Source organism: Gobio gobio (genome assembly GCF_949357685.1).
Source record: "Gobio gobio genome assembly, chromosome: 18".
NCBI classification, from domain to species: domain Eukaryota; kingdom Metazoa; phylum Chordata; class Actinopteri; order Cypriniformes; family Gobionidae; genus Gobio; species Gobio gobio.
In genome coordinates, this window is record NC_137111.1 from 36340102 (window position 1) to 36628459 (window position 288358).

Genomic DNA, 288358 nt, shown 5'->3' on the forward strand with positions numbered 1-288358 from the left:
CACAACAAATGTCTATTTGTTCCTACCTGTACACCTGTCGAAATTACATGCGAACTGATTTGATAGAAAGTGTTTTTTTTGTTTGTTTTTTTTACATTATACTTTGAGCCAGAAAGGCTAAATGATCTATCTTCAGAAATTAAGCAATTGAGAGTTATTATGTTGGACTGAACCAAGACATGAGAGAGATGAGAATCTTGGTCACTACTTGGATTACATCTGACATCAGATTATGATTAACTCTGCATGTATAAAATAAGTCATACATAGTTCCTTGCTGAATAACATGTATAGGCCTACATATAATGTTTCGTTTCCACAAAAATATTAAGCAGCATGACGGTTTTCACTATTGATGATAGTAGTTTCTTGAGCATCAAAGCAGCATTAGAACAATTTCTGAAGGATGTGACTGGAGTAATGATGCTGAAAATTCAGCTTTGCATCACTTACATTTTAAAATATTTAAATAGAAATCGGTTATTTTAAGTTGCAATAATATTTCACAATATTACTATGTAAGTGTTTTTTTTGGTTTGTTTGTTTGTTTGTTTGTTTGCAGCCTTAGTGATCGTAAGAGATTTCTTTCAAAAGCATACTTTTTTTTTTTTTTTTTTTTTTACAAACTTTTGAACGGTTGTGTACACATGTAAATATATTAGGCTATAGGCCTATATATGAATATAATATATCATGTGAAGTTTGAGAATAAGAAATTTTGAAGAATGTTGGTAACCAAACAGTTTTGGATTTACTTCGGGTGTACAAAAGAAACACTCAAAATATCTTATATGTTCCACAGAACAAAGAAAGTCATACAGGTTTGGAACGACATGAGGGTGAGTAAATGACGACAGAATTTTAATTTAGGGTATTTTGGGGATTAGGAACCTACTATTTATTCAACACAATTGATTGATGTGTAGTCCATATGATGTCCATGCGCTCTCCAGTGGGCAGAAGTGTGAGCTGTGCTCGCTCTAGGACCCGGTGTCCCCTCTTGCGTCTTTTGGCTACTTGATGCTCTCCGGGCTTACGCCTATATGGATTTCATAAAAGCAGATCCAGCCGTTTGATTAGCGGCTCAGGATATACAGAAGGATTGTGTGTCTTGGCGACCAGGGGACGCCTCTTGATCATGTTTCCGTAAATATTAATAGAAGAAGGCATATTCCACGTATCTGCACTCTCACGTGCCAGTCTATATGCCTTTGCGCGCGCCCTGGGAGTTTCCGTCAATCTTACGGATGAGACACCGCTGGGAGCACGAGCTTCAGGGGTACAACTTTTATTTATTTCTCTCAAAGGAGCTGCACTGGTAAAACGAAGGTAATTTGTCTTTAGTTTTCATACACATCTTTTGTTTGGTTTTGTAAATGGTCGAACAGTTTTCTGAAGCGGTGGAAATGCTGACAATTCAAACTTACAGCCAAAGAGACCTTATTTTCTTTCAGTTTAGACCGTTTTAATTTCTCTCTGTTGTAATGTAGAAGCACTGCAAGTCTGGCTGTTATATTTGCAACAGTGTTACGATGTAAAACTTTTGAAACCCAGAGGCTCTCTCTTCGCTGTCTGGCTCTGGCTCATTGACATTGGTGCGCGCTCGGAAGATGCGCGTGCCCACTTTACTTTCAAACGCAAAACGCTTACAAGCTGAAATAAACGTCCCTGGAAGTGTTGTCTTGATTGTTTGCTATTTAAATCGTTTTAACTGATGTTTTAGACTGAAATGACTTCTTTGGCAGGGAATAATCAACAATGAATCGGCGATTGGGTCACTCGAATGGATTTCTAATCTACCTGTTTCTGCTGGTTTTATGGCGTGCATGGTAAGCAAAACAAAAGACGGTCAGAAAAGCTTTATTGTTACGATTTCCACACTTTACAATATTACCAAAGCACAGTTAAGTTTTGAAATAGACAAAAATAATTAGTGCGAGATGAAATTTCTGTCATTATTTACTCACCCTTGTGTTGCTCCATTGTGGAACATAAAATAATATATTTGAGAAATGTCTCAGTGTTTTTTTGGTCCATTCAAAATGGAAGTCAATGGTCACCAAAACAGTTTGGTTACCAATATGTCTTTCTTCTGCTGAACCAAATAGTTGTGGTGACCATTGACTTCTTTCTCAAAATATCTTTTATGTTCCAAAGAAGAAAGTAAGTCAGACAGAAAGTTTCACCCAAAAAGTCATACACATGTACATACTGGCGGAATTATGCATAATTTAACCATAATTTAAAGGAATGTTCCTGGTTCAAACTAAGTTCATCACATTGGACAGCATGGCATGGTGATTACCACAGATAGTAATTTTGGTAATATTTTTTTTTAGCAAAAATCATCAAGGCAACTTCGAATAAAAGTAAACGAGACTCCATTCATTCTCCAAACTGCTTATCCTCTACAGGGTCATGGCATGAGTAAACAAAACAGTCGGTAACAAACAATAAAATATTTTTTGCATGGTAGCACTACTTACTTGCATTGTCAGTGTCTTACACTAACCCTGAGGTATATGTTATTTTAATAATTTAAATATTACCTTAATTAAATTTTCTGCGGAAATTGACATTATTAAAAAATACTAGTGAGTCCTTCACCTAATTATAGCTATAACTAGCTAATTATATAAATTTGTATGTCAATATGCAAACACCTACAGGGAATATAGGGGTATGTTATAAGATGAAGTCTCAGGTGTTTTGGCTCAGCTGCTATATTTGTGCTTTTGACAGATGGTCTCATCCACTCATAACTTTATTAGACTAGAGCAAAGCGTTCTCTGTGTGCAACTCGGTGTGTAGTATGTTTATGTAACATACTTTTGTGATTTAAATGTATCTTGTGTAGTTCTGAGGCAGAGGTAGCTGGCTCAGATGCCTTTAAAAACAACATAACCCTCTTCACACGGATTTTGGACCGGCTACTCGATGGCTACGACAACAGGCTGAGACCTGGTTTAGGAGGTAAGAAAGTGTGATGATTGAGGAATTAGAGCTGTCATTTTACTCTGTTCAATAATGTGTTTTTTACAATTATATGCACTTGATGTACTTATAAGCAAATGACAGTGATTGTTTTTTCTATTTAGGAATTGCATAAATACTCTTGTGTTACTCATATAGACCAATGGATTTAGCACAATAGGGAGGGTAATCAGTAGCTGGATTCAGAAAATTAAACAATTAAGTGATTCAATGTTTATGACCTGATTTTACCACTGTTAAACTAATTATAATGAGGTGTTGATGACCTGAGAACACTGACTGAAGGAGAGGAAAACAAAACCAGCAATCTCAGCTTCACTCGACAGTCAACAAACCCTGTTTGTGTAGTCTGTCAGTGTTAATATATATGTATGTGACCCTTGCCATTGTTTGTACGCTCTGAGCTTGGCAACATGAAAGACACCATGGATCAAGCAACGCCCACCATGAGACAAATAGATTTCTTGTGAGTGTTTCCTTTTGAAATTTACAGAGACTAGCACACACATACGCATAGAGTCAGTGGACATGCAGTCGAGCTAAGAGCCAGGATGAAGTGTTGCCATGGTTCCACTAATGATAAGTTAAAGTAATAGTTAGCTCAGAAATGAAACATTTCACATTTTATTTTATTTTATTTATTCACCTCAGTATCATTTGAACACTGAATTAGTTTCCTTCATCTGTGAGACACAAACAAGATCTTAGGCAGAATATCTGATTTTCTGTTTTTCCACCATTAAAGTGAATGCTGATTTATCAAGCTTCAAAAAAACACCATGACTCATCTGCTGAAACGTTTTATATGAAGAGCAGGCTGAAACTGAAGCTTGCTTTCACATTAAGCTATTATATGGTTTCAGTGAACTTTGAATATAACGCATGAGCCATATAGATGGTTGTGAAAATGTTGGCATATTTAGTTCCTGGTTGAGAACGTCATTTGGACTTTCTTTTTGCTGTGTGACATAGATCGAGTGACAGAGGTGAAGACTGATATTTATGTGACCAGTTTTGGGCCAGTATCAGATACAGACATGGTAAGACATTCCTCTTTTCACATCAGATGAGTTGTGTATAATGTGAATCCAATGATATTTATCAAAAATACTTGGTATTGTCCTGTTGGCTATCTCATTCACTTTTCTCTGTTCTTACCCCACTATCGCTCTCCTACATTCCTTGTTTTCCATCTGTTGTCTATTCATAGCATTTGGTACCTGCTGTTGGCTAAAAGCTTTTCTCAGTACTCCTCTTTTCCCCACTTCACACTGTCTGCTCTCAAATATTTAAAATAGAGAGGAAAAAAAAGGTCAGATGGAAGAAAAAGGATTTTCATTCATTCATTGTTTATTTATCATCTTTTACTGTCCGGTTGAGTGTTTTCTAAACCCCAGTGAATACTCTCACTGTCCTGTAGTAGGGAAATCTCTGTTCGTAAAGATATTATTATGTCAGGACGACCATCACACTAGGTATTTCTGTCATGTTTTTTTTTTCCTGGGTGCTCTTGGGAAATCATAATTTACCCAAGTACATTGCTTGAATCGCATGTCTCCCCGTTTTAGAGAGATTCTAGAGAGATTGGCATGATTTTGTAAATAATATGAAACATAACATTGCACTATGTAATTCTCCTATGTAATGGCACAGGTTTCCACAGTACTAATATATGAAAGTTGTGCATGATATATATATATATATATATATATAATAGCCATCAATACATTGTATGGGTCAAAATTATCGATTTTTCTTTTATGCAAAAAATCATTAGGATATTAAGTAAAGATCATGTTCCATGAAGATATTTCATAAATTTCCTACCGTAAATATATAAAAAAAATTATTATTATTAGTAATATGCGTTGCTAAGGACTTAATTTTGACAACTTTAAAGGCGATGTTCTCAATATTTAGACTTTTTTTACACCCTCAGATTCCAGATTTTTCAAATAGTTGTATCTTGGCCAAGTATTATCTTATTCTAACAAACCATCAATGGAAAGCTTATTCAGCTTTCAGATGATGTATAACTCTCAATTTTTAAAAAATTACCCCTATGACTAGTTTTGTGGTCCAGGGTCTCACTCTCACACACACACACGCACGCACGCACGCACGCACGCACGCACACACACACACACACACACGATACCATTCAAAAGTTTGGAGTCGGTATGATTTTTTAATGTTCTTTAAAAAATAAACCTCTTATGCTCACCAAGGCTGCATTTGTTCAATAAAAAATACAATAAAAACAGCAATACCATATTTTAAAAATAAGCATTTAAGACAACTGTTTTTCTATTGTAAAATATCATTACTCCAGTCTTCAGTGTCACATGATCCTTTAGAAATTATACTAATATGCTGATTTGCTGCTCAATAAACATTTTGTATTATAATGTTGAAAGCAGTTGTGCTGCTTTTGCCTTTGTGTCATTAAATATATGCTCAAAAACAGCATTTATTTGAAAAATAAATATTTTGTAATTTTATCAATGTGTACTGTCACTTTTGGTCAATGTCATGTATTCTTGCTGAATGAAAGTATTCATTTCTATCCACAACATCAAGAAATCTTAATGACCTCAAACTTTTGAGTCAATGATGGTGACTTTTATAGAATTAATAATATTACTGTAACTGATAGTGATATGGTCCCACTCAAATATATACATATATATATATATATATATATATATATATATATATATATATATATATATATATATATATATATATATATATATATATATTACATCCATGTGTTATATAGTGTATGTGTGAAATAAATATTGTGTTCTGAAAGACAACTTCCTAAATGTCTTTACAAATGATCAGACTTTGTTTTAGTGTTCCACAATTCCATACATTATAATGCCTTCAAATATACTATGGAGGAACACAAAAGCAGGTTATTTTTTTTGTCTTACTGTGCTACTCCCTTCAGGCTGCGTGGTTATGATATGACAGAATGGAAAGTGACAAGTATTGTCTGTTTGCTTGAGGAGTTCTGTGGGACTCCAGCATAATGGAGGGTAATGTTGCAAGACGTTAGTGAGAATATCAAATGACCAAGCTTTCCTCAAACTTTGCCTGAGATAAAGGTTTTAGATTTTATAACAGTACTGGAATTAACTTAGTATAGACCCATAATAGGTTTGTTACTACAGTATGATTGTGACTTTGGGAAAGCGGATAGAAGATAGATGGAGGAATGAAACTAAACGAAGCATTACAGATAGGTTCTGTGAGTGTTGCGGGGCTCTGGCGGTCCAGTGACAGCATATACTGTCACACAATGTTATGAGTAGGAGTGCATAAGTATTTTCTTTTACGTACATAACATTGTGTTTTTCTGTCTCTGTGCTGCCATGGAAACAGGATGCCCGCCTTCACCCCAGGGGTCGGTGCATGGCAGCACTGTGCCTGAGGGAATAGTATATAATGCACTGATGTGAAGCTCTTCTGACACTTTTTAGTACTATAGAGAGGAAGAGGAAACACACACATTATACACAGACAATGATCACAGTGAGAGAACTGAAAAGTCACTGGCTCTTGCTGAGGAAGCCCATTCAGTCTTACTTTTATACTTTTTTTTTGATGTTTTTGAAAAGAGTTACAATGACATCCAAAGTCTGAGAACACGTTGAATTTGTAAAATCGAATTTAAAATCTAGATGCCATTAAAGCAAAAGTAGGAGAAACAAAATACTAAGACATGCTAAAATACACACGTAAGCTTTGGGGTTGATACAATTTTTTTATGTTTTTGAAAGAAGTCTCTTATGCTCTCTATGGCTATAAAACAGTAATAATGTGAAATATTAATTTAAACTGTTTTCTGTTTAACCATGTTTTAAATTAATGAATTCCTATGATAGCAGAGCTGAATTTTCAGCATCATTACTCCAGTCTTCAGTGTCACATGATGCACAAGACATATTTATTATTATTATCAGTGTTGAAAACGGTTCAGCTTAATATTTTTGTGGAAATGTGACTTTTTTAGATTCTTTGATAAATGGAAAGTTCAAAAGAACAGCAGTTATTTTGAAATAGAAATAATTATACATTTCTTTACTGTCACTATTCATTAATTACATTTGTCCTTGATGAATAAAGGTATTGATTAAAAAAAATCGATTCAGCTTTGTTATCCTGATAAAAGTATATTTTATAATAAAACATTATCAAATAGTATTGAATTGAGAAAAACTGAAATATTTTTTTTTTTGTATATTGTTGTTTCCCTTTTACTTTTTTTAAATTTCTGTGTCCTGTCACTGTCATTCTGTTTGTGCTGTGGAAGCTTCTGTCACCAAAACAAATTCCAAGAAATAAAGCTCTATCTGGTCCCGATTATGATTCAGACTTTGAATCAAAACACATTTTCTGTGTCAGGTATTGCTTGATGCACATCAGCAGTGAGTGAAGAATGTCTTGCACTATTGCACTCTGATCTCAAAAAGCTCCTGGTATGTCACTCTCTGTCTTCAGGAATATACAGTGGATGTGTTTTTCCGTCAGCGATGGACAGACGAGCGTCTTAAGTTTCACGGGCCGATGAACATCCTGCGTCTCAACAACCTGATGGCCAGTAAAATCTGGACCCCAGACACTTTCTTTCACAACGGCAAGAAATCTGTGGCTCACAACATGACCATGCCTAACAAACTGCTGCGCATCATGGAGAACGGCACTCTACTGTACACCATGAGGTACCCATAGATTACCACATGTGCTATAGTGATCAATGATGATGTGCTGTTTAATTCATCAAATCATTCAATATTTGCTAAAGAAAGCCCCCAAATTGTGGTATATGAATAAATAATTGAATAGTTATTACATTGAATGCATGTCATTGTTAAAAAAACATCTCTGACCAAAAATCAGCTACCGTTCAAATGTTTGGGGTCAGTAAGTTTTAAAAATGTTTTTGAAAGTAGTCTCTCTGAATTAATTTGATCAAAAATACAGTAAATCAGTAATAGTGTGAACTAATATTATAATTTTAAATGTTTCCTTTTGTAATATGTTTTAAAGTGTAATTATTAATTCCTGTGATTCAAAGTTTTCATCTGCTTAATATTTTGGAGGAAACCATGACACATTTTTTGAGTATTCTTAAATGAATAGAAAGTTCAAAACAACATTTATTTGAAATAGAAATCTTTTTGTATCATTATAAATGTCTTTAATGACACTTTTGATTAATTTAATGTGTCCTTGCTGAATAAAAGAAATCATTTTTTGCAAATAATAATAATAATAATCTTACTGACCTCAAACTTTTGTATTTCAAGCACAAATTGCTCTGATGGTGGGAAAATTCCTTTTTATACAATTTATGTATTACAGTTTTTCTGTCGATTTGACACCCTTCTCCAAACTCAAATCACTGCTCTCAAAATTAACACAGTGATCTGAACACTTTGTAATTGTCCTAAACAGATTGTAAGTTTTCATTAATTTCATACAAATTACAAATGATATGCATAATGTTATCAAAACTGTACACAATTCTCAAATGTGTTCACAACAGTTCACACTGCCAACCAAAATTTGAATGTATCAGGAAAAAAACAATTGCAGCTATTTTTATTGGTTTTACACAAATCACAATCATTTGTGCACCATTTTTTCCAAACACAACAAACAAAACTTAGTAACAGTTTATAGTAATACACACAGGAAATGCACATTTCCTAATTGTTAAGACAGCTATCTAAATTACAACAACTATAAAAGATGAAAAAAAAAACAAAAAAAAACAAGAATGAGAAAAGGAATAGGTGTAAAAGTGAGAGGTTTTGGAGAGGAAAGAGGAAAGGTAATATTGAGAGGGAGAGGAACAGTGGAAGAGGTAGAAAGAGATGAGGGGAAAGGAATAGATGGTATAGGAAGAGGAGATGGAGCAAGATGAGCTGAGGATGTAGGAAGAGGAGTAGAGGGAGAAGAGATGGTAGAGTGGAAGGCAATTGCATTAGTGGAAAGAGCAAGAGAAGAAAATATAAGAAGACATGTACAGAGGGGAAGGGGAGAGCAAAATGTAACAGAAGGGAGGAGAGGTAGAAGGATAGGGTAAAGACGGGTTTAAAATAAAATCAGTCACCCAAATTCACCATATCATAAATGATGGTCTTTACTTGAGGGAAGCTGGGCAGAGAGTTCAACCCGATATAAACATTGTGCCAGTCAATGTCCCTGGAAAACAAGTGCTGCAATCCACTGGTGTTGTGGCACACAACGCTGTCTTGGGGCCGCGAAATTGTGTAGTTGTTTGGGACAATGTCCAATTTCACCATTCAGCACTGGCGCAAGCGTGGTTTGAGCATCACACACATTTCAGGATAGATGAAGAGTATATGATCATAACCCTTAAAACCAAGTAAGTCTTCTTCAAGCGATGGACGAGGCCTGTGGTTGAGGCACAAGGATCAATCTAGCTTTCACACCTTTTTTCCCATGATGTAATATAATATAATATGCTATGATGTTAATGAAATTCTTTAACCAGATGTAATTGAGAAGTAAGATCTTTAAAGTTCATTGATTCAATGATTTCAGTAGATTATTTATTTATCCATTCATTCATTCATTTATTGGGTGAAAACTCATCGTTATTCAACTAAACTCGTCGTTAAAGAACTTAGAAGAACACAATTAAAGAACATGAAAAACATATTTTCATTCATGTATTTGTGTATCTACAGCTGCATTTGTTATTAAATCAATAGAGAACACTCTTGTAGTTTTGATGTTAGTACTTATTTTTGATAAATGCATTAATATAATAAACTGCAGTGCTTCATTATGCAGTGAATACTGGACTGAGGAGTGTGTTTATTTTGCTGTGTTAATTGTTTTGAGAGTAACTACATTCATTTGGAGAAATGTGTCAAATCGATTGAGAAAAACTTTAAATGTACACCCCTCCAAGTAATAAAACTTTGAGGGGTGACTGTTGTGTAATGTGTGTGTATATTTGTGCAGGTTGACAGTGCAAGCTGAATGCCCAATGCATCTTGAGGACTTTCCAATGGATTTCCATTCTTGTCCTCTGAAATTTGGCAGCTGTGAGTGACAATGTTAAACATTCATTTTATTCCCATGCTGCTTAATATGTGTCTCTGCTTTGGGTTTTATTTTAATATATATTTGGTCTGTTTTTAGATGCTTACACTCTGTCGGAGGTGACGTATGTTTGGACACGCAATGCCACTTTATCAGTGGAAGTAGCTCCGGATGGATCTAGACTTAACCAGTATGACCTAATGGGACAGACTGCTGGCAAAGAAACCATCAAGTCCAGTACTGGTAAGATGTTTGCAAGCAGTCACAAAGCCATCTGGATCCATCAGGTCTCTTCCCCTGTCTTATGTTTCTCTTCTACTGTATAGGTGAATATACAGTGATGACTGCCCATTTCCATCTGAAGAGGAAGATTGGATACTTTGTGATCCAGACGTACCTGCCTTGCATAATGACCGTCATCCTATCCCAAGTCTCTTTTTGGCTCAACCGAGAGTCCGTCCCAGCACGTACAGTTTTTGGTGGGTGAGCATGTGTTGTGTGCATTATATCGCGATCAGAACATAATGTGGGAAGGTTTTTAATTCAGTTCAGCATATTTATTTGTTGGCTGTCTCTTTTCAATGAAAGATGAATTTAGCATGCTGATTTTTTTGTTCTGATTAAACTATTGATGCAGTCATGGGTAGAGCTGATGTTGGGTGTGTAATTCTTTTATTTTCTCACTAGCAGTTTCAATTTCTATCTGAACTCTGGGGATGAAGCAGAGGCAAATAGCTATAAAATTGTGTTTTTGTACGTGAAAGATTTGTCTATGCAGTTATGTTGGTATTTTTGTTCATTCAGTGGGAGGAAGCTATACCATCCGAAAGACACATTTAAATTAAACACAGACTCACAAGGGGGGGAAATTCACTAAGAATGAAACGCTGATAGTGTAATTTATTCAAACGCTTAGTTTTTTTAGTGCCTCAAAAGGAATTATCAAAAACGCAATTTAAACTCTACATCTTGGAGTGCAATATGATACAATTTACTGGGACTGTACAGCATCACTTCACCACTTTGATCCAGGCAAAAATTGGCTCTTAAATGCTGGTTATATGATATTCTCCATCATTTGATCATCATTTCATTAATCCATGCTGCCATGATCGCTAAAAAAACATCCCTCTTAAGTTAGTGCAGCGTTTGTTTCGTTAAGTTTTGTGAATAAGGTGCAATCTATTTTAAGAAATAAAAAAAATTATAAATGGCAAAACTGAATTATGTATGATGCAGTGTAATGTCAGCGCAGACAGCACATAGTTCATCTGGATTGCAGGGGCTTGCCAGTGCTGTATGTGTGAGCTGTACACCACATGTGTAAATGAACAGTGCTGTTCTTCACTCTGAAATCAACGCATTTATTCATTTGAAAACCCGGCAAAATAAAAGCACGATGGTTTAACATGTGAAAATTGTAGTTTTACAATGAGCCACCATGCCACCTATATCACAATATATATAACAGAAAACCAAAATGTAATTTTTTTTACAATATCACACTAGAAAGAAATTAGTTATTTACAGTGAGCTGATGCTAGATACATTTTCAGCTTATTATCCTTAATTTCTGTTATGATTATGAATATATTTGGATTGATTTATTTGACCTAGAGGCTGCAAAAAATAATAACAATTGCTCACTAAAAAACAGAAGACCATCTATATAAAATGAGGACAGGAGATCCACTCAGGGCATATGACTGAATGCTGAAATGAACAGTTTTTTTCATTAGCCCAGGGCATTTGTGATTACACGTGTACATCTGTGCTGTCTCTTCCACAAATGAGCGAATGGCATAAATGCTGGTAATTATCTGCAGCGAGGCGTGCGGTGCTAATGCGGTATCTTTATATACAGCACTCCCTGAGCTTTTTTTGTGTTGTTATTCTGTTCCAGGTGTGACTACAGTGCTAACGATGACCACTCTGAGTATCAGCGCTCGAAACTCTTTACCAAAGGTGGCCTACGCCACAGCCATGGACTGGTTTATTGCTGTGTGCTACGCGTTTGTTTTCTCTGCTCTCATCGAGTTTGCGACTGTAAACTACTTCACCAAGCGCGGCTGGGCCTGGGATGGCAAGAGCATTGTCAGTGATAAGGTAACCATGACGACACAGACCGCACTTTGATTTTGGAGTGAAGCACATCTGGTGGCTTTGATTATTGTCATTGGGAAGTGAAGTGTTATTTAGATGAGGGAAAGCAATACTGTTCATTCAGTACAGCTAATGTCTCACCATTTTTCCTGATTGAACATTGTCTGGCATTGTCTCTTTTTTGTACATTAAAGGTCCCATGGCATGAAATTTTCATTTTATGAGGTTTTTCAACATTAATATGAGTTCCCCTAGCCTGAATATTGTCCCCAAGTGGATAGAAATGTTGATCGGTGTAAAACCGAGTTCTGGCTGTCTCTCTCTGCCTTTGAGAAAATGACAGGCCAGACTAGCCAATCCTGAAGTCGCCTGGTTTGACGTCCAAGCAGGCACGGTTTCCTCCCTTTCCTCCGCCCAGAGAATCTGGCACGCCCATGCAAACGCTCGAGAGATCATTGCATCATTGCTTGTGAACGAGTGAACGCTGGCAGTTTCTCAGTGTTTGGATGTACAAATGAAAACAGAAGTCTTTTTTCAGTTCCTTCTGATCTGTGATCAGTGATTTCTGATGTGTAGCTAATTATTTATTATTCGTGCACACAATGCGGCTTCTCTCTCTCCAGACAGAACGGTGTTTTCGTGTTTTATATCTTGTGAGTCAGTGTTTTTGTACGTCCTCGTCGCGTCTATCGGTTCTAAAATGTGCATACAGTCGGGAGTTTCTGCTCAACATCAGCAGAGATAAACCTCACACACGCCGAAGCTCGGCCTTCAACATCCCCGACCCACAGTACTGCATCTGGCCCACAGCGGAGGCACCAAACGCGGCGTGAGATTAAGCAGAAGGGGGGTAAGCTTGAGCATATCCGGGCTAGCCAGCCTAGCCCCACAATAAACTGGATTACATCCGATTACTGCTGTTGTGTCTTTGTTTGCGCTGTGTACTCAACGCGCGTCACTGACGCTTTTATTTTATTTTAAAAATAATGCTATTATCAACACTTACTTTTAACTCGTTCATCTCGACAGCTGTAATGGTACTTTGCATGTGTTACAAAGTTGGTAGAATAATGATGAAGAGGACTCGGTGTGACTGGGACTCGTGTTTATTCAGAACTCTCAGATACAAACACAATAAACTCACGCTGACTGACAGCGCTCTCATAACTCAGTAGTTACTATAAATAACTTTGTTAGCAATCGCTGAGCTCAGTCTCTGATACATTAGTGATGTCCGGTTCGCGAACGATCTTTCTTTTGAACCAGTTCTTTTTAGTGAACCGAATCAGTTCACCAAATCGGACTGAATCGTTCTAAACGGTTCGCGTCTCCAGTCAGCGCTGATCCATAATTTACTAAAGTTACTAACTTTCTGACATGAGTGACAGTCCCTCCGACTAGAAATAGACTAATAACCTAAAGTATATGCTGTAACTAAAACAGTTCAGACATGCTGAGAACTGATGTGAAGTGAACTCAGGTCCATCCGTCTCCCTGGCAGACTCGTGCCTGCTCGTGCCTCGATAAACCACGCCCCCTCCGCTCATATAAAATGCAAAGATGTCAGCCAATCACAACAGTGGGCGTTTTTACTGAAGTCTCACAGCAGACACGCCTCTTGAAGCAGGGCATTCAGCCACAGGGCAAACAGCAGTATAGAAAAAATGCCTTTTATTTCTAAATTATGACATTTTATGATGTAAAAGTCATACTAACAATATAAGTACAGCTCAGGAAACATTATAAAATAATAGAAAAATGCCATGCCATGGGACCTTTAATGACAAATTAACATGACATTTAGCTTGATATCATTGATTTAATATGTAGCAATGTGTTAACTAATTTCTTCTGATTTCAGAAAAAGGAGGCCTCCGTTATGAAAAAGAATAACGCATATGCAGTCGCTGTGGCAAACTATGCGCCCCACATGGCGAAGGACTCGGCTCTGCCCACTGTCTCTAAAAGCGCTACAGCGGAGCCCAGTAAACCTCAACCGGTGGCTAAAGAAGTAAAGAAGACCTTCAACAGCGTCAGCAAGATTGACCGTATGTCCCGCATCATCTTTCCGGTGCTTTTTGGCAGCTTTAACTTGGTTTATTGGGCCACATATCTCAACAGAGAACCTGTTATTAAGAACATGGTGCCCTCCCAGTGAGCCATCAGTTATTTATATATATATATATATATATATACACCGATCAGGCATAACAATATGACGGCGAAGTGAATAAAACTGATTCATCATGGCACCTGTTAGTGGGTGGGATATATTAGGCAGCAAATTAACATTTTGTCCTCAAAGTTGATGTGTTAGAAGCAGGAAAAATGGGCAAGCGTGAGGATTTGAGCGAGTTTGACAAGGGCCAAATTGTGATGGCCAGACGACTGGGTCAGAGCATCTCCAAAACTGCAGCTCTTGTGGGGAGTTAGTTCCCAGTCTGCCGTGGTCAGTATCAATCAAAAGTGGTCCAAGGAAGGAACAGTGGTGAACCGGTGACAGGGTCATGGGCGGCCACGGCTCATTGATACATGTAGGGAGTGAATGCTGGCCCGTGTTGTCTGATCAATTACGAGAATACACAGTGCATTGCAGTTTGTTGCGTATGGGGCTGTATAGCTGCAAACCAGTTAGGGTGCCCATGCTGACCTCTGTTAACTGCCGAAAGAGCCAACAGTGGGCACATGAGCATCAGAACTGGACCACGGCGCAATGGAAGAAGGTGGCCTGGTCTGATGAATCACGTTTTCTTTTACATCACGTGGATGGCCGGGTGTGTGTGCGTTGCTTACCTGGGGAACACATGGCACCAGGATGCACTATGGGAAAAAGGCAAGCCGGCGGAGGCAGTGTGATGCTTTGGGCATTGTTCTGCTGGGAATCCTTGGGTCCTGCCATCCATGTGGATGTTACTTTGACACATACCACCTACCTAAGCATTGTTGCAGACCATGTACACCCTTTAATGGAAACGGTATTCCCTGGTGGCTGTGGCCTCTTTCAGCAGGATAATGCGCCCCTGCCACAAAGCAAAAATGATTCAGGAATGGTTTGAGGAGGACAACGTGTTTGAGGTGTTGACTTGGCCTCCAAATGCCCCAGATCTCAATCCAATCAAGCATCTGTGGGATGTTCTGAACAAACAAGTCCGATCCATGGAGGCCCCACCTCACAACTTACAGGAATTAAAGGATCTGCTGCTAAACATCTTCGTGCCAGATACCACAGCACACCTTCAGGGGTCTAGTGGAGTCCATGCCTCAACAGGTCAGGGCTGTTTCGGCTGCAAAAGGGGACCAACACAATATTAGGTCATAATGTTATGCCTGATCGGTATATATATATATATATATATATATATATATATATATATATATATATATATATATATATATATATATATATATATATATATATATATATATATATATATAATACTAAATAGGGTGAATTCAGGTAAATTAGGGCACTTTTTTGCCATTGAGAAAAAATGTCCAAATTATCCTCAATTCTATCTATCTATCTGTCTATCTATCTGTCTATCTATCTGTCTATCTATCTATCTGTCTGTCTGTCTGTCTGTCTGTCTGTCTGTCTGTGTCCGTCCGTCCGTCTTGAAAAATAGCGGTATTCAAAAACCAAAATTTTGAACAAATTCTTTAGTGTACTTGTGATGTTTCAGATGTTTGCTTGTAACAGCCTCCTTACACTGCCAGGACAATTTCAAGAGAGCATCTTAGCATGCTTTAATGGGACAAATTAACTTTTTTTCACATCTTTATTTTTGTATGTTGTTGTATGATTTCTGAAAATGTAACTGATCAAAAAAACAGACATCATTTTATAGATAGCTAGATAGATGGTTGTTTGTCCTTGCCTTTTTATGCAGTGTTTTCTGGCATTTTCATACAGACCTCATTTGTGTTTTTTAATGTTTTTATTTAACTAAATTTGTGTGTTATGTATTTATGATATATCAACCTCCATTTAAACAAAGTGTTAATGTCTGTGTCAGTATTTTGGCTAAATTATGAAGCAAGGTATGGTGCATCAAAGACATAGTGTTTAAACTGAAAGCCCGTACAAAATGTGATTGCTGTGTTGTTTTGTTAGAGCTGCACTACAGTATCTGTGAAACAGATCACTGCACTTTTAAATTGACTGATGTAGCATTTCAAGTCAATTAAATATGGCACTTTATTTATTTAGTGTTTGCATCAAATTTTATTGCATATTAGCTTTTCACACACAACACACACCTGTGCATTCTCAGCCGTGAGCAATTTATCATCAATGAAAGCGCACACCCACACTTGGTTCAAAGCTAAATAATTCAATGATTTTGTCTGAAGCACCTCAACGCACTGTATTGTTGTGGACACTTCGATCTGTGAGCTCAAGTGGAATTAGCACTGCATTTGAGTCATTTCTGTTTCTTTGGTCCACATTGAGTGGAAACTGCTGCTGGGATTTTCCCAAATAGTTTGAGAGTAGTCTGATTATTTTTTTTGATTTTGCTTGTCATTAGGTTGAAATGAGAGTAATATGTAGGTCTTACAGTATATGTTACTCACATTGTGGCCACTGATACTCACATTAGCTTCATGCTGCAGCAGCACGATGTTGTTTTATATGGTATTGCCAGTCTTTTGTAGCTTCAGGATTAATGCAGATAAAGGTTGTAATGGGCTTCTCAGTATGATATATACGCCTAATGATGCCATGAGAATGGAAATCAAAATGTACTGTTCGCTCAATACATCATGTGTCAAACAGTTTCAGAGTTTTCATTACTAACATCAACAATCCTGACAAGTATAAACGCTTGAATGAACTACTGTGGGCTTACTTTTAACAGCTTTTCAATTTGCCATACTGTTCTCAGTTTTCATGGGCAAAAACACAGCTCCCCTGTTGACTGAAATAAAGTGTTGTCAAAGCCAACGTGGCTCAGTTAACTCTCCTTTTGTGTGGGTGATCTTTTTGCACTGTGCGACTCAAAAGTGTCCTTTTTTCTGCAAAAAAAAAAAAAAACTCTCTCAACTATGCACATACACACACAGTATCATACACACACACACACACACACACACACACACACACACACACACACACACACACACACACACACACACACACACGCGCGCGCACACACACACACACACACACACACACACACACACACACACACACACACACACCGTTTATTAAATTGAATTAAAGGTTTTTTGTGTTTTTGCCATTTTTTATAGATTTTTTGTCTAATAAATAGATTTTTGGTTATTTCAAGTACCAAAAATAGTGATTATGCTTTAGTTTTAGTTACCTGCCTGCGGTCTCATTCAGTGGAATGGCATTTTGAGCTGACGTGGCACGAGTCGATACACATTGATAAGTTCGCAGTGTTCCAGCTGCTTCTTTTATTTCCCTATTTTTAAAAGCCTGCATTTCTTGTAAAATCCACTAGCCCCCTGCATTTCATTCCCTTTTTCATCCGTCTCTCTATTCTGTCTAGCTTTTTGTATAGCTGACTCCGCTTTGACTAACCAGCAGAATTTGAGATTAGCAGCATTGAATAGAGAACCGGCAGCCTGTGTGCATTTATCTGAGATCTTCCTTTAATAGCATAACGGCAGCATTCTCCGGCTCATCTCTTTTGGTTATGGAAGCTGTATCTGCCTGTATGAGATATAGCTATCAATGCCCACACAAGGCTAAACAGAGAAAGACAGTACTCCATTAACCTTCCCTCACTCCTTTGCACCTTCTAGAAAAGCATATCTTTGGGTACAAACAAGCATCTGTCAGAACAGATGTGTCCACTTGTGCGTACAATCATTGCAAACACAGACTTGACCAGGGGGGAGACTCAAAAAGTAAGTTGGATTTCATTTATTGGCCCCTTTTAAGGTGGAACTGATGCTGATACTCTGTCAGGTGACATTAACAAAGCGTTCTGCCTTAAGCGACGTCTGTGAGGTTGTTGTGAGGGTTTATCAGATGTGAAAGATCACAGAGGCATAGGATCCACAGAAGTGTGTGTTTGCTTGTGGCTGAAGCCATTTAAAGCCTTCACAAACACTGCTTAGCGTTTACAATGGATCCCTCAGCTAACAACGAAAAAAACAACAAAAAACGATGAGAACAAAACTAAATCATTTATTCTATACACATAAAGGGAACTAATATGGTATTTACTTCAGCTCTGGAACCTGTCGAGAATGTTTGAACATGATATGTATGCAGAGCTGCAGCTCCGAATCATAATCGTTTGTTAATCGTTTGTTTAATGAGAATGTATTTCATTGTTTCCTAATTCAATTCCTCCTTTCAAACAGACTGACAATGTCACATGAACTTTCCTTTCAAGATTTGATTTGTTGTCGCCTGTGATAAATTAACAATCAGAGAGAACAAACAACTTGAACTTGGTGGCGTTCATGTTCGACAATGGCAATACAATAGGAATATATTGCTGCTATTATTTTCTTTAGCACATGCACATGCTCTCTTTACAGTCCTTTACTATAATATTTAGTGTTTGTAATCATTTGCCTAAATTATTAAAAATAGTTTTCTGTATTTAATACAAAGCTGAAATAAAAGTTGAAATACTAAAATTGAAACTGAAATAAAAATAAATGAAAGCTTAATAGAAATATTTTTTAAAACATGACACAATTACCAAAACTTAAAATGAAAACTGAAAATAAAAGCTAATCAAAAATATCAATAAATACTATAATATCATGTAAATAAAATAACACTGATATTTAGCATTAGAAGAAAAAAAAAGAGTCCTAAGACACTACGGAAGTGACAATAATGCATATGAAGTTATATAGGAGCAGGGGAAATGATAGATTTCATCTGTGCCCATGTTTACGCATACATGTTCATGTGTGAGATGAAAAAAAATTGATAAAAGATTGCTAGATTGCAAGTAAAAAAAAGGTGAAAGCGGAGGGGGAATGAGATTGGGATTCCTCCACAGGGAAACCAGCCAAGCATGAATAAGGATTTGGTTGAGTTGCCTGGCAACTGAGGGGACATGCACTGGGCTTTGATGCTTAAAGTGTGTGACAGAACTTGACTGTTTGTTCTCTGTGTTTACATCAAATGTGTGTACTATATATATATATATATATGTGTGTGTGTGTGTGTGTGTGTGTATACACTCACCTAAAGGATTATTAGGAACACCTGTTCAATTTCTCATTAATGCAATTATCTAATCAACCAATCACATGGCAGTTGCTTCAATGCATTTAGGGGTGTGGTCCTGGTCAAGACAATCTCCTGAACTCCAAACTGAATGTCAGAATGGGAAAGGTGATTTAAGCAATTTTGAGTGTGGCATGGTTGTTGGTGCCAGACGGGCCGGTCTGAGTATTTCACAATCTACTCAGTTACTGGGATTTTCACGCACAACCATTTCTAGGGTTTACAAAGAATGGTGTGAAAAGGGAAAAACATCCGGTATGCAGCAGTCCTGTGGGCGAAAATGCCTTGTTGATGCTAGAGGTCAGAGGAGAATGGGCCGACTGATTCAAGCTGATAGAAGAGCAACTTTGACTGAAATAACCACTCGTTACAACCGAGGTATGCAGCAAAGCATTTGTTAAGCCACAACACGCACAACCTTGATGGGCTACAACAGCAGAAGGCCCCACCGGGTACCACTCATCTCCACTACAAATAGGAAAAAGAGGCTACAATTTGCACGAGCTCACCAAAATTGGACAGTTGAAGCCTGGAAAAATGTTGCCTGGTCTGATGAGTCTCGATTTCTGTTGAGACATTCAGATGGTAGAGTGAGAATTTGGCGTAAACAGAATGAGAACATGGATCCATCATGCCTTGTTACCACTGTGCAGGCTGGTGGTGGTGGTGTAATGGTGTGGGGGATGTTTTCTTGGCACACTTTAGGCCCCTTAGTGCCAATTAGGCATCGTTTAAATGCCACGGCCTAACTGAGAATTGTTTCTGACCATGTCCATCCCTTTATGACCACATCCTGTGATGGCTACTTCCGGCAGGATAATGCACCATAGCCGCGTTTCCACCGAAATTACCCGGAACTATTTGTACCAGGAACTTTTTTCCCAGGAACTTTTTCTCCCCCAGACCTGCTACAATCTGCGTTTCCACCGCGGTCTAAAGTACCGGGGAGATGAGGCAAATTAGTCCGGTGACGTGGGAATGCGCGCGACTGCTTCTCCCAGTTACCGACGGACAGTAATCACTTTTGCGCGATACTGTCTGCAACAATAACAAGTGTAGGTGATGCAAGCAGCGCTGCTTTTGCTGATTATGTACACACATTACCAACACTGTTTATTTAAACGTGCACTTTCACCTGGTTTGACCATTTTAATGCAAAATGGGATGATGGGCAATCCAAAATCTGAATGTGTTGCAATAGCTCAATTCCAAAACAAAATATTTTCTATAAAAGGATAATGAGGTTTCAGTCATTCATGACAGATGTGTGAAAAGTTAATTGAATGAAAACAATAGACTGAATTAAGCGGTTGAAAGATTAGGTACTAGACTGCAAGTATTTTATTTTTTATCACAATAACATCTCTTAACATTCACAAAAAAAAAATTCACATGACTAGTATTACAATATGCTTCATTAAATGCATAATTTTAGAGACTTCTTCCTCAAATTTGAAATGAAGCAGGACCACACTTATGGCTTCACTTAAGTTGTGGTTATAAGTTATTATACGACATTCACATAGTTATACATTTAAAAATATAATATTTGGGTTTTCTAGATATGTTTATGTGCATATTCAGAAAGACTTGCGAGCAGCAGCCCTTTTATTTGCTTCCTACACTATATGAATACAATTAGAATGTGGTTATATAGTTAGAATGTGGAAATTAAAGACACAGTGACATTTTACACATTTTACTTTATTTTAGACAGATTAGTTCTTACAAAATTAAAATAAAAGTGTGCAAAGACAAATAAATTACTAGAACAATAAAATGAAAATATAAAATGTGAAAACAACAATATATAAAAAAGTGTATTTTTCAGTAACCAGTCCAAGAGCTGTGCCAACACGTACAATATATAAAGTACAAGTGTGGTAGAGCAAATGCTTCATTCAAGCGGCTGGTCATTGTGGCTACTTCTTGAACAACTGGACAAACTGTCCAAGAACAGACAGAAACCCGGTCTGAAAGTCCCTCTGCTGCCGTCTGCTTTCTTCCGCTTCTGACTGGTGAAATGCCAACTCTTGCCTCCTCATCTCTCCTCGGCCTGGCTCTCCAGTAACAGCTGAATATATTGTCTCGCTGTTCTTGTCCATGCTGCAGGACGGCCCGGTTACCATCCTCCATGTCCCTCAGTGCATCAAAAAAGTCACAGTCCCTTTTCCTTTTCTCTAAGTAGAAAAATTGCACAGAAACACATGGAAATTAATACACAAGGCAACCATGAAACAATAGAAACCACCAATTAATTATTTAAAGTGTTTTCACTACAAATAATGAACAATTGTTTGCCCAGCTTGAACAATGCCCAGTGTGCAATTTTTATCATGGGCAATTTAAGTTTACAATTAAAAACAACAAAACCATTAAGGATTACACATCAGTTTTTAAATATATACACATTTTTGTCAGCTTTATAACGTACTGGTGACCGCGGGGGAAAACACGCTGGTCTCCGTTGCCTGCGATTCATCAGGGCCACTCGTTACGTCTGGAAAAGCACGTTGAAAAAAGTTACTGCAACGTGTTTAAACACTGCAACGAGTTTAATAGATGATACCAAGATGATATATTTACCTTCAACCCACTCGGATTCCAGGATGGTTTCCAACAACGCACTAGCCGAGTCTTTCGTTACCGCTGCCCTAGAAAAGGACGGTCTGTGTCCCAGCAACGCGTCCAGGCGGTCATACCACTTGTTGATACGCCGGTCGGAACCGCTCTGGTTGTTATGATCCTTTAATTTCTTGTAATCTTGTCTTAATTTCTTCAACTTCTCTCTGCACTGTTTTCCAGTGTGACTGGAACCGAGTCGATATCTTCAGGTATACCTTTTCATTACGGGTCGCCGTTTCCAGTTCCCGCTGGATGTCCTCCTCCGCATATATGCTCAATAAAGCCTGAACCTCGTCGTCGGTCCATCGGTCGAATTTTTTGTTGAACTCCATTGTTGCAAAAAAAATATTTACTGAACGCAAAACCCACGGAACCCACCTCGCAAAAGACTTGTAAATATGGCGGTGGGAAAAAAAATAGCTGCGAGAGCTCAACCAATCAGCATGTTCAGCGCCCAAGTCCCACCCCCGAAAGTTCGCGAACTTTTGAAAAGTCCCACCTCGCAAGCAGGGCCGTTTGGAGGGGGAAATATTTACCCGGAACTTCATTTAGACCCTGGTTCCTGCGGTCGAAACACACCGAGTTCCCCCCCAAAGTTCCTGGTTCCGGGGTAAAGTTCCTGCGGTGGAAACGCGGCTCATGTCACAAAACTCGAATCATTTCAAATTGGTTTCTTGAACATGACAATGAGTTCACTGTACTAAAATGGCCCCCACAGTCACCAGATCTCAACCCAATAGAGCATCTTTGGGATGTGGTGGAACGGGAGCTTCGTGCCCTGAATGTGCATCCCACAAATCTCCATCAACTGCAAGATGCTATCCTATCAATATGGGCCAACATTTCTAAAGAATGCTTTCAGCACCTTGTTGAATCAATGCCATGTAGAATTAAGGCAGTTCTGAAGGTGAAAGGGGGTCAAACACAGTATTAGTATGGTGTTCCTAATAATCCTTTAGGTGAGTGTATATACAGTACATATATACACACACAATACACACAATGACCTAAAAAACACAAACAACAGGTAACATTACACAATTTCTTTACAAAATAAGAATGACAGCGTCTACTGTTTAAAATTCACAGCAGTATATGTTATACATTACAGTACAAAATTATTCCTAAGTTTTCTCCCTTTTGTATAGATGGTAACGAAAAAGAAATGCTGACACCTGCTCGTCTACATCCAATTGTTTTGTTAGTTTTAAAAAATTTAGATTTTGAATTTGTTTCAATATGGTGTTAGCAAATTGCTAATAAAGTTTTGATAGGTTTTTAAATTAAGTTTAACAGTTTTGACAAGAGTATTCATGTGCAAATTATCCTATATGTACATCATTTTGGAGTTGTTTGTGTCAGAGCGAGAAATGAATTCATGTTATTTGAAAGATGTCATCGCTGACTGCATTTTGTGTCAAAGCAATGATTAATAATATACAGTTTAGCTTACATAAACTGCTGTTGTGCTCAGTGTGTGAAGAGTTTTGAAAAAGTGACTTTAGAATTGAGAAACAGGTCCTATAGCAATTGTAAAAAAAGGGTCATTTTTACAACAGATTGCACGCATTTATTTATTTATTTCAAACGCGTATGGCTGTTGCCAGAAGCCAGCTATTATAGTTTATAAAGTTTTAAATATGGACATTTTTTTTACACAAAAACCCATTGCTTCACTTCAGATGTATTTACCAAGCGGCAAAATCCCACAGTTTCTCTTGAAGCTAATACGGAAGTGACTTAAACTGCAATTCATCGACTGGCCACTAGAGACAGCCTCCAGAAGGGAGCAGAATCTCATTGAGCCCCATGTTAAAATGCCCAACTTTACAGCGGAAAAAAGCATGTTTACAGCCTGGTACAAATTGTGGTTTTGGTCTATACGGCTAATTTTGCCCTTCATGACAATTGTAAGGGGGGTGAATTTTTTTATAACTCATTCATTTACATTATATAAAAACCTTAAAGTTCTGCATAATTAAGGGCGTGGCCACTTTGAGTGACAGGTGGATAGCCATTTATCTGCTGTCTGTTAGTCATCGCGTCACCTCAGCTCCACCCACGTCCCGCCTCTTTGCCCATTTACTATTATCCGGGAGTGACGCTCAATGACACGCTGCCAAGATGGCAACTATGGAAGGCCAACAGGGCCAAAACGTGTGAAACTGACGCGTTAACATTAAAATTACGGGTAAACACGTACCCGTAAGTGACGCGTTAACACGTAATTACATGTTTAAGCGTCAGTTTCACACGTTTTGGCCCTGTTGGCCTTCCATAGGTAACGGCCAGTTCAATCCTACTTTACGCATCAAAACTGCTCTTCAGAATCCTATGGGTGACGTCACGGACACTACTTCCATATTGGTATTAACCAACTAGAGTCATATGGATTACTTTTATGATGGATGAATGCGCTTTTTGGAACTTCAAAAACTCGGGCACTATTCAATGCCATTACAAAGCTGGGAAGAGCCAGGACTCCGACTGTGTTCTGGTGAAAGAAGACAGTCATATACACCTAGGATGGCTTGAGGGTGAGTAAATTTTGGGATTTTTAGGTGAACTATTCCTTCAATAGCAGCCATATCACCCTGTAGCCCAAGACTGGTTTCCCACTGAAGCTAAGCAGGGCTGAGCCTGGTTAGTACCTGGATGGGAGACCAACTGGGAAAACTAGGTTGCTGCTGGGAGAGGTGTTAGTGAGGCCAGCAGGGGGTGCTCACCCTGTGGTCTGTGTGGGTCCTAACACCCCAGTATAGTGATCGGGACACTATACTGTAACAAGCACCGTCCTTCGGATGAGACGTTAAACCGAGGTCCTGACTCTCTGTGGTCATAAAAAATCCCAGGATGTCCTTCGATAAAGAGTAGGGGTGTAACCCCGGCATCCTGGCCAAATTTGCCCATTGGCCCCTGTCCATCATGGCCTCCTAATCATCCCCATATATATATACGATTGGTATCATCCCTCAGTCTCCTCTCCACCAATCAGCTGGTGTGTGGTGGGCGTACTGGCGCAATATGGCTGCCGTCGCATCATCCAGGTGGATGCTGCACATTGGTGGTGGTTGAGGAGATTCCCCCCTTCTATGTAAAGCGCTTTGAGTGCCTAGAAAAGCGCTATATAAAAAAAATGTAACAAACAAAAAAAAAAAAAAATGTAACAATAGTGGTTGTCAGTATTATGTTAAAGGTACAAAACAGATTTTAGTAGCATCATGGCCTTATACTTCAGCAGAAAAGGGCTGTTGGATTCACCGGTTTAAAATGTATATTATATATCAAAACTTTATAACACTACAAATAATAAGAGATTAATCAAGTGGATTGGGCAGTAAAGTTTATTTAAAACTGTAATATACACATGATGATAAATTATTATTTTAACTGTAATATTAAGCTAGATCTTGATTAGGCTATTGTGTTTGTAGAAGATCTCTTCATGTTTAAATGTGCTTGTGTTTGTGTTTGTATGTGTGTGTGTGTGGTCCAGCAGAGAAATTCTCAGGCACGTCTCAGATCCACATAATTTTCTCTCGGAATGTTAATGGTTGACATAATAATAGAGATTTCTTGCATTCAAAGTGTCAGAGCACATTTGAATATAAAGTACTTCCCCATGAAGAGGGTCTAAAACAGAGAAATGTATATAATCAAATATGAACTGAAATAGGCCTAGAAAATAATTTATTTGAACATATTATAGTTGTACCATAAAACTGTTGAAACAAAATCACGTGATTTTCAGAAAATCTGAAGATCTGACATTTCAAACATTTTAAATGGCATTTGTTATTTTGTTCAGAATGTGTTATGATGGAAAAGAGGAGATGGAATTATTGTGTGGATGAAGTTCAGGCAGCCTGTGTCTATTTCTGCTCTTCTTCATGGAGCTCTCCATGGTGCTGACAATAATGAATGAACAGCCAGTTAGCCTATATATCAGGAGATGAATACCCTCCAGAAAGAGCTACCTAAATGGGGAAATGTACATTTCTATTGTTTTTATATATAGCTTGGTATAACCTCACCCTAACCCAAACCCTTAAAGAAACCTTTATTTGCCTTTTTACAAATAATAATGTCCCCAAAAGGAGGTTTTGTCAGATTTAGCTTACTTCTAGGTAAAAATTTGTTCTCAAAAACACGTCTGGTATACTATCTTTGTGGGTACATGAACACTATGTTACGTCCATACACTCTAAAAAAAAAAGGCTCGTAATCATAGGGGAACCTTTTTTAGTGCTATATAGCACCAATTTTGGTGCTTCAGTGGTTCTTCAGCGGTTCTTCAGAGGTGCTATATAGCACCTTAGTCAAAGAACCGGTGAAGAACCTCTGAAGAACCGCTGAAGAACCTCTGAAGAACCTCTGAAGAACCACTGAAGCACCAAAATTGGTGCTATATAGCACTAAAAAAGGTTCCCCTATGATTACGAGCCAAGAACCATTTTTGGTGCAATATAGAACCTTTTTTTTTTAGAGTTTAATGGTTTTTAAACTGTACAAACTGTATATTATATCCCCTTACACAAACCCTACCCCTAAACTTACCCATCAGAAAAAAATCAGCATTTTTACATTTTCAAAAAAATCATTCTGTATGATTTATAAGCTTGTTTACTCATGGGGACCTCCATTTAGGTCCCCACGATGATACAAGTAAGTACCCATGAGTCCCCCATGTGTATTCAGGTTGAAGTCCCCACCGGGATAGAAACACACATACACACACACACACACACACACACACACACACATGTCTGGTGCGCTATCCTTCTGGGGACTCACCATAGGCGTAATGGTTTTTATACTGTACAAACCGTATTTTCTATCCCCTTACACTACCCCTGCCCCTAAACCTAACCCTCACAGGAGACATTCTGCATTTTTACATTTTCATAAAAACTCATTCTGAATGATTTATAAGCTTTTGTGCCCGTGGGGACCTCAATTTAGGTCCCCACGGTGACACGAGTCCCCATGAGTCTGTCTACAGTCAGGTTGAAGTCCCCACCAGGCTAGAAAAAACATGTACACACACACACACACACACACACATATAGGCTGGCTGGCTGGCTGGCTGTTAATTAATTATTGTCAGTACCATGGAGAGCTCCATGAAGAAGAGCGCGCGCACACACAGGGGTGTTTTTGTGAAATGTGGGGACATTCCATAGGCGTAATGGTTTTTATACTGTACAAACCGTATTTTCTATCCCCTTACACTGCCCCTGCCCCTAAACCTAACCCTCACAGGAGACTGTGCAGTTTACTTTCTGTGAAAAAAAACTTGTTCTGTGTGATTTATAAGCATTTTGAAAAGTGAGGACATGGGGAACGTCCTCATATTTCACCCTCTTTTTGTAATACCTATGTCATACCCATGTCATTATACACATTTGTGTCCTGATATTTCACGAAAACATGCCCACACACACACACACACACACACACACACACACACACACACACACACACACACACACACACACACACACACACACACACACACACACACACACACAGAGACACACAGACGCACACACTTATTCATTCATTCAGTCAGTCAGTCAGGTGGGCTCAAAATTTGACAGGTAAGTTCATTTATGTCTGAATGAGGCCTGTCCAGTAATGAATTCCTTTGTCTGATAAGGATGAAAAATGACAATAAAACAAATGTAAGATAATGGATATGATTTCCCCTATAATACAAAATATGAAACTAACAAATCAAATTCTGACCATCATCTACTCCAATTAGTCTAACGTTAAGCCTTGATCCCCAAAAGGTTGAGGAATAGGCCTATTACATTATCTTGTTTACATAGGTTATAGACTAAGTAGCCTACATGTTATATATAGGCCTACGTTATATATAGGCTACGATTAATTTACCACAAAACTTAGATGAAAAAAAATTCAACTATAAGAACTACAGTAGGCCTATGCTCGCGAGAGATAGGCCTAAGTCGCGTACGTCTGAGGCATAGACGGTAAAAAAAAAATATGGACATGGTGTCCGACCCATAGGTTCCTGAAGAGCGTTTCTGGGGGAGGTTGCAGCTTGGTCTGAGGTGAGTATAGTAACCATAGCAACAGAACGTCGCTCGAGCGCGTTCCATTAGGATCAGAATGAGATGCACATTGACAGAGCATACTACTATTACGTAGGGTTATTGCCATTATTGAATCACTTGACTTTGTCATAGGCTACATATTAAATGAGGTAAACAAACTTTAGTGGTTTGTTTGCCGTCTTTAAGATGAATTAACTTTGTTAGAAGATTTTACAAAAACTTGACAGGAAAGATCCGACTGAAATTCCTTTAAAAAGCTCACTGAACACACACAGAGAATAAAAAAAAAATAGGCTATATTAGTCTACCATGTAAGTTTTACACCCTTTATAGGTTAAGTATGGTCACAGTATAGGCATATTTTGGTGAAGCGCCTCTGAAATTGTCGCATTTGCCACTTTATTAATCCCCAACAACAGCAAATCTAAGTAAAGGTCTCATAAATCACCGCTTGATGGGAATTCTCTGAGGTAGAGCAGTCAGCTCTTTTCCTACAGGCAGTTTCTAATAATTCCCGGAACACTGAGAGCGTCTCACTCAGCAGAACGGTGGATGAACGCAGAGCAGCGGTGCCGCAATCAGCGAAATCCCGCATTCACCATTCACATCCACACCGCGTCTGCTGCCTGACAGAGAGACTAGGCTCAAACTATAGCCTATGCATTTGTCTAGACAACAACTGACAGCATACGCTGACGCTTTCAACTGTACGACTCGCTTGAATCTCTCAAAGCTTTGATCGTCTTGCTCTAATTCGTTTTGGAGATAATTTGGTTATAAACCGGGCGTTCGCACGATGGTTCTGCTGCATCGCCGCCGGAGAAAAGAAACACTGGTTTGGCTGTTGCCCGGTCTACTTGGAGTCTGGTAAGTTTTCGCTTCAGAGTGGGCAAAAGAAACAAGGGGTGGAATCGATATGACTACTAAAATAGCCCTTGACCGACAACATGAGACAGTCCACGTCGCGAACAACCGGCGTGACTCTGCTGCAGAACGATTTAGTTTTACGTGTTTCTTGTAGCACATCAACATTCATCCATCTAAACATTTCTACATATGGCTGTCAGTCACGACACGTGCAGTTGTTTGTACACTGAATAAATTTGATAATTATTAATACATATTGTAAGTGACAGTTCTGGTCAGGGCATTCGTGTTGATATCGTGTTGTCTTTTCTTTAGCCAGGACGTGCAATGTCAGTCTACAAACAACCTTGAGGATACATACTTTAGCCAGCATTCAGCTGCAATTCAGCAAACAACACCCCAAACTACATTGCTCACACACTATTAGCTAGATTTTGCATCATCATGTAGTCAGATTGGAAGGTTATGTCATAATTTCTTCATTGTAAATGTAAATGTTGTGCATAAGTTAACACCAACTACTTCCTTCTGCTGATATTTGGCAGATCATTCAAGGTATTAAAGGAAATGTCAATGCTAGCCTACATGCTTAATAGAATAAACATACTTGGTTTGTTAGATTACATTCCTCTCATTTACACATCTGAATAAGGGACTGGAAATAACCATCCTACGTTTCTCATCTGTTGCTGAAAATGCTTTTTTCTGTTTTATTCAGGCCTTTGTCTTATAATGATGTATTTGTCAGGGTTATTAGTGCATGTACTAAGGTCACCCAGAGGCTATTGTGTCCAGACAATATGAAAATCTGCATTTGAGGAAAATATTCTGTCTGTGTTTTTCATTGACAGCCGGCTTTTTAACTGCTCAGCGCTCTGCCTACAGGGATCAATAATGCATTCTCTCCACCCACATGGGTCTCATCCACAGGGATTCTTCATATTGATTTTTCTGTATTTCATTAGTTGTATATGTATGTGAATGTACCATTTAGATTTTTTTCTTTTTTGTATTGACAAATATTTAAAATTAATTACTGGTTTGTTTGGGTACTTTTTGAGGATACATATATTCTGCCCAGCCAAAAAAAAAAGTCGCTGTTTGGATTTAAATAGGCAAATGCTTAAGAGTCAATAATTGGATCATTATTGCAGTGATTATTATATTTCTAGCACACTGTAAAAAAAAAAATCAGGTCTCCAATTGAAAATTTTCAAGTGACCGATCACATCAAATTTTTTTAGTTGGCCAAAATGAATTTCTGTGAATTAAATTGCATCAATTCACAGAAATTCAATTTGACCAACTGGAAAATTTAGATGTGATCGGTCACTTGAAAATGTTCAGTTGGAGACCTGATTTTTTTTTACTGTGCATGTTATATGTTTGGCAAAAATCCTAATTGGTGGAGTGTGTAGCTTTTCATTTTTTTTTAAACAACCATAGGAAGACACATCATGGTCATATTCCAGGATGACAATGTCAAGATTCATCAGGTTCAAATTGTGAAAGAATGTTTGGGAGGAAACTTGAAGAATCATTTTCATATCAATTGGCACCTCTGAGTCCAGACTTTAAATCATAAAGTCTTTGGGATGTGCTGGAGTAGACTTTACAGAGTGCTTGACTCTTGCATTGTCAATACGAGATCTTGACCAAAAATTGATGCAACTCTTGATGGAAATATCATCACGACATTTATTATTTCCAATTTTTGGTTGTTTAAGAAATGAAAACCTACACACTCCATCAATTAGGATTAGAAGAACTGTTGCCAAACATATAACATGCCGCAATAATGATCCAATCATAGACTCTTAAGCATTTGCCTATTTAAGTCCAAACAGCGACTTTTTTTGTCCGGGCAGTGTATTTAGACCACTCAAATGTGAACGCATTTTAATCAGTTCCATTATTTCATGTCACATCTAATGACAGTACACTACACACAACTGAACGAACAAATCTGATGTAGCAGGCTATATCTACTGTTTAAACCATTTTATTTTACAGAATAACAGGCATGAAGACATTTGAATCTTGAGACAGACTTTATATTTTAAAGGGCACCTATTATGCAAAATCCACTTTTACATGATGTGTTAACAGTGTGTGTAAACAACCACCCTATAACGATAAAAATCCAAAAAAAATTGTATCCCCAAAAATCATAAGCAGTGTTTCAGAACAAGCTGTTCTCAGATTCTCTGCAGTGTGACATCACACTGCAAAGGCCCGCCCGCAAGGTTTGACTGACACTGCCATTTTAACATAGACCTGCCCTGTGAGACCTGTATGCAATCTGCCATGCACAGGAGAGATGTATATGCTACACCCTCTTCTAAAGACGGGGCGGGGATATGCAGCTCATTTACATTTAAAGCGGTACACACCAAAACAGCGCTTTTAATCGACATGCCTCAAAATGACATTTTCAACACGTTATAATAAATTATCTGTGGGGTATTTTGTGCTGAAACTTCACAGACACATTTTGGGGACACCCAAGAACAATATGACATCTTGTAAAAAGTGGCATAATAGGTGCCCTTTAAGTGCTGTTAACCACTTTAACTACTAACATTTAAATGAATCATTTGCTACAATGCACTTATTGTGTACATATAGGCAGATATGCAGCAATTACAGCTGTAATACATTTTTCTAAATACATCTATACACAGTTGACCCCTCCCTTACCCCTTAACCCACCATTAAACCTAACATAACATGGAACCCGTCCCTCACCTTACTCATATACCACCTCAAAAGTTCACTATACCTTATTTATTTATTCAACACCTAATATATAGTAGGACCGAATCTTGTTTTGAATGTTTTTTTTTCTCCAGATACCCAGGAGGCAACTGTACAGTTCGTTTTTATCGCTAGTAGCTTTGATGCACATCACCTGCATTTCTCCAAAGCAAAAGTCTGAAGAGGAGACCCAGTCTAGACTACTCAGGTCCAAGGGAATGGCGCACATCTCAGAAATATGTCTGCTCCTACAGATAATGCACCAGAGAATAAATTTAGACGCTCTTACACCATATACTGCAGAGAGCGAGGGAGAGAGGGAGTTGCGGGTGATAATTTAAACCCCTCACCTTCAGCTGTTCCCTCCCTCCACTGCCAGAACACATCTTCATTAATCACAGCATTCTTTTATTAGAACCTCCTCTTTGTATCGCCAGCACTGTGCTCATTTAAACAACTCTTCTCTCGCGCTGTCATACATTTACAGTCACTGATGGCTTCTTTTATCTGTTCTTCCTGTAAAACGCTCGCTCTTTTGATTTTAAGCTCCCATAAACTGACTTCTCTTTTAACTATTCTCTGTTTTAAATCGAATATTGCTCTGTTGTTTACCTCTCTGCTGTCTGTATACTTATACTCGGTTTGTTTCTGCTTTTATGACAGCATGGCATTTGGCTCAAGCAAAGCAGAGGAGGAAGATTATGAGGATGTCCCCATAAACAAAACATGGGTTTTATCACCAAGGGTCTACGAGAGCGACGTCACCCTTATCCTAAACAAATTACTGCAAGGTTATGACAACAAACTGAGACCAGATATCGGAGGCAAGTCATTTTTTGGAAAAGGTTGCGTGGCTATCCAGGCCCACACAGAATCTATGCCCACAAATCGGCAAAATTCCTGAAGATTCTGTCTAGGCCTGTTTATGACCGTCAAACACACTGTTACAGCTTAAATGGGTAACTGCAAAACGTTAATAATTATAAGATAAGGGTGTCATTATTATGAAGCCTAATGAAGAGGAACAAACTGACAGTTAAACCCTCCGAGCAGTTCAGAGTTTCTTTGAAATTGCAGACGTGGACTGCAAACTAATGCATTTTTTTGCAGTATTATACGAAGAGATGTTTGGCTGTAGGATTTTGCTGATGTTTTTCTTTACACCAGAGCTGTACAGGTCTCTTTGTTCTCAGTACATCAGTGTTCTGGAAGCGACGCAGCTGACTAGAGTTCAGTTCTTTAAGAGGATTTATCTCAGTGGTGTTTGGGTACAATAGACCCAAATCACTATTGATCTTCCTTCTTTATCTGTTTCATGTGTTTGAGGTAGAGGGAGAGAGTGTAAGTATGAGAAGAACTCAGTTAATCAGCGCAGAGCAAGTGCTGAATGATTGCAGGTGAACTAGCAGCGTTTGTGTTATTTGTCATGTCTCTGTGACTGGATTTCCTGCGACAGAAATATTTTTTTGAAGATTCAGGCAGCTTTGAGCAATTTGTGTGGCTGTTATGGGAAATGTGAATTGCGTTTGCAGCCCATTTCACTTCTGTAAATGGGATCGTATTTCTGAGTGAAAAGGATATTCAGCGAGAAAATTCGATTTTATCCACTGATTGGGAATTGTTACATGCTAGGACAGAGCCAGACTGAATGCGAGATTGCTAAAAAAAATAGCTATTTGGCTATTGGTTAACATAATTCAATAGTCCACTCTAAGTGATGCAGAAAGAGAAAGATAAAAAAGAGGAAGAGCAAGTTATTAAATGATTAAAGACTATGAAGATACACATTTCCTTTGGAATAACATGCCAAACTTTTTCGCTGAATATCCTTTTCACTCAGGAATACGATACCATTTACAGAAGTGAAATGGGCTGCAAACGCAATTCACATTTCCTATAACAGCCACACAAATGACTCAAAGCTGCCTGAATAAAGGAGATTCACAATAAAGATGTGCATCAAGTAACTACGGCCAGTTTTGATTTTTATGAATGCATGCTGAATACATGCTGCATATTATAAACTTTTTTGATAGAAATTACTTGAATGGATTATTGTACTGTTTTGATATTGTAACTGATTTTTATGTATTTTTTATTCTTATTTGATAGTTATGATTATTAATGTAATTTGAATATATTTGTATTTGAAATTATATTCTAGTGAGACCGACTGTGATTGAGACGGCAGTGTACGTGAACAGCATAGGCCCGGTAGATCCTATCAATATGGTGAGTAGAAATGTATAATACATTATGTTCAGAGCTGTAAACAATACGGACCCTGCACTGTAAAAAAAAATGTATGATCAATAAGTTATGACAACATATGTTTTTACATTGCTTTAAGTGCAAAAAAAGTTTTTAAAGTTATTGTAACAATTCCACTAGAGGCAAGCTTTATGAACCCAAGTTTTATTTGAATAAGGTGCGTGAAGACTTGACTTGACTTGACTTGGAACTCACCAACAGCAGTTTACAGGAAACAATACTCAACAAGGGAACAAGGCAACCATGAGGTCTTAAATACACAAAGACTAATGACTAAACAAGACACACCTGTGAACAATCAACAATCTTGTTCGACTTGATGCAGAGATGCGCAGACCGATCGGCGGCTGACTTGAAGCAGTGCATGCCGGTTCGAAATTTCCGGTTCGAGCAGTCGGCTAATACAGCCGGTGCAGTTTCTCTTGAGCGGCTGCACCAGACTGCACGGACTCTGATGACGACACAGCTGTTCCACGATTGGCCAGATTCACCGCATGACAGCGATCACGTGTGTTTTGTGTTTATTCTAAAACCTTCAGTTCCACTAATGCTCGCAAATCAGTTTTTTTATAACAGTAAAACCTCTTTTCATGTAGTCGCGATGTTATATTGCAATGTTTATCAAAATAAAACTGATAAAAAACGTAGACCTCACTTCATTGATAGTGTAGGCTTATGTTGAACTTTATTCTTGTACAAACACACGCTGTATTAAGCAGTGCATAAAGTATTACATGACAATAACTTCTCTGAAACATCTGTGTATTGACAAATATTGCATTTATTCAGCTGTGATAAAGCGCGAGCGTCACTGCGGGAAGCAGAAAGTGTCCGACTTCACGTCTCCGTTTGCAGCTCCTCCCCACTTGTACATGGCTACTCTTGCCCATCGGTTGCATCCAGCCACAGCCGATGTCGAACATACCTTTAATAACACAAGAGACTAGGGAATCACATGATAATGGAGCACATGGCAGGATTAAATGACAAACAGGAACACATGACAAAACCAGGAAACATGACAGTGAGTGAACATGACAAAATAAGAGACATGAACATGAACAAAATCAAAATATTAGACATTACAGTTATACAAAATTCGACTATTTTTTTAGTCAGTGTAATGTAATTTAAGTTGAAATGACTTAAAGGGATAGTTCACCCAAAAACGGTAAATTTTTAAAGTTTTTCTGCTTACCCCCAAGGCATCCAAGATGTAGGTGTCTTTGTTTCTTCAGTAGAACACAAATGAAGATTTTTAACTCCAACCGTTTCCGTCTGTCAGTCGTATAATGCATGTGAATGGGGTCCAATTCTATTAGAGTAAAAATAACATGCACAGACAACTTCAAATTAAACCCTGCGGCTCGTGACGACACATTGATGTCTTAAGACACGAAACGATCGGTTTCTGCGAGAAACCGAGCAGTATTTATGCTATTATTTCACCTATTACCAGACGAATGTCATCAGCTCTCCAGATCGCCATAACTTCCTGCGAATAAGGTCAAAATACCTGCGTGGTCATAGATATATATATATATATATAGATGCCTCATTAGTGCCTGCGCAGATCGGTCGAATGAGGAATCTACATATATATTTCTATGATCTTGCGGGTATTTTGACCTTACTCGCAGGAAGTTATGGCGGTCTGGAGAGCTGATGACATTCGTCTGATATGAGGTGAAATAATAGCATAAATACCGTTATCGTTTCGTGTCTTAAGACATCAATGTGTCGTTACGAGCCGCAGGGCTTAATTTGAAGTTGTCTGTGCATGTTTTTTTTACTCTAATAGAATTAGACCCCATTCACATGCATTATATGACTGACAGACGGCAACGGTTGGAGTTAAAAATCCTCATTTGTGTGCTTCTGAAGAAACAAAGACACCTATATCTTGGATGCCCTGGGGGTAAGCAGAAAAACATAAAATTTTCATTTTTGGGTGAACTATCCCTTTAAACATTCAAGTTGATTGTACTTAAAAATTTAAGGCAGCAACATTTTGGTTAGATCCATTTCATGACCATCATACTCAGTCACAAGAAATACCCACATCATTTCAAATACACAAAAGCATCTGTAAGGCATTGATAGTAGTAAGGCTTTTGCTTTTTTAGGAGTACACCATCGACATCTTCTTTGCTCAGACGTGGTACGACAGCAGACTCAAATTCAACAGCTCAATGAAACTCCTCATGCTGAACAGCAACATGGTGGGAAAAATCTGGATCCCTGACACGTTTTTCCGCAACTCACGTAAATCTGACGCCCACTGGATCACGACACCCAATCGCCTTCTGCGGCTCTGGAGCAATGGAAGAGTGATGTATACTCTAAGGTAACATTGTGAGCCGAGTGAATGCTGTTTGTGCGACAACAGTATGTGTCCTTGTATTCCTGTCCTGTAACATTTGCTTTTGTACGGAATTACACCGTTGTCTGTTGCAGCACGTTTAAGCCATTACATCTGATTCACATATTTATGTCAGGGGGGTTTGATCTCTGATGTCGTAGTACAAATGTTCAAAGCCTGCACAATTGCACTCAAAAATTGCTATTGTCTATTATTCTTTTTTATTAGGTTGACTATTAATGCGGAATGCTACCTTAAGCTGCATAACTTTCCCATGGATGAACATTCGTGCCCCCTGGAGTTTTCAAGCTGTAGGTGTTAAATTCTTATGTCAATCTGTCACTCAGCCTCAGTCCTGTCCTGAGTGCTGCCGGGCGGGCAGCCAATCCCCACACATTGCCAACCATGCATTGCCAATATCGGCCAAACAAACCTTAACATTACAGCTGGCCTGTAGCAACTACCATCTTCCAACCTTGGAATGAGTGAGGTCAGAACCCATCCTTCTCCAGCCCGCTCTCCAACCCCTCTCTCCTCTTCTCAGTCTACGTCACCCCTCCATCCGTTATTAGAACCATGCTTCAGCTTCTCATTTGTCATCATCCACCGTGGGCATGGGAAGGGCATGCCGCTCTTCACTAACCGAGTGCTACTCAATGCCATTCTGCCATCATTGTAACTTTGTCATTTACATATGAAATGAAAGGTCACATGCAATCTGGTGGATGTGTTTTTTTCCCTTTGCAGATGGATATCCAAAGAATGAGATCCAGTATAGATGGCAGCGTCGTTCGGTTGAAGTTGCAGACCAGCGGTACTGGAGGCTTTACCAATTTGCCTTTGTGGGCCTACGGAACTCTACTGATGTGGCAAATACTCAGTCTGGTATGAACATTCAGAATAAATATTAAGATTACTAATAATAGAAGATCTGAAGTAAATATTAATAATAATAACATCAATAAATAAGCAGATATTAAGGAAATTTTTTACAATACGGTCTCATTTGTTACTATTGTTAATGCATGAACTAAAATTGAGCAAAAGTTTTGTTACAGTATTTATTACTGTTCATTGTTTGTTCATGTTAGTTCACAGTGCATTAACTAATGTTAACAAATACTACTTTTGATTTTTATGTATTAGTAAATGTTGACATTAAAGGAACACTTTTTTTAAAAAATATGCTCATTTTCCAACTCCCCTAGAGTTTTACCGTTTTCGAATCCATTAAGCCGATCTCTGGGTCTGGCGACAGCACTTTTAGCTTACCTTAGCATAGATCATTGATAACTATTCTCTCATTCCTGCGTAATAATCAAGGAACTTTGCTGCCGTACCATGGGTTCAGCAGGTGCAATGATATTACGCAGCACCTGAAAACAGACCCCATGCAGCACGCTCCCTGTGCAAGCAGGTTGTCACGTTGGTTATGTTGACGGATGTTAGCCTATTTTCAGGCGCTGCGTAATATCATTGCGCCTGCTGAACCCATGGTACGGCAGCAAAGTTCTACCAGAAAGACTCGGGAGGCCATGTGAAGTAACAATGTTAATTTATTAACAGACCAGCAAGTATTATATTTAGAGGTTCTTTGGCATAGTCCGTAACTCTCATCTCGAGGGTACCGGACTCTACATTTCCTGCCTGAAGATGAAGGCAGGGGCACAGCCGACCCCCTGGGAGGTAAAGGCAGGGACCATCCTGGTGGTGGTGGGGAGGAAGGGGGTAAATGTTGGCATCAGCATCTGCAAACTCAGACATGTGTAAGTACCGATTTTTTATACTCTGATTATTAGGACATGACTGGTTAGGTCTGAATGTAATAAGTGACGCAACATTGAATCTTGCTGGCATAACTTACACTAGAGCTTCATTTCCTTGATTATTACGCAGGAATGAGAGTATAGTTCCTAGCCATATCGGCCTAGCCTGGCGTGGCCATACTCAATTCTAGTCACCCAGTAAACCCAGTAATGCGAATTTTAGCAGGCAACCTTGCCAAAATAACATATTTTGCCAACCAAACGCCATTTTTTTCCGGAGAACCCCCCGGAAAGTTATTGTTTTGGGCTATAGATTTGAGTAGCAATTGTGCGCGACATTGCAAAAACACTTGGCAACCCTGTCTGCACGCACGCTGGATTAAGTAACGTTACAAGAAAAAGATGAGTGTAAACGATCTTTGCCAGTAATAAAATAATTTAAGGATACACAGAGTACTTACCAACACGATCATCGTTTCTGAGAGAAATAGTGAAGGTGAATGCATATACGAACAAGTTCTCAGTTTAGGATAAGAGCAAATTGAACCCAAGAGCCTTCGATGACGTGGATGATTACGTTACTGTTGATCATCTGTCCAACATCGTCTAAAGCCCGCCCTGACAATTTCATTGGTCCGAACAGTTTCTGTTCGGGCATAATTACTCCTCTATGGACCGAGTCCAGACCGAATTGCCCGAGCAAAAAATTTTGTGGGCGGGGCTAAATTCGGCTGGCATCCAGGCTAATATCGGCCAAGAAAATCGCAACTTTTCATTTTCCGTTGATCTTAGTACACAATGTAACTACACAAGAGTCAAGTTTTAAATAGGAAAAATATCGAAATTCATTGCTCATTTTTTGAGCGAGATGCTAACGGTCTAATCAGATTCAATGATCTATGCTGAGATATGCTAAAAGTGCTACCACCAGACCCGGAGATCGGCTGAATGGATTTGAAAATTGTAAAACTCAACTGTTTAACTCTAGGGGAGTTGGAAAATGAGCCTATTTTCAAAAAAAGTGGAGCGTTCCTTTAACTAATATTAATAAATGCTGTAGATAGTTCATGTAGTTAACTAATTTTAATAAATGTAACCTTATTGTAAAGTATAACTATAATAATTATTATTATTATTATCATTAATAATAGTAGATTTGCAGTCATTCATTATAATCATAATTATAATAACATTACACAAGCAGTTATTTTTAGTAGTAGATTTGGAAAATTAATAATAGGAAGATTTTTATATTATGTGAATGCATAAATATTATGATTAATAATACATGAGCAATTGTTATTAATTATAGATAATATTACAATAGTACATTTTTATTCATTGTAATTATTATTAATAAATAATAATTACATCCATGTTGCATAATTATTGTAAGCTAAAAAGTATCTAAAATGTCTTATATTAATAGGAGAATACGTGGTTATGACTATTTTCTTTGACCTGAGTCGGAGAATGGGCTACTTCACCATCCAGACCTACATCCCCTGCAGTATGATTGTGGTTTTGTCCTGGGTCTCTTTCTGGATTAACAAGGATGCTGTACCTGCCAGAACATCTTTAGGTAATTTAAAAACATCAATAATATTTTGTAATATAAGGTGAAGGCATTACACAAGTTGAAATGTTTTAATGGGGTGGTCCATTTCTGTGCATCATGATTGGCATAGGTATCACAACTGTGCTTACCATGACAACCCTAAGCACCATATCGAGGAAGTCCTTGCCGAAGGTGTCGTATGTGACAGCCATGGATTTATTTGTGTCTGTCTGCTTCATCTTCACCTTTGCTGCTCTAATGGAATATGGGACACTGCATTATTTCACAAGCAATCGGCAGAGCAAGAAGACTAAATCAAGCCAAGCACAGGTGAGGTGAATGAACTTTATTTGTTATTAAAGGGCCAGTTCCTCATTTTCTCACCCATATGTCATTCAAAGCATGTGTCACGTCCTGTGGAATACAATTAGAAATTCTGAATAATGTGCTGGTGGCTCTTTTCCATAAAATTACATCCAATGGGAATCTGAGCTTTTAAGCTTCTAAAAGGATCACCATAAAAATGGTCCATAAAACTTGTGTGGATTATTGCAAGCTTGTGAAGACACTAGCTACCCTTTGTGTGATGAACTGAAATGATCGAGTCAGTGAATTTTAACCGAATCAGCAATTCATGAGGGAGTCACAGACCGTTTGTGTGAAATGGATGAACCAAGTCATTGCAAAGACCCGCTTCACAAGAATGGTTCACTGCTACTTCTCTCATGAACTGAAATTTCAAAATTTCCTCACACAAACCTATCATTTCAATTCACCCCTTTTGGTAATTTTTACTTTCATTATATTGAAAAGATTGGCAAGCATGATTAAAAGACAAAATGTTAAACTGTGTGGCTTTGAACACAGAACAAGTAATTAAGCACCTACAGTAACTGATCAATTATATGAGCAACTATACTACCAAGAAGCTTACTAACCTCTTCACAGCTCAGGATTGAAGAGGTCACATTGTGCTTTTGTGTGCAGTTAATTGAGTGTGCTGTATTGCAGCGATGGCATTTGCTTTTGTTTTTGCAATGAAGCGGTATAGTGACATTGCTGTTCCTTTGTGTAGAAACCCAGCATGGTTAACATGAGACCAGGGACATCTCTGCTCCAGATGAACAATATTGCTCCCTACCATGAGGATGATGATTATGCATATGAATGTCTGGACGGGAAAGACTGCGCCAGTTTCTTCTGCTGCTTTGATGATTGTCGCTCCGGAGCTTGGCGTGAGAACAGAATGCATGTCCATGTCTCCAAAATCGACTCCTACTCCCGAATATTCTTCCCAACCGCCTTCGGCCTCTTCAATCTTGTCTACTGGATTGGATATCTGTATCTTTAAAGATGCTGGGCAAGTGGGACAGGGACTCAGCTCTAGTAATATTTGCAAATCATCTGTAAATTCTCCATCTGCTAAATCCGGCAGCATAAATCTTTGAGAGAAGGGAACGTGTGAGGCTCGAGTTGGATGTATTAATACTTAATGTGTCTTTAATTGTACATGAGATGCGATTTATTGCAGGATTTGAATCTTAGAAGGACGATTACAGCGATCCTGCATCGATGGCAACTGAATATTACCAGCAATCTCAGTTTTTAAGAAGGAAATGCGAGCAGTTCGATCAGTCATGCAGGCCATATCAAACAGATCTCATCTACCTTGCCTAGCTTAAAACGATCTCTTGAATATCCACCAAAATATCTGCGGATTTTTTGGAACTGCAATATCGGCACCAGTAATGCAACTAAGTTAACTTCAGGTTATTATCTCTCTGGCTGAAGCATATTATTATTACTTGCAATGAAAAGAAGATCATATTTGTCGCTTCTGATCATTTATAGCTATAGCTACATGTCAGAAAACTAATATTTATATGTTAATCGCTCTGTTTTTATTTTCTAGCGACATTTCTGTGTGACTTGCATTCACTTGAGTTCTAAACAAACCAAAGCATAGATATCTGAAGGTTATGTGAATAGAATTTTGTTCTGCTCAAGAATTACCCAGAAGCCATTTACCTGGAATTAGCCTTTAATTATACTGTGAAATGTTCTTGACTTGAACTAATAAGCTGTCTCTGCTATAGATGACACAAAGAAATGCCAATGTGCCCAACATAAAAGGGTGCGTGTGTATTTTTATATATGGAACAAAAGGAACAGAGCAGCCTTTACAATGCACAAATGTTCAGTGTCCTTTAGTACAAATTAGAGTTCATCACTCTCTTGCGCATTCAAGACATCTCCTTGCGAATGGCTAGATTTCTGTGAGCGTAATTGCATGACTCATCCGAGCTCCTATACGGCTAATCAACCCACATTTGGAAACCGGTCTGATGGACTTTCTTCAGCCGAAGAGCTCCAGACAAACCTGTCACACAGAGTATCCAAACGAAAGCATTTGAAACCGTGCAGTCTTCATAACACAAACCACGGATGCCTTCCCTATTGGTAACAGTCTAAATCAAGTGGCCATTTACTATGGATTTGTCTTGCGTTAGGTTTAATCTGATCTCAGAGTCCTGTTCGATTTGAGAAACAGATGAACAGAGCGCGCGAGCGAAAGTGCTTGACCCGACTCTCAAAAGTCTTTTTCTCAATCGCCCGTTGTGCTTTAGGCTTTTGTTTGTTTTACTTATTGATGCTTCCATGTGGTTTGTCTTTTGCTGGATGTTATCTTGATCCTAGACTGCTCTGTTGTTTCCCTTTTTGGACATCTGTTATGTACTTGTGCCCTGTAGCTTAATATATTCAATACGTTTTCTTGCAACACTCATGCAACAAGAGCAACAGCCAGATGATAGTACAAACAGAAAATCTGTTTATATTTTTGTATATAAATAGATTATGACAATAATATCTGTTAAACACCTTTAATAATACAGTTCAGTGACCATCATGCATCTCGTGTGCATGTGCGTTTGTACGTGACCCCGTCTCGCTCTGCTCTCCACTCAATCTAGGTGTTGTTGTCGTGTCTTCTGTAAGTGCTAACCTTCATGCTATTTACGTGTTCATATGTTTTTGTAGCTCTGAACACTGTGAGTAATAAAACAGTGCCTGCAAGAAATTAATAAAATTCTACGCTCTCTCAATCTCTGTTGATGATTTCACATCTTATCAAAATCCCAAAGCGTCGGGATAAAAGGGATGAATGTATTTTCCCTCAGGCAGACACTCTTGTAATATTACTTTGTTAATACTGCAATTAGCTTTATAATTATTGCCACAAGTGAATGCAGATTAACATTTTCATAAGCATAAATTTCATTTCAGTCATTTATGGATCTTAATTGTTATTTCACACATGAATGAGGAATATAAGACAAGTTACTCCATCTTAGGGACCACATGACAAAACACTTAATATATGATCTATCTACAGCATTAAAAAAGTGATTTAAAGGGCTAATTCCTTACCCTCATGTCATTCCAAACCTGACTTTTTTCATCTATAAAACAAAAAAGGAGAAATTATTTATTTTCGGGACTGTCTGTTCTCTTTCCCACCCTAACTTCACTCCCTCAGGCCTCTGCACCTTTCTTTAAGTGCACTCCCTTCTTGACAGTTTAAACACAACTCTGTATACTTTCCTTCCATTCCCAGGTAGCCATTAAAGGCTCTGTGATTATAATGCTTTAGAATGAAAACTGCTGTTTAACTGTATGAGAATAGAACAAAAGCCTGCCATCACGAGGATAGACAGCCCTGAAGAATAAAGAGAGAACTGAAAGATAATTTTCCTGAGGGTTTGGAACTACAGACCACTTTCAGTCAGGTCTCTTCTCTATATTCTCAGCTGGGATAAGCACTATCCTTATCACTGCACTGCGAGAAGGCTTTGGTTGAATAGAGTTGCTCTCCTCTGCTTGCTGAGTGATTGTTTTGTAGCCTCTCTTATCCAATGCAGCGTTAGAACTGAAAGATGTGCTGCCTACTGTACCGTACCGTGAGTAAAAGAAAATGAATAGGTGTACAGGACACAAAGCTGTGAGAAATATGCTTGAATAAAGGGAAAGAAAAATGTTTTAGGCTATAGCTGTGAGATATTTACATAGGAAATGTCACAAATCAATATCTCCTCGCAGCAACAGTAGTTAAAGCAACATGAATAAACCATCTTGAACAAGGTGTTGTTCAGTTCATAGCCTTCTGCAGATGGTCGGGTTATGATTTTTTTATGTCTCAAACTGTCCTGTTCCTGCATAAAAGGATGTTCTTGTTTCTTCCATACATAACATCAATGCATTGCAAATCCAAGCAACAATTCACCAATATTTCATGAAGAAAACACAGATGGACAGTATTTTTAGCATGAATACAGAGACAAGAGGTAGAAATGAACACTTAAACTGTGGCGCTTCTGGTCTAGAAAGAAAGTGTTTATATAGAAAGAAAGGAACGCCAACCTGTGTGAACAACCTTGCTTAAACTTCAGAAAACCCATTACTCAACCAACAATTTAGCCATTGATTATTTTAAGCTACAATGAGCCCTCACTGTCTAATTAATTAGGCTACGTCCCTTTTTGTGTGATTGCGTAACTCAGGATCCGCACGTAGCCTGATAGTCCACACCCAAATAAACAAATACCAGCATTAACTTCTTGAGCAATTTGAGCTACGGTCTGTTTGATCGGACCACACGGGCCAGCCTTCGCTCCCCACGTGCATCTGCAGGCACTGTAGGTGGGCTTTCCCTTTCCACTTTACTCCACTTATCCTTTTGAAGATGGTACACAGAAATACTTGATGAGAGATAAATGTACAGTTTAAATAGTTGTGACAGTAGATCAGATAAGAGGAGTGATGCTTACTAATGAAGGAGAGGATGAGAGGGATGTTATTTAGGGAATAACTAATCATGCCATATACCAAGTCTGTACAGCAAGACCTATGCTGTTTTTTTAATCCAACATATGGACCTGACAACATTTTCTGTTGAAAGCACGTATGTTGCAAGTGCATATTAATGTTTACACCAATCAGGCATAACATTATGACCTAATATTGTGTTGGTCCCACTTTTGCTGCTAAAACAGCCCTGACCTGACGAGGCATGGACTCCACTAGACCCCTGAAGGTGTGCTGTGTCTAAGTCCTGTAAGTTGCGAGGTGGGGCCTCCATGGATCGGACTTGTTTGTTCAGCACATCCCACAGATGCTTGATTGGCTTGAGACCTGGGGAATTTGGAGGCCACCTCAAACTCGTTGTTCTGCTCCTCAAACCATTCCGGAACCATTTTTGCTTTGTGACAGGGCGGCTTATCCTGCTGAAAGAGGCCACAGCCACCAGGGAATACCGTTTCCATGAAAGGGTATACAAGGTCTGCAACAATGCTTATGTGGTACATGTCAAAGTAACATCCACATGGATGGCAGGACCCAAGGTTTCCCAGCAGAACATTGCCCAAAGCATCACACTGCCTCTGCCGGCTTGCCTTCTTCCCATAGTGCATCCTGGTGCCGTGTGTTCCCAAGGTAAGTGACGCACACGCAGCCGGCCATCCACGTGATGTAAAAGAAAACATGATTCATCAGACCAGGCCACCGTCTTCCATTGCTCCGTGGTCTAGTTCTGATGCTCACATGCTCCCGGGTCAGCATGGGCACCCTGACTGGTCTGCGGCTATGCAGCCCCATACACAACAAATTGCGATGCACTGTGTATTCTGACACCTTTCTATTAGAACCAGCATTAACTTCTTGAGCAATTTGAGCTACAGTAGCTTATTTGTTTGATCGGACCACACGAGCCAGCCTTCGCTCCCCACGTGCATCAATGAGCCTTGGCCGCCCATGACCCTGTCACCGGTTCCCCACTGTTCCTTCTTTAGACCACTTTTGATAGATACTGACCACTGCAGACCGGGAACACCCCACAAGAGCTGCAGTTTTGGAGATGCTCTGACCCAGTCATCTGGCCATCACAATTTGGCCCTTGTCAAACTCGCTCAAATCCTCACGCTTGCTCATTTTTCCTGCTTCTAACACTTCAACTTTGAGAACAAAATGTTCACTTGCTACCTAATATATCCCACCCACTAACAGGTGCCGTGAGGAAGAGATAACCAGTGTTATTCACTTCACCTGTTAGTGATCATAACTTTATGCCTGATCGGTGTGTGTGTGTGTGTGTGTGTGTGTGTGTGTATATACTGTATATATATTTTGTGAACTTGATCATATGGTGACTCCTTTTGGTATTGGTATATAAAATGCTCCTCGCTTTAATCAATTTTAACTTGAATCAATATTTGACCTGACTAATCGTGAACCATCGTAGTGTGACCTGACCTTAAGGGCAACACACAGACTGTTCCACCCCCCATCAATCCTCCCTTTCATTTTCTCTCTTGGCTAAGTGCTTAATGAACCTTGATCCACTGAGATATCTCAATGCAGGGTTTGGTGACGGCTGAAAAAAACATTTGTTAATATCTCAGATTTAACAGAATATCCCAGTCGTCTAGCCATCACAATTTGGCCCTGATATGAAGCTCAGTCTAAAGAGGGCAAGCAGCACTCACTTTTGTAAGAACAGGTCAAGAGCTTTACAGCTGTAGTAAAGTTGATATGTGATCTATGTTATATTTTACTAGCACAGGACATAAAACACACAAGAATGGCTTTTATCATGGTAATGGAATAAGGAGGAGAGTAATGCTAGCACATAATCACAGTTAAGCATTACCATAATCTTTGTTGAATCCCCCAAATCTTTATTATACAGGTGGGAGTCTGTAGTAAGTTTGCAGATGTGTTGGTGTCAATAAGAAACTGCTTTAAAAATTGTAATTATTCCAAACTTTAGACCGTAGCCTATATATACAGATATTAGATGTGTTTAAACCTAGTTACTTTTCTTACAACCTTGATTGTATGTTAGATTGATTATTTAACATTTACATTTACATTTAGTCATTTAGCAGACGCTTTTATCCAAAGCGACTTACAAATGAGAGCAAAAGAAGCAACTAGAACAGTCAAGGGCAACAGTATACAAGTGCTGTAACAAGTCTCAGTTAATCTAGCTCAGAACACACAGGACAGTTTTTTTTTTTTTTTTTTTTTTTTTTTTTTTAATAAATTAGACAGACAGAAAATGAATAGAATGATAAGTGCTATTCTTGATTGGTCAGGTGCTGCTGGAAGAGATGTGTCTTTAGGCGTTTTTTGAAAATGGCTACAGACTCGGCTGCTCGAATTGAGATAAGCAGGTCATTCCACCAGGTGGGAACAGCACAGGAAAAGCTCCGTGAGAGCGATTTCATGCCTCTCTGGTATGGCACCACAAGGCGTCGTTCACTAGCAGAACATAAGTTCCTGGAGGGTTTGTAAGTCTGAACGAGCGAGTTTAGGTATATTGGTGCAGAGCCAGTGGTTGCTTTGAAGGCGAGCACCAGTGCCTTGAATTTGATGCGAGCAGCTATTGGCAGCCAGTGCAGACTGATGAAGAGAGGCGTGACGTGCGCTCTCTTCGGCTCATTAAAGACCAACCTCGCCGCTGCATTCTGGATCAGTTGCAAGGGTTTGATAGTGCATGCCGGAAGGCCCGCTAGAAGAGCATTACAGTAGTCCAGTCTGCAGAGAACAAGAGCTTGGACCAGTAGTTGTGTGGCATGCTCTGATAGGAAGGGTCTAATCTTCCTAATGTTGTATAATGCAAATCTACAGGATCGGGTTGTTGCAGTAATGTGGTCAGTGAATTTTAGCTGATCATCAATCACAACTCCAAGGTTCCTGGCTGTCCTGGACGAAGTTATGGTTGATGAACCTAGCTGAATGGAGAGATGGTGGTGAAGTGCTGGGTTGGCAGAGACAACAAGAAGTTCTGTCTTTGCAAGGTTAAGTTGAAAGTGATGTTCCTTCATCCAGGCTGAGATGTCTGTTAGGCAGGCAGCGATACGAACACCAACCGATGGATCATCTGGTTGAAATGAGAAGTAGAGTTGAGTGTCGTCGGCATAGCAGTGATAGGAAAAGCCATGTTTCTGAATGACCGATCCCAGTGATGACATGTAGATGGAGAAGAGAAGTGGTCCAAGCACTGAGCCCTGGGGAACTCCAGTGGCTAGATGATGTGACTTAGACACTTCACCTCTCCATGACACCCTGAAGGACCTACCTGAGAGGTAAGACTTGAACCACTGGAGAGCAGTTCCTGAGATGCCCATCTTCATGAGAGTTGACAGGAGGATCTGGTGGTTAACTGTGTCAAAAGCAGCAGACAAATCCAGTAAGATAAGTACTGTGGATTTGGAAGCTGCTCTTGCCTGTCTGAGTGCCTCCGTAACCGAGAGCAGGGCAGTCTCAGTTGAGTGACCGCTTTTGAAGCCGGATTGGTTGATGTCCAGGAGGTTGTTCTGTTCAAGAAACGTAGACAGCTGGTTAAACACCACTCGCTCAAGTGTCTTTGCAATGAAAGGAAGAAGGGATACCGGTCTGTAGTTTTCTAAAAGTGCTGCGTTTAGAGAGGGTTTCTTAAGCAGTGGGGTTACCCGAGCCTGCTTAAATGCTGTGGGGAAGGTCCCGGTGTGAAGAGAGGTGTTGACAATGTGAGTGAGTGCAGGAGTAACAGAAGAAGAAATGGCCTGAAGGAGGTGGGTGGGGATAGGATCAAGCGGACATGTAGTGGGATGATTGGATAGGATGAGTTTGGAGCAAGCGGCAACCTCCCGCAGTTTCTCTTGAAGCCAATACGGAAGTGCCTCAAACTGCAATTCATCGACTGGCCGCTAGGGACATGATCCAGAAGGGAGCAGAATCTCATTGAGCCCCATGTTAAAATGGTCAACTTTAGAGCAGAATAAAACATGTTTACAGCCTGGTACAAATTGTGCTTTTGGTCTATACGGCTCATTTTGCCCTTCATGACAACTGTGAGGGGGGTGAATTTTTTTATAGCTCATTCGTTTACATTATATAAAGCCTTAAAGTTCTGCATAATTAAGGGCGTGGCCACTTCGAGTGACTGGTGGATAGCCATTTATCTGCAGTCTGTTAGTCATCGCGTCACTTAAGCTCCGCCCACGTCCCGCCTTTTTGCCCATTTTCTGTTATCCGGGAGTGACGCGCGATGACGCGCTGCCAAGATGGCAACGGCCACCATTGCGCTTCAGAACGGCTCATCAGAATCCTATGGGTGACGTCACGGACACTACGTCCATATTTTTTTACAGTCTATGGTTTGGAGACATCTGCTTCAGAGAGCAGAGAGAAGGAGGGGAGCGTGTGTGTGATGGTTGTTGAGATGTGTGTGTCAGTTTGTGGTGTGGGGAATTGACTGCTGATGGAGGAGGTTTTGTTTGTGAAAAATGATGCAAAGTCATCAGCTGTAAGAGTTGATGAAGGAGGGGGAGGAGGAGGACAAAGGAGCGAAGAGAATGTTTTGTAAAGTGCACGAGAGTCAGAGCAGTTGTTGATTTTGTTGTGGTAGTATGTAGTTTTAGCAGTGGAGACATTAGTAGAGAATGAAGCAAGAAGAGACTGATACAGGGTTAGGTCAGTAGCGTTTTTAGTTTTGCGCCACTTCCTCTCTGCCGACCGGAGTCCAGAGCGATGTTCGCGGAGAACATCAGACAGCCAGGGGGCAGAGGGGGTGGTGCGGGCTGGCCTGGATGTAAGGGGACAGAGGTTGTCTAAGCAAGATGTTAGAGTGGAGCAAAGAGTGTCAGTAGCACTGTTAGTGTCTAGTGCTGAGAACTGAGCAGGTGGAGGGAGTGAGGATGAAACCATAGTGGATAGACGGGAGGGAGAAAGCGAGCGTAGATTACGCCGAAAGGTGATCTGTGGGGGAGTGTGTGTTGTGTCAGGAGTTAGTATGAGGTTAAGAGTGATGAGAAAGTGATCTGAGGTGTGCAATGGAGTAACTAAAGTGTTGTCTGTGGAGCAGTAGCGCGTGTAGATAAGGTCCAGATGGTTACCTGATTTGTGAGTAGCTGTAAGGTCTCACATAAGGTCAAATGAGGTCAGAAGAGTGGTGAAGTCTGCAGCCTGGGGTTTATCAAGGTGGATGTTGAAGTCACCAAGCAGTACCAGAGGAGTGCCATCCTCAGGGAAGTGAGATAGGAAAATATCCAATTCCTCTAAGAAGTTACCCAGTTGACCTGGAGGGCGATAAATAACTACAACATGGATTTTAGCAGGATGAGTGATAGTGATTGAGTGTGATTCAAAAGAGCGGTTGCCAGATAGAGATGTAATGGGCTCAAATTTCCAATCATTTGAGATGAGCAAACCAGTACCTCCACCCCTCCCAATCGGGCGAGGGGTGTGTGAAAAAGTGAAATTATTTGAGAGAGCTGCAGGAGTGGCAGTGTCTTCTGATTCGATCCAGGTAACATTTACAGTAATAATTCTAACAGCTTCATATTCTTTCTAAAATATAGTATATTAACAGTATGGAAGTGTATAGGCTCATGTGCCTGATTGTATAAACCATGCACACATTTCAGCAGCACAATCTACATACTTCATGCACACTCATAGTAGTTCCTATGTCAAAACAGCAACTCTCATCAGAGCACCTCACTTTCAGAGAAGCCTGTAGAGCCATTACAGCAATCTTCATTAACCTTTGACCCTCCAGACAACTTCTCAACAAGTTAGACTCAAACCTTGTCACTATTAATCTCATTTTAAAAACGGAATAATGTCCTCAATTATTACTTAATTTACATACTGTGCATTCACCCGCAGCGCAAACAGAAATGTGTGTGTGTGTGTGTGTGTGTTTAAACCACTTGGCTGAAGTTAAGGGAGAGTCTTTCTTGTCTTTAGTCTATTATGATAATGCCAGCCTGTCACTGCAGTGCTCCCCACAGGCAGCCCACTGGTAAGAAAGGCAATTCTGATTTATTACATTTGTGCCTGAGTCAAACCTGTGTGTGTGTGTGTGGAATAGTAAAGGTGTCAGAGGATAAATGCAATGTGCATAAAAGAGTGCAGCATGTGTGGCAATATAGAGATAAAGGGGTGGCATACGAATGCAGATATGGATATGGAATCAGGTTAGAACTGAATAATGTGAGTGATTAAGATTCATTGACATTCTCTGACATCAGTCTGCACATATACTTTTACGTCAAAGCCCTTGAGGTTTTTGGGTCAGAAAGTCTCTGGCAGGCCCATAAATCTTGATAAAGTTCATCCACAGCACCTCCACTCTCAGGACTCCACACAGATCTTTAATTATTTAGACTCTCAGTTCTGATCACCCAGAGCTAATTCATGGCAGAAGTAGTGTGTGTGTGTGTGTGTGTGTGTGTGTGTGTGTGTGTGTGTGTGTGTGTGTGTGTGTGTGTGTGTGTGTGTGTGTGTGTGTGTGTGTGTGTGTGTGTGTGTGTGGACTGGTAATCCCTACGTTATGGGGACAAAATATGTAATATCAAAAATGTAAAACACAAAGATGGCAATATCCGAAATCCTCATCCTTGTGGGGACATTTTTAGGTCCCCATGAGGAAAACATCTTATAAATTAGACTAAGTGATGTTTTTTGAAAATGTAAAAATGCAGAATGTCTCCTGTGATGGGTTTAGGGGCAGGGGCAGTGTAGGAGGATAGAATATACGGTATGTACGTTATAAAAACAATTACGCCTATGGAAAGTCCCCATAAAACATGAAAACCCAACATGTGTGTGTGTGTGTGTGTGTGTGTGTGTGTGTGTGTGTGTGTGTGCGTGCATATGTCTGTTTATGTGAGGGTCACAATGGCTGCATATGAATATTGCATGAGAACAGGCCTTTAAATATGAATCCAATCTAGACAGATGGACTCTAGACTTCTAGCCATTCATCTGAGGTCCATTTATCACCACACTGCTTTTAGAATGGCAAGAAAGAAAAGAAAAATGGAGAGCGAAAAGACAGAATGGAGGTGGTATAACGATGTTGTTATAGATATAATAAGAAAGAGTGAGACTGCATTCCTCTAATTTACAAACGTATTCTGTCAAAAAAACAAAACAAGAAAAGTAAAAGAACTCAATGGTTTTACTACCATGGCTAACATAACATGAAACAACAAAAAAGTAGTTTGCAGTGTCAGTGTGTGGTATATTTGCACGAAGGCAGCACAACCATCTTATAGAAGCACCTCTGCCATTGGCTGCCCTCCCACCTGTAATTACACAGTAAGTGGGTAGAAAGACTCTCATTTGGATCTGTGTGTGTATGTGCATCCGTGTAGCTAAGACGCAATTTTCTCAGTGGAGATTAGAGCACAGGAGAGGGATGTGGTGGATTCCAAGGTCTGTTTACATGTTGACTAAAGGATATGCTATGCCTAAGAGAATTTGCTTAGTGAAGAAATGTGGGATAATGTTTTCAGGATTACAAATGTGCCATTTAGCTTGTAAAAAGCTTAAGTGTAAAAAGAGATATCTATACTTATTAAAAATCATTTTGATACATTCATAATGATTTGATACACGCACATCAACAGCACAATTGCAAGTGTTATATTGCAACTGAAAACTAAAATAAATGAACAAATACTGAGTAACACAGATTTTAGACACAATTATACTAGTACTTTATGTATTTTTGGTCCACCCACAGAAATATACAAAGTCAAAGTAGAATTATGAAAGGGATAGTTCATGCAAAAATGAAAATTAGCCCATAATTTACTCACCCTCAAGTCATCCTAGGTGTATATGACATTCTTCTTTCAGACGAATAAAATCTGAGTTATATTACAAAAATCCAGGCTAATCCAAGCATTAGAATTTGATGCATAGTTGCTCTGTTTTTGAAGTCCATAAAAAGAGCATCTGTCCGTCAAATAACGTTCTCCACGCGGCTCCGGGGTGTTAATAAAGGCCTTCTGAAGCGAATCGACGCGTTTGTGTAAGAAAAATATTCATATTTAAAACTTTATTAAGTAGAGTTCCAGCCGATGGACTTCCTCGGAAAAGTGTTGAATGTTGACAGTGAAACTCAAGATGCATACGGCACGTCATGACGAGCCCTCCTGGTTGCGTTAGTCTTTCGATCGGCAGGGGAACGTTCAAGAATTTTTCCATAAATTGAACAGGGAAGGCGTCGGCCGAAAGTTTACTTGATAAAGTTTTAAATATGGATATTTTTCTTACACAAACGCATCAGTTCGCATCAGAAGGCCTTTATTAACACCCCGGAGCCACGTTATTTGATGGGCAGATGCACTTTTTATATACTTTAAAAACAGCAACTATGAATCCAATTCGAATGCTTGGATTAGCCTGGACTTTTGTAATATATCTCAGATTTTATTCGTCTTAAAGAAGAATGTCATATACACCTAGGATGACTTGAGGGTGAGTAAATTATGGGCTAATTTTCATTTTTGGGTGAACTATCCCTTTAATAGTGTTTCAGAGCAACAAGTTCCTTAAAGAATCAGGGTTTTTGAACAAATAGGTTGGGTGAAAAAAATAGGTTGAGTGAATGACTCAAGTATTATCTTTTTTTTTAGACAGTTGTGTAAAAGTTGTCCCTGTCTCAAATGGCACCCTACACACACGGCCTCCCTACGAATCCATACTTTTGTGACGTAACGGCCCTTTGAGTCTAAAAGTGCACACAAAGGGCACATATCGCAAATGGACTTCACGATCACATGCACGCAGCGACCATTGTAAGTCCACAAGACCATAAAAGTGTGCCATTTGGGACAGAGCCTTACTGGTTTTGTCCCTGAATGAATTTGTGTGTTTGAACGAATCAGTCCCTGGTCTCCACCTACTGACGTAACTATGTAACCAGCAGAAAAAAACTTTTCGTTTGAGTAGGTTGAGTGAATGATTCAATGACTCACTCATTAAAAACTAATTTCGACACCTACTGGTATAACAATTTAACCTACAGGAATGGTCAATGAAAAATTCCCAGTAAACTATAACCAGTAAACACAGACAAGCAGAGTGATACAAACAGTGAAAAATCCCTGTATGGACAAATATCAGAATATAATATTATTTTTAACCAGAACAAATCCATAATGTTATCAAAGTTACGAGGAAACACTGTGATTCTTACAAAATCAGAATAATAACCCACAAAAATATTAGCATTATGAACCATGTGCAGCTCAAATGTAATGATATGTTTTCTTAAGAAGTATTTTTCTGTGTTTTGTAATTTTTGATAAATATTCATTTTTGTGTTGATCCACGAGGCAAACTAATCTCTTATTATCATTCCTCATAAGCTTCTGGCAGATGTGAAGAAGAGAATGAGAGCTTCCATTACAATTCACGGGGGTAGCACACAGCAGATAATGTCCTGATGTTGCTATGGTGATGTCAGGCTCTGAGATCAAAGGTTTAAGGTGTCATTTGGGCAGTCCAAATGGTTGATTCAACACTGTTAGAGACCGGCAAAATCTGAGATATTAACAAATGTTTTTTTCAGCCGTCACCAAACCCTGCAATGAGATATCTCAATGGATCAAGGTTCATTAAGCACTTAGCCAAGAGAGAAAATGACAGGGAGGATTGATGGGGGGTGGAACAGTCTGTGTGTTGTTCTTGAGGTCAGGTCACCCTACGATGGTGCATGATTAGTCAGGTCAAATATTGATTAAAGTTAATATTGATTAAATAGAGGAGCATTTTACATACCAGTACCAATAGGAGTCACAAGGAGTCACCATATGATCAAGTTCACAATATATATATATATATATACACACACACACACACACACACACACACACACACACACACACACACACACACACACACACACACACACACACACACACACACACACACACACACACACACACACACTCACCGATCAGGCATAACATTATGAGGTGAAGTGAATAACACTGATTATCTCTTCCTCACGGCACCTGTTAGTGGGTGGGATATATTAGGCAGCAAGTGAACATTTTGTTCTCAAAGTTGAAGTGTTAGAAGCAGGAGAAATGGGCAGCGTAAGGATTTGAGCAGGTTTGACAAGGGCCAAATTGTGATGGCTTGATGACTGGGTCAGAGCATCTCCAAAACTGCAGCTCTTGTGGGGTGTTCCCGGTCTGCAGTGGTCAGTATTTATCAAAAGTGGTCTAAAGAAGGAACAGTGGTGAACCGGCGACAGGGTCATGGGCGGCCAAGGCTCATTGATGCACGTGGGGAGAGAAGGCTGGCCCGTGTGGTCCGATCAAACAGACGAGCTGCTGTAGCTCAAATTGCTCAAGAAGTTAATGCTGGTTCTAATAGAAAGGTATCAGAATACACAGTGCATCACAGTTTGTTGTGAATGGGGCTGCATAGCCGCAGACCAGTCACGGTGCCCATGCTGACCCCTTTCCACCGCCAAAAGCGCCAACAGTGGGCATGTGAGCATCAGAACCGGACCATGGAGCAATGGAAGACGGTGGCCTGGTCTGATGAATCACGTTTTCTTTTACATTCTTTTACTTACATTCTTTTTTTTCAGCCCTATTGGAATTATGCTGCAAAATATTGGTTTAATTAAACATTAAGAGGTAAAGAAGAAAGTTAAACACATCAGATAAGTAGTCAGCAAATGCAATATGTATTAGAAAACAACACATTAAAGTAATTAACTGCTGGAGAATGAAGATGATATTACATATTCATTATCATTTTTAATGTTCTTCAGTATTTAATGCATGTTTGAATTAATCTGGAAAGCTTTTATGACAGCCACCATTTAAATGTTTATATTTCAACCAAACCATCATTGAGTGTAATTTAAGTGTTTGTATAGAAATCAGTTAATTTTTACCTTCAATATTGTAGTAGGCTAATGTAGCCTTGGCAACAACTGACTCCCAGAGTTTCCAGCATTAGTTAAGAGATTTGTTTTCCTTGAGAAAATGTGCCATGTATTGTACCTGATATATATCCAAAATAATATATTTCATATAATTTTATATATATATATATATATATATATATATATATATATATATATATATATATATATATATATATATATATATATATATATATATATATATATATATATATATATATATACAATATTGAATTTAATCAAAAATCTAATCGCGAAATTGTGAAGTTTGTGTCAATACCCAACCCTTCTAACCAGTCACATCAAATTAAAATATTGCATCAATACTGACGTTTTCTGGTACTTTTCACAGAATTTTTTACTAATTATATGTGCAATAAAATGTCTGACAGGAAGTGAAGTGAATGTGTAAACTAGATAATTAGTAAATAATAAGTAAATAAGTAAAGTCAAGGTCAAGGTTATCTATATAGCACATTTAAAAACACCTAGTGTAAGTAAAATAAATATAATAATCCAACACACCTGAGTCCTGGATTCTTGATATTATTGCACGACCAACAGAAATCGTACATATGAACCATAATTCATCTAGAGAAACCTCTGAACTCCATTAAATTTCAATACAACTTGGCAGGAGTCATTGTTATATGAAAGGTAAAATAACATGCAAAGTTTTAATCATTAATTTTTTTACGTTACATTGTGAACCACCCTAACATATAGTCAACATAGCAACTCCTAATAGTCAAAACTTATTATTATGCATACGTTTTATAACACTCAGATCAATTTAATATGTTAATATTTAAAGCAGCTTTAATCAATTATATCTTGCTGTCCTTATGTGGGGAACAAAGGTAAAGATATTTCATTTTTACACTACCCATATAGCTATGATAAACAAATATAAGGCCCTTTTTCCGACAACAAGGCCACTTAAATGCATGCCATCATCCAAGCACTCACCGGGTTATAGTCTCTGAAATCTGTTTCATTCACTCAAGTTGCTCTGCACTCTGTCTTTATGAAGGTCATTTTGTCGTCTATATCCAGACACTTGACCTATCCTGATCCCAAACAAAGGAACAATTTCACAAAGAACATTCTGACTAAAATGTATCTGTTTATTATGTTTCTCAAAGTAAATTCTCATGTTATCTGAACGGGTAAATCATCCACAAGACCACTAGTCGCAGTGCTTTATTAACATTTTTATTTTTTTTTACAAAACATATCATCAGCATAATTATTTGATGGTTGGTCCATGTCACAAATTTGTACTTAATTGAACACTATAAATATATATATATATATATATAAAAACTATATAAAAATATATATAAAAATATATGAAATGTATTAAATTAAATATATTTAATAATATTCTAGATTTTTCAACGTGGTGTCAGACTTTACTATCAAAGCTGTTGGAATTTGCTTTGACAGTCAGCAGATCTATTTTTTTTAAATAGAATTAATATAACTATATTGTGTTAATTTGTAAAGGGTGGCTAAATATTATTTTTATCTAATAAGGGTGACCAAACGTCCTGTTTTCCCAGGACATGTCTTGTTTTCAAGTCCTGTCCTGGCCCTAATATAACAATTTTCTAGAGGGGGCATACTTTAAATGTATTGAAATTAATTAGGAATCTTTGAGTAAAATTCGAGTATCATTTGAGTATCTCATTGCCGGGCCGAGTGTCCTGGTTTTCGGTAATCAAAATATGGTCTCCCTATAATAAGTATCCTGGGGTGAACCTGAACAGTAAACTGTTTTCGACAGCCAGTAGCTACACTGTACAAAAAAGAGCAGAGCAGGCTCTTCTGTCTGTTCAAAAACAACATTACAGTGTGATGTAATGTGGAGCAGATGAGCAGTGATGTGCTGGATGGCTGCAGGGCGTGAATCTGCAAGACTGACAGGTGAGTTGATCTGTGTTAGTGCTTGGGTCATTGATTTGGGGAACAAATAATTCATTTGGGAACAACTTCAGAGTGTGGCTGTCCAATTCAGTGACTCATATGCTTAGTAGAAACGACCATCAGATCTTCTCACTTGTGAATAAATTCAGTTTCAGTTTCTCCTCCCTCAAAGATGCAAAATGACATGGGCATTTTTGTAATTACGACATATGTGTGCTCTAACTGGTGTGTGTTTTGTGTATTTTTATAGGTGCATCATGCATATGCATATACTGTATATATTTGTGGCTGCTTGTGTATCTTACCTGGAGACTGAAAGTCCTCTCTTTAATGTCTGATTGGAGCTGACATTTTGGGAGCCATGGTGATCAGTGCGCCTCACTTGATGAGTCATACACTATCTTCACATACTCCCCAATCTATTCACACTCCACACACTCTCATTGTAGGCTAGTAAACATTATGAAACCCCATGAAGGTTATTCTGACAATGAATAAGAAATGAAAGTATACATCAATGAGGTCCTTCATCACATTTATACAATGTTCCTTTAATAAATTCTGTCATCTTTTATCACCCTTTTGCTGTTCCAAACCCACATGAGTTTATTTATTCTGCAGAACAGAAAAAGGAGAAAACATTCAGAGATTTCATTTTTGAGTGAACTATTACTTTCAGTTGTGTAATCCAAGGAGCACCACATTTAGTTTTTTCCCTTTGAGGTCTGTAAAGATAAGATTTAAAATACTTTTCTTTAAGAGTGAAGACTTTAAAAAAACTTTGAAAAAGACTTTGATATAAAGTCACAATTAAATTTAATGAAGTTACAACTGTGCAATACAAAGTCACAAATTAATAGAAATAAAGTTGTAATTGTGATAGTTACAATTAAGAGAAATAAAATCACACCGTGATTAAACTCTGCACCAACTTAACAGCTGGCCAGAGAGAGAGAATAACAGCCAATGGATTTCAGCAGAACTGAAACAAACAATGAGAACACGGGCAAAACAAATCCACTAAAGACTGTTCACAAAACAATTAAACAGTTGAGCACAAATAACAGTTGCACATCATGACACAAGCAACGAACTAGCAGAGAACATGAGGAAAGGATTACTGGAGTGCATCTAGTGACAATTCAATGGCACTGACATACACTATATTGCCAAAAGTTTTGGACCCCTGCTTTAATATGCACATTAACTTTAATGACATCCCATTCTTAATCCGTAGGGTTTAATATGGAGTTGGCCCAACCTTTGCAGCTATAACAGCTTCAGCTCTTCTGGGAAAGCTTTCCACAAGGTTTAGGAGTGTGTTTATGGGAATTTTTGACCATTCTTCTAGAAGCGCATTTGTGAGGTCAGGCACTGTCCAACACGAGAAGGCCTGGCTCGCAGTCTCTGCTCTAATTCATCCCAAAGATGTTCTATCGGGTTGAGGTCAGGACTCTCTGCAGGCCAGTCAAGTTCCTCCACACCAAACTCGCTCATCCATGTCTTTATGGACCTTGCTTTGTGCACTGATGCGCAGTTATGTTAGAACAGGAAACCCCAAATTGTTCCCACAAAGTTGGGAGCATGAAATTGTCCAAAATGTCTTGGTATGCTAAAGCATTAAGAGTTCATTTCACTGGAACTAAGGGTTGGCCAAGTCCAATCCCTGAAAAACAACCCCACGCCATAATCCCCCCTCCACCAAACTTTACACTTGGCACAATGCAGTCAGGCAAATACCGTTCTCGTTCAGATCATCGTGACCAATTCTTTCACAGATGTTTGTAGAAGCAGTCTTCATGCCTAGGTGCTTGATTTTATGCACCTGTGGCCATGGAAGTGATTGGAACAACTGAATTCAATGATTTGGAGGGGTGTCCCAATAATTTTGGCAATATAGTGTATTTTAAGATATCAGTGCAAGTTGCTTTCAGTTAAAACAGCTCAAACATGTATTTTAGTCTGGGACTATATAGGCTTAAGCCTTGTCTGTGAAACTGGGCAATGAAGTTTCATAAAGCTTTTTATTTTTTCACTCTGATGTGGAAACAGGCTTCCAACTATGTTCTTACTGGCTGAATACTGATGTTCTGAAATAAAATGGGTAATCTTTCACTGCGCACAATTAAACAATTAAACAATGAAAATGATGGATTTCAACACTAAATAAGCTCCCAAACTCACCCATAGCGAGTGCCTGGGTCCTCCAGAAACACCCGAAACACACGTGGAGACATTACTCTAGTGTACATGATCTCATCCCTCTCAAGTGTTATCTTACTAACAGAAAGGAAGATAGTTTGGACAGCCTGAAGAGAGCGAAATGCTGCGACACACATTAATAAGACAAGCACAGCGTGAAATCATGCACGTACACTTTAAACATTTGTTCCCCTGCTTTGTCCCAAGAGAGCTCTGTAGTGGGTAAGAGGCACAGATGGCCACTGTCAAGACTGCTGATAAAGTCAAAATCTTTGTACTTATGATGCACACTCAGATCTCCTACTCTGCATGCTTTAATACTGATAATACCACAGAAATGTAATAATCTTTGAAGAAATATACAGTTGTGGCACATTGCAAAACATAGCTAAATCTAGACCTTATTAGAGAAATAATAAAGCCTAAAAAAAAGGACATCCTGGGATAAATTGTGAAGGCATGTCCATATTGTGCACCCCCAGGCCAAAGAAGTAAATACATATACACATACAGATATAATTATGTCATGGAATGTGCACACACATACTGTAGCCTACATGCATATATCAACACATCAAACATAAGCAAACTACAGCATGTTAATACTTTTTTTTGTGAAGTCACTCACGTGAAAGACTGGATTCGCTTCACATCAGGTTTAGATCACGAAAACAGACAGCTGCAGGGAGAGGGCTATGTGATTCATACTAGACTCATGAATCACTCATGAATCATTTTTGCTTTTTAAACATATTTCAGTTTGCCTTTAGAATCTTAGTTTTATTGTTAACTAAATAAAAATAGAATGTCAAATTTGAATACATCTACATTTGTTAAATAAAAAGGGCACATTTTTCCTTTTAAAATGAATAAATTGATCATTGATTCCTTTGTTTTGTGTCAAACTGGCTCTCTTACTTCCAATAGTAGTCGGCCGACTTTGTGAGAGAAATGGATGTATATGAACCCTGCAGATGGATGAATAGAGCCAGGGATTTTTCTATAGATAGAAATAGTGTCCATTTGTAGTGAGCCATTTTGAAGCCATCAGCCTGAATAAATAATGGCTCGATGACAGAAGAGTGTGGGACTGATAAAGATTTCAGCTGAAAATCCACAGTTCATTTGAGGGTGAGAGAGTGAAGAGAACTTGCATGCATCCACATGCATCTTCATCACGACTGTTTAATCAACAGCTTCCTCAGGATGTAATTTTGTACACATCTCTCTAAAGCTGATTTGAAAGCGGATATGAAGGACTCATCTTGCACTGATCTACTCTGAGCAAACAAACAACTTTAATCGTTACTTCTGTTTATTGCCATCTCAAATAGAATTTGAATTCCACAGCGGCAAAACCCTGCAGTCCAATAATCTAGTGCATATGACTCATAACAGGAGAAAACTGCAGAACGTCAGAGCTGAAAGACACTTTAGTTGGAAGGGAGCTGTGTGACAGTGACTCTTGCAGTACTGAAAGAAGCAGACAAAAAGTTGATATACCAAATAATCATTTAGGGTGAATTTTTCCACCTGTGTGGGTGTAGTTTCTGCTCACAAAATATGTTTTTTTCCCCTTGCCTATTGCTCAGTCAAAAAAGGTTGAGTCAATATTAAGTACAGTTCTGTTCCTCGAACTTGATTGACTGAGCAGCGTTCTGAGAGTGTGTTCCAGATAGACTGGATTTTACAGTGAATCTTTCTTCAGGTTGAATTAATAAACTGTAGGTGGTGTCAAAGTGGTGATTTGTTCAAAAAATGAAATAATTCAGGAACAAATCAATTGACTGTCTTAATGAGCAAATCATTGAACCATTCTCTCAACGGATTTGTTCAAAAATGCTGATTCATTCAGGAACAAAACACCACTACTGTGTGTTCCTCAGAGACTCAGAGCGGTTAATTCCAATGTGACTTTGTTTTGAACTATCTTATTTGACAAGGCGAAAAACAGACAAAGTGCTGGAAATATTGTGTCTAAACGAACTACTGTATAAATATTAAGATTTAGTGTTTTGTATACATTTTAACGCATGCCCCCCGGTTTCACAGACAAGGCTTCATAGACTAAAATGCCTTTTTGAGATGTTTTAACAGAAAGAAACTTGCACTGACATATCAACCGGAAGTTGCAACAGATTTTATTTCAGTGCTGTGACGTATTTCAAAGTGAAACAGAATATTGAATAGAGGGCAGGGTTTTACTTCAGCGCTCCTCCTCTCCATTTCTCACTCATAGCAGACTAACGGGAGGGGAGTGGTTAAGGACATTAAAAACCCAAGCCGTCACACTGTCGTCATCGGAAAGGGATAGCCATTCCAGACCGGAAGTTTCTTTTCAGATTTTGATTAAAGATTACCAAGGCAAACAATTTTTTTCTGTGTATTAAATTGCACATATTAATTGTACACTCTAAGACCTGTAATGTGGGCTAACAAAGTAAATAAGATCGATTTTGATTTCATGAGGACTTTAAAATTCAAATTAATCCATGATTTACTCACCCTCAAGCCATCCTATGTGTATATGACTTTCTTCTTTCTGATGAACACAATCGGAGTTATATTAATACATATTCTGATGTTTCCAAGCTTTAAAATGGCAGTTATAGGCCTCACAAGTTTGAAGCTCAAAAAAATGAATCCATCCATCATAAACATAGATGATACAAAAGGACAGACCGCCTTCCGTATTCCGTATATAACTTACGAAGAAAGTGTAACACCTCTCGCAGTTCGAAACACGAGAGATATTCTTTTTTTAGTTAGCTCGCTTCGGTTATGTAGTGATGCGCTATGAAATTATTGCGGGGCAAATGAATTGTAGTATTCATTTAATTATAATGAATTATAATAATTATTTTCAGAAGTTTTCATGAACTCCATCCCATCTGCCCTCCAGTTCCACTTCTATATTTTTACATGGGCTTAAATCTTTGTAAAAGGAAACAAAACTAAGCACAATGAAATGACTGAAAGTAGACACACAGGCAGGAACATTGGGATACAGCATGCCGGTGAACTGCAGAGAGTGTGTGGTGGATGCTGGGAGTGCAGTGAGTCATGGGTCAGTAAATGTACTGCACTTGTGGCATTTGGAATTGTTTCGTGTTCCTCTTTTGTGTTCCTCTTTGTCCCTCTCACCACCCCTTTTTTCCATCACTCCGATCGAAATAAAGGTAGTAAAGACCTTTTCCATCTACCCTTTAAGTACACAGTACCATACACTGTGGACAGCACAAATGGTCTACAGAGATTCATCTTAACATCACTGAGACCTTTTTGCCTACACAGACTCAGGAAGGACACATGTCTCATCTGTCAATCCAATAACAATGATCAAAGCTAATGTCTCTCCCCTTCAGGCTTAAACTATTAAATAAACTACATGAGACATTTCTAAAACTGGACAAGCCCCAGAAGCCATACTGGTGTGCTTTAAACACAAAGCTTGCTTTCAAGATGTACTCAATCATTTCCCCCTCATTCAAACGTTTTTAAGAGTACTTTTTTATGTTTAAAATGCTGTTCACTCAAGATGAAGAATCCAGTCAAAACAAACACTTTACATATGTCTAATGTTGCATCCACTTCACTAGGAGTCAATATGAGTCAAAGTCCATTCAGAAAAGTGGTCCATATGGCATGTGTTCAATATGGCTTGAAGCTAGTGAAGGGAGAAATGAAGCTTTTAAAAAGCTCAAAAATGTATAATGACACAAATGTTTTCATGAAAGTGCAGAATATTAAATGAAATCTACAAATAATTTAATAGCATTGAATAAAAGTTCTGTCAAATTGAAGTTAAAGTCGGCATAAAAGGAAAATTGCTATAGTCTTTTCTTCCCTATTGTGACGTATTTCCGAGTAAAACTGCTTCTCGGGGGATTGGATTGTTGGGTCATTGTGATTGCTATTGGCTGTGATCTCATGTGAGTGATCATTTCTGTACTACAAACACACACACACACACACACACACACACACACACACACACACACACACACACACACACACACACACACACACACACACACACACACACACACACACACACACACACACACACACACACACACACACACACACACACACACACACACACACACACACACACACACACACACACACACACACACACACACACACACACACACACACACACACACACACACACACACACAGGTTTGTTTTGCTATAAGTGAGGACATTCCATAGGCGTAATGGTTTTTATACTATACAAACTGTACATTCTATCCCCCTACACTACCCCTACCCCTAAACCTACCCATCACAGGAAACATTCTGCAATTTTACATTTTTAATAAATCCTTGTTTAGTATGTATTTAAAGCTATTTTAAATATGAGGACATATTAAATGTCCTCATATTTCAGGTTTACTTCGTAATACCAATGGTAATACCACACACACACACACACACACACACACACACACACACACACGTTGGGTTTTCATGTTTTATGGGGACTTTCCATAGGCGCAATGGTTTTTATACCGTACATACCGTATATTCTATCCCACTACACTGCCCCTGCCATCTTAGAGACATTCTGCATCTTACATTTTCAAAAAACATCACTTAGTCTGATTTATAAGATGTTTTCCTCATGGGGACCTAAAAATGTCCCCACAAGGACAAGGATTTTGGATATTGCCATCTTTGTGGGGACATTTTGTCCCCATAACGTAGGGATTACCAGTCCACACACACACACACACACACACACACACACACACACACACACACACACACACACACACACACACACACACACACACACACACACACACACACACACACACACACACACACACACACATAGACAAAATGTTTTTTATACCTAACCCTACCCCTAAACCTACCCCATCACAGAAAAAAATCTACAATTTTACATGTTCAAAGAACACTTAGTATAAATTGTAAGCTGTTTTCATTCAATTATTTAAAAATTAACCTACATTATAAAACTGACAGAGACACTCATTCATGGATTCATCACATCAACGCCTTCTATGTTTTGAAATGCAGGGATTTTGAATGTTTCAAAACCAAGGTTCGAACGTGACATGGCACATGACATGGCAAGTTTGATACTGAAACACTGGTTCAATATAAAAGATTCGTAAATGTTTTGAAGCTTCACGAAAGAGTGTTTTGAAAGTGGAAATCACGAAGCTTTGTGTGAATAACAGGCTGAAATGTAAGCTATTTGATAACCTTAAAATCCACCCTAGCTTTACTTGGTGTCTTTGTGTGGGAGTTCATGAGTAGCGATGTCTGTTCTGTTTATTAGCCTAATAATCCCTTTAAGTTTTGAATCTTAATAAATCAGTTCACAAAACGTTTCAGAATGATTTGTTCACAAATCTGACGGATCCATTCTCAAGTTCAACTCATTGAATGATCCGATTACAAACATCATTGGAGGGGAAAATGAGCCATTAAAAACACTGTACATTTCAGTCAGTTTCTTACAAAAAAATATATCTTATGACTTGGAATATAATGAAAGTCTTATTGAGCACTTTTCAGATTCTTTCAGCTTTTGCATCAGTGAAGCTTGAAAGCGTCCGTTTGTTGTATTCATGATCTTTATTTTTTCTCCTATTGTGTTCTAAGAAGGAGGGAGACTCATAGGTACATGTTTGGAATGTCACAAGGTGAAGTGAAGTGACATGAAAAGAAGTGACATGAAGGCCAACTGTGGCAACCTATCCTTGGATTTTCTTCCACTGCTTTTAACCCATCCAAAATAGTGCACATCCATTAGGAGCAGTTTTGAATAAAACTACCCTGCAAAAAATGCTTTTCTTACTTAGTATTCTTGTCTAGTAAATACAGCAGTACAGTATTTTCTTAAATTGTATGTATTTACTAAAGTAGTATAATACCATAAGCATAAGGGACAAAAATGATCTGCCAGTGGTGTAAGAAAAATAATCTTGTTTCTGTTTGAACTAAGATTTTTCTTAACCCATTGGCAGATAATTTTGCTTTTTTTAAGCAACAATTAGCTTTTTTCCCCCCAGAAAACAAGACATAATATCTTGTAATTTTACTCATAGTAAATGCATCTTGATGTAAGAATTTTTAGATATTTGGACTGGAAACAAGACAAAAATACTAGTAAGAAAAGCATATAAATGTATAAATGGCATTATGGAGGAATGTGCTTTATCAGACGCAAGAGTAAAAAATGCAATAGGTGTTTTTCTTTTCTTTCTTTTTTTTTTTTGCTGCTCGGGTGTGCAGTTCCATTGCCCTCTGTGTAATGTGCCCTCTAATATGTTTTATTTTTTTTGGATATAACCCAGCAAGGCAATATGGCAGGCGTCCCATCCTACTAACAGTCTCAACTCTGTGTATAAGGTCTATATATTGCAAATCTCGTCCATTTGTTCTGACCAAGACAGTTTAGTAATTATGCTGGTGTATTTAGAGCGGTGAGAACATGGCAGTGTGTTGCATGAGTGATTTCATATTACGAGGTGAGTAATTCATCTCGACTAAGAGTCTCATTTACTTACAATCCACTATTAGGAATGATGAAGCATGCGATCCGATCCTTTATTTGAAGATGGAGATGTTTGACTGGGGGTAAAAAAAACAGTGTCTATTAAAAGCAGGCACAACTATCAGTCTAAAGCTTTGGGGGAAAGCTTCCACGCACTCATTTGCCATACCAAATTAGTTTGATTTCCATTTGTTCCAGCCAGGGCACAATTTAATCATATCCCATCTATTATCCAAAACATGTTTTGATGCTGGATCACAGCAGCAGTATTAGCAGTATCATACAGCTTCATGTTTTATGAATGTGCATGTGTGTATCTTTATGCATGTAATAACCGTTTATCTGAAATAGGGTCTGACAACCCCTAAACAGACCACTGGCACTGTCCCCATAGCAACAGCCAGTCCTGCCATCCCCCTGAACTGTTGCCAAAACACATAATCTGATGTCTCCCATAAGACACACAAACACAACACATGTCCTTTAAACTCAACAGGGGAGGTCTTGAATGATGGACAGCACATCCAAACCTCGACCCAGGCCCTACTTAGGCGATCACAGGGGCTCTGTGTAGTCATCTTTTCAAGCAACACAGGCGTCAGAGGTGGAACATTCAAAGAACAGCCAGAGGCCTACTGTTCAGACCCCACCTACTGGGCCTTTATATACGGAGTGAATGCCTGAAGAGCCCAGTGCTCCATATGAGGACAAACCACACAATAACAAGTCTAGATGACAGTTGTGTGTTTTAAAGGCATATTATATCTGATTTCCTATTCTTTTCTTACTGTACTAAAAACCTAGCCTATATGACTTGCTTTATTCTGTAGAACACAAAGGAATATATATATTAGGGCTGTCAAAAGATTAATCGCGATTAATCACATCCAAAATAAAAGTTTGTGTTTACATAATATATTTGTGTGTACTCTGTATAATTATTATGTATATATAAATACAAACACATTCATGTATATATTTAAGAAATATTTGCATGTATATACTGTATATACATTTATATAATTTATATTATATATAAATATTTTATATATAAATATAATACATTTTTCTTAAATATATACATGCTTGTGTGTGTTTTTATATATAAATATTAATTATACACAGTACACACACATATATTATGTAAACACAAACTTTTATTTTGGATGAGATTAATCGCGATTAATCTTTTGACAGCCCTAATATATATATATTTTTAAAAGTCATTATTTTTGTTCATACAATGAAAGAAAAAGATGTCCAAAGTTCAAAGTATAACTTGAAATGTTTCATGTTAAGAAGACATACAAGTTTGGAATGACATGAGGCAGAATTTTCATTTTTGAGTGAGCTATTCCTTATAGTCTGTAATCTTCTAAATTTCCCATCTGTGGCATGTTTTGCTGAAGCATTAAACACAGCTGAGTACACAACTATTAATATCTTTCTAAGCTCAGCATTCTCCCTATGTGTATGTATGTACACATGGCCAAAACTGTGCATAGCAGCTTTTAACACCCTCCTAACAGATTTGGCTATTTTAGCTAATAGTAGACAAACATTGTTTTGAGGCTTTTTTAAGGCCTTCTTAGAGGTTTTTGGTCATGCACCTGCTCTGCAGTATTTCCCCCAAAATGTGCACCATTTCATTTTATTTCAGCTACTACGGCCATTTCTGGCCGGTGCATAAAATCACACACACTGCCATACAATCTTCTTTTACATTTTTTCCATAATGTGTAAGTAGCACACTAAAGAAAGCCTGCACGAAGCCCAGACCTAAACTCTATTGAACACCTTTGGGACAAATTTGAATGTTGACTGGAAGCCAGACACGACTTGAAATTACTGATGCTTGTGTCTGAATGGGTGCAAATACACACAACCATGTAACAACATCTACCATAGTGGAAATTGTGGTAGATGTAGGCCCAACAGTAGGCTATGTGGTTTTGGGAAGTTGTGTTCTGGTGTACTATTGGAACACCACCATACCCTCAAATAGGTCATTGTTTGAGGTAGGGTGACCAAACGTCCTGTTTTGGTCCAGTCCTGTCCTGGCCCTAATATAACAATTTTCTATCCATACAGAGGGGGCGTACTTTAAATATATTGAAATTAATAAGGAATCTTTGAGTAAACTTCGAGTTTCATTTGAGTATCTCATTGCTGGGCCGAGTGTCCTAGTTTTCGGTAATCAAAATATGGTCACCCTATTTGAGGGGACAGGCATTTGTAGTGGTGTCCGAAACCATAGTGGACGCTAACGAGTGCATCTCACATACACTCAAAGTCTGTTTGAATTCACTCACTCATTTTCATTCACTCCTTCAAGTGAACTTAGTGGACTAACGTAGAGAATAGTGATTAAGGCTTTAGGGGGCGATTTCAGATTCAGCCACTGATTTTAATATTCACTCTTCCTCGTGTCAGTCTGAATATATAGTATTATTTGTGTTTCCAAGATATTATTTAGTTGGTAGCGCCCCCTAGTGCCACCCACGCTGCATTACAATACTGCAAGCAATGTCTCCTAGGGTTCAAGCCTTCAGCATTACTGCCACCATGGGTCATATTTTGCTCTCTCCTTTTTTTGTATTGATTGACAAAATATTGTATAGTGCATAAAACATTCATTCATCAATTTTTTTTTCCAAATAGGAAGACTTGAATGATTTGTTATATGTGTGAAATGCCAGACCTGTTAAGTTTATCATCCTGAAAATGTACCTAAACTGCCATTTTATCCACAAGCAGTGAAATTTTGATTAAAAACATGCCAATGAAAGTGCAATCAAAATAGATGAATACTGACAGTGTACTTGCACTCAACTTGAACCTTTAGCTTTTAATAGAGTGAATCCTCCAGTGAGCCCATGACTGGTGTCCCTGAATCTGAAACACAACAGCCAACTGAAAGTCAATGAGGAAAAGCAGCAGGTAAATGATGAGGATGGTATTTTTTACTCACTCACTCACTCAAAGGGCGCCGGTAAATTTGTGGTCTGTGGTTTTCTCAGTATGAGAGCCACTTCTCAGTAAGGCATGATGGAAGCACGCTGTGAGGAATAGGAGGTGAATGTGACTAGTATTGATTCTTTGCTCTTGTTTGGGTTGAAGTGATGTCTACATGTTTGTGCATGTGTTCGAAATGGTGTGGCTGCTAATTCATGTTTGTCTTTTTTTTGGTGTGTGACTAAGTACATCACAATGAGTTTAGATTGATTTGTAGTCACCCTTTTCACGGCATTCATTGTTTGCTAAATCTCCTGCTCTAATTAGCAGTTTTTTTGTGAGGAATCAAAAGTGTTGGATTGTCCAGTGACAGTGGTGCAAAAAGAGTTGGTTGATATAGCAGGATATAGCAGGTTTGGAAATCTAGATATTCCTGAAAATTATAAAGGTCTATAATGTTAATTTGGTGCCCTTTCCTTGAGGGTCTTAATATCACAATGAAACAGTCACAGATATTTTCTTCTGTATTGTGACATACACTTTATTGCCAAAAGTACTGGGACACCCCTCCAAATCATTACATTCAGGTGTTCCAATCACTTCCATGGCCACAGGTGTATAAAAATCAAGCACCTAGGCATGCAGATGCTCCTACAAACATCTGTGAAAGAATGGGTCGCTCTCAGGAGCTCAGTGATTTCAAGTGCTACTGTGATAGGTTGCCACCTGTGCAATAAGTCCATTTGTGAAATTTCCTCACTACTAAATATTCCACGGTCAACTAGAAGCAATTGGGAACAACAGCAACTCAGCGGTAGGCCACGTAGAACGGAGCGGAGTCAGCGCATGCTGAGGCACACAGTGCGCAGAAGTCGGCAACTTTCTGCAGAGTCAATAGCTTCAGACCTCCAAACTTCATGTGGCCTTTAGATTAGCTCAAGAACGGTGCATAGAGAGCTTCATGGAATGGGTTTCCATAGCCGAGCAGCTGCATCCATGCATTACATCACCAAGTGCAATGCAAAGCATCAGATGCAGAGGTGTAAAGCAAGCCAGCACTGGACTCTAGAGCAGTGGAGACGTGTTCTCTGGAGTGACGAATCACGTTTCTCTGTTTGGCAATCTGATGGATGAGTCTGGGTTTGGTGGTTGCCAGGAAAACGGTACTTGCCTGACTGCATTGTGCAAAGTGTAAAGTTTGGTTCAGGGGGGATTATGGTGTGGGGTTGTTTTTCAGGGGTTGGGCTTGGCCCCTTAGTTGCAGTGAAAGGAACTCCTAATGCTTCAACATACCAAGACATTTTGGACAATGTCATGCTCCCAACTTTGTGGGAACGGTTTGGGAATGTTCCAACATGACTGTGCACAAGGGCACAAAGCAAGGTCCATAAAGACATGGATCAGCAAGTTTGGTGTGGAGGAACTTGACTGGCCTGCACAGAGTCCTGACCTCAACCCGATAGAACACCTTTTGGGCCATGCCTTCTCATCCAACATCAGTGCCTGACCTCACAAATGCGCTTCTAGAAGAATGGTCAAAAATTCCCATAAACACACTCCTAAACCTTATGGAAAGCTTTCCCAGAAGAGTTGAAGCTGTTATAGCAGCAAAGGGTGAGCAAACTACATATTAAACCCTACGGATTAAAAAATGGGATGTCATTAAAGTTCATGTGAATGTAAAGGCAGGCGTCCCAAAACTTTTAGCAATATAGTGTACATTCAAGTGAATTGGATTATCGAAAAATAAATAAATGTAGGGAAGGTAGAAATGTACTTATCGCTTGTTGATTGGATGGAGGCAGAGCCTGCTCAATTCAAGCCTGCAGTTGATTGTAAGGGTTGGTGTTTAAGCGGACTAAATGACTGAGCAGTGAAGTCCGGCATAAGTTACCAAAGAGAAGTCTGTCATTTCACTGGAAGATAGAGTGATGACATTTTGATAAAAAAATTATGAGCTAAAAAAAAGAAAATGAATCATATGCATGGATTAATCGTTCACAGTAAGATCAATAAAATGCATTTAGAAAACAGATGTAGGGTAAACAACAGGGTAAATTTCCACTGCATATTCTAAGGCAGAAGTTATTAACCGGTTTTGTTTCAAATCAAATGGCAACCCCACAAAATACCAAATTTTTTTTTAATCAATTTAAGTAAATGTCTTTAAAATCACTGAAATAAGTGTAAGGAATTGCAAAGAATATGCAACACTATTAATATGACTGAATGGAAAACTAGTAACAAAGTTTCAAAGCCACATTATGTCAGCATTTCTCTGAATCATCTTTTAAGTCTGCATTGCTTTGAAATCTTTGGCATTTGTAAATATTTTGTTGTAGCTGTATCAACTGAGCTCCTTATCTGCACTGTTCACTCCAGTGCCCTCTTAGTCTTACACAGATCCTTCTGCTGTTCCAAGACATAATTCCCCACCAGGCTTGGACTTTGTGCACTTGAGGATTTAAAGATCCCAAAAACCTACTTTCCTACTTCTTCATATCATCTCAGGTCAGCTCAAAACAGTCTTTTTTGAGAGCCCTTTACAAAGCCTATACAGTAGTTCACAGTATGGCTGAGCATCCAGGCATACCGCTTAATGTCCAGAGGGGAGAAGCCTGCCGTCGTGTCTCAAACTCTTTGCTCCATTGAACAATAAATCTTCCCACAGGCCCTGTCATGCAGTTTAGTTGCTGACAGGAAAAGTAGACGAATTGATAGCAATAGCTATTTATTTTAATTTAGCGGACTGAAAGTTTACCTGCTAAAGGAATACCTTGTTGTATCATAAAATATACTGTAGCTATTTTACAAATTGACGATTTAAGTTTTGGTTCTTGATTTGAAAGCAGATCATATGAAAATGTGACTGTACAAATCAACACAATTTAGATGCAGTAAAATACAATTCGGCATGAGAGTGTGTTAAATATTTTCATGCTACTTGCTCAAGTTTTTCTGTTTCTAGATGTGAAATAGCAAACAAAGCTTAATGGTCACAATGTTGCACTGCATTGCAAACACTTCAATTGAAATCAACATGATGTCACCACGATCAGACGATTTTTGGCGATCCTATATTTTTATAGGAAATATAGGAAAATATATATTTTATAGGGAAATGAAACCTTTTGGTTTTAAACTAGTGTTTGAAAACAACATGGCTACCATCAGAGGTGGACAGTAACTAAGTACATTTACTTGAGTACTGTACTTAAGTACACTTTTTGAGTATCTGTACTTTACTGGAGTATTATTTTTTAGGGATACTTTTACTTTAACTTCACTACATTTGAAAGACAAATATCGTACTTTTTACTCCACTACATTTCTATCAAGATCCTCAAAGTAGAAAGTCGTTTCTGTAGCAGCTTTTAAAGTCGGTGGATGATTTTTTTCTTCTTTAAAAGTTTTTTTTTTGCAGACAGCCTATCGGTAATCACTCTTGTATAGGGTCATGTGAAGTTTCCCAACATTTTTTGAACACTGATCAGTTTACAGCAAAATGGAAGAAGGCGGTTCCTCTGCGCAGTGTGCCGTACTTAAAAAGTATGTTTCAGTTTTCTCAAAAGATTAAAGATTAGTTTAGTTGGCATACACTTTGATGCATGTCTCATAAAAGGTTCACAAATGTAAATGTCTGGGAGAAAGAGAAGAGTAAACAGAGAGAGAATATTGTATGCGTATCAGAGTATAGGGTCCATGCATTCAGCCTTAAAGTGACAGCAGCTTTGTAAAGAGCTTTGTAACGTTTATAAAAGAAATTTAAAATTTAAATACTTTACACACTCTACACAAATGTAAAGAAATTAGTTTAAGGTGGTCTTATGCTAGCATGTCGGATGGAGCATCACTGACTGGCTTAAACCACCATGGCATAGCGTGCATTTATACAACAATGCAACAATAATAAAATAATGCATTGACATAAAAAAGGAAATTTACTTTTGATACTTAAGTACTTTTAAAAACAAATACTTCTGTACTTTTACTTAAGTAAAAATCAGTTTTTAGAACTTTCACTTGTAACGGAGTAATATTTGACCAGTGGTACTTTTACTTTTACTCAAGTAATAGAGTTGTGTACTTTGTCCACCTCTGGCTACCATTGCAGAGAAAACTTTGTTTGTAAATGGCCAACTGTTTATCTTCCTTTATTATTAATAACTTAAAACTTTAAGTTCCTGTGCTCAGTTTATAACAGTTAACGACTATTATAGAAAATACTGTCTAAATTATAAGTTAGTTTGACTTTTCTGTTTGAACAGAATATCGCTTTAAACGCACGGCCGGCTGTTCTTTCCTCACATCAGCGGTAACGCACCCTGTCCTTCCCGAGACATTAATTATTCCCACAGTCTCCAGATATTAATGCGTTTTTCGCGGTGCCCGCTGTTTTAATGCCTTTTCCGAGTTTCTAACAAATAATTCACTCTGTCTCGGGCGCGTGATGCATGACAAATTGAAAGATGGCGCGAAAGAGCCCTTGAGCCGGCGCGCGCGTTCAAGTGTAGGCTACACACACACACACACACCTCCAGCAAAATCTTTTCGCATTCGGCTCTGCCTGCCTTGAATAATTTTAGACGGTGGAAATAGGCGCATAATCTCAACGCGACTGTACGTTCAGTCCAAGGAAGACACGCAGAAGACTGCCATGAGCTGTCGTGTCCAGTGACCCGCCGGCTATGGGATCTGACCGGCATACTGATACGCTCCGACAGCAGCGTCAGCACCGGGCAGCGCGACAGACTCAAGAACACCTCGCGCGCCACTTTGATTTTCGTTTAGAGTTGCTCATTTCTTTGCGTTTGTAGTATTTTGATGTTGATCTTGTCGTCGCGCATGCGTTGCCGTGTAGTTGAAATCGCTGGAGCGCTTCTTCAGACTAAGTTTGGGCTGCTGCTACTCGGTCGATGATGAGAGGGATGCTGACCGCTCGGGATCACTGGCGCGCGGGGATCTTGTGTCTCCTCATGCTCGTGGCTTTGACGCTTGGTCGTAGCCCGCCAGCGAACAGGTAAGACATAACCTGCTTGTGTATATCTGTATGATCAGTCTGACTGCATTCCCTGCAGAGCCATGTTAAACCAGCCTTGGATGGTTTGTTGGTCTTAGCTGGTCTCCCAGCCTGTTGGCTGGTTTTAACGCGGTTTTGTGCACTTCTCAGATAGTCAGGATGAAAGCAAGCTGAGCAGAAGCTTGGCCAACCTGAGGGACTATCTAGACCAGCTTGGCCAGCCTGATGGACTAGTTAGAGCAGCTTGGCCAGACTGGTAGACCAGCTAAGACCAGGTTGCCCAAGATAGGAGACAGTTAAAACAAGCTTGGCTATGCTACCAGACTAGATTTTTGGCTTAAGCTGGTTTCTTTCCGCACAGTTGAGGCACAGTTTCTTAAATATCACACTACTCTTCCCCAGTGTAAATGAACCAAGCAACATGTCATACGTCAAAGTCACCGTGGATAAACTACTCAAAGGCTACGACATCCGTCTCAGGCCTGACTTCGGAGGTAAAGACGTTATATTGATTTAAAACACTTTTTCATTCTCACTGATGGATGGGACCATTTTGATGGATCGTTGACTGTCATGAGACAATGTTAGAGAGATTGTGGTGTCTGTTTGCTTTGCAGGTCCTCCGGTTGATGTTGGTATGAGTATTGACATCTCTAGTATCGACATGGTGTCAGAAGTGAACATGGTGAGTCCACAGGCTGCTCTGATTGTTTAATAGATGGTGGGCTATTAAGCAAGCAGAAATCTCTGTCAACACAACCTATTAAGGCTACAGTGAATAGAATAGTGGTAGAATAGACTTCAATTTGCTGTTGCAATCCTCAGGAAAGAGCTACAGGCTCTTTCTCTCTCTTTCACAAGCACAGCTGACTGTAAGATTAGAGAGACATTGTGTTCATTTTGCATTATGATTGTTTTGGCATTGGAGCTGAACTGACATAATCTTTTACTCAGCAAAGAAGGCCAAAATAAGCAATTTTGGGAGGAACATGCACACAAGACCCCATATACGCACACCCACAGGTTGTTGAAGGTTGAAGTAATGGATGTTAAAACACAACAGTGATTTTAATGTCACACTGAAATAGAATAAATTATGATTTTGATGAAGATGATTGTGATGGCCAATGGATTGCAAAATTCTCAACCTTTTTGGCTTGAAGGCCTCCTATTGTCCAACACAATATTTGAAGGATGTTCAAAGGTATTTTCGCTAATAATTATGGTTTCAAAGTTTTTTAATTAATAGGAATTAATAAGTTAGTTGGCAGCGCAAAATTTGAAGGCTAAAAAGTGCATCCATCCATTATAAAAGTAATCCATACGGCTCCAGGGCTTCTGAAGCGAATCGATGGGTTTGTGTAAGAAAAATATGCATAATTAAAACTTTATAAAGTAACATATCAAGCTACCGCCAAACTGCCTTTCGTATTCAACTTACAAAGAAAGTGTGACCTGTCAAAGTCTAAAACACTTATGCTATGTCCGATGCAAACTTTTTCTGTTAGTTGAATACAGAAGTGGTCTGGTGGAAGCTAGATATTTTACTTCACAACGTGCTAAATACGGATATTTTATTAACCCCCCCAGAGCCGTGTGGATTACTTTTATTACGGATGGATGGACTTTTTTGGGCTTCAAATTTTGGGCTGCCATTTACTAGCATTATAAAGCATGGATTAGCCAGGACATTTTTTAATATAACTCTGATTGTATTCGTCTGAAAGAAAAATGTCATATACACTTAGGATGGCTTGAGGGTGAGTAAATCATGGGGTAATTTTCATTTTTGCGTGAACTATCCCTTTAAATGCCATCAGCCGAACAGAAACTCATCTACTCGCTAGTCCGCTGTCACAGCCTTGTTGTGTTTATAATCACGCTCTTGCAAACTATTATAACTCAAACTTTCAAGCTTTCTTTTTTTTTTAAAACAAAGACTGAAAGTTCATAAAAGTCGTGTTCATTTGTGAAGGTCATCATGATGAACAAAACATGTAAGAATCATAAGCTTTTGTTTGTCATAGACTATATTTTCTGCAACAATCCAAAAAGCCAATGGAAAAATCCTATTGGTTGTTGTCGAGGGAACCAGGGTGATGTTAACTTCTGGGTTTGCCTACAAAAATACCCCCAGCGGCAACCTCCCGCAGTTTCTCTTGAAGCCAATACGGAAGGGATTTAAACTGCCATTCATCGACATGCCACTAGGGACAGGCTCCAGAAGGGAGCAGAATCTCATTGAGCCCCATGTTAAAATGCCCAACTTTACAGCAGTTAAAAACATGTTTACAGCCTGGTACAAATTGTGGTTTTGGTCTATAAATCTAATTTTGCCCTTCATGACAACTGTGAGGGGGGTGAATTTTTTTATAACTCATTAGTTTACATTATATAAAGCCTTAAAGTTCTGCATAATTAAGGGCGTGGCCACTTCGAGTGACAGGTGGATAGCCATTTATCTGCTGTCTGTTAGTCATCGCGTCACCTCAGCTCCACCCATGTCCCTTCTCTTTTCCCATTTTCTGTTATCCAGGAGTGACGCGCTGCCAAGACTCAATCAGATTCAATCATAGGCTCGTTCTTACGTACATGCACACTCTTCAAAAGCGGTCCTTTAAATCTCTTGACAAACTAAAAGACGTAAATTACATTTGTATATATTAGAAATAAAAGATATATATTGTATTGAATGTCAGCTAGCTTATTTTGCATACTTATGCAAACAAGTAACTATGCTGCTAACCACAGTTCGAGAGCTGTCGTTCCAACTACACAATTTTGCGATGCTGTTTGCGAATGTTTGTTGGAACTTTGCTTTCGGGAAACACCGACTCGTTGAACTATGCTGATAATGACAGAACTTGCAACCATAGTTGGCTAACAATGCTTTCAATGTTGTGCCTGGGAGGCTCTATGTTTGAGATAAACCCACGAATGGCATACTAACAGCAGTCAATAAACAGTAATCTGGATTAAGAGAATGCATTTTAACATTAAATAAAATCTTACATACTTCACCTTTAAGAACCACTGCTATAAAGGACATTAGTGAGTTCCTTTTTCCCACTGATGATGGCCCTGGACTAGAGATTGGTACCAATCATTTTCTTTTTAAAATGATAAAATAGTTGTAAGAATAACAGTAAAATATGTTCTGAAATAAACTTCAGGTGTAGCCTTGGGCATTTCCACTCTGAAGACTGATGCACTCTGTAGGATTTCTAGGATACTCAGGTCTAAGTTTGAGTTTGTCACTTTTGTTATGACAAGTTGTCACATTGCTCATGCTGGAAAAAGCCTTTTTTCGTAAATTATGGATAGTGGGCCTGAACAAAAGCCATTTCTTTGGTGATTTGTCATACATTAATTATTTTTGCAAGTGGGTGGCATTTCTGGGAGGACACATGGTGGAGGGAGTTAGTGAGGCGCAGCAGAGAGATAGTCGCACTTGCAGCGTCTCCCTCAGAACTCACTGTTTCTTGAAATTCTATGTTTGTAAAATGTAAAAAAATAAGTTCAACAAGTACAGTATATAATCATGTATGCAGGAATACCATCTCCAGGACCAATTTATGTCATTTTCCTCCCTTGTGGCAATGTCAGGGTAGAAGAAGCCATCCAAAAGTTATGTTGTAAACTCAACACATTAGGTTACACCTACAGAGCTAAAGGTTGGATCAGGTAGAAATAGCGGGTTACCACTTTTACAGTGTACCTTATCACTTATAAGTGATAATGTAAAAAAATTGGTCAATATTGACTATATTGGCAGATATAATTGTGCATCCTCCTTTCCTTCACGATCACCTTGCATGTAATGCATACTTAATCTGCAGAAACAATTATATATTTTTTTCATTCTGAATATTATAATGTATTGCCTGAATTTACTTATAGTATTTAAAATCTCTTAATTTATTTCTAATTTGTATTTTGTTGACTATAAACATAATTTTAATAACGGATAATTGGTTATGCACCATTCAATGAAAGTAATTATCAGCTTATTGCTATCGGCCAGAATTTTAATATCAGTGTATAATGAAAATACATTTGTCCCCCCGCAAACTCTCTCACCCTATTTTCTGAAATGAAAACATATACACTCTGACATGATTTTCATAACACTTCAGGATTGAAGCGTGCAGATATCGACAGATGTGTTTTCTGTTTCTTTGCTTTTTATAGCAAAGGAGGAGGAGGAGTGAGAAAACCTGAATTTAAATAGCCAATTTAGAAACGGCATTAAACTAAAAGATAATCTACCTCAGCTCCCCTAATATTGCAGAAGGTCAGCTGTTCTCAATGCTGTCACAGCTTCATAGCCAGCTCTTATACGCTTCTGCATTGATTGTTAATGTACACTGCTCAGTTGCCCTCGCTCACCACGTCGTGACTGCAGTGTGAGGATACATGTTAAGTTTGCAGGAAAAGATGCTTGATGTGAGAAGTGGACTCTTGGCCGCAGCATAATGCTGGTGTTTTTACCAGCTTCGGCTTGTCTGTAAGGGCAGATGGGGCAGTGCCCCGCCAAAATATTTATCCAAACATAGACCTCTATATTATGCACAGAATTAATAATAAATTGCAAATGCGTTCAGCATTCTGCAACAAAAAAAAATTCTGATTAGTCTAGAAAATTCTAGAAAATTCAGATTTTCTAGACTATTTTAAGTCATAAAGTGAGCAGGATATATTAGGATTTAGCGAATGAATTTGGCAGGCATGTATCATGATACTAAGGGCCCTATCATACACCCGGCACAATGCGACGCCAGGCACAATGCAATGCCTAAGTGTTTTTTGCAAGTCATCCTGACTCCGTTATAATTTTCACGTCAAGCGCCATGTTGTTTAAATAGCAAATGCACTCGCATCCATCTGTTCGCCCAAGGGCGTGCTGGTCTGAAAACGAGGTGTGTTCAGACGCATTGTTGGTGCGTTGCTATTTTGAGGCAACTGAAATTAACCGACCCCAAGTCATTGACCAACAGAAACCTGGTCTAAAGTCAATAATGCAGTATTTCTTGTGTTATTTAAAGGATTATTACACAGACAGGGACGCGGCAGCAGCACACAAACATTTTTAAATATTAAAAATAAAAGGATTCCTCTCTGGAGAAGCGTTCAGTCTTTCCGCTCGCAAATTCTGCAATGTACACTGTGTGCAGAATTATTAGGCATGTTGATTTTCTGATCATATTTTTTGACCAATTCCAAAACACAGTAATCCTAATAACTACTATTAATTTAGTATTTAATAATGTATAAGTGATATATAATTGTTCATGAAGGCTGGAAATGAAAAACACCTTATATTCTGGTGTGCAGAATTATTAGGCATGTTTTCTTTTACAGATAAATTGAGCCAAAAAAGAGATTTAACTTTAAAAATTATTAAATGCCCATGAGAAGGCTGCAATACTAATGCAATACTAGACATTGCAGTTAAGGCGTGACCATTGGACAGAGAATGCTCGTTGGGTCAGCAGGATCTGACAAAAACATGTGGCGGAGAAATGACACCTGTTAACTGCAAAATAATTAAGAATTAAGGTGAAGAATTAAGTATGAAACCATCAGGAACCCTTTAGTCTCCAGCGCCACCATTTTCCAAAGCTGCAACCTACCTGGAGTCTCCAGAAGTGCAAGGTGTCAGGATCTCAGAGACTTCAGTTAGGTAAAGAATCCTAAAAAATGACCCCCACTAGATAAGAGTCACAAGCTGAAGTGTTGTAAAATACATGAAGACTGTTTTTTTATGGGCTTTATGGACAGATAGGTTGAGAGTGACTCTTGAAGGACCAGCACCACATCCTCTTGCACCACTGTTTGAAGGATTCATCTTCCAGAATCTGGCAGTACATTTTGGGAGTTCAAACCGTCTCCATTGACTTTGCATTTCGTGAAGCAGCCTTTTTGTCATTTTGGACTTATAACAAAAAACTGAACAATGTATAAAAGCTGATATGTGACAAGGTGTACAGCAAACAAGCTAAACAAAACCCAGAAGCAAAAACCCAGACGTTTTTATAAGCTGTTGACCCAAAAAACGAGCGTTTAAGTACAAAAAAGTGGATTCAGGTCATTGAGACAGAGCGCGCGGGTCATATTACACTGAGAACTACGACGACTAGAGGGGAACGTGATCAGCGACAGTAAATATAATATATAAAACGGACATTTGGATATTTGACTTAACAGTGACAAAATGTTTACTGCACACAGACATATTGAGGCATACTGAGTGTCAGGAACCCAAAATGTACCCATTCTTCCTGCTGAAGCTTCACTTCGTATTGCCTGTATCCATTTTTATCATCTTAAACGCTCGTTTTTTTTGGGTCGACAGCTTATAAAAAACGTATATCTGTGTTTTTTAGCTTGTTTGCTGTACACCTTGTCACATATCAGCTTTCAGACATTGTTCTGTTTTTTGTTATAAGTCCGAAATGACAATGAGCCAGCCTCCCGCAATGCAAAGTCAATGGAGAGCGTTGGATTGTTCCCCCCCCCCCGGTGTGGGCGTGGCCTAAATACGCTCTGTCTCTATGCTCGAGCCAGAGCTGTTCGGACCAATCAAATTGTCAGGGCGGGCTTTATACAATGATGGACAGATGATTGACAGTAACTTAATCATGCATGTCACCAAAAGCGCTTGGGTTGAATTCGTTCTAATCCTAAACGGAGAACTTGTTCGTATATGCATTCACCATACTATGGTAAGACATGATTGTTGGTAAGACATGATTTACAACACCGGCAAAGATCGTTTACACTCATCTTCTTCTTCTACTTCTTCCAGCGTGCGTGCAGTTGAGTTCTGTTGACAACTATGCGTTGCATAGGCAATGGGGTCAATTAACTGTTTGGTTAACCATTATTCTTTAAAATATCTTATTTTGTGTTCAGCAGAAGAAAGGAATTCATACAGGTTTGGAACAACTTGAGGGTGAGTAAATGGTGACAGAACTAACCCTTTAAGGCTATTCTAAGATAGCATTCTATGCATTTGTCGTGTGTGTACTAAAATATGTCAGTCATTTTTAGAGCACCACCCTCAGGCTAAATAACACTAGGACGTTAGAATTCTGCCAAAAGTGTGTCAGATGTGTTCACCCGGTTAGAGTATAACGCTTACAAAATGTTAATCATAAACTAGCGCCAAGACCCAGAATCAGCCCTACCTAAATTTACGGCCAGGAGCCGCCACTGGTTTTTAATAACAACTGTTTTGGACTTTAGCAACAGAGACTCTGTTTACTTTCTCAGTATTGTTGTAAACGATTAATTGTTAGCCCTATTGTTAGTTTGATTGCTTCTATTGTTCTCCTCATTTGCAAGTCTCTTTGGATAAAAGGGTCTGCTAAATGATTAAATGTAAATCTAAAAAAAATGGGTGTTCCATAATATTAATCAGGTTATTTTAAAGAAAAAATTGGTGTTCGTAACTGCAAATATAGCTTCGTCTTCCTCTAAAATGACTCTTCTGCTGACCTGATTCAGTAGACTTGCATTTGGTCTAGGTCAATTTCATTCTGGTTTGGGTTGTGCCTATGCATCATTTATCAATATGCATTTCTTTTTCTCACAATACTGCATTTATACTTCAGGTCCTGTGTTGATTAATATCATTTTCTGAGGTTCAGTTAATAAAAAAACAGTTAGTCTAAATAAAAAAAGTCTAAATTCACATTGACTTAATGCTGCACAAACTGAGCCAAGCCAAGGCAGATTTTTTTCTAGTGATTTTTCTTCCCAGCTTTCCTTGTCCTTGGTCTCATAGTTTCATTTCTTTTTCAATTTGCCACTTTTAATCCTGTTGTGTCCCTCTCAAGTGAGTGTCTCTCTCGGCCTCGATTCTTCTGTTGCTCTGTGATGTCTTCAGTGTGATGGGCACAGAGAAATGAGTTCATTTTAGACCGCACTGTGCGATAGGGTGTGACTGTGAGAGGTATGACCTCCATTTGTGTGTGATGTTGCGTTTGCTTAAGCATTTGTGTATGTGTTTTTGTTGGTGAGTGTCAGGGTGCTCTGTGAAGAAGTTGAGGTGCTGGAGTGATGATTTTAAGCGGTTGTCAAGGGCAACCGCTGCTTCTAATAATAGAAGCTGAAGGAGGCATTTGTCCTAAGTGAACCTGAGGCACACCCATCCTGTCTCTCTTTCACATTTCTCTCGCTTTCTGACTCAGTCCTCGCTTTCTCTGCTTTTCTGCCGCACTCACATAAATTCACTCAAATGTTGTCATCTTCGTGGGACTGCACACTTCATGTCTGAAGAGTAGTTATGGATTTTATTTATATAAAAAAGGTGATATTATTTGAAATAAAATAATTAATGGTACTATGAAAATACTGTGTAAGTTACAAATACATGATATTATGTTATAATTATTAGTTATTATGTATATATATATATTTTTTTAGATTTTATTTTTGAATAATAATAATAATTAATTATACATTCATAAGTCATAAATTTTTTGATAGTGCCAGCCGCCAGGGCTTTCGTAAAACTACAGATTATACTTCTGCATTTTTGTATCCCTGCCCATGGACAGTCGGATCGATAGAGGGTTATTAATAGAACAGTTATTGTCCTACTAAGTGTAGGTTTATCAATGCAAACTGTATCATATTTTTTCAACACTTTAAATGGCATTATGCTAAAAATGGAACACTGTGGCAACAGCTTTCTTACCTTGTACCAAAGACTTTATATATAGAAAGATGAGGTACTCATATTACTATGAATGGGAGAAACTGCAACACGCAAAAAGACAGAATAAGTCCCGCCTTCGAAATACAATCACCAATTGTTAAAATCATTGCATCACTGCAGCTGCCGTTAGAAGCTCCGCTTGCAATAGAAACCGTGTTCTGAGACACGCTTATGCACGTGTGCATTGGCTGATCCAGCCTGAAAAATGCAAAGATTTCATCTGTGATTTCAAGTATGAAATTTATTCGTTAGCTTGGTGAACAGCTTTGGAAAATTGGATGTATTCCCATTCTGAGAGATAAGAGCTGTACTTGACTCAAATAGCTGCCCGAGAGGCATTTCAAAGATGGCTGCAGAGTGAAATGAATTGGCTTAAAGGGACTTTGCCTGTACGCAATGCCTTTTACTAACTGACAGACCGGCAGTTTCTTTCAGTTTTTTTCCTCTCTGTTTGGCCTAAAACACTGATCATGGTCATCCAGTTTGAAATGTTGACTGCAAACCGTCATTGCTTTCTCTCCATATATACGATTCTTATATATCCAACTTGGGTTATTTTTAACCCAGCATTTTTTAGAGTGTGTAAAAAGAAAGTAACTCACTCCCACTAAATGTTTACTATTTGAATTCTTGCCCTGAGAACAACACGGGTCGACATCAGGTAACAATAATTTCAAAAATGTTTGCACCTTTTTATACTGTACAGGCAACCAAGTTTTATTGAAAGCTCATTTTGCCAGTGGTGAAGTACCCCTTTAATCCTAGCATAAGAACTTACAATAAGTGTAAAAAATGGACAAAACTGCATGCATCATCTGTCTTTCCTGAAGGATCCCAAAGTTATAAAAGAGCACCTGACCTGTTATTTTTAACAAGATCACAGTAAACTCTATAGCATTTACAGTTTTCAGCTTACGGTCACAGTACATCACAATCACAGTACATCATGTCAGAAAGCCCACAAAGGCATGTTATGAAGTGATTGCATTGGGATTTTTTTAAATATTGCTACTGGGCTGCACGATGTGTGTGTGTGTGTGTGTGTGTGTGTGTGCGCTTTGTGAGGTGAATCTTAACCGAGTCTTTGCAGTACAGGAGAAGCTGTAGTGCTGGGACAGGACCTACCTGCATCCCTCTGTAGGGCAGCTGAAACATATGTGCTTTTATAACGTCACGCATATGGAGAATACTAATTGATCAAAATGATCTTACATTTTTTTCTCACTGCTTTTTCTTTGTTTAGTGAAAAATTTTGCATATTCTATTGGTTAATACTGACAGGATCAAATGTTACTGCATTGCAGCAAACAACTTGAGCTTGCTAAGAATAGAAACATGGCTGTTACTATCCTAAAACACAAGAACATCATCCTGATCTATTGCACTATATTGCAATAGTTTGAGAAATTAAATTGCTTAACATTAAAAAAAAAAGATTTATTCAATTGACTGTATTCTCAAAATTGTATTTTTTGCTACAGCAAGATGGATAAACTCTTTAAATGGTTGTCTTATGGGTTAACACTGTTTGTATCTTAAAACTGTTGGACTTTTCTTTCAATTGCATTTGGCATTCAGCACCGATTTCATGGTTTCATGGTTTTCAACAGACCTAAAACTTGGCTGTCCCGTTTTGGTCACAGCAATAATGACAACATGGACAGGCACAAAGGTAAAAAGTGAATTTCACAATTGTTTCTAAGTCTCCACTGTATGATTATTAGATGTGATATGTTATAGGTCTGATTATTAGATATGATAAGTGCTGTCGGAGATTTACTGTGAAGCATTAACTCCGGTGAATGAAGCTAGTTAAGTTCTTGTGCTTTTTTTGCAGTATCTAAGTGTTGGTTTTTAAAACTGCATAAAGTTGATTCTGGACTTTATTAGCTTTACAAGGTTTTCTGCTCATCAGACTTAAAACAGACATAGACAGATGCTTTGATTGTTTTATAGGGCTTTGGAAGTGTCTCTGAGAAGCTGGGCGAATCCACTCTGCCTGTTTAACATTCACTCTCACTTATCATGTTGATTTTATGGGATCTCAACTTAATTTGTTCCTCCTCTTATACTGCTAAGAAATGTGGCGACTGGGTGATGGAGTTTAAGCAGACGCCTCTGTGCAAATGTGACTGCGTTTTACAGTCTAACCTTTGACTTTACAGTTAGTCCCAACTCATTTGGGTTCTTAAGAAACTCTTTCCTTTTCACAGCAACCTAAATGAAGTGCACAGTCATGTAAGTGGCAATTACTGAGAGCAGGCCAGTGTTTGAAATATGAATGTACCGTTGGAACAGGATCTTATTTGGTTCCATTTTTAAATTTAGTGATTTCACTGACTTGATTTACTCCACCTCAAAGCAACTTTATTTTCCTTATATTGTGGAGAATGAAGCACACAGTTGTAATAATTGTGTTGTTTTGAATGCAAAGGAGAGCTTGTCATCTTAGATGATGCGTTGTGTTTTTACACATCTGGAGGCAGTCGCTATCTGACCTTCAGCTGAGAAAAACTGGGCGATGGAGGTCTTTGCTGATGGGAAGGCAAGCTCAGCCTCGAGGTGGTTGACATATTCTTTGATATGACTGAGTGGAATGCAGATGTACGTCCTGAGATTACCCAGCAAGCAATTTTGCATTTAAAAGACGTCTAATAGCCATCCAAACATCAAAATTTGGGCTGTCAGTGAAAATTGAATAGACGTCTAACCATAGCCCAATAATAGACTAGTCATCAATTTCAAAGAAATGAAACCAAACACCTAGTAATCAATGTTGACTCATGATGGAATATCATACATCTCAGAAGTTATTTTGGCAAAAACGACCTGTAACCAAATGCATATTATACATTTGCACATTTTTGAGACGAAAGTTACACTTAAAATGTAGTAAAATTAATTTAATATTGTTAGATTGTGCCAACATCCTGCTGACACCGCCAAAATAGTAAATCGGATAGTAAATGGAATCCCCACATCAGAAATACAGAAATATCTGATCCGACTCTTGACGGCAAATTCCTTCCAGAAAATATTCCATTTTGTCCAGCAGAGCTTGTCTAATACCCAAAACTTGTTAACAGCAAGTCTTATCTGGTACCCAGTGTTTTGTCTACCCAAAACTATTAGACTTAACAGTCTTCCATCAGCCTGAGAGTTTGACTGAGAAAGCCAGAGAGGATCAGAAGCAGAAGATGAAGTGATGATGATAAAAAGAGCAGAGTTTATTGAATTATCTTACTTTCGTATACGTCAATGCTCAGACTTCCCCTGAATGTTTCAATGCTCAGACTTTTTCTGACAAGTACAAATCCAGCAAGTGTTATTATACCAAAGCAAAAACAATGGAAGATTACTGCTTCAATATCGTCTTGACGTTAAAAACCTTGAAATGTCTTATCTCTTACTCATGAAAACAAATATCTCTTGAAACCACAATAATAAGATGAAACAACAACAGCAAGCATTGCAAGAGCAAGGAATAAAATAAAAAAATTATTATAAAATAAAATAAAAACATAAAATGACAAAAAGGAATAATAAAAAAGATGAATAAATTATTAAGCGAGAAATTATATAAATCAAATAATAATGAATAAATTGAATAAAAAAAAAAACCAAGAAAATAAAACAACAGCTGTATGGTTGCACTCTTGAAGTAACATAAGTTGCTATCCTTAGATCCTTCAAAATCAAGTGAATTTAGTGGACTGAAAACAAAACAAACAGCAATAGAGCTTTTCACAGAACAAACTTCACATGTATGAGTTGTTTTGCAGTGGATTAACTGGTCTCAGGGTGATTTGTAGTGGATGTGAAGTCAGTTCTCCTCAAGATCACACGGGTGTCATGGCAGAGTAACATGAATGACTGAGAAATAAGTCGTATTTATGATTGGAAAACACCAAATTCTAGATGATACATGAGTTGCAGAGTGTTGTGATGTTGGATGGGGCATAACATAACATATAGTCAATAACATTGTATAATATATCTATAATATATTTATATTATATCTGTTTATAGCTATTTATAATATATCTTTATATAGAGAGCAGTGAGCACTGAGCAGAAAGCAAGACTGTAGCAAATTAATAGTGAAATCATTCATAGCGAATTATTATATTGAATGATTTTGCAAGGTATTTTAGTTTTACATGCTGTATTTTAGTCATTTTAAAGGTACGGAATGGCTAATAATGAGCAGTTAATCAGACGACACAAGCATGAATTTTATACCATAAGTGATACAAATTCAAAATTATCATCCTTTTTTAGTTCAAATGTAGTTGGGGGTTATTGTTCATAATATACATTTTTTGCTATGTTTGCTATTTCTCTATGTTTCTGACTTGAATATGTGACTTTTTGTAGTGATGAATGCCCAATTTGGAGGGACGAGTTTTCCAGGGGCACTTGAAGGCAGTGTGATCCACTAATATTTGACAACCAGAAAAAGTCCAAATATTTTTGGTCTTCATTTTGAACTGTAAATTTATCATTTCTTTTTTGTCTGTGTTTTTCAGGATTATACCATCACCATGTATTTCCAGCAGTCCTGGCGCGATAAGCGTCTGTCCTACACAGGGATCCCTCTAAATCTTACTTTGGATAACCGAGTGGCTGATCAACTCTGGGTGCCTGATACGTACTTCATTAATGACAAGAAATCTTTTGTTCATGGGGTCACTGTGAAGAACCGCATGATTCGTCTGCATCCTGACGGGACTGTGCTCTACGGCCTCAGGTCAGAGATTTTGTGTGTGTGTGTGTGTGTGTGTGTGTGTGTCCATCTTGTATTTTTTTTGTCTCACTTCTCTCTCTCATGCATTAGATTAATGTTTGAATCTTTTGTGTGTGACTGTGTGCTTCTGTGCATTTATCTCTGTCTGCATGTGCATGCTGGATTTTTGGCTGACCCTATTCCCCTGGCTGTCCTGATGTTGCTTTTTTAGAATTTAAAGCCCAGTGAGAGATCCATATCCTGTCTCAGTCAGGGAATATAGGTTATGTTTACTAAAGAAAGATGAGGCTGTCTCTGTCCTGGTTGAACTAGGCTATTTGTTAGCATTCATTAATTAGCAAGAGCACAGTCCATATCTGGACCCCGGATTGGTTTCATCCAGAAATTATCACTATTTGTGACCTGTGCTGGCAAAATGTGTTTCAATGAGTAAATTTTCATGGTTATTTAAAAAAAAAAACTACAAAATGATGTATGATTTGTTGAAATCAGACAAAAAAAAATGACTGAGCTACACCTGTTTGAAGTCGATAGAGTCAGCAGAGTCAGTTCCAAAACAAAATCACCTAGCAACCATACCTTAAAATCCCTGGTAATAACACCAAATTTGGCACACACCAAGACAAAACCAAATATCCAAAGGAAAAATATGTATTCAACTTTTTTCCATGATACCACAATTGTTTGATTAACATTAATGAAACACACTTTCTATATATTAAGACCTACTGTACCGCATGGATCTAATATAATGTTACACTGACATCAGATGTTTTTTTGTTTGTTTACACATCAGATGTTTTTGATTTGCATGAATACTCACCAAGAAATACTGTTGTGTACTCCAGTCTTCAGTGTCACACATGATCCTTCAGAAATCATTCTAATATACTGACTTGGTTCTTAAGAGACATTTCTTGCATATTATCAATGTTGAAAGTAGTTTACTTTATGTGTGAAAACCGTGAATTCTTTTTTTTTTCAGGATTCTTTGAATAGAGAGTGCATTACATTATAAATTACATTTATTCACCATGGGTGCATTAAATTGATTAAAGTTTTAATTTCCTTCCAAAAAATGTATATTTTTGAGACCAAACTTGAAACCTTTTAAAAACCTACAATCTGTTAGATTTATGCTAAAAATAGTGTTTCCTATATAACCACTGAGAACAGTAAGTTGTTACACTGCTGAATGCAAACAGCCGAAAAGTTTGTACCGTTTTCTTTTTTATCTCCTCTAGACCATTTTTAGAGTGCAGTTCTTTTTGGCATTTTTAACTACTGATACATAGGTCTTAGTAACTGATTAGCTGGGAGAGCATGTGCGGTGAGCGCTTTGATTTCTAAAAATAAGACTAAAAAGCATTTGAAGAAAAAAATAAATAAGCCTTAATATCTGTGGCAAGCAGGACGAGGCAGAGAGCCGTGGGAACAGTGCGAAGCAGCTCTTTAACACCCGCATCACGCCTCGCACCATTCACACGGCTCTCGGTCTCGTGCTGCTTGCCACGATATCTTATAAAGTTTAGCTTCTATGAAAATAATGATTCATTAAAGTCAAGATTCATGTCTTTCTGCAGAAAATAAAGCTGCAGTCCGTCACTTCTTTCCCTATAGAGCAGAGTTTGGTGTGCAGCTTTGTCTGAACGATATTTCCTCTCTCTCCATCTTGCTCAATACTATATAATTTATATCTAATGTACTATGCCTGAGAGGAATGGACATATGCGCTATACAGCGGTGTGCACGAATGTGTGTCTATAAATATATGTGATAACTGATTAGATAACCATCTCTCAGCCAGAAAAACAATATAGAGTATAATAAAGTGAAAATACAGTGTTTTTGTGGGGGTGGATGTAGCTGTATGTGTATTTCATACAGTGTGTTTGTGTTGCGTGTTTCAGGAAAAAAGTGCTTTATATCCATCCAGGACTGCAGAACGAAGAAGCAATTCCATTATAAGTTGTCAAAAAGTGCAGTAGTCACGCACTGAAAGGCCAACGGTCCATGTGTGTGTTTCAATGTTAATTAAAGCTCAACGTAATTAAGATCCAGCCAGAGGCATTTCAGAGACGGGCTGCAGACATGACTGAGACAGCGTTAAGGCAATTACACAGGAGAGGAATAAAGAGCGATGAAACGCGACAGTGATATAAGGAATGCAGTGTTGTTTTATCAGCAGCTTGTGAGAGAACATTTAAATGACACGTGAATGAACAATAAGCAAATATTACTGTGCATCACCATCCAATTACGTACATCTATTTCATTTAATGGCGATTGATTGGGAGATGATTACATTCATTGTATTATATAAAGAAGTACACGCGTGCTTGCCTAATCATTATTAGTTCAGTATGAATTAAAGTTCTGCAAAGCTTTCCTGAGCAGCCATAGCTTTGAATATAAATCTCATCATTACAGGTAGAAGCAGGTGGCTGTAACACCATCTGCTCTTAAATGTTTCACTTACCTCTTCTGACATCTGGACAAAGTTCAATTTTTCTAAAATAATATAAGTATGTTTGACAAGTGAAATTCACTGTAGACCTACTAAACAACTGCTCAATTGTAATAGCATTGTGTTGTGTTGTTTTTCGCCTCATACCTGTAGGATAACTACCACAGCTGCATGTATGATGGATTTGCGCAGGTACCCACTGGATGAGCAGAACTGCACACTGGAGATTGAAAGTTGTAAGTGCTGTTCACGGTTTAACCATTAACAATCATGACTAGCACAGATGGCTTGATTGCATATTCACAATTAATCACGTATATGAGTATTCGCTGAGAAAACCCTAAATTAAGTCATTATAGTATCATTAAAGATGGATATTGTAGAGAGAGTGAATGCAAAAAAGTCCTAATTAAATAAAGATGCATGAATTTCTTTATTGCATGCACTTGCAAGTAACAGTTGAGTGACAATGCATCAAAAAAAACTTGGTGCATAATGTTAATGCATGCATGCGTCATTCATTTATCAGGGGAAATACCTGGAGAGAATCTGGCTGTGCTGACTAATCTCTCTGTTTCATCTGTCTCAGTCTCTGCGATTGTCTTACTCTCTGTCACTTTCTTTTTGCTCTCTTTCATCTTCTCCCCTCATCTCTTTTGCACTTGGACTCTCTCGGTGTGACAGACAGTGTTTGTAATTGGGTGTCTGCTCTGTTGGGCAGACAGCTGTAGTCCTGTGAGGCTGCTGTCATGTCAGAACTCTGAGATGCATATCACAGCATGAAGGAGAAACCTCAACATCACAGCAGACATAAACCGTGTCGCTTTCACACGGCAGATATAAATCGTGCCGCCTTCACCACATTCTCATTGTCCATGGGACAAGCTCAGACTCACTGTAATGTAGACAAAAAATACTTTCCACAAATAAGTTAATAGTTTATACAGTAGTTCACCTGTCTGTTTCAAACCTATATGACTTTTGTTCTTCTGAATATAAATAGATATTGTGAAGATTGTTGGTAACCAAGCGATTTTGCTGATCATTAACCTCCATTGTATGGTAAAAAACAACAAGTTTTGGAACGTCATGAGGGTATATTTTATTTTTGGGTGAATTATCCCTTTAAGTACATGTCATAGAATAAAGTCTCTTTCTCTCAATATTGTTTTTATTAGCTTTATAAGAACAACAAAGGTAAACAAACAACTTAACCCCCCCCCCCCCCCCCCCCCCAAAAAAAAGGCCAGGCAACATTACAAATGACATAAGTGCCTAGATAAAGTACAAAGAAAGAAGGTAAATTACGTAAAGAGGGGGATCGAAATTAGCACAATAATCATAGTAACAATCTTTAAGTTCTGCTATCTTGTAAATGTTGGAGGAAGGGACCCCAGACCTGGGAAAATTAATATGAGACTTTGCTTGATTAAACCCTATTTTTTCAAGGTTTAAGACAGAGACCATCTCAGCAAGCCATCTCTGAAAACATGGGGAGCAGTGGCTTTCCAATTCCTTAATATAATTCTCTTGGCCACAACCATGCCCGGCATTAATGCCAGCTGCAAAAAAATAAGGCAAAGAGGAAACTGTGTCTGAACAGCCAAAGATGGCCAATTCCATTTCAGGAGGGAGAGTTCAGGAGGGAGAGACTGATTGTATGCCACCGAGTACCAAGAAAAAATATCTTGCCAGTAGACTCTGGAGTTTCAGGCAGAACTCCAGAGTCTTGTCAGTAGACTCTGGAGTTTCGGGCAGAACCAAAAATAATGCGATAAACTTCCCTCTGCGCCCTGACATTGGCCATAAATTGGTGACACAGCTGGTGGATCTTGTGGAGTTTGGATTTAGAATAGTGGAGTCTGTGTTCAATTTGAAACTGAATTAATTGGAGTCTTGCGTTGATGGAACAGCTATGTATTCTCTTCAAGATTTCAGACCAGAGGTTGATAGATTCCCAGACTACCCTAAGATAATCAGAAGATGTATTCAACTACGAAGAGAACAAAGAGACAAATTGAGAAACCATATGCCTAGAATCTGGTACTTGTTGCACTAGATTACAAAAACAGTGCTCGTCTTGCTGAATCCTATAGCAAGTAACGAAAAAAATTAGAATGAGAAGGTGATCAAAAGAAGAAAGTGACCGTCTGTTAAATGTAGAAAGACCCTTGCTATTCCACATCTGGAAGATTCTATCACTCAAAGGGGGTTTAAAATTATGATTCTCACAAATGGGAGAATAAAGGGAAGGTTGCGTGATGCCAAGAAATGTCTTCATTTGTTTCAATATCCTTTAAGAACTATGCACTTAAAATTTTTTAGGAATTCTCTTTAAAGGAACACTCAAATTGGCTAATAGTAAAGCAGGGAGAGAACTCTTGTTTACAGAATGAGATTCCATGTGAATCCAGCTAGGAAAATTCACTGCACTCTCATAACAATAGGGGGCACCTTGGGGTATAATTTATATTATTATAAATAATAATAATAATAATAATAATAAAGGAATTGAATAATTAAAGGATTAAAATAGGTTCTAGGTCTAATTGTAGTAGGCTAAGGAAGTAATCAGTTCAAACTATTTGCACATTATATATTTTAAAATGTGCACAAATTCACTCTTACTCGTGTGTCTAATATGTAGACAATGCAAACTTTTTGCCTCGTTGTCACGTTCATTTATTAATTACATGGTCGTATTTTTTCAATTCAAAGCGGCGAAATTGCACAAGTTTTTGCATCACTAGATAGTCTATCACTGTCGGTGAACATTTCTATCATAAAACAGTTGTCTAAGACTTGCATCTTTTCACGAACTCTCGTTGCATTGTGACAGTATGACAGTAAGACCCGCCGCCTTTGATTTGATTGGCCATCTCGATCATTTTGACATTGGGAAGCGCTGTTAGACCACTGAGGTAAGAGCAGCCGAAAAATGTATCAACCTAAAAATTTTACTTTTAAATGTTTTTGTCATCCTAAAAACAATCGGCTTTACTCATTCTACGCTAAAAGGATAAGATAAGACAAATAAAATGAGAAAATATGAATTATATTAGGCTGTTTTTTTTTAATTCATAGCTCAGACAAAATCATTGGCTCTGCTTATGCACCAGAGTGTACCCTTTTTGTAGAAAGCAACACCAATGAATCAAACCTGACATACAATTTCAGACTCGAACATTAAAGAGAAGAGGACCAGGAAGAGTAGACCTTCAGGAGGATTATCGCTGCGATTCAGTCACTCGGGAGTCTAGGCTGATGTTTCTTTTGATTGGACTTAATGAAGAACAGGGAGAATTGACTATCGTAATACTTTATCCTCCAATTAAGCTTTAATGTTCTGCAGTACTGTGCTCTCCTGGAGATAAGCGCCGAGAGTCTGCAGGGACAATCTTAACAGTTAGACCTGGACCAGACCTCTCACAGAAGTGTTCTCACTGCAATCACATGCTGATTTACACCACTGACAACACAGTCTGTGGGAATGTGAGAGAGGCAGCTTTCACTATTAGCCAGCATGCTGTTTTGTGTATACATGTGTATTTCTATGTTTCTGTCTATCTTTTGTTTCTTAGATGGCTACACCACAGATGACATTGAGTTCTACTGGCAGGGAGGAAGTTCGGTGACGGGGGTGGACAACATTGAGCTGCCGCAATTCTCTATTATTGATTATAAAACACTGTCTAAGAAAGCTGTGTTTGCCACAGGTACAGTGTGCTCCCTGCATGTTCATGAGATGAATAGACTTTCTTTTGAGATGAGTCAGCCCTCCATACTGTATGTCAAAATTCTTTCAGTTTGTGAAAGATTCATTAAAATATAGTTGTTTTTTATTTGCAAGCACAACAATTTGAACGAATGTGAACGAAATATCCAGTTCACTGCTACTTAGGCCCTGTCCCAAATGGCACCCTAAAAACTCGTGGCCTTCCTATGAGTCCACACTTATGTGATGTAATGCCGCTTTGATTGTCGTGAAGAAGGCACATATCAACCCCAAAGGGGGCGCTCACAAGCACCTTTCCGAAACCTAAATTGACAAAATTGGGACACCCAATGGTCTCATGGATTTAACAGACACACGTGCATAGCAAGTCCACAAGACCGTAAATGCATATGAAGTTTGCCGTTTGGGACAGGGCCATAATGTCTGGTTCAGTTTACAGCTTATTTTCGTCAAGACCCACCCACTTAGGAATCTATCTGACTGACATGTTAAACAACCAACCACAGTTTGTTTTAGTAAATCTGAAACAGGTTATACCCAATTAATAGAGGGTATGCACGTAACATCACTGTCGTCCGTAGTGACTGCGGTTATGCCCACTGAGTGGCAAAAAGACTGAGAGGCAGCATTGGGTTTCAGCGTAAATGCCGCGAAAAACACAAAAAACACATTTAAAACGAGAAAGAGCTTTGAGATTGACTGTATAAATAGATTTGACAAGAAATCTGAGGTATGTTTTTAGAGACTACCGAAAGCTACAGAAAATAGAAGCAGATGGAATGCTGCAATTCACAGAAACAACTGGACTCCAGGCAGCGAAATGTGGATTTGTAGACATTTTGTGTCAATATGTTGAATTTTGGGGTAAAATCATACCCTATTTATAGTATTGTTATATATTGTATTGACAACTCATCAGGTAAATATTTACCATCTTATATTCTGCATGATTGGATGTTTTTAAATAAGCACCAGCAAAAAGTATACAAGTTTTAGGGCTGGACAATATACATAAGTGATCATCCGGATTTAGACCATGGATCACTGGATCTTTGGTAATTGTAAGGAACACTATAATAAGTCCAAACTTTACTTTAAACAGATAATTGTCCGTTTTACTCGCGTTTTCGCAGTTTACCCTATTAAATCCATTCACACAGCTCTTTTGCCACTCAGTCTGTCTGAGGGGCCGTGTTCCAGCGGGAAAGTGACGTCAATGCATACCCTCTATAGACCAGTGCAGAAAAAGTTCATTCAAAATATAGTGTGATAGTCTCCGCAGTTTAACAAATTAATGCATATACACTAGGATTCAAAAGTCTGGGGTCAGTAAAAAAAAATGTCTTGAAATAAATTAATACTTTTATTGACACTGAAGACCGGAGTGATGACTGCTGTACATTCAGCTTTGCCATCACAGGAATAAATTACATTTTAAAATATATTAAAATAGAAAAGTTATTTTAAATTAAAAGAATGTCACAATATTACAGTTTTTACTGTATTTTGTATTATTACTGTATTATTTTAGGTCAAATAAACTCAGCTTTATTGAGCACCAGACTTCTTTCAAAAACATTTTAAAAATCTTACCAACCCCAAACTTTTGATTGAATTATTACTGTGTGTTTAAATTACTGAACTGTGTGTGTACAGAAAAGGATTAAGCACTTCAAGGTGAAATGACAACCAAATTTAGCTGCAGTGTGTAAGCGTTTGTGGACCTCACGGACACAGAGTACTTTTATTTCTCACTTTCAGGGTCATATCCTCGTCTGTCTCTCAGTTTTAAACTGAAGAGAAACATTGGATATTTCATCCTGCAGACCTACATGCCTTCAACACTGATCACCATCCTGTCCTGGGTCTCTTTCTGGATCAACTATGATGCTTCAGCTGCAAGAGTTGCACTAGGTTTGTGTGTTTGTGTGTGAGGACACCTAGTACTTCATACCAACTACAGACATACATTCATTGCACTTTTTGTACACCTCAGTCTCCCCACTTCTTAAATGTACAATTAATGTCAACCAGTTTCTAAATGAGCTTTTTTAAAACATTTTAACACTGACTCTCTTTAGGAATCACCACCGTTCTGACTATGACTACAATCAACACTCATCTAAGGGAGACTTTACCCAAGATCCCTTATGTGAAGGCCATAGACATCTATCTGATGGGCTGCTTTGTCTTTGTGTTCCTGGCCTTGCTCGAGTATGCTTTCGTCAACTACATATTCTTCGGCCGTGGTCCACATTTACAGAAGAAAGTGGCAGAAAGAGCTGCAAAAAGCAACAATGAGAAGATTAACAAAGTTCAGGTGGGTTTTTGACCAGCTCTAGGTTTACACCAAGTATTATTATTTTTTATTGATAAAGCGGGGTCTTGGAATTCATACTGTCTTCTATTATTATATGTAGATTACCTTCATTTAACTTTCACAAGTAAATTTTTAAAAACACTAATTTAATAACACTGTTAAATGTAATCCTTAGCGAATCTGATAACTATTTTTCATTCAGTTTTTCCATACATTATAACTAGTGCTGTCAAATCGATTAATCACGATTAATCGCATCCAAAAATAAAAGTTTGTGTTTACATAATAAATGTGTGTACTGTAGAATTTTTATGTACATATAATTATACACAGTACATATATTTATTATGTATAAATATATACATACACACACATGCATGTACATATTTAAGAAAAAAAAATTATATATAAAATATTTCTTTATATATAATATAAATTATATTAAAAAAATATATATATATATATTATATATATATATACAGTATATACATGCAAATAAAATATATTAATATATACATGAATGAGTGTATTTATATATACATAAAAATTATACACAGTACACACACACACACACACACACACACACACACACACACACATTATATATATATTATGTAAACAAACTTTTATTTTGGATGTGATTAATCGATTTGACAGTACTAATTATAACTAAATTTACAATTTTTTTAGTTTTTTATTTCTTTATTTTTTGACAAAATAGTGCAGAATAATATTGGCCAAAATATGAAAATCTTAATTGGCTTATCAGCTTTGGCCAGAATTCCAAATCACTTTTAATTACTCAAATTCTGTTTTGTTTATTCCCTCTTTTATATTAATAAAGGTTGATGTCCATGGAAACATTCCCCTGACAAACCTTGATCTACGCTTTAGTGGGGCAGAGATGTTAGGTGCTCTTGGGGACCCGAGGAACACCATGTTCTCTTATGATAGTGCCAGCATCCAATACCGTAAGCCTCTTACAAGTCGGGACCTCTATGGCCGGCCCACTGCCTCTGTCGAGATGCCAATGGCACAAAAAAAAAGTCGTCTTAGGAGGCAAGCCGCTCAGCTGAAGGTGAAGATTCCAGACCTGACAGACGTGAACGCCATTGACAAGTGGTCACGTGTCATCTTTCCAATCACCTACACCTTCTTTAACTTAGTCTACTGGCTGTATTATGTCCACTAGGGAGCAGCACTGACTCAACCCAGCCATTCACACATCAGGTCAGGCTCTCTTACCCTCCTTATGGTTTTGACTGTCAGTCAGACAGGAGCAAGAGGTGCATTCTTTAAGTAGCCCTTCTCTGTAAATTATTAACCTTTAAAAATATATAATCTAAATCTGTATTATAATTTTTAAATAAGAAAAAGAGTCAAAATGACTTCCCAACTTTTGCTGCTTAATGTAGATTATCTTAAATATTAGTTTAAAATTGTCAATGGATTTTTGCACTTTGCTTCTGTAGGAACAGTTTCACTGACTGCAGAAAGTGTAACTTTGCAATGAGGAGAAAATAGGCTTGTCTTAGCTGACAACTGCACTGCACATTTACTGTATGTCAGACCGGCTTGAATCTGTAAAACAGCATTTGGAAGTTGCATTAGTGTTTTCATTATTCATCATGTATATATGAAGGTCTTAAAAGGATGTTCATGGTTTATTACAAGCTCTTTTGACATTTGTGGCTTAAATTTCATTACCACAGAAATGAATTTCTACCGGTCCCTCAATTTGTAGTGGAATAAATAATTTTCAAAGCTCTTAAATTTCAAATAACTTGTATTTGTTACTTTTACCTGTAGATATTATTTAAGCTGACTCCTTTGTTTTACAAAAAATATTTAGTTTGTGTTGTGTTTGAGGTCAATATGACCCCAGCTAAAAATTAAGACTCGGATTAGTAAAAGTTGAGGTGTCAACCTAATTCTGTTTAATATGTGGTATTAGTTTGTGAGTACAGTAAGATACTTGCAGTATATGTATACAAGCCAGGCAATTGAAATAACCACATAACAAAAATTATTGATATTGGCATGAAATGCTACGAAACCTGGTAACTCCAATTGGCATAATGTAACAGTTGAGCACTGCTTACATGGTACAAACGGTACCTTCGGGAATTAATGTGCAGTATAATTTACTGAATACTAGAAGTAGTTCCTTCAAAAAATTACATTTTATAGTTGGTCTGTGGAGCTTAAAGGGATAGTTCACCCCAAAATGAAGATTACCCCATGATTTACTCACTCAATTTAAATATGGATATTTTTCTTACACATACCCATCGATTTGCCATCGAAAGGCCTTTATTAGGAGCCGTATGGATTACGTTTATAATGGATGGATGCACTTTTCTGGGCTTCAAATTTTGGGCTACCATTATAATGCTTGGATTAGCCAGGACATTTTTTAATATAACTCCGATTGTATTCGTCTGAAAGAAGGTCATATACACCTAGGATGGCTTGAAGGTGAGTAAATTTTCAGGTAATTTTAATTTTTGGGTGAACTATCCCTTTAACTTAAATTAAAACCTGGAACATTTCTTTAAAACAAAACCTTCATAATATATATATATATTTTTATGTTTGTTGATGAAAGCCTTGCCCCAGTTTAGACACATCACATACTGTAAATAAACCTGTTCTTCTTAGTAGACCTCAGTAACTTCGCTGCCAAGAAATGGGCTCATCATTTGGGTTACAGTATTTATAGGGCTTGGACTACACCTCAAAAAATATTGTCTGCAGCTCTGGTGTGTCTATATGTGGCCTAACACACTTTTTGTTCTCTATAATCAAATGTAGTCAATCTTTCAGGAACAGATGTCCTTACATCAGTATGACAACACATGATGACAAGCAGGATGTTTAGGAGTTCAAAGTCTGGACAGTATGTAAATTTGTACATTAAAACATATCAGGTATTGGAAGATCAATGATGTCATCATGTTTTTCTATACTTTTTCTTATTAACCAATGCATGTTTCATTCAAAGCAGTAGTTGAATTTTATATTACGAGTTTAACTTCTGTGTATTAACATTTAAATTAATGTCACACAGTGCACTTATTGTGTACATACATGTTTTTTTTTTTACATAGCACTTATTTTAAAATATCTGCATGTAATTACAGCTGTAATTAGTTCCTCTAATTACATCAATAATTACACAGTTGACCCTTCCCTTACACTTTAAGTGTACCATTAGGCCACTGCCCCATAAACCTACCCATACCACCAAACCTTAACCGTATCCCACCTCTATAGCAGCAAAAGTGCGTTGTTGGGTTACTTTATTTTGGTCCATGTTACACGTTACACCCCTCAACATGAACACAATAAGTGCATTGTACCTAGTTAAAGACACCTAATAAAAAGAGTGACAGTTTTATACTGTAAAGCCCAATAAAATCCAGACTTGATTCATTAGCAAGAGTTTAAAAGAGGTTAAAAATTATATATAGCTTAATTATGTTAGTTCCTATTGTTCAATATTTGACTCAGCACTCCTAACACTATTGCAATCGAAATATAGCTATGAATTTAGACATGGGCATTGTTTTAGGGATGTAGTTCCAAGTATTTATATAGTAAGTGACCACTGTATTTACCTAACAAATTTGTATTTAGCTTTAAATATATTCACTGTGAGTTATATATTATCCAAGCTCACCAAAATGGCAGATAGGACTTAATAACAAATTAGATTTTTTCCTCTACATGGCTGAACTTGTGCCTTTAAAAAATAATAATAATCATTTTACAGGGTTTAACATATAATAGAGTAGAAATATTCTGAATGGATTTCCACTTTTCTATAGAACAAAGATTACTCAAGGGTACCACACGTAATCAAAATGAAAGGTACCTTCCAAGGGCTTTTCCAATGCCCTGCATTAATATTCTATATAATATTATAAATATATAATTACATAAAATGCATTTGGCATGTAAATAAATTGCTTGCACTGCAACACTTTTTTTTGTTGTAGTGTCAATCTGACTGGGACATGAACAGTTCAGTTATTGTCCAGGAGTGAATTATCTCCATTAAATATTCTCAATTAAAGCTAATCAAAGAGATTTCAAGAGTGGCAGTGTAAAAACAAGGCATATTCACACACGCTCCGGAATCTGCATGAATACACAAACACGTAAAACACATAGAAGTGAGATCGTATTTAACTTAGGGTTCTGATAGGCCACATATCACTTATACAACAGCAAATGCCAAAAAAGGAAAAAAGTATTTTTTAAACAGTATCTTATTATCCGTGTCTGATTTCTCTAATTGCACTCATGCTATTGGCCGGTGCAATCTTGTGCAGATTCAGAGTGTGTTGAAGGAGATCATGCATTGAGACTGATAAGATGATTGTATTTGAGTGTATGTATGTATTTAAGCCTAGGACTGCAACTTGTTAAGGATACTTTATTTTAAATCGTAGACATTTTGAATGAATTCAAATAAAATATCTCACAAAGCATAATGTGAAGAGCTGATTATTGCATTGTTGTTGCACTAACACATGGCATAGGTTTTCTTTTGTGAGCTGGGAAGTCTAAGAATCACGATGGACACGGACTTAACTGTGGAATAGATTAAAAAGGTGTTAATTGTAATCTGCCTTTTATAATTTTTTTTCTGTCTTTTCTCATGTTGACTCGCACTGGCAAAAGAGAAACAACTCGCAACTCGTGTTTTTAGTTGCTTTATTTAGAAAGGCATCCTTTTGGAGTGTGAAACCACAATTCATTTGCATTTCATGGAGAATTAAACATGATCTCTGGCAGGCATTTAGCTTCTCATTGTGTAAAATCCTTAGCCTCAAAATGATCCTACCACCATTAATCAAGCAACTTCAAGTCAACTCCAATCCATAATGATGGAGCTTAAACCGTAATATTCAGTCAGTTGAGCTCTCAGAGGTAGAGCGACTAAGAGATTTCCGGTTCGGTCCATAAGGTTCCTGTTTGCCCCGCATACAGGCATTGTCTCATAATACAGACATCAGAAATCCTCTCTTTGAAAGCATATTGGCACGGAACCATCTTTGTAAGAAAACACACTGGTTGGCATCTTCATTTCAACTGCAGGACCACCTAAGACACAAGGTCAGCAGAGGTAAGTGTTGGTGCCAATGCTGTATATTAAAGTGCCCCTTTTACGCTTTTATGGATATTACCTTTCATGTAGTTTTGAATGTAAATGTTTCAAAGATCAAAGTTCATGATAAATGGAGTTATTGTCTCCCAAAAAACAGAACCGATTCTGAACTGCCTGAAATGATTTGTGGGTAATTCCAGTCTTCATGTTTGCATAATGCCCGTCTATTGGCTGCCCCTGAACAACGTCTACTTGGACCCGCCCTCAAACATAGTAGTTGTAGCTGAGGCCTGCAAGAGCTTGTTTTGTGTGTTGTCGACATGTCGAGAAGATGCTGTTTTCTGCGCTGCAAAAGTAAATCCACTTTGTATACACTCAGGCTTGAATTACAGTTTTTCTCAGTCGCTTTGGTACATTTCTCGAATCATCCTCGACATTTGCAAAACAGTAAGTGCATTTCTCAAAACAATTCGTACAAATAGCAAAACAGCATGGATTACCAGCAAAAGCCAGTCTCTTGCTCAAAATCCTTAGTTCATCTCTCAAAAGTAAATATCTGTGTCAATGAACATGTCAGTGCCATCAGAATGACAAGTCATTGTGTATGAATAAGACAGTCAAATTGCTTAGTCATGTTGTCAATATAACTACTCTGGAGGGATGTTCTGATGTAAATATGGTTAAAATTTTGATGACAATTATTGTAAATTGTAGGTTACACCTTAGTGTATGTGGGAGTTTGAATGCAAGAGACTGGACAAGATTCACATTTATGCTTTTACTGTTTGTACTGTAATTTGTTGACAGACCATGTCATTGCGATACAGAAAGGAAAAAACAGCACTGCATAGCACAAAGAGAAAAAAAAACAGAAAAACAAAAGTAGAAATGTGAACGTCTAATGGAAATTTATAGAAATATGCTTGACATTTTATGACAACTTGTTCAACCATTTTGCATGTAAAGACTTATGCTATGAACTAATTCCTAAATGTTGTGGGGGGTGAGACTATTCAACAGAGACCCATTATAATACATTTTGATCAACATGACATAAGCAACTGATAATGTAGGAAACAGCAGAGAATTGTACATAATCATTTGCATGGATGTACACAAGCATTTGCAGCTTGTTCAAAGAAATGAGAAACTGCTTTTTTGATGTGCACAAGTGACACAATTATGTGAAGATTGAACAGGTAGCTTTGAGAATTTCAATTCTGATCTGAGAAATGTACCAAAGCGACTGAGAAAAACTGTAATATGGTAAAACCGACATCATGGTTAATGTTCGTATCACTGTGTTTACAAGTGCTGAGGAAGCCTCCTGACATAAAGATATAGAAATGGACGTTTAGTATTACAACATGTGCTGTAAGCGGTAGACCAATCACAACAGACTGACCAATCAAAGCAGAGTTGGCTTTCATAAAAGCAGGGTTTAGATAGACCGAATACTTTAGTGAACCGTTTCAAACACTGCGAAAAGAGGTGATGCTGCAATGTATATTATCAGAATTATTATTATTATTTTTACCTTGGATATATGTAAACCTATCTTAGGGGACATCCAAAACAAAATTAGGAACTTTAAAATAGCATAATAGGGGCACTTAAGTCCATTACCTCAACCTTAATCATTACCTTATTAGCAGCCTCAAGTGCACTGATGAGAGTTTGCAGCTCCTCTTTGTTCATTTCTATATTCACCGATCTCTGAATTCCATTCTCTTTCAGGTCCAGACTGAGATTTAGCAGAGGGCTGTTTAAAGCTGACAGCTTATCACTGGATAATGCCAGCTAAGAAGGAGAGGGGGGAAGAAGTAAGAAAGCAATATTAGCAAATGGAAAAATCAATAGATTTCCTTATCACCATGATTAATGCATATGTATGTGCTTGGTGCACCTTTAACTGCCAGTTAAAGTCCTGTAGCTGTGTGCCAGAGATGGCATTGGTTCTGTCCACCAAAGCATGTCTGATCTCATCAAACCTGGACCGCACACACCGGAGAACAGCCTCAGTCCTTGCTGTGTCCAAATCACTCAGCAGTTTCTGGATCTTGAGACGTGCACAAAATAATCAATCTCACAAATGAATCAGATGTTTAGTCAAGCAATAAATCTATTTCAACATTTACACGCTTCTGTACACAATTAAACGTGTTTATGGGTCTGCTTCTGATTCTCCTCTACTCACCTCTTGATCCGAGCAGCCCCTTCCTACGGCAAAGCGGATGAGAGAGGAGAGAGTGTTCATTAACTCCACCCATTCTGTCAGACTCCACCGTTCACCATAATCTGTTCGCCTTGGACCACTCCGCCCACACACCCCATCCATAACCCTGTGTATGAGCTTGCAACGGAAACAAGGAATTGAAGTATTCAGGGTTCAAAGTCAAGTTAATAAACGGAGATTGTACTGTATTTGGAGTTTCATCTAGAATGATGAAGGTACTGCAGGGGGGCTGTGGACTGATATTTAAATCTAGAAATTTATTTGACAATACACAAATATATATATTTGTATACAGTATTTATTTGTAGATGTGGTTAAAATTTATGAACAAAAGCAAAAAAAATCATACAACATGGCTGATACTAGCATAAAATGATAATTAAATATGCATTTATGCTTGTAAATGTTATCAATTGAAGATACAAAAAAAGTCGTTTTTATTTTAGGGGGTCCCTGGTGTTGACAGAATTTGGGTGAGAGGCCTGTGGGTCAAATTTTAATTTTTTTTTTTACAAACCTTTATTAAACATAACAGGCATTATCATTGTTACACACAAACACAATACATCCAAGCAGCATACACTGAAAGAATAAATAAATAGCCCACTGATAATAAATACCTAAATATATAAAAAAGCATATTCAAATTTAATTTTTAATTCTGAATTTAAGAGGGGTTAACCAATATACTTTTCAAGTAATTTATTGAATTTTAAGGAACTTAAGGTTTGAAATACAATTTTAATTTTCAAATAATTTTGAAATGCCACAAAACGTTAGGGCTTAGGGCTGGCCATCCCTGATCTATACGTTGATAGATACACATCAGATTAGATTTAAATGTATTAAAACTACCCTTGCAAGAAATATAACGTTACCATTTATAGTATCATAATAGTATAATCTTAATAAATTGACTTAGGTCTCATTGAAACACTGCAAGAATATTTCACAATCGTCGTTGTATGTATTGATGGCAGTGTATTGATGGCAGTACAGATGAATAGCCTAGTTATCGCATGTTTAAACAATAGATAGCATGATAATTTTTTTATAAACGTATGTGATGCCAACTGTGTTTTTTCCAAAGAAACAAAACAATTCACAAGCCACAAACTACACCCAGCACTGACCGATGGCTGATCTCTAACTGATGCCAGAACCGAGTCAGTAACTCTTTGTGCATTTATATAATGTCATAAATAGCATTATAAATACATTATATACTTACTTTAGGACATTCTTCAGACGGTAATTTGTCGAGCAATTTTATCATATTTTTATCAGTCGTCTTCCTCAGCGTCAACGGTGTCAGCTGATCGAATGTCACGTGACTTCATCTTCTATCTGTCTTCAGGATGTTGCGCTTGCGCCGCAAGTTGTTGCTTGTACTGTGCTTGTAATAATAATAATTAATATATTATTAATTAAACATCTTACAAGCTACTTAAATGTACATGTTAAAGTCCAACTATTTCGCCGTTGTCACATGTATACATTATTGTCAACTTGAACCAACCCGGAACTATTCGTTCACAAAACTTCAAATTAAAAGTTCAAAATCGTACATTTACTGTATAGATGTAACTTATAGATATAGATTTGAAATTAGATCCACATTTATTTAAATCAATTCGAACACAACTGCACTATTTTCCCCCACGCAAAAGGACAGGTTTTGTACAGACAATTTTTTCCACGTTTTAAAAAAGAAAAGAAAAACTAAACTGTAATAATCAAAAATATGTATATTTTACTCGAAATCCCTTTGAAATGGCTTACAATTAATTACTTTAGTATATGTTTTACGTTCAAATAAAAAGGTTTTATTTATTTAGATTGCCAAAGCATGATAATGCCTGGCTGTTGCACACAGGGGAGAAACTTGTGGGTGTTGGAGTGGCTGTGGATGACCACTGAGCACAGGATGCTCACGCGCAAGGCGAGTTCGTGCGGTTCTCCGATGCAGGGAACTGTATGCTTATAAATGTGACTGTTGGTGGACCGTTAAACATAATAACGGAACAGCGGATGCATGATTTGAAGAGGATTATACTTACTCTGAAATGTGGGCAGTCCATGACACGGCGGTAAGTTTAATGCTTCGTTATCTGGAATATGTGTTGGGTCCTTTAAGAAAGTACATACATCATCTTGGGCCATAAAGCCGACATAATCATTTTATTATTTTACACTCCTTTTGACCTGTACTCACTCGAGGTCACATACACATTATTGTACCTGCTTTATAGGTGTCTGTGGATATGTTTCCGGATGTGTAAAACGGAGCTTTTCTTCTTCTTCTTCTTCTTCTTCTTCTTTTAAACCAATATTTGAAGCATTACGATGTTTTCATCACGATATTTTCTCGTCTTATGACTAACACGTGTCTCGAGTTGTGTAATTACAACATTTGTTGGTCAAAAAAATTGAATGTTTTGTTTAAACATTTGTTTACCTTTTTAAATTGTACAGAAGCTCATGCCAGCTCTATGTGACTTTCCACATATCATGTGACAACATGTTCGCTAGCTTGAGAAATACCTGAGGGATAAATGTTACTTTCTAGTATGTGAGAGGCCTGTGCGAGCTTCCTATAGTGTTTTTGCCATTTTCTCAGTTTAATATGCTGTTTATCCATATAAAGTATACAGTATTAGATTTGATACATTGATTTATAAGGCCTCTAAATGATCTACATGTTGAAAACTTGAACTCTACTAACGTTACACGCCTTCTGCCCTCTGTTTGACAGTTCATACAAGCTGTGGTGGTACATGTGTGTTTGTATGGTAACGCTTTACAATAAAGTTAGCATTTTAGTTAACTACATTAGTTAACATGAACTAATGATGAACTTTACTTATAAAGCGTTAATTTATCTTTGTTAATGGTATTTTCAACAAATTTTTTTAACAGTAAATGCACTGTGAACTAACATGAACAAACCATGAACAGCTGTATTTTTTTATTAACTAACGTTAACAAAGATTAACTAATGCTGAACAGAGGTGTTGTTCATGGTAATGCATTAACTAACCTTATTGTAAAGTGTTACTGTGTGTTTTGCAGTGGAATCTTTATTTTTTTGAAAATAACTTTATATTGCAAGATGAACATTTTCTTGACTGGCTTATCCAAACATCATAATTTTTTTTATGTATGTAATAAATACGTATTAATTTATTGCCTCTCTGAGCAATGTTTATTTGTACATCTCTAAATCATCATTGTATTGCATTGCATTATATGCCAGCCCCCCCCCCCCCCCCCACACACACACACACACACACACACACACACACTTAAAACTACAGAGCTTTGATCATAAAACTAAACATTTATCATCTAACCTAGACATATTACTGAGAGAGATAGTGACGTCTGATATTTATATGCAATTTACAGTATGCAAGTAGTTGCTATTATGTAATAAATCCTTGCAAATTTACATTACAAGCTATCCAAATCTAATCAAATTGTTTGGCCATATAAATAACAGCAACTGCATATTTTAAGTTTGTGGCCTAGAAAAAAAAAAGTGAGGTGTTTTTTCCGTCTCGAGTATAAGCTCCATATTCTCATTGTATCATTCTATATGAGACATAAAAGCATGATGTATCGAATATGATACAAAACAAATATGCAAGCCATTTATGGTCGGTTTTCTGATTATTACTTTAAATGTCAGGCTTTACAGGTTTCGAGACTTGACAAACAAAATCTATTTATAATTTTGATTTGGCAGCACAGCGCAAAAAAGTTTTTTAAAGGTTCTGTCAAGGCTTCTGTATTCATTTTTGTCCAAAATATCTTGGTATGCTGAAGCATTAAGAGTTACTTTCACTGGAACTAAGGGGCCAAGCCCAACTCCAACCCCTGAAAAACAACCCCACACCATAATCCCTCCTCCAACAAACTTTACACTTGGCACAATGCAGTCAGGCATTGTACCGATCTCCTGGCAACCGCCAAACCCAGACTCGTCCATTGGATTGCCAGAGACGTGTGATTCGTCGCTCCAGAGTGAATCCGAATGTACTTTCACGGTACCATTCTTGAATTCACTAATCTCCTGAGAGCGACCCATTCTTTCACAAATGTTTGTAGAAGCGTCTGCATGCCTAGTGCTTGATTTTATACACCTGTGGCCATGGAAGTGATTGGAACAACTGAATTCAATGATTTGGAAGGGTGTCCGAATACTTTTGGCAATATAGTGTATCCTAGATACTATTTTAGAATTTGTATAGAATGATGTTGTTAGCCTTAGTAAAAGCATGTTGAATGTTAAATATATTCATTTGAAACGAATCAAGCACTCCTTCCTCTTTCCATTTCATTATAGGGAAGTATGTGGTTAACTTGAAAATGGCATTAGCTACAGTTAGAACTTCTGCCTTTCAGCCAAGTTAAGCCTGTTCAACTGGTTTCATGCTTTCAAAAAGAGAAGACATGGCAGATTGCAAGGAGTATACTCTACAGATATATAGTAATTGTATGTGTGGGTTTCTGTGTATTCAGGACGAGGGCTGTGTATAGTGCAGACAGGGACCTCGCCGTTTTGTCTTGCTGTCGTCCTCATGGAGCGGCTCCACTGGGTTCGACACAGATGTCTGCAGCTGATATCCACAGACAGGAGGAGGGGCTGGTACTCTCCTCCTTCATCACTTCCACCTAAGAGCAGTCTGGACACTCAAGACCCTCTGGTTCAGCGGGTCAGTGGTAAGAGAAGAGTGGTGGTATCAAAATGTGGTCCACACCATGCAGAGTACCACAGCTTCTCCAAGGGCTTTCAAGACAACAGCATCCGGACCACCAAGTATACCCTGATCAGTTTCATACCCATGAATCTGTTTCAGCAGTTTCACAGGTCAGATGTTGTGCTGAATATATCATGTCTAAATTATTTAATGGTGTGTTTGTATTTACATGTTTTCGTGTTCTTGGGTTCTTGCAATAGAGCGGCAAATCTGTACTTTCTGTTCCTGGTGTTGCTGAATTGGGTCCCAGTGGTGGAAGCATTTCAGAAGGAGATTACCATGATTCCCCTAGCTGTGGTGCTCATCGTCATTGCCTTCAAAGATGCCATGGAGGATTACAGACGTTACCGCTACGACAAGAAAATAAACAACACACTGACACATGTCTACAGCAGGTCAGTATGTGTTTCCTACATCATAACTTTTATTTCTTTATTTCCTCATATCAAATCAGCCATTTTGATGCCTTAAAAATAGGCAAAAAAAAAATTCAAAGTAAATGCAAAATGAGGATAGCTTTTGTTCTCCCAGGCAAAGACTGATTAAGAACTGAGAGGCCCATAGGTTTATACACAATATAGTTTAAACGAGTGAACAGGGGCTTCACCATGTATAAAACGTTCTGTAGATTTCATCCTAAAATTGTGCGTACGCACAAAAGCCAGATTTTGCATACACACAAAAGTTTTCAGATTTACAAAAGCATGCGTACGCCAAAACCTGTGCAAATTCCTTTTATAAAACCCAGTCAGTGGAAGATTGTGTGTACATCCATCTCATCTCTGAAATTCAAATAAACATATGTATATGGATCTTACAATGCCTTTTACTATGCATATCCTCATCTGCATATCATTTCCATATGAATATTCCCATCCACATGATACCATGTTTAATGATACGATAATAAGATATTAGGAAAATATCACTATATATGCCATTTGTGCCATCACATTACACTGCTAAAAATCATTCACTATCATTGTTTTGGAATAAATAAATCAGAATTGTATAAAATAAACTGCTCTGAGAACGTTTTCAGAGTCATTCTCAATCTTTTCCATTTCCAGTATTTTTAATTGTTTTAAACACATCAAATTTATGCAATTTTGGCCATAAGGTAAATATATTTTTAGGATGTTTATGTATTTTTAATGGAAGCAGATATCCTTATTTTTGGAGTGAAAATAATTGTCTGACTCTACATATCTTACCGTTTCCTGCAAATACAGTGGTATTTTTCATAATATTTGAAAGACCACAAAAGGGGTTATCATTAGGCTACTGTCTGTCTGTACACGACACCAACAACACACCTGTGCGCTGCACAGGATGTACAGTACTGTGTCATCAAACCTATTCAAACCATGACAATGGACCATTTGATCACCTGAGTCCTTTGGTGTCTGTTATTATGCTGCCTATTGCTAAGCCATTAGTAAGTGCGCATTATTGATCATTATTTGCGCAAAAATGTTTTCTCAAAAAGTTCTGCTATTCAGATTAGAACACAATTTAAAGCAGAATTATCATGCGCTAAGCAATCCTCACTGTAGTTAAAACATTAAAACATAGCATGCCACAGGAAAAGTGTTCAAAAGCAGAGTGCCCACTACAAATATTTCTATTTAAATCCTTATAAAATGTTTTACTTCTGTATTATGATTTTATATAATTTCAGTGCTTTTATGAGGGTGGAATATTTATTCTAAATGTGTATATCAAAATGAAAACCGAGTTTTTAAATAATTCTGTTCACTTCATTTGCTCACTCCAGTAAAAGAGTGTATACAAACGGTCTAGTGTCCGTATGATGGAATTGCAATTATGGAAAATTGCTAATTTCTATGCCCATTTTGTGCATACACAACATTTATACATCAGGCCCCAGCTCTTACTTAACACTATTGTAAGTCGCTTTGGATAAGCATCTGCTAAATTATTAAATGTAAAATTTAAATGTAGTTTAGATAAAATGCATGATAAAATTCATATAATAATATATTTAGTTTTCGTTTTAGTTAAGAATAACAATGTTTGGAATGAGCTTCAACATGAGAAAAAGATATATTATAATCTTATAATATAGAAAATTACACTTCAAACAAGACGCTTGAAGAAACCTACCTGCAAAGCTACCTGAAAAACCTGGACCTGTTTTAAACGCAAAGGGTGGTCACACTATATTTATTAACAGTCGGCTTGTTTTAAGCGCGGAACACACTTGAACATATTAAGTATTCAGTCCATTTTAGCACAAAATTAAAATGATAAATGCCATTTTGACGCTCTTTCAGTTCAAGCGGCTGCGGAGTTCGCGCGATCATCTGTGAACGCGATCATCTCTTCCTAAAGAATAAACAAGAATTAATATCTCTTAATGTACGCTGAGGATACATTACAACTTACTGAAATGTATCATATGTCGTGTAATCGCTCAATCTGTGTTTCAACCGCGGAAAGACAATAACACAGCTTGTAAACAATGTCACGTCGCATCACATTTACCTCGGAAGCCATTCATAGTCCACAGCTGTTAGTTCACTAGAGAAACAAACTCTTTCGCTAAATATATACACTATATCAGTCTATATATTCATTATATTCTACTTAACCCGTTAGTGATGTCTTGTTTATTTAATGTATGTTTAAATAAATCTGTCATGCATATGACAGACACAGCGTATAAATGATTATATTTAAACAACTGAATTTAAACAAAAAATGATAATTAGATTCAGAAGTTAATGCAAAAACTGCCTTATGTGAAGCTTGAGTGTTGATTATTATATCTAAAAATAAATAACAACTGAATTTAGGCTAATAGTTTGGGCTCTGTTGTTAACCTTTAATATTATAGTAATGTGTAAGTAAGGGCTCCCTATATAGTGTACAGCATTATTTTTAAGAAACTGTTAGTTATAATTGAATTAATTTAAGGACAGACACAATTTTTTTAGTAAACAAAAAAAAAGTAATTATGTAAAACTGCTGTACCGAACTCGTACCGAACCGTGACTTCAAAACCGAGGTATGTACCGAACCGTCAGTTTTGTGTACTGTTACACCCCTAAGTATTGTAGCTTTACAGGTAGGTTTCTTCAAATGTCTTAGAGACTTTGCCGCAGTTCTTCTGGATTTTTCTGTTTCTTCATGTAATCCCAGACAGACTCAATGATGATGAGATCAGATCTCAGTTAGGGATGCACCGATACCATTTTTTCAGAACCGATCCGATCCGATATTTAAAATTCTGAGTATTGGCCGATACCGATACCAATCTGATACCAATGCAGTTTTGTTTAAATCTGTGTAGAATTTCTATACCTCAGTGTGTTGAAATGATAATCACTCTTTTGTGAGTTAAACACAATCTACTAAATACAGACAACTTCATTATAAAGAAAAACAACAAATTATAAAAATAAATCACAATCTATGACAAAAAACTAGATAGTGGATAAACTAGATTAGTGAATAAAAAGCACAACATGTTACTCTAGAAAAATCACAAGTGCACAATTATTGTATAAAATCTAAACATTTAGTGTGTGGGGGGGGGGGGGGGGGGGCATAAAAGTGAATAAGTGTAATCTGGTAAAATGTTGTAAAATACATTCATGAAAAACAAATATATTTATAGATATAGGGCCTATACTAAGAAATTAAAAGACATTTATTTTAAATGTATAACGCAGCTTTTTAATGAGGCAGCAACATATTATAGATGGGGCTGAACAGGAAAGGCTATTAATAATCTTTCATAGCGTAAAATCCGCATTGAAAAGTTCAACTTTAAAACACAAAGGGAAGATATATCTATGCGTAGTGTATCTATATGCAATATTTTACTGAGGCATTACTTTTAACAGTTTAACACTTCAGTTACCATGTGTGAAGAACAACACAATTTCTAGTCCAGTGTTGTGATCTAACAGACACCCGGTAGAAAGTAATGTTAACGATTTACAGCATTAAACTCCAGCAAGATAAAGTCACGTTATGCAAAACCATAGATCGTTATACAGATCAAGCGTAATAACAGGAAAACTGAATCATCTTTGGAGAGAGTTTCATCGTGTTGACTGTCGTAACCGAACGCGACACACAGTTTAAAGCTGAATGGAGAATGTCTGACAGACGCAGCGGAGGGAAGCATTCGCGTGAACTTGAATTTAATGATTAAATATTCATCTGTACCTCACATTAAACTATGGAATGGCTTCAGAACACTTTATATGATGCACTAAGAAGAGTTGATGATTTATAATGTTTTTGTGCCTTTTGTGGGGCACTGGGGCTTAACAATAACAGAATATTATACGCACAGTATCGGATTTGGATCGGTCCTGTCTGATCGATAACCGATCCGGCAAATAATGGCGGATCGGAGCCGATACCGATACTGAGTATCGGATCGGTCCATCCCTAATCTCAGTGTGGAGCACCGGCTGTTGTCAGACTCCTAGATCATACAAAAATCTCACTGGATTATTACAAATAATGGCAATGTTTGGAAATGTAAACAGATTTTTCCTACTGACACACTGCAGCAAAATGTTTTAAATAACTGGCTTAAAACCGTTTTTTGGGTGAAAATACAAGACTTTTGCACAGTACTGTATATAGATATAATTACAGTCCATTTGATCCTATGGTTAATCTGCGCCTGCTCCTTGGGCCTCTGCTTTGTTCTGCATCTTGTGACAGTGACGTATTAAAGGGGGCATATCATGAGGAAAAACATTTTCCTTCACCTTTTGAGATAAAGGACTTCATTGTACTGTGAAAACACTGTAACTTTCAGCCCTAATTTTAAAAGATATTTTATTGAAGGCGAGCTGTAAATGGCTCGTATTAAAATCTTTAAAAAAAATTGACAACAGAAACGAATAACATTGGACTACCCATATGTACACATCAGCGCAGACTATCCAGTTTTTAGAAACCTGACCCACCAAGTAACGGTCAGGTAATACAAGACAAAGCAGGAAGCTGCCCCAGTGTAGTCTCTCAGTATATTCTTCAGAAGTATCCCAGTGTTATAAATCAATAAGTTTAGCCTAACTGCTTGAAGCCCAGACACACCAAAGAACTATCAGCAAATTTAAAAAAAAGCAGCAATGATGAAAACCCAATTGTGGTGTCTGCTCACATTGCGTGTCTCTGGGCCAAAACACACCATAAAGCAGCCAACTAGCAAGTATGTTCTGCACCTTTGTGAGAGGAATATCTCTCCATACCAGCAGGTTGCAGTAGTCTGTATTCATCATTCAAAAAGGGAAACTGGAAGAGCAAGGACTATGAATGGCCCTGTCCCAAATGGCGCACTTCATATGCACTTTCGGTCTTACAATGGCTGCTGCGTGTGCGTGTCTGTTAGGTCCATAAGACTGTAGGGTGTCCCATTTGTCATTTTTGGTTTCAGAAAGGTGCTCACGGGTGCCCCCTTTGAGGCTGATATGCGCCCTCGATGCACACTTTTGCCGCAGACTTCTTCCCAACAGTCAAAGCTGTGTTACGTCACGAAAGTGCGGATTCATAGGAAGACCGCAAGTGTTTAGGGTGCCATTTGGGACAGGGCCTGAGAAGAGACTTCTGTGTTTGCCCTTCTTGACTTTGTCATTGGCTTGCTTTCGTCACATCTGGTTTTCTGGTTTGCTAAGCTAAACAGCCCATCAGAGTGTCCTCTCTCACCGACAGCTCTGGTACAGATTCAAAAGATGGCAATGATGGCCTGACATTGGCTGACAACTGACTGTCAGCTTGGTGTCACAGCCTTTAAATTGTTTAATAGGAAGTAAAAAATACTTGCTTTTTTTACCATAAAAGTTGGAAATCCCCAATATTGTCATTAAAATGTGTTGACTGTTACAATGTGATTCACTATTAAAACACTGTGCCTCTGAGATGAGGAGCTAATTTCCAAGAAATAACATTGCATAATTCCCATATTGTGCAAGAACTTCAAACGTAGTTGTGAAAGTCTGTGATGTCACAGTTAAGCCCCTCCCACCCCCTGAGACATCTGACACAGGACAGCTTGCTTTCCTTCTCTCAATGTTTGACTATGGCAACTATAAAATTCTAAAAATGTAACATATCTCACATATCTACAACTTGCAATTAAAAATAGACTTGATAAAGTAATGGTTGTAATTGTATACAGGCCTTATTAAGTTTTATAGTAATAATAATAACAATCTGGGCTTCAAAAGTCCAGGGCTCAGGATGATAGATACTGTGGCTTGTGTTCTCTGTCCGAGATAAACGTCACACTGCAAACTTGTCGCTTATTTACCAGCCCTCGGTTTTGTCGGTCTAAAAACTGCCTCTGAGTCATAAAAAGCTCTACGTCTGGTTTGTTTATGATGCCTGGGAGTGTTTCCTGGATAAGGAGCGTCCAGGTCTATATGTTATAGATCATTACAGGTTTCTGAACCACACACACACTACTGTTAAGACAAAGGGTTTGAAGGGCACTTCTCACTTCTCAGGTGTCAGGTGTTGCACAGATTGAATTTAGCTTGGACAGAATCATAAGCATGAATTTGACTAGTGATGGTGAGACCTGTTGGATATGCTGGGGATAGAGAAACTGCCTGAATTGGCTGGACCATTCTTACAGACTGTCTTCCCGGAGCAAAGGAGTCCAGCTGCTATGATTCAGCCATTGGACCTAGATCAAGGTGGCATGGCAAAAGATCTGACCAAAAATAGAAGATTTATCATGCCAAGTTGGACCGAAGATGAAGAGGTAAAGGAAATACAGCAGTCGTACAGCAGGAATAAGGTCCGGACGACTAAGTACACCTTCCTGTCCTTCATCCCCAAGAATCTTTTCGAGCAACTTCATCGTTTTGCCAATGTATATTTCCTCTTCTTGGGCGCATTGAACTTTGTGCCTATTGTAAATGCATTCCAGCCAGAGATCTCTATCATTCCTATTGTCTTTGTGATGTCCATAACTGCTGTTAAAGACCTTTGGGAGGACCAACGGCGGAGGAAGTCTGACCAAAAGGTCAATAACTGCTTATGTGATGTGTATGACAGGTAAAAGCATGAAACATTCTGAACGTCAGAATTGAAAAGATACATGTAGTACACACAATCTATAGCTGTAAAGTACCTCAGTTTGTACTTTAACCTATTTGGTTAGGCGGCTGATATCTGCTATTAGTGGATCGTGGTGTAGCGCATAAATGTATTATTCAATATATATATATATATATATATATGTATATATATGCAGTTTTGTTTTTCAACGTAGTAAGGTATTATTTAACCTAGGTGTGAGGTGACTTGACCCCGATATTTCACTCTTGATCTTGATGTTTCTTGATCCTAACACTGGCTTGTTCTTCAAACAGTTCTGAGGTGTTGCTTAACACCTTCATTGGATGTCAAATGCAACAAATACAGCAATTTGGATGAGCATGTTTAAGTGTCACAGCTACAATGTTTATTTGAATTTGTATTGCTAAAACCGCTAAACTGCAGTAACTGTGCTTAGGCTACATTAAATGTCTATTTCCAACCTGTGTACTGTGCTATAACCCATGTACGTCATTTTTTTATTAGTGCAGCTCTTAGTTAATGGGTAGCTTGGCGAATGGTTATATTGAGCTCTGTTTGTCTTTTGTAATTAAGCGAATATCTCTTGATTAGAGGTTTATCTTTTTACCTTTGGCAACATATTCTGCACTTTCCATGAAAAGAGTTTCTCAAAATCACAATATGACCTTGACAAGGACAAAATAGATCAGGAAAAAGCTTAGAAAAACCTTTGATTTCAGAATGTATTTTAATTAAAGGTTAATACTATATATACTATACTATATTCAATGGTGTACAATACATTCATGTTGCTCCTGTATACAGTTGCCATTCACGGACAGTTGACTTTACACTGTTTAGTGTTTATATTTTGCCTTCTTGCACTAATCTCCTGATAAATATTGTACCAAAGCGTTGTGTTATGTGACATTTGGTTCTACAGTAGCTAAGCTGTTAATGCTGCTCAGTTTAAAAAGGCTCCCATGTGATTGTTTTGCCGCAGGGGGTCATATTAGTTTTTCTGTTATGGAGCTGTTGCCGTGGGTGACAATGAAGCACAGCGTTTACTTGATTACTATGGCATTGAGGCTGGTGTGTTTAGTTTAGTAGGCAAGAGGTAATGTTACAATTTGTATGCGTTTGTGCTTAAATCGTATGGCACAGAAACAAAGCATAATTGAAAATGCATAGCGTATGTTTTGTCATTGTCATGCTGCTTGTATATATTGAATGTTTTGGTGTAGGTTTGTTTCACAATCATTCTGCAGATATTCAATAATACCACCAGCTAGACTGGTTTTCAGGGCCATCAATGCTAAGAGGGCTGTTTTGACTAATAATAAACACATTTTCATGGCTTTCTGGAATACTGTATTCTGCAGTGATTCTGCAGTCTAATATTTTTGCACTAAACTGTATATTTGCATTTGTTATTTTTGGAAGCCAATTTCCTACATAAATGTAATAGTTCTTTCTTGCTCATCTTGTATAATGAAATAATTTCAACTTTTGAAATAAGCAGAGTATTGTATGTGTTCAGTCAGCCAGTCATTGTCACAAAATAAATCCCTTCAGGATCATACTTGACACTGTTGCTTCACACCAGGGTCCTGATCGGTGTGCAGAGGTTTATTATGGGATAATACCTTTTAAGTTTATTAACTTTACATTACAATATATATATACACGGATTGACATTTCAGAGAACACGTCTTTAGTCAAGTCCATTGGTGACGTGCTTTACACCACTGCATCCACCGCTTTGCATTGCATTTGGTGATATAAAGCTTGGATGCAGCTGCTTGGCCATGGAAACCTATTCCATGAAGATCTCTATGCACTGTTCAGTATGCGCTGACCCCGCTCTGTGATTTTACGTGATCTTACCACTTTGTTTCTGAGTTGCTGTTGTTCCCAATTGCTTCCAATTGTATAATACCATTAACAGTTGACCGTGGAATATTTAGTAGTGAGGACATTTCAGTAATGGACTTATTGCACAGGTTTCAACCTATATCGGTACCACACTTGAATTCACTGAGCTCCTGAGAGCGACCCATGTTTGTAGAAGCGTCTGCATGCCTAGATGCTTGATTTAATAGACCTTTGGCCATGGATGTGATTGAAACACCTGAATTCAATGATTGGAGGGCTGTCTACAATACGTTTGGCAATATAGTGTAGTGTATAATATATAAATAATCAACATTCCACATCTTATATTTTAATACCAGTACAATCCAAGTGTTTAATAAAATGTAATTTTTTTTTACATGTAGTTACGATTGTCTGTCTTAAATTCTGTATTAATAGAATCAGCCAGAGAAGACTGACTCTCTGCTCTGAAATAAAACAATGATATTTCATAGTCATCCGACTGTTAAAGTAGACTGGTTTTCATCATTTAATCACTTTGTTGCCTAATATTCAAGATATTATTACAAAACAACTTTTGCACGTTTGAAAATGAGTGTCGAGAAAAGCAAAACAATTAGTGAAGTACCGCTCTGTTTCAGTTATTCTAGAAAAGTGCCTTTTTAAAAAAAAATCTGTTGTGTTTTTCCAATATTATTAGTGAATCCATATAAAGCAATTAAAGTATGTGCTTGTATTGAAGGAAGCATCTGCGGTATGTGGAACGGCGTTGGGCGGAGGTGTGTGTCGGTGATCTGGTCCGTCTCTGCTGTAATGAGATAATTCCTGCTGACATGGTGCTGCTGCACTCGTCTGATTCTAACGGAGTGTGTCACATCGAGACTGCCAACCTGGATGGAGAAACCAACCTCAAACAGAGGCAGGTGGTCCGTGACCTGCCACAACAGGTGTGTGACTATCCATTTCATTGCCGTCTTTATCACCATTGTTTTTGGTTGGCCTCCATAAAATTATGAGGTAAAATATGTTTTGCTGTATTTTTTTCACCTTGTTTTTAAGAAAAGAGTGGTTGCAGCCATGTGTAAATTGAATGTGTCTGCCTTCTCATTTAATTCGCTTCCAGTCATTTTTAGCTGTACAAAACAGCTCATATGCCGCTTGATATTGCAAACTGGAATCTCTTACCATATTATTTTAATGTATTGTCATAATTAAAAGCACACTGCTTTGTAGCACAAATAGTTTTACCATGTACTGCGGTTTTTGATAACGCATGGAAACATGCCAAATTGTGTGGACATAATTTTTGGCCAGGCTATCATACAAAGAAACTATGAACATGAGAGAGAGCCAACAAAATATGAATAACTGATTTATGTTGTAGTCAATGTATGCTTTTTCCTGTGAGCTTTTTGTTTTCCTATGCATTTTCTTTTTTGCATAGTAAAATAAAACCTGTGCCTGTCGTTTGCTTTATTTTGCCAAATAATTTTGTCAGATAAATACCATAACCAAGTTCATTGTTTTGTTCTTCACTCATATTTAAAAAATATATATATATATTTTCCTTAAATTTGATGGTTTGATCAAAATGTTAGGGTCAATATCCCCTCTGGACATAAATTATGGCCTCTATTGTAGACAGTTACTTTAAATCACATCATCTAATGTTCAGTGTTTCTGAATTTCTAAATTATAAATTTTTTGTGGGGCATGAAGTAGGGTATAATCATATTTGTAACAATAATTTGGCATAAAAACATTATGCAAAAAAACCTCTTTGAACAGTGTTAAAACTTTGAATGTGATCTTCCTTTAGGGATCCGAATTTATTCCAGAAAACTTCAGCAGTCGCATTGAGTGTGAAAATCCCAACAATGACCTGAGACGGTTCAAAGGCTTCATGTGAGTAAGCAGTGAACTGCTTCTGTAAATGATAAACAAGGCATTTGATAAATTTGTTTTTATGTTTGTATGTACACAGGGAGCATCCTGGTAAAGTGCGGGTTGGACTCCATAGTGAAAACCTGCTCCTGAGGAGCTGCACTGTGAGGAACACGGAGACTGTGATTGGCATTGTAGTCTATGCAGGTCACTAAAATCTCTCTGTGCTCAGGGATCAAAAGATATGAGATTGTAGAAATATAAAGAGCTTGATGTTAAAAGAGCTTGTGTGTGTGCTTGTATCCAGGTCATGAGACAAAAGCGATGCAGAATAACAGTGGCCCACGCTACAAACGAAGTAAACTGGAGCGCAGACTCAACATGGACGTCCTCTGGAGTGTCGCTCTACTGCTGCTCATGTGCCTTATTGCTGCTCTGGGTCAGTATTATGGTCATTGATGTACTTGTGTCAGCATTTAAACTATTAAGTACTAGGTACAGCTGCACGATTCTGGATAAATTAAAAATCAAGACTTTCTTTGACGATTCTAAATAGCTGTATAAAAATAACATGTCATTTATTAGAGATTCAGAACATTTTAAATTACAGCAGTCTATTTAAAAAAAATATTGAATTAATTTGAATACTTTTTTTAAATTGGTTTGAATGAATGATTCAGTTACTCTGGATGAATGGGCGTTTTTGAACGAATCTCTTGAATGAATGATTCAATGACAAATACATTTTTAACAGTCACTTTAATCGTGCAGCACTAGTATAAGGTTAGTGTTGTTTTTGTGGGTTTAGTAAAAATATGGTTGTTATATATAGGTCATGGAGTTTGGTTGAGCGGACTACAGGATACTATCTTTATAATTGCTGATGACACGCACCCTACGCTTGCTGCCTTTTACATGTTTTGGACTATGATAATTGTTCTGCAGGTGAGCGGACACATCTGACATCACAACACACAAACACATGCATGTCATATTCAAGTATTATCTAATGGTATGTCAAATTTTTATGATAGTTTAATACAGGTTTGAGTCTGGCTTGCATAATTTCCCAATTCTGTTGCTCTATTTTCTGTCATTTCTTTATATATATATATATATATGTAGCTAGAATATCTGACATTGCTGTCCACCTCTTCCTTCACTTTTCCATGTTGTAGGTCCTGATTCCCATCTCCCTCTATGTGTCGATAGAGATTGTGAAGCTGGTACAGGTATATTTTATTCAGAATGATTTAGATCTGTATAACCCAGTGCTGGACACAGGAGTGCAGTGCAGAGCGCTGAACATCACAGAAGATCTTGGACAGATCCAGTACCTGTTCTCCGACAAAACGGGAACCCTCACAGAGAACCGCATGCTGTTCCGCCGCTGCACTGTTTCAGGAACCGAGTACCCTCATCATGAGAACGGTCAGTTTACTTTAAAACAGCCTTCAAATACACCTGGTTGATGCTTAGGGTGTGCCGTCTATAGGGATGAAACATTTCATGAAATTTTCAATGAAAGTTTTAAATCGATTGACTTTTGATCTGATGATTTTACAGAATGTTTTTTTAAGGCTGTCAAACTTAAGATATTCATACATTGATTTACAATTAATTCACATTTATTTTTATTATAAATATAATTTTTTTTAACCAAACATTTACCAAATTTACCATATTATTACAGTTTATTTTTTCATTCTGCTCAGTTAAAAAAAAAACTGCTAATAAATCATGAGATTAGTTATATAGTACCGGTCAAAAGTTTGGAAACATTACTATCTTTAAAGGTGCAGTGTGTAGAATGTATGGGGATCTATTGACAGAAATGCGATATAATATACATAACTATGTTTTTTAGAGGAGTAAAGTACCGTTATGTTTTTATTACCTTAGAATGAGCCATTTCTATCTACATACACCGCGGGTCTCCTTACAGTGAAATCGCCATTTTGCGTCGTCATGTTTCTACAGTAGCCCTAAACGGACAAACTTCTCTACAGAGCACTAGCTACTCTCTGCTCTCTCTGACGCCAACATTTTTGTCCTGTGTTGGCCCCCGTAGCTTCTCTGTGCTTCGAAAGGAAGGGGTGAGCGTTTTGTGACTGCAATTCACAACCTCACCGCTAGATGTCGCTAAAATTCACACACTGCACCTTAATGTTTTTGAAAGACGTCTTTTATGCTCATCAAGCCTGCATTTATTTGATCAAAAATACAGAAAATCAGAAATATTATTACAATTTAAAATAATGGTTTTCTATTGTAATATACTTAAAAATATATAATTTATTTCTGTGAGATATTAGAATGATTTCTGAAGGATCATGTGACACTGAAGATAGGAGTAATGGCTGATGAAAATTCAGCTTTGCATCACAAAAATAAATTATATTTTATTCTAAATTAAAAAAAATCCGTTTTGTGAATAAAAAACATTTATTTTATTTTGTCTACTCTTTACAAAATCAAACATACTTTTTTTTTTTGGTACTATTTCACAAAATATAAATGGGTTTTTATGTGTGAAAATATGTAGCTATCGTCATGATCTTGATCATGTATTTGTGTTACGCAGCGATTTCTCTGGAACAGTATGAGGCGCAGGGCTGTGGCGATCACTCTCTAACCCTGAGGTCACGCACTAGCAAGAAATCTCTGAGCTGTAAATCGCTCAGCTGCAACCGGAGTTCAGCGTCCCTTAATACCCTCACTGCAGAGTCTGACACGCACTCAGTCCACGAAACTCTCCGCAGACACACACCTGGAGCCTTCAGCAGCACCATGGTGAGAAAAGAAAAACCTTATCTTTGGCATTTACTATGCATGTATACCTTTCCTCGTCTTTATTACTTTATTTCTTTACTCCCTGTATTAGTCATCTGATGATTTCATAGCGACACACTGTAACACGCACCTCAAGTAGTTATTGCCATAGATAAATAAATCATAAATTATTTTTTTCCTTCTAGGAGTGTGCTATTGTTCCAGACCCTCAGCTTCAGGTGAAGCTGAGCACACTGTCATCCCCCATGCATTCCCCTCTCAGACAAGAAGCTGCTGAAATCTCTCACATCCTAGACTTCTTTCTCGCCCTCACTGTCTGCAACACCGTAGTAGTTTCCTCATCCACTCAGCCAAGACACATGGTATGATCCAAGTCTTTACTGATATTTAACTTATAGTCTCAAACTCATGCTATCATCCACCTCACCTAAAATATGACATTGATTACTAGAGTGTACTGTTTTAAAGTTTACACACCTCAAATTGTCTTAGATCTTTATGTTAGTACTTCATTAAAAAACAATAGATTTTTAATAGTTTTGAAATTTTAGTAGTGGTGCTTTAATTGGGTTTTTTACAGACTTCTGTGCTCCAACTGCGAGTTTGAAAGATAAACCCATCTCAGGAAGGCATCTTTAAATTCATCCCTCTTAAAGCTCCGGCACTACAAAGACACGCATTCAGACGGCATCACGCATGTCACATTTTGTCATAATTTTGTGTTTCATTTGTTAAAATGGCTTAAACTGTAAAAATAGCAAGTGCATTCACAATGTCTATTGTTAATAGTGTACACTTTCAAACCAAGCAGCTTTCTGTTTGTCAACACTGCAAATCTGCATGACAACTTTAACCCAAAATCCAGTTACGGAAAATGTTTTGTCTTCACACAAAATTCCAGATTACATGCATTCCTATTGAAATGGCTGACTTTTGCCTGCGAAAATTCGCTGAACAGCTGTAAATGTGACCGCACCTTAAAAATGTGTCCAGCTGTTTTTGAAACAGTGAACCCGAAACAAAAATATTGATATGTAGTTTGGCATCTCTATCAGCTAAGCAGAATTTTTTTATTATTAAATATTTAATTCACATAAAGTATGTTGTAAGCATTACAGCAGGGTAAACAATGATTTTCTACGACAGATCTTAATCTGTGCCCATTTTTAATGGATGTTTCACACTACCCATCCTATGGATGTCACCTTGCAGGAACAGACTGGCCTTAGCGATGGATTTAGGCCTGTGGCTTTTCCCTGTGGGCCACTTTCAAATGAATTAACCTCAAACATAGTTCAAACTGTGCTAAAAATAATATTCTACACATTTTTCATTGCTGAAAGCATAATCAAATTAGCCAAAATATTAAATAAATGGATATTCAGTGTGGGCCTGCTTATGCCGTGCAAAAATGATACTTCTTTATATGTGCATTTGTATTGTGTATTCACATGTGTATTTCTTTGCATGTTTGTGAATCTGTTAATGTAATATCAGGTTCAGATGCCCGTGGTTCGCACACCCCTGCGCTCTCTTGAGGAGATGAAGGCCATGTTTCAGAAGCTGAGTCTGCCTCGCTTTCCCTATTCATCTAGTCAAAATACAAACACTCCTCCCAGCCTAACCAAGAAACTCTTCTCCCGGGGTCGTTCGGCTTCCTACTCCCCTAACAGCAACCCGCAAACCACAATCACAACCCTACAGTCACCCACCAAACCTTCTGGCACCCCTTCAAGCACTCCGTCCACCCCTGTGACTCCTGCGTTGTTGTCCAGTGGTGCTTGGGACGAGGACGTGAGCGACGTAGAGCAGGCCAAAGATAATTCTGGTGATGACACTGAGAGCAATGATGAGGATGAGGCAGAAGAGTTACTGTACGAGGCGGAGAGCCCGGATGAGGCGGCATTGGTGCAAGCAGCAAAGGCTTATGGGTGTACTCTGCTGGGCCGGTCCCCAGAGCAAGTCCTCGTGGCTGTTCCAGGCACAGGGCCACTGTCCATCCCTCTGCTACACGTACTGCCATTTCATTCTGCCCGTAAGAGGATGTCTGTGGTGGTGCGCCATCCCCTCACTGGAGAGGTGGTAGTTTACACTAAAGGAGCTGATAACGTAATTATGGAGCTGGCTGAAGAAGGTATGTGAAGTGACGTCTTTGCTTTACCAAAGCCGCTCATGTATGTTTTATTAAAGGGATAGTTCACCCAAAAATGAAAATTAGCCCATGATTTACTCACCCTCAAGTCATCCTAGGTGTGTATGACATTCTTCTTTCAGACGAATACAATCGGAGTTATATTAAAAAAGTCCTGGCTCTTCCCAGCATTATAATGGCAGTGACTTGTCGGTTCGTTTTTGAAGTCCATTAATGGTAAATGCATAAAAGTGCATCTATCCATCATATAACTGCTCCACACGGCTCCGGGGTGTTCATAAAGTCGTTCCGAAGTGAAGTGATGCGTTTGTGTGAGAAAAATATACATATTTAAAGCTTTATAGACTAAAATCACTAACTTCCAGCAGTCAGCGGTACGCAAGTCGACTCATGGCGAAAGAGTAACCCATTTAATTTCATGCGTATTGACGAACGCAGAAGCGCAGACTATAGAGCAAAATAAAACACCGGTCATGAATTAGAAGTCTTTAAAGAGAAATGGCTGAGAATTTTGATATAAGAGAAGAGAGCCTTAAGTTTGTTGCCCAGCACTATCTGCAAGAGGCGTCAAAGCTTGCGATGCTCCTGTACATCGCGTCAGGGGATACTCTTTCGCTGTAAGTTGACTTGCGTACCACTCCGATTGTATTCGTCGGAAAGAAGAATGTTATATACACCTAGGATGACTTGAGGGTCAGTAAATCATGGGCTAATTCTGCTAAATCTGAGTTTAGTTTGGTTAATTTGTTATGTTTTGTTTGTTATAATCTAAATAATTGTATTTTTAATACATTATGTTGTTCATATTGTTGGCCCAAAAGCTTGGCCTCCGCTAGTAGTGCGGGGGAATAAAAACATGAATCTGCTTCGAGTAGTGTTGAACATGAAAAGTGACGCACAGTCTCTCTTCATTTATTCTCTTCCTAAATAAATAAATGCATAATCTTGCCCTTATGCTCGCCCTGTAAGTTCATGGTTAAAAATGAACACAAAAGCTATTAAAAGTTTGATTATCCTTAAAATATGAAAATTAAAATGACGGGTAATAATAGATTATGACAGAATTTTTATGACCAAGTCAGTCAAAATGACGGACAATGAGTCTAGCATGACCTCTGGTTCACACCGTCCCAAAAAAACGCTTCAAATATTGTAAAGTGTTGGGGTTAGTTTGTTGAGAAACACAACTGTAAAGTTCAGACTGCCACAAAAATTGTGTAATGTCAAAGTTATACTTAAAGTTATATAGAACCAAAGGCCAAAAAATTACACATGTAACATTTAAGTCCATTATGTGTGGGGAAAGTTACTTTTAATTAATGTAGATTTCCACTGAATTGTGTTTGTAGCCCCTGCTCATTTTTATGCTGTTTTAAGAGAGTGTAGTTAATGATCAGCCGTGGATACATATTCTGCCCATCCATGGCCATGATGGTAGACTAATCCAGGGGGTTTTAAGCTTTTTAATGCCAGGGTCCTCAACATATGATGATCGCCTTGTGAAGGACATATAAAGGTAGTTATTGTTAAGTTTAAATACACCTAGCAGAATATGCAAAATGTTAATAACTTCAACAAAATCATAAACTTTTAGTACTACCCTGAATAAGATGTTTGAAAAGGATGAAGATGTGTAAATTGCTATTATTTTGTTTAAAGGCCTTTTTTTCTATTTCATTTTTTTTTTTTTCAAATTTTTTTGCCCTTCAAAGCTAAATTAGATACTGGCATGTTTCCCAGAAGACAAAATAAGTACAATTTACCCTGATCATCATATATTTAAAAAGTTTTTCCAAGGCAGTTGCGCTTGTGCATATTCATGAAATCGGCAGGGTAATTTACCTTATTGTCATGGCAATTCTCAGTGAAGCCAGATTACGTCAGGATTTGTTGGTTTGTTGGAAAATCAAATCATTACTCAAATAATCCAAGACTTGACAAATGCTGATTGATTCAGGGTTGAATGCATTTAAACCTAAAAACTGTTGGATGTGTTTAAAGGGGCAAAATAAATTAGCCTTAAATGTGTGTAAATGGTTTATGCTGGTAGTGCTGCACAAAACATATGCAGTTTGAAATTACATTTGATCATCTTTAGCATCTCATATTGCTTCTGCTTACATACTTTATCGAGGCTAAAAAGGCCTCTTTCTGTTTGCCCAAAAGTGTACAAAAGACCAAACCTCTCTAAGGGTCCATTCACACAGGCATTGCATTCCTCTCTGCTGCTTTTCCATTGTCTTTCTATGTAAACATTAGCTAGATGTATGTGTTTGACCATTAAGCTCGCATCTCAGACTTTTGCAGCGTCTTGTGTATGACATCGTTCAACTTTTTAAAAGTATTTTTTTTTTTCCCCGTTCCACTGCTCTGCAAATCTCGTTTTTAACATGCATTTTGTGTGAATGACCCTCAGGGTCCCATTTCAATTGGAATCTAGAATCTAGAATTTTGTCTTTTCCTCACAGGGATTTCACAACAATTTCAAGTTTGTTACATTTTGCACATGTAGTTTCGCTACAGTGAAAAATACAACACTTTTTAGTTTGGAAGTGCCCTCTGAGTTAAGCAGTGCTACACTTTTGACAGTGGGCCTTCTTTGGCTGTGAAATTTTATTAAAAAGTTTCGGTAATGTGACTGCCTTGAGACCTTTGAAAAGAGTTCAAAGTCATGATCCCTTCATGTGTTTTCAGTATGTTTAGCAGATTACAGACAGAACCGTGTGTTGCCCTTTCAGTTTGCACACTGTGTATTTATTGTTATCACAAACTTCAGCAGCATATTGTAATTTTGTGAAGCCCTGCTGTTCGTAAATGTGGATGTGATATTGCCACACCAGTGTTGAGTGTGTACTCATGTATTTGTTTTGACTGTGTGTGCATGTGGGTGCAGCTGAAGATGGTATCTCTAAGGAAGTTATTGAACGGACGCAGAAACACCTGGACAAGTATGCAAGAGAGGGACTGCGCACTCTCTGTGTTGCTAAAAAAGTACGCCTTTCGCTCTCATTTCCCTTTTTTGCAACATTCATTATCTTATATTTGCATACAGCACATCAAATGTAACCTGACAATAGAATGCATTAAGATGCCTGTACATGGAGGTTGAGTCTTGTAGGAAATTGTCGGCATATGATTGACAGGTAATGGAAGAGCAGGAATACAAAGCCTGGTTGAAGAGACATGAGTATGCAGAAACCAGCATTGAAAACAGAGAAGAGCTTCTGCTTGAATCTGCCGAGAGACTGGAAACGAATCTCACATTATTGGGTGAGACATTAAGTCGGTGAAGTCAAAAATGAAATTGTCTTGAAATTATATTGTTCTAGCCTAATTCTTTCTTGGCTTCCAGGGGCAACGGGTATAGTAGACCGCCTGCAGGAGGAAGTGCCTGAAACCATTGAGGCTCTGCAGGAAGCTAGGATTAAAGTATGGGTCCTCACAGGGGACAAACAAGAGACGGCTATTAATATCGCTTTTGCTTGCAAACTCCTCAGACCCACAGACCACATACTGATGGCCAATTGTGACAGCAAGGTAAGTAGAGGTGGTGGAAGAAAAGAAATAAGATTTTAGCAAAGTGACTATTTACACCCTGGTAAAAATGGCTTATGAAAATATGGAAGAACAAATCAGTAAGCACTTTCACCATACTGCATTTCATGAAAGCCCAGGTTTGGCCAGTTGCAACATACGGTTGTGAAGTGTGGACATTGAAGAAAGAGGAAGAAGGGCACATCTAGGCTTTTGAAAAGTGCATTAGAAAGTTTTTACGAAATACAATTTGGCTAGAACAACAAGCGAATTGCGGAATCACATTAAATCCTGCAAGTTACTCTATTTTGGTCATGTAATGATCAGTCAATACCATTGAAGGCAGCATCAGGACAGGTTTACTGAAGGTTTCAGAAGTCATGGAAGACCAAGAATATTCTGACCGGATAATGGCTTGGCTTGTTTCATGCCATACAGGACAAGACTCTGGTCATTACTTTCTCATCCATGCAGACAACTGCCGCCAAGCAACGATGCCGAAATAAGATGACATAAAGAGCACTGTCCACTATTGTTAATTTAATATTTGTTTGGTATAAAATGCTATAAGTTAAAGCACACCTGTAAGTAAATTCCAAAATAAGGATATTTATGTATATTAAACATTAAGGCATTCCCGTAGCTCAAACAGTAGAGTTTGATGCTAACACCAAGGTCATAGGTTCGATTCCCAGAAAATGCATGAATTATTATATGAATTATATTATAAAATGCAAACGCTAAGGTGAAAATGCCAACAAAATACAAAGGTAGACGTCAATATGTTCAATCTTTTATGCTACACTGTATATAAAACTGGAATCTGAATTACATTTCCTGTGTGTGTGTGTTTTGTCCCTCAGGAAGCTTGTGAGGCTCGACTTCATGAGTTACAACATGAGATCAGACAGGTCACAAATGGAGGCGTGTCTAAAGATGATTGTAGTTCTGACTGTGTGTTGGTCATTGATGGCCGTACGCTGGACTATGCTCTGCAGAAGGAGCTACAGGGGCCGTTCCTGGAACTCGCATGCTGCTGTCGCTCAGTCATATGCTGCAGATCCACCCCACTGCAGAAAAGCCTAGTGGTACGGCTTGTCAGAGACAAGCTGAAGGTCATGACCCTGGCTATAGGTAAGTACATTGAAAGGTATATGGTTGAATGTCAATGTAGAATGTTGTTTAAACTAAAATGTGTGACGCTCATATTCAGGTGATGGAGCCAATGATGTCAGTATGATTCAGATGGCAGATGTTGGCATTGGCATCTCAGGCCAAGAGGGCATGCAGGTAAGAGCAGAAACTAGGGTTGAGCAAAATTCTGAATTTAAGAATTCGCTACCTTGCAATTAATAAGTGTAAATTTGACCGGACTGACCACATTTCACAGGATGTTCAATTTGAAACATAAAAAAAGAGAAAGTTACTCCTCACATGCAACAAAACGTATAATTGCATTATTCGTTTTGACTAGTTATGTCTAATTTTGACTAATTACACTACCGTTCAATTCAATTTGGGATTGGTTCGATTTTTTTAAATACTTTTAAATGCTCACTTATGCTCACCAAGTCTACATTTATTTGATCAAAAATACAGTGAAAACATTAATATTGTGAAATATTATTACAATTTAAAATAACTTTTTTATTTTAATATATAAATGTGGTGATGGCAAAGCTGAATTTTCACATCATTTTATTGAGTTTTTTTTACAGACTCGTAAAAGATAGTTATACAATGACAGGCGACAAACAATAAAACAAAAAAGTTGTATTATTATCACTCATTATTATTATTATTATCAATGGTGAAAACAGTTGTTCTGCTTAATATTTTTTAGTTTTTCACATGTAGAATCGTTTATTTTTATAGATTAATATAGAATTAATACGATTTTTTTACCGATTTTATAGAGGAAAAAACATTTAATTTCACATTATAGTAAAAACCTTGTAGTTAATTTAATAGAACAGATCCTTCCCACTCTTGCATTCATGTTTATGATGTCTTCTCCTTTCATATATAGGCGGTGATGTCCAGTGACTTTGCCATCTCGAGATTTAAGTTCCTGAGAAAACTCATTTTGGTTCACGGTCATTGGTGCTACACACGGTTGGCTAACATGATCCTCTATTTCTTCTACAAGAATGTGGTGAGTAATGTACACATTTACACAGTTCCTCCTGCAGCCATTACTTTGTGAATCAATGCAGTCCTGACATGTTCCTCTTCTTTTTTCTTTTTTCATATAGATGTATGTGAACCTGCTGTTCTGGTTCCAGTTTTTCTGTGGCTTTTCAGGCAGCACGATGACCAACTCGTGGGTTTTAATCTTCTTCAACCTTCTCTTCACCTCCGTACCTCCACTCGTGTATGGCGTGCTGGACAAAGATGTGTCTGCCGAGACACTCCTAGATCTGCCTGATCTCTACAAGTCTGGACAAAACTCGCAGGTGGTCATCCTGTCTCACACGTCGTTTTGTTGTGTTCTGTTGAGCTGTTCCGCAGTGTGTTTTACATGGTATGAATATTATTATTTGATGTGTGTTTTCAGGCCTATCTTCCATCAACGTTCTGGCTGAACATTCTCGATGCGTTTTACCAAAGCCTTGTGTGTTTCTTCATACCTTACTCTGTAAGTCATTCTGAAGTTCTTCACTTTACTGAGTTTTTTGTGCTCGCATATAACAATTCTTATGTTTTTGTATGCTCTGAAGGCGTATGCAGGGTCTGATATTGGGGTATTTTCCTTTGGCTCTCCAATCAATGGCTCCGCTCTCCTCATTATCCTCCTGCATCAAGTCATAGAGAGTCGCACAGTGGTAAGCCAATCAAAGTTGTGATTTACAGTGTAATATGTAAAGTAAATCTTTAGAATAGTTATTGCATTCCATGCCAAACCGTGTTCTCACCAAGCGTTACTATAAAATATCTTATACACTACCAGTAAAAGGTTTGGAAAAATACGTTTTTGAAAGAAGTTTCTTTCCCAAAGGATGCATTTATTAAGCAGCAAATCAGCGTGAGAATCATTAGAATGATTTCTGAAGGATCATGTGACACTGAAGACTGGAGTAATGATGCTGAAAATTCAGCTTTAACATCACAGAATTAAATGCATTTTAAAATGTAGTAAAATAGAAAACGGTTATTGTAAATTGTAATATTATTTCACAATATTACTGCTTTTACTGTATCGATCAAATAAATGTAGCTTGGATGAACATAAGAGACTTCTTTCAAAAACAAGTTCAAAATCGTAATTATTACAAACTTTTGACCGGAAGTGTAAATCTAAGGTTTCACATTGTTTGAGAAATTGCGTGTTGCATAAAACACCACAGTAACAACACAGCACTTTATTCTTGTAACAACATTTGCATAATAATGTTTGCATAATTAGTGTTTTTTTGTTTTTGTTTGTTTTTTGCAGACTTGGATACATGCTACAATACTGCTCTTCAGTGTCCTGCTCTATTATGCCTTTGTCCTGTTGTTCGGCATTGCATGCGTGACATGCAATTCTCCTACAAACCCCTACGGCATTGAGACAAAAATGATGTCTGAGCCACTCTACTATTTAGTATGTGGACTAACCACAGTCCTGGCCTTGCTACCTAGGTATTACACACACACACACACACACACACACACACACACACACACACACACACACACACACACACACACACACACACACACACACACACACACACACACACACATACCTGAATTAGTTAATTCACAAACAATCACAATAACAGACTGTAACACTTTTCAATTTCAATTACCATACCAACATTTTATGTTAAAGGCTGGAGTACACTACATAACTTTTAAAATCTGAACAGTACACTAGGCGTCAGACACTTGCAGGCCTTTTAAATGGTTACAGAAAAAAAAAACGGCATCACACAATAAACCAGGGTTTCCCAAATGGGTTCTTTATTTACACATTTGCATAATTTAGCATTTGTGGACAGAAGCATTTCAGGTGTTCCACCAAAATTACAGCTTGAGGACTTGAATTGTTAAAAGTGAAGCATTTAAGACACAAATATTAGTATTGTAAGTAGTATTGTTTTATTTTAAAGTACAATTGTAATTTACAACAGTAATTTCTGTCTTTTAGTTTTATACTTTATTATATCTAATTTGCTTGGGTTTCTAAAACACCAGGGTAATTGTAATGTGAATCACAATATCACTACTAAAAAGAGTCCACTTTAAAGTCCAGGGACAAAGGTCAAAATAAAAACATGAAAATGCAAATGTGTCATTAAATTGAAATATTTTCTTAAAATACTCTGAGATTTTATGTCTAAAGGCTTATTCACACCAAGAATGATAACCATAATGATAACTGTTACAGCGTCCACACCAACAAACGATAACGCTCTGTTTATTATAAGTGCGCTGCAGGTTTATCGTCTGCCGCTTTGAATGCTCGAGCTCTTTAAAGCAAAATGGATACTGATTGGCTGTGAATGTTTTTATCATTCATCTGCTGGAGAAAAAACATTCTGAAAGTGATTCCAATGATATAGTTTCTCTGTGCCGTTATCTTTATAGTTGTGATGTGGACTCTGCTATTCTTTTATATTTAGAACTATATTTTTATGATTATTGTTATAGTTATCGTCCTTGGTGTGAACGGGCCTTAGGGGATTTGACTGGCAAGAAAGTTTGATAAGTCCCTACATACCATTCTCATCTCCGTGTGTGCCATAACTCTGTCTGACGCACCCACCGCTAGCCTAGCTTAGCACAAAGACTGGAGGTAAACGGCTCCAGCTAGCCTACTGCTCAATAAGTGACAAAACAACGCCAACATTTTCCTATTTACATGTTGTGATGTGTATAGTTACATCGTGTACTAAGACCGACAAAATAAAATGAAAAGTTGGGATTTTCTAGACAGATATGGCTAGTAACTATACTCTCATTCCTGCATAATCAAGGAAATTTGCTGCCGTACCATGGGTGCAGAGGCGCAATGATATTACACAGCGCCTGAAAATAGGCCAACTTCCATCAACATAACCAACAGGACAACCTGCTTGCACAGAGAGCATGCTGGGGACTATTTTCAGTTGCTGTGTAATATCACTGCGCCGCTGCACCCATGGTATAACAGAGTTATGGCACGCAGGGAGATGAGAATGGTATGTATGGACTTATCTATCTCTGGGGGATACGGTGAATAAGATAAAGTCCCAAAAAGTCGGGGTGTTCCTTTAAACGGTTAGTTCACCCAAAAATGAAAATTTAGTTTAAAGTTGATGGCTCTGAAAGGCCTCCATTGGCACAATGCACGTTACACTCTCAAGACCCTTAAAAGGTACTAAAGACGTCGTTACAAAGTCCATCTCACTACAATGGTTCTAAAATAACTTTATGGAGTGACGAGAATAGTTTTTGTGCGCAAAAAAACCCTAAATAACGACTTATATAGTGATGACGATTTCAAAACACGGCATCATGAAGCTTCGAAGCGTTATGAATCAGTGAGTCGAATCATAATTCGGATTGCGTGTCAAACCGCCAAACTGCTGAAATTTGGCGATCCAAACTGCTTAATCGACTCGCTGATTCATAACGCTTCGAAGCTTCATGATGCCGTGTTTTGAAATCGTCATCACTATATAAGTCGTTATTTAGGGTTTTTTGCGCACAAAAACTATTCTCGTCACTCCATAAAGTTATTGTAGAACCACTGTAGTGAGATGGACTTTGTAACGACGTCTTTAGTACCTTTTAAGGGTCTTGAGAGTGAACCGTGCATTGTGCCAATGGAGGCCTTTCAGAGCCATCAGATTTCAACTAAAATATCTTCATTTGTGTTCCGAAGATGAACGGAGGTCTTACGGGTGTCGAACGACATGAGGGTAAGTAATTAATGACAGAATTTTCATTTTTGGGTGAACTAACCCTTTAAGACACATTTCTGACAAAAAACAAAAAAAACACTTCTGAGATGCCTATTTTTTTCCTATTTCTTTGGCAGTGCTGCATATATCCTTCATGGTGAAGGCCAGAACCTGCATGCACAACATTTCATAGAGTGATAAAAGCTACAAAAATAAAGAAACAAAAAACATTATTTGAGAAATGCTATTGAAATGTAATCTTGACAAACTAGTCTTTACCCATTCAAGTTGATAATATCTACTTGTAGGCCTTTTAACTACATAGAAAATAGTTGCCCGTAAGTGTTACCTTGAGAGCTGTGGAGTGAATTGTCTTTCCTTTGACTTTGACTGGCCAAATTGAATTGGAATCAGTCATATGTTTTCATCATGTCTTAAAGGCAGCTCATGATGGTACTGTATATTTGACTCTTGGCTTTTTATCTCTTTCTGTGTCTCAGGATCCTGTTTCGTGCCTTTTGTAACACTATCAGTCCATCTGACCTGGTGAGAGCGCAGAAAATGGAGAGACTCTCTGCGCAAGACTACTCCTCTAGTTTACGGCAGTGGAGGGAGAACAAAGCCGCACAGACACATGCCGTAAAACCTCAATATGAATGCTGACGTGCCCCATTTAACAGATTGTATCGCTGAACCAGGCGCTGTTCTCTCTTGACCGGTAACAAAGTCCCTTTTGGACATATAAACTGGGTCATTAGCTCAAATAGTGAGCACTTTAATGATCGGTAAATACTCTAACTAGTCAGAATTCAGAGCTGGCTTTCTCTCTGGCCAATAAGAGTGTTTTTACTGTGATGTGCCCTCTGCGGGTGGAGATTACAGATGAACTGCTTCGCAAACTCCTTCCTGTCCAGTGATCACAGAACGGATTTGGAGTCTGGCTTTTGTAGAAAAAAAGATATGCAGAGAATTGTTTACATTTCACATGGCTGGACCTGTGACGTTTTTATTGACACATGCACTCCAGCATCACACAAGAACCTCAAGGGTTGTGAGAATGAATTGTGGGTCAGGATGTGGCTGGTGTACGCAAAATACTGTGGCTACTTTGCTCCTACTTTAATGCAATACTCCATTTTTGGTTGTTAACACTGATATATTCATGAGCTTGCACATTTTCCTTAATATTAACATATACTGTACATAAACTCACACTTTCCCACACAGTCATTTTTTAGATTTTATATTCAAGCAAACTGTAAGTGACCATGTTCCTCTGGTTGAGACTATAGGAAGACATTTTTTGTTCTCAGTAATTAGGAAAAGCGTTACTGTTTTCTTAACATCTGATCATGGAGAACTTTGCTACCATGAGACCTTTACATTAAAGACATTAAAGGGGTGGTAAAACACATTCTTTTGAAGGCTTGACTGTGTTTGTGGGGTGCACTGTAACATGTGTTCATGCTTCGTTTTAAAAAAAATTGCCTTATTTTTCATATATTTGAGCTTTATTCTACACTGCTCTGTCCCTCCTTGTAAAACGGTCTGATGCTTTCCGGGTTGTATGAAGCCAGTCCCTCAAAAATACGCAGTGGGCTCTGATTGGTTAGCTGGCCTAGTGTGTTCTGATTCGCTAACCGCCTAGTGTACGTTTGTCGGAAACGTCACGCCCCTTACCTGGAGGCTGTGCTTTGGTCGGCGTCAATAAAACCATATGAGCCCGAATCAGACCCAGAACATTTGAGTGAAGATGATCGAGCAGAACCTGTTCAGTCCTAAGAGTAAAGACTGCGGATCTATAATGATCGCTACTGAATGGCACTTTAACTTTTGTATTTTTAGAACGATTATAGCCAAATATCTGTCGCAAGAACTAACCCAAAACAAACACTAAGCACTGGCTTTAACTAGTAAGTTAGCCAAATCACACACAGAACCATGTTTAGCATGCCTGAAGATAAACATAACATAAAAGCTCTAATCAAAGAATCATTTACACTAATGCCAAGTTCGCTGTTGAGATTTTAACGTTAGTGTTTGTAACGATAGGTGTTCGTCGGATAACGTTAAGTTTGAATGAGCATTTAACAGACTGGTTTGCAGAACAGTGTTGTCATCTGTTTACTTCCTTGCTACAATGTACAACCTATTACAGGAAAACACATCGATGAAAAATAAATCAGACTTACAGGTTGTGGCCCGTAAACAGCTTCTGTTTGTAAATCCAGCTTTCAGGACAAGCCGTTGTGCATATCCTGTATTGAACTCGCGAAGTTTGTGGAAGTTTGTGTTGTCCTCCGTGAAATGTGCAGCGCGCGCGTCGTGCATCCACGCACCGGCAGTGTTTTTTTCACGCAGCTGACGCTGTGCAAATCCGGCATTGAAATTGCGCAGACGGTTGATGTTTTCCTCTGTTAGATGTGCTGCAGGGAGCCCTGTGCGCGCCTAATTCCCCGCTGACTCAAACACACGTGCAACATGCTGTATGTTAAACGCTCTGCAACGCACCCCCGTCCCAAGGAAGGCTGAACAGAGCAAGTACCCCAGACCTGCAATCCGGATGAAAATAACAGCGTTTCCTCGGCATCGCGGCAACAACACTCCAGCCTAACTAACTTATACCACAACAGCGCCGCGATACAAAATGGCCTCACCCTCCCTTATTTAATATTCTCGGAGGAGGGGTTTATGTAAATATTGAGCCTGTTGATGTCACCAACCCTGGAGGAATGTCTGTAGTCGCCTACTGGCCGTTTGCTGTAGTTCTTAGAAACTGATTTCTTTAAAAGCAAATATCTCCCTTTGCTTTAAACTTTGAACGTTGTAACTTTGCAGATGTTGTTTATGCTCAAGCAGCAACATTACACGCTAGCTAAAGTTAGAATAGTGAAATCGTGGTTTACCACCCCTTTAAGTGAATTTCCCCTGCTCAGGAATAAAATGAGGTGAAAATAAACTGAGCTAATGTATTTGTGACCCAAGCTCCTTGATGTCCATATGTGTTTTCATTCTGATAGCGAACATGCCTACTGCGTGCTTTAAAAAATATCCAGTATTTCATAATAAATGCTAGTTAGTACTTAAATGCATTTTTATTGCAGAAGTGAATGCTTGAATGTGAATTGATAATCCAGAATGATCATGTTAGAGGACTTTGAGTCATTGACTTTAAAACATTATTTACAGTCATCTTGTTAGCCAATTTGTAAAATTTGCAATAAAACATTCAAAACTTGAAAACTTGACTAGTCCATGAATATGAACATACACAGCCGATAGCCTTTGAGTTATTGTAAATCACAGTTGAAAAAAGAAACTCCAAAACCCTGCATAACAACAAGTGTATTATGATTGGCAAAATATTTGGTAACTAAACATCATTTCATTGAGTCTAGTGACAACATGTTACAATGTTTACATGGTACAACAAATGGTACTGTTACAAATTTCACAATTTCAATTAATAAGCTTGTGATTCGATTTCAATATCCAATATCGATTAAATTGGATAAATAATATCATTATGTAAACATAAAGGGAGCCCTGTCAGCTGGTATTATTATTTATAGTTAAAATTAATAACTCAAATTAACATAACGTTATAATATTTTAATGATATGAGTAAAATATGTCATATAGTGCATATATTTAGCAAAACACTCTCTATATATCTTTTTTGTTTTGCTATTAGCAAGATAATATCTTATCAATTTCTTATTAAAGGGCTTTATTCACCAAAAAAATATATAATAAATGATAAACATAGCCTAGTAGTATTTCTGGTACATAATCAAATTATTCGGTTATGGTAAATTAGAAAGATAATGGTTAACAATGTAACTACTAAATAAACTACAACTAAATAAATACATTTAAATGTATATTTATCTCTGGGTTGGGTTGTTATACAGTAAACAAAAAATAAATGTTTCCATATCTGTGTCCCAATTCAGAGGCTCTCATACTCATTTTCAGATCAATTAAGGTGTAAATACATACAAAGATAATCTATATTTAGGACCAAATTGTGGAAAAAAAGCGTGTGTGCTACTCTTTTTATTCGTTCTTTTTGGCAATGTCAAAATTTTGCATTTTCTTTCAACTGTATTCTTGAGTTTTGAGTAAATATTGTGCATTTAATGTCATCAGATTGTTCCGCGCTTGATCCGCTTGCAGTAGTGCCAACCAAGCTTTTGAAAACATGTAAACATAAATGTAACAGCAATGACGAAAATCTGTAAACACCGTATCACTGCGCAGCCGCAGCGCCCACTGCTGATTTGTTGACACCATAGACTGGACATTTTTTTTTTTTTTTTTGAAACCACAGACTGTAAAAAAAAAACGTTGTGCTGCGCTTGACGTCACCACCGGTCAGCGTGACTGCGGTTACGCCCACTGAGTGGCAAAAAGACTCGAGTGGCAGCATTGATACCTGGAAAGAGCTGTGAGATTGACTGTATTAATAAATTGGACAATACATTTGAGATATATTTTTACAGACTACCAAAAGCTACTGAAAAGAAGCAAATGGGTCGCTGCAATTCACAGAAACAACTGGACTCCACACAGCGAACTATGTATTTGCAGTTATCATTTTGTGTCAATATGTTAAATTATGGGGTAAAATCATATTGCATTGTTATATATTGTATTGACAAATCATCATTTAAATATTTACCATCTTATATTCTGCATAATTGGATAATTATAATTTTAAATAAACATGGACAAAACTATACAAGTTTTAGGGCTGGACAATATATATAACATTTATAAGTCATCACCAGGATTCAGACCTACCTATATTCTATTTATATAAAGCGTTCATAGGCAAATTTGTCAGGAAACACGATTCCTGGCTGCATGCCAATATCCATGGATCACATGGACACACAAGAACACTTATATCGAGGCTCACCTTTAGCTTAAACTGATAATAGTTTGTTTCACCAGCAGCTCTTTTGCCACTCAGTCCGGCTGTGAGGGTGAGAAAGTGACGTCAATATATACCCTCTATACCTTTTTATATTAACTTTTAATCATACACACACACACACACACACACACACACACACACACATATTTAACACCAAACAGAGGTTGAGGATATAAGATAGAAATATCTCTTCATACGAGGATGTTGATCAATAACACATTGTTTCATGGTAAAGCATTAGCCTACATTCTGCAGGATACTTTTTTCACTGGATGGTATAATTCATAAAATAATTAATACAATCCCGGTACAATATACATTTGTATCTTTAATGCTACATTAATATGTAGGCTATAGCCGTATACTTCCTTGTGCCTAACACCCATGACTATATTCACAACACGGCGCACATAATTATTTCATTTTCGGGGGAGTTTTTGAAATTTGGCAGTAGGGATATGACAACAAGTGGAAAATTAGCACATGGTTATATAAATTATGACATTCATTTAATTAGTGGGCGGATCTGCTCAACTTCCCTGCCTCTGCTGCTGTAGCTTTCGATTGTAGCGCAAGAGCAGCCAGCTGTACGAAACTGATTTACTTCGAGCTGAACTGAGAGTTTAGTGATAGAGATTATAGTGCTGACAGAGACCTGAGAGACCCCGCACACCGTAAACCTGCTTCAGGCACAGCAGATCAGATCATGAGTGTCAGTTCAACACGGAGCAGCGGGGAAGAACTCGACGAGCTGGAGTCAGTCAGGTGAGCTCAACCAACCTCTGTTTCTCCTATTGTTCTACAGTGTTATGCTCAAATGTAAGAATGAAAAATAAAGAAGGGAAGAGCAAAAAAAAAGTATATGAAGAGCAAACAATTGTTAAACGTTTATTTGATTGTACAACTGTTTGTTGTTGAGGTCAATAGTGGTGTCAGCAAAAGAACGAGGAAATACTTCTCTAATTTAACTTCTTTGGTGAATGAAAGGCTGGGTTGCAGAAACCTGATTACTCATTAACTGCTATATATTTTAACCTATTTTTGTTGATGTTGTTGTTGTTGACGACAACATAGTAGGCTAAAACAAATGTAAAACATTATTTTGTTCATTGTTGATTATTTTAATTATTTCAGTAATCAAATGCTTTTCCAAATTCCACAAAGCCCAATATGTCAGTTTTATATTTAACCCCAAAAGAAACCTAATTTAGGATCATTAAGTTTATTTATTTATTTTGCTTTGTGGCATTACTTTTATGACCAGTAAGCACATTCACCCCAATTCTAATTACAGTAATCCTTGTGGATGTTTTAAATGTAACTGTAATTTTTCGTTATTCTCATTAATGATGCTCATTAGATTCTCACTGTAATACAGTCTGGAAATTCAAATCATCATGTCCATAATTTTTTATCCAGAAGTTTAATAACAAATAGAAAATTGTTGATCATTTGAATAGTTGCTTATTTATTTAAATAATTTATAACATCAGTCTACTAACAGAGAAGCATGGTGCTGTGTACAACTTTCTTAAAATTCATAACAATTCTAAATTAATTTCCATTTAAACAAAATATACTATTGACATATCAGTTTTTTTATTACTCCAGTTATGAAGTAATATATTATCATTATCATATTATCAGCGAATAGACATATCCATTGTGTTGTCTAACCCAGATGCCCATTTCCAAGACTGTTGCCTGGTGGTAACTTTGTGAAATCCTTGAAGGAGTAGTTCACTTTAAAATGAAAATTACCCCATGATGTACTCACTCAAGTATATCATCGTAGGTGTATATGACTTTCTTCCTTCTGATGAACACAATCAAAGTTATATTAATAAATTTCCTGATGCTTCGAAGCTTTATATTGATGCGTTGCGCTAGCCTTTATTAAACCCCAGGAGCCGTTTGGAGAACGTTTACTACGGATGGATGCACTTTTTTGGGCTTCAAACTCAGTGGAGCCCGTCACTGCCATTATAAGCTTGGAAGCGTCAGGATATTTATTAATTTAACTCAGATTGTGTTTATCAGAAAGAGGAAAGTCATATATACTAGGATGGCTTGAGGGTGATTAAATCATGGGGTAATTTGAATTTTAAGGTGAACTACTTTAATATCTTTGTATGTCTTTAAAGTGGATGTTGACAATTGATAGTGGACATAACCATACAACATGGCTTTGTGTTTAAGTGCCCCAATTTGTTTCTCTCTGTAGCTGGTATCATTATGATTTGTCCCGGCATGCAGCTGAAGCCCTTCTCCTTTCGAATGGGGTAGATGGGAATTTTTTACTCCGAAACAGCAACAAGGGTTCTGACTGCTTTGCTTTGTCTGTCCGGTAAGAAATGTCCACTTTGGACATAAGTTCTTAAGTTCTTATTAGTACTAGTCACCTCATCTTAATATAAAAGTGCCATTTGCTGAGACACAGACATACTACAGATTATGCAAGTTGGATATTTTCCTTGTGTGCACTGACTGCAGTCCACTCAATTCAATTTAGAGAGAAATCTACCCGCAAAGCTACTTAAAATTAGCCTTAATTGCGTGCAAGTGTACCTAGGACAAAAGCCGTGGTAATACCAAATATTAATTTGATTTAATTAAGAAGAAACTTTTTTCAAGTGCTTAACTTTTCATAGTAATGTAGATATTATAGGTTTCTCCAGGTCAGTTTTTTCCCCCCGTAATTGTAAACTGATATATCATATACTAGCAAAATAAAGCAAAAGATATAAACAGTAAAAACAGTAATGTTGTGAAATTAATCAAATTTTAAAAAGCTCTTTCCTATTTTAATATATTTTAAAATGTAATGTACTGATGTGATGAAAAGCTGAATTTTCAGCATCATGAAATCATTCTAATATGCTGATTTGGTGCTCAAGAAGCATTTCTTATGATTATCAATGTTGAAAACAGTAATATTTTTGTAGAAACCGTGATACACTTTTTAGGATTCTTTGAAACAGAACAGCATTCATTTGAAATAGAAATCTCTTTAACATTTTAAATGTCTTTGCTGAATAAAAGTCTTAATTTCTTTAAAGATCTTACTGACACCACACTTTTTAATGGTAGTACATATCATAACTTTAAATTACCTTATCTGACCTTTGTTCTGTGCAGCAATATACACTCCTTTTCTAAAATGAGTTGTGTTCCTCTGACCTTTTATTAAGCAAGCAAGTTTAAAAAGTCAAACAATGACCCAATATGACTTTGTTGCTAGTCCCCTTATTTTTCCATTTCTCTTATTTTCTGTGAGCATTCAGTTTACTTTAAGTTTTTCAGTTCCCTTTTCTTTTTTTCAAAGTGTCAGTCGTGAACCACTGCTGTCTTGCGTCTTGTAAAATATAGGTGCTTACTTCCACTGGAATATATAAATAAGAAACTGACTCACACAAGCCATGAGGGTACTGCACCCTGCTCACATCCCTGTGACTGACTGATATGTATAAATTCATTTAATTCTGAGGTTAATTAACTCTTCATTTATAGTGTGTGACTTAGTAGAAATAATATTCTGCTTATTTCAGAGCAACCATGTGTGATATTGCTTTTATACTCTATAAACAAGTTAAAATCAAGTAATATTGAGAATTCAGTCTGAGTATGGCAGTATTTCCTCACTCTCTTTTCCATATCAACACTTCTTCAGAGCAAAGGATTCAGTGAAACACTTTCATGTCCGGCGGCAGTTTGGCAGATATTCCTTTGGCTTCAATGAATTCCCTTCCCTTCAGGATTTTTGCAGTCACCTTGCCAACCAGCCTCTGCTAGGCAGTGAGACAGGTTAGCTGTTTGCCTTTCATTTACAGTTCACACATTTTCATCACTTCTGCAGCACAGTCACCCTGTTTCCTGTTTCACTCTTCTAACCAAGGAAACCTAATAGTTCTACGGTTCCCATACCCACGGCAGGTGGAAGAGCCATCTATTTATGAGACGGTGTGCGTGCATACGGCCATGCAGACAGGCCGGCATGAAAATGACCTGGTGCCTAATGCTCCATCAGTAAGTCAAAATGACATTATACAGACACGCATGCACACATGTATTGTATTTAAAGTGCCCCTATTATGCTTTTTTGGATATTCCCTTCCATGTAGTGTGTTATATGCACGATAAATGGAATTACTGTTTCCCAAAAGAATGAACCGATTCTGGCTTGTCTGAAATGAGTCATTAGTAATTCCAGCTTTACTTCCTGCTCGAACCTAAATAGGTTTGTAACAAATTTGTAAATGCTTACTCTGACCCTCCCTCAAACACTGTCGTTGTAGCTGAGGCCTGGAAGAGTTTGGTTCATGTTGGCGACATGTAGAGAAGGCGATGGTTTCTATGCTGTGAAAGCAAATCCACTTTGCATGTGTAACCCCTTAGGTCCTACTCAGGAGACAGGAACGCTAACAAGGACGCAGTCTCTAGTGCACCTCTTGAGATCAGGGGAGTGAGGTTTACCCGCACAGCTCTCACTAGCTGGCCTCCATTACACTCACCCCCTTAAACCTCACTCCCATTCGGATCACGGTACGCTGGGCGATAAAACAATAACGATATGTATCGCGATAGACACGTAATCGATATCAATAAAAAATGCGTTTGATAAAACGCTTGATCATTTTTTTTTTCTTCGTCGGAAGAAACCAGAGGTTGCGAAGCAAGTTAGATTGCATGAACAAAGGCACTCACTCTGTGGTAACCAAGCAACGTAGGGAGTGACAGGCTAACAGCCAATCAGGTAACTGTATCATGTTTGGTTGCGCCGTATCGTTGTCTCGTGTTGGATTCATTCTTCAGTAAACAGAACCGGCATGACAAGTGGAAAATGAGTGCCGCAGCAAGCGAGGAAATTGTTGATAAAACAGGGAAACAAGTCAGCTCGCCAGTATGGCAGTTTTTTGGATTTTATAAGTCTGACCGTCGTCCCCACCAAGACTGGTCAGCGCGAGCCTCCGCTGACAGCGCGCGCGCCTCGTTCGTTTGTGCTATTCTTGACTTTGGCTGAATCCGAAATCGCCCCCTAAACCCTCAATCACTATTCCCTAGTCCACTGATACAGTTCACTTGAAGGAGTGAATGAAAACAAGTGAGCGAATTCGGACAGGCGCTGTGTGTACATCGGCTGTACACTCGTTATTGCGGTGCAAAGTGGGGTAGAATGAGTGCACTCAATAACGTCCACTATCATTTCGGACATCACTACAAATGGCTGTCCCCTCAAATAATGCCCTATTTAAGGGCATAGGGGGCGATTTCGGATTCAGCCTTTGAAACTACATGGAGAGGTAATGTTACTCTGCATTAGTGCCTTATGACAAAACATCTAAACGATAACCGCTACAAAGAAATAACGGAGGATTTGCACCTGTTAAGAGAAGTGTTCATTGTGATCTTAGACTTGTGTTTATATTTTAATTATTTGAGTGTTTTCCATGGCTGTGTTGACATTTCTGCCTTTATAACAGAGTAGATTATAATCAGAGGAAGGTTAAGTTTAAAATAAAACATTTTAAATGTAAAATATTTTTCTCCTGATCCTTATTTTAAATGGGTCATAAAACATAATTATCGATATCGACCGATATGAAACACTTATATTGTGATACAGTTTCCAGCCATATCGCCAGCCCTAGTACCAATGTAACCCTTTGGGTCCTACTTGCCCCGCTCCGAGCGGGACTCAAACCGGCATGGGAGGTGGGCGAGCTAACATGGACGCTAAAGGCTGCAATCTCGAGTGTCATTCGCTAGTGCGCCTCTGAAAGCCAGGGGAGTGAGGTTTCCAGCTTGAACTTCCAAAGGATGAGGACTCGGGCTGGAATTGATGCGGTAAAACTGACGCCATCATTACTGTTCGTTTCGCTGTGTTTACAAGTGCCAAGGAAACCTCCGGAGCTAAAATTTAGATATGGTAATCCCATTTATCAACAGACTGGGCAATTGGACCAATCAGAGCAGAGTAGGCTCTCGGAAAGGCGGGGTTTAGAGAGGACGAATCCTTAGTTGAACCGTTTCATGCACTGTGAGAAAAGAGGTGATGTTTCAATGTATATTATCAGAAACTTAGTGTTTTTTGATGCAAGTAAACCTATTGTAGGAGACCTCCAAAACAAAATTAGGATCCTTTAATATAGCATAATAGAGGCACTTTAATATAGCTTGAAGAGAGTTGTGCATTCATCAGTTAAATGGATGTCAGCACTAGGTTTAAAATCAATACATGCATACAGTGAGTGGCATTTATCTGTGTGTTAGTAATATTATCTGTGCTTCTGAATCATTGGAAGTCTTTTCATGTTGTTAACAGCTTGGCACAAAAGAGGGTTATCTGGTTAAACAAGGAGCGCTTATCAAGGTATGGTTACACAAATTACTATATATATATAGACTAATATTACAAATTCAAACCAATGTTTGCAGTAAATGCCAATTTCAAACTAATAAGGTAAATTATGACTGGGTTAAACTGGTTCTAGAGCTGATGGAATTCCTCTTTATTTATTTTCTGACCAGAACTGGAAACAGAGATGGTTCACACTGAATAGATATGAACTTAAATATTTCAAGGACAAAATGGTAGGTCCATGTATTTTGTACAATAAGATTCAGAATTAGATAACAATTAAAGGTGATTATTTATCTCACAGAAAACTGTCCCCTCAGTTTGTAGAGCCGTTACGAACCCTGGATCTGACGGAGTGTTCTGCTGTCCAGTTTGATTACAGTCAGGAGAGGGTCAACTGCTTCTGGTGAGAGATTTATGATATGTCTGCACCATCTGACTTGTTTTTTTGTTTGTTTTTTTGCCCTTTTGGGTGTCAGGGATAGGCGAAATTCAGAAAATGGGCTTCTCTTTTGTTTTGTAGAGAATTTATACCATTTTTAATGATGACATATTCTGAAGAGAGAAAAAAATAAGTATACAGAATTTAAAACTCTTTCAGACAAGTATAAAAGGGATATGCTCATGTTTCAGTTTTATTGAAGTTTTAATTTACTTCCCTAAATTCAATGAAGGAATTACATTTCTACATCCGGTATGCCGTATTCGTCTGAATTCAGAATTTGTAATTTAAATGGCCTACTCAGTTCAATTCTGAATGGTGCACAACCATGAGTTTGTGACAAGGGCGACAATTAATGAATTATAATGTTTATATGACAATATATGGCAATTAATGAATGATCTTTACACCGTTATTTACCTGAATCCTCCTTGAACTGAACTGAGCTGAATAATGGCACTATTACCTTGTTACATCTGCTTTACAGCAGAATTTGAATCTCTTATTTGATAAAGTCTGCATCATCCTTCTGTTACTTTCCTGTTTATTATCGTGAAGCTGCTTTGAAACAATCTCCATTGGATAAAGTGCTATAAAAATTAAGGTGACAAAATTTGACTTGAAAAAAAAAATTGTGTTAGTGTAACCATAAAATCATAAAGGCTTCAGGGAAACAAAGAGAAATGCCTAAAATGTTTATGGTAGACTGTTCATTTTCTCACAAAAGAAAAGTTTCTGAAAGAAAAATAAGACTTTTTCCATTGTGCTAGACTAGATATCCAGTTTGGTTTTACATCTGAAACTTCTGCAACTGGCCAACCATAAAATTACTAGCTATTTTTGACAACTGAAAATGAGCTCGAATATCTGCAGCATTACACAGTTCCTCTGCTCACTAAATCAGCATTAGAGAACCTGCATGATAAAATCAATACTGTCTGTGTTCAGTCTGAGAGATAAGGATAGTAAGTAATTACAATTTCATATCAAAATCCTAAAATTGTGCGTTCAATATCTATTGCATATCTGATATATTCCGACATGTAAGTGAAGATAGGTAATGAGGAAGTACAGTCAGAAACTCCTATACGTGGGCTTCCTCCTGCCCACATATTTTCCGATGTATGCTCAATTTCACTGGGCAACTCTTTATTAATATCCTTCTATTTTTTAATTTTCTCTTTCATGTCTTTCCTATAGTCTGGTGTTCCCCGAGAGAACGTTTTATTTGTGTGCAAAATCCGGTGCTGAGGCAGATGAATGGATTAAGATACTACGATGGAAACTGGTAAGCAGAACTAAAAAGTTAACCATGCAAGGACAGTCACTATGAATAATCAATGTACGTCATGGTTAACAGTATAAATAGTCGATTATTTCTTTGTTCCAGTGAAAATGTATTCATCTGACACACTGCACCAGTCTAATTGTATATTTATTTGTCTTTTTGTTGTCCTTATCTCTATTGATGACTTTATGCATTTTCAGTCACAGATAAAGAAAGGTCGATGATGTTCAACATGGATAGAATTAGCACTGGGACAATGCGAGCTGTGTGCAGTTTTGTTACTTCATCATACTTCAACTTCATCTGATGCATTTGGCATCATGGTTGTACAATTCATCACACATAAAGATATCATCAGGGCACTGAATCACACATGCAAGATTTTACATCTGGGACAAGCCAAGTACCAAGGCACCATGCTAAGTCTAGAAGCGGTGCATTACCATTGTTGGGATTATAACTGACAGTAGTTAGTTTTTTCTTCTTCAAATTTTATGGTCTGTGTGGAACTTTCAGGTGTTCTTATTCTTCTCCAAGCCAAGCTATGCTTGCAGCCTTTAATCAGTGTGTCTGCTTTCAAACATACAGTATGTACAATACCCCTTATAAATATGTATTTGACTATGAAGAAGTAAACATGTAAAATATGATGAAGTTTGAAAAGTTGAAAGACATTTGGATGCAATATACTTTTTTCCAGAATCGAGCACTGCAGTGATGTATTTTGTAGGCTAACCTGGAAGTTAGCATCACCCTTGTTCCCTCCACAAAAACCCAATAAGATTTTCCATTGACTTTTGGATTATTGCAGAAAACAAGATCCATGACCAACAAAAGTTTATGATTCTTGCACATTTTGTACAGCTTCACAAATAAAAACGTTTATGAATTTTGAAGCCTAAAGACAATCACCAAAGTAAAAAGTAGGCTATAAATGAACTACGTCACCATAACAAAGCTTTTTGTCTACAAAATTCATAATCCCTGCAGCACTATAGATAATCAAAATAAAAGGTATACAATTATGATTTATCTAGATAGCAGTGCTACTTCCCATGTGATGTGTGAACTGACAATGAAACTGTACTAGTACCCGTTTGTATACGGAGAACCCTTTTCTGTAAAAATGTTACATGTCAATAAATACAATTTATTTTTGTAAACCAAAGCTTTAGACAAATTTATTAATTAGGAGACGACAAAAAGGAGCAGGTTACATTCATAAAAGGCATACAGCATCAAGACCAGCCAATATTATATATGTACATATCTGTGTGTATGAGCTAGAACATCAAGACATCAGACTGATCGTGACTCTCTTGTCCAAATGTCTGATTCCTGAAGGAACTGAGATGAATAGCAACTAAGCTACTTCCACCACCTGCCTTAGTTCTTCAATCAGAGGGACTAGCTCCTTCTCAAGACTGAAGATCAAACCTAAATATAAAAGAAGAAGAAAAACAGGAAAATAATCATTCAACTGTTATTATCAAGAGCATACAATTGAGGCTCTGTGGCTTTTGTCCAAGTGGAGAGACTCACCTGTGTTGGCATTGCTACTTGCGATGAAACTTATCACTAAGGGTAATCGGTTGAACTGTACAATCTGTCAAGGAAATACATAACCGCATATATTAAAACAAGAAATGCTTAATGGACACTTTTCACATTTTAGAGAAGTAATTTCTAACGAGAGATGACAGCAAATATAATTCAGGATGTGAGATGTAGAAAACATCATTACAGAGTGTGAAAAGGGTCCATAAGTAGCAAGTCATATGTGTGTGTTTTAATGTAAATAAAGTACCTGATATGTGTTATAATAACAAATGATGCTCTTATTTTTGGACAAGCCGAGCTTGCTGCCCTGGTCAGTTGCCAAGGCAAAGGTGGACAGGAACGCTGGCCGCAGTGCATAGTCAGGGGCATTGTCATTGGCAACTAAAGGTGAAAACAAGTCAAATTTTAGATTTAGCTTCAGCAGATAAACAAACAGACATGGAACTCAGAGATGAGGCTGTTACCTTTGATTACAGGGACTCCATCTCTATCAGTCACCACTATTGCATGGAGTCCTTCAACACTGATGAGAAAAGCATCATTCATTACAACTCAGAATGCATAATGAAATATAAAACGTGTTTAAAATCCTAGATATATCTGTTTACCTTGGCAGTTGTTTATACAAAAAACTCCTCAGATTCTGTAACAGTTAAATCAAACGCATTATGACATTTCCAAGAAAAGATATTTCAGCAAACGCATTACAAATGTACTCACATCTGCCATATTCATTAGATTGACTATGTAGCTCCCCTGATGCACCCTGTAGCAAAAAGTGGAAATTACACGAAATTATACGACATATCTTGTGCACATTTCATTGTCTTGTTATGCAGCAATTTCTAACAAAACACTAACATTCTAGTTTCTAGTAATTGTTATACATGGAGGAACCATATATTAAAAGAATAATACGCAAAATGTAATAGTATTACCTTCAATTCAACCCAGTTTTATAAAAAGTTCTTCACTTGTTTATGTGCGATCATCACATGACAGAAAACACAAGGTTTTCCGTGTACGTAATATCCGTTTAAACGTCACGTACGTGTACACAAGGCCATCTAGTGGTGGCTGTTGGAGCTGCTAGTAGAATGTGTTTATCTACAGCCCTTTACCTACATGATTAGTTAATGTTAAGCTAAGCTAAAGTGTAAAGTAGTTTTATCTTAAATGTCTCCCCATTCAGTCCACATCTAACATATAACATAGCGTTATTATGCACATTATATTGTCTAAAAGCACTTTGAAATACTATGATATATTAATAATTTTGCCTTTAGATAGGCCTATAAACTATTTGGCCTTGGATTTTATGTAAAAATGACTTAAATTATATTCTCTGAAAATAAATACATTATAAAAAGAAAAAAAAAGGCTTGGTGGTGGTCTTAGTAACCTTAGACTTACAGGTCTAATAATGTGCACCACATTATGGAATGTAAGCTGAAAAATACTTTTCTTAAATATAAAGGTTCTTTATTGGCATTGACGGCTCCATAAATAACCTTTTACACCCATGGAACCTTGGACAATGGACAAAATTGCTTTATTGTATGCAAACAAACAAAATAACCTTTTGAAACCTTTATTTTTAAGAGTACACTTTTAAAAATAAAGGCGCCAGGAACAACCAAAAAGGGGTTTTCACGCAGATGCCATGGAATAACCATTTTTGGTTCCCTGAAGAACCGGTTTGTGAAAGTCTAACCGTTTTTATAGACCTTTCTCCACTACAAAGAACCTTTTGTGCAGTGGAAAGTTTCTTTGGATATTAAAGGTTCTTCATTAAACCATACACTCTTTAAAATAAAAAATAAAAATGGTTCTTGGCTCGTAATAATAGGGGAACCTTTTTAAGTGCTATATAGCACCAATTTTGGTGCTTCAGTGGTTCTTCAGTGGTTATTCAGAGGTGCTAAATTGCACCTTAGTCAAAGAACCGGTGAAGAACCTCTGAAGAACCACTGAAGCACCAAAATTGGTGCTATATAGCACTTAAAAAGGTTCCCCTATGATTACGAGCCAAGAACCATTTCAAGACTTTAAGTCTGATCATCATATTTCTACATGTATATATCTTCTTCGTTTTTTATCTGTTATATCAATGATACTTAACTGTATTTAGTAATAGGCCACTCAAGATCCACTTCATCTTAAACAAGCTGTTTAATCCAAAAGTGATATAATAACATTCTTGAAATAACAATAATTAATATGTTGCCAGATAGGCTACTGTGCTGATGAGTTTTACTTATCTGCATTTGCAGTCCTTGGGTCTCAAACTATTTTAAACACTTGTCAGCTAAAAGTTTGAACTACTGAATTGTGCTTATTAATATATTACTTCCCTTTTGTTGTTTGTAACGGTGAGATATGCTAATGACTTGTACTCCGCATTCCAATAAAGCTTTTCGATTGCATGGAATGAGAAGCTTTCATGTGCGGATTAGTACCGAAACAACGGGTTCTTCAGTCCTCACAAACCAAGTAGAAAACATAATTAGAGATCATAATCCAGGCCAATGCTTTTCCAGCCCTTCATTCCCACAATCACCCCGTAACCTTCTACATCCTCTAAGCACACACACAGTTTTATGATCTCTTTCTAGGTAGGACGGGGAAGTCTGGACTTCAATTTTTTTTTAAGCTGCATGATTTGGTTTGAACAGATGTGAATGTTAGACAGAACTGGAGCCTGAGTGGTGTATATAGATATATGATTATGTGTGACGAAGAAATGGCACCTGGATTTCTGAACGCTTCTGCTGAGAATGTATATGGTGAAAAGAGCGCCTTCTCACAAACAGAACACAATATTGTCGCTGTATACCTCATCACAGCAGGTAAAGAGCAGAGATTGTGTATATACCTTTAGTATTTGATGTTGGCATTTAGCTATAACTTCATTTAAACTTTTAAATAACTAATTTAATAATTATCATGTTCATAATTTAATCAAGTATGAATTGGCATAACTTCTCATTAAGTAAGAGTTGCCTAATGCCAAGAATTGCCTTACTTTTGAGGCCTACTCATGCTAACATCTTCTAATAATGTTAATAGAATGTTTGTTTAAAGTTATCTTTAATACTGTTCTTAAAATATTAGCACAAAAACATTATTTATACATCAATTATGGAACTTTTTTTTTTACGGTTTAGTTGCACATTTGTCTAATGCTTTGGCAAGGTTCTCTCAAAGTTATGAACAAACATTCTTCCAGTAACGATAATAGAATTGTTCAAAGTTGGTCTCACAATGTTAGCACAAAAACATTCATGTTTTTTTTTACGTTTTAGTTGAACGTTTGTCTAATGTTCTGGCAAGGTTCTCTCAACGTTATGAACCAACTTTTTTCCAGTAACAATAATAGAACATTCGACTTAAGTTATCTGGTCTTTAATAATGTTCTCAAAATGTTAGCACAAAAATGTTAATTAGAAAAACGTTTTTCTTTTCTTTTTTTTCTCTCAACATTTTAGTTGGGACGGTTCTCTCAAAATTCTGAACAAATGTTTGTCCAGTAACATTAATGGAATGTTAGAATAACGTTCACAAAATGTTAGCACAAAAATGTTAATTAGAAAAACGTTTTTCTTTTTTTTCTCTCAACATTTTAGTTGGGATGGTTCTCTCAAAATTCTGAACAAATGTTTGTCCAGTAACATTAATGGAATGTTAGAATAACGTTCACAAAATGTTAGCACAAAAAACGTTACTTGGTATTAGTCGATTATGGAAAGTTTTTTACGTTTTAGTTGGACGTTTGTCTAAGGTTCTCCCAAAGTTATGAACAAACTTTCTTCAAGTAACGATAATAGAACATTCGTTTAAAGTTATCTTTAATGCTGTTCTTAAAATTTTAGCACAAAAACTTTATTTATACATCAATTATGGAACTTTTTTTACGTTTTAGTTGGACATTTGTCTAATGCTTTGGCAAGGTTCTCTCAAAGTTATAAACAAACATTCTTCCAGTAACGATAATAGAATTGTTCAAAGTTGGTCTTTAACAATGTTCCCACAAATGTTAGCACAAAAACGTTAACGTTTTTTTGCGTTTTAGTTGAATGTTTGTCTAATGTTCTGGCAAGGTTCTCTCAAAGTTATGAACAAACTTTTTTCCAGTAACGATAATAGAACATTCGACTAAAGTTATCTGGTCTTTAATAATGTTCTTATAATTTTTGCGCAAAATGTTTTCTTTTTTCCCCCAACATTTTAGTTGGGACTGTTCTCTCAAAATTCTGAACAAAGGTTTGTCCAGTAACATTAATAGAACGTTAGAATAACGTTCTCAAAATGTTAGCACAAAAAAAAAAACGTTACTTGCAATTAGTCGATTATGGACATTTTTTTACGTTTTAGTTAGACGTTTGTCTAAGATTCTCCCAAAGTTATGAACAAACTTTCTTCAAGTAACGATGTTCAATGTTCTCAAAATGTTAACAAAGATGTAATTTATACAGTACATCATTCAATGTTTTATTTATGTTACCGCTACTCTACTCTCGTAAAACCAAGAAAAAACATTTTAAAAGAAAAATAGACATTTTAAACGTTTAGGGAACATTCAGAAATAATGTTTTCATAAGTTAGTAAAAATGTTCTTTGAATATGTTTTTGTTAGCTGGGTAGGATTGGATTCAGCACTATGTTTTTAAGCATTCCTTGAAACTGACATTAAGCCTACAGATTCAGCCAGGCGTGTGAGGTAACCAGCAGGGGTGTGTGTAAAAAGGGAAACTGAAAACGGGAAATGTTTAGAATGGACATGAAATATGTGCGTGTCCACAGATGTCTTAACCTCCTGCTCTCCCTGCCTGTGTCTTTTTCTCTATCTCTATCAGGAGTGGTCAGTCTGAGTAGTAACATTGTGGTGCTGCTGATGTTTGTGAAGTTCAGAGAGCTGCGTACTGCCACAAACGCTATCATCATTAATCTGGCTTTCACGGACATTGGCGTAGCTGGTATTGGCTACCCGATGTCAGCAGCCTCAGACCTGCACGGGAGCTGGAAGTTTGGCTACATGGGCTGCCAGGTGTGCGCCTCCCACTCCATTTTTAGACAAAACAACGCATCAACAAACACAGTCATTTTGATTGTATAACAAAGCAAAATTGTGAATATAGTCATATATTTTTGCTTAGGTACCCTAGTCTAGAACATCCTTTCTTACATGTAAACAGCAACAGAACTTGTTGCCTCTGTTACAGATATATGCCGCCCTGAATATATTCTTCGGAATGGCCAGTATTGGGCTGCTCACTGTGGTTGCCATTGACCGATACCTTACCATATGTCGATCTGACGTAGGTATGGATCTGTCCATACAACTGCCTGAATTAAATATGAACCAATAAGGACTGTCATTGTCTTAGTGGAGGGTCAATGTAATTTGTGCCAAATGCAGTAGGAAATCTATTCATGTGTGTTTGTTACAGGACAGAAGCTGTCAACATTGTCATACACACTGTTAATTGTGGCTGCTTGGCTGAATGCTGTGTTTTGGTCAGCCATGCCCATCATTGGTTGGGCAGGATATGCCCCAGATCCAACAGGAGCCACCTGCACCATCAACTGGAGAAACAATGACGCGTGAGTGAAGATTGATATTACAGAGCCATTTTATTCATTTGTCAATCTGTTATTAGTTTTACCACTCTGTAAAGCTTTTTCTTTCTGATTGTGAATCTTAGAAGAGGAGAGGGGATTACAAGTGGGACTAATCCTGTTTGATTTTTAGATCTTTTGTGTCCTACACAATGACTGTGATCATTGTCAACTTCATCATTCCACTGTCGGTCATGTTCTACTGCTACTACAACGTCTCGGTTACTGTGAAGAGGTACAAAGTTAGTAACTGCCTAGACAGCATCGACATTGATTGGTCTGACCAGATGGATGTGACCAAGGCAAGCAAACATTTTTTTTTTTGCCATAAAATCCCATTCACATGAGGGTGCATGTAATATTTTATTTAAAATAATTTATATTTCACTACTTTGGTGGTCATTTTAAATTCATGTCTGAGGGCGTATTTACTTGCTCAGGCATATGGCTGAGTTGATTGTACATTGTTTTACTGTTGTCTTTAAATGTATTTTTGGTGTTTTATGTTTTTGGTTCTTATTTATGCTGTTGAAATGTTGTTTTAATGGAAAGCACGTATTTTTTAAATACGTTTTTAAATGTGCTATACAAGCAAACAAACAAACAAACAAATAAACAAACAAATAAATAAATAAATACAAATATGAAAAAATATTAGTTAAGAAAAATAAAGACAATTCTTTACAGTACTGCATATCATTAACTAAAACTACAACAAAAAAACCCCACAATTTAATTAATTGAAATAAAGTTAAATGTGTTATAATTTATGTGGTAGCCTACTGGTGGATTTCCGCGGGAAATTCGAGCATGTCTTTGCGTCATAACCTCAGTCTGTATACATAAAGAAAGAGTCCGGATAGTAGTAGTATCATGTGAGGATGGTGGCACATAGCCTTTTCTCACAGCAGCTGGAGTGATTAACCATCATTTTGATGGCGGATTGTAATCCAGAAAGGTCCAAATGAAATCATCAGTGACAATTGGAGATTCACCCATAGTCAAAATCAAAAGATTCGATTGTACAGAAATTGAAATCTACAGGTAAAGCTAATAAACACTACCTTAATAAAGTCACGCAATGCTGATGATGTTAACATTAACAATTTGAGAACAAAGTATAACAGTAATAATAATTAGCACGGTTTGATGTGATGTGAGCTAAGCGATCGTTACATTTAAATTACCGTTGGTAGCGCGTTTTATTGTAATGTTTTCTGGCAGACATGTTACTTACTTGTTCAGATGACACTTTCCGGTGAAAATTCTTATTTAAGTTATACTCCAAGTCGGAGAATCTGTGATTCTGAAGTACAGCATCCACACCGGTGTGGTGACTGACAGCAAGCCACACATACTCCTCAAAACATTAGATTCATCCGCGCTGAGGAGCCGCTGATGCACAACTCGACAAGTTTATACATAATGCTTAAAAAACACTGCTTGACTGTTTTTTTTTTTTTTTTTTGCTCTCTGGTTTCGTTTAACCTGAATGCTCAATTATTTTTTTATAGATGTCCGTTATAATGATAGTGATGTTCCTGGTTGCCTGGTCTCCATATTCGATTGTGTGTTTGTGGGCATCATTTGGTGACCCCAAAAATATTCCAGCTCCAATGGCCATAATTGCCCCACTCTTCGCCAAGTCCTCCACCTTCTACAATCCTTGCATCTATGTCATTACCAACAAAAAGTAAGGCTTCCTCTTTCCATCTTTGTTGTCACTTTCTTTCCTTACTAATGAGTTGTATTTGTTGACTGCAGGTTCAGGAGAGCCATCATTGGAATGTTACGATGTCAAACACGACAGCGAATGACTATTAGCAACCAGCTTCCAATGACAGCGTCTTCTGTGCCACTCAACCCTTAAATGAAGAGAATCAGATATTTAAACATTCATAAAACATCAGCGCTGGGCGCTTTCTGTCTGCTTCAGTTTTAACACCACTAGGGCATGATTACTTTGCAGTCTCAGATGGATGTAAAGTGTTCTTGTACCATGAATGTGGTTCCTGCAACTGGCATTGCTTTCTTTTAACCTTACTATTCAGTATCTTGTTACATTGTTATGTCTACTGCAATGATACTGTATGTATACTGTATGTACTCATGTTTTCATTTGAATAAAAACAATTACACAATGATTTGTTTTAAAGATTTCTATAATTTGTCTATTTTTCTATCAAATGTGTAGACTTTATGACATTTATTTCACATTTTACAAATAATTAATTTGATGTATATTGCAACACATTAAATAAAGAAACAATGTACAGTGCCTAAGGAATTGTAATGCCAAAGAAAATATATTTTTAAACTATCATGGCAACAGAATCCAAGACTATTTTGTCACAAGAGTGTTTTAATTATGGCTCTTAGCTAAAGATTCATTTTCAAGCTGCCCTGAGCAATTCATTGACAGATTTAGTGGGGGGTGGGAAAAACGGTTCAGACGCTGGACGCTTCCAGCTCTAGGACAACATTGTTCTCCAGCCAGACCCGAATCTCCTCCTGGTTCCGTCGCACCCATTCAATATTGTTCTTCACAGTCTCTAGTGCCTGCTTCCTGGGCATCTCACCTGCTCCTGCAATCGGGTTCAGGGCAAAAAAGTGCTCCATCTAAAAAGAAAACAATGGCATTGACACATTTTACACAAACGTGAATTCAACATCTAGTAAGTAGTAAGCTATTATTCCATTCCAAACACAGCCTTTGCGTCTCACCTTCCACAGCTGCAGCTCGGTGTTGTATGTACTAGTAATTCTGGAGGGCAGGCGACCCAAGTTTCTGTCATTGATAGTATATCTAAAACACACATGATGAGATCATATAGAACATTGTTATTTTCAGTAAGAAGAATATTGCTTTTTTTCCTTATTCCTTTCAACTGTTGGATGAACTAACCTGTTCACTAGGTAATCCCAGTTGAGCGTGACCCAGTCCCAGGCCATGGCTTTTCCATATGTGTTGCGTGACACATACTGCACTAAAGTAAAAACATCTTGACTTCTCACAATGCTTTCATTTTTAGCGGCTTCAAGCAACCTGTTACGAAAGAAAGGCATTTGAACAAATTAATTATTGAGTGCTAGTTTAATATTGCCAAGGCCCTGTTTACACCTGGTATTAAGATGTGTTTTGGTCGATCGGATCACATGTAGACGAGGGAGACATTCCCGTTTACACCTGGTGTTTTAAGTCTCTTTTGTCCACATTCAACCACTTCTGTCCTGATTTCTTTGAGAGGAGGGTCTATGGGCAGGTACATGTATGGGCTTTTTCAGATCTTTCGATCGAATGGACGAAATAAACTCATGCAATTTATATGAACGCGACCGGAGATGACATACGGAGAGCAGCAGCTTTCATTACTGCTTCGATAGCCGCAAGACTATGCAGGATACGGTGAGTGTGTGTTACAAATCAGGAATGGTGAGAGAACATTGTGCTTGGTATGTTTTTGCCTTCAAAACAAACTTGGGTCTTCAGCCAACAAAGTTTAAATCCCGTCTGGCTAGCACGCTTCCCATGATGTTTACGCGTTAGGTCAGTAGGCAGAGATTGTCTTTTTTTTTTTTACACACATTTGACCACATGAGCGCTTAATACCTAGCCTGACGTTGTCATACTCAATTCTAGTCAGAATATGAGTCTGATACTGCTCCGTTGGGCTGTGATTATGGGGCGTGTTTCAACTGAACCAGGAAAGACCTCAATTGGATAGACCTACAACCAATCAGAGCAACGGAGCGACACATAACGTCAAATGTCAACAGAACTCAACTGCACACAGTGTGGCCAAGTCCGCTGTTGTCCCGCAGGCTGTTTTTCCATGTCCGCGGGTTGAAGCGACCCCAATGTGATATTTAGACCCAGGAATGCGAATTTTAGCAGACAACCCTGCCAAAAAAAACACAATTTTTTTCCGGAGAACCCCCCGGGAAGCTATTGGGGTTGTTTTGGGCTAGTTTTGAGTAGCAATTGGGCGGGTTTTGTTGTGAAAACTTGGCAACCCTGTCTGCACGCACGCTGGAAGAAGTAGAATCTTTACGATCTTTGCCGGTGTTGTAAAAAAGAATTTAAGGATACACAGAGTACTTACCTACACGATCATCATTTCTGAGAGAAATAGAAAAGGTGAATGCATATACGAACAAATTCTCTGTTTAGGATTAGAACAACTTCAACCCAAGCGCTCTTTGGTGACGTGGATGATTACATTACTGTTTATCATCTGTCCATTATCATCTAAAGCCCGCCCTGACAATTTCATTGGTCCGTTCATATTCTGAGTCACACAACAGATTCTGTTCGGGCATGGTTGCTCCACAACAGATCAAGTCCAGACCGAACTTCCCGATGTCAAATGTTGTGGGCGGGGATAAGTTCGGCTGGCATCCAGGTGTAAACAGGGCCAAAGAGATCAAAGTGGAATAAGTGATTGGAAAATGCCATCGTACATCACCAAGGAGAAGTCTTTCATTTTCATAGGATGACTGAGTTATGACATTTTCATTAAACATCATGAGATCAAAACAAGGTATTTTAAGGTAAAGTAGTTACATTGTACTAACTCAAATAAGTACTGAGTAATATTAATTAACTACATGCACTTACTATAGAGTTACGGTTAGGTTTCGATTTAGGGTTAGCTACTTGTAATTATGCATAATTTACTGTTGTTACTATAGTAAGTAGTAACGTGTAATTACGTCACCTTAAAATAAAGTGTTACCCAAAACAATAAAAAAAAATAAAGCATGTATGTGGAAGAATCACTCACTGTAAAATCTATATCATGCATTTCATGCCGACTTTAATACTGCACTGGGAAGAGGGAGATTACCTATGAAGGAGAGTGACATTTTCTACTGAAGCCAGGCCGTAGAGCAGCTTGTCTTTCTCCTGGGCAAGTGAGGCAGAGAGATACTTCTGGAACATGATTTCCCAGCTCCGTTCCGATTTTGAGTTCCTCATTCCGTATCGGTACACCAACAACCGTAAGTTGACAGCCACACTGCTGCTCCCCAATCAGAGAAAGAGCCTCTTTGATACACTGACTCTGAGTGGACCACTGTACATCTTGTGAGGTATTTATGTATGAATGTGATTACCTATTTGTTTCATCAATCCATTTATTGAAAATGTCAGAGGCTTGGTTGAGAGCTTCCTGGTCATTCATCTGACATGCAATGCCTAAAACGGTCTCCCTCAGCAGCCTGTAGAAGGGGAAAAAAGAAAAAATAGTTGCACAACACCATTTTCAACTAAAAATGCATTTTCAACTTTTTGCATTTTTGCTGTTCATTTACACGACAACAGCGTTTTGTGAGCTTGAAAATGTAAACTTTTGAAAACGGGTTTCAAAGTGCACGTTTTTGAAAACAGTACCGTTTATAATCTCTGTGTAAACTACAAAAACACAAATTTGTGCGGATTTCGTGTTCAGTCTAAATAGACATGCACGAGTACTTGACAACCAAAACAACAAAGTGACATCGCCAACTACTGGCCTGGCATGCATAATGCAGCATTTTAGTTGTTTTCGTGGATCCGTGTGAACAGGGACCGTTTAGACAACGTTGTCGTCTGTAATCAAAACTTTTCAAAAATGCAAAGGAAACTTTTTTGATCATTATCGTGTAAACATACCCGAAGTTTGTCAAGTAGATTTTAATTTTTAAAATATTTTTTCCCATTTTAAAATAAATATATTTTTCGTTATCTAAACTTGAAAATAACCCATTTTTAGACAAAAACATAAAACAAATAAGTTAAATGAAGGAAAAAAATGTCTTTCCTATTGTGACTTATCTGAGCGAAATCTCAAACAAGGCTAAATGTAGGGTTGGAATCAATTTTGTCAATCACGAATTGATTGGATCGTTATCGTTTGCTATTGCTGGGATCTAATTTGAGTGACAGGTTGTCCCGCCCTCACAGCAGTAAAAAACACTAAGACATTACATTTTTTGAACAACTTCAAATGGTTCTGAATAATTTTGAATTAAATTAGAAAATAATTTTCACAAGTGGTCGCTGACTTTTGGACGCCACTGTATACAGTATGTGCATACATACACACATGTGTTTACAAGACTGATAAATCCAAGAATGTGTCCTTGGCCTGTGCTGTAGGAGAGCATTTTTAGTTTGTTCTGCCAAAAAAAAATTCTCACCGCTCTGTTTGTGTCCCCTCATCATTCCACCCGAGCTCCCTGGATATCTTCTGCACATGGTCACGGAAGAGTTTCTAGACATGATTTAAAACAGAGCATATGAAAAACAGAAGATATGAAACGGTGACTTCTTGCAAACATTTTTATAAAGAATAACAATTTATTCATAAGAATATCAAACAATTTTCATAAGAATATCAATCCCCCGCTTGGAACAAGACCACATTTTAACATTTTACATGTTTTCTTTTTCTTTTTACATAAGGACTGTTGTCATGCTCTGGAAGGTAGTAAAGACTTTGGGATCCAACCTGGAATTTGGGGTACAGCACTGGGTCATCAGCCAGCATGTCTCTGATGTAGGAGATGGAAGTAGATACTCGATCCCACACAATATACTCAGTTTCATTGGCCAGATATCTTGTTAAGTTGAAGGCATTTCCATAATCGACAATATCTGCCCTGTTAATGCAAAACAAAAAGTAGCATGTTTAAAGTTGAGTTCATCATAATTACTTTGTGACCTCCACTGTAACCCTAAAAAGCTATGCTATGTAAAATAATAATTCAGTTTTTTACTGTCAGCAAGTCGACATTAAGTCAGTGTTCTGGAGTTGGAAAATGTGTACAACTAACTCACCGCCCAAATGCAAATACATCATCAATGTAGCTGCTTCGATCAGTTGCATCATACACCTAAAAATGTATAAGCAGAGCATTATGTGAGTTATTAGTTAACATATTTATCACACTGATCGCTGTCGAACATCTTTGTTCTGATTGGTCAATCGCAATATTACTTCGCCGTCCATTGTAATGCATGTCATCCGGCGCTACTTTCCTCTCTCTCACACCGTGGGCAATCTCTTATTTCATTCATACGCAATTGGCGCCATCTAGCGTCTTAATTATTGACTACCGGTATAAGTATAAATTACCTCAGGCGATTTCAGAATTAATTTTACTGTAACATTGTTACAGTGTCTGTCTTGTTGCTAGGCTTATTGTTTTGTACGTCATCATGGACTACTTTTTTTCTTAGCGGAAGCTTAATACAAGCAGTGTTTTTCGTCAAAGCGGGAAAATGAATATTATCCCTTCTTTCTTGCTCTGTAGCTACAGTTCTGTTAGTTCTGATAGAGAATAAATATTAATGATAATACCTTATGATCTGTGAAAAGCTGCTCGGCAATAGTGCTCCACACACTGTCATGGTGATTTACTCGATAAAAGCCCATGTGGTCTTTGTTGACTTTGATAAGTCCATCGGTAGCAGGGGAGTATCCAGCAATGACTACCTCTAATTAAACAGGCCAATGACAGAAATTAATTACACAGCAGAATACCTCGATTAAAACAACGTAAGATAAGTATATTGTCTTGTTTACCTGTCTGCCCTTTGTCAAATAAGAAAGAGATGTTTTTGGAGTTGAGTGTGCTCCATTTCACAGGAATGGTCCATTTGTATCTGTGGGACAAGAGATCATCGTGAACTAATGAACTTTTCAGTGTGTCAAATGATAGAAGAAGAATCAGAGGTGAGTTCAGGTCATTATCTGTCTTCCTGTGAAAAATTAATGAGATCTATTATTTGTAATTGTAATCATGTTGTAGTTTATTGGGGACACAGAGCAGATTGATGTATATGTAAAGAATATAGAGCAGTGCTTTTCAGTTCATAATTGTGACCTGGTTGTGACGGATAAACCAATCATAAAATTGTGCAGAATTTGGAAGGCAAAATACATGTCTTTATTAACTTAAAAGGGAGGATAAAAATGCTTCTGTTGTTGACGTCAAAAGCTTGTGCATTTGCTTAAACAGTATGGCGCGAATTCATCGGTCATTTGTTTGGTGAACACACTATTTGGCCTAGTGTTTGCATTTTCATAGTCTGCACATGCCATGTTACTTTTGCAAACTGTCTATTGTGGGTCATGGTAATATTATTGATTTCCCAGGGTTTGATTCCACAGACATCATAATTTTGGTGTAGAAGGATCTGGGAATATCATCAGGCTCACCCTAGGGGAGTGGTGGGTTGGCTGGGGTCAGCATTGGGATCCAGAAGGAACCTGTTCTGGGTGAGTTTAGCTTCAGTGTCTGTGTTGGTCAGATTCAGAACAGGATAACCCATCTGCTTGGTCCATGTGTCCATAATGTCTGCCACAGGTAAGCCACTCTCCTAAAGTATGACCCAAGATATATACTTTATAATAGGCATATATCTAAATTGTCTGCCGACAAAAATGTCTAAAAACATATTTTCCCCTAAATGTGTCATGGCATGTGGTTGTTTAGGCCTATATAAGCATTAAAAAGGTATGACCAATAAAAGCTATTTACATCAGCCAAGGCTTTCCAAAAGTCGGCAGTCTTAGCGTTCTGGAAGGGGTAGGTTTTCAGATATTGCTGTGGTAAAAAAAAGAAAAGAAAGAGGTTTTATTTTAGATATAAGCGTGGAGTCATTGGAAAATGTATATTAAAAGTGAGGCGCCTTACTCGACATCCATCCCTAAATTTGTCACGGCCAAGCAAGTCCTCTAGCATACGTAAAATAGAAGCACCCTAAAGCAGAATAAGATTAGAGTGACCAATTCATAGCAACAATTGTTTATATATTTCAACATCACTAGGTTAGGCATCACTGACTTTACCTTGTTATATGAGATGGCATCGAACACGGATGTGATCTCAGCAGGGCTGGACACATCCACAATAATAGGATGGGAGGAGAGAAGAGCATCATCGACCATGACAGGAAATACATCATTGATAAGCATGATGTCACGCTGGGAACACAGAGGATGAGTTTGGCATGGCATCCAGCTTCAATGCGATTGGATGGTTTCAGAGAGATGTTACCTATTTAGGAATATATTTGAATGATTTAGGCATGTGCTCACCATTCCCCAGTCAGGCTCGGCTTGTTCTACTCCCACATACTCAAAAAAGCTGGCAAAGCCCTCGTTCAGCCACAAGTCGTCCCACCAGTCCATAGTCACAATATTTCCAAACCACTGCAGATTAAAGAGAAAACAAGGGCCGGTGGATAAGCTGCTTAGATTAGTCTTAAAAGTCTTGTTTTTCTTCAAGACTGGTCCTAAGTTTTTAAAGCTTAAAGCCTTTTATAAGGTCTAATGAAGACTGATTGCGTCTTGTCTAACTGCTAGTTGGACAAACTAGTTCTTAAAGGGATAGTTCACCCACAAATTTTAATTCTGTCATCATTTACTCAGCCTTAAGTTGTTCCTAGCCTGTATGAATTTCTTTCTTCTGCTGAACACAAAAGATGATTATGGGTTACCAGACAGTTAATGGACCATCATGGGGTCCATCAACAATTTGGTTTCCGACATTCTTTAAAATATCTTCTTTTGTGTTCAACAGAAGAAAGAAACTCATAAAGATTTGGTGAACTATCCCTTTAAGACACAGTATTAACATAGTGTCTAAGTTTATGCATCTGACCACAGCTCCTTAAATAGCAAACCCTAATTACCTCATGCTTATTCAGCCTGATATTGTTCTTGTAACAGTGCCTTGAGTAAAATGTGTTTATTCAAAATATAGTTTTTTTTATAGTGGCAAAGACATATTTCAAGGATTCAATACACAAACTGTGCAAGCAGAGTCCGCAGCAGCATGATGAAAGCTCAACAAAATACTCTGCTTCAAGGGAATGTCTTTACAAGGAAATAGGTTAGAAATTATCTAAATTACATCATGATTCTATAAAACCATCTATAAAAGGTTTCTACAGTTCTAGCGCAATATGACATTTTTTTGGATTCTGCTTCCAACCTTGGCCCTGGCCATAAAAAGATAATCTTATCAGTGTGCAATGTGACTGCAGTCATTATCCTAAAAACATCACTGCGTTGGATGCTTCGGAGAGGGTGTAATATGTAACTGTGTGATAGTAATCTTTATGGTAATCATATTTTTCTCTGTCAGTCTTGTTACTGTAAATGGGCCTGATAAATTCAGCCTCTTTGATTGATAATGCAGTTACAGGAAGCAGTAAAATGAGATGCAGGCTCAGCACAGGGTGTTCTGCCAAGGCCCGTTCTGACATGTGACTGATGATGATGTATATGCTATTGTCCTCGCTCTGCGCAGTGTCCTGGACAGAGCACCTGTAGTGTGCTTTAAAGCACTGCTTGCTAATGAATGATATATGGTGCCAAGGTTAACTAGCTTCACAACTCTTTCAGTGATTACGATTAGATCAGATATGTGATAGGGTTAGTAACCTGGTGAACAAGCTCATGCGCAATGACACTGGCCACTCGCTGTTTGTTGATTGAAGAGGATTCCTTCTCATCGAACAGCAGGTTGGTTTCTCTGTAAGTAATCAACCCCCAGTTCTCCATCGCTCCTGTCCCAAAGTCTGGGATCGCTATCTTATCTGCAGCAGAGATAGAATACATTCTATATTCCTTTGACTCAATAGTTATAGCATAGATAGACATGGTAGGAATCAGTTGATATATAAGATAATCATGAATCAGTGCCTTTTGATAAAGATCAGTTTGTACTGTTTCAAATTGTATATTTTGGTAAATGACAAATAATAGTGTTCAAAGATATTAAAAAAAAATCTAGTTTAAAACACATTCTCAATGTACTTTTTATATTAATTTTGATTACATATGATTTTGAAAAAAGTTGTTTTCCCCTTTCAAGACATACTTAAATTCAATGGAAAGCACATGACATTTTACAACCTGAAAAAATATCAAATTGACATTTTCATTTTTTTTAATCTACATGTTGGTCACACCACATGACAAGTCTTTTAAAAATAAGCAATAAATCTGTTAAAATATTTCTTTCTAAGACTGTCTTAAAAAATTATGTCCACTTACAGTAATTACTTAACAAGGGTTTCATTTTTTTTTCATTATGATATTGGGACAGTTTAAAATGAATATCAAAATAATGAAAAATAAAAACAGGCTAATCTTGAAAGAGTTGTATTTTAAGTTATTATGTGTATGAATTGGTTTTATGTATTTAAAAAATAATAATAATAATAATAATAATAGATCCAGAAAAAAATTTGCGTCACTTCCCCATAAAATGATAATTATAAGTAATAATTAATAATACCACTAATATGATATATAGTTAAAAATTGTGAAAACGTATCTGCTGATTTACCAAGTTTCTCTATAGAATATTCCATGTCAAAATACTCCTCAAAGTAATCGAATATGATCTTAGTGACATTTGCAGCATAATCAGTGGTTGGGATCTGCAAAGGCTGAGCATAGATCCGCAACTGTCAGGAGGAGAGAAAGAGATGAATAATGAAAATCCACAAAGGTTTCAGTGTTCTGATTGTTAGAAATGGATTTAGTAGAACAAACATAGAAAGAAATTGCTTACTGGTATTCCTCTTTTCGAGATTCGCTCCACATATTTGAACTTGTGAACCGCAAAACATACTAGATAGGTGCTCATCTTTACTGATTTTTTAAAGGAGGTTTTTGTCTTTTCATCTGACAATTGCTCTTTGTTCTGTGAAAGAGAGCCAAAATATGTTTAAGAGTAATATTAACATATAATATATAATCATCTGATTAAACTTAATTTACCAAAACAAAGACAACCACACACTTGCACATAACACACTAGACTTTAAAGAGTTAGGTTTAAAAGTTCAAGCTCCACAAACTGTTTTTAAGACTCAAGCAGCAGGGGAATATACCTCCACAGGCATGTTGGACAGCGCTTCATATGCACTGTCATGGGTGATGGAGATTGTGTAGGTGGCCTTTTTGTTGGGCTCATCAAAACAGGGAAAAGATTTACGAGCGTCTGTGGGTTCATGGTCTGTTGCAGCGATTTTCCTGTAAAAGAACAGAGCGGGGTTCATAAAAATCAAATAGTAGTTTACGATAATCCCAGTAACCACATAGGGAAAGTCCAACCATTTTCATCAATATTTAATCAGGTTTGATTATGGCTGCCGGTTCTGTGTGTGCGCAACAAAATAGTTTTTGGTGGCCTCCGCAGTTTTGCCCAAATATTTTAAAACAAAAGTAAAAAGTGATTCAAATTGACATTGATAAGACACACAATTCCTGTATGGTGTGTTTCATAGTTCTTAGACATCATAGATAATAAAGACTTGTTTGTTGATCATAATATATGATATGATAATGTGAAAACCCATGATACATTTAGTACAAGTTTCTATTTCATGACATACTGTATAAGGAATGGCATTCCTATTGTAAGCTTGTTTAACTGTTAGTATTTCTCAACTGAACTCTGTAATACTCTGTAATAGTGCTAAAGCCATTTTATTACTTCATGATTAAATAAGCTTTTGGAGATGTAGATCTCTCGTTCTTTGCACCTTTCTGCTTTTGTTCCAAGAAATGAGGGTCCAGTTAAGTTCAGTTCAGTGCAGTTCTTACAATTTCACACCATTCCCAAATCAGATAAAATACTGTGACCCTACTTACAGCTTGGCAATACTCAAGCACTTACAATAAATGGCACGTGTAGCATTGTTAAATACTTAACATTGAAATCTCTTTGGGATTTTTCACTATTTTTGATATCTCCCTCAGAGACTATAATTCAATTCTCTTTAAAGCAGCGGTCTCAGAACTTCTTATCCAAACAGTGGGTTAAATCCAGGCATTCAGTCCTAGTTATCTGTTCCCTGTCTACAAATCAGAGGAGCTGAGATGTAATTGTGAAAAAATTGAGATAAATAAGTTGGCAAATCATTTCTGGGACATGTTGTAATATGGTAAAAGTTCATTTGCCTTAGTGAGATCTCACTGATGGAGCCAAGCAGAAAATCTCAGAAAGTTTTTCCACTCGTACATTAAAATAACCTGGTTAATGTCTGAAATTAGTGCAACATTAATAGGTCACTTAAAGTTCAGAGAGATAACCCTAGGGTCTACTAACCAAGCCAGGTCACCTAAAGTTTAGGGTGACAAACATTTGTAGTACAAGAGTGACAACAGTGCTGATAAAAGGTTTGCCCTTTGGTGTCGCCTGACGGCCCTGAAATGGTCATGATTGGGAGCTGAGGAACTGTAATATCCTTATCTGAGTGCCTGGTTACTATAGTAACTATTACTGTCATAATAAAAAAAAATCCATAATTCAATTTCATCATGTCATCTATTAAACTATGCACAGAGTTGTAAGAGTTGCTGCACAGGTCTTCACAATGTAAATCTGTCCTCATTTTGTCCATTTCATTGAACTTACAAGTCAATCAAATTATGTTCCAAACTGATACAGTTAATGATATCCATTTCAGTATAAACTGTATTTGGAAACAACGTCGGTCATTCAGCCTTGAGAAGAAACATCTCAGTCACTCTAGCACGCAATGTGGATGAACTTGACTCGCTGATACATATATAAATATATAAATAAATAAATATATGAAGAGTTCAGATGCAAAAGCCTCTAAAAGCCACTTTGGTCCAAAATGAGATAACGATACTGAGTGAATGCTCTCCGCGGATAGTATACATTATAAATACTTTCACTTCAAACCCACTAAATCCCAGCCTCAGCCCATTCAGAAGTACCGGTACTTAGGTAGAAACCTATACATAGAAACCCGACAAAAATGCATAATTTAAACAAAACGGACATTGAGCCTTTTGCATCTGAAGTCTAACTAATGTTCAAAAGTTTAGTGTTTTTTTGGGGGTGTGAAATAAATTGTCACGTTTGATCAATTTAATGCATCCATATTGAAAAACAGTATTAAAGGGATAGTTCACCCAAAAATTATTCTGTCATCACTACTCACCCTCAAGTTGTTTCAAACCTCATAGACAGTACACATACTTTCAAGTATAATGTTTCAGTACTTGTCATACCTCTTGAGTCTGACCTGTGCATACTGACTAATTACTGTGCATACACAAAAAATAAATGTACAATATATAGTTTTGATGCTTACATGGTAACTTCATTCTCCTGATACGTGGTCCTGTAGAAACCAACCAGAGAGCCAGTGAGCCAGCCCTGGAAGTGAAGAGTGAGGATGTAGTGCTCGCCTGTACCAGTGACACTCAGCTGCTCGGCCACCTCCACCACCACATACTCCTGCTGTTTGTACTCAAAACATTCCTTCACCCTGACTGAGGTCAAGCCGGATGGGCCACTGCGCTGTAAAGTGGGCACCGCAGTGACAAAAGTCTCTCGGATGTGGAGCCACAGGTGCTGACTGGGCTGCGTCAGGTTCAGATGGATGGACACGCTCCCGGTGTAGATGTCTGTGTTGAGGTCTGGTTCCATATGCAGGTCGTAATGGAACGGTACCATGTAGTCAGGTAAGCGGAAATTGTTCCATCCGCCATTTGTGTTATCGGATGGTTTGCAGGGACCCCGTTCATCTGGCGGTGTTGTGGGTGATGGTGTTGGAGTTGGAGTTGGAGTTGGAGTTGGAGTTGGAGTTGGAGTTGGTTTGGTTTCGTCTTCCGATGAGGAGGTCTTCTGGCTTAAACCAACTCCGAGGCCCACGGCAACACCTGTCACTATGACGACGGCGCAAATGATAACAGCATGCTTCCCACGGATAAAGTATCGCTTTTCCTTCTTTTCGAACTCTAGACTTTCCATGGTGAGCCGTCAAACACAGACACAAGAGTCAGAATGTGTACAAACACTCAGAGTTCACAAAGTCAGAACACTCTCTCCCTGTGAACCCACACGCACACACACACACACACACACTTCCTTTTGCCTCCAAAGAGAGAAAACAGCTGTGTCTGATTCCCAAAAGTGTGGACATACGCAGTCCCACACTCACTCATGCCGGGCAGCCTGTGGGAGGCTCAGTGGTTAAAGCAGGAGTTAAGTTTCACCGCCCTCCAAAAAATTGTTTGTAAGGTCACAGCCACGCGGATGTCAATCGTTCACACAGGAAAGTGATTGTCCTCACACACTAAATCTCACACTGATAATGTTAACACATAGGGGACAAGGGCTGAATTTGTACCGCCCTTCAGTTAAACATAAATCAAAATATGTTAATCAGCAGTCAAAGAGGAATGATCACAAACGAGCATCAGAGAGAGAAAAGTGGGGGAGGGAGGCATAGGAAAGCAGAGTATCATGAAAAGAGTTATTATGAGGAGAGGAAGGGGCTTAAGGGAGAGAACTGGGGAATGTTACGGAGCTGACGTGGTTTTAAGTTACTGAACAAATGATATCCATGAAAATTATGAAAACATTTATCAGAAATTAAAGTCTACGGCAGGTATATGTGATCCTTTATTCACAACATCATACAATCAAAAGAGATAAATGTGATCAGAGACCTTGAATAGGGGATCTAAATACAATCACTCCATGTTAGTGACTATACGGAAAAACCCCATATGCAAAGTTTAAATCACATGTATGTTTTCTTCCTGAATGTAGTTTTATTGATTCATATGTGAACACAATTGATTATATTATATGTTTGGTTTTAAAAACTCCTAAGGTTATCATTCATACACATATAGCAAGGAAAGTGTTTGTGCCCAAACTTTTTACAATAAAGGGCCAATAAAAAGACTTGCTGTAAAAGTAAATGCTGCATTCAATCAAAATCACTTATATTCTCTATATTTCATTGCAAAATGATCATAGAATGTTCTGACCCAAAATCAGTGACTGTCATTTATGGGTATGTTTACACGACAAAGTACACATTTTTTTAAAAGTTTCTAATTTGCATTTTTCCACATATAGACGACAATGTTGTCAAAGCGATCTCCGCTCACATGGATCTGCGAAAACGGTTAAAAATGCTATATTCTGCGTGCCAGACCAGTAGTTACTGATGTCACTTTGTAAAGAAAAACTACGCGCCTATAGTCATGGATCTGCAGAAGAGAGGACCCAGAGGAATGAGCGGTGATGGTGTTTTATTGACAAGACTGTAGACAGGGCACAACAAGGAGAGTGAGGCGGGAAACAGTTCAACAGCAGGGCAGGGCAGATGACCCGAAAGCAGACGGGGAGAATTACCACTGGGACAAGTCCTAGGCTTGAGGATGAGGACTGCAGAGGAAGAGGCAGCACCAGGTGGACTGATGGTGAGAAAGACCAGGCAAGGACACAAGGAACCAGAGGCTTGATGCTTGATGAGCTCTCAGATGTAGCACCAGCATTGCTGCCAGGCAGAGGCTCACAGAACCAGATGATTGAGAATCAGACAGCTACACCAGTCTTACTGCCAGACAGTGAGAGAGGTCAGGCAAAAAACTAAACAAGACTGGAATGCACAAAGGCAAATAACTTACTAGAAGAAGACTAGAGGAAAGAGAGAGTTGCTTCTTCATTTTTCTGAAAAAAATGAAAAAAAAACGAGCTGTTTTCTCATTCTTCTACTTTCAATATGAAATAAAAAAGCAACTGAATGAATGATACACAGATTATTTAGGAATCTTTTGTTTCGAATCAATTCGGAGCGTGTATCAAACTGAATCAGACTTGTGCTTAGTGACTGCTCAGGTAAAACTGTACTTTCTCACCATGAATATGGTGTATATTTTACAGGACTGAGTGATGAAATCATATCTTGAACATTTATATGAGGGCAACGATATAAAAGACTATGTTCATTGACGTATCATAATCATAAATCATTTGTTATCATCAGTCTGTGAGATGCCTTGACTGTAAATATATAAAATGAGTAGAACCAAAAGTGCTGTAACATCTTTATCTGAGTATCAATGAAATGAGGAATGCAGGAAGCTTTTAGAGCAATTAAATAAAGATTAATAATCTCATTTCAACACTCAATTTTCATACCAAAACTTTGTTGAACACAGATACTGGCTCAATTTGTTAATAGACAGCTACTAAGTTCACTTTATTTATACATTATAAAAGAGGTATTTTATATAGTTTTTATTGTCTGTAGGTTAATACACCAGTAATATTCACCAGATAAGTTCTTTACAATAAAAATGTGACTTTTATTAGGCTACTGATATGATTAAAGGTTCATGTGAGGGAACATCATTTTAACACTTTTTTAAAAGTACAATTTCAGTTCGTTTTTAAGTGTAATTTTTTGTAATCACCGTTAGTTTAGAGCTGCCATCTGGTGGTCATGGCTGTGTAATACACATGAAAGTAATCTTCCATTGTGGAAATATACAAGGTTATGGTCATTCATAGAAAATAGAAACTTGAAATTACACAACTGATTGTGTCAGGTGTGAATTGACATGGAGACATGAGGTGTTTGCCTTTTGTGGAGTGGATTTTCAGAAGAAATCAAAAAGTGTCTCTGTGGCAGGTTCTGCACAGCTGTCCTGTCCCTTTTCATTTTGTCTCTGCTGGCTTTGGGGATTTTCATGACTCTCTTTTTAAGGGAGGGCTGTCCAGTCATGTTTTGAGAACGTATCGCCTTTGATTTCTGGTTGGGTTTCCTCTGCGAATAGTCTGATTTTGCAACAGTTTGCTGTTGATCCAAGTTTTTGGAGTTTGCATATTCTGCCATTATCCCGACCACATTCATACGGACAATGACCTCTGATATCCCTGCCATGTTTTGTGCTCTGCATCGGTACTCCCCTGCATCTCTATAGGATATTCCATTAAGACTGACTGCCGACCAACGGATTCCCACATGTGAAGACTCTTGTACATCTGCAGGAAGTGATCATGTAATTAGACATTAAATCAAGTGAATGAAGATAACACTCACTTACATGACAGTTTACTAGCTTATACATCTGTAAAACATTTGCACCAATGTGTTTTGAAGGGTAATATTTAAACAAAGGTTTAAAAACCAAGTGCACTACAGCTAAAGAGTTAATTATTTTTAAGTGTGACCATGTTCTAAAGGTAACTTACAGCCAGAAAGTTTTCCGGGCAATCTTTCGATGTCAGTGCTGTTTTGCATCTGCTTACAACAAGCTTAAAAAAAAAAGGAGAATGCAGTTCAAAACTCTGAGATCACCAGCGAAATTACAGTAATTCCCTAATTGAACATTATACATTTTACAATAAGGTCTCATTTGTTAACATTAGTTAATGCATTAACATGAACTAGCACTATTTTACTACATCTATTAACCTATTTCAGTTAGTTGCCAATGAAAACATTTCAATTTTTTTTTATTTATCTAATATTTAGAATACATTTTACAGCTTTATTTGAATAAACTAAAAAAAGTTTCATTGTTAGTCAACAATAACAATACTTGTGTGCATAAAAAACATTGCACGAGTGTACAAGAAGATACCTTGGTTATAAAGGTTGGGTCTTGCTGACTTTATCCACATAATTGTTGGAGTTGGGTGTCCTGTTGCATCACAGCGAAGTAGGACATTGCTACCCAGTAAAGCTGTGATCTTTGTGGCAGAGGTCACCACGTAGGGCCGGCGGCAGCGAGTGAGCTCCACACTCTGAAAGGGAACTCCAGCGAGACCTGGCGGTTCACTACAGGTCAGGAATCGATCTAATAGGACCAGAGAGGATTCTGGGGCTTTACTAATGTCAAGCAAGGTGGAAAGCCTACAGTCACACACCCAGGGGTTGTCCTGAAGACCTGTGAGAGGAATGAAATGGGTGAGAGATGGTGACGTGATAAACAGTGTTGGGGAAAGTTACTTTTAAAAGTAATGCTTTACAATATTGCATTACTCCCTAAAAAGTAACTAATTCCATTGTTTGGATTGTTTGTTAATGACTAATAACTCATTTACAAATGCATTATAAATCGTTAATAAGCAGTTATAACTGCATGAATATAAAGGGTGACTTTAACGCAATGCCTGCCAAATAGTGAGCCATTTTTAACTTGCATGTTATAAATACCTAATAAATGTATTTATTCACACTTATTTAACTCGATACCAGATTCCTGAAGTGAAGGATTCCACTTTACATTAAGGTTCACTTTCACAGGTTATAAATGTTTGCAACTCATTAATAAATGGTTCGCAAGTGTCCACCCAACATTAAGGTTCACAATTAACTAATATTGGAATTAAAACACTCATTATTAATATCTCATCAAGTTATCGTGCTCTTGTTTATTTGATTTTTTTTTAAATACAGTTTGATAATTTCATCTTGATAAACAAGAAATAAATTTTATACACTGCTGTGGTTAAGCATCATGAGCTTTTTGTGGAATATCATGGGTAAGACAGTAACCTCTGGTAAGGAACATTTTAAGAAAAGTGGAAGTCATGAGATATTAATGAGAAAACCACAAATACAACACCCTTCAGTCTCACTATGATAGTCTATTTTTGCTGCATCATGATCAGGAATCTGGTATTGAGTTAAATAAGTGTGAATAAATACATTTATTAAGCATTTATAACAAGTGAGTTAAAAATGGCTTACTATTTGGCAGGCATTGCGTTAAAGTCACCCTTTATATACATGCAGTAACTGCTTATCAATGAGTTATTAGTAATTAACAAACACACCTTTATAAACCTTTTACAAAGGGAACCTTAATGTAAAGTGTTACCATTACTTTTTACTAAAAGTGATGCGTTGCGTTACTTTTTCTCACTTGGATGGGCTTGTTTGTTTGTTTTTTAATAGGAAATGCTAATTTACGCCTGTACAGTAGAGGGCGCAGCTGAAACAAACCTCTGTGCTGCCATTCTGGATCAAAGAAGAATGTGATTTTTTTATTTAAAACAAATGTGATGTTTATCTAAAGTCATTTATTTTGCTTATTAGTGTGGTTGAATTGGATCATTTAAGGTCAGCATGGTTCACCCAAAAATGAAAATTCTGACCCATCAACTGTTTGATCACCAACATTTGTTAAAATATCTTCCTTTGTGTTCAACAGAAGACACTCATCCAAGTTTGGAACAACTTGAGGGTGAGTGATGACAGAATGTTCAAAGTATATTTGTCTGATTTAATATATTTAATTATTGCAGGTAATATTCTGAGTTTGCATTTCACGGTTTTTAGTTTTGCATATCACAGGAATTTTGAGGAATACTAAATCAGTATTTTTTCAAGTGAGATGAGTAAATGCATGCTCACATTTAGTCTAGAACTACAATAACCATCATGTTTACACAGCACACACAACTCCTCTGCACTTACTCCAGATTTCTCTCAACATGGAGGCAGGAGAAGTGCCCACTAGGCACCTTTATTATATGTCAATAAATGGGAAAACAAAGTAAGTTGCGTTACTAAATAACTCAGATATTTTGTTGTAAATTTAAAAGTAATGCCTTTGTTACTTGAAAAAAAAGTAATCTGATTACGTAACTCAGTTATCCCCAACACTAGTGATGAAATATTGAGTCTTCAGAGGTATGTGCACTGATTACATAAACTTATCTCTACAGAAAGTCTGGGCTAAGAGTACAGGGCTTAGGTTTCCACTGGAAGAACACAGTGAGCTATCAAAAGGCTGAAAACTCTCAGATCGCACTTAGATATCACAATTGTGTTTGTGTACACCACTCAGGTTGGATAAATATTTCATTAACATAAGACATTAATGACTTCTATTGGTTTCACTGACTTTGGCAGCGTCGATGTGTGTGTAACGGTTCCTCTAGTATAATCAGGGTGTTACTCCATTATGTGCTAAACTTTTTCCTATTTATTTTGGCTCACTGAGTACAGTAGGGTCCAAATGTCAAACACAATTATTGTCGCCAGTAACATATGCAGATCACTGACTTGAATTATTTAGTTATCAATAACTTACAATTGCATACTTCATTTCCTACAGCTTAACAAATTAACTATAGTGCGGTGTCTCCTCTTTATGTTTCACCTAGAACCACTGAGCGCTGGCTTTGAGTGGCGTCACTGAACGGCCAGAGAGCAGTCAGATCATTGGGCAGGGTGCTCAGCCTGTTGCTCGAGAGGTCCAGATACGTCACATTGCCAAGGTAACGCGCAGCCAGGGGTGGGATTCGTGCCAGGCGGTTATTGTGCAGTCCAAGCGTTCGGAGGCGGGGCATATCCCTGAGTCCCTCCCAGGGGAAGGTGGACAGGAGGTTCCCGTCCAATCGTAACTCATGAAGGGAAGACAGGTTTGTAAAACTCCTTGGATGTAGAACGGTGATGGAGTTATATGTAAGCCACAAATAAAGCAGTTCTGGCATGGCAGAGAAAGCGCCTCTAAAGATCCTGGAAACAGAGGTGCGCTCTAGACGAAACTTGACAGTATCACTTTGCAAATCAGTTGGAATGGCAGTCAAGGCTGGGTTCTTACAGAGCACAGTTCTAAGAAAAACACCAAAAATTATATATACATAGATTAATAATATAAATAAACATTACAGTTAACATGTGTGTGTGTGGCCAAAATATTCCCTAAATTGTGGGAATAAAATGTCCCCACGAGGATAGTAAAACGTGAACATTTTTGACATAGTGTGAAAAGCAGCAACAACCTGTTCATACTTAAAATTTGGAAAAGCATAGTATAATATGGTTACAGCATTAGCCAGGCCAATGTATCATATGCATCACAATATAAGATAAATTGATAAGATAAGATACATTGGCCTTTATACATAAGTCTGTAAAAATTGTGTTTTATCAGTATTTTGAATTTTGTTGTGTTTTAGGGTTGAAGGAAATATCTGTCAACTTAACAGGAAATGCACTATTAATTTTCTGACAAGACATATACTACACATATTTCCTCTGCAATTATCTCTACCCTACATTACTGGCACATTGTAAGAAACTATTTACAAGACAACAACAGAGTGAAGGAGAGAGTGTGTGGATGAAAGAATTCAGGATCAAAGACTTGACCGGTTAAGAAAGATTACAGAAAAACCTATTTGACTGTACCTGAGTCCTTTGGAATCGCTGCGACCATGGAGCACACAGGTGCACAGAGATGGGCATGACGGACTCTGAGCACAGATCACCAACGCAAAGCACAACGTGAGGTCTGCATATAGAACTGGATGCATCGCTCTAAGAGACACATAAAGTACACTGTCCCAGGAAAGAAGTGCCATCTGAGCAGGAGTGTGACATTCCCAAACACTGTCGTAGATTAAGATAAAGACTAAAAGGATTAGTTCAGATTACTCTGGAGCAGATCAACACCTTTAGTCAGTGTAGTAAAGAGAAACATGCTTTACAATAATAATAAATAAAATGGAATATGCATTCAATTACATTTCAACTATGTGTTTTCTAATGGACAATATAATGCTGATATCTACAGTGCAGGGTGACCGATATAATGCTTGCTAGCAAATTGGATATAGCCTAAATTCTAATAGAGTTGCTAAGCAATACGAAATTCACAGTGCAAAGTTTATACATCTATCACTTTGACTGAAATTTGATCAATTTCTGTTCCATCTGTAATTATAGTGTTTTCTTTCACGAATGGAATCATAGGCCTGTAGATGGCCGCTTTTGAAAACAACATAGCCTCGAAACATTCGTGATTTTTTTGTTTCGGAACATTGATTCAGAGCTTGTTTCAAACTCGCCAAGTCACATGATTTCAGACTTTGTTTGACTTGAAGCAGCAAGCAGAAGACTTTAGAAAGGTACTTTAAAGGGTTAGTTCACCCAAAAATTAAAATTTGGTCATTTATTACTCACCTTCATGTCGTTCCAAACCCGTAAGATCTTTGGAACACAAATTAAAATATTTTTGATGAAAAAATAAGAGCTCTCTGAACCACCCAAAGGCAGCAACATAATTGCAACTTTCAAGGCCCAGAAAGGTAGTAAAGACATTGTTAAAATAGCCCATGTGACTACAGTGGTTAACCTTAATTTTATAAAGCGAAAAAAACCTAATAATAACGACTTTATTCAACTATTTTTTCTCGTCTGTGTCGGTCTCCTACGCAGTTGACGTAGTAAATACAGGGCTGCGCTTCCGATTTCTATGGCAGAACGGCGGCTCACCATTGGCTAGCTCCTGCATCAGCATTACACACAAACATCGTGGTGCTCACATGAACATCCTCGGCCAATGGTAAGCCGACGTTCTGACGTAGAACTCAGAAGCGCTGCACTGTATTTACTATATCAACAGCAAAGAAATTGTTGAATTAAGTCGTAATTTTTGGGGGGTTTTACGCACAAAAAGTATTCTCATCGCTTCATAATTAAGGTTGAACCACTGGAGTCACGTGGACTATTTTAACAATGTCTTTACTACCTTTCTGGATCTTGAAAGTTGCAATGACGTTGTTGTCTATGGAGGGGTCAAATTTCCAATGATTCACCACTAGAGGGCGTTGATTTGTTGAACCAATGAAAAAGTGTATTACAAAATGGAGAATGATATTGATTTGCTTCTAACCATAGACCGTAAAAAAATATGTACGACGCGACTTCATTGACTTCCGCTGACCATAGTTGAAGCTTTCATAGGCCCCCTTACGGCGCTGACATCTTGGGACCGAGTCTGCGCAGTAGCGATCTCGGGACCGGAGTTGCGCAGTAGAGAACAGGAAGTAGAGGCACGATTATCAAAAGCCCGCCCACACTCTCGCAGATGCAGAACAATTAATTGTGTTGGTGTGAAATAAACAGCTATGGAAATTTATAAATTAAAGCTAAAGCTCCAATCTCCTCCCAAAAATCCCGAAAAAAGTCTGTTAGTGCCTCAGTGACAACTTCACTCAGAGAAGCCGTCAATCTCAGCTGTCAATCATGACGTCACACCCCCCGTTTTTATAGCATCAAATAACTCACTAAAACTAAACTTATTTAAAAAACGAACACTTGAAATGAAATTATCGTAATAAAAACTGCCTAAAATGACAGAAACCATCTTTAGGAAACAATTATTTGAAGTGTAATTAAATTGTTTAGTGTGTCTCGCGTCCATTCAAATACATGGAGGGGTGGGGTTTAGGAGCTATACTGGGAGGCGCGGAAGCACTACAGGCTTGCTTCTAACTATTTTTTTATTTTTTTTATTCAATGCCATAAGAACATGAGGTATTACATACTCATAATATCACATTAACTTTAGCTGTCAGGAAATGAAAAAAAAAAAACATACAAACAAAAAATTACATAAAGTCCAGTGCTTTCAAAGCATTACATGTTTTCATTGCTTTTTTGTTCTTTGCTTGTTCCAAGAGATTTACATACAATGTAAAGTCATTTACAAAGTGTGAAAAATTTGGTTTACATTGAGTCCACTTTTTTTTATGTATATGATATTTTCCTAATAAAATCAATAACTCTATAATATGTTGTTCTTTGCATTCTAAGTTATCATTCTGAGTATAAAAAAGGACATCAAATACACATATTTCTATCATACAATTCATTTTTCTATTAATAAAGTTTTCTAAATCTTTCCAAAATAATCTTGAGTAAATGCAGTGAAAAAACAGGTGCAAAATAGTTTCTTTTTCCAGTGCACAAAATTCACAGGTATATGAAATTTTTAACTTAAATCTTTCCAAAACGTGCTTAGCGGGATAAATTCTGTGAAGTATTTTGTAAGACACTTCCTTAATTTTATTATTAACACAAAACTTATTTGGCAATTTCCATGCTTTGACCCATGAGATATCACCAAATAAAGATGACCAAAAGAATCTTGCTGCAGGAAAAGACACAGAACAAAGAGCATTTCTTATATCCTTATTGCAACATTTTTGTTTTAAAACATTAATATTACCAATGAAAATGTTACTACAAAGATTGTCTATACTGATTTCTTCTGAATTAGAGTTCTTTAAGAGTAATGTCACACTCTTTGGAATCGCGTCAAGAACAACAGCAAATTCTCTCGGTTTAACTGGTAATTGAAACTTTTGTAGAAATTCAGTGCATGATAACAAATATCCATTGGCATTAAGCAATTGTCTTACTAATATAATCCCTTCATTATACCAAGTATGATGGAATAAAGATTTGTTTTTAAATAGTATGTCTTTGTTATTCCAAATGAAATAATTGTGTGGTGAAAAATTGTGCTTATATACCAGCTTGCTTCTAACTACTAACCCCAAGCCTTGCCTAATAACAAAAAAACAAGCACTACATATTAATAAAAGAACACAGATTTTACAGAACTATGATCAATAAGGGTGTTGAATTATTTGAAGAAGAAAAAAATTATGTATATATATAAAATTACATTTAGTACATTTTGACTTAAAGAAAACGATGTAAAAGGTGGCACTTACATGAACCATTATTATAGGCCTATGTCATTGAGTTTTTGTTGCATGTACACTGTTTTAACCAGCGGGTGTCACCAGCCTTATGTTGTTTTGAGCACTTCAAAACAGTGAATAATATTGCTAAGCAATTGATTTAATTGATTCTTTGTTTCTCCCATGATACCTGTAACGAAGACTTTAGCGTTCACGTTTTCTCCGGATCCAGATTAGCTCAGAGCTGGGTTTCTCTTGCTATTCAAGAGTGGAGCGGGAAATAGATAAACCTGGAATGGAGCTACGGAGGCGGCTTTACAGAACGTTTTGAGCGGAGCTGGGTGGGTCTCTGTTACTCCGCTCCACTAATAAACAGAATTCCTGTCCGGTATTAGGTCTGCGTTGCTTGGTGAGGCCTGTGATGTTTTTTGCTTCTTGTGGAACTATTTTAGTTGTGGGAGAACAAATATACGAACTAACTTTACATTGACGTCTGGTCAATAATTGTGGCTGCAGTAAGGTAAAATAAATAGATAAATAAATACTCAATTTTGCAATGATGCACAAGGTGATGTTGGAGTCCCTCCCTCCCTCTGATCTCAGATGACTGCAGCGGTTAGACAGCAGCAGCTCTCTCTCTCAGTGACCGACAGCAGAAGCATGGCGGCGGTGGAGACACGGGAGTGCGAGACGGAAGGCTGCTGCAGCGAAGCTAAGCTCCAGTGTCCCACATGCATCAAACTCGGAATTCAAGGCTCATACTTTTGCTCTCAGGTGAAGCTCTGACACTTTGGTTTAAGAAACAAGCGAAGCTCTCGGGTTTTGTAGCGCATGTCACGCTGCCGGCCTACGGTACTGAGCTCAGCATTAGCTAGCTAGCTGTCTTTACATCATAAACAGGCACTTTAACCCTTGCTTTGCGCTTTGACGTTTGCATTAAAGTTTTGTGCATGGTGATTTTCAGGATAACGTATTTGTCTGGGATGTTAAACCCTAACAAGGAGTGAAAATGTAGATTTGGGAGCTGTTTCTCTGCTCAGCGTGCTTTAAATGACTTCAGCTCAACGTGGCCCGCTTGCTGTCCAGTTGCTAAATCAATACACCAACCTTTTAGTTATTGTATTATAATCTGTAAAGTTAAATGACAACATTGATGCGTAAATCCGTCCAACCTTTAAAGGAGTGTAGATTTAACCCTGACTCTTCATTCTCGTGTGATTCGCTGCTGGGCACTCCTAGTCTAGGCAATGACTCAAATCCTAGTGGGCTGCTATATGGCCATGGTGAACAAAATGCTGTCTAGGTTGGCAGTTAACTGGGTTTTGAGGCAAAACATAAGAGTGCACAGCATAATTTTGGCCATAATATGTGTGTTTTTTAAGGCATGTGTTCAAAAAATGCTGTACAAGTGGACCGCTCATTACATTTTAAAACAAATTTGGACTCCAGCACCTGTTGCAGGTCTGGTGTCCTGCTTTTGGAGTTGAGGGGCTGATATTATGACAGGGTGTTGCCAAGCCCAATATATCGGTTTTGAGATTTCCACCGATTCCATTTGATTCAAACATTCAGCTTTGCAGCACTATATAATTCACCCTCATGTAATTTTAAGACTGTATGAAATTCTTTCCTCTGTGGAAACACTTCTGTAAGTTTTTGTCTTCAAGCACTGAAAGTCAGTTGGGTTCCATGTTGTTTGGACCCTAACGTTCTTCAGATTATCCTCATTTATGTTCCACTGAAGAAAGTCAGTCATACAGGTTTGGAACTACATGAGGGTGAGTTAGTGATGAAAGAAGTTTCATTTTGTGTAACAAGCTCTCCCTGCAATGCTATAAAATGGAGAAGTGCAGAGCTTTGTGATGTATTATATAGGATATTTTCATCAGCTTTTCTTTCTATTTGTGCTAAAGTCTGATAATTTACTCACCCCCATCTCATCCAAGATGTTCATGTCTTTTTTTTCTTCAGTCAAAAAGAAATTAAGTTTGAGGAAAACATTCTAGGATATTTCTCCATATAATGTATTTCAATGGCAACCAATGGGTTGAAGGTCCCAATCAATGCAGTATTAAAGGGCTTTAGAGGGCTCTGCAAGATCCCAGCTGAGGAATAAGGTATTACGATCAGTCATTTTCAATAAAAAATAATATACTTTTTAACCACAAATTCTCGACTTCAGTGTTGTGATTCTTCACGGCATATGACGTCATCACGCCTTAAATTAATATTAATATATGTATATTAATATTAATCATATACATTTTTATTTAAGTAAAATTTTTCTTAAAAATGACAGATTGTTTCAATAGATTAGCCCCTTTTCCTCAGCTTGGATCGTGCAGAGCCCTCTAAAGCCTTTCGAAGCGCTTTGAAACTGCATTGATTTGGACCTTAATCCTGTTGGTTGCCATTGAAATGCATTATATCAAGAAATATCCTGGTATTTTTTTCCTCAAAAAACTTAATTTCTTTTCGATTGAAGAAAGGAAGACATTAACATCTTGGATGACATGAGGGTGAGTAAATCATCAAGAAATTTTCATTTTAAAGTGAACTAATCCTTTAATGTACTTCCTATTCAAACTGGAAGCTGCACATATAAAAAGACTTTACTTTGGACTATGATTTGCTATTTATTGCAAGCATAATTTTGGACACAAATTTTGATATTCCTGTTGCATTCATTGCAAGATCATCACTCATAGTCATAATATTTGATCAGTTTCCTGGAAGAGAATGTTACATTTTAAATGCTATAATATACACTACCATTAAAAATATTAATATGCTGATTTGGTGCTCAAGAAACATCTTATCAATGTTGAAAACCGTTGTTGCTTAAAGGTCCTGTTCTTCGTGATCCCATTTTTCAAACTTTAGTTAGTGTGTAATATTGCTGTTAGAGCATAAATAATACCTGTAAAATTATAAAGCTCAAAGTTCAATGCCAAGCGAGATATTTTATTTAACAGAAGTTCCTTTTCAAAGCCTACAGCGAACGGCTGGTTTGGACTACATCCCTGTACATCCTGCTTTAATTACGTCAATAGAACAGTTTGTTGACTAACCTCCGCCCACAAGAATACGCAAAAAAGGGGGCGTGGTCGTGTTGCTCTCCGACGTGGAGAAGAGGAAGTGTTGTGTTCGGTTGCATTTGTAGAGAGTTTTTTTCGCCATGTCGTCCAGATGCTGTTATTTTCATCCCGGAGTCAAATCACCTTTGTTTGGCCTTCAGGGACGCTGTACTTTGAGCGCATGCATCTCCCCGTTATGGTAAGAGGCGCGACCTTTCCGGGCAACGCCGCTGCTAAGCTGCTGTCGAATCACAACACGGGAACCGCTGGCACAATCAGAACTCGTTACGTATTTCTGAAGGAGGGACTTCATAGAATAAGGAAATCATCAAGCCGTTTTTTTAGGACAGTGAAAACAGCGGTATACAGATAAGTAAATTGTGTGAAAAATACTGTTTTTTTACACGCGAAACATGAACACATGTTATATTGCACACTGTAAACACAATCAAAGCTTCAAAAAATCAGGAAAAACGGGACCTTTAATATTTTTGTGAAAACCATGATAAAAATTTTCAGGATTCTTTGATGAATAGAAAGTTCAATAGAACAGCATTTATTTTTTATAACATTATATATGTCTTTACTTTCACCTTTTGATCAATATAACATATATTCGTTCGTATATAATTAGTTTGAAGAAAAAAACGTACTGAACCTAAACTAATTTTGTACACTATCAAAGCTAACAGAAATTTAAGAAGTGAAATCGTTTGAGTAATAACTTAAGATCTTCTATGTTTTCAGGAATGTTTCAAAGGCAGCTGGGCCACCCATAAACTGCTCCACAAAAAAGCAAGTATGTGTTGTTTTATTCACTCTCACTGAACTTTAACTTTAATTTTGCATTTGCATTTTTTTTGCTCTATTCAAATCATGTCTTGCATAATGCCATCATTTATATCTGGCATTTTATCTGTAGAGGAGGACAAAGTAAACGATGATGGAACGAACTGTGTGGAGAAAGAAATCAACACAGACCCATGGCCTGGGTACAGATACACTGGTAAACTTCGACCCTACTATCCACTGGTAAGGACACCGAACACTAGAGACATGAGCACAGACAGCATAAAAAATTGCATCATAATTACAGCACACTCACACATGGATTACTAAAGAATAGAACAAATTTGTTAATGAACAAAAATATTTTTTCCTTGGTTGTTTTCAGACTCCCATGCGGCTTGTTCCTAGCAACATCCAGAGACCAGACTATGCAGATCATCCTTTGGGTAAGATTGCAAAACCCTTCATGCATCGTGACCTCATCATGACCTCATTTTGCAAATTATGCACTACAAAACTCAAATTGACTTCTCTAACCTGGACTAGCTTTCTTGCCCCAAGCCATTTATCTGAATCATTGCACTATTCTGACCAGCTGCCCTGTTTTGAGTACGCCTGTATGAAGTTTTACTTTTGACCCTTGCAATGAGCTGATATACAAGCTTTTAAACTAATGGTCTCCATCTCAAAGTGCGGTTTTTAAAGTGTTTGCTGCAATAGTGCACCTCTGCTGACCACATTATATACACATCTAGATGTGCAAGAATAACCTCAGTTCACTGAAAGCTTTAACTCTGTTTTTTGTTTATCACCTTTATTATTATGATTTGGAGTTTAATAAACTCAGAATTGTATATTTGAAATTAGGAAAAGGAGGCAATGAGGCCAAATCCAAATCAAAAAACAGTTATAGTAAAAGACAGTTATTTTGTGACGTCTTCTATTTTACTGTTTTCTATTTTCATATTATTTAAAATGTAATTTATTCCTTTGATGCAAAGCTGAATTTTCGACAGTCATTACTCTAGTCTTCAGTGTAGAGAGATAATTCAGAAATCCTTCTCATGTGCTGATTTGGTGTTCAAGAAACATTTCTTCTTATCAATGTTGAATGCTCAGGATTCTTTGTTGAACAGGAAGTTAAAAAAGAACAGCATTTATTTGAGATTTTTAATTTTTTTTATCAGTTTTATGCATTGTTGCTGAGTAAACGTTAAATCTTACAGACCCTAAACTTTTTAAACGAGTGGGTTTTTAAAAATAATAAATTATCACTTGCTATGCTAGTTAGTGTGTCTGAGAACCATGAAAACATGAAGTTCTTAGAAAAGGTCTATTTTTATTCAATGCAATGGAACTCAGATGTGTTTAAGTGTTCAAGTTCTTTTTTGGTCCCTGTAAATGATGTTCATGATGAAACAGTCCTTCAAACAATGATAGACCATACACGTCTTAAAGAACGAATTATGATTTTTCTTCTAGTGAAGATGCATCTCTCATGAATCACTGTGTATTGTGAATAAATGCTCATTTGTCCCTCATTAACGGATGCTGCAGAGTCTTCCCGTAAGTAACCATTATGTTGGTGATTAGTTGGTATTAGGCTCCTATAGTTACAGCCTCTCATTCCTCTGTTATTAGCTCTTCCTTGAGTCTCTGGCCCCGGCTTTCAAAATAAACAATAGTGATGTATTGAAAAAGCCTAAAAGTCTTCAAAAGCATCCCATGGTTAGGTCAGGAGTGTGTGCTCATTTTTAAACGTAGGTTCAATAGCACTTCTTTGTGAGAGCGTGTGTGATGGTCCTCAAGTCACTCTATACACGTTACCATTTATTTCCGTGTATGTGTGTGTTTGGGGGTGGGCTGCTGCAGTGTGTGTCTGAAGCTCTTCTCTTGCTCTCTGCAGCTGCAGAGGTTGGGTTGCTGGCAGGTACGAAGCCCCGCCGCTTCCCATGTGTGTCCAGACGGTGCTGTCCTCTTGTTTTAATAGCATTACAGGGAGCGGTTAGCTCCGCAGTGGGCGTGTGAGTGTATTATTGTGAGCGAGTGTGTGTCTGTTTAGTAGCATGGCTCTGTTTGTTTCTGCATGGCTGATATCGTTACTCAGCTGGGACTAGAGGTGGGCGATATGACCAAACGTTGTAGTGTTTATGCTGAGAATTCAATGAAAAATGGTACATCTTGTTTGCGTTACATTACTTAATTCTTGTTTTAGACACATCCTGTTCTCTTTTCGCATTACTACTACTACTACTTACAGGGATAGTTCACTCAAAAATGAAAATTCTGTTATTAATTACTCACCCTCATGTCATTCCAAACCTGCAAGACTTTTGTTCATCTTCGGAACACAAATTAAGATATTTTTGATGAAATCTGAGAGCTTTCTGTCCCTCCGTTGAGAGCTACGCAACTACCACTTTGACGCTTCAAAAAGTTCATAAAGAGATAAAACTAATCCATATGAATTGAGCGGTTTAATCCACATTTACTGAAGATATGCTTTATATGATGAACAGATTGAATTTAGGCTTTTATTCACATAAACATTCATCAACTCACTCATCAGTTGTGGTAAGCGGAAGCTCAAGCATGTGTGCGAGACATGCGAGGACCAATGAGGTTCATTCTCGTGTTACGCAACACATTTGAACTTCCAGAAGAACCACTGAGGTTTGTTCTCGCATGTCAAGCAGGTTCGGTCGAACTTCTGTTTATGTTTGCTGATCAATGTTTAAATGTGGATAAAAGCCTAGATTTAATCTGTTCATCATATAAAGCAATGAAGTTTTTGAAGCGTCAAAGTGGTAGTTGCGTAGCTCTCAATGGAGGAACCGAAAGCTCTCAGATTTCATCAAACATATCTTAATTTGTGTTCCGAAGAATGAAAGTTTTACGGGTTTGGAACGACATGAGGGTGAAAAATTAATGACCGAATTTTCATTTTTGGGTGAACTATCCCTTTAAATCCTTTAAGGGCTTTTTACTGTTTACATGAAGGCTCTAGCATTGGGCATCCTCATATATTCTATTGCTGACTGTTCAAGTTATTCTTGAATGGACTTTTCGGACTGTAAAATTGAGAGAAATGCCCTTTTCAATCCAGTTGATGTATTTTCTGTCACCATTTGACATTTTTCCCTCCCAAATGCTGAAACACACTTATACAATGCTCTTGTCCAAAGCACGTCAATATGAGGTATGCGATTTGCTGTTTGTTGCTAAGCATCTAGCAGTAACATTCTAACACCGCATCATGGTGTTTAATAATGTACACGTTTGGCACCGCAGTGCTCCAGAACAGGGTTTCATAAACCCGGGTAAAACTATTCCCTCTTCTAAACGTTTGTGAAATGTTTCCTCTACGCAGGGTTAAAAGCAGTGCTTCGAACAACAATAACCTGGGATTAAGCGCAGTGTGAAAAGATAATACATAGTATTATCCACACAATATATAGTCATACCGCCCAGCCCCAGCAGGAACTGTCTGTGATTACATCATTGCCAAACTGTCATGTCCTAGCACTCACTAGATCAGCGTCCATATGTGTGCGTGTGTGTGTTTGTCTCTAAGAAGTGGTTATGTTGTCTTCATTAGCTGACTGGAGACTGTGCTGTTGAGATTCTGTTGTGGTGAAGGTCAGTAGGCAGAGCTAGTTAATATATTTGAGTGGTAGTAAGATGCTTTTGTGGGTAGATGGGTATCAGTGTATTTTACTGCTCACCAATTCACAAATTCATCACATCTTGCAGGAATGTCAGAGTCAGAGCAGACCATGAAAGGGACGTCTCAGATTAAGATCCTCAACGCTGAAGAGATTGAGGGCATGAGAGTTGTCTGCAAGGTAAATCAACATCATAACATCATTTTAATTTTGCATGCAGAATAATAACTGAAATGTAACAGATGAAGTTTTGGGTGTTATTGTGAGAGTCGGGGATAAAGTACAACAACCACCAAATAATAGAGAACAGGAATCCATGTACTGTAGTTAATTAACTACCTTTAGTTTTGTGTTATACTTGAATGAATAGAATTACGTTGTTAATGTGTGTAACATTCACAATACAGTTCAAGAAATATTGTCCTAGATTAAATTTTTTGTTCTGTGAGTGGCGTCCCATAAGCTGATGAAAAAAAATATTTATTCTTGTAATGCAATGCACCAGTTTTAGCAAATCAGCTTGATGCTTACAGAATTAGAAACGAGAATACTGATAGAACAAAAACAAATGTAATAGATTTAATTAGGATGCATGGTGTGAGAAATTTTTCTGCCTCTATTTAACTTCTAATTGCTCTGCTGCTGTTCGTTCTGCCTCAGATTTCTTATTTAATTAGTCATTTGTCATCTGTGTGGAGAAACCCAGAAAACGCAAGATAAATTCAAACATTTTATGCAAATCAGCTGAAAATTTGCTAGTGTCAGCCTATCAAGTCTGTCGTGAGCAGAAGCACTAAGAGGAGGTTTGAATTGTTGACTAAAGACTGTTTGTTTCCTCCAATCTTCTTTTATTTCTTTCTTTATAAAGCACATTTAAAAACAACCATGGGTTGACCAATTTGCTATACATCGAATAAGAGAGAATTTTATTATTAATGAAAGGATGAAATAATTTTTCAAAACAATATAAAAACTTAACTTTTTGAAAAACAAAAAGAGAAGGCTGTTCCAGAGTGTTGGACCAGCAATAGCAAATGCTCAATCACCATGGTGCTTCTGTCTGGACCTAGGGATGGACAGCATTCTTAAATGTCCTGATGATTTGTGTGGATGTACCAACTCCGCGAGATGGACTGGTGCTAGATTATGTAATGATTTAAAAAAAAAGTTAAAATTGAATTCCACTCTAATAAACGTTACGTGCAACCACTGCGAGGAAATCAAGATGCGTTTGATTTGCTGAAATTTACACATGCCAGTTTCCTCCTTCAGCTGGCTCGAGAAGTTCTTGACATTGCTGCCATGATGGTGAAACCTGGAGTGACAACTGAGGAGATCGACCATGCAGTGCATTTGGTAAAACTTCATAATCTTTTCTCTCTTTCTTTCTCTTTGAATATTAAATAGTAGCCTGATCAATGCATAACGCTTAAATACAGGTTATCTAAGGGAAATGCCAAATTGCAGAGGGTTTTCATATGGAAATTTTGTCTCTTTTATTTGCTCTAAAGCAGTGGTTCTTTACCTTTTTGACTCCAGATGATATTCAAAGGCCCTCCTATTTAAGCTGATATGTACGGTCCATTTGTTGTATTAAAAATGAATAAACTCAAAAATATGATGTCAGTTTATTATTGTGCATATTTGTTTTAGTTTTTTTTTAGCATATTAATTTTGATAACTATATATTAATTCAGATAACTAAAGTAATATACCTATAATTGGTGTTAATATAACTAAATTTAAATCATTTTTAGACATTTTGGGGTGCCCCTGGAAGTTTGCTGAAGCCCCCTAGTGGGCCCTAAACTCCTGACTGAGAACCACTGCTCTAAATGTCATGATTCGTGCTGGACTACTTTTTGCTAGTTTCCTTCTAGAAAGTGCATAATTTTGTCAATAATTTGACAAGTTATTTGACAATTATGCTTATTGAATACATGGATTTTTATTTATTTATTGTAGACTCTTACTTTCATGATTTGAGTAATGCAGCCTGTATGGTAGGGCTGTAACGGTACGTAGAAATAGCCATATAAAAATTTGACTATATGTAAACGATATTATTTGCAATATAGAGTTTGTATTATCCAAGACTCGGCTAACTATTTATATGGGGTAATTTACCCAAGATTTTAAATTTCATCATGTACGTTTCAAATCTATAAGATTTTCGTTTAACTTCCAAACACAAATTATGTTTTTTATGAAACCTAGAGATTTCTGTCCTTAAAGGCATCAAGTGGTCTAATTCAAATTCAAGTCTTCTGAAGAGACACAATGGCTTTAGATGATGAACAGATTTACGACGATATGCGTACTGTAGTAAGCGCAGACGTTCACGTGACCAGCAAAATCGAATTGTGACGTGAGCGTATCGTTTCATCCCTACTGTATGGCCATTCTTGAGTGTTGATGCTAATGTGGTTTCTCCATGTTTACCATGTTTATGTTAAGGCGTGTACAGCGAGGAACTGCTACCCCTCTCCTCTGAATTACTACAACTTTCCCAAGTCCTGCTGCACCTCAGTTAATGAAGTCATCTGTCATGGGATACCTGACCGCCGTCTCCTTCAAGATGGGGACATACTAAACAGTATGTATCAGCATTAATGTGCACAAAGTATATGCATGCATCTTACAAGATATCTTATTTAGCCTCCAAGAATGCTATTTTAAAAGGATATCCACACATTTTCACTTTTCTGTGAATGCTTTGGCAGTGTCCAGACTGATATTGTTTCCTTCTCCTCAGTTTTGGTCCCGTTCCCAAAATAACACATTATTAAATCTTGTTTATTTTTGTATGTCAAAATAGAAAGTAAAAGAAAGAAATAACCAGTAAGCTCTTGATTCCAGGCTGCATGTTTTGTCTTTGAATACCTCAATATAAATATAACAGGATACATTCCTGAGAACTTCTTCTGTTTACTTTCAATGGCAATTGTACACTAAAACAGACCTTATACTGAAGGCAAGATCCTGACGGAATCTGCAGCCTCTTTTTGCTTTTTTTCCCCCACAGGTTATGAAAATATGTTAAATGGATTCCTCTGTCAATTGAAGTTCTACAATCATAATTGGAGCTGAATGCATAATCAAATAATTTTGTATCAATTTGTGTAGTTTTCTGCCGAGTTTTGGGAAACGTTCAGGGACAAAATTCAGTCTCAAGTTGAATTTCACTTCATGGGCTCACTTGGCCAATCATATGTTATTATTTTTCCCTGCAGTCGATATAACGGTTTACCACAATGGTTACCATGGAGATCTGAATGAAACCTTTTTTGTGGGAGAAGTAGATGAGGGAGCCAAGAGATTGGTTCAGACCACTTATGAATGTCTTATGCAAGCTATCGACTCTGGTGAGTATGAAACTACATGCAAACAAGCACTAAACAATTCAACAGACCCCATGTTATGTGAATTTGACATTTTTTTCGGACTAGGTTATGTAATATGTACAGTATGTTTGTCTGATGTAATCTAGACACTAATGACCTTTAGAGGGCAGGCTTGCACAGCGGGATGTCTATGTTGTGATCTGAGGTAGGGTTTTTTGCTGTCTTTTCTAGTGAAGCCTGGTATTCGGTATCGTGAGCTGGGGAACATCATCCAGAAACATGCACAGGCTAATGGTTTCTCTGTGGTACGGAGCTACTGTGGTCACGGTATTCACAAACTGTTCCACACGGCACCAAATGTACCGCACTATGCCAGTGAGTAACATCTTGTCATGTTTGATGCAGTCTGAATGATACAAGTATTGCACACTGTGATTGTAATCAAATCTGCAGAGATTGTAAACACTCATAAAGCTTGTACTGTCCTTGTTTCATGTATTTCTACAGAAAATAAAGCCGTTGGAGTGATGAAGCCTGGACATGTTTTTACTATTGAGCCCATGATCTGCGAAGGTAAGAGGAAAAAATAAAATTAAGCAGCACAACTATTTTCTACATTGATAATAATAATAGTTTCTTGAGCACCAAATCAGAACATTAATAATGCAGCAATAATGTGATTCCGCTTTGTCATCACAGGAATGAATTGCATTAGAAAATATCTAATTCTAATAACATTTCCCAATATTACTGTTTTAATTCATTTTATTCAAATAAATGCAGCCTTGGTGAGCATAAGGGACGTCTTCAAAAAAAAAATCGTATCACTTTTGAATGGTTGGCTATAAGTTTCATTTGTAATACTTTACAATAAGCTTTAATTTGTTAACATTAGTTTATGTATTAACTAACATTAATAAAGATGATCAAATACAGTAACCAATGTGTTGCTCATGGTTAGTTCATAAAAATGCAGCTGTTCATGTTACTTCATAGTGCACTAATGTTTACAAATACAACTTTTGATTGTAATAATGTATTAGTAAATGTTGAAATTAATATTAACAAAGATTTATAAATGCTGTAGAAGTGCAGTTCATTACTATTATTTTAACTAATGAAACCCTATTGTAAAGTGTTACTGTTTCATTTTGTGTAAGTGCAATATTCTTGTGTATCATGCAAGCAAATTGCTGAACCCAACTGCTCAAGTCTTCTTTCCTTCCACATATACTGTTAACTATAAAAATGAGTGTGATTTAAGTAAAAATGAGACTCAGTGTGATTTAAATATTGTAATCAATTGAATATTTAAGAGTCTTTGCTCTGTGCAGGTGGTTGGCAAGATGAGACGTGGCCAGATGGTTGGACTGCAGTCACTCGTGACGGCAAACGCTCTGCCCAGTTTGAACACACGCTCCTTGTGACGGAGACCGGCTGTGAAATCCTTACACGTCGCCTCGAGGATAATGGCCGTGCTCACTTTCTGTCCCAAATGTAGGATGGTAGGGTTATATCAGCCCTGTTGTGCAGTGGAGGATACAGCGGCTCTGCCCCATATCACCGATCAGCCAATCACATTGTGGTTCTCTGTTGGGCAGGAGATGATTGGCCAAGTGGCCGTGTCATTGGATTTGGGCAGGAGATGGAGATTTGATAACTTTTGAATGTGTCACCTGGCAGTCACATTAATCAGCTTGGATCTGAGAAAATTCAAAGGCACTGGCCTTTAACCTGGTTTCAGTGTCACCGCACTCTGTCTACATGGCAGAGGTATCTGTGTGAGTGGTTTTGCGTGTACGCACCTGTGTGTTTAATGAGAGCGTGTCAGCTGTGTGAGGTTTGCTGTCTCAGTCTGCTTCAGTGTGTTTGTATGCCTTGGCTCGTTGCAGTGTACCGGGTCTGTTTTGTAAGCCATTGTTGAGGTTTGAGATGCAACGAGTGTATGTGATAAAACCCTGTGGAGTCTCTCCAAATCTTATCAAATCAAGATTGATATATGACAACTCTTTACAGATGAAAGAGTGCCTCGTAATGTTATTGAACATTGTACAAATGTTTTTCATGAACTTCTACCAGCGTTCATAAGGTTCAATTAAATCGATCCAGTTTGAGTGAGAACGTGTCTGTGAACACCTAGGGAAACATTAGGCTAAGTACAATGGTGTAGTAATGTTCTGTGATGAGGAGAGAGTGGCCTTTTTGAATGTCCTCTCACTGCAGTCATCCTTAGTCAATGACAAGATGATTTTTGTTTGTCTACTTAAAGAACAATGCGAAAGTCTGAAAAGCAGTTGCAGGCCTCTGTCAGTTGGATGCATCTCATGGAATCAATTACAGTGTTTCAGTATTCAAGCTGAATTAAAGTATATTTTACTCCTTTATTTTGACTGTTTTTTTTTTATGTACAACAAATGCCAAACTTCAAGCTATCATCACAACAGAATGCAATTTCAATAATGACTTATGAAAGCAGGTGAAAAGATCATCCAAGAAGTTCCTCTGTATTGAATTGTTGTTGCTTTTAATGAAACAATTAAATTTCTTGCCATGCAGAACTGGAGTACAAGATTCAATCAATCATTTTAGTTTTACACCTTTCAGAAATAGTTTTAAGCGTGAAAGCTGTAAGTCTGAGCAATCTATTCCCATCTGTCTCAGACTGTGGTGTAGAAGTTGGGTGAAGATGATTTGCTTCTCATTTGGATATATTCAGTACGCATCGAATACTGTAAGATAGGAAAAAATGTTACAACTTTGACAGGATTAACTTGGGATACAGAAAAATGTGATAAATATAACATTTTCCAGTTTTCATAAGGTGGATGGCATCGTTGATCTCCTCCAGAGATTCATTTTGTGTGTTATAAACTCCTCAAGCTTTATTTTGCCGGACATGTAGTCTTCAACCAGTTTTGGAAGGTCCTTGACCTTAAAACCTTATTCACATAAACAGAAAGTAATGCATGTATAGGCATCTACACTGAAAGCCATTGACAGCATTAACTGGCGGCTGGTTTACCTCCTAATAGAGTTCCTATCCAGGTTTTCCCAGATATGAGCTGAATTGGTCGTTCAGAAAAGTTTGCATCAGTATACCCAACCAAAACACTCACACCCCAACCTTTAACACACGACTCCAGTGCACTCCCCTGAGGTCAAAGATGCATTAATTCACACACACACAAAGATTGAAAGTACTGAAAGCTTTTAAATGAGTAAGTACATAAATGCACTTTTTACATACTGTAGAGTATGTGTCAGTGAGGTCTTACCATTACTTCAGTGTTGCCCACACACTCGAGTGAGAAGTCCACTCCTCCATTGGTCATTTCTGCCAGTACTTCAGAGATTGGTTTATTATATGCTTTTGGATTCAGAAAATCAGTGGCACTAAAGACCTTTGCCTTCTCAAACTTCTGTTCGTTAATATCCACAGCAAAGATGCGAGAGGCTCCGGCATTTTTACAGCCCATGACTGCAGCCAGACCGACTGCACCCAGTCCAAACACTGCACACACAGAGCCTGGTGTTACCTTCACAAAAACACAAACCAATTACTATAGTAATGCACCTTAACTTTCACCTCACTATTCAAGCCACAAAAATAAGACACTTTAGTCAGAATTTCAAACTTTGTTTTACCCCTAAACGAAGAACGAAAAAGAACTTCACTTGAAGCATATCGGGGCCTTTAAACCTAGTAGTGACTGTTTTATGAGCAGTATGATTATCTCATTTTTAGTTTGAGAAGGAACCATATTCATCCACACAGTCATGCAGAGCCGAAGCACAACCAAAACAGTGTTCTTCCACAAAATTCATGCGGTTTTCTTTTCTTAACCGCTAGAGGGCCAAAAGTTACAACCTTTTAATTACCGTACTTGGAATACTGTTATTGATTTTGAATTATTCTAATACAAATAGAAATCTACACTCTAAGAAAAGTATTTAAAAATATGTCCCATGTACCATCGGAATTTTCTGAATTGATTTTCCACAGATTTTACCCATATTTTGAATTACGCATTGTGTTGTGTTTTAGGGTTGAAGGAAATGTCAATTTTTCGGAGGATTTTTTTTTTTACAGTGTAGAAATACCACAACGGATACACACTTTAGGATCCTGTTGAAAGTAGTACGTTAAGTCATGCAGGTATTTTTCCTCTACTGTTTATTAGTAGGCCTACTACAAATGAGGACATATTACTCATTTCATGTAACCTACTGCTTTTCGCATACTATGTAGTAAGTCATCATATTCGGATGTGGGAATGAATCACGAATCATCCACAGATCTGATTCGCTCAAACAGTGATTCTGTGAGGCTAACGGTTGCTTTTGCTTTGTTTGGAATTGCTTTCTTTGACTGAGCAAAAGTGTTAAGTGTCCAAATGCTTCTCGAGTCTCTACTCATCCCCAGCTGTGTTGACAGCAGCACCGTCGCCAGTAGCAACGCTGCAGGCGAGCAGACACACGAGGTCGAGTGGGGCATCTTCATGAATCTTTGCCACATAAATCTGGTTCATGACGATATACTCAGGGAAGGTACCAGTGCCTGTGAACTGCAAGAAGGGCTGACCACGGCAAGTAAAACGTGTTGTGGGATACGACATTAAATCAATATATTTATTTATCCTGACAGAAAAAAAAAGTAATTTGTAAGCGTTAAAAAAAAACGATGAAATATGTGACAAGTTCTGTTTCTCACCAGCTGCGGTCAAACAGGTTTGTTTTTGGACAGAATCTGCATTCTCCACACTGAGATATTGGGAGTGGAATGACCTTATCACCTGTTCACCACAATACACAGATGCATTTTTAGTCTACAGCAACATATTTACACTCACAGTTAAAGGGAATTAAAGGATAAAACAAAATCTGTCATCTTTTACTCACCCTCATGTTCCAAACCAGTAAGACTTTTATTTCTTCAGTGGGACACAAAAGAACATGTGAAGTCAGTGTTATTTTAGTATTATTTATATACTATTATATAATTAGGGGCCAAGCACCGAAGGTGCGATGACACCTATTGTATCTGTTCGTTTTTTTATTATTATAAAACCGTATGGTAAAAAGTTTTGAGATTTGGCACACAAGTTTGGAGTCTCTAATTCAATCCCTCTAGCACCATCAACTGTCCAAATTTTCATTTATGTTAATAACTAATTTGAACCATAAGGAAACCGCATATTCTCCCTTTTTTTGAATTATTCCCACCTTTTTAATACTTTTCAAAGGCCATGCTAGCAAAAAATTGTCAAAAACATTTTGATAAACCCAACCGTTCTTGAATGACGTGCGAACGAATTAGACGAAGACAAATAAAATTGGTCTTGTTAGATCCGTTACTACATGCCAAGTCGAATGATACCCAATTCCCATATTGGCCATTTTGAATTTTGTAGTAAAAGGCTGTATTTTATGAATGCATTAGCATATACGAAACTTGGCGCCATGCCCTGAAAGAGCCTGAGAAGTTTTGGGTCAGTGCCACCTAGTGGTAAAAAAAATTATATTTGAATGCGGTTGACCTATTTTACCAACAATACCAAACATGCAAAGTTTCAACTTCTGGTTTGTCTGACGTTGTGATTTAGCATTTAAAAAACATTTGCAAATATTCACAAAACTGCTATTCCAATCAAGAAGAAACCACTGTCGAAGTTGACTAAATGATTAAGGACAAATGTCCACTTCAGGGTGTCGTGGAGGGGTGAGGTGTCTAAGTCACAACATCTAGCTACTGGGGTTCCCCAGGGCTCAGTGCTTGGACCACTTCTCTTCTCCATCTACATGTCATCTTTAGGATCTGTCATCCAGAAACATGGCTTTTCCTGTCACTGCTATGCTGGTGACACTCAACTCTACTTCTCATTTCAACTAGATGATCCTACAGTTGCTGTTCGTATTGCAGCCTGCCTGACAGACATTTCTGGCTGGATGAAGGACCATCACCTTCAACTCAACCTTGCGAAAACCTGGTCTCAACCAACCCAGCACTTCATCACAATTTCTCCATTCAGCTTGGCTCATCAACCATAACTCCTTCCAGGACAGTCAAGAACCTTGGAGTTGTGTTTGATGATCAGTTAAACTTCACTGACCATATTACTGTAACAGCCCGGTCCTGCAGATTTGCGTTATGCAACACTAGGAAGATTAGACCCTTCCTATCAGAGCAGGCCACACAACTCCTGGTCCAAGCTCCTGTTCTCTCCAGACTGGACTACTGTAATGCTCTTCTACTGGGCCTTCCGGCATGCACTATCGAGCAGCGTGGGTGGTCTTCAATGAGCCGAAGAAAGCCCACGTCACACCTCTCTTCATCAGTTTGCACTGGCTGCCAATTTGACAGCCGCTTGCATAGGCACTAGTGCTTGCCTACAAATCAACCACAGGCTCTGCACCAATATACCTAAACTCGCTTGTTCAGATTTACGCACCCTCCAGAAGCTTGTGTACTGCAAGTGAACAACGCCTCGTAGTGCCATCCCAAAGAGGCATGAAATCACTCTCGCTGACCTTTTCCTGGACCGTTCAATTCCAGGAATCTCAGTTCGAGCAGCTGTAGCCATTTTCAAAAAACGTCTGAAGACACATCTTTTCCAGCAGCACCTGACCAATTAAGACTAGTACTTAACTAACTTAACTGCTCGTTTTTCTTTTTATTTATAAAAAAAGAAAAAAAACTGTGTGTACTGTGCTAGATTAACTGAGACTTGTTACAGCACTTGCATGCTGTTGTCCCTTGTTTTTCTGATTGCTTCTATTGCTCTCTTCATTTGTAAGTCGCTTTGTATAAAAGCGTCTGCTAAATGATTAAGTGTAAATCTAAATCTTGACATGTAATTGTTTATAAGAGATATTCAGTTACATAAATTCATTCAAATACAAGAGTGGATTAGAGTAAAAACACTTCAATGTTTAACAATAACCAAAACATGTAAGGGGGTCATGAGTAACATTGCTCTCTAGAACAGGTGTGTGGAGCCTACCAGTATAGAACCTTTTACACTATATTGCCAAAAGTTTTGGGACGCCTGCCTTAACATGCACATGAACTTTAATGACATCCCGTTCTTAATCCGTAGGGTTTAATATGGAGTTGGTTCACCCTTTGCAGCTATAACAGCTTCAACTCTTCTGGGAAAGCTTTCCACAAGGTTCAGGATTTGGTTAATATTTTACCATTCTTCTAGAAGCGCATTTGTGAGGTCAGGCACTGATGTTGGATGAGAAGGCCTGGCTCGCAGTTTCCGCTCTAATTTAGGACTCTGTGCAGGCCAGTCAAATTCCTCCACACTAAACTCGGTCATCCATGTCTTTATGGACATTTCTTTGTGCACTGGTGCGCAGTCATATTGGAACAGGAAGGGGCCATCCCCAAACTGTACCCACTAAGTTGAGAGCATGAGATTGTCCAAAATGTATGTCTTGGTATGCTGAAGCATTAAGAGTTCCTTTCACTGAAACTAAGGGGCCAAGCCCAGCCCCTGAAAAACAACCCCCACACCATAATCCCCCCTCCACCAAACTTTACTTTTGGCACAATGCAGTCAGGCAAGTACCGTTCTCCTGGCAACCGCCAAACCCAGACTCGTCCATTGGATTGCCAGAGAAGCGGGATTCATCACTCCAGAGAACACATCTGTGTTCTCTGGACATCTGTGATATCACCCAAGATGGCGGCGCGAGTAGTTCGCGAGGCTCTGGGTCTCTCCAGATTCTGCAATTTTGCGGTATTTTTCCTGCTCATCTCGGGTCTGTTCGTTCAGAATAGTTGTGCCTTAACATCGTACACCTGTGGTGAGATTTTGGATATTGGTTTGCGAATTTCCGACAGTTTTATGGACAATCTTCGACTCCTTCCTGAGATCGCTAGGACACCCGAGGCTATGCACTCTACCCGGCCGGGCGGAAGTGCTCGCAGGCGGCGCCGAGATCGTAAACAAAGGCGGGGTATACGCGGAGGACTGAGAGCTAAGCTAAGGCTAAAGCTAAGGCTAACCCCACATCGGCTCTCTTTACCCAGTATTTTCCTTGCCAATGTACGGTCGCTAGTGAACAAAATGGAGGAGATTCGACTCAGCATCACACACAGCAAGAAACTTTTGAACTGTAACGTCCTAATCTTCACGGAAACCTGGCTAAACGGCGGAATATCGGACACCGCTATTGAGCTAGCGGGATGCCACACGCTCCGGGCGGATAGAACATTAGATGGCTCCGGTAAGACCAGAGGTGGTGGATTGTGCATTTACATTAACAAAGCCTGGTGCACAAACTCTGCTATTGTTGGGAGTCATTGTTCAGCTAACCTCGAGTTTCTGATGGTTAAATGTAGACCGTTTTATCTACCGCGGGAGTTCACTTCCACCATTATAACTGCAGCCTATATTCCCTTAGATGCTGATGCCAAGCTTGCTATGAAAGAACTTCATGCAGCCATCAGTAAACAACAGACTGATCACCCGGAAGCTGCTTTTATTGTTGTAGGTGACTTTAATCATTCAAATTTAAAGTCAGTGCTACCCAAGTTTCACCAGCATGTTTCCTGCCACACCAGAGGAAACAAAACCTTAGACCATGTTTACACAAACATGGCTGGCGCTTACGTTGCGACACCCCTCCCCCCCTGGGACAGTCAGATCACCTTTCTTTGTTCCTCATCCCCAAATATGCACCCCTCATCAACCGTGTGAAGCCATCAGTGAAGACCATCAAGGTGTGGCCTGCGGGGGTTGATTCCACACTCCAGGAAAGGTTTCTACACACAGACTGGAGTGTGTTTGCTTCTCAAGCCACCAGTGGCGCTCACACAGACATTGACTTCTACACCTCCTCTGTATTGGATCATATCAATACCACCATTGACAGTGTTACAACCCAGAAACAGATCACCACATACCCAAATCAGAAGCCATGGATGAACAGGGAAGTGCGACTCCTGCTGAAGTCACGCAATACTGCCTTCAGATCAGGAGATGCACAAGCCTACAGTACGTCCAGAGCAAACCTGAAGAGGAGGATCAAAAAGGCCAAGCACTGCTACAAGCTAAAGATAGAGGGTAACTTTTCCAACTCTGACCCTCGACGCATGTGGCAGGGCATTCAGGCCATCAGTGACTACAAACCCCCCCACTCCACCCCCGCAGCCACTGATGTCAACTTCCTGAACGAGCTAAATCACTGTTATGCTCGCTTTGAAAGAGACAACAGAGAAACTGCCACCAAGCTCAAACCCTCAGCTGACCCACCAATCACACTCTCCACCACAGATGTCTGCAAGTCACTGAGCCGGATCAGCGCGCACAAGGCTGCTGGACCAGACAACATCCCTGGTCGTGTTCTCAGGGCATGTGCGGAGCAGCTCGCTGAGGTTTTTACAGACATTTTCAACCTTTCTCTTGCCCAATACCTTCATGCTTTAAACGCACTTCCATTGTGCCAGTGCCAAAACACTCTAACCCGAGGTGCCCTAATGACTACCGCCCTGTAGCACTCACACCCATCGTCATGAAGTGCTTTGAGCGGCTGGTCTTGGAACACCTAAACGACTCTCTACCATCCACATTGGACTCACACCAGTTTGCCTACCGCAGCAATAGGAGCACAGAGGATGCCGTTTCCATGGCACTGCACTCTGTGCTCACTCACCTGGACAATAAAAACACTTACGCACGCATGCTGTTTGTTGACTTCAGCTCAGCATTCAACACTGTCATCCCAACCAAGTTAATAGCCAAACTTGGAGACCTGGGCATCAACACTTCAATGTGTAACTGGATTTTGGACTTCCTAACTGACAGACCCCAGAATGTTCGTTCAGGATTCACCTGCTCCACATCCATCACTCTTAACACTGGTGTACCACAGGGCTGTGTGCTAAGCCCGTTTCTCTACTCCCTCTTCACCGCCGACTGCAAGCCTGTGTATGGATCTAATTCTATCGTCAAGTTTGCGGACGACACAACGGTGATTGGTCTCATCAGCAACAACGATGAGACTGCCTATAGGGAGGAGATCCAGCACCTGGCCACATGGTGTACCGAAAATAACCTGCTCCTCAACACCACCAAAACGAAGGAGCTCATTGTGGACTTCAGGAAGGAGTCAAGAGGCACACACGACACCATCCACATCAATGGAATGGCTGTTGAACGTGTCTCCAGTTTCAAGTTCCTGGGGATCCACATCTCGGCGGACATGTCGTGGACGACCAACACCTCCAGCTTGGTCAAGAAGGCTCACCAGCGCCTCTTCTTCCTGAGGACACTGAGGAAGAATCAGCTCTCCTCGGCTATCCTGGTGAACTTCTATCGCTGCGCAATAGAAAGCATCCTGACCAACTGTGTCGCAGTATGGTATGGGAGCTGCTCTGTTGCGGAGCGCAAGGCACTGCAGCGGGTGGTGAAAACTGCCCAGCGCATCACAGGGACTCCACTACCTGCCATCGAGCACATCCAGAGGAAACGCTGCCTGCATCGAGCTTGCAGCATCCTCAAGGACTCCTCGCACCCAGCCCACAGACTGTTTTCTCTCCTGCCCTCCGGCAGGCGTTTCAGGATCCACCGGACCAGGACCAGCAGACTAAAGAACAGTTTTTTCCCCAGAGCTGTCTCTTTACTGAACTCAAACCCCCGTTGATCAACTTCCCTCATATACTGATAACTCTCCTACCTCACATCCGCCTTCACTTTGTTATTTGCACTACCGACTGTTTATTACAGTAACAACTGTTTACTTATGCATTTTGCACTACCACACCGTAACTGGATGATGCTCATTTGCACTGCCGACTGTTATTTACAGTACCCACTGTTTACATCTGTATTTTGCACCGTACTTCTAACTGTAATATGCAATCACTTTCCACTGCACTTTTACACTTTTTTTCGGATAGCTTCTGTCCATAATTTATTGCACTACCTTAATCCACTACAATATTCCTCATTTTAGCCTAACATATCATTGTATACCTCTATCTGTAAAATTCTGTTTATAGTAATAGCCATCTGTATATTATATTATATTCATAGTACATATCCACCTGTAAATTCTGTTTATAGTAATAACCATCTGTATATTATTCACTGTACATATTCACCTGTAAATTCTGTTTATAGTAATAACCATCTTTCTATTTATAGATATATTTATATATATTCAGTACATATCCATGTCCTGCACTTATGCAAACGTTGTATATCCTGCACTTGCTGCTATTGCACTTCTGGTTAGACCTAAACTGCATTTCGTTGCCTTGTACTTGTACTTGTGTAATGACAATAAAGTTTAATCTAATCTAATCTAATCTAATCTCCACTGCTCTGGAGTCCAGTGGCGGTGTGCTTTATACCACTGCATCCGACGCTTTGCATTGCTCTTGGTGATGTAAGGCTTGTTAGGCCACATTAATTTTGTTTGGAGGTCTGTAGCTATTGACTCTGCAGAAAGTTGGCGACTTCGGCGCACTGTGCGCCTCAGCATGCACTGACCCCCCTCTGTGATTTTACGTGGTCTACCACTACCACTATTCACTGAGCTCCTGAGAGCGACCCATTCTTTCACATATGTTTGTAGAAGCAGTCTGCATGCCTAGGTGCTTGATTTTATACACATGTAGTCATGGAAGGGATTGGAACAACTGAATTCAATGATTTGGAGGGGTGTCCCAATACTTTGGCAATATAGTGTAGGTGTTCTCATCATGGGATCATTCTATAGATTTTGCTTTAATTAATTAATTAATTAATCGCAACATCCTTCCACTCCCTAAAGAGTCCCACAATGCAGCATGAAAACCAGGGAGCATCGATGCTCCCTTAACGGAAGTTCTGAAGCGCGAAACATAAATCGCGAAACATAAATCGCGAAACATAAATCACCATTCTTAATTATACTTCAACATAAACATACATCGCCACACTCTTAAAAAAAAAAAGGTTCTATATGGCACCAAAAATGGTTCTTGGCCCGTAGGGGAACCTTTTTTAGTTCTATATAGCAGCAATTTTGGTGCTTCAGTGGTTCTTCAGCGGTTCTTCAGAGGTTCTTCACCGGTTCTTTGACTAAGGTGCTATATAGCACCTCTGAAGAACCGCTGAAGAACCACTGAAGCACCAAAATTGGTGCTATATAGCACTAAAAAAGGTTCCCCTATGATTACGAGCCAAGAACCATTTTTGGTGCCATATAGAATCTTTTTTTTTGAGTGCAGACAGGTAATCAACATAGTTAACAAAAAAAATGTATGGTTGAAATGTTGCGTGTATATGTAACTACCAATAAAGTATTTAGTTATCATAATTTACTTTATAAATAATATTAAAAAAAAACAATGTCAGAAGAATAACAGTTCTGCTGTTGTTCATAAGTACCAGTAGTGATGTTGTACAATGAGGACATTGTCATGTCGCCAGAAATAGAGTCATCACTGTCCCAATGTGAGCCAGGGTCTTTACTGTCCTTTCCAGAGCCTGCATTTGTGTGAATTTTCTGATTCACAACCTAGGAAGCTAGGGAGCTGAATGAGTCACACCCTGGGCCCCATCAGCAGGGTTGAAATCCTCTCTGGTGTACACTACAGTATATTTGTCTGATGCGATATACACTAATTACCTTTAGAGGGCAGACTTGCACAGTGTGATGTCTGTGTTGTGATCTGAGGTGGTTTGTTGCTGTCTTGTGTCTAGTGAAGCCTGGTGTGCGGTATTGTAGGGAACATCATCCAGAAACATGCACAGGCTAATGGTTTCTCTGTGGTACGAAGGCTCCGTATCAGAGTCAGAGCTGCCAACTTTTCGAAAAATCTTGGAGTGAGGTTTGGTGGGGCCAACCAAAATTTTGTTGCGGTACAAAGCTAATTTTTTTTGCCTCATTCAGCATATATATATATATATATATATATATATATATATATATATATATATATATATATATATATATATATATATATATATATATATATATATATATATATATATATATATATATATATATATATATATATATATATATATATATATATATATATATATATATATATATATATATATATATATATATATATACACACACACACACTTCAGTGGTTCACCACAGAAAACATTCTCTCTGCATCAGTATTTGAATGGGGTATTGTTTTTTTGTTGTTGATTTCTTTGTCTATTAAGACAAAATGCATCTATAAGACACAATTTTAAAGCACTATGTAGAGGCATGATTTTGTCTAAATAGAACTACTTTAACTTACAAGCTACTTATAAGTTAAACTAGTTGTTACATTCAAGCTACCCTTTTGAAAATATAGCTAAGTTACTATCAAAAAGCATTTTTACAATGGCATTGTTACAAATAATTGTTAATGAAGAATGTTGTAATATTTGGGGTTTCAAGCAACATAATGCAATGTAATTATGATTTCAAAGAGTATGGGGTGAATTCAGGGTTATTGGGACACTTTTTTCCCAGTCATTTCAATGGCAAAAACTGTCAGAATCATTCGATTTTGTAAAACCAATACTTTTTTGGCTGAATGGCGATAAAACGGTATATACCCCGGAATATAATATATATAGATATATATCCCGTTTTTTTCGAAGTTTTTCTATTTGGAAAAAAAATTATCTGTACTTATTTTAATAATTTTATCTCACATCCTGCCCACTGATGTCCTAAAAGCAATGTTGATATTGAAATACAGTGAATGTAATGTAGGCTATGCAATACATTGTGCAAAAAGGGGGTTTATACGGTGGCCAAAAACTAAATTAATAATTTTGAAAAAGCATAGGCTATTAGAATACTTGATTACCCCATAATGGTCACTTTCATAAAAAATATATTTACTTGTGGGTTTAAAATTCCACATATGGCACATTTACTGTCCAACAACAAATATTTTAGAAATATGTATATTTTAGTCAGAATTATTGCCTTCCTATTCTATTACGCTCCGTCTGTTTGGATTTAAAGAAATTCAAAATCATTTCTGACCGGTCGCACTACGCCGTATTTATTTGCACATTTATCTTGAATCCCCTCACTGAAAGCATAACTACCATAGTCGATAACGAGTAGCTGGTAACTGGTAGATCTATAAACTCATCTTTCAGGCATTTGACCGACCAGGTTGACACTTCAGCGTGAGAAATCAGGGGTGTGGCGTGTGAGCGTGTGAAACCATTCGTATGCGTGTGTCTCACGGCCAATGCGTGAGAGTTGGCAGCTCTGCAGAGCTGCTGTGGTCAAGGCATTCCCAAACTGAGAGTAACATCCTGTCATAAAGACACATTCTGAATGATACAAGCTTTGCACAATGTGATGTAATCAGACTTGCAGAGATTGCAAACACTCATGAAGCGTGTACTGTCCTTGTTTTATGCACCTAGAAATGTCTTTATGTGGTGAAAAATTGGTGGCATGAGAACTATAAGGTGTGGCAAGATAGACCGTATGTGATACGGTTCTTGTGGATTTTTGGCCTGACATAGCCTACACATTCATGTCCACGAATATGTGACAACAGTTGCATTTGCCCAGAGGGACCACAAATTAATCACCTTACTGTTTAAAAGTATCAAACGTGTCGGCTTTGTGAGGTTTGCTGTCTCAGTCTTCTTCAGTGTGTTTGTATGCCTGGCTCAATACTGTTTGTTTGGTACAAATTCTCCAAATCTTATCATGATTGATGTATGAACAGTCTTAAGTGCTGAGAGTAACGTTATTGAACATTGTACAAATGTTTTTCATGAACTTCTTCCAGCGTTCATAAGGTCCAATTAAATTGATCTTTGAGTTAGAATGTGTCTGTGAACACCTAGAGGAAACATTAGGTTGAGTACAAATGGTTTAATTATTTTCTGATCATTGCCACTTAAAGAGCAATGGAAAAGCCTGAAAAGCAGTTGCAAACTTGTTGGTTTGATGCAGCTCATTCAGTGTTTCAGTTTTCAAGCTGAATTAAGTATATGTTCTCCTTTATTTTGGCCATTTAAAATGAAGGGTGAATCTCCGTCAATCGTCACAAAGAAATTTAAATGTATTGAAGTCATAAAATGTCAGATAAAATTCAGTCAAAAGCAGCTGAAAAATATTTTTTAGTCTCATTCAAGCAGTTCACATGTACTGAATTATTGCTGCTGCTTTTCACATAATTTAACTTTTAGCCAGACAGAACTGGATAACAAGATCCATACCTTTATCTAAACCTTTCAGAAATAGTTTCAGTATGATAAACTGGCATTGAGCATGTCTGCATAAGGTCTGAGCAATCTATTTCCATCAGTTTGTCTTAAACATTTTTTAGAAGAGTATGGAAAAATGGTTTCTACAAATTGGCCATGCACCCAAGACAGACAAATCTGAAAAAAAAATCATTTTAGAAAGACATGCTGTAAAGTATTTAGCATGTTTCTCAGTGTTTGGATGAGTTTGGCTGGTTATGAGTTCAAGCTGCGCAGCTGCAAATCTTTTGGTGCTTCCCAACATTCCCATGATTGCTATGTAAGCGAGACAAATGCAGGAGAGTCTGGCTCAGAGTAGAGAAATAAACTATTTTGATGGCATCATAAATCAGTTATACAAAACCACTTGAAATGATTTGTATGCTTGTCTCTGTTTTATTTGCCACATTTTCTTGCAAAACTTTTCAGAACTATTTTGCCTTGCAGATGAATAGAACAGTTTTTGATGCTAAACATTAACGTGTACATGCACTTGTGACTCACTTCATAAAGCAGAGGGCTGGAATATGCAATTAAAGAGAATCCTTGAAGCTGGTTACCCAGCTGTTACTCAAATACTGCGAAGAGGGAGAAGAGAATAAATGGTTTAAAACTGTGGCCTAGAATTTGATTGGGTGAAGATGAGTTGCTTCTCATTTGGATATATTCAGGATGGATCGAATGCTGTAAGAAAGGAAACAAATGTTAGTACTTTAATTTTTCCAATATTAAAGGGGTACTTCAGCGCTAGGAAGATGAATGTGTATTTAAACTGGCTCATTTATGTAGTAGAAATGTGAAATTATTTTTGAATTTGGTGCCTTCTAGACCAAGAAAAGACAGAAAATTTATTTTTGTCTCATGTGGATGAAAGACAACAACTCCCAGAATGCACTTGCTTCGCTGCCCTACGAGGCCACTCCCTAAACTGCTCCACCGTCGTTTTGATCTTCATAATAGTACAATAATTTCGTTCAGTTAGAGAATAAACACTACAATTATAAACTGAACGTGTCTTTTCAATAAAGTGTGAGTGAGCCGAACGAAAGCCAAGGCACAAACGCAGCAGGAGTTGATTTCATTCATCACGAGAGTGAAGAGCTGAGCAGAGCTGAGGTAAGCGCGGCAGTCATTCTCAGCGCGTGTCCAGTCTGGTGGGTTTTCAGATCGCATATGGAAGCTAAACTTTCATAGGAATTAATTGAAAAGTTGAAACACTCACTTTGCCCCACACCGCTGCGTTATGAATGCCCGATCCGAGCGGCCGTGCGCATTTACATTCTGTGAGTGAGATCCCCGCTGTGGGCGGGTTGAAAACATGCAGAACTAGCTCCTTCTACTGGCTGTAGTTTTTAGCCTCTGGCCAAAAAATCCTCAGATGACGCAAAATGACGATATTTGCATCATCAGAGGATTTCTTTCCAGATATAAAATGCGTAATTCTCTCATCTCAGGGAGACATGAGGGGGGAAAGTACCATAATTTGAATATATCGGGTTTCTACTGACACAAAGCTTAATGCTAAATCGCTGAAGTAACCCTTTAACCTCAGGCTCAGACACAGAAAGATGTACCATTCTCCAGTCTTCATGAGGTCGATGGCATCGTTGACCTGCTCCAGACTCATTTTGTGTGTTATAAACTCGTCCAACTTTATTTTGCCGGACATGTAGTCTTGAACCAGTTTTGGTACAGAGTCCTTGCTCTTAAAACCTTTACATAAACAAAAGAAACAAATTAACTGTATGCACAGGCATGCACTCAAGTTCCTTCTCTGAAAGTCATAGAAAGCATTAACTGCCAGCTTGCTTACCACCAAACAGAGATCCTTTCCAGGTTTTTCCAGATATGAGCTGAATTGGTCGTGCAGAAAAGTCCTTCACATCAGTCCATCCAACCAAAACACTCACACCCCAACCTTTAACACACGACTCCAGTGCACTCCTCTGAGGTCAAAGATGCATTAATTCACTCACACAAAGATTGAAAGTACTGAAAGCTTTTAAATGAGTAAGTACATAAATGCACTTTTTACATACTGTAGAGTATGTGTCAGTGAGGTCTTACCATTACTTCAGTGTTGCCCACACACTCGAGTGAGAAGTCCACTCCTCCATTGGTCATTTCTGCCAGTACTTCAGAGATTGGTTTATTAAATGCTTTTGGATTTAGAAAATCAGTGGCACCAAAGACCTTTGCCTTCTCAAACTTCTGTTCATTAATATCCACAGCAAAGATGCGAGAGGCTCCGGCATTTTTACAGCCCATGACTGCAGCCAGACCGACTGCACCCAGTCCAAACACTGCACACACAGAGCCTGGTGTAACCTTCACAAAAACACAAACCAATTACTATAGTAATGTAAACCTTTAGTCACCCTTAAAAACTAATTAATAAACCTCTTAATAAACAGAAAGTGTCCAAATCCTTTTATAGAGGGCATGCAAGTTTAGATAGATAAATAGATAGGAGCACAAAAGAGTTCTTAAATAGATTCAGTTTACAGCATTGTCTGCATGATGTTAACAGCTGCAGTTATCCAGTTGACTATATACGTTTCTACAAAATATATTGAAACAACCAGTATGTCCTCATCATTGAAGTACAACAAAGCGTCAAGTCAAATTTATTAGCTCTTCACAATACACATAGTTTCCAAGAAGCTTTACAGAAAGTCCTAATGTTATGTCTATAATGCCTTAGTGCTTTAAAACGTTTATTGTATATAGTGTTTATAGTTTTGTCTATCAGATAAAGCATTCACAGGCTTTGCTTTATGTATTTCGCCAGTGTCGAATTCAGACATATAAATCCTGGCCACATGTTAATATCCATGGACCACTGGTTCTTTGGTAAGTTGTCCAACTGCCTTTAATTTAAGAAAATACATTAGATACATTTGCCCTATTGAATCCAGTCTTGTTGCAGGATGTTTCGCCACTCAGTCCAGCTGAGGGTGGCGTGTTCCAGTTGGAAAGTGACGTCAATGCATACCCTCTATATAACAGTTAGTTCCGGTCATCAAATCTAATTAGAGCAGCAACTGTACAGTGCAACTGTTTGTCCTTGTTAAGTGTAATTACTATAATTTCTTTCTTACTTTGGAATGTAATAGTTTCATTGAAGTATGCGTCAAATATGCGTCAACAAATGCGACCTCTGGAGGGCGCAGCCGTGGAAATGATTTATTTATGAATGAGCCAATGTATTATTCACTTAACCAAATTGTTTGAACACATTGCATTGATTCATTCTGTAACACACCAAGGTTAGCGAGCGCATGAGAGTTTGTGAGTTAATGAAATAATAATGATTTATTAAATCATACAATTTTTACGTCACGTGTAATCTTTCCAACGTGATTACGTAATGTGTGAAGTCGTGGATGCTAGTGCAAAGATGAGAATTTGTGGTTAAAAAGTATATACATTTTTCTTTTTTTCATTCCTTTCCTTTGGACCTTCAGCCCGTTCACTGAAAAAAATTATTATGGCCCGATTAAATTGAGCATAATTAATTTGTGTTTGTTTAAATAATTTAAATTTAGTTTTTTTTATTTTAATTAAAAAAAAATGAATTGGTTTTATGGGAATTGCATGTGTTTTTGTTTAAATTGAGATCAAATAAATTGATTGCGACCCCTTACGATAACAATTTTTAGTAAATTCAACGAATCATTTTTTTCAGTGTTGTACCCCATTGAAATCCACTATATGGAGAACAATCCTGGAATGTTTTCCTCAAAAACCTTAATTTCTTTTCGACTGAAGAAATAAAGACATAAACATCTTGGATTGAGATGAGGGTGAGTAAATGACCAGGAAATTTGAATTCTGAAGTGAACTAATCCTTTAAACTGAATGACCCTTGAATTTGTTATAAAGCAAAGACATTCAGTCAAGTGTGGCTTAAGTGTCCAAACACTTATTGAGTAGACGCAACATCTATACACACCCCAGCTGTGTTGACAGCAGCTCCATAACCAGTAGCGATGCCACAGCCGAGCAGACACACGCGTTCGAGTGGAGCATCATTATGAATCTTTGCCACAGCAATCTGGTTTATGACGGTGTACTCCGAGAAGGTACTGGTGCCCATGAACTGCAAGATGGGCCGACCACGACAAGTAAAACGTGTTGTGGGTTCAGACATGATGCCGGGATAATTACTTGTCCTGTCAAAGAAAAAAAATATATGTTTCTAAAAAATCAAGAAAGGAAATAATTTGAAAAGTTGTTGTGTTTGTTTCTCACCAGCTGCGGTCACACAGGTTTGTTTTTGGACACTTGCAGAATCTGCATTCTCCACACTGAGAGATGAAGAGTGGAATGACCTTATCACCTGTTCACAACAATACACAGATTTACACATTTATTTATTTATTTTATTTGTTTGTTGTTTACTTGCATAAAGTGCATCTTAATAAGTTTCCTAGGTTGTGAATCAGTGTATCATGTACATGAATTTGGGCACTGGAAAGGAAAGTAAAGAGGACCCTGGCTCACATTGGGACATTGATTACTTTATTTCCGCCGACAATGAAAATATCATCACTACTGGCATTTATTAAAAACAGCAGTTTCATAGTTTCATTCATGAACAAATCAGTTAGACTGGTTTGTGAACCAGATGAACCGATTAATTTAAATGATTCAATTCAGAAAACATGAGGGTTAGTAAATGACTGATTTTATATATATATTTTTGTGAACTATCTTATTAAAGTTGGCATGAAATGGAAGTTGCGAAAGTCTTTTCTTCCCTAATGTGATGTATATCCAATGAACGGCTTCTGGAATAAGAAAAAATGCAGGGTGGGGCTGGATTTCGTCCTGATCCAATTGGTTAGATTGTAGGAAGTTGGGCATTACTAACTAAATAGAGGCTAATCTAAATGCTAGTTGAATGCAGTAAGTTGTGGAGGATATTTCCGCAGAGACATATTGGAAAAAGCTTTGGGACGTCTGCCTTTACATGCACATGAACTTTAATGACTACCTCCAATTCTAAATCCATAGGGTTTAATATGGAGTTGGCCCACCCTTTGCAGCTATAACAGCTTCAACTCTTCGGGGAAGTTTTTCCACAAGGTTTAGGAGTGTGTTTATGGGAATTTTTGACCATTCTTCTAGAAGCGCATTTGTGAGGTCAGGCACTGATGTTGGACGAGAAGGTCTGGCTCGCAGTCTCCGCTCTATTTCATCCCATAAGAGTTCCTTTCACTGGAACTAAGGGGCCAAGCCCAACCCCTGAAAAACAACCCCACACCATAATCACACCTCCACCAAACTTTACCCGTGGCACAATGCAGTCAGGCAAGTACCGTTCTCCTGGCAACCGCCAAACCCAGACTCGTCCATCAGATTGCAAGACAGAGAAGCGGGATTCATGACTCCAGAGAACACGTCTCCACTGCTCTAGAGTCTAGTGGCGGCGTGCTTTACACCACTGCATCCGATGCTTTGCATTAATCTTGGTGATGTAAGGCTTGGATGCAGCTTCTCCACCATGGAAACCGATTCTATGAAGCTCTCTATGCACTGTTCTTGAGCTAATCTGAAGGCCACACGGAGTTTGGAGCTCTGTAGCTATTGACTCTGCAGAAAGTTGGTGACTTCTGCGCTGACCCCACTCTGTGATTTTATGTGGCCTACCACTTCGTGTCTGAGTTGCAGTTGTTCCCAATTGCTTCCACTTTGTTATAATGTCAATAACAGTTGACCGTCGAATATTTAGTAGTGAGTAAATTTCACAAATGGACTTATTGCACAGGTGCCACGGTACCACACTTGAGTTCACTGAGCTGCTGAGAGCGACCCATTCTTTCACAAATATTTGTAGGAGCGTCTGCATGCCTAGGTGCTTGATTTCATATACCTGTGGCCATATAAGTGATTGCAACTCCTGAATTCAGTGATTTGGAGGGGTGTCCCAATACTGTTGGCAATATAGTGTACATCATAAAGAGAATAGATGTCGTTTGGATGGGAAGGGGAGGTTGACGTTTTTGAGTGCACAAACAAAATAATTGTGTGTCCACAGATAAATAATTTATAATAAATACTGCAACATTCATTTGTAAAAAAATAAGCATTGTCCATTTTGATTTAATGGTGACTTTAAAGGAGAAATAAATACATGGACAAGCATTTTTAAAATGTAGTTTTAGTTTGTGACCTGGTTTGAAATCAGTGACTCCAGGTCCAACACTCTCCACCACACCAGCGCCCTCATGTCCCAGCACTGTGGGAAAACCTCTCTTGTCCTTCCCTTCAAACAGGTGGTAAAGGTCAGTGTGACACACACCTGTAGCTACAACCTTCAAGACAGGAAAATAAACTTGTTAACCAATGCCAAGTAAACAATATTGAAACAGAATTTACAACTTTCATGGGATATTTCCCACCTTAATTCGTATTTCTCCTTCTTGAGGTGGGGCGACTTCTATTTCCTCCATCATCAGGGGAGCATTGGGCTCCCAGGCAACGGCAGCCCGACATTTAATCACCTTGGGCAAAAAGAAGAGATTGGTTCAATATGGTTTATATATATTTAATGCTTGACTACTGATGTTTATATAACTGCTGTGCTTGAACGCTTCCATTATCTACACTCTAACCGTAGTTGGAGGTTGTCCAGCTGTATGGCTTAAGCCAATGGAAACATGAAACATCTGTTTTTAGAGTCACAACTTGCACAATCACAGATAAATATTAACCCATTGAAATGACCAGGGCACATTTTTTGTAGTTTAAGCATGGTTTACTAGTTTCCATTTGACAGAAAACTAGCAGAATGACAAATAAAAACTATAAAAAAATATGTATAACATTCTTTTTGAAAATTTTTGAAAGAAAATCTTGTGTACATTTGTCACCTCAATTTTACATGTGACACCTAAAATTCTTTATATAATCTTTATATACACAGTCTTTATATATTGTCTTATTATTAGCAAAGAAGCAAGTCAATATTACATCAAAACATTGACATATACACAAGTTGTACAATATGCATTTGATACAAAGCACTGATCTTGCATTTTTTTAACTAGTTTTTGCTATGTTAGTTGCAATGGATGGATTAAAGAGTCGAAAACAAAAAGAGTCTTATTAGAGTCTTATTAAAACTTTGGCATTGAATTGATCAGATAGAATTTTATTTGTAGGTGTACTTGCATTGTAAATTGTTCCTCATCAATATCAATGGAATTGATCTTAAAAGGGACTGAAGTCATATTAAAAATGCATGAACTGCTCTGCAGCACAAATGAAAAGAGACCAAAAGACGAATTTACGAACCTTTCCTGCAGTGGCCATTTCTCAATGTAGTCTTATTGCTGAGATGAGTGCAAAAAGAGAGACAGAGACTCTTTGGCGCTCATTTTTATACTCTGGACGAAGCAATTTCTCTCTCTCTCTCTCTCTCTCTCTCACCACTTTTTTTAATAGGCCAAGCCAAGTTAGCAATCCTGAAAACACATCAATGTAAAAATGCTGGTCAAGATGAAATAATTGGTAAATTTAGGATTACTATTGAATCTGCATATTACAAACAAACTGATAATGTACCTTTTTTCAAAATGAGATACATAATGTGTATAATATATTATTATATATATTACATGTCTCTGTGTGTTTGTGTATATACTGTATATGTACACACACAACAGTCACACACAGACACACACACGATATATATATATATATATATATATATATATATATATATATATATATATATATATATATATATATATATATATATATATATATATATATATATAGATCAGGCATCACATTATGATTATTCTGTTGGTCCCCCTTTTGCTGCCAAAACAGCCCAGACCCATCGAGGCATGGACTCCACTAGACCCCTGAAGGTGTGCTGTGGTATCTGGCACCAAGATGTTAGAAGCAGATCCTTTAAGTCCTGTAAGTTGCGAGGTGGGGCCTCCATGAATCTGACTTGTTTGTTAGGGAAAGTTAATTGACAATAACGGTCACAAATTATAACCCGAGCAAAAGACAGCTTCGTGGTGTTTAAAGTTTCTTTTCTTTTTTAAAGTAATTTCTGTGCATGTCTTCCCATTTCATCCTGGGTAAAACAGGAAATTGTTTCACATATACTGTACGTATATGATGCTTTTCAATTTATACATGCTTAAGTTCTAAAGATTTGTAATAATAATATATTTTGCTAACCTACTTCCTTCTAATTCAGGGCTTCCGAAAAGCAATACTGTATGTACTTTTGCTTTTTTGGAAACGCAGCCCAGATGGGTTTGGTGGATTTAATTGGGAAAAAGCAATAACAACAAATTCTTTTAAACCATGATAATGTTTATTATGATATCCCAGTTTTAAAGTTCCTTTACATTGCAGAAATAAACAAATCAAAGTATTCCTCACAACCCACCACCACCCAAAAATACAGCATTATGGCATACAGTAAATGATATGTAGGTGATATTAAATTATGGCACAGAAGATGCAGATTAACACTGAAAAGAATCCAATACATAAGAGCAAAGATTTGGCATTGTATCAGCAATTATGAATTGTAATATTACATACCAAATAAAGTTTTTATTTTATTTTAAATCAGTACCAAAAATAATCATATTCAAACATAATTTTCAGGAATATGAAGGGATATCTTGCAAAGATATTCACAGTTACATAAAGAGCAGCTTAGCTTTGCTTAAAAAGTCTGTTCATTCAATAAAAAGTGTAAGAAAACACAAAAGTGCAATAAAAAACAGGCATTTTCACACTTCTGATCCTGAATATTATGCGGTCATACCAAACATTCTATTGTAGCAAAACTTGCATACTAAATATTTTCTAGTTATGAAATTATCACTTGATTTCATTGATACAGATATTGTACATGAATTTCTGAAATTAATATGAGCAGATTAAAGTCAAATCAACTAATAAGAATACCAAATAGGAATATACAGTGCATAACATAGGTCTTTTCTCACAAGAGGTTTGGGTTTAATACAGTGTACAGTGTAATACTGCTCAGACTTTTGGAGCATTTTATTTAATTCATACTGTCAGAGGAAACCCCAAAATATCCCAGCAGCCCCAGAACATTCACATACAGTAGTATTAACACATTCAAGTTAACACAGAAGGATTATTATTCCCTGGTATATTTCCCAAGACATGTTAAAGGGGCTATATGCGTTTTTCTGAAATTTAAACTCGCGACTGACACCTGTGGCCAAAAAACAGAACTGCTCTCATTTTCTGCTCGCTCTCGCAGCGGTGGTGGCGTCACATCCGCAGACAGCGCGGGAAAAGACGACCCGCCAGAAAAAAGGAAAAATAGGATACAGGCTTATATGTGCACCCACTGTGAGCGGACAAGGTGTCAGTATGCTCATCAGGAGATGTTTGAGTCATAAATGGTAAAATAAAAAGGCTATTGTTACATTTATTTTTGGGGAAAAAGTTGCATATAGCCCCTTTAAGGGGAGAATGAGGAAGGTTGCCCTCTAGTGCAATTGTGAAGAATGCAGGACTGACACCTGGGCAAATAAGAGTAATACATTTAACAACAGTACCTGACATTCACAACTGTCATTAAAATCTGGTTATATTTATGCAATTTATCCTGTACTTTAAAACTAATGATAGTCAGCATATCAATATGCACCCATTTTGTCAATGCAAATATTGAAGGGAAGCATGCTTCTCACAAATACCTTTCATAGATATTGCACAGTTCACACCTGCGCTCAGACTGGAGGAATCAATCCAGTATAGTTAAAGTAAATCCTCCGATTATATTTAATAAATCACCCTCTTGAACATACCCACATAAAAAGAAGGCAAATGGCACAGACCCAAGTATATGGATCGGTCAATTCGTTCAAATGACATTCACGAAGCTCATGTTTTGTCGAAAGAAGTCTCTCCTCTCTTTCACTGGCACCTTCATCTGTCTGTCCGTCACTTAGCGTCTGTTATTTCTGGATATAAATGATAACAATGCATAGCGTTCCCACAAGGCCGAGGGCTTGGATACCAAGGAACCAGAGCAGCAACCAAAAGAGCAGCACAACCACAGGCTCCACGATCTTCTCTCCAAAGTAAAGCTGGGTGAAACCAAGACCCCTCAGACACTTATTGAGCTCCCCGAACAGAGTGCCCAACTTCTCACAGTCGTCCACCAACGGAGCCTCTGGCACAGGTCCTTCTGCTGCTTGTGGCTCTGCTGCGGAGGCATCGTGTCTTTCTCTTACCCTGAGGTCATTCTGAGAGCAAAGACAGACTAAATTATGCAATGATTTTTTTAAGTAACACAAAGCAGAAGGTGGAAAATACTGTACAAGATGACACCACATAACCGTGAGTGAGAGAGTCTGTGGGAGTGTGTTTATATGTAGTTTGTATGTACTCAATATATATATATATATATATATATATATATATATATATATATATATATATATATATATATATATAAAGCCAAAAACAAGTTGCCATACTTAGGTTTTATTATTTAGCAAAGGTAAGCTAAAAAGAGACATTGTTGAGGCTTAACAGATTAGACTGAATGTCTTATGTTATACCTAATGTATGTGACAACATTGCAAAGCAGCTATTCATAGAGCAGGCTGTGCTATGATGTTGAAAGCTGCTGATAAAGAAAGGGAGAGGCTGTGCAATGTCTAGGTTACAGATAAAACCATTCCGCCATTTCCGAGTAAAAGAAAGGAAGATAAAATACACTCATGCAATACTAAAAATGTATTATTTTTAAATGCAAACGGAAAGACAGCTTGGTAGAGCTGTATGAGATCTGACTCTTACCTGTTCGCTGTGTGTGGGTCTGAAAGCACGCTCATGCTGGCAATGACACACGCTTCGATCTCGCGTCCCGCACAAGACTTCACCATGACGTACCTCCGTATCATTTACTATCCTATTAGTGCTTGACATATTCCTAAAAAACAGAAAGACTAATGCTGACCTGAGATAGGGCCGAAAGGCTGAGAACCAGATGGCTGCTGGCTACACTTCCGGTCTTGGCTGTCAACAGAAGGTACATCCTGACGTCACGAGTCCAGTGCAGTCATAATAAAAGATGTATCATTCAAAATAGCGGGAATTATTGTACTATGTTTGGTATGATTGGACTTCAGTTGTGTCCATGTAGATGTAAACAGCCCTAGAAAATAACTTTACTTTATTTATAAGGTCTAGTCTGTTTTTGGCTATAATTATACTGTTTCATAGTATAATTATAAATACGCATTATAAATATATAACGTTACTGTTATTGAAGTGCACGGCTGTGTGTCAAAACCTAGCAAGCCAACTACGTAGACACATTTTGAGGGTGTAATTTCCGTCAGTCGGTTCTTTCGAACAGTTCATTTCAACGAACCGGGTAAAAAAACGATTCAGCTGCCCTTTTAGTAATCACATTTCGGTCTTCAATCCTCTCCAGTAAATTCATATATCGTTTCATATTTCCATGTATTAGGTATTCATGTTTCAGTTTTATGAACAGTTATGTTTATTGTAATTTCATTCAGTTTACATAATGGCAGCTCCGATTCAGATCAAGTCAGCTAGAAGCTAAATATAATGTGCATTTACATTAAACAATACTAGAATTAATTTTACCTCACTTGACTCAAAACATGTTTTCCCATATTTGAATAACATAGAAATATCTCTAGGTACGTTTGTGAACTGGTTCTACCAATTCATTTTCAAGATCCGACTCAAAAGAATGATTCATTTTCGCATCAGATCGTGTTCGCCTGCTTTTTGGTAGGCGACGTCACGTTAAGTTTTGGGACACAACGACTTTGATTCGCTCTCAGCATTGTGGCAGCCAATCAGAGCGAAGCACTGAAGTGAAGCGTGAACGTCCCTTATGAGGCCTGTGAACGACTCACGTAAAATGGCGACTGCGGAGCCGGTGAGTCAATAAACTTCACAAAGATTGTTTTACACTTTCCTGCATTTTCACTTTAAACTACAAAACGGCCTTCCTTTAACAATAGACTTATACTCAGTTTTTGGCAAATGCTTTTTAAATTGCATCCTCTGTTAACTTTTAAAAAGTTTTTCGCATGTTTGAATGGTATGGTTCAACAAGTTTGGCTGAAAGTTGACAAGGCTTGTTCCTGTCGCGTAAGGCACCTAATTACTTTTCCAGATGTCTGTTCGTCACTACTACCCTTTATGCATTTACCCACAATTTTCATCTTGTTTTATCTTCTCTCGGGAAGAAAGTGTGCCCGTCACAGCACAGCTGTCAAAAACTAAGACAGCGAATGAGGAAAGTGAAGCGAGTTGTAAAGTTAGTGTAACGACACCATGCTGGATCAAACTATGAACGCTGTGTCAAACCACAGTTTATTCACAGCTGTTAAAACCTCCGATTAAATTGCAGTCTCTAACTTTTCTAAACTGCTCATTTGAAAGACCCTCGTGCTCACAGGAATGGATGACTGTAAACACTTCTAGCCAGCTCATGTTAGATTAAATTCAGTTTAAGAAAAACTAACAGCGACTATGCAGCAGATACAATACAATCACATTAAACTACCAGGTATTGCTTTGGTCCCAGCTGTTCATACAGTTTTGTCCTCGATACTTGTGTTAATTTAAATAAATGAAGGAAATAAAGGGTCATTGTCTACAGTAAGTCCGTCAGCGGTGTGTGTGTGTGTGTGTGTGTGTGTGTGTGTGTGTCTTCAAACTGGCTGCTTTGGAGTGAACTTGAATGTATTGGGTCCAAACTAATCTTTAAAATTCCTGCCCAGGAAATAAACTCAAATTCTTGTAAGAATGAAGAGGAGATCTCAGAAGAGACCAATCAGGAGATTGTCAGCCCTGAGAGTTACATGAAACACCCCCTACAGAACAGGTCGAGTGAATGAATGCACTTGTTTTTAGAGACACCTAATGTTATTTCCAATAAAATGCTAGTCTCAAAGTATATTATTTAATTTGATACATATATATATATATATTAATTATACATTATATAATTATACTTTAAGAGTGTTCTTTACATTTCAAGATTCTGTTATTTCTGTTTTTCCCCTAAAGATGGTCTTTATGGTTCTTCAAAAATGACAAGAGCAAAACATGGCAGGCCAATCTCAGACTGATCTCCAAATTTGACACAGTAGAGGATTTTTGGGCGTAAGACTTTTTGTACCAAGAGATTAGCATACGTTTCACCTTTTTTTTCTACAAATTACTTGACCAGTTTAATTGAGTTTATGTGTCTTTTCTTTATAGGCTTTATAACCACATTCAGATCTCCAGTAATTTGATTTCAGGATGTGACTACTCTCTTTTCAAGGTGGGCTTCCCTCATAACTGCTATTTAATTTAAAGGATAATTCACCCAAAAGTGACAATTCTGTTATCTTCAGCTTTAAATTAAAGCTCTGTGAAATGTTACCGAATATATACACGCATTGTCAGGACTTCAAGAACTAATTGACCCTTTGGTAAGCCGCACCAACATTTCACTGATTTTACCAATCGTACTGAGCATCTGTTGCCGTCTGCCGTATTATCTGATGAGCTGTTGTTCTTGTATAACTTAAGTCAATGGGGGATGTGTGTTTGAATACACAAACAGTCCAAAAATAAAAAATCCAAAGCTTAAAATAAATGTTGAGCAGTTTATGCTGTGCAAGTTAGTGTTACTTATTAAATGCACAATAAATGTGAACAATTAACCACTAGAACAATGTTCTATATTTTGTTGACTTGTGTACTTATATTATCCCACATGTTTCCAAGAATGTTTAAATCCAGACAAATAAGCAATTTTAACCAGAACACGGACCGTATTTGTGCGTCTCCCAGCAATGACATCACACCCGTATTACCCTCGATTTCTGGTTTTTTTTAGTAGAAACCATGGAAACCCCAAAGACACTTTAATATATTATGTGTTTTATTAGACAGGTGAGCAACTGTTTGGATACATTTATCGTCAGAAAACGAATCATTGTTGTATAGCTCAACACAGTTAGTCTTATTGTTTAAATCTTGTTTTCATGATTTACCGCGAGTACCATGTTGTGGCTTTAATTATCATTCATTTTACATAGATTCTGATCATAAAAAAAAGAAAATAAAAACAAACAAATGCTTTGCAGTGTCACAAATCATTACAATCTATGTCAGCTTTTACCTTTTTATGAGCATATTTACATTGTTCTATTCATGGAGATCTCCAGTAGAATATAGGGGTCAGTTGCCGAAAGCATCAACTTTGCAAAATATTGTTTCCAATCTTTTTTGGAAGTAGATTTTTGCTTTTAGTGTTGCTTGCTGCTTTCTAGAGGTAGTGTACGAGATACTCCAGATTACTGTGGACTTTGGTTTGTGCTTGGGTTGCAGGATGGTATTGAGCCCATGTGGGAGGATGAGAGGAATAAAAGAGGAGGCCGCTGGCTCATCACTCTCAACAAGCAGCAGAGGAAGTATGACCTGGACCGCTTTTGGTTGGAAACTGTAAGAGTTCTGAGTTAGTCACTGAACGCCCCCTCAGCATACACGCAAGGAATTCATGTGCTTCTGTTGCCCTGACTCGCAAACATTTACCTGTGTCATTCCTACAGCTGCTGTGCCTCATCGGTGAAGCTTTTGACGACTACAGCGATGAAGTGTGCGGGGCTGTAGTCAACATCCGAGCGAAAGGAGATAAAATCGCCGTCTGGACAAGTGATTATGAGAACAGAGATGCTATAACGCACATAGGGTGAGACTCATGCATTCATGCTACATCAGGGGTGCCCAATCCTGTTCCTGGAGATCCAACACACCTGTCTGTAATGATCAAGTGCTCCTGAAGATCTCCTGAAGCTTGATCAGGGTTAGACTGAACTTTGCTGGAAGGTAGATCTGCAGGAACAGGATTGGGCACCCATGATATAAATGATATCATACTATCTATACAATGATATCTATACAATGTGTAATTTTGCTTGGTTGGCAGGAGGGTGTACAAGGAACGGTTAGGCATCCCTATGAATATGACCATTGGCTACCAGTCTCATGCTGACACGTCCACTAAGAGTGGCTCCACTACTAAGAACAAGTTTGTGGTCTGAATATCTTCAAGGGCCTGAATCTTCTCTCTCTCTCTCTTGGTCTCTCTCTCTGTCTCCCCCTCCCCATTCTATCTCTTTCTCTGCCTTTTAAAACCAAAGGAAAAACAGACTGGACTCAAACTGCCATGAAACCCCTGCAAGTACACTTTTCCCAAAAGCCCTTTACAAACACTCCTGGACTTCTGCTTGTTCAAATGAGGATTGCAGCACAGACAAAGTTTGAAAATATCAGTGTTGCTTGTTACACTCACACATTTTATACGTATTACTTATATCATGCTACACTACACATGTTCCCACCAAACATTCACACATCACTACAGTTTCCCTAAGAAAAAAATAGTACGAAGGTTACATTCAATGTTTACCCCTGGCAAGTCTTGTTCAGAGATATTTAAGTATTTAATTTTTTTTTTTTTTTAAAGGAATTGTCCATTTATTTAATGGCAGAGGAAAGGAAATGTCCGTGTTCTTTTATCCAGCAGCTTTGCTGCTTCAGTGCCTAATGAACATAAACATTTTAATTTATTCAGATTAATGCTCTACATTTCATTGAGATAGTATTTGGACATTGAGTGCATGTAATCAAGCTAATCTACATTGCCCTGCCGTCTTTAAGCATTAACATGATTAAATTTGGGGGTTTGCAATTCAAGATAAGTGTTTTTTTTTTTAGTTTTTATTGTGAATTTTCGATGCATCATAAGTTTACATTCCTTGTTAGAACAGTAAACTGTTTTTTGCAATGCTGTAACAGAATTGTGCTTGTCATTGGCTTGATTTGGCTCTTCAAAACAATAGCAGCATTATCGAATAGGCCCTGAAAATAAAATAGTTTCATGTCGAATCAATTTATTTCTCTGAAAAGGGGGAAAGGCATCTTGGTATTCATCACCACAGATGCTGGATGTTAATGGACAATTCATTATTTATTAGAACATCAAATCTCACCAAAGTAGATAACAGAGGTTTAAAATCCATCCATCCATCATCTGACTATATCTATCTATCTATCTGGTATAACATTTAGATTTGAAATCTCACAATCAATAATTGAATCATCGTTGACTGTTTTTTTTTTTTAGAGACATAAACCTTGTTTGTAGTCTTTCTGTCTGGAAGTTTGCAGTACTCTGTATTCCACAACCCATCACCACTCAGTTTAGTGTCGGAGCAAAGCTTGATCGTGCTCAGTCACTTTTTTTCTGAATCCAATATTAGTGTCTGTCTATTGAATTCATAGAGCTCAGAATAGGTTGAAGGTATCATGCAGTAGACTTTGAACAGTGCTGAATGATGTTGCATCAGAATGTCACCTGATACTGGCTGCTAGAGCAAGGACGAAGGGTTAGTGCAGGCACGTAGAAAGAGAAGAAATAATTATTTATTAGCAAGGACTTTGTTCAGAATCAAACCGGTGTTCAAACTGAGCTTTTCTATTCATCTCAAGGACAGTTGATCAATACAGCATTTTTGTGTGTTTTTAGTGTTTTTGAAAGAATTATCTTGTGTTCACCAAGGCTGCGTTTATTTGATCAAACCGAAAAAAGGGAAATATTGTGAAATATTATCACAATTTAAAATAACTTATTTATAAAAAAATATATATTTTAAAATGTAATATTCTTGTGATGGCAAAGCTGAATTTTCAGCATCATTACTCCAGTCTTCAGTGTCACATGATCCTCCAGAAATCATTATAATATGCTGATTTACTGCTCAAGAAGCATTATCATCAGTGTTGAAAACAGCTGCATAAATTTTTTGGGGAAACCGTGATACAAAAAAGATCAGCATTTATTTCAATTCATAATCTTATGAATGTCTGTCACTTTTGGTCAAGATAATGTAATTATTAATTTATTACTGATCCCAAACATTTGAATCGTATGTAGGTTTTGTTAGCTAAACTTCAATTCTTGTACACCTGACACATTTCAGTGGCTTTTTATTCCTTCTTTCAAAGGTAATCTTGCCAGTTACTGATGTCTTAGTAAACATTTAAGCTCAACTCTGTCTTGGGCATATGGACAGTGTAAACTTACTGCAAAGACATTTTTTCATTGATCTATCTTAATCTACATTTTAAGTCAAGCTGTGTGAGCGTGTTTACAATTGGAGTGCAGTGGTGTGAGGAGTGTGTCCTGTCGTTACATTTAATGTCATCACTTCTAATTTAATGATTTGGTAAAACTTTAGTTACTGCATTTGCTAACATTAACTTTTTTAGCAGCATTTATTAATCTTTGTTAATGAATAGTAAAAATAGTTATTTATTGTTCATGTTGGTGAATAAAAAATAAAAAAAATCACCATTAAGATCATCGTTAGTTCATGTTAACAAATGAAACCTTATTTTAAAGGGTTAGTTCCCCCCAAAATGAAAATTCTGTCATTAATTACTTACGGGTGTCGAGCGACATGAGGGTAAGACCTCCGTTCATCATCGGAACACAAATGAAGATATTTTTGTTGAAATCCGATGGCTCAGAAAGGCCTCCATTGGCACAATGTACTTTACACTTTCAAGTACCATAAAAGGTACTAAAGACGTCGTTACAAAGTTCATCTCACTACAGTGGTTCTACAATAAATTTATGAATCGACGAGAATAGTTTTTGTGCTCAAAAAAAAACCTAAATAACAACTTGTATAGTGATGACCGATTTCAAAACACGGCATCATGAAGCTTCGAAGCGTTATGAATCAGTGAGTCGATTCAGCGGTTTGGATCGCCAAAGTCATGTAATTTTAGCAGTTTGGCGGTTTGACACGCATGATTCGACTCGTTGATTCACGACGCTTCGAAACATCATGATGCAGTGTTTTGAAATTGGTCATAAGTCGTTATTTAGTTTTTTTTCTGTGCACAAAAACTATTCTCGTCGATTCATAAAGTTATTGTTGAACCACTGTAGTGAGATGGACTTTGTAACAACGTCTTTAGTACCTTTTATGGGTCTTGAGAGTGTAAAGTACATAGAGCCAATGGAGGCCTTTCTGAGCCATCGGATTTCAACTAAAATATCTTAATTTGTGTTCTGAAGATGAACGGAGGTCTTACGGGTGTCGAACGACATGAGGGTAAGTAATTAATGACAGAATTTTCATTTTTGGGTGAACTAACCCTTTAAAGTGTTACCATTTACTTTGATGGCATGTTCTGTTGTGGTGCGGGGTGATCTTTTTGTGTTTAGTGTCTTTACTGAGAAGATATAATGGTTTTAATGCTTTTCCAACATACTTTGATCAGAGTACAGAGATATGCTTTAATAATTGAACAAACGATGTGGGAGGGTCCCAGACAAAATCAAACTTGACAACTACAAAACTCATTTTGTGATAGATGTAAAAGAGTAGTCTGCTGCGATCCAGGGTCACTAATAAAGCTGCAGATGTCAATAGTTTTTAGTATCATTTTGATGCCTGGATGTTTGTGCGGTGCTGGCCAGCAGGATAATGAGATGACAGCTTCCTCACTTCACACCTCGAGCATCTCTAATGAGAGACCCTTGAATCAGTCTTAGTGACCCTCACAAAACTCTAATGAGGAGCACGCAGTTTGTTCACCAATTACCGGTCTCAAGCAGATGGAGTTATGCAGTGTTGAAATCTTAATTTAGATGTCTGTTTTTCATACTGTGTGCATAGATACATACCCGTGAGATGAAAGCCGGGTCTTTGAAAACGGAGGACTCGTATGAAGGAAAAGCTAATAACTGTCAGACCTCTGAACTGATATGAGACTAAGATGGGCAGTGAGGGTATTATACAACTGCCCTAAAAAGGAAAAGAGCCACCAGGCTTTCTTTGACATTAAACCCCCATCCAACCTCTGAATACTATAGTAAAAATGGTTATTCACTAGGCAGGATGCTCTTAGGCTTAGTCATTTCTTATTACTTGTTTGTTCTTGCCTCTAGCTACCAGAGAGCATGAAAGCATTTTCATTGTTACAGCAATTGTGGCATTTGGCTTGGGGTTTTTGCCAAACATTTTCAATATTTCAACAGTGGATGGCTGTGATGTATAGAATATGTGTGGAGAGATTTTATATATACATTTATATAGTATTCAATATATAATAATACATTTTTTTTAACATCAAATTTTAGGTTAAAATGTATATTATATTAGGCTCTAAACATCAAATTATAGGTTAAAATGTATATAATATTAGGCTATATTATTCATTTTAATATAAGGCAGAGTGTATCTTTGGTATTGTAATTTGTCACCTTTTTGTGCTTTTGGCCTTTACTACTTTTAAAATTGCCCTGCAGTGTGTCAAATTAATTTTAAGAAGCATAAATATTTTATGTCTCTCAATTCATAGGACTTCATAAAAGATGCAAGCGAAATAATTATTTAAAAAAAAATGTCAAGATGCCTTTTAAAATAGTTTTAGATTGATTATACACATTTCCTGTGAAATCTGTGTGCATACCTGACCAGCAACATCGGGGACTGTAATGACATTGCATTCTAAATACATAGACATTAATATAGAGTTGGTCCCCCGCTTTGCAACTATAACAGCTTCTACTCTTCTGTGAAGGCTTTCCGCAAGATATTTGAGTGTTTCTGTGGGATTTGTTGGCCATTCATCCAGTAGAGGATTTGTGAGGTCAGGCACTAATGTTGGACGAGAAGGCCTGGCTCACAATCGCTGTTCCAGTTCTCAGTGGACTTGGAAACAGTGGGAAACAGTCATGCAGAAATCGAAAAGGGCCTTCTTCAAACTCTTCCCACAAAGTTGGAAGCATATTGTCCCAAATGTCTTTGCATGCTGAAGCATTAAGATTTCCCTTCACTGGAAGTAAGGGTAGGCCCAACCTATGAAAAACAGCCCCATGTCATTATCCCTCCTCAGCAAAACATTACAGTTGGGGCAATTAAGTCAGGCAGGTAACATTCTCAGAGCATCCGCCAAACCCAGACTCACCCATCAGACTGCCAAACAGAGAAGAGTGATTCGTCACTCAACAGAACATGTTTCCATTTCTCCAGTGATGGGAGGCTTGCATGCAGCCGCACGACCATGGAAACCCATTCCATGAAGCTCCTGTCATAGTTTTTGCCCCAATATTAATGCCTGTGAAAGTTTGGAACTTTTCAGCCATAATATCAGCAGAGCATTGGTGACTGTATGTAACGGATCAAACCTGATGTCTGATGTCAAGAGACGCTCTAGTGACTGACGCTAGGAGTTGCAGCCTTTAGCCTCCTTGTTAGAGCGTCCGACTCTCATGCCGGCGGACCCGGGTTCAAGTCCTGCTTGGGGCGGGCGATTCGAACAGGAGGGGTTACATGTACATGGTCAATAATAAGAGGTAGCCTCTGTCCCATCGCTACATTAATCTATCCATCCATCCATCTATCTAATATTCAGCAACACAATTGTAATAAGAAATGTTCGTTGTTTACAAGAAATAACATGTTGAACAGTTATTTTAGAATGTAATATTTCAAAATATTTCTGTGTATGTTTAGTTTATTGTATTTTGCAGCCTTGGTGAGCACAAGAGACTTCAAAATCATTAAAAAAAATCTTACTGAAAGCATTTATTGTAATTAGAAAAAATGTAGGCCTATGCAAAAATAAATTGTTTCGGTTTAGATGCAGTATCCTCAGTCACATGCTTGGATAATTGTCACTTACACAATATGCACTTTCCTGTGCAGTATTTTCAGCCAATAACCTAAATTTGAAAGTAATATACTTGAAGAGCGTTTGGGAGGGAAGATTGTGGGATACAGATCTGTGAATATTATGATTAATGGCCACAAGATGGAGACTCAACCTTCACTTTGTCTCTGCCAATTAGTCACCCCCTCACTGACTTGAAGAGCTGCATATATGCTGTAGAGATCACTGCCACTGCTCTCAAGTTCAGATGACTTTTTCCCGTTTGTTTGAGGAATCGTTTCTGTTCTATTTAGCCTACTTGTCTGATGAAATCTAATCGCTCATTTGTTTGGGGAAAAATGAATGGTAAACAGTTATGCAAACACGATACTTCCTGAATTCATATGTCATGTTCAGGTATGAATGCTCGCTATGCTACATAAATCACAGTCCGGGTCTTACTGAAGGGTGATTCAGGTTTGTATCTATTTGCCTTGTTCTTTAGATTTATATTTGTACTGCCCGATAATTATTCCATTTTCTAAAATGTCTCGCTCAATATCCGAGCGCAGCATGACCCCTCAATGCTTTCCTGGCTGTTATTAGACCTCTGACAGATGAGTTTCTCTTTCTTTTATGAGGCAAGGGGTGAGAAACCGAATTGTCCGCGTCTCGGAAACGGCACTCTGTCACACATGCTGTTAAGTGTGTTTCAGTGGATAGGATTGCTCGTGGCAGGAGTCCCTCGAGGGCTCGTTTTGATGTGCACTGATGGTTTCCCATAGCAACCGACTGGCCAGTGAACGGCTACGTATGGAGTGTGTGTGTGAGAGTTGAGGAAGTGTGCTCTGTTCACACTTAAACTGTGACACAACAGCGCTGCACGTATCTCACTAGGTTCCTCTTTTCTTTTTCTTTTTGCACGGCAGATGCGCGAAGAGACGTTAATGAATGCATCTCACAGGATCCTTTATTTCGTGTCAAATTGCGCCGTCGCATCTCTGCGTCTCGATTTGATGCTTTCAAACAAAGATGCCTGAAATGATCAAACATGCAAAGAAAAATCTAAGTAAATTGGTTTTTTTTACATTTGTTTACTTTAGAACGTTTAATTTTTTTTATTCATAAAGCAGAAGTAAAACATTTGTCTCTTCAAAGTCAGTTCAGTGTAAAGTCAGTCATTCAGTCATCTTTGTCTATTTGGGCATGCGGGGTGACAGAGATTCAGAACCTTAGCCATGTGATTTCTAAAACAAACTGTCCAATTTGGAATTGTAAAAAATAATTTGTGTTACTGTTTTCAAACCGGTTTCGTAAATGTTCGGCAGCTAGTCCCACACTAATCTTGCACCTTTGCTTCAACCAGAAGGCTCTTCTTTTTCACAAAAAAGAGCAATTTGACAAAGTTTTAGGAGTTACAATGAGAAAAGGCCCGTTCACACTAACAATGAAAGCTTAAAGGAAACATTCCACTATTTTTGAAAATAGGCTCATTTTCCAACTCCCCTAGAGTTAAACAGTTGAGTTTTACCGTTTTCGAAACCATTCAGCCGATCTCAGGGTCTGGCGGTAGCACTTTTAGCATAGCTTAGCATAGATCATTGAATCTGATTTTCCTATTTAAAACTTGACTCTTCTGTAGTTACATCGTGTAAGACCGACGGAAAATGAAAAGTTACGATTTTAGGCCGATATGGCTTGGAACTATACTCTCATTCCTGTGTAATCAAGGAACTTTGCTGCTGTACCATGGGTGCAGCGGCGCAATATTACGCAGCGCCTGAAATTAGGCTAACTTCTGTCAACATAACCAACGTGACAACCTGCTTGCACAAGGAGCATTGTAACCATGGAGACATTTGTGAAAAGACGATTCAGAAGATATTTACTTTGGTGCAGATCCTGAACCAAATCTATTTGAACCGGAATACCTGCAACTACACAAGCTTAGTTCCGGTAACGTTCGAGCACTAGCTGGGGACTATTTTCAGGCGCTGCGTAATATCATTGCGCCTGCTGCACCCATGGTACGGAATGGTACTGGTAGCTTTCCGCGGTAAAATCGAGCATGGCATATTCGTCTTTGCTTCATTACGTCATGTCTGTATACATAAAGAAGGAGTCCGGCTAGTAGGTATTTGAGGATGCTGCAGGTGGCGGATCATTTATAGCCTTTTCTCACAGCAGCTGGAATATTTAAATGTATCATTTTGATGGCGGATTGTAATCCAGAATGATCCAAACAACAATCATCAGTGACAACTGGAGATTCACCTGTAGTATGATATATTAGACTATGTACAGAAATTGAAATCTACAAGTAACGCTAATACACACTACACGTAGTCACGCAATGCTGATGTTGTTAACATTAACAATTTGTATAACGATAATAATAATTTCCATGGCTTGATGTGATATATGAGATAAGCGATCGTTAGATTTAATCACCGTTGGTTAATTGCAGGTTTCAAACTGAGATGGGCGACAAAGAGGCAAAACTTATGGACTGCAGCTTTAAAAACCCGAAATTTTTATTCCAAGTGTGAACGGACTACAGGAGTCACTCCTGAACTGTCTCATGACTGTTATCATGGACGCTAACAGATTAGCCTGTTTGCCGATTTTTGATCAAAGTAATATTAGTGACTAGAGGTATCTCACCGTCTCAAAAGTTTTTCATTTCATTCAGCTCCTATTTTTAAACAGCGTGCTCTCTTTGGACAGTAATGAATCGCCTTCAGACCACAGGGCTGGCAGAGGGAGACAGGTGTGGATGTCAAAATTTGCGAATGAGTCAAGACACGTCCCTCAGTCTTTTTTTTTTTTGCCAGCACTGCTCACGGTGAAAGAAGACCCACATCGACAGGCTGTCAGTTTCTAAAAGAGAGAAGCATTACTGCATTAACAACTAGCTGTTCAGTTCTGTTCTGTACACCATATATTTGGTTACCACTACCTGTAATTTCTATGTGAATTTTGGTGTAGAATGCAGTTGTCCCTCTCTTAATTTACAGAACAAGATTAAACAGTCAAAAGAGGAGTGACTCTGTATTAAGCTCCAGTGTGAATGTAATGTTTCTTTATTATTACACACGTCGGAAGCGATCATACTTACCGACACACAAAAGTAATAGAGTTCGCACTTTTCCTCTCACCAATCAGAATGCAATTGTCTTTGACTTATGTAATGTAGTAAAAAGTCTGGCTTAACCAATCTTCACTGTAATTGTCTCCGGGTGTATCCGGCTTTGCATGTGTGGGATTCCAGCTCCTGGAATGTGCAATCACAGTAAGCTTTCATCTCTTTGATATCAGATCAGCATGACAGAATCAGATGATAGAGCTCTACAATTACAGCTGCACCTTTGAAAACACATTTGGCATTCGACAGAGCACATGCTGCATACATTGACGCCCCAGATACCGTCGACTAACCAGTTACTATCAGATCATATACATCAAGGTTTCATCTGTATGGCCGACGACCTCTTCAGTCAATTATTTTCTTGTCAGTGAGGCTTAAACCTGATGGGGAGTGGCTTAATTATAACACCCACTACACTGTGCACAATTAAAGGCTGTAGCGTCCTTTGTTTAGTATGTAGAATAAAGAGCCTGTCATACTCCCGACGGCAGATTGCCATCTACACCATGTTAATAGGAATTAGACATGGCATTTCGTGTTACCTAAAGTACCATAAGGGAATCTGCCCTCGTTTTGTCCACTCTGCTGGGTTTCGAATTGAAGCTCACGTTGCTGGACAAGGCGAGTGGTTTGTAATCTTAGAAAAGGCGGTTTGTTTAAGGCATTTGGCTGCAGCTATTTTAATCTAAAGGCTGGAGCATTAAGTCAGATGCACGATAGAAGGGCCTCCCTGAGGGCTAGCCGGTTACACGAGTAAAGCTCAAGAGGAGAACGCGAGAATATGTGCATGCAAATCGGCACCAGTGCCTTTCCAGCTAGTTAGTTATTTTCTTTTAATGCGAAACTGAATCAGAAGTACCATGCGGTTGTGTCGTAGGGCTTTACTAATGCCACTTCTATCTCTATCTCATGTCATTCACCCTACATTCCCTTCATGAGAGAATATCTCCATGACGACCCCATCCTCTGTCTCTCCATCTCCGGTCTCTTTCGCCCTCTCTCTCTCTCTCTCTTTCTAGTGTGCGTCATGAAGATGAAAAGTGCCTAATCCCCTTGTGGAACTCAGTCTAACAGACACACATGCAGAATCCTTGCTTTTGGGAAGACGTCACACACAAGCGCGTCACTCTCTCTGAGTGAGCGCGGCTTTACAGCGGGAAGCGGCGGATGGAGAAGGAAGAAGAGAGAGAGGGAGGGTGCCGATAAACGCTTATTGTTCTTGAGGAGCCTGAACTGGAGGTGTGGCATCTGCCGGGCGTTGTCGTGGAGACAGAGTGCTGGCTGTTCCGTCTTCCCCTTAGCTGATCACTCAGACGCTGATCACAGGGACACTGATCCTTATGGCATCTAGAACAGCAGCCACAGGTAACCAGCCGCACGCGTTGAGCACGCAAGCCGTACCTTTGCCGTGAGGTGTTTGTGGTAGAGTTAAGACTATTTAAACTGTCAGTGCATGGAGGGAAAGGTAAAAGAAAGCGATTAAAAGTGTGCGTTCGTTTGAGACACTCTGCGTGTGGCAGGTAGGCACGGATCAGAGGTGTGTATGTGTGTGCATTGTGACTCAAAGGGAAAGTGGTGATGTATTCTACCAGGGGCATCAGTGAGCGCTGCTGCGAATTTCCACAGCCCGCTCCTGCTGCGCTTTGGTAGAGAGGTGGGAAAAAGAAAGAGACACAGGAGCGAGGGAGACATCACTGCGATATTTCATCAGCACGGTGCACGGAAGTGTGTCACTAGTTCACTTTGTCTGTGACGGTCAGGTGTCGTTAATGCGCACGGTCTTAGCGGAGCTCCTTCGGCAGACGGCAGCCACGGCGATTCTCCCTCCCATGGGATTTTCAATGCTTCCGATCTCACGCGCTGATAAGAACTCCGGACAGTGATGGATGCTCTTCCTAGGTAAAGGGCAAAAAAGTGTGGATTTCAGGTGGTGGAGAAGGACAGGTTTGGGGCTGCTTTCGAGAGAGACACGCAGAGCTTTGACTGACTGAATAAGTAAGTAACTTGTCAGGGTGCGATTCACCCATTTGCATTTTCATCTTATTAAAGTGTGTCGTCACATGTGGCGAGAGCACCGTTATTTGCTTTAAATCCCGTTGAGACCAAATCTAAACTCAGCAGATCTCCAGGATATGCAGTTGCGTTTTCACATCCATTAGGGGCTGAAGGAAGGACGGAAAAAAAAGAGATTGAGGAAATGGACCTGGCATGTTGATACAAGGCTATTTAGGTGTTTAGCGAGGTGAGCTTTTGTTGTACCGTAGGAGAGCTATCGGATAATCTGATTTGCTCCTTTTTAAATGAACATTTGTGTATGTAACTTTTTGAACATCCATAAATGAGATGAGTGTGTATGTGTGATTGAATGTCTTTGTGAGAAATGAATGGATGTGTTTTGAGAAAAAGTTGTTGTAACATGGCTTTAACCTGAAGACTCGAGACTTCTTCATATATTTAATATCAGGAAGGCAAGCGTAATTAACCCTAAGTGTTGCTGTCTACACCCTAACACCTTCTGATGTATAATCCTTTGTGTACGACCTGATTACATCACAGCATCGTGTGTATTACTACCTCCCAGAGAAACTGCATTTTTTTACATTCAGAATTTTGTTTCCACCTCTATACATTTTAGCTCCTAATTAGGCTCTGAGGGGATGTTCTGTAATGTGGTATTTTACATGGTAATTACCATGTAATTATTATGAAACAAGCATAGCACAAATTTCACCGTTTAATCTCTGCTTTACTCTCATTGTAAGCTGCACCAACAGGTCTGCATTGACAATAAGTGCTTTTTTTGCTGTCACCATGTACCAATTGAACCATAAAATTAAGTGTTTGTCTTTTTTTTTTTAGCCAAGCAAAAAGGTTTACCAAGATTAGTTCTGCCATATTTCAAGCCTCCAGACTACTTTCACAGAATTTCACAAGTGCTGCAAGAACTGAATGGCATTTTAAATGTTTGCTCAGTGAATTAAATCTACTTGTTTTAAATATAAATGCAAACACTGAAGACATAACATTCTGCTACAGTTTAAAATGCTCTCAGAGGCATGCAGAAATGCATTGGCATTAACATAAATACATTTGTCTTGTATACTTTTTGTACACCTTGTCTTTAGTGACTTATGAATGTGCATATATTCTACTGTTAAAATTACTCTTCTGCAGGAACGAATCAGGAATAAAGCCAGTGGCAATTTGGAAACTGGCAACAAGAATGTGCCACTGGAAATATAGTGCTGTCTGAAGAAAAGAGTTTGATCCAGATTTACTTAGTAGGTGTGGTTCATAATGTGTATTTATTTTCCTTGCTCTTTCGTTTTTTATTTATATATTTTAGTGCTGTCAAATCAATTAATCGCATCTGAAAGTTCGTTTACATAATATATATGTGTGTACAGTGTATATAAATATGTAACGTATATATTTAAGAAAAATTATATATAAATATACTGTATATACATGCAAATATTTCTTAAATATATACATGAATGTGTGTATTTATATAGACATATTAATTATACACAGTACACACACATATATTATGTAAACAAACTTTTATTTTGGATGTGATTAATTGATATGATTTATTTATTAATTTACAATGAGTTGCACGTATATTTAGAAACTTTTTACATTGATTTTTTTGTTAGAGTTTACATGTACTGATATTGGGTGTTGTTTCAGTGTACTGTTTTATTTTATTTGTCTGTTGTTGTGAAATGGTTAATACGAGTAAATAGCCATCTACAGTATAGCAACAAGCAGCCAACCAAGAGTACACTGTAAAAAATAATATTGTTAGTTTAACGTAAAAAAAAAAAGTAAGTTACCTGGTTGCCTTAAAATTGAGTTCATTGAAATTAAAAATTTGAGTTAATACAATGGAGATTGGTTTGTGATAAATCAAGAAAAATATTTTTCTAGATGGTGGGCACCTCTCTCTGTAGTGAATGGCAGATCAGCCTCAGAAAACAGATGTAATATGATATTGAAGTAATTGAGAACTAGTGGCAAGTGTTGTACTTGTGAGATACTTCCCCCGGGGATTTGTAAATCACAAGTCTGTTTCTCCAGAGCCAAGCCTAATAAGTCTGACAGTTTAGCTGGCTTCATTAAGGAACTTTGAGGGATGCCAACAGGGTTACAAATTAGACACACTATAGCGTTAACAATCTGCAGTGTATACTAGGGGCATATGCAGGAGATGTCTAGAACAAGAAGGGATCAGAGCAGTATGATTTTACCTGGAGCGTTTTTATCGGTTTATTTATTTATTTTCTATGTTCTCTCTTACTCCAAGATCAGTTCAGTACAAACAAAATGCAATTGCATTACAGAAAGAATTACTCACTTACAGTGTTAATAGACAATTAGCACACTGTAAAAAATAAGTGTAATTTTAACTGTAAAATATACTGTAAAAAAAACTGTTAATACAGTAAGTTCACGTACTATTGAAAATGATAAAAGATCTAACCAGACATTTAATGTAATTTTACAGTAAAATGCTGTTAATTAAGCAGTTTTTAGAAGTAAAAAAAACAAATCAACGTATAATTTACACTCAAAAACTGTAAACCGACATAATCACCTACGTGACACTAAACATTTGAAGATATTTTGTTTAAATAATCATGTTTCTTAATAGTTGAAACATGTTTCTACAGCTGCAATGTTTATTGCAAGTGTCATGTGTGTTACTATGATGGTGTTTTGTGCTTGCGTGAATGACTCTATGCACCGTATATATATACTAGTATATATTTCTGCCTGTGGAAAAGCTACTTGTGAAAACTGCATTATTGAATTTATGGTTTAAATAAAAATTGTCTTGTTTGTAAATTACAGTTTTACACTGTAAACTGTACAGGTTGTTTTTACTGTATTTTGTACAAAATAATTCTGACAACCACAGCTGCCAAAATGTTTTTTTTTTTACAGTGCAGTCAGCATAAATACAAGATAAAGATGCAAGATAAATATAATTGAAAAATATGATTAAAAATACAAACATTTAATGAAAATGACTGATGTTGAAAATGAAAAACATTACATTTTCACTAAATTGTAGACAAAATTTTCCAATATGGAAATAAAATAAGTGCTATTCTCGATATTCTCGTTTATCAGAATTTTTTTTTTTTTAAATGGTATTGGCCAAAATGTATATTCAATTGTACATGCTCATTCCACCAGTTAACGAACATGGATCAGAACAATTACAAAATTTTTGAAGCAGGAAAGGATTAGATATTAAGCTGAGAGATTTATGTTTGGGTGGATTTGAGTTTCTTTTGTCAAATATTACTGTACAGGTCCCACTGACCTAAATATTAGCACTGGAGATATGATCACTGCATCTGATCCATGCGTTTTTTTGCTATGACAATAGTTTTATGAAATCTTCCAGAAGCCACTGCAGCTCACGTATACTTGCGAACTAAGCCAACTAATATTCAAAATTAAACAGATTCTTTATACCGTCAGAAGTATAACATGTAGAAAAAAGTTCCTGCTCTGAATCCTGTCTGACTAAGCAAGTGTTTTTGCTTTTTAATTAGGCTTCCTTTCAAAGTGCCGATTGCTCTCCTTTAACTCCACTGGCCCTGATGGCCTCAAGGAGCTTCCTGAGCATCCTCTAGAGAGACCACACACACTAGCAGACCTTTTTTTTTTAATAATAAATGTATTCCCCCCGTTAATGTTATGAGTCATCTTTGAATAACTAGTTTTTGAATAGCTCCTTTCTTCAATATTTCTATAGGAAAGGATTTTTTTGTTCAGCTGTGGCCAGTTCCACCGAATTTGTGCCTGAATGAACTGTAACAAGAGTCTCTGTGGTTCAACCTTACATCTGCATGCAGTTCACACTCACAGTGCCACCGACCTCTGGGGTAGTTCTCGCTGTTTTTGTTAATATGTTTGTTTCTCTGACTGTTGTTACTTAACACAATGCTGCACGGGAGAATGAGGTCATATTTGTTCCTCCAGCTCACTTGTTAGCTTGTTTGGGGAGAAACAGTTCTCAAAGAGCTGAAGCCCGATAACTATCTCAGTAATCTGCATTATGTGCATGAATTAGCATTTATCAGGCAACAAACTAAATATGCATGTGGATGGATGTGTGGCTGTGTCAGTCATGTCTGTATGAGAGATTTTGCAAGCTTTTGGCAGTTCCGTTTAGTTGCTGTGAAACTTATGCAGCCATTGCCAAAGTAATTTCACTTAGCGTTTCACTTCACTTATTTTAAATTAAAATGCTTGACCAGTGCCTTCTATTAAGTACACTATGATTATTTAGAAAAACAACTAGGGCGATGCAATGATATTTTTGTTGGTGGCGGTGGTTGTTGCAGTATCATTATCCATCCGAGTGCCAAAATTTCATGCCAGAGCTGGTTTGGACTCATAATGGTAATGCACTCTATGGGATGAGAAACAGACTGTTCTCAAGAGTACTGCTTTTTTAGAGCTGAATCAGTTCCCTGGAAATGCCAAGTGAGGATAGACTCCCCACCAAGAGGAAAGTATCCTGATGAGGGTGAACACCAAAATCTTTGTGAAGAAAATATTTTGTGGTTGCTATGACCCAAAGGTGTTTTCAACCCTACTACTAGTAGTTTTTGCTAATGATTTTTAAAATGCCACTTTAGTTCCTGAATTAGATTTAAATTGGAATTGCATAGGATTAGAAGATTGCATTAGAACTGAAGGAAGTATAAGAAAATATAGGCCTACCCCAAATAAGCATAAAAAACTGCATTGTTTGGAAGTTTAAAAAAAATCCCCTATAGAAATCTGTACTTAATTTATATGTACTTAATCATATTACCAATTTGTTTTGGACCATGGTGGAAACAATATCAAAATAAAGTAATTTCCTGTACTTCTAGTTCAAATTCCAATTCATCTTTCTTTTGGGTATGGTCAATTCAAATTCACAATTTTGCACAACCACTCTTTCTAAATGACCTCTTATATTCTTCTCACCAACTCTTGTTTTATATCTTAGATTTTTTTTCTATTGTAACTTAAGCTATTTTCTTTTCCCTTGGTGCTGCTCGACTTCTGGGGGCCCTAAGCAAAATTTTGTCTGGGGGCCTCTGTCAGTGCGTTCATAAAAACCCCTTAATCTAAACCCCTTAGTCTATTTAAAACAAATACAACAGGAAAAAAAGTTATAACAATTACAATTTAGCCTAATACAAGCCTACTAGAAATTGAATAAAGTGATCAAATGTAAAATAAATAAATAAATAAATAAATAGGCTAAACATTGCATAAGTCTTCACTGTATGAATTAAATATACAAATGTTACTCATGTTATTCAGCGAAGAGAGGTGAATGATTCTCTCGTTTTCTTTTGTTGTTTGATTAACATTAAATGACAGAGTGAGCCGCGGATTTATTGGGCTGCTGTCACTTGAAGACTGAATGCACAGACCTAATACACTGACAAGCATGTGATTACTTTCCCTGCTGTTTATGTTCACTGAAGACATAACTAAATGCGTTTAAGTTAAAAAGTCCCCAAGATGGACATTTGAAGGAACACGCCGACTTTTTGGGACATTTGCTTATTCACTGTATCCCCCAGAGTTAGATAAGTCCGTACATACCATTCTCATCTCCGTGCGTGTCATAACTCTGTCTGATGCACCCACCACTAGCCTAGCTTAGCACAAAGACTGAAGGTAAACGGCTCCATCTAGCCTACAGCTCAATAAGTGACAAAATAATGCCAACATTTTCCTATTTAAATGTTGTGACGTGTATAGTTACATTGTGTTCTAAGACCAACGTAAAATGAAAAGTTGAGATTTTCTAGACTGATATGGCTAGGAACTATTCTCTCATTCCTGTGTAATCAAGGAACTTTGCTGCTGTCCCATGGGTGCAGCGGCGCAATGATATTACACAGCGCCTGAAAATAGGCTAACTTCCGTCAGCATAACCAAAATGACAACCTGCTTGCACAGAGAGCGTGCTGGGGACTTTTTTCAGGCATTGTGTAATATCATTGCGCCTGCTGCATTATTTAGTCACTTATTGAGCAGTAGGCTTGTTGGAGCCGTTTACCTCCAGTCTTTGTGCTAAGCTAGGCTAGCGGTGAGTGCGTCAGACAGAGTTATGCCACGTATGGAGATGAGAATAGTATGTATGGATTTATCTAACTTTGGGGGATACGGTGAATAAGCCAAAGTCCCCAAAAGTCGATGTGTTCCTTTAACAGCACACCCGAAGTCCAAAGTAGCCTGTACTTGTCTGTGTTTCTCTCCATGTCGGATCGCGCGGACAGAAAGCCGCCTGTTGAACAGCGTCTCTTTCGCAGCTCAGTTAGCTTTTACACGTGACATTAAATGATTAGACTGATTTGGGTGTTATGTATGGGTGACAGCGCACCTCTTTAAAGGAAATGAACCAAAAACGGCATCATGTTTTCATAATCGTTGGAAGGCAAAATCCAAAAATGAAACTAAAACACAGCCCTAAATCATTCTTGAGAGCAAGGGTGGTTTGGGGGTTCCACTTTGCATATAGAGAGGACTGTCACTGATGATATTTGTTCCCTTTGAGGGTGTTTTGAGTTTCTCTCTTCAAGATTTACATTGTATTTGTATCGGCTCTGATTAATTCTTTAGAGCAGACAAATTATATGGACCATTGTGGATTGTTTTATTTTAATTCAACTACCTGTGGGGTGTGGCCAATCCAAATCAAATTCCCAATTTTGCACAACACTGTTGCTTATACCTGTCTAAGTCCAACCTAAAGTATTAAAGGGATAGTTCACCCAAAAATGGCAATTCTGTCATCATTTACTCACCCTCATGTTGTTCCGAACGTGTATGAGTTTCTTTCTTCTGTTGAACACAAAAGAAGATATTTTAAAGAATGGTAACCAGACAGTAGACGGAAGCCATTGACTTCCATTGTATTTTTTTTCCTACTATGGAAATCAATGGCTACCATCAACTGTCTGGTTACAAACATTCTGCAAAATATCTTCTTTTGTGTTCAACAGAAGAAAGAAACTCATACAGGTTTTGAATGTGAGTAAATGATGACAGAATTTTCATTTTTTCCATTTAAATATTTATTTGTGCTACGGATAAGAGTAATACCTCTTATTGTGCGGCTTGTTGTGAAGAGGTGTGCTGTAAATTAATAAGATTTATGACTTCTGTGAACAATCCCATAAACAAATCCTATAAATTAGGAACCCAAGCCTTATGTCTTAGGGATGGGCTCTTTTGACTAGGGGCAGTAAACACCTAGAACGCCCTGCTATCACGGCAATGACTTTTGCATAGGCAAGCACCACACATTTTCTGCATGAAATGTAAATTCTAGCTCTCTGTTGTGTTTGAAAATAATGAATAAAGCTTAATTATTAAGTGATTATATCACCTTTATTTGGAAGGAGAATAATTACAAAAGAAAATAAATGGAAAAGGAAATAACTCAGCAGCAGCTAAGTAAACTTTCATACACGGTTAGAATTGAGGTCTTGTGTGTGTGTGTGTGTGTGTGTGTGGGAGGGTGTATGGTAATGGTGGTAAGGGTTAGTGTCTTGGTGGTGGATTTTGCCTGCGGGGTTAATTAGCATTGCAGAAGCAATGTCTGGAGGCAGTCGGCTCATCAAATCTCGCCTTTCTCCGTCTCTCGCATCTCTTTCTTTTGTGTGTGTGTGTGTGATTGTGCACATGCAGAATATTGTATATGCAGAGAAGAAATCAACAAGAAAGCATAAATGATGCTCCTACTACACAGTATGCCGATGATGAGCACACACAGACAAATGCCAAAGGGAGGAGGAAACCTGTTGGCCAAATAAACGTGACTGCACACACATTAATGTTATTACCCAGGCGCGCAGGTGGAAAGATGAATCAGTATGCCTGATTTCTTTGTCTCGTTGTTTTTCTCTCATGCATTGCAACATATTCCTCTTTCTAAACTACCTCTTCTTTCCTCTTCTCACCAGCTCCTGTTCTTTTATCTTTTTTTCGATTGTAACTATTTTCTCTTCCCTTACATAACATCTGTGTTCCCTCTGAAGGCATTTTGATTTTCTCTCTTTAAGATTTACATTGTATTTGTATCTCCGATAGTTTAGTGTAGATTACAAATGATTAAAGAGTTCTTTAGAACAGACAAATTGCATGTTGAGATTTTTGTGCCAAACATTCCTGTTGGTGGGAACACGCCTTTATGATGTGTATGGAGATGTGACTTGTGAGATGTGACAGCTTTTGACTTGATGTTTCACAGCAGTTTAATGCTGTAGTCCATCCAAATATTTTATAAAGCATTTTTTAATTATTGAGTGATATTAATTGCAAGATTACATATTTGTACTTTTAAGAATTTGTTGACCAGGGTTTTACAAATATCTTGAGAGCAGGCTGAACAGTAATGTTAATACAGGATATATTAATACAATATAATACTTTAACCATTTAAATAGATGTAATAATTGCATATAATTATTTAAATTATTCATATATATAGTGTATATGGATATACAGTGGGGTATTTGATACACTGCCGATTTTGCAGGTTTGCCCACTTACAAAGCATGTAGAAGTCATGTAGATACACTTCAACAGTGAGTGACGGAATCTAAAACAAAAATCCAGAAAATCACATTGTATGATTTTTAAGTAATTAATTTGCATTTCATTGCATGACATAAGTATTTGATACATCAGAAAAGCAGAACTTAATATTTGGTACAAAAAGCTTTCTTTGTAATTACAGAGATCATATGTTTCCTGTAGTTCTTGACCAGGTTTGCACACACTGCAGCAGGGATTTTGGCCCACTCCTCCATACAGACCTTCTCCAGATCCTTCAGGTTTCGGGGCTGTCGCTGGGCAATATGGACTTTCAGCTCCCTCCAAAGATTTTCTATTGGCTTCAGGTCTGGAGACTGGCTAGGCCACTCCAGGACCTTGAGATGCTTCTTACGGAGTCACTCCTTAGTTGCCCGGCTGTGTTTCGGGTCGTTGTCATGCTGGAAGACCCAGCCCGACCCATCTTCCATGCTCTTACTGAGGGAAGGAGGTTGTTGGCCAAGATCTCGCGATCCATGGCCCCATCCATCCTCCCCTCAATACGGTGCTGTCGTCCTGTCCCCTTTGCAGAAAAGCATCCCCAAAGAATGATGTTTCCACCTCCATGCTTCACGGTTGGGGTGGTGTTCTTGGGGTTGTACTCATCCTTCTTCTTCCTCCAAACACGGTGAGTGGAGTTTAGATCAAAAAGCTCTATTTTTGTCTCATCAGACCACATGACCTTCTCCCATTCCTCCACTGGATCATCCAGATGGTCATTGGCAAACTTCAGACGGGCCTGGACATGCCCTGGCTTGAGCAGGAGGATCTTGCGTGCGCTGCAGGATTTTAATCCATGACGGCATAGTGTGTTACTAATGGTTTTCTTTGAGACTGTGGTCCCAGCTCTCTTCAGGTCATTGACCAGGTCCTGCCGTGTAGTTCTGGGCTGATCCCTCACCTTCCTCATGATCATTGATGCCCCACAAGGTGAGATCTTGTATGGTGCCCCAGACCGAGGGAGATTGACCGTCATCTTGAACTTCTTCCATTTTCTAATAATTGTGCCAACAGTTGTTGCCTTCTCACCAAGCTGCTTGCCTATTGTCTTGTAGCCCATCTCAGCCTTGTGTAGGTCTACAATTTTATCCCTGATGTCCTTACACAGCTCTCTGGTCTTGGCCATTGTGGAGAGGTTGGAGTCTGTTTGATTGAGTGTGTGGACAGGTGTCTTTTATACAGGTAACGAGTTCAAACAGGTGCAGTTAATACAGGTAATGAGTGGAGAACAGGAGAGCTTCTTAAAGAAAAACAGGTCTGTGAGAGCCAGAATTCTTACTGGTTGGTAAGTGATCAAATACTTATGTCATTTAATAAAATGCAAATTAATCATTTAAAAATCATACAATGTGATTAACTGATTTTTGTTTTAGAGTCTGTCTCTCACAGTTGAAGTGTACCTATGATAAAAATTACAGACTTCTACATGCTTTGTATCAAATACTTGTTCTCCCCACTGTATACACTACTGGGCCAAGCCAAAAATGGCAACAAAAAAATATATAGTGATCTTTTAATGGTTTTAACAATTTTAATCACAAATTCAGGAAAATCAGGAAATTAGCAAAAATTGCACAAATACTGTAGAAAAAGTTACTTAGCATGGAATAACCTTTCCCAACTTGCAGTCAGCTCTTTAGATGAAGAAGAGTCAGTGTTGTTCCAATCAATGTTAATGGATTCAATCAGTTCATGAGTAAAAATGTCACAGTTTTAGTTTAATGTGAAACCAGATATTCACTAGGATTCAAATCTGGACTCTGACCAGGCAAAAACGTGAGCCTGGTGGACTTGTTCTCAAGCCACTTCTGGTTGTCTTCGCAGTTTGGGCAGGAGCATTGTTTTGTTGAAAAATAACATCAGGGGCCGCATTCACAAAACATCTTAAGGCTAAAAGTAACTCCTAACTTGCCGATTTAGGAGAAACTTTTAAAAATAATGGCCGTCTCAGTCCTAATTTTAGAACTCCTAAATTTTTGCTCTAAGAGTTTTTCACAAAGCATTTTAGCGCTAAAACCAGCTCTTAAATCTGTGAAAAGTTAGGGGTAGTCAAGAGGACTCCTAAGTCACTAAGACCAAATCACAAACAATCCTAATGGCTGTTGCTGACAATCCACCTCAGCAATCCGCCCAAAGACACTGTAGACCACTGAGGCAATAGAGCCTTGGGTGCTGATCCTTCTCCCTGTATAAATGCAATAAATATTTTTATTTATAGATTTTGATCTGCGCTGACATAACATAAAGGTTTATTTATGTACAGGCAATATGCATTGAATGATGGAGAATAAAACATTGCAGTCAAGTTGAAAATAATCTCCCATCGTCTGCGCTGATAGATTTGTGGGCAGCTGTGGTGACCTGAGTTCGAGTTCCGGTGTTGTGCCGAATTCTGACCCCCTGCAAGATTATTACTCCTTAGGATTGGTATAGGTTTAGGAGTAGGTGTGGGGGAGGGGTTATGATTAGGGCTGGGGTTAGGATTAGGCAATCAGGTAGCGACTTCAACGAGGGGGGTAATAATTTGGCAGGGGGTCGTGGACCTTTCCCAATCCCATCCCCCATTTCTCTCTTCCACTTGGCTTCCTGTCTACTTACTGTCCTATCATATTAAAAAGGCAAAAATAAATAAGAGGATAATGTCCTATTATCTATGGCAGTTGTTTCACAAGTTTCACACTTACAAATGATCGTATAGAGTAAATGAGTAAAATAAGTCTATTTGGCTCCGAGCTTGGAATTTAGCCCAAACCCAGAATACTCCCCCGTATCCCTGGCTGGGAATAGGAACCAGCTGAGAGTGAGGAGTCTGGGTGGTGGAGGGATGCAGAAAACAGTCGAGGTAGGTGAGTTGGCTGTGCCTCGATCCCCTCAAGCTAATTTGAACTTACTCTTCCTGAACTTTGTTTATAAAACATAATTTGTCACTTGAATTCTGCAATCTCTCGAAATGCAGACTTGTTATTGGCTGACAATTAGCTGAACATACTTTAATTAGTGACACTTGGACTACATTTTAAAATCTTAATTTGAATATGGCAACATTTTTATTTTACAACCTTTATTTGAATTTGGCAACGATACCTCGTTCTACAATATTTCTATGATTAAATCACTGACAGAGACCCCTAAATCAGCTAATCACTGTGGGCATAGTTAGTAAGCGTGTTGACATCATCCATAGCAACAAGGTCAACCCCGCCCTTATTCTCTCTTAGCTTAAGACTTCTTTCTGTTTCTTAGTAAAAGTTGGTCTCATCAGTTTTGTGAATAGGTTTTTACTGCTATTTAGGAGAACTCTCATTGGTAAGATAAAATGTTTTGTGAATACAGCCCCTGATCATTCCTCTTTAGTTTACATAACAAGCCATTCTGCAATATTCTCCTGTAGGCAACTCCAAATTATTAAATTACTTTTCACAGTGAAGTAGCTCACCAATACCAGCAGGTAAAAAGGCTCCCCACACAATGCTTTCTCCATGCTTCACTGTGGTAGAGATGCATTTATTATTATATTTCACAGCAGATTTTCGAAGACACCGCTCTGGAGCATCACCATGCAACTCGTATTTCATTGTTATTCATCACTTCACACAATTCTGCTCAACCACTCTGAATCAACTTCCCATATTCTGCCCAAAACGTAATTGTCTATGATGTTTTTTTTTTTTTTGTGACAGCAATGGCTTTTTAAGTAGTGCATTTGCTTAAATGTTGCTAATTTCCTGACCAATAATTTGTGGTTAAGACAATTAAAAGCTTAGTGTTTAGCCAATTTGGGCTTGTGGGCATGGCCCTTTTTTTTGCCCAGGAGTGAGTATGTAACAAGCGGGAGGTAACACTTTTGCTAATTGACCAAGTGGCCAGGGTCATTTATCTCAAAATGGCAAATACTGAGTATGGTACAATGAGGAACAGCTTACGAAAAATGTGCTTTTCACTACTCCCGTAGTGTATGATTGGAGAAAAAATATATTTGTTTGTAATGAACACTTATGTAGCAACAGATTTTGTCTGAAAATAAACCATAAAAGTGGTTTATTTTGTTTAATTAAAGGGTTAGTTCACCCAAAAATGAAAATTCTGTCATTAATTACTTACCCTCATGTCGTTGGACACCAGTAAGACCTCCGTTCATCTTCGGAACACAAATTAAGATATTTTAGTTGAAATCTGATGGCTCTGAAAGGCCTCCATTGGCACAATGGCGCGGTTCACTCTCAAGACCCTTAAAAGGTACTAAAGACGTCGTTACAAAGTCCATCTCACTACAGTGGTTCTAAAATAACTTTATGAATCAGTGAGCCGAATGATGATTCGGATCGCGTGTCAAACCGCCAAACTGCTGAAATTTGGCAATTCAAACCGCTGATTCGACTCGCTGATTCATCACGCTTAGAAGCTTCATGATGCCTTGTTTTGAAATCGTGATCACTATGTAAGTCCTTATATAGGGTTTTTTTGCGCACAAAAACTATTATCGCCGATTCATAAAGTTATTTTAGAACCACTGTAGTGAGATGGACTTTGTAACGACGTCTTTAGTACCTTTTAAGGGTCTTGAGAGTGAACCGTGCATTGTGCCAATGGAGGCCTTTCAGAGCCTTCAGATTTCAACTAAAATATCTTAATTTCTGTTCCGAAGATGAACGGAGGTCTTACGGGTGTCGAACGACATGAGGGTATGTAATTAATGACAGCATTTTCATTTTTGGGTGAACTAACCCTTTAACTTGGCTGAATTAAAATAATCATATTTTTGTAGTAAAGTCCAGTAGACTGTATATTTTTTTACATTTTGAGTGTATTTGTATATTTTTTTTACATTTTGAGTGTATTACTATTTGTTATATGTTGAATTATGCTTCAGAGCTCGACGTCATATCACGACTGTTGCAGTGTCCAAAGAAATTTCCCATGCTCAAAGTCTAGTGTGACCATGGCTTTAGTATCTTAAAAGTCCTGTCATTTGAAGAACAAATGCACCCTGAATCAAGACATCAGCAGCTGAGCCCAGACACCCAACTGATTGTGCACTGAATGTCCGTTAAACATAAACACATTGCATCAGCCTCGCCAGTGAAACAGCCTCAGACGTACACAAACATGCGCACACACATAAACATAGGCTACTCATTTATACCAATAAGGATAGCTGACAGCATGCAAACATGCAGGAAACACACACACACACACACTTCTTTCTTGTAGGGGAAATGGTCATCCTAATAGCACAGAAATTAAAATGAGTGAATACGCACTCCGGCAAATTCGTTTGGGTATTATTAAAGTATTCAGTGGATTCTCACCTGAGCTCTAGGGATATGAAACATTCAGAGATAAGGACTTGATTGACAGCTTGGTTGCCATGGGTGCAGAGCTACACGGGGTTTCAGTCTTGTGCAATGTGAGAGACGTGTGAAGAAGCGAATGTGTAATAACGCAGAGATCAATAGCTGGAGTCAATAGAGCTCCACTGGGCTGGATCAGAGCATCACAGAGATACTACAGAACGCTGTCTGAAAGCGACACGCAGGGAACGCACACAGCCCGTGGCACCTACATTTAGACACCCCTGTATGAAATGATCACCAAATGTAGTTCAAGCTCGTGCTGTAGTGCTGAATTAAACATGAGATCCAAAGACCCCGAAGGATCAAGGTCAGCACGCACACGCTCTGTACTTTCCCGCATATACACGCTGATATATGAACATATGCATGATTCCAACGCTTCAAGAACATACTCCCCAACAAACTTTCCTTTTTTCTCTTCAGTTTCAAATAGCTCAGACACACAGCCTAGGATACGCACATGCACCCGGTGGGAGAAGGGACACTGCGCTCTCAGTGGCTGTGGTGGTTTCACTCAATGAAAAATGGATGAGACTAAAATTAGATAAACTAAAATTAGACCAAGTTAATCTGCAGAATGTCCTCAAAGTAAGAGAAACCACAGGCTTCACAATCTCTGTCTGTGAAAGCGAGACACTGATGTAGAGCAATGAGGAGACACGGGCGGATTGTTTTCCACAGCACACCTGCAATGTTTGAGGGAAACGCTCTGATCTTTACTTTGATACGCTAGAAGAGGACATGGAAGGTTTTTGATACTCGCATGCATGCAAAAATCAAGGAGTGTTAGTGCGATGTCTGCTTGTTGTCTGTATGGAGGGTAAGCAGCTGTTAAATTGGACGTTATATAGCCTATATATATTGTCAGTTTATCATACATTCCTTTTATGTTCAAGTCCAGTCAACACATTTCATCTGCATTGCATTGAGAAAGTTATGCATCCCTGGTGGATCCTGCAGACACGAGATATTCTCCAGTCCAACATGTAATATTAGATCTGATAAATGTTTACTTTTCATAAAAACTGTTAAATATTTACCTTTGACACTTTATATTTTAACATAATGGCTGTCAATACAATAAAATAACTGTGGTGAATATCATGATTTCCGGACAGTTTTCAGAAAGCTGAAGGAAACAGCAATTTTATTAGGCTACTTTCATTGAGCATTACAATCGTTCATTTTTATTGATATAGGTTATTATTATGAATGTATTCATATAGTTCTTTATTTGCTTCAAGACTCGTTTTATTGAATGGTTTAAAATTGTGCTGTTTTTTTCGTATCTGGCCTGGTTTTAAAATCACAAGCAGATTTCAGGGTTTCCCCACTTTTAAAATCCCAATTTAAGCCCTATGTGCAAGATCATTCAGCATATTTCTGTGTGGTAAAACTGTGCTGCCGTGTGTCTGTGTGTGGTAGAGAGAGCGACAGATTGTGGCTGGCTGTGAGATAAAGATTTTGTAAAAGACTGAGAAGAGTACATTTGTTCATTCCAAAAGCTGCTCCCCGCTGTGTGACAACACATCTCCTCATATAATGGCTTATCTCCATTCCCAAAAAGAAGACTTTGTAATAACTCGCTGATAAACTTTGCCTTAGAAATGCGTTTCTAATCCAGACACCTTTAGCAAGAATTACATCAACGCTGCTCTCCCCTGCTGCTGATACTGTCATCAGATCGGCTGGGATGAATTGAATTATTAACTCATTAAAACTTAATAAACTTCTCCTGTCAGCAAGCTGCTGCCTATAACGAACCACAGGCTTAGCGCTGCCCCCTGATGTTCCACCCAGACGTGTCCTCCGTCTTCATTCTGACACTCATGCTGGCAGACGAACGTTTGACGTGTTGCGTCGCGACAAACCTGATGGAATTGTGAATGAAACTGAGCGCCGTCAAGGTTGAGAAATGCTCGTCTTGTACAAGCAAGGGCATTCGCAGTCACACGCCTTTAAAGGCAGCGTGAATGTGGCAGCAGATTTTGTGGCGTGCATTGATATTGATTTGAAAGGAAAGCATAGCCTTGCTCTTACTAATCATATGGGTGTTCGAATGAGACGACCTGTGCTTGTTTGAGTCAATTGGGCCAGAGCGAGGTGAAATAGGCTACACTTTAAAAGAATTTGCACCTTGAACTATGTCTTGGTGATTTCAACGAATTCCTGTATCTATTCTAGGTTATAGTAGTTTAAAAGGATTTGGTACATTTTTAAAATGTGATTTGCGTTAGGTTTGTACAAATAAGTATAAAACATGCTGTAAAAAAAAGATTATATTTGATTTGGCGAAGCCCCATGTCTAAATTATACATTAGAGGGAAATAGACACCATTCAGTGCATGCAGGTCAATCTGTAGCTATATCGGTTATGTGAGTGCTCCCCTTAACAGTTCACCGAAAATTGTCTGCCCCATTTTCAGCCCAGAATTATGACCATTTCTCTTTAGGGCCATTTTAGAGCAATAAAGGGAAACAGAGGCTAAAGCAGATTCCTTTACGGTTTTAATCTATGAATAATTAATTGCGAGTATGTGCACAACCTTCCCCCAAACAATGCTCTTATAGTTATATTTTCAAAGCAATTGCTACTCTCGTGTCTTTTTCAGAATGAGAAACACATCATGTATGGAACAGTGTGCATCATCTCTCAGGGAACATTTAAGCGAGAAGCATACAGAAATATTTATAATCAGAGCTTCTGGAATGGTCAGAGGATGTTGTAAAATGTAATTATCTAAAGCTTGGGATTCTTCAATGGACAACATTATTTTTTTATTACAATACTAAATGGTTTTTAGTTAAGATGGAGGTTTAAATGATGCATTCTCATGCAAGATAGATACCTCATAAAATGTAAAAGTTCCCTTTTATGACAATATGATTTTCATATTGTTTGAAATAAAGGGTGTATTTCAACCCATTTCATGTTGGTAAGGAAAGTCAGTCAATTGATTAGTATTAAAAGTGCCCAGGTTAAATTGTCATTATATAAAATTATACAATTAAAATATCTTCTTTTGCCTTTATCTGATTTTATATTGTACAGCTATTTTATTATCTTTGTCTTATTGTGCTACTCTCCTATCTACACATTTGTGATCCGAATCTAACGGACCTGTGGAATGCATGCCTTTTGCTCTCCTCAATTATTGATTTCGATTGGCAAAGCAGGACTTGTGCCAAGGGAGCATGGGGTTTCCATGGTTATGGCATGTTTGGAGATGTCTTTCTGAAAGCAGGTTTTGTGTGTGTGTGTGTGTGTGTGAGAGAGAGAGCGTGTACGAGAGACAGAGAAAGAGACGATCGATGCACCACAGGGTTCCTATCAGCTAGTATCAGGAGGTCTTGCACAGAGGAGGTGTTGGGAAATTGGGATGCAACAAAGAAACTGACGTGCATGTATGTGCATTGTAGGGGTCATTCTACAAAATGCAGGCTTGTTTGTGTCCCTCATACTGTATATACTGCATGTACAAACGTCACAATAAATAGCTGATGCCAACTTAGCAAATATTTTTATAAACACATGAAAATCTAGTTACTTGTAGTTTGTTTTTCTTCTCGTAAATGTGCAGAGAATTTTGCTTTAATTCTGTCTCATTTATAGTATATATAATTAAAGGACTATGTCTCTAGGTCAGAGGTTTTCAACCAGGAATACAAAAAGTGTAAGAACAATCAGCTTTATCATGCAGGAATAGTAATATAGAAAAGAATGTCAAACAATTTACATTTTTCTTGTAGAATAACCCAATTCATAGAATGACCTTTAGTCTCAGAGAATATATATGTGGATGTTTAAATTACCTGGAGTGACTAATCATGCAGCCATATCGCTTATTCATATATATTTTTCTATTTTTGTTTTCTCTCTGTAGGTGGCCATGCTGTTCTCTCTGTTCTCTTGTGCTCTGGGGCTCTCCCTCCTGCCACTCCTCCTGTTTCAGTGCCCCGTCCACGCCTGCCCTGCCCGCTGCGAGTGCTCTGTGCCCACGCGTTCTGTGTCATGCCATCGCAGGCGGTTAGCACAGGTGCCTGAGGGCATCCCTATAGAAACAAGGGCACTGGACCTCAGTAAAAACCGGCTGCGCATTGTGACACCACAGAACTTCTCCTCGCTGTTATTGCTAGAGGAGCTGGATCTCAGCAACAACCTGTTGTCATCTGTGGAACCCGGCAGCTTTCGCACCCAGCCGCGGCTACGCTTGCTCAGGCTGCGCAGCAATCAGCTGACCCTGCTGCCGCGTGGGGCGCTGTCTGGCCTCAGCGATCTCACTCTGCTGGATGTCAGTCAAAACCGTCTTGTTATTCTGCTGGACTACGGCTTTGAGGAGCAGCGGAGGCTCCGGGTACTAGAGTTGAGTGATAATGAGCTAGTGTTTATTGCCCCACGGGCGTTCAGTGGCCTGGCGTCCCTGCGCTCTCTAACGCTGCAGCGCTGCAATCTGAGCACAGTGCCCACACATGCTCTCGCACATCTGCATGGCCTGACCAGCCTGCGGCTGCGGGACTTGGGAATCGCTGAGCTTCAGGCACATGCCTTCAAGGGTATGCCGCGACTAAAACACCTGGAAGTGGACCGCTGGCCTTTGTTAGAGGGGTTTCCGACCTCCACTTTGCAGGGGCTGAACCTCAGCACACTGTCCATTACCCACACCAACTTGACGTCCGTGCCAGTTGTGACGCATCTGTTGTATCTAACACATCTCAACCTGTCTTACAGCCGTATACGGGTCCTGCCAGCAGGGTGGTTGCGGGGAATGGACCGACTGGAAGTTGTGCGTGTGCGACAGGCTAACCTGCTCAGTGTGGAACCTCAAGCCTTTCAAGGAGCCTCCTCGCTGCGCATTCTTGACCTTTGTTACAACCGTCTCTCCACACTCGAGAGGAGCGTTTTCCCTGCTTCCGAGGCACTGCAGAGTCTTCTAATTGGTCAGAACCCATTAGTGTGCGACTGTCGTCTACGCTGGCTCCTGGAGAGGACTCCACCTTTGCTGTACGGGGATGTTCAACCTGAATGCAGCGCTCCTGCCCCCTTGGCTGGGAAGCCTCTTAGGGACCTAGTAGAACCTCAAATCTCTCGCTATGTTATTTGCACCAAACCCAGGGTCATCTCCATGGCAACTTACCCGGCACAGGCGGAAGAAGGGCAGAGAGCTTGGCTATATTGCAGTGCTGATGGGGCTCCACTGCCCTCTGTGTCATGGCTGACACCGCATAGGCGGCACATTACCACAAAGAGTACGGGAAGAGTGGTGGTCCACACCAATGGCTCACTAGAGTTCCGCATGGCAGAGCCTCAGGATAGCGGCATGTATGTGTGCGTGGCATCAAACCCAGCGGGCAATGCTACTCTGTCTGTAATGCTCGCTGTTAAAACCTCGGGCATCAGGGACAGAGCCCTTTATGCCAACCGCAGCTATCTTTTTGACCCCGACTACAACAACTCCTTGATTAATGGCACAGAGGAATACACCATCAGGGTAGTGCTGGATTTCACCACCATCCTGGTCTCCACGGCAATGGGCTGCCTCAGCTTCCTGGGCGTCGTTTTGTTCTGCTTCTTGTTGTTGTTTGCATGGAGCCGCGGCAAAGGGAAGCACAGAGGAAGCGTGGACATTCAGTATGTCCCACGAAAGAGGAAAGGTGCAAACTCAGAACTTACAGAAACAAGTGGGCCCAGACGAGTCAACATGAAGATGATCTGAACTTTTAACATAGCCGAGGATTTCACAGGTTGCATGGTTATGTGTGCGTGTCTGTTGGACTTTGTGAGTCTTTGGGTATATGTGCAAAAGATACAAAGGATGTATTAAATCATGAGAGTTAACACGTGGTATCCCAATGAAAAGAAAGAGAACAAAAGAATAACACCAAACCATATAATGCGCGTCTTCTGCAATGCTTTGTCAGTGGAAAGCATTATTTGGACAGTGCAGACGTGATTAAGTTCAAGTTGTTGTATATATTTCATATTTGTGGGAAAGAATGGTATATTTCTATATATATATATATATAAATATATCTATTTACAGATACATTAAAATTACCTTTCAAAACGCTGCAAAAACTCAAGTTGTCTTCCCCAATAAGCAAAGTATCTACTGGAAAAAGCCTCGGCAGTGCTGTGTTGTGAAGTGTTTGGTTTTGCTCAGAATTCCTGTTCTCCTGGGACATCCTCTTCTTAGCAGAACCTCCGGGGGAACCGGAGAGTTTTCTGCCATTTTGTTGTAAAGATGTTAAAATGCAAGAAGTCGCTTGACATGATGGGTTCCAGGGGCTGTATTTGTGACTCAGTGGAAGTCTGTGGAACTGTGTGAAAATGTTCTTTTCTTTTCTTATGTTCTGTCAAATGCTGCTCAAATGTTTTTACATTCTAAATATCTTGTTATATTTTCCAATGAAAATAAATATAAATCGTACAGCTTGATAAGTGTTACTGGTACTCAGAACTTAATCTGTCTCAAGTGTTCCCTGTGGCACAAAACCTGCCAAACAGATGAACCCACACCTTGTTAGACTTATTGCTTTTGGTGCTTCTTGTGTTTATTCCTTTTTTTTTTTTTTTGCACAGCTATATAACTCCACAACCTTTTTGGTGAAAAGTCATCCAATTTTGCATGCATGTTATTTTTGTTGCCAAATTTTCCAATAATCTCAATTATGGGATAGATTAACACTGTGGTTGCTTAGCAACAGGCGTATAAAATGCTGTTGGTCAATTTGAGCTGCGAACTTGAAATTTCACATTCATATTCAGCTTCTCATGAAGCATAAATTTAGTCTCTATAATGTCTGTGTTTTCTAAGCATACTAAATATCTTCTGATAAACCGCTTAATCAATTTATATGAAATATGGTATGAATGCTCTTTAGAGTGTGAACAATTCTTCAAGTAAACATATAAATCGTAAATATTCCGTTATAGTTTAGTAGATGTGTTGGCAGTGACCTTTTTAACGCATGAAATGGAATATTTGTCCCTGTTTGCTGCATTTGATGTCACAGCTCAGGATAGTCAATAGTGAAGGGTTTGGTGATGTGCTTGTACTTGTGGTGTGATCAACCAATCAGTGTTGATGTGATGTCATTTTCTTACTGCTCCAGAGTAAAAAACAGCACAACAAAAATGTATCCAGAACTAGGTTCCCATGGGCAAGGATGGCAGGCTTCTAGATGGTCACGTGCCAAGCAAGCAACTGCAACTGAAATGAATGGGAATGCTAACTAATAGCTTTCTCCTGGTATTATTGACCTTTTTGATTCAGGTTTACAAGCAGCCAAGCCTGCTGAAGCGCTATTGATTTTTACTTAATACAGTTAATCTAAATTGGCCAGGCAGGAGGATTTAGAATTTTTGCACATCCTGATTTTGCTGAGTTAGACGTTTTCAACACATTTTGTTCTAGCCATATCCCTACCCATCCCTAAAATCAGAGGGAAATGATAGGTGAATAACACTGATTTAGAAGCATTTGATATAAACTGTAAACTTGTCCCTCAAATCTGATGGGTTGTTTGAAATGTTGTTCCAGGATCAATAAAGATGTTGATCCAGGAACATGTTGCACTTCGTGAAATCAGGTTCTGCTTCTCTGATTGAGTTCATGTCCATTAATATCACAGTGAAACAAATTAAGGGTGAAACTGACACTCATCTGTCTGTAATGATCTGTAGTGCATTCATATTTTTTTCTTTCGTTATACTGAATACTAAGGACTCATTTCCTCTTTTCTTGCTAAGGGTTTTTATGTGTTTGTTTTTTTATTAGTAAAGGCCTAGGCTGTATTTGTTCTATTTTCTCTTCAGTGTCTTGTTCTATAATGTCTTTAGTAGTGTCATCTTTAAAATCCTCATTCCAAAGATCTACGTCTAAGCATTTAATTATCTCTTGCTGTTCACGTTGGACCTTGTATATTGCAACTTGAAGCTATATTTAAACTATATTCCTTCCTGACTCCATCTTAACTCAATTTTAAAAAGGAAAGACGGATGGCTAAAAATTGTATTTGATATAAGCACTGCACTGAATTAAATTTAGCCTATCCAAACAGATTATTAGTCTTTCCTCTACTTAAACTGCCTTAGATTGATCGTGTTACACAAAAGTGCAAGGACAGAGTCTTTTTTAATCAAGACAATGTGCCTCAGGTTACTACTTTTTGTATTTGTTGCCAAAAAGAGTCCAGCTGTATTAAAGAAACTGCATGGTGAACCATTAACCTCTATGTGCTAGACTACCAGTACCTTAAAGTACCCTGAGGGTATGCTAGTCCTTGCGAGGTGAGCTTGTTTTGTTACACAATCAAAAGCATCTAAATATACCTGAACTAATCATGTCCCGTCTATGACTCAAATTGAAACAGCAGAAGTTATTTTTATACGAGTGTGTCAGTGTGTGCATCATCACCATATGACTAGTGTTCTGTGGAGAGTGCTTGACCTTGTAATGTTCTGTCAGGACACGTTTGAGGTGAAAATATGAGCTGGGGCCACTTTTCAATGTGAATGAGTCTTCCTCAGAGACACATTAAAGGATCAGGAGCTGATGCATAAAGTCTTTCTTTAAGATGGACCCGGGGAACTGCCTGCAACCTAAAAGAAAATGCAACAAAGAGAGAAAAACATATTAGAAGGACTTCAGGACATCATTTAAGAAGAGAATTATTTATGAAGTCAAATATTACTACCAAAACTCATTATTCTTGAATTAATTTTGCCCCAAAAAATCCTGTCGATAACCCAGTAGACCAGTGGTTTTCAAACTGTGTCGCAGAGTGGAAATAAAAGGGTCACACCAAGTCTGAGAATGATGGTTTGTTCATACAATGTCAGAAATACAAATAATACATGTACTCAAATTCAAATGTGAATTGGGCATAACTTACTTATTACATTTTTCACAAAGCACCACAAGCTTGTCACACCATAGTGTTTCTTGTCCGCTTGTTAAATCGTAAAGTATTGAATACTGTTTGTGTGTCCAAGTCTCCACTCTTCAACTGAGAATACTATCTCACTAACTGTTTATGAGCACTATATATATATATAGCACACATTTAAGATAAGCTTTTAAAAACTCACTGTGTACACTACAGTCTACTGGATTACGGTGTCCCGGACACCTATATTTTAATGATAAATTTGAAAGATAAATCACTGTCTGGCCAACTGGGATTTTGCTATGGCGATAAAGGTTAGGATTAATAATTTATTATTAAGTAGAACTACTTTTGAGATCTAACAGAGAGTTTGGACCTGGAAATTGTGACATATGCATCACAATTTAAGCTGTGGTCACACTAGACTTGAGCATGCAAAATTTCTGCGGACACTGCAACGGTCAACACACCAACGTCTTGACTAAAAAAAACGCAATTTAATATTTATTGCATCCAAAATGTAAAAAATGTGCAATCTACTCAAGTTTACTGCAACACTGCAATCCTTTTGATTTAAAGTTTGGGTTCTTTTAGGTTTTGGGTATTTTAACTAAGAGGTTACAACACAATGTATCAATCTTCTATTGGTCCCAATTTAGCAAAGCAGAGTTCACCAAACTTAAACTTTGGAAAGCAGCGAAATTTGCAAGAGCTTGCATTTCCTGTCTCTTGCATTTGCATGAAAACGAATGAAAGTCAAACAGTGGAATAAAAAGTGACTTAACAAGCGCAAATACAGTGCCACACGGTCCAATTCACAAATAGATGACTCTTATGAGCCAGTTATTTTAAATTAATCAGTCTGACAAATTGCTGATCACTGAACGATCTCAACAAATCCATCAGAGCAGGCATGTTAAATGCACGCTCAAGTGTTCTAAATGTACACTTGACTCCCCTAATCAACTGCAAGTTTCAATTAATCATTTCACTAAAGCCATTAGGCTGTTTTTGACCCCCCCAAAAAGAAAAATTATACTCTCTCTTTATCTGTATAACTCATAATAAAGTCTTTGTGGATCCCCATTTTTATAGTTTACCATTAGCCTTATGAGTTATGACACTTTCAGCCGACCAAATTCAATAGTATGACATCATGGAAAACCAAAAATTACAACAAAATGAAAGAACAATGGTGTTTTCCCCTCATATTTCATTCTAAAACATTTTTGGTGGTTCTTGTGATTAATTATAACTCTCTAGGAGGGTCTTAGCTTGAAATAGTATGGGGACCCCAGCCGTGTGAACAGTCCCAGATCAGCAGTTATTTCAACAGGATTTTCTTTTACCCGCTCTGTTCCTAGACAAATCTCCAGGGAGGCTGCACACTGCTGTAAGTGTACTGTAAATCACTTCAGATAAAAAGCATCTGCTAAATGACAAGTAATCAATATTTCCACAAGGTCCTGATTTTGAGGGAAAAAAGCTCCGCCCAAAACACTTTAAAATCTTTACCCTGTGGATTAGCGTCCGTGGAAAATGGATGTTGGCTAATGATTACCAAGATGGGGTTCATCTCCCCCACATATTTCACTCTGACTGATGGTGAAGGAGGATGAGTTTAGACTAAAGGTTTGCCAGCGCTGCCTATCCGCCTGCCAAATAAGCAAAATAAGAAACAAAGGGGAACAACATGTCACCAGCAGCCCTAGTCATAAATCTTTGAGCTTTGCTCATATTTTAAAGTGGCTTCAGTTGCACTATCACACAAAACAAATCCCTGTGTGTTTGTTTGCCAGGTTTGTGCTTCTGTTCTGAGTTTTGGAGCTGAAGGCATGACACGATATGATGCATATGAGATTTTTTCACACCCATGGCATGGCATTAGCAGGATTGTTCTAGAAAAAATAACCCATTACCCCTCCGTGCGGGCTGGGGCGAGCAGGAGCCAAGCATCTCCACTCTTCCACACCACAGAATGATGGGATGAGGAACGGGGTGGAGGGAAATCACTCTGGCAGATGTAATGACTCTGTAAAGAGCAGACATGACAACTGCTAATCAGCACAGCGAGCCCTAATCAGTCAAGAGAGCATGTGAGCGTTAAGGTTTCATATAGAAACACACACACACATACACACACACACACACTCATCAAGACTCACTCATTATCAGTTTCTCATCATGCTAATACCAAAGCCACACACTCATCCGTACTGAACTGCAAATAATCTGTTGCTATATTTCTAGCACATTATGTAGTCAAGCAAATCAAGCAGAAGGCAACAGCCCTAACAAAAGCCTGCACAAATGATTTCCTTCCCATGCCGTCTTGTAACCTGGCCTTTGGATGTATGGGTACGGTTGCTAGGCGCCGCCTAAAAGTGTCGCTAACGCTGCTTCACACTATTGTTGCCGTGGCAACCTGAAATGCCTCTGTCTCTCTCGTTCTCTGCCATCACAATAAGTCAACGAGGTTTGTGGCATTGTAATGGAAAACTGAGAGCACAATATATATCATCCAACAACAGTGGTTTGAGGTGGCGAGGGTCAAGTGGTGTATTTAACCACCAAATTGAGATCAGTAAAACAGTTCAGCAAGGGTGGATGGTGTGTATTACATACCAAGAGGTAGAAGGATGAGGTGCCAATCAGAAGGTTAAGAGTGAGGACAATACTGAGTTAAGACTAAAGCTGCGTCCAAAATCGAATACTTCCCTTACTATAGGCTATAGTATGTGAAAAACTGTGTGCCAACAGAGTAGTACATCCAAATGCATAGTATTCAAAAAACAGTAGGTGAAAAGTCCCTTGATGACCTACTACTTCCAGTGAGATTCTGAAGTGCACATTTGCTGGACACTTTACTATCCCATGAGGCCACGGGAGAGGATTTATGAATGGCAGTGAAGCAACGCTGATGCTATTAGGCCATGTGCCAGTAACAACCATAGACGGTAAAAGAAACAAAATGGCGGATGCAGTACGTCAGAAGTTGGCGTCTCAAGTCAAGATGAAGCTCAAGCATGTTCGCTTGACGTGCGAGAAACCAATGAGGTTCATTCTCATGTTATGCCGCACGTTTGAGCTTCCGCAAGAGGTTTGTTCTCGCGCGTCAAGCAGGTTCTATGGCTCTGGGTTAAGCTTCTGTTTATGCTCACTGATTAATGTTTATATGCGATTAAAAAGCATAAATTCAAAAATCTGTTAAAACATTTTTTTCTCTGAAATATTGATTAGTTTTACGATTTCTTTATGAACTTTTTGAAGCATCAAGTTGAGTAGCTGTCAATGGAGGGACAGAAATAATTCATTTATTTCATGAAAAATATCTTAATTTGTGTTCGAAAGATGAACGGAAATCTTTAGGATTTGGAACGACATGAGGGTGATGGTGTGTTCAAGTCCTTTTGGCGGAATGAACAGGAATCATGGTGGACATCAGGTTTATTCTTGCCTATTTACTGGGAAAATCTTATTAAAAACAACATATGTTGTGTCCCATGCACTGACAACCATACACATTCCAGATAGTCCACTTTCTGCCGATAATGTAATTTCACGCAGGTGTAGCTATCAAACATACAATACGCTGCAAATGATTACTCGTACATGTAAATATGCACTACATTAAATGTCAAGACAAGACGACCTAGCTGTTTTGGGGAAAAAACTAATAAAACCACAACTGCCACAGCAGTAGCTCTCCCCGCCACCATATTTAAAGTTTATGACACGCCCATCTCGGGAATTTGGGTATCAAAATTATTTCCAAACTCCCCAGTGGTAAACACGACATCATTATTTTTTACCTAGGAAATTCGTTTTTATGATCATTCCGATAGCATGTGAAGGCAGCATAAATGCAGTGGACAAATTCCGAGTATGGTTTACCATACTTGGCCTTCACATGTCACTTTACCTTAAAGGTCCCATGGCATGAAATTTTCATTTTATGAGGTTTTTCAACATTAATATGAGTTCCCCTAGCCTAAATATTGTCCCCAAGTGGCTAGAAATTTAGATTGGTGTAAACCGAGTTCTGGCTGTCTTTCTCTGCCTTTGAGAAAATGACAGCCCAGACGAGCTGATCTTGAATTTTCCTGTTATGACTTCATAACAGGAACGGTTACCTCCCTTTCCTCCGCCCAGAGAATTTGGCACGCCCATGCAAGCGCTATATTTGTCCTCGAGAGATCATGGCTTGTGAACCAGTGAATGCTGGCAGTTTCTCAGTGTTTGGATGTACAAATGAAAACAGAAGTCTTTTTTCAGTTCCTTCTGATCTGTGATCAGTGATTTCTGATGTGTAGCTAATTATTCAAGTTCACACAGAACTTTATTATTCGTGCACACGCTGCGGCTTCTCTCTCTCCCGACAGAACAGTGTTTTCTATCTTGTGAGTCAGTGTTTTTGTACGTCTTCGTCGCGTCTCTCTGGAAGCAGGCTCCTGCCTGGGTGCCTCGTAGACCTCGTTAAACCACGCCCCCTCCGCTACAAGATCCGATACTCATTTCAAATGCAAAGATGTCAGCCAATCACAACAGTGGGTGTTTTAACTGAAGTCTCGCAGCAGACGCCCCTTGAAACAGGGCATTCAGCCACAGGGCAAACATCAGTAGGGGAGAGCAGGGACGAAAGTACCATTTTATGAGATATATTTTTGCTGTGGCCAATAACTCACAAGTGTGGTCTATCAATAGCAGGTGGTATTTTGTACAAATGTAGAACGACTACAGTATAATTTCACTTTGAACATAAGCTGCACATTGTTACTTTTGACCCCATCAGGTGGGACGAAAGTAACACAACAATACAAGCTAGATTTTTTGGTGCTACTCTTGTTTTTATTAAACATACCTGACTATGACCTTGTTAATATGTAACTGCAAACATATTTTGTCCTTTATCTTTGCAAAAAAAAATATTAAATTACATTTTCATTTTATATGTTAAGTTAAAGTTCATCAAATGTTTCAAATGTAATATGACAGTACAAACTTGAATTGTTTAGAATATTTTTTATTTGCAATGTCAATCTATTTGATAAGTTTTTTCTTCAACAGCATGAACACTATAAAAATTAAATTAAATTAAATGTGCATAATATGGATTATATATATAATAGCGGGACAAAAGTAACAAGTGTCCTGACATTTAAACACGATTTACTTTTATACTGAAAAACTCTGAAAAGACAAACCTTCAGGGTGTGTAACAGCACTAAATAACCCGTAGATTGATCATTACTGTGACACATAAAACAAGAAACACAACTTGTAATTAGAAAAAAAGTACCGCTTCATTAATTTACTTGCCGTACTTGAAAACTGCATTTCGGACCTAACCGCGGGAAACGATGGCGGAATCACATGATATTTGGCAGATCCGTCATGGGTTGTGTGCTGAACGTGCTGTCATAGCTTGAATTGCAAATGTATTCAGGGCTCGGAGAAAATCGCGTTGTTACTTTCGTCCCGTGTTACTTTCGCCCCAGTTCTCCCCTATAGAAAAAATGCCTTTTATTTCTAAATTATGATGTAAAAATCATACGAACAATATAAGTACACCTCAGGAAACATTATAAAATAATAGAAAAATGCCATGCCATGGGACCTTTAAATATCTTGTCAGGGAGTGAGGAAGTGATCCAAATGATTCAGCACCTTATAGTGAACTATATTGATTCATACTAAATGGCGAACCGATTTTACTTACACAACTGATGCTGAATTCTCTTGATTCTCGGAAAAGAACAGAAAGATTCATTAGCTAATTGGGTTGGTCGGTTCAGTCGACAGAAAATACGGACATGTTGACAAATGATCCTCATGTCAGGTCGTTAATTATACGTTAATCTTCTTCCACGTCAGACAAGGATTTATCTGCAACAATCAAGTGGGGCCCAGTAAAAACCGACTATTTTCCAGCGACGCCCCTAGTAACGTTATAGTGTATATTATTACACTGAAGTGTACACTGAAGTGTAAAGCAATAACCCCGATTTAGCTGTATCAGGGCATGGTAAACAACAAAAAAAACAATATCATATACAACACAGTTCGATACAATAATATAACAGCGATATCTTCCACAATACAGATCACAGCCTAAAGTGATGGTTTGACAAAACAACTCACAAGGTAATTGAATTTCCCCCCGGTCTCTCTCGGGTAATCAAATTACTCCTTAACCCGCCAGAGGGCGCTGTTGTGCCCAGCGCTTCAGCAACGCGCTTCTTCGCAGCCTTCTGCCAATGACAGCAAAGAACCAGGAAAGGGTTGACGAATGTGTTGTTGTTTTGAGCTAAAACGGGTAAGATTCTATATGTGTAACATATTGGCGACAAACAATAATGTATTACGGTTATTCAAGCTAACGCAGATTAATTTTTTAGATGAATCTCACGGTGTAGTGATTAACATTAGCTCGATGTATGTTGACATACTGTACATGAAGCTCTATGATAGCTCTAAACTATTTTGATATTTTGACATAACGTTACCCTGAGGTCGAAAAGCTTGCGTGTTTTTAAAAGAAAATATTTTTCAGCCCAAATGAGCCTAGGTTAGAAATCAGCAATGGCATTTTATAACGTTATATTGGTCTGGTTTGCATGTCATGCCACTGTTTTCACTTTCTAGTCCACTGTATTTTCTCTTCCTCTCAAACAGATTGCACGAGTGCAATGCAACTGCAGAGGGATGTTGCAGTCTGTTTGACACCACTGACTTCTGCATTGTGAGACTGACAGTAGTGTGACTGTATAGGTCAGCTTGAGTGGCCGTCATGTCCGCAGCCTGTCCCCCTCAGTCTCCAGCTGTGGCTAAGACTGAAGTGCTGGTTGAGGACTGGTGTCCCGTGCTGGCTGCGACCTTCGCTTACTGGGACAACATCCTGGGACCTCGTGTACGTCACATCTGGGCCCCCAAAGGTCAGGGGCTGTCGCTGCTCAGTGATGGAGAGGTCACGTTTCTGGCCAATCACACACTGAACGGCGAGATATTGAGAAATGCGGAGAGCGGCGCAGTGGATGTGAAATTCTTCGTCTTGGCGGAGAAGGGAGTCATCATCGTCTCACTGATTTTTGACGGAGAACTCAAGGGTGATAAGAACACTTGTGCTCTGTCAATCATCCTGCCACAGACAGAGCTCGGTTTCTACCTGCCACTGCACAGCGTGTGTGTGGAGAGACTCAAACACATAATCCGCAAGGGACGTATCTGCATGCAGAAGGTCTTTGCTTCAAGTTGTGTACTTAAATTATACTTGAATCCAGCTGTTGTTTGTTTGTTGTTGTAATGCATATTTGTGTGTGTTTTATCTTTAGGGTTACAACATAATCTCTATGTTGTCATCTGAGATTGTTCCCATAATGGAGCTTCTCACTTCCATGAAGAAACACTGTGTACCAGAGGAGGTGGATGTGAGTATTTTGACATTTTTGAGAAGCAGTTTTTTTTTGTTCACAGTGAAAATGTAGTGTAGACAGAAAGTGACAGGATATTGGAATGTGAGCCAAACTCAAATAGCTTCTTCCATATATATATATATAATGCAAATAAAATAAAATAAAAATGAGTTACTAATACAATAAAATAATTTAATAGTATTAATGAGGCTTTTTCTCCATTAAAATATCAAGACCGTTGTATCACCCTGGCATTTTTTACTTTTTTTTTATTTTAATTTAAAAAATAATAAAAATATACCCATCATAGAAGAGTGTATTCAAGTCATTGTATGTGTGAATTGTATTTTGAATACTAATATAAATCCTGAACAAAATTGGTGTATGTCATTAACCAATTAATGAACATTTCAAATCCTTGAAAATATATTTTGTTTATTAAATATATACTGTATTATTTATCATTTGCTATTGTACAAACCAAAACACTGATTGGTTACTAAGGGTGTACAATATGTGTCCTGCTTGAAGATGCATAACCATCCTCACTCAGTAGCACATACATTTGATCTTTTTATGACAGTTTTGAAAAATTGAATGTTTTTCTCTCTCACTGAACCATATAAAGAAATAATTTTCCTTGTTACAGCTAAAGGACACTGTGCTCAACGATGATGATATTGGAGACAGCTGTCATGAAGACTTTTTGCACAAGTAAGACATATTACATCTTTAGTAGAAGTCAATGATCTGAATAAAGTTTAGTGAAAGTTTCAATGTTTGTCATCTTTCTTTATCAAAGGGCTATCAGCTCTCATCTTCAGACTTGTGGCTGCTCCATGGTGGTTGGCAGCAATCCTGAGAAAGTCAATAAGGTGCACATTCCTGCATAGACGTTGTCAACATTCACACCTTAGTATGCAAGTCAAATAATGATGTTTCCTTTTGTAGATCGTGCTCACGCTGTGTCTGTTCCTCACTCCTGCTGAGAGAAAGTGCTCTCGGCTCTGTCACCCCGATGGCTCGTTTAAATATGACACCGGCCTCTTTGTTCAGGGCCTCCTTAAGGTATCCACAGCATCCCTCCATGGGGAAACTCATAACTACTGCCCATTTACAAAGAATGTTCAGTACTAAATTACCCATAATCATTAAGGACACCTGGTGCTAGATGGTAGTGGTATAAAGGTCTCTCTTCTCTTTCCCAGGACTCCACTGGCAGCTTTGTGTTACCCTACCGGCAGGTGCTCTACTCCCCGTACCCCACCACCCACATCGACGTGGACATTAACACAGTGAAGCAGATGCCACCCTGCCACGAGCACACGTATCATCAGAGACGCTACATGCGCTCTGAGCTCAGTGCCCTTTGGAAGGCCGCCAGCGAGGATAACATCAGTTCAGACAACCTCATCAACGCTCAGGACTCCTACACCCCAGACTTGTATGACCCCTACATACCTTCTTAATCTGGAAGCGGTATTATGATTAGCTGTTTCAAAGAATACAAAGTATTTACAAATATATATATTGCAAGGGATAGTTCACCCCAAAAAAACAATTCTGTCATTTACTCACCCTTATGTTGTTCCAAACCTGTATGCGTTTCTTTCTTCTGTTCAAGTAAAAAGAAAATATTTTAAAGAATGTTGGTAACCAGACAGTTGACTTCCATATAGGGTAAAATAATTATTTTGTGTTCAACAGAAGAAAGAAACTCATACAGGTTTGGAACAACATGAGGGTGAGTAAATGATGACACAATTTTCATTTTTGGGTGAACTATCGCTTTAAGGGATAATCAGTCAGTCGGTTATTATTGCTGATGCATCCTGATGCAAAGCAGAGTGATTGTGTTTCATCCTGAAGGTTTTTTTGTGATAATGACCTACTGACTACATTATCCTGCTTATTACACCACTACTTAAATTAATAAAGATATTAAATGTGTGAGGGAAGAGATCGCAGAGAGATACAAGATACATCAACTAGCACAGTGTTCGATGGCATGGACAAAAGTCAATTGCATATTAGTGGTCAGTGTACAAAAATTATTTGACCTCAGAATTTTCAGAATGAGTTATTCCAGAGCTCCATCAAATAAGTATCATTAAATCACAGAGGACCTGTTAAAATATTTGGCAATGCTTTACAATAAGGTTTACAAATTAGCTAATGCATTAGGTATCATGAACAACCAATGGACAACCAATTTTTACAGCATTTATTAATCTAGGTTAATCTTAATTTATTTATAAATGTACTATTGGTCATTGTTAATTCATATTCGTACTTAATATATACTACCGTTCAAAAGTTTGGGCTCAGTAATATATATATATATATATATATATATATATATATATATATATATATATATATATATATATATATATATATATATATATATATATATATATATATATATATATATATATATATATATATATATATATATATATATATATATATATATATACAGGGAGTGCAGAATTATTAGGCACGTTGATTTTCTGATCATATTTTTTTCCAGGCACATTTGACCAATTCCAAACCACAGTAATCCTAATAACTACTATTGATTTAGTATTTAATAATGTATAAGTGATATATAATTGTTCATGAAGGCTGGAAATGAAAATCACCTTATATTCAGGTGTGCAGAATTATTAGGCATGTTTTCTTTTACAGATAAATTGAGCCAAAAAAGAGATTTAACTCAGACTGAAAAGTCAAAAAGTATTAAATGCCCATGAGAAGGATGCAATACTAATGCAATACTAGACATTGCAGTTAAGGCGTGACCATTGGACAGTGAAATGCTCGTTGGGTCAGCAGGATCTGACAAAAACAGGTGGTGAAGAAAAGACACCTGTTAACTGCAAAAGAATTAAGAATTAAGGTGAAGAATTAAGGGTGAAACCATCAGGAACCCTTTAGTCTCCAGCACCACCATTTTCCAAAGCTGCAACCTACCTGGAGTCTCCAGAAGTGCAAGGTGTCAGGATCTCAGAGACTTCAGTTAGGTAAAGAATCCTAAAAAATGACCCCCACTAGATAAGAATCACAAGCTGAAGTGTTGTAAAATACATGAAGAAGGTTTTTTTATAGGCTTTATGGACAGATAGGTTGAGAGTGACTCTTGAAGGACCAGCACCACATCCTCTAGTACCACTGTTTGAAGAATTCATCTTCCAGAATCTGGCAGTACGTTTTGGGAGTTCATTTTAGTCCATCCTGAAGTCTGTTTTGCAGAGATGGACTAAAAATGAACTCCCAAAACGTACTGCCAGATTCTGGAAGATGAATTCTTCAAACAGTGGTACTAGAGGATGTGGTGCTGGTCCTTCAAGAGTCATTCTCAACCTATAAAACCTATAAAGCCTATAAAAAAACCTTCTTCATGTATTTTACAACACTTCAGCTTATGATTCTTATCTAGTGGGGGTCATTTTTTAGGATTCTTTACCTAACTGAAGTCTCTGAGATCCTGACACCTTGCACCTCTGGAGACTCCAGGTAGGTTGCAGCTTTGGAAAATGGTGGCGCTGGAGACTAAAGGCTTCCTGATGGTTTCACCCTTAATTCTTCACCTTAATTCTTAATTCTTTTGCAGTTAACAGGTGTCTTTTCTTCACCACCTGTTTTTGTCAGATCCTGCTGACCCAACGAGCATTTCACTGTCCAATGGTCATGCCTTAACTGCAATGTCTAGTATTGCATTAGTATTGCATCCTTCTCATGGGCATTTAATACTTTTTGACTTTTCAGTCTGAGTTAAATCTCTTTTTTGGCTCAACTTATCTGTAAAAGAAAACATGCCTAATAATTCTGCACACCTGAATATAAGGTGATTTTCATTTCCAGCCTTCATGAACAATTATATATCACTTATACATTATTAAATACTAAATCAATAGTAGTTATTAGGATTACTGTGGTTTGGAATTGGTCAAATGTGCCTGGAAAAAAAATATGATCAGAAAATCAACGTGCCTAATAATTCTGCACTCCCTGTATATATATATATATATATTACTGAGCCCAAACTTTATACACACATATATATATATATATATATATATATATATATATATATATATATATATATATATATATATATATATATATATATATATATATATATATATATATATATATATATATATATATATATATATATATATATGTGTGTATAAATTAATTATTTTATTCCGAAATGCATTAAATTAACTAAAAATGACAATTAATTTGAATTTATCTTCATCAAAAATCCAGAAAAAAAAAAAACACTGTTTCGACAAAAATATTGAGCAGCACAACTATTTTCAACATTGATAATTATAAGAAATGTTTCTTGAGCCACATATCAGCAAATGAGAATGATTCCTGAAGGATCATGTGACACTGAAGATTAGAGTAATGATGCTGAAAATTCGGCTTTGCCATCAAAGGAATAAATTACATTTTAAAATACATTAAATTTGAAAGCAGTTATTTTAAATTGTAATAATATATGAGGGCACTCACAATATCATTCGCTCTATGATGTAATCAACGTCACATGTCAAGTAGTCAACTTCTGAACCTTTTTTTAGAGAATTAAAAGCAGCTCTTAAAGTTTCTTAAGAGGATATGAGAGGCTTCTTGAACCCTCTGAATCACTAACTAATCTTTATGGCTTTTCTTAGGAATATATTTCAGGACGTGATGCACCAAGACACTCTTGTGAAGTCCTTCATAGATGAGGTAAGCATGCTGTGACTCCCTTTCTTCCTCCGCTTTGGCCTTGATAATATGAGTGTGTGTGAATGCATCTTTGTTGGTTTCTAGGTGTTTCTGTTGAAACCAGGACTGTCTCTGCGGAGTGTGTATTTGTCCCACTTCCTTCTCCTGCTGCACAGGAAGGCCCTGACACTGCTCCGATATATTGAGGATGAGACGTAAGTATGGGAGCTTTGAGCTTACAACCTCACCAACCACTTTAGTCTCAGCCTCAGACATCACGCTCACGAACCATTGGCTGAACGTCTGATACATATGACACTAAATATGGGAAACGCCTTGGGAGATTCAAAGTCGTCATCTGATGGTTGAATTCTCCAGGATTTCTGGGAGACGTGAGTGTTGCGTTCTTTAACGGTCCACCTGGAAACAAAGCTTTCGTAATGCCAAACCCCCTTATGGAAAAAGAAAGACGTCGTGTTTACAACTGTGACACGAGTGCTTATCAGGATCAACTAAACGTTACATTTTCAAACGTTTTTGAAGTTCATAGCACACAGGTCTGTTATTGTAGGGACATCAACTTTACGAGTCCATATTTATTTAGTCCACTTTCTGTCTATTTTATCTGGATATTAAGAATCATGTGTGTACTGTAGATGGATTATGCACTGAATGAATACAATTTTCAGTAACATTAAGCACAATGATGTAAAGGTGGGTCGTGGGTGATATACACTACCATTCAAATGTTTTGGGTTGGCTGCATATATTTGATCAAAAATACAGTAAAAAAATTGTCTGGCTATCACCAGACCAAGCTCAATTTAAAATTGAACATTGGTCTGGGGAGTCTGCTATGTATTTTCTCACTCTGTACACAATTGGATACTCCTTCAACCAATCAGACTACAAGAGGCGTGATTAACGAGCATAATTCAAATGACTCTGTATGCAATTGGATAGTCCTTCAACCAATCAGACTACAAGAGACGTGATCAACGGGCAATAGAGACAGAGCGACACGCGTCATAATCTGAAGACCACGCCCACCGGGGGGGAAACAATTGAACGCTCTCCATTGACTTTGCATTGCGTGAGGCTGCATCCTTGTCATTTCGGACTTATAACAAAAAACAGAACAATGTCTAAAAGCGGATATGTGACAAAGTGTACAGCAAACAAGCTAAAAAAAAACCCACAACCAAAAACCCAGAAGTTTTTATAAGCTATTGACCCAAAAAACGAGCGTTTAAGGACAATACAGGCCATTGAGACAGAGCGCGACACGTTGTATTACACTGAGAAGTACACCCACTAGAGGGGAACGTAATCAGAGACAGGAAATATAACATATAAACCTGACATTTGGATATTTGACTTAACAGTGACAACATATTTACTGCACACATAGGCATACTGAGACATACTGAGTGTCAGGATCCCAAAATGTACCCATTCTTCCTGCTGATGCGTCACGTTTTACTACCTTTATCCACTTTTGTCTCCTTAAACTCTCGTCTTTTTGGGTCGACAGCTTATAAAAACGTATTTCTGTGTTTTTTAGCTTGTTTGCTGTACACTTTGTCACATATCAGCTTTTAGACATTGTTCTGTTTTTTGTTATAAGTCCGAAATGACAAGGATGCAGCCTCACGCAATGCAAAGTCAATGGAGAGCGTTGGATTGTTTTCCCCCCCGGTGTGGGCGTGGCCTAAATACGCTCTGTCTCTATGAAATTTTATTCATAAGTCAATTATTTAATATAATATTTAGCTGTTTTATCTGCTCTGTGTTTCTTATTTCAATTCAAATAATAAAAAAATTGCCTATTTATTAGTTAAACATGATAAAATTCATGATCCAAGCTTCCATCCTTTACAATACGCATTTACTGGCATACCTTTTTCTGGCTGTATTTTAAATACAAGTTTGATTCAAGAGTTTAAAATAATTCCTGAGATAATTAACAAAGTAAGATTGCGTGTCCATGTTTGTCAGCAGCAGAGTTTGCTCATGCAGGTAAAAAATTGCTTGGCTGGGAGTGTAGGTCATGATTATGTTGTTTACTGCATATCCAGGTAGACTCAATGCGTCATGTTGATTATTATTGTTGATTACAGGCAGAAGGGGAAGAAACCTTTCAGATCTCTACGTAATCTGAAAACTGATTTAGACCTAACGGTGGAGGGGGACTTGAATATCATCATGGCGATGGCGGAGAAGCTGCGGGCAGGGCTTCACTCCTTCGTTTTTGGGAAGTCTTTCCTTACCAGTGTGCAAGAGCGTGACCTCCTCATGAGCTTCTGACCTCTGAACCCTGTGATCATCACAGGAAAATTTGAGCACTCTGTTTATTTTGAATATATTTATATGTGCTTTTTGTTTACAGCATTCTGAACAATATCTGCTGCTGAAATGTCTAATGTCTAATTTCACTTTGAAGTAATGATAATCTGCTTAGTGATGTTGGTAAATTCATATTTGTGTGAAAAAACTTCTTTATGGTTCTATGAGACACTTCTGTGACAAGTACAAATGCTGTTTGCTAACCACTAACTAACATAGTACACACCCTCATTCATAACACAGTAAATTGGTGATGTGTAACTAATCCCACTCTAGGTTTGTCTTCTATGGACATGACTTTCCTCTTGTTTAAATGAAAGAAATTTAAATTATGCTTTAATTAAAGGGACCTTTATTCTGTAATAATGTTCCCTAGACTTTACAGAATTCAGATGACAGATCTGTTATTTTTCAGAACCCCATTTGTTGCTGGGAGAATTTTCCTTATTCCTTGACTCTAAAAAACTAAACTTATGGCTAATTAAATGGCTCATACTTTTGCATTTGACTTTGGGGCATTAATAAAGGAAATTTGGTGGGAATTTGGGAAAAGCAAAGTGCAACTTGACTCGCTATATCTAAATACGGTCAAATCTCTGGTGTACAATGTGCAAGGAAGTCAGCAAATAACAGGAAGGACCCATAGACATCTTGCTTTCATTTTGAAGTGTTCTTCCACAAAATATTTCATTACTTCACTGCTATGTATATTGTATATCAAACAGACACTGCATTAATGGTAGACATCTATATTGATACATTTCAAGTTACAAATGTGTTGACTTAATAAATTGTGCCTTTTGTTTGTGAAACACGGTGTATTTTATTGTACATGTTAACATCCTTTCCTGAACTAGGCTATTTTTTTTCCCTCAATAACAATTTTTAGGCTTATGAGATAACAGCACACTTCATTACTGTAGTCATAGAGGGTTGGAACAGGAAGTTAACACAGGAGGGGAAAATAAGTCCCTGGGGGTCAGTAAACAGTTCTGTCATATTTGGAAATATTTTTTAAAGAAGAAAATATATTCACACATTTATTATTCTGTAAAATACTTTACAGCACTGCTCAGTGTTATATTTACAGTGTATTTAATGCATTAAGCATATCTTTAATAATCCCATATTGTTTGTACATAATGCAACGTCTTACAGAAAATGATGGCCTGAAAACTGTTTTAACAGATTATTTTCAATGAAGACCACTTTAAATAATTTGTTTTATTCTTTAATTTGTTAAAATTGTAAATTAAGGTATCTTTTTCATTGTTTTCCCCCCTCCTTGACAGTTCATTGATTTTCTTGCTTCGAGTCAACCTGACACAATTATCTTGACTTTTATTGGCTACACTCCATGTCACTCACGCTTACGATCTATGGCCTCGCCCTCTGATTGGCTCTGTCGTCCACAACAGATATGTGATTGGTTAAACCGGACACATGACCACAAAACAGGAAGCACAAGCGTTGTCCATGTAAATACTCCGGAAAAGAAATCCTTAGTTTGAGAAATGGGTGCTGTCGCCTGAGAGCAGTACAAGAGAACACCTCTAAGGATCATGGCAACGTGAAATGTAATTCCACACTCTACAAGGCGAGGTAGGTACGCTGCGTGTTCCCAAACAGGTCGTATGTGTGTGTGTGTTATACACGGGCTGCGGCCTACGTTACAGCAGAGATTGTCTGGATTGGATCCGAGATCACCTGCTGAGCTCAAGCGCTGCTGTCATACACACAGCCATCTGTTCGTTGCATTAAATATGATCATAACCCGACTAATAAAGTTCACTGATATCTGGTCTTGCTGTTCGCAATCATCAAAAGGCTGTGCTTGACATGCCAGGAGCGAACGTGTTATTAATACTTTCCATCATAATCATCGTGTCGGTTATTTTGTAAGGGTTAATCTGTGTGGTTTGTCCACATCGACTTTCATTATTGTACTGTTTACGTTGGACGTAGACATACAATGGTCCAGTTGTCACACAGAAATAATGAGCTCCATTATTGAACTCCATGCCTCACCTTTTGCCGAAGCAGTTCATGGTACCGAATGTTTGGTATACGATGTAGGTTTTTTATTTAGAATCTTTTTTCGGTTGTATTAAAGCACAACAGTTCCTCCTTTACATATGTCTGATAGAGTAGCGATAACTGTCAGATGTCACAGTGAGCTGCTCTGATCCTGACACGTTAATACACTGAATAACCGGGTAATTAGACTCAGTTGACACTGGATTCTAGAGTTGCACAGGTGTTGACCTCTCTGTTTCAGTTTCATTTTGTTACTGTCACATTAATAGTTAATTTCCTGTCAATTATTTTAAACGTTTGACTTGGTATAAGATACACTGGCTCCTTTTTTGTAAATAAATACGCGGCTACAAATCTTTGCTCAGGATTAATTTTCTCATCAAGCACATTTGTAAGGATAATGTACAGTCAGTTGATTTATTTGTTGAGTAGCTTTCTGTCAGGGTCGTGATCAGTTTATTTTACAATAATGACCAGCCAACTGTTTATTACAGTTACTTAATATCAAAACACCTGGACAAACAAACACGAGTAGCTATATGTTGTTATTTACCATGTAATAACTAGTAGACTAGGGACATACAAATGCAGTATTTGATGGATGACTTGAACGCTGTGTTCCTGTAACTTCTTCTGAAGTGCTCTGCTTATGCAGAACAGAACATGCCATAACACATCTGAGGAATTATTCTGAACATTTGCACTATATGTCTGTATCAGGAATTCACATCAAACTAAAAGAATGCAAGAAAATGCGATTTAGCTAAAATAATAGTTAGATGGAGATCATTATAGCCATAAGCTATGACAAAGCTGCAGGTGAAAATGAGAGTAAACAATGTAGAAAGTCCACTACTAGACCTTTTACTTGCTGTGTGTAGCACACACAGCTCTGCATATCCTTCAGAAGGACGTTTAAGGTTTGATTTTAATAAAGTCACTGATAAATCTTAATAGATTGTGCAACACATTTGAGTGCGGATTGTTTTGTGAATCTGTCACAATGTAATAAAGTCTTGGTAAAAGGCTTTTTAGGGATAGGTTAAACTGTGTAGACTCAAAAGCAAATCTGCAGGTTATAGCAATGCACTGTGGCTCATTTTACACGCTATAAAAATATAGAAAGTTAACTCAATTTTAAAAAAAATAAGGCAACCAGCTGTTCTCAACTTGTAGATTTTCCGATACATTTTTTAAAATTAGACTGGTTGTTCACTTAAATTACCATTTTAAATGAAAATTAACCTTCCCCAGCAAGTACATCTGAATAGTTATTAAGAGTTTGTTGAAAGTTAAACGGGTTTAAATGAACTAGTTAAACGGGTTTAAATGAACTAGCTACTAGTAACTTGAAGAAAAGAGTTTCCACAACTGTGTGGCACTGAAGTCCAGTGAACTCAAAACTGCTTGGCAATTGGTATTTAAAATATAAAAGTTGGTCATAGTAAAGTACCTAAAATGCAATAGATAGTCTTTAAAATAGCGTGTCTGACAAAATGGCCGCGGGTATTTAGGCTACACAAGAAACAGCCCCTTAATAGAGGATGGAAAATGTCATATCAAACTAAAGAATGACTATGTGGACCTTTGAAAGAAACATTTAACATTCAAAAGATGTCTCAAATGGCATCTTTAATGTTGAAGTTACATCAGTTGTTGCTCAAGTACTTGCACAACTTTTCCTGAAGAGCTGAGGAAAGGAAAGCGGCCATTTCTGTTTTAGATTTGTACTCTTACCAATGGAAGACTGCTCCTCTTGTTCAATAGCAGGCTTCTTCTAGCTTTAAACCTTTTAGACTTTAACAGAGGTTAGACTATAGAGTCAACCTCAACACTAATTCAAACAGATGGTTCTTCTCTTGTGTAAACCTGAGCGTAGGCTGAGAAGAAAGATGTGTCTTGACTTGAAGACACTTTGCACATCATACAACAGACCCTGTGATACTCAGCTTAAGATGATATGCTTTTTACCTTAGAATCACAGATAAATCGCTAAAGAATCTCATTATCTTAACACACCTGCTACTGTCACATGATAGACTGACATCATTTGGTCATGTCTCAGTGTATCTTTTCATCTGAAAAAGATGTCTCATAGTGACATCTGTCTGGACAAACCTGTCATGCTAGAATCAAAAGGCAAGATCTTCTTTACAAATAGTGCAGCCTGTGGTTTCACAGTCACACAAATGTGTTTATGCCTAGAAGTGTTGCATGCAAAAAATAGGGTACAAGACTCCTATAAGCTGAGCATTGTGCCTGTAACTGCTTCTTTAATTGCGTGGGTGAACATTCCTGCATTTTGGCAGACTGATTTTGTGCAATATTTAGTGGTGTTGGGCTATTTGAAAAATTATGTTTTACATTATAAATTATCTAAGCAGTGTAGTCTGTACTTATGTGCAAAAGTAAGAATGTGTGAATGAGAGTTTTCAGCTGAATGGAAACAGCTTGTATTGTTTGTCTAGTTGTTTTACATATGTCTCCCAATTACAGATTTAAGGTGCATTTGGGTTATTTTGGATTTAAGGAGGATTACAAGTGTATTTACTTCTCCTTTTTTCAAACACCCTACTATACCAGATAAAGGCGCAGTTCACTGTCACTGTGATTATTAGTAATAATTAATCAACCTGCATTTGCAGACATTGGCACTTCTGTGTTGGCCCTCTCTATTGTAATTGTTTCTTCCTTATGGATCTCAAATTTATGTCCATGAAATTTCCCTTACAGTTTTATTCGATATAACTAAAAAATTTCTCTCATTTCAAAGAGAGCTAGATTTAGATTAAACATTTTAAAAGCCATAATACTGTTTTATTTTACCGCCACATATGTCGGCATCATGAAACGGAAGTTGCGATAGTCTTTTCTTCCCTATTGTGACGTATCTTAATGAAGCAGCTTCTCAAACAAGAAAAAATGTAGAACTTAAGGGTTGATTTTGTCCATCTAGAATTGATTGGATCGTTGTTGTTGTTTTGTTAAATGAAAGATTACGAGGGCACATGAATAAAAAACAATGATGTGCACAGATAAATCATTTAAAAAAATACTGCAGCATCAAAAAACAAGAATCGGTAACACTTTACAATAAGGTTCGTTAGTTAACATTAGTTAACTAAATTAGTTAACATGAACTAATAATGAACTGCACTTATAAATCATTTATTTATCTTTGTTTATGTTAATTTCAACATTTACTAATGCATTATTAAAATCTTGTTGACATTAGATAATGCACCGTGAACTAACATGAACAAACCATGAACAGCTGTATTTTTATTAACTAACGTTAACAAAGATGAACAGAGGTGTTGGTCATGTTAACTAATGCATTAACTAATGTGAACTAATACAACCTTATTGTAAAGTGTTACCCAAGAATCGTTAATTTTGATTTCATGGTGGTGACTAACCGTGTCAAATCAACCAAATTTTGGAAACTTCCCTGGCTCAAATTTTTGTTTTTGAAGAAAGACAAACATAAATAGTGATGAAAGCCAAAATTTTAAATGTATTCTGTACATTGACTGGGTAATCCACTATTTTGTAGAGGGGTCAAAATGACAATTTTCACCTGAGATTTGGAGCCAAATTACGGGGGGAGAAAAATGACTTTAGAAAGATGGCAACATCATTATTTTATAAGTTAAATCTGTTTACTTAAGCAATCTTTGTTGCATTATATGCCAACGGTGACAGTTCAAAAATGGGGAAAAAGCATTTTTATGTGTTTTGTTTTTTGCCCCAAGTTTGCATGCCTGTAACTCAAGAACAAACATTTATTTTGGTATCTTTGTTTTAAAGGTCCCATATGGTTCAGTCAACAGAGATATGCAGATCATATTACAGCTCCATGAGTAAATTGGCCAATTATTGTACACATTTTTAGTGGCTCTGGTTGAGTTGACACGGAATGACCCTATGGAGACTTCCTCTTTGGCAAAACTGTTGTACTTCCTGAGGCTCAAATAAGCTCACATGGCAGAAAACATGCACATATTACATTACCAATAGTTTACTAAAACACTCAAATGTGCTGTACACCACACAGAGTCCTAATTATGTGAATGTCTTCATAAATGGTTGATCACTTTGGGGCAGTTCATGAACTAGTTCTGTCTTTAACCAAAGAACCTTCATTTTTTGCACACTGGGTTTTTGAATAGTCTGCTGATTGTGCATTGGCAGTGTACTTGATAAGTCCGAGGTTGATGCAAACCCTGTGTTATTTGATAGTGATGGCTGTTCTTTTTATCTGCAGTGGGGTGTAACCATGGATAACAAAAATAACAGTTTCCCCAGTATTAATGAATTAGATGACTACCTTACCAGACGCAACTCTAACTTTGTGTGGCTTCTTGTTGGTAAGTGGGCATTTTTTATAAATAGTTTTCAGTCTACACATCATAATCAGCAGAGGTTTTTTACACAATAATTTATTTAATGGGGTGATTGATTCATTAATACGTATAGTGGATATTCTACAATTACGCACAGTTTCAGTATTTTCAGTGTATACAGACTCAAGTTAACATGACACAATGTTCGATGCAGACACAGTATCCACCACCGTTCAAAAGTTTGGGGTCAGTAATTTATTTTTTATTAATTCGAAATTAATACTTTTAGACAGCAAGGAAGCATTAAATTGATCAATAGTGCCAGTAAAGACATTTAAACTTCTACAGAAGGTTTCTGTTTCAAATAAATGCTGTTCTTTTGAACTTTCTAGTCATCAAAGAATCGTGGGAAAAAAAGTATAATGGTTTCTACAAAAATATTGAAAATATTAAATGTTTCTTGAGCACCAAATCAGCATATTAGAGAATGATTTCTGAAGGGTCATGTGACACTGAAGACTAGAGTAATGATGCTGAGAATTCAGCTTTACTATCATAGCAATAAATGACATTTTAAAATATATTTAAATATTAGTTTGCATAAGAAACTTCAATAAAAAAAAAATTCTGACCCCAAACTTTTAAATGGTAGTGTACATCTCTTGCCATACCAGTTTAGATCTTGTTATTATTTGCTCTGTAAGGGTAATATTCAGTTATTGAGGGCAGGGGTTTAAACGTGTTTTCCACAGCCACTATTATGTCATGCGGATGGATCATATACCTGACATACTACAATTCCCGCAATATTGGACTCGTCCTCACCCTCATCATTAACCGACTCTATAAGAATGGATACATACACATCGGTGAGTTAGTCTTAATTCTGTTTTTATTTGTTCATTTGTTCATTATTGATTTTTCTTTTCCTTCCATTTAGTTATTTATATATTTATTTATTTTACAGGTTCATTTTCATTCTCTGTGCTGTCCGGCAAGGTCATGTTCCGAGATGTCTATTTCATCAATGAAGATATGTCCATCAGGTACACAGACTATTTATGCTCCATTGACACTCTTCTTATTACTGTTGTCTCTTTGTTGACCATTATCACATTGTTTATGGGTTATATCCCATCTTTATTTACTCTATTGTAAACGTATTTTTCAGAATTCAAGATGGGTTACTTATATTTCGTTGGTGGCAGATGTACAACCCCAAACAGAAACAACATGGTCAGTGTAAACGCATTACAAACATCTCACAAAAATTGTGACAACTTTGTTTTGTTGCATTTATTAATAGGACATGTTTAATTATAACTAGGGCTGGGCAGCTAATAAAAGGACACTCTGACACACACACACACACACACACACACGACGCATAGACAGACTCGCATCAGTTTCCTGCTCACATCGAGTTATCTTTTGCTCTTGAACAAACAATAACAACAACACAGAGGATTTTGAGTATTCTTATATCAGCAGTCTTAAATTAGTTAAATAACGTCTTAAATTAACTTAAAGAGTTGTGAGGAAATGAGACGCGTCAGATCCGCGTCATGTTCGGATTTGTCTGTTCTTAAAGTGACAGGAGCACTGATGATGCCTGTCATTAATGTTCATCAAAGAACAACGGGATCAGAGAAAATTGTAGCTTTAATGATGATTAATCTATATTTCATTTATTATTTATGCAGTTAAGAAAGGTGTTTGATAACTATTACATTTCTGTATATGTCTAGAAGGGAAGGCCATGGGTAAATATAACGTTTATTTTTTTTGGTTTATGTAAAGATTGTTTTAAGTTCACTTAAATTAAAAGTTTTTTTAAAGCCTAATAAATGTTGAAATTGGGAGCTTTCAGTTATACTGTAATGTAATGTCATTAATGTTTCATAGAGACTTTAGTATCAGTGATACTGGCCTTCCTTCATAAAAACATGACAATACAACACACATTTAAAATATGCTGTCTTTTAAATTGTTTATACATTAATTTGGAGAGTAACTGAAATTATTACAATATCAAAATATTAAAAACTTAAAATATTAAAAACTTGCGATTAATTACAGAAAAAATGCGAAAAATTTGTTAATTTTTTTAAATCGATGCCCAGCACTAATTATAACATTAATCCTACAATTGTTTTTTTGTTGTTCTTTGATTGGGTTGATCTGTACTTGGATGTTGATCTAATGATAATGCTCCACAAATTGTGGGAAAAACGCATGCATAATGTTTCTACTGTGTTTCCAGACCCGAAGGCTGAGACACGGCTCTATGTCACTCTTAACGGCTTTGAGTTCCATGTGTATAATCGCACGGATCTGTACACTCGGCTCCAGCAAATATTTGGCCTAGAGCCCACCCTTATCCCACCTCACCGGGATGAGGAGAAAGGGCAAGAACAAATGGATTTGGAGAGGTAAACACTGCACTAATACTGCAAAAGCTGCTAAGATTCTGGTACATAAGATCAAAGGTGAAATAAATGCAGAACCAACAATAAATAAGCTATTTATAGGCTGATTTCTTCAGTTTATGGACTGACCAGCCCAACATAAAAAAAACATTTGTTTGCTGAACAATGGATGATGGAAAGTGTTTAAATAAGTCAATTATTCTTTTTTTTGTTGGCGTTAATGGTGCAAATATTACACATTTCACCTTTAATGTAGCAAGTGAAGATATAATTGTTACTTTTCTTGCAGTCAAATGGGTCTGTTTAATTTGCCAACATGAAGTGTTTTATATTAATATTTAGCTTTACACTGTTTAGCATCTCCGCATGCAGACTCTGTTTGTGATGGCTACAAATCCATTGATTGTTCTTTGAATTTTCTGTCTAAATATTTTCTCGGAAGCACTCGCTTTATTTTTTTCTTTATACAGGAAAGTTGCAGTACTTCATATTCAAAAGTGCTCATGAATATATATGCGTTTTTGTTGTTTTTGAAGTGTTCACATCAAAGCTGAGACTCCGGACCCATCATCTTCCTGGAGGTCTCTCATCCCCGTCATTAAAGTCAACATCAGTACAGTGAGTATTGCATTCACCGCTCTCGCCCATTCATCTGTCTGACATCAGCATGCTGCTACCTGCGTAATTCATAGCCTATTTTTAGAGCAGTACAATCTCCTGAAACATCACGAGGAACTGAAATAAACACACTTAATATTGACCATGCCTCAACGTGCATAACTCTCGCTGTTCTTGCCCTCAGGGTCGCGTAGCATTTGGTAATCACCATCTTCCTCAAACCCTCTGTATGAATTTTGACGACGCCTTCCTGACATATGCCACCAAACCACCCAGCAGCCACTTGGATCTGTTCATGCACATTGTAAAGGGCTCTCTGGAGAACGTCCGTGTCATGCTGGTGCCCAGCCCGCGATACCTGGGCCTTCAGAATGATGAGTGAGTCTAATCATCTCTAGTCTATCAGATTAGATTAGATTAGTTTAGATTCTACTTTATTGTCATTGCGCAAGTAGAGAGGCAATGAAAAAGCTATCATCTAACCTGATATATTATTTTAAGACTGCATTAAATTACATAAGCACAGATTTCAGTCCTGTGTTGATGTATTAACTGTCGAAATTAACTTCTGTGTGTCGGAACTGACACACAGAAGGTTGCTGGTTCGATCCCAGCGGTCACCATCAGTGTGTCCTTGAGCAAGGCACTTTACTCCATGTTGCTCCAGGGGGATTGTCCCTGTAATAAGGGCACTGTAAGTCGCTTTGGATAAAAGCGTCTGCCAAATGCATAAATGTAAATGTAAATGTAAATGAAACAGACAAGACAAGACTAAACAAGACAAGACCTTTGAGTCCTTAAGTTTACACTGCCATTCAAAAGTTTGGGGTTGGTATTGGTGAAACTTGCATATTTATAATACATATGGCTAAAGGCTACAAAGCTGATTTCATGGGGTATTTACCGATGCCGGTATCTTGGAGAGCAAGAGTGGCCGATATAAAGACAAGGTAACACTAATTTTACACTCAGCAAAATTACATGATTATGACAGTGGAAATCAAGGGTTTGAAGTTTGTCGATCATGCAAATTCAGTGAAGTCCACATTAAATTTGCACAGACCGTCCGTCATGCACAGAATACACAAATTTTTATGCAGGCTACAAATGCACACTTCAGGAGATTTTGTGAAATTAAATGTTTATTAGATATTCAAAGATTTGTTTAAATTGTATAAATGCGTATTTGCTGACGGTAAGTAGTATAATAGTATAATGTTTGCCTTTTTGTTACTAATTATATAAACGCAAACAGCATAATACTTCTTTTGCGTACCATTTACTTTCTTTCTAACCGTTCAATATTTACTTTCAGACAGTTCTAACAGTCAATAACTATTAGATAGAACTGTTAAACAGAGACAGTAAACTAATGAAGAAGGAGAATAAGAGGGCTGGCGCCATCAACATAAAAGTCCTGACAAGCAGAAAAACATATTGGCCAATGCGGATTTAAAAAAAAAAAGCCAAATATGGCATATTATTGGTCGACCACTATGGCCAGTGACCACTTTAGTGCAAATGACGTGTAGTATAAATAGAGAAGGTGCTGTGTACAAGTGATAATGAGGTATATGTGTCCAGTGACACATGGCATTGTGTATAAATAGAATATGGAGGAATATGACAATATCACTGGATTGATGCAGAATAACAGGGTATAATAAATGACTAATGACCACTGCAGTTCAAGTGACATGAAATACTAATAGAGATAAGTTAAGAAGAGAATGAAAATTTCTTAGTTACACTAAAAACATTTTTGTACAGGTTTTTTTTTACAGTTATAACTGGTATAAATGAGAATAAGTGACCATTGCAGTGCAAATCACATGGTTCGAATAGAGCACTGAGTGACATCGGGTAAAAATAATACTTCCACTAATGAGTTCAAATATTGTTAAAAAAGTACAAATCTGCAAAATGGCAGAAATACAGTACAGATTTTTCAGCTACAGATGTGAAGCTGGACACTTCTTTAGCCAGAGTGAGAGTACCATAGTCTTTCACTGCATTAGTGTCTATTGTTATTTAAATATAATTATCAAGGGTTATTAATGTACTGTTTTAAACACAGTGCTAATTTAATTAACCAGAGCTGTTAGTTTGTTTCATTAGTTACAATTATACACATTGATCTGTGTAATTTAATTTAGATTGAAAATAATATTAACTTGATGACCTGAACATTAATTGCCTCTCGTATATAGATCAGCTTTTTCCAGTGTCAATTAAGGATTAGCTGAAAGTAAATGTGGGTTCATTTTCATTTATGTAATGAACTGCTATGCTAGAAGATTAATCTTGGTTGTCAGCTGCTTGATCAGTAATGATTAGTGATCTGTTTGAGTGATGTAGCGGTTGTCTAAAAAGTGATTTCTTGTCTCTAGACCTCCCAGGCTCATGGGGGAGGGCTTTGTGGTAATGCAGTCCAATGATGTGGACATCTACTACTACCAAGATGAACCAGGTAAACCTTTTTTTTTCTTTTTTTTAAGTATAAGGCTGGGTTGTTGTTGGTATGTTCACATAAACAGTGGGTATGTTGGTGTAGATAAGAATGTCTTCACATTGTTTCCTGTGCATGTGTGTTTTTTAGGTTTGGTGCTAGAGGAACAGGAGAATGGAGATACAGAAGCCTGCTCTGAAGACGCCAAACTACAGGACTTGCCTCCATGCTGGGGTTTGGACATTGTATGTGGCAAAGGAACAGACTTTAACTATGGCCCATGGGCTGACAGACAGAGGTACTTTATTAAAGCTACTAAATTTATGTGGAGTTCTGTTTTTCTTGTCAATATTGCTGTTTGATTATTATTATTACTATATTTACTATATATCGCCATGAATATAGCCAGGACAGCTGGCATGGTGTTACACTATAAGCAAATCATTATATTATATTTTATTAATTTACTATTGACGTGGTACTAAAGTACTGGTACACTACTGCTTTACTGTTTAAAAATATAAATCGTTTCTTATGATCACCAAGGCTAAATTTGACAAAATACAGTAAAAAACAGTAATATTGTTACATTGTAGAATAAGTGTTTTAATATATTTTACAATTTAAATAATTTATAATCCATTATTTAAATTGTGATTTGACCCCTACAGAGACAGCCTATGGAAGTTCTTCCTGCCTGCAGACTATCAGCCAATGAAAGTGAGCGATGTTGCCACACCAGGCAAACCCCGACAGATCCTCGCCTTTGAGCTGCGTATGAACATCATAGCTGATGCAACAATAGACTTGCTATTCACCAAGAATAGGGTATTTACATGCACACTCACTTAATGATTCATAATGAGTCACACACTCTTATGTGTAAATGTTTGGTAGGGCTATGTTTGCTTGCATTCATAAGAATATAAAATCCTGAGTAAGAATGTGGACTTCTTTTGTCTTTGTTCATTCACTAACCCATAATCCATTTGGTTTTACAGGAGACTAATGCGGTCCATGTGAATGTAGGAGCAGGTTCTTACCTCGAGGTCAACATACCCATGACTGTTGGAGAGAATGGTAACTGTCAAAATTTAGTTTTTGTGGGTGACATTTGACAGTTTTGTTTGTTTAAAGGTACATTATATAACTTTTGCTTAAAAAACAGCTGCATGTATTACGCGGAAGAACATTGTTTAGTTGTGCTTTGGCTCTGCATGACTGTGCGGATGAATATGACCCTTCATAATAGATAATGCTTTACAATGAACTCTGTTAGAGAGCTACATATGGCAATTTATCTGTTCAATAAAATCCCTTGCTCACCTGTTGAGTAATAGACGCCATCGCCGCGTCGCTTTTACAACATCACTGAAAAGCCAAGCCAGTGTTGATTCTAGTTTTATAAGAGCTCTATCGCTTTCACTTTTTGCCAGCAGACTCTCTGTTCGGCATGTTGTAAAACGGTAGCCTAGAAATCTAGAGGCACCCTAGCGGCAGCAAATGTAATTTGCAAGCAGGGATTGTCTAGCAACTCTCCGTTGGCTTACGAGCTGGAAAAAACAATCTCTGGTCAGGCCAATCACATCGTGTATAGAGTCGGTGGGTGGCGTTAACAAAATTTGGCAGAGTTGCGTTGGTTCCGCGTGCTACTAGTAAACAAAGAAGCTGGCGAACAGCGGTCTTTCGAATAGGCTTTGGCCACGACTCTGGAAGACTTGGAGTTGAGAAAAGAACAAAGAACGGCACTGAAGTCATTCTTAAGAAAGGAAGATGTGTTCGGAGTTTTTTGCCGACTGGATACGGCGAAAGTTTAATACCAACTAGCTCCGCTTCACCTTCTTCGTTGCTCTGGTTGGTTGTAGCGCTATCCTATTGCGTGCAGAGGGAATTTGAAAGACAACCGTTTATCCCGCCCCTCGGATTGAGCCCTGCCAATGGTGTGTTCCCAGACCCAACATCTTGATGTGGGTCTGGCTTGTCAGGCTAGTAAAACGGGTGATTCACCGGAGATTCGAATTTTTGCATGCTAAATGTCAACCTTTTGCACTCATTGTGACAACTAACCTATGCCACTCCCACACCATACAAGCATCAAAGTAGCCAAAGGAACTTTTATCTATTTACGGATAGGATGATACAGGCCCGGGTGAGTGACGTCTGTATGCAATTTCCCTGCGAAAACCATCCCGTCAGGTCTAAAATATAAATAAGATTATAATAAGCTTACCATGGTGAATCAGGGTAAGACAAAAACATGTTTTGGTAGCAGGATTGATGATGTATTGACTCCTTATTTAAATAGTTAATTCTGAACAAAAAATTAACAGTTACATAGTGTACCTTTTAATGTAAAAGGTACCCCCCCCCTGTTTCATATCTTGTAATACTTCACTGTTTTTGTCTGTTTAGGTTATTCTCCCACTGTTAAAGGCCAGTTATTACATGTTGATACCACCAGCAGTATGCAGTACAGGACGCTGCTAGAGGCTGAGATGCTTGCTGTGAGTGTGGCACATGATTTTATGTGTTTATAAGAGATATGCAAAACTACACATTTTCAAAATTGACTAGTCGGGTCTGGCCCATTCATACAGACTCCAAGCATAGCCCTTAAATGAGTAACTTTAAACTTTTTCTGCAGAAAACTGATTATCTTCACTAAAACAGATAAAGAGAACATTGGTTGCTGCAGGCGATTTGAGATCTGACAGTAATTGTCTTGAAATGTATTGTTGAAGATGGGAAATTTGTTACAAAAATTGAATTTAGAGAAGTAATCTTTGTAATAATTCAGATATTGCATATTGCAAGACCATTTTCCACTTTGCTGAAATTCACCCACGCAGCACTTGTTTTTGCAAAAACTTTAGGGAGGGTTGTAGCATCAGCATAGATGTGTTTTCAGCTTTTGAAACGAGGGATGAATATAAATTCTGAATTTTATTAGTAATAAAGAATAAAAATTGAATCTACACATTATTAAATGTCCATTGTGGATGTTTTAAATGTTCCCCAAAAACACTTACAGAACCTTCAAATCCTAAAGCTAAAATAAACTAAATTACAAAAGCTAGATAAAGCAACTAGTGAACTATCGTGCATGTTAACAGCTGTCTTTGAACTCCTCAGTTTCATGTCATAGCCAGTTATCCGCGCGTGTGGAATATGCCCCAGTCCTGGCAGTGTGAAATTGAGGTTTACAAAGCCACGTACCACTTCATCTATGCACAGAAAAACTTCTTCACAGGTAATGTTCCTCTCTCAAGTGTAAGTTACTGTGAGCTGACGTCTGTCCTCCGGCTGACCTCCTCCTGTTGTGATCTGTAGATTTGATACAGGACTGGGCCAGCGACAGTGAACCGGACATCTACTCATTCGTTCCATATTCTTGGAAGTTTAAGATACTTTTCCACCAGTTTGAGATGATTTGGGCCGCCAATCAGCACAACTGGATTGATTGCTCCACCAAACAGCAGGAGAATGGTAAGGGAGACTTTCGTAATGGATGCGAGACTGGAAAAAAAGACTAATATAGGGTTTGAGAAATGTAAATACTGAAAGGTAATCTAACAAATTAATAAGGCTTTGAATACACACTGCACACAATTCTGACAGTCTGTCATTTTGATAGAGATGTCGAAAAAATGTGAACAAAAAAATAAAACTAAACTAGTCACTAATCAACTAGCCGGTTGTTGGAAGACGAGCCAACCCTTTTCTAATTGTGTATGTTCCCGAATGGTGGTTTGAATTGTATTTGTTGAATTAGGTTTTGTGTGATTGATTGATTGATTGATTGATTACTTACTGATTGATTGATTTACTAATTTGTTTATTTCTTTACATGTTTGTTTCTATAATAATTAATATAATTAATTATAATAATACATTTAATTTGAGCTGTATTTGTTGTATGCAAGGTGCTATTCAATGAAAAAAGCATAAGCAGCACCAATATCTTCTCATAAGACCAAATACAAATTCTGTAATTAATATAACACACTTTATAATTATAATAAAAGATAAAATTTGTATACATGAAATGCACAACAAAAGAAATTCAACATGTAAAGTAATAATTAAAGATAACAAAATATTTATAATGCTTCCATTTAGTTAAAAGCCAAAATAAAACGATGTCTTGGCATTCTTTCATTATTTTTATTTATTTATTTTTATTTTATTATTTATTTATTCATTTCTTTTTGAACATCAGTTTAAACCCTTGCTCATGCTCTTTGTCTGTAGTTTATATCGCTGCCTGTGGGGAAACGCTGAATATTGACTTCACTTTGCCCTTTCACGAGTTTGTCCCGGCCACCTGTAACACACGTTTCTGTTTGAGAGTGAGTGTACACCCTCGCAAACATTTACACGCACTTGTCTGTTGTGCTGAATGATGTGTGACCAAGCATTACAACCTGACATTAAAACATTGGCGTTCACATAAATCCACTCTAAATGATACTGAACTCTCATACAGGCTGAAGACACAGACATGCGCTTGTGTCTGCCTGACTGTAACCCCAGCCGGTACCCGCTCCTCACCCTTACTAAGGATTACCAGCATTGCAAGACCCCTCCAGAAAACAGAATGCCAACAGAAGGGCAAGGAGCACCTCCCAAAAACAACAAACCTCGCTGGAGGAACATGACTCACACCGAGTAAGAGAGCACCATTGCTCTATTTCTGTCCCTCTTCTTTTCTGCTTCTTGTTTGCACCGCCCTTTGACTTTTCTGTTGTGTGTATGCGTGCGTGTGTGTGTGTATGTTTCCAGGGCTGGTTGGGTGGACTGCTGGAGTGTGCCGAACTTCTTGCTGATTATAGACTATACTTGGCATCCCATCTACCCTCAGAAATCTGACCAGCAGCTAAAACAATCATGTAGGTGTTTGAATAATACCAATAAATCGTGCAAAAACTTACTGTATAGATATTATAAAGATTTTCTACCCACACCTGCTTCTCTCCACCAACTCAAGCAGGAACAAATATTGTTGAAACAAATAAAACTTATTATTTAACTTAAAAATATGTAATTGTTAATAAAAATAAATAAGTTCTTAATCGATTCACAGAAAAAAATCTATAAATAAAAAAATCTAAAAACCTAAATCACTAAAAATCTATTAAAATGTTAGTTTTTTTAAACAAATTCATATTCATAGACAAATTCCAAGCATTTAAGAAAAATACTTTACAGTCTTTATGATCGATGAAATGAATCCGTTCAGTTAAGTGTTGAAACTTTTGACTTGTAGTGTAGTGAATACGTATACTTAGCAATCAGCAACAGAGATAATATATTTAAGAATCTGACCTGTTTACACTTTTACACCTTACATTACCTGTTTTTTGCAGTGTCAGAAATAGAGGAGTCCATGCTGTCAGCACTGCGCCCGCCAGAGCTCGCTCCACCTGTGCCTCCTCCACCTCGAATCTCCTCTGACCCCAGCTTGCTGCCACCTGACCGGTTACACGTAGAGATGGAGCTGAGCCCAGACTCCCACATCACCCTTTATGGCCCTCTCCTCAGAGCGCTGGTGTCCATCAAGGTACACATGTATACATACATGCTGTATGTACTCAACTTGAAGTTGGCATGAAACGGAAGTTTCGATAGTCTTTTCTTCCATATTTTTACGTAAATCCCAGTAAATCGGCTTCTCGAACAAGAAAAAAGGCAGGACTTGTTTTTGTCCATCTGGAATTGATTGGATAGTTGGATGGTTGTGGTTTGCTAATGCTGTGATGTCATGTGAGTGACAGGTTGAGAATAGATGTCGCTTAGGGAGGGGAAGTTATTTTGATTAAAGATTATAGGCACACTTTTAAATGATGATGTGCATAGACAAATCATTTATAATAAACACTGAACTATTCCATTAAAAAAAAGAATAGTTAATTTTGATTTCATTGTGATTTTAACTGTGGCAGATGTATCTTATCACTAAAACCTGACTTATATCTTGTGTTCTGCAAAACCCATATTTTCCTCTGTGAAACACAAAATGGTAATTTTTTCATCTTTTCCATATACTGACAGTTCATAATGACAGAGAAATGAGGGCGAGTAAATAATGACTTTTAATTTTTTTTTTGCTGCAATATCCCTTTAAAACGATTGTTGTTGTATGTATATTTGCAGGAAAACTATTTCGGAGAGGATGACATGTACACAGACTTTGAGGAGTCTCTGTCCAGCCCTGTGCTGAGCTCCTGCTCTTCGTCATCTGGTTGGACCAGAGTGGGCCTGGAGGAGAGCCGCTCTAAAGACGCACCACATCCTCTCTCCTTACGTCCCTGGGACATCACCGTCCTCGTCAATCTGCACAAGGTCCATGGACGTCTTCCAACGGTCAGTACTGCTTTAGAGGAGACCAGCGATTTCATTCATACAAGACAGTGTCCCAGACATCAGTGGTGACATCATTGCTAAATAAGCATATTTGTGATTGTGAGACTATTCTTTTGATGCCATGCAGGCACTGATGTGTGGTTGTAAATCTTGTTTGTACTTTTGTCTGCAGCACTGTAGTAGTGATGGCCCAGAGGGTCCTACAGGCTTCCTGGAGCGTCTGTGTTTTGAGATGAAGAAGGGTTATAAGGAGACCATGCTACAGCTCGTTCTCTCGCCTCTACATGTGTTTGTCAGCGATAACTATCAGGTGGGAGTGGGAGGAGGTGACCTCATTCATATTCTCTCAGGTGCTGTTATTTAAAGTTGATATGTTTCTGTTTTTGATAATTTATTCCCATCTGTGTGTTTAGCGGCCTGCGGTTGATGCTGTGTTACGAGATGGGCATCTGAGCCTCTCAGGGTTGCAGATGAGAGCCCACGCCATGTTCTCAGCGGAGGGCTTACCGGCGGGCAGTGACACACTCGAATATGCTTGGCTCATTGACGTTCAGGCTGGAGCTCTTACAGGAAGAGTTAGTGTGCCACAGGTGACTCAATCATTCATTGTGACATTACAAATGGGGTGCTTGGGGAATATTTCTAGCAGTATCTGTGGCATAATGGCCTCATACAAAGATTTTGACGCATCCCTCACCGTGTTTAATTGATTGAAAATGTTTACAGTAGTTATACTTAATACAATAAAACAAATGTAACAGGCATGTGGGCCAGAGAATCTAAAAGCAAGGATGTGAAGGTTGGAATTTTGTTAAAGCACCTACGTGAAAATCCACAGAAAAGAATGTTTGAACATTTATTTGTACTGCTGCCTACTTCCTGTTCGTTTCGTACACAACAGGGACAGGTCAAAATGTTCATAGGTAATCAACAGAATGCCACACAGACATGCTTTCTGCTTATTATTAATTTCTTATTATTATTCATATCTTAAGTAAGATTTATATTATTTTATAGAAATTATAATTTTTTTAATTTATATATATATTTCAGGATTTCTAATATAATTTAATAATTTACAATTGAAAAGAAATTAATACTTTTAGTCAGCAAGGAAACATTATATTGATCAAAAGTGACAGTAAAGACATTTATAATGTTACAAAAGATTTGCATTTCAAATAAATGCTGTCCTTTTGACATTTCTATTCATCAATGATTCATAGTTTCTGCAAAAATATCATAATGAGAAATGTTACTTGTGCACTAAATGAAATCTGTAATGTTCCTTTTGTCATTGTTAAAAATGTGTATGAAATATTAAACCTAAAGATCTTTTATAGTTAAAGAATTATTATTTCTATTATTTTGTAAATATTTTGCCATGCATCTGGTATTTGAGGATGATATGGCAATACAAATAGATTTGTCATTGTAATTAATATTATGTATTGATCTATAAATGTAATTCAAACTGATTGTGAACCGTACCATATTTTTCCCCTTCTTAAAAGCTACTGGGTGTGTCACTAAAAAGAGAAATTATTCAACAGTTATTTTATTAATCTAGTGACCGCTGGTGCTGGTTCTGCAAGTTTGGTGTTAATCACTGGTAGTGTTTGTGTTTCAGTGTGCATCTCTTCTGGAATGGGGCGAGAGCTTTGTGTTTCATGTACTGTCCCGAGAGTTCCAGCTTGAGCAGCCAAAACCATCTGTCACCTGCCAACATGGAGTTGATCGTAGAGTCTGTGATGCCAAGGTATTACAGAATCACTCACACACATACCTGAGCTGTCATTTTCAAATCATTTTTTAAAATGTCTACACTACTGAGTGTGCGTCTG

At 37.9% G+C, this 288358-nt stretch overlaps 17 protein-coding genes and 1 pseudogene across 21 annotated transcripts in view; 11 read left to right on the top strand and 7 right to left on the bottom strand.

Moving 5' to 3' along the window:
• Positions 1 to 1758: 1758 nt before the first annotated feature.
• Positions 1759 to 14344, top strand: gabra2a (gamma-aminobutyric acid type A receptor subunit alpha2a; the record flags this gene model as incomplete). The annotated part of the gene is made up of 9 exons (XM_079842989.1): positions 1759 to 1829; positions 2858 to 2973; positions 3967 to 4034; positions 7504 to 7724; positions 10003 to 10085; positions 10183 to 10326; positions 10410 to 10562; positions 11987 to 12189; positions 14048 to 14344. The coding sequence occupies 9 exons, from the start codon at positions 1759 to 1761 to the stop codon at positions 14342 to 14344; spliced, it is 1356 nt and encodes a 451-aa protein (XP_079699115.1).
• Positions 14345 to 28572: 14228 nt separating this feature from the next.
• On the top strand, positions 28573 to 42802 carry gabrg1 (gamma-aminobutyric acid type A receptor subunit gamma1). The gene is made up of 9 exons (XM_079842988.1): positions 28573 to 28986; positions 32407 to 32567; positions 33908 to 33975; positions 36141 to 36361; positions 36605 to 36687; positions 37124 to 37261; positions 39572 to 39724; positions 39831 to 40030; positions 40776 to 42802. Exons 1-9 carry the CDS (start codon positions 28916 to 28918, stop codon positions 41049 to 41051), a joined length of 1371 nt encoding a protein of 456 aa, XP_079699114.1. The 5' UTR covers positions 28573 to 28915; the 3' UTR covers positions 41052 to 42802.
• A 31222-nt stretch (positions 42803 to 74024) lies between these two features.
• On the top strand, positions 74025 to 97315 carry gabrb1 (gamma-aminobutyric acid type A receptor subunit beta1; the record flags this gene model as incomplete). The annotated part of the gene is made up of 9 exons (XM_079842980.1): positions 74025 to 74128; positions 74531 to 74622; positions 74746 to 74813; positions 87383 to 87603; positions 90221 to 90303; positions 93649 to 93783; positions 95565 to 95717; positions 95885 to 96123; positions 96968 to 97315. 9 exons carry the CDS (start codon positions 74025 to 74027, stop codon positions 97313 to 97315), a joined length of 1443 nt encoding a protein of 480 aa, XP_079699106.1.
• A 3523-nt stretch (positions 97316 to 100838) lies between these two features.
• commd8 (COMM domain containing 8) lies at positions 100839 to 105002 on the bottom strand. Its single transcript, XM_079843097.1, has 5 exons — positions 104707 to 105002; positions 103437 to 103592; positions 103146 to 103298; positions 102884 to 103039; positions 100839 to 101235 (listed from the first exon to the last, which is right to left on the bottom strand). The coding sequence occupies exons 1-5, from the start codon at positions 104749 to 104751 to the stop codon at positions 101215 to 101217; spliced, it is 531 nt and encodes a 176-aa protein (XP_079699223.1). The 5' UTR covers positions 104752 to 105002; the 3' UTR covers positions 100839 to 101214.
• A 341-nt stretch (positions 105003 to 105343) lies between these two features.
• On the top strand, positions 105344 to 136645 carry atp10d (ATPase phospholipid transporting 10D). The gene is made up of 23 exons (XM_079843098.1): positions 105344 to 105565; positions 108000 to 108348; positions 108439 to 108633; positions 117912 to 118116; positions 118989 to 119074; positions 119154 to 119260; positions 119361 to 119492; positions 119886 to 119998; positions 120232 to 120484; positions 121638 to 121846; positions 122032 to 122208; positions 123344 to 123980; positions 126892 to 126989; positions 127142 to 127268; positions 127351 to 127535; positions 128396 to 128666; positions 128746 to 128822; positions 129562 to 129687; positions 129788 to 129988; positions 130090 to 130170; positions 130253 to 130357; positions 130969 to 131156; positions 133906 to 136645. Exons 2-23 carry the CDS (start codon positions 108059 to 108061, stop codon positions 134066 to 134068), a joined length of 4026 nt encoding a protein of 1341 aa, XP_079699224.1. The 5' UTR covers positions 105344 to 105565; positions 108000 to 108058; the 3' UTR covers positions 134069 to 136645.
• A 2243-nt stretch (positions 136646 to 138888) lies between these two features.
• dapp1 (dual adaptor of phosphotyrosine and 3-phosphoinositides) lies at positions 138889 to 147615 on the top strand. 2 transcript variants are annotated; one of them, XM_079842378.1, is made up of 9 exons: positions 138889 to 139112; positions 140572 to 140694; positions 142018 to 142151; positions 142243 to 142373; positions 144670 to 144717; positions 144876 to 144938; positions 145026 to 145111; positions 146348 to 146435; positions 146636 to 147615. In XM_079842378.1, the coding sequence occupies exons 1-9, from the start codon at positions 139054 to 139056 to the stop codon at positions 146657 to 146659; spliced, it is 756 nt and encodes a 251-aa protein (XP_079698504.1). In that variant the 5' UTR covers positions 138889 to 139053; the 3' UTR covers positions 146660 to 147615. The 2 variants fall into 2 exon arrangements, with proteins under 2 accessions (XP_079698504.1, XP_079698505.1); XM_079842379.1 differs by lacking the exon at positions 140572 to 140694 and having other exon boundaries at positions 138906 to 139112; positions 146636 to 147600.
• A 119-nt stretch (positions 147616 to 147734) lies between these two features.
• On the bottom strand, positions 147735 to 149037 carry lamtor3 (late endosomal/lysosomal adaptor, MAPK and MTOR activator 3). Its single transcript, XM_079842380.1, has 7 exons — positions 148934 to 149037; positions 148716 to 148761; positions 148604 to 148638; positions 148460 to 148518; positions 148243 to 148376; positions 147978 to 148041; positions 147735 to 147872 (listed from the first exon to the last, which is right to left on the bottom strand). Exons 2-7 carry the CDS (start codon positions 148728 to 148730, stop codon positions 147799 to 147801), a joined length of 381 nt encoding a protein of 126 aa, XP_079698506.1. The 5' UTR covers positions 148731 to 148761; positions 148934 to 149037; the 3' UTR covers positions 147735 to 147798.
• A 1544-nt stretch (positions 149038 to 150581) lies between these two features.
• On the top strand, positions 150582 to 155895 carry rrh (retinal pigment epithelium-derived rhodopsin homolog). The gene is made up of 7 exons (XM_079842439.1): positions 150582 to 150844; positions 152852 to 153042; positions 153218 to 153317; positions 153446 to 153599; positions 153748 to 153916; positions 155129 to 155307; positions 155379 to 155895. The coding sequence occupies exons 1-7, from the start codon at positions 150718 to 150720 to the stop codon at positions 155482 to 155484; spliced, it is 1026 nt and encodes a 341-aa protein (XP_079698565.1). The 5' UTR covers positions 150582 to 150717; the 3' UTR covers positions 155485 to 155895.
• enpep (glutamyl aminopeptidase) lies at positions 155767 to 168817 on the bottom strand. The gene is made up of 20 exons (XM_079842437.1): positions 167749 to 168817; positions 165511 to 165652; positions 165189 to 165320; positions 164961 to 165081; positions 164051 to 164205; positions 162701 to 162814; positions 162452 to 162586; positions 162297 to 162362; positions 162141 to 162206; positions 161819 to 161979; positions 161183 to 161262; positions 160958 to 161094; positions 160435 to 160490; positions 160106 to 160256; positions 159795 to 159868; positions 158730 to 158834; positions 158462 to 158635; positions 156520 to 156660; positions 156339 to 156420; positions 155767 to 156233 (listed from the first exon to the last, which is right to left on the bottom strand). The coding sequence occupies exons 1-20, from the start codon at positions 168408 to 168410 to the stop codon at positions 156063 to 156065; spliced, it is 2925 nt and encodes a 974-aa protein (XP_079698563.1). The 5' UTR covers positions 168411 to 168817; the 3' UTR covers positions 155767 to 156062.
• A 229-nt stretch (positions 168818 to 169046) lies between these two features.
• On the bottom strand, positions 169047 to 175805 carry lrit3b (leucine-rich repeat, immunoglobulin-like and transmembrane domains 3b). The gene is made up of 5 exons (XM_079842456.1): positions 175609 to 175805; positions 174575 to 175029; positions 172046 to 172351; positions 171654 to 171716; positions 169047 to 171443 (listed from the first exon to the last, which is right to left on the bottom strand). Exons 1-5 carry the CDS (start codon positions 175779 to 175781, stop codon positions 171004 to 171006), a joined length of 1437 nt encoding a protein of 478 aa, XP_079698582.1. The 5' UTR covers positions 175782 to 175805; the 3' UTR covers positions 169047 to 171003.
• A 3482-nt stretch (positions 175806 to 179287) lies between these two features.
• Positions 179288 to 192172, top strand: metap1 (methionyl aminopeptidase 1). Of its 2 annotated transcripts, none has more exons than XM_079841983.1 (12): positions 179288 to 179433; positions 179517 to 179687; positions 182738 to 182789; positions 182913 to 183022; positions 183165 to 183225; positions 186533 to 186624; positions 187717 to 187800; positions 188902 to 189040; positions 189678 to 189809; positions 190020 to 190163; positions 190296 to 190361; positions 191123 to 192172. In XM_079841983.1, the coding sequence occupies exons 2-12, from the start codon at positions 179517 to 179519 to the stop codon at positions 191287 to 191289; spliced, it is 1218 nt and encodes a 405-aa protein (XP_079698109.1). In that variant the 5' UTR covers positions 179288 to 179433; the 3' UTR covers positions 191290 to 192172. The 2 variants fall into 2 exon arrangements, with proteins under 2 accessions (XP_079698109.1, XP_079698108.1); XM_079841982.1 differs by lacking the exon at positions 179288 to 179433 and adding an exon at positions 184686 to 184709 and having other exon boundaries at positions 179482 to 179687.
• Positions 192173 to 192537: 365 nt separating this feature from the next.
• LOC307141821 (alcohol dehydrogenase 1-like) lies at positions 192538 to 196369 on the bottom strand (annotated as a pseudogene). Its single transcript has 7 exons — positions 196317 to 196369; positions 194688 to 194719; positions 194500 to 194581; positions 194202 to 194426; positions 193064 to 193319; positions 192811 to 192940; positions 192538 to 192727 (listed from the first exon to the last, which is right to left on the bottom strand). The product of its transcript is annotated as an alcohol dehydrogenase 1-like (transcript).
• Positions 196370 to 205394: 9025 nt separating this feature from the next.
• LOC307141735 (alcohol dehydrogenase 1-like) lies at positions 205395 to 212471 on the bottom strand. The gene is made up of 9 exons (XM_079842161.1): positions 212324 to 212471; positions 211429 to 211530; positions 211200 to 211341; positions 209276 to 209363; positions 208977 to 209196; positions 207089 to 207349; positions 206835 to 206967; positions 206596 to 206734; positions 205395 to 205705 (listed from the first exon to the last, which is right to left on the bottom strand). The coding sequence occupies exons 1-9, from the start codon at positions 212339 to 212341 to the stop codon at positions 205675 to 205677; spliced, it is 1134 nt and encodes a 377-aa protein (XP_079698287.1). The 5' UTR covers positions 212342 to 212471; the 3' UTR covers positions 205395 to 205674.
• An 872-nt stretch (positions 212472 to 213343) lies between these two features.
• Positions 213344 to 216056, bottom strand: fam241a (family with sequence similarity 241 member A). Its single transcript, XM_079843388.1, has 2 exons — positions 215852 to 216056; positions 213344 to 215292 (listed from the first exon to the last, which is right to left on the bottom strand). Exons 1-2 carry the CDS (start codon positions 215978 to 215980, stop codon positions 215002 to 215004), a joined length of 420 nt encoding a protein of 139 aa, XP_079699514.1. The 5' UTR covers positions 215981 to 216056; the 3' UTR covers positions 213344 to 215001.
• Positions 216057 to 216726: 670 nt separating this feature from the next.
• On the top strand, positions 216727 to 221249 carry eif4eb (eukaryotic translation initiation factor 4eb). Its single transcript, XM_079843389.1, has 7 exons — positions 216727 to 216971; positions 217822 to 217925; positions 218111 to 218206; positions 218306 to 218369; positions 219425 to 219538; positions 219646 to 219785; positions 220023 to 221249. The coding sequence occupies exons 1-7, from the start codon at positions 216927 to 216929 to the stop codon at positions 220135 to 220137; spliced, it is 678 nt and encodes a 225-aa protein (XP_079699515.1). The 5' UTR covers positions 216727 to 216926; the 3' UTR covers positions 220138 to 221249.
• An 8953-nt stretch (positions 221250 to 230202) lies between these two features.
• On the top strand, positions 230203 to 250746 carry lingo2b (leucine rich repeat and Ig domain containing 2b). 2 transcript variants are annotated; one of them, XM_079842307.1, is made up of 2 exons: positions 230203 to 230279; positions 248782 to 250746. In XM_079842307.1, exon 2 carries the CDS (start codon positions 248788 to 248790, stop codon positions 250609 to 250611), a length of 1824 nt encoding a protein of 607 aa, XP_079698433.1. In that variant the 5' UTR covers positions 230203 to 230279; positions 248782 to 248787; the 3' UTR covers positions 250612 to 250746. The 2 variants fall into 2 exon arrangements, with proteins under 2 accessions (XP_079698433.1, XP_079698434.1); XM_079842308.1 differs by lacking the exon at positions 230203 to 230279 and adding an exon at positions 245530 to 245717.
• Positions 250747 to 260019: 9273 nt separating this feature from the next.
• c9orf72 (C9orf72-SMCR8 complex subunit) lies at positions 260020 to 269081 on the top strand. The gene is made up of 10 exons (XM_079843693.1): positions 260020 to 260102; positions 260462 to 261023; positions 261118 to 261213; positions 261848 to 261912; positions 262001 to 262073; positions 262150 to 262266; positions 262407 to 262642; positions 265890 to 265947; positions 266032 to 266141; positions 268047 to 269081. The coding sequence occupies exons 2-10, from the start codon at positions 260577 to 260579 to the stop codon at positions 268231 to 268233; spliced, it is 1389 nt and encodes a 462-aa protein (XP_079699819.1). The 5' UTR covers positions 260020 to 260102; positions 260462 to 260576; the 3' UTR covers positions 268234 to 269081.
• Positions 269082 to 269721: 640 nt separating this feature from the next.
• kiaa1109 (KIAA1109) overlaps positions 269722 to 288358 on the top strand; it is a 57775-nt gene continuing 39138 nt past the window's right edge. The window contains 23 exon segments of the mRNA XM_079842274.1: positions 269722 to 269874; positions 274577 to 274679; positions 275408 to 275524; positions 275623 to 275701; positions 275827 to 275891; positions 276919 to 277087; positions 277621 to 277702; positions 277887 to 278080; positions 280093 to 280172; positions 280302 to 280449; positions 280823 to 280979; positions 281153 to 281231; positions 282564 to 282655; positions 283284 to 283401; positions 283482 to 283637; positions 284403 to 284500; positions 284638 to 284819; positions 284934 to 285040; positions 285518 to 285711; positions 286305 to 286514; positions 286687 to 286824; positions 286928 to 287104; positions 288145 to 288273. Of these exon segments, the coding sequence (XP_079698400.1) occupies positions 274589 to 274679; positions 275408 to 275524; positions 275623 to 275701; positions 275827 to 275891; positions 276919 to 277087; positions 277621 to 277702; positions 277887 to 278080; positions 280093 to 280172; positions 280302 to 280449; positions 280823 to 280979; positions 281153 to 281231; positions 282564 to 282655; positions 283284 to 283401; positions 283482 to 283637; positions 284403 to 284500; positions 284638 to 284819; positions 284934 to 285040; positions 285518 to 285711; positions 286305 to 286514; positions 286687 to 286824; positions 286928 to 287104; positions 288145 to 288273 (2862 nt within the window). The 5' untranslated portion in view covers positions 269722 to 269874; positions 274577 to 274588.

Excerpts from the sequence above, each read along its gene's own strand:
- gabrg1 (XM_079842988.1), top strand. The coding sequence starts at position 28,916 with ATGGTTCTGCTGCATCGCCGCCGGAGAAAAGAAACACTGGTTTGGCTG. Across the intron at positions 32,568-33,907 it reads ACTGAGACCAGATATCGGAG|TGAGACCGACTGTGATTGAG; the intron begins GCAAGTCATTTT and ends ATTATATTCTAG. Across the intron at positions 36,362-36,604 it reads AGAGTGATGTATACTCTAAG|GTTGACTATTAATGCGGAAT; the intron begins GTAACATTGTGA and ends CTTTTTTATTAG.
- commd8 (XM_079843097.1), bottom strand. The coding sequence starts at position 104,751 with ATGATAAAATTGCTCGACAAATTACCGTCTGAAGAATGTCCTAAA. Across the intron at positions 103,593-104,706 it reads CGTCTGAAGAATGTCCTAAA|CTCATACACAGGGTTATGGA; the intron begins GTAAGTATATAA and ends TTCCGTTGCAAG. Across the intron at positions 101,236-102,883 it reads CACTTGAGGCTGCTAATAAG|GTGGTCCTGCAGTTGAAATG; the intron begins GTAATGATTAAG and ends CTTGTGTCTTAG.
- atp10d (XM_079843098.1), top strand. The coding sequence starts at position 108,059 with ATGGAGCGGCTCCACTGGGTTCGACACAGATGTCTGCAGCTGATATCC. Across the intron at positions 119,999-120,231 it reads CTATGATAATTGTTCTGCAG|GTCCTGATTCCCATCTCCCT; the intron begins GTGAGCGGACAC and ends TCCATGTTGTAG. Across the intron at positions 122,209-123,343 it reads CCACTCAGCCAAGACACATG|GTTCAGATGCCCGTGGTTCG; the intron begins GTATGATCCAAG and ends ATGTAATATCAG.
- dapp1 (XM_079842378.1), top strand. The coding sequence starts at position 139,054 with ATGAGTGTCAGTTCAACACGGAGCAGCGGGGAAGAACTCGACGAGCTG. Across the intron at positions 144,718-144,875 it reads AACAAGGAGCGCTTATCAAG|AACTGGAAACAGAGATGGTT; the intron begins GTATGGTTACAC and ends TTTTCTGACCAG. Across the intron at positions 146,436-146,635 it reads AGATACTACGATGGAAACTG|TCACAGATAAAGAAAGGTCG; the intron begins GTAAGCAGAACT and ends ATGCATTTTCAG.
- lamtor3 (XM_079842380.1), bottom strand. Across the intron at positions 148,519-148,603 it reads TTGTATAAACAACTGCCAAG|TGTTGAAGGACTCCATGCAA; the intron begins GTAAACAGATAT and ends TTTTCTCATCAG. Across the intron at positions 148,377-148,459 it reads TGGAGTCCCTGTAATCAAAG|TTGCCAATGACAATGCCCCT; the intron begins GTAACAGCCTCA and ends TTTCACCTTTAG.
- rrh (XM_079842439.1), top strand. The coding sequence starts at position 150,718 with ATGATTATGTGTGACGAAGAAATGGCACCTGGATTTCTGAACGCTTCT. Across the intron at positions 153,043-153,217 it reads TTGGCTACATGGGCTGCCAG|ATATATGCCGCCCTGAATAT; the intron begins GTGTGCGCCTCC and ends CCTCTGTTACAG. Across the intron at positions 155,308-155,378 it reads TATGTCATTACCAACAAAAA|GTTCAGGAGAGCCATCATTG; the intron begins GTAAGGCTTCCT and ends TGTTGACTGCAG.
- enpep (XM_079842437.1), bottom strand. The coding sequence starts at position 168,410 with ATGGAAAGTCTAGAGTTCGAAAAGAAGGAAAAGCGATACTTTATCCGT. Across the intron at positions 159,869-160,105 it reads TGCTGTACCCCAAATTCCAG|AAACTCTTCCGTGACCATGT; the intron begins GTTGGATCCCAA and ends AATCATGTCTAG. Across the intron at positions 158,835-159,794 it reads GAGGGGACACAAACAGAGCG|GCTGCTGAGGGAGACCGTTT; the intron begins GTGAGAATTTTT and ends CCCCTTCTACAG.
- lrit3b (XM_079842456.1), bottom strand. The coding sequence starts at position 175,781 with ATGGCACTTCTTTCCTGGGACAGTGTACTTTATGTGTCTCTTAGAGCG. Across the intron at positions 175,030-175,608 it reads AGCGATTCCAAAGGACTCAG|AACTGTGCTCTGTAAGAACC; the intron begins GTACAGTCAAAT and ends TGTTTTTCTTAG. Across the intron at positions 171,717-172,045 it reads ACCCAACCTTTATAACCAAG|CTTGTTGTAAGCAGATGCAA; the intron begins GTATCTTCTTGT and ends TTTTTTTTTAAG.
- metap1 (XM_079841982.1), top strand. The coding sequence starts at position 179,517 with ATGACTGCAGCGGTTAGACAGCAGCAGCTCTCTCTCTCAGTGACCGAC. Across the intron at positions 183,226-184,685 it reads CTATGCAGATCATCCTTTGG|CTGCAGAGGTTGGGTTGCTG; the intron begins GTAAGATTGCAA and ends TGCTCTCTGCAG. Across the intron at positions 190,164-190,295 it reads AAATGTACCGCACTATGCCA|AAAATAAAGCCGTTGGAGTG; the intron begins GTGAGTAACATC and ends GTATTTCTACAG.
- LOC307141735 (XM_079842161.1), bottom strand. Across the intron at positions 209,197-209,275 it reads AACCTGTGTGACCGCAGCTG|GACAAGTAATTATCCCGGCA; the intron begins GTGAGAAACAAA and ends TTTCTTTGACAG. Across the intron at positions 206,968-207,088 it reads TGGGCAACACTGAAGTAATG|AGGAGTGCACTGGAGTCGTG; the intron begins GTAAGACCTCAC and ends CTTTGACCTCAG.
- fam241a (XM_079843388.1), bottom strand. The coding sequence starts at position 215,980 with ATGTCAAGCACTAATAGGATAGTAAATGATACGGAGGTACGTCATGGT. Across the intron at positions 215,293-215,851 it reads GACCCACACACAGCGAACAG|AATGACCTCAGGGTAAGAGA; the intron begins GTAAGAGTCAGA and ends CTTTGCTCTCAG.
- eif4eb (XM_079843389.1), top strand. The coding sequence starts at position 216,927 with ATGAGGCCTGTGAACGACTCACGTAAAATGGCGACTGCGGAGCCG. Across the intron at positions 218,370-219,424 it reads GTGACTACTCTCTTTTCAAG|GATGGTATTGAGCCCATGTG; the intron begins GTGGGCTTCCCT and ends CTTGGGTTGCAG. Across the intron at positions 219,539-219,645 it reads ACCGCTTTTGGTTGGAAACT|CTGCTGTGCCTCATCGGTGA; the intron begins GTAAGAGTTCTG and ends TCATTCCTACAG.
- lingo2b (XM_079842307.1), top strand. The coding sequence starts at position 248,788 with ATGCTGTTCTCTCTGTTCTCTTGTGCTCTGGGGCTCTCCCTCCTGCCA.
- c9orf72 (XM_079843693.1), top strand. The coding sequence starts at position 260,577 with ATGTCCGCAGCCTGTCCCCCTCAGTCTCCAGCTGTGGCTAAGACTGAA. Across the intron at positions 261,024-261,117 it reads GACGTATCTGCATGCAGAAG|GGTTACAACATAATCTCTAT; the intron begins GTCTTTGCTTCA and ends TTTTATCTTTAG. Across the intron at positions 262,074-262,149 it reads ATCCTGAGAAAGTCAATAAG|ATCGTGCTCACGCTGTGTCT; the intron begins GTGCACATTCCT and ends TTCCTTTTGTAG.